At 37.6% G+C, this 270819-nt stretch overlaps 9 protein-coding genes and 1 pseudogene across 22 annotated transcripts; 5 read left to right on the forward strand and 5 right to left on the reverse strand.

Moving 5' to 3' along the window:
* Positions 1-2814: 2814 nt before the first annotated feature.
* On the reverse strand, positions 2815-25313 carry mRpL54 (mitochondrial ribosomal protein L54). Of its 2 annotated transcripts, none has more exons than XM_083140571.1 (3): positions 25153-25313; positions 19268-19465; positions 2815-3232 (listed from the first exon to the last, which is right to left on the reverse strand). In XM_083140571.1, the coding sequence occupies exons 1-3, from the start codon at positions 25274-25276 to the stop codon at positions 3120-3122; spliced, it is 435 nt and encodes a 144-aa protein (XP_082996697.1). In that variant the 5' UTR covers positions 25277-25313; the 3' UTR covers positions 2815-3119. The 2 variants fall into 2 exon arrangements, with proteins under 2 accessions (XP_082996697.1, XP_082996706.1); XM_083140580.1 differs by lacking the exon at positions 25153-25313 and adding an exon at positions 21962-22099.
* Positions 22101-25041, reverse strand: LOC146002599 (26S proteasome non-ATPase regulatory subunit 2 pseudogene; annotated as a pseudogene).
* A 309-nt stretch (positions 25314-25622) lies between the features above and the next one.
* LOC146002619 (uncharacterized) lies at positions 25623-46569 on the forward strand. Of its 3 annotated transcripts, none has more exons than XM_083140592.1 (10): positions 25623-25815; positions 28605-28780; positions 33074-33217; positions 35865-35952; positions 36453-36656; positions 37183-37461; positions 38336-39471; positions 42607-42980; positions 43758-43988; positions 45176-46569. In XM_083140592.1, the coding sequence occupies exons 3-10, from the start codon at positions 33100-33102 to the stop codon at positions 45371-45373; spliced, it is 2628 nt and encodes an 875-aa protein (XP_082996718.1). In that variant the 5' UTR covers positions 25623-25815; positions 28605-28780; positions 33074-33099; the 3' UTR covers positions 45374-46569. The 3 variants fall into 3 exon arrangements, with proteins under 3 accessions (XP_082996718.1, XP_082996710.1, XP_082996713.1); XM_083140584.1 differs by having other exon boundaries at positions 25623-25811; positions 35803-35952; XM_083140587.1 differs by lacking the exon at positions 35865-35952 and having other exon boundaries at positions 25623-25811.
* Positions 46570-47961: 1392 nt separating this feature from the next.
* On the forward strand, positions 47962-48486 carry LOC145986575 (histone-lysine N-methyltransferase SETMAR-like). The gene has a single exon (XM_083120743.1). The coding sequence runs from the start codon at positions 47962-47964 to the stop codon at positions 48484-48486; it is 525 nt and encodes a 174-aa protein (XP_082976869.1).
* Positions 48487-54346: 5860 nt separating this feature from the next.
* zda (peptidyl-prolyl cis-trans isomerase zonda) lies at positions 54347-79941 on the reverse strand. Of its 3 annotated transcripts, XM_083140610.1 has the most exons (9): positions 79421-79563; positions 78727-78921; positions 73235-73632; positions 71761-71895; positions 65918-66126; positions 63125-63260; positions 62203-62370; positions 60568-60777; positions 54347-56435 (listed from the first exon to the last, which is right to left on the reverse strand). In XM_083140610.1, the coding sequence occupies exons 3-9, from the start codon at positions 73598-73600 to the stop codon at positions 56349-56351; spliced, it is 1311 nt and encodes a 436-aa protein (XP_082996736.1). In that variant the 5' UTR covers positions 73601-73632; positions 78727-78921; positions 79421-79563; the 3' UTR covers positions 54347-56348. The 3 variants fall into 3 exon arrangements, with proteins under 3 accessions (XP_082996736.1, XP_082996732.1, XP_082996724.1); XM_083140606.1 differs by lacking the exons at positions 78727-78921; positions 79421-79563 and adding an exon at positions 79834-79941; XM_083140598.1 differs by lacking the exon at positions 78727-78921 and having other exon boundaries at positions 79421-79570.
* Positions 79942-91107: 11166 nt separating this feature from the next.
* Positions 91108-113396, forward strand: COX5A (Cytochrome c oxidase subunit 5A). The gene is made up of 4 exons (XM_083140616.1): positions 91108-91265; positions 106256-106365; positions 111505-111675; positions 113080-113396. Exons 1-4 carry the CDS (start codon positions 91187-91189, stop codon positions 113179-113181), a joined length of 462 nt encoding a protein of 153 aa, XP_082996742.1. The 5' UTR covers positions 91108-91186; the 3' UTR covers positions 113182-113396.
* Positions 113397-118457: 5061 nt separating this feature from the next.
* mRpS16 (mitochondrial ribosomal protein S16) lies at positions 118458-147256 on the reverse strand. Of its 5 annotated transcripts, none has more exons than XM_083124866.1 (4): positions 147168-147256; positions 122953-123106; positions 122046-122205; positions 118458-118811 (listed from the first exon to the last, which is right to left on the reverse strand). In XM_083124866.1, exons 2-4 carry the CDS (start codon positions 123061-123063, stop codon positions 118654-118656), a joined length of 429 nt encoding a protein of 142 aa, XP_082980992.1. In that variant the 5' UTR covers positions 123064-123106; positions 147168-147256; the 3' UTR covers positions 118458-118653. The 5 variants fall into 5 exon arrangements, with proteins under 5 accessions (XP_082980992.1, XP_082980994.1, XP_082981000.1 ...); XM_083124868.1 differs by having other exon boundaries at positions 147179-147224; XM_083124874.1 differs by lacking the exon at positions 147168-147256 and adding an exon at positions 146923-147027.
* A 270-nt stretch (positions 147257-147526) lies between these two features.
* Mau2 (Mau2 sister chromatid cohesion factor) lies at positions 147527-190619 on the forward strand. 2 transcript variants are annotated; one of them, XM_083140624.1, is made up of 10 exons: positions 147527-147752; positions 152273-152452; positions 155072-155194; positions 159264-159392; positions 161457-161565; positions 164821-164985; positions 174395-174687; positions 181074-181279; positions 181953-182155; positions 185411-190619. In XM_083140624.1, the coding sequence occupies exons 1-10, from the start codon at positions 147528-147530 to the stop codon at positions 185602-185604; spliced, it is 1827 nt and encodes a 608-aa protein (XP_082996750.1). In that variant the 5' UTR covers position 147527; the 3' UTR covers positions 185605-190619. The 2 variants fall into 2 exon arrangements, with proteins under 2 accessions (XP_082996750.1, XP_082996755.1); XM_083140629.1 differs by having other exon boundaries at positions 174395-174642.
* A 2554-nt stretch (positions 190620-193173) lies between these two features.
* LOC145989679 (uncharacterized) lies at positions 193174-204717 on the reverse strand. Of its 3 annotated transcripts, none has more exons than XM_083124905.1 (3): positions 204611-204717; positions 199371-199896; positions 193174-193332 (listed from the first exon to the last, which is right to left on the reverse strand). In XM_083124905.1, exons 1-2 carry the CDS (start codon positions 204649-204651, stop codon positions 199386-199388), a joined length of 552 nt encoding a protein of 183 aa, XP_082981031.1. In that variant the 5' UTR covers positions 204652-204717; the 3' UTR covers positions 193174-193332; positions 199371-199385. The 3 variants fall into 3 exon arrangements, with proteins under 3 accessions (XP_082981031.1, XP_082981023.1, XP_082981040.1); XM_083124897.1 differs by having other exon boundaries at positions 193174-193399; XM_083124914.1 differs by lacking the exon at positions 204611-204717 and adding an exon at positions 202177-202306 and having other exon boundaries at positions 193174-193399.
* A 14459-nt stretch (positions 204718-219176) lies between these two features.
* LOC145989694 (membrane protein FAM174) lies at positions 219177-245748 on the forward strand. 2 transcript variants are annotated; one of them, XR_014441886.1, is made up of 4 exons: positions 219177-219861; positions 240802-240962; positions 242821-242942; positions 244905-245748. XR_014441886.1 is itself a non-coding variant. In XM_083124925.1 (3 exons), exons 1-2 carry the CDS (start codon positions 219440-219442, stop codon positions 240941-240943), a joined length of 564 nt encoding a protein of 187 aa, XP_082981051.1. In that variant the 5' UTR covers positions 219177-219439; the 3' UTR covers positions 240944-240962; positions 244905-245748. The 2 variants fall into 2 exon arrangements, 1 of the variants encoding a protein (XP_082981051.1); XM_083124925.1 differs by lacking the exon at positions 242821-242942.
* The last annotated feature ends 25071 nt before the right edge of the window (positions 245749-270819 follow it).

Consider the following 270819-nt stretch of genomic DNA (forward strand, 5'->3'; position numbering starts at 1 on the left):
CATCACTGGTTTCTGGCACCGTGATCGTGTTGTGCATAAAAGGGGACTAACTAAAAGTTGAGGCCGAAACTTAGCAACAAGATTTCCTGTTCCCATACAGAGTTCCATAACGATATCTTTAATAATAATAAAAAAAAGTCAATCAAGACAAAATTTCCTGACTTTTTTCACACCTCAAATTCCCTGACTCTTCCCCGTTTTCCAGATCTGTCGCCACCCTCATTCAGAAACCATTTTGAAACTTCATAACATGTCATAAACGGACCAAAAACACAACACATGAAGGGGATGTAAATGGTGAGTACAATGAGATGGCAAACATTTACCTTATTTTCTCTTATTAGGATAAAATGGCACACTGTCATTTTACACAGATCACCAATGTGTCATTTTACCAGAGGTATTTTTTTTAAAAAGTTATGAAGTTTTCTCTAGAAGCAACAAAATATTTCACGTGGCAGCACATTCTCATTTAAGCCACTGAACACTAATCTCAAAAATTCCTCTTGTTAATGCGATAGTGTACAGTTTAAATAATGTAAATACCAGCAGCTGTACCAGTAATGACCATCTAAAGGTGCTGAGTGAAATTTAGTGGGTGTGACGTTGGAAATAAAGAAAAAATAAATATTAATGTATGCATCAGATACTACATCATGTGCTTGAGCTACTACAAATACCAATCAACTTTATACCCCGCGACAGGTTAAGTTTGCAGCAGGTTTTATGTATTAATCTGCGCGAGAACGGCGCTCAGCATCTCCCGTGCGAGTCTTGCCTCGACCGCCGAGCTGTTCATATCACAGACATTGAGAAAATTGGCAGTATTGCAGCGGAACTATATTCTGCGTGCACGTTTGGGTCTACATGAGCGAAAAGTTGCTGCAAACTTAACTTGTCGCGGGGCTTAGCATGCTTCATGAAAATATGCCAGGGACTTGTTTCATTTTTGCTTGATTGCTTTGACCACAACATGTACAAAGAAGTAAATGTCGCTTCCCTTTCAGATTATTATCAATGGCTTGCATTTGTATACAATAATATGCAGAAAATGACAAAATTATTTTCATAAGCCATAACGTAAATGACACTATAATACAAAAGAACTGATAGCCTCGACTAACACTCCTCAATTCTTACTCTACACCCAATATAAACATTTCCCCCTTATCAATGCAACTGTACTTTACCACAAAGATCGAATATTTCATATTCCTCACGTCAACATTATCCAATATAGTTATTTAGTTTCCCTATCTCACTCATCTATTGCCATGCAGATTTTCCTATTATTTTATATATGGTTAACATATAATACATTAGATGTCTTGTAACAATGCATTTTTCCCCCTCTAAAGTCGGTTCCTGTCTTTGTTCACGTTCAAAAGATTATGTAGGGAAAACATCAAGAAAAAAGGAATAAAAACATGATTTAAATATTACAAATTTAGACCCCAGAACAGGGTTGTCAGCTCACATAATTGAAGAGAAGCATATGATTAAAAACAGAAAGGTTTTAAAAACAGTAACAGCAGACATCGATTTAAATGTGTGATTTAAAGACTTCATTCATTTGCAGAAGAATACTGGAAGAAATTAAATAAAAAGAATAGCAATATGGACTATTTCTCTAGTGGGGTAAAGGGGTGCCCACAGGGGAGATTCATGATGCGTCTGCATCATGGGCATTTTTGGGGGGACAAAAATTTTATAGTTTAGCTACCAATTCTATATACCTTCACATAAAAATGAGGGAAGGGATTGTTTCAGTTTGATTGACTTATTGTTTTTTAGTTATGGTTATTATATGTTCAGCATCTACTTCCACAAGAATATTATTTCCTGTAGCAAACATGAAAATAAGCTGTTGTATTTATTTCTTTAGTCTTTTAATTTCAATTGCAATCAAAGGTTTCAAATATCATGCGCCTTTGGATTGTTAGCATCTCTGCCAGTGGTAAACAATGTCTGGTGTTGTATTCGTGGTAGTTCCGAGTCGGCTAGGAACTTCCGTGCAGACTTCAGTTTTAGTGTTGGATGATTTCAGGCATGATTTTTTCGCTTGTATGTGTTCCTGTGCTATGACTGACTGGATAATTGTAACACACTGTCAGCTTTCATTGTCTAAAGATTACGTATTCGAATACAAAAAAAGAAACAAAAAAAATCTACATTCAAACAAAAAATCAATTACTGTGTGTTTATCTGTGCGAAGGGGGGTATGATGATCAATTCTTTTGGGGGGGATTTTGATGAACGACTTTAGGGGCAAAGCGTCCACAGCCTTGGGGGGGATGGGCACCCCTGGTGGGGTATACCTTTGAAATTTAGTCCAATGGAGGAGGTTGTGAATCTTTGTAAAGGAAAAGGATATATTTTGAATTGCCTGGAGACATTCAGGATACGTTAGTTTCCAACAATGAAAAAAAGTTTAATCGAACTAAAAATAAATGTCTAATGAAAGGAGTGTGTGTTCTAAAATATTACTATTCCTGCTTGTATTATCGGTATTCCCTTCTTTCTCCACTCCTTGTAGCATGTCTTGTAGCTATGGTTTCTTGACTTCCATAATGCTACTTTCCTTAGTAGAATTCTTCATATTTTTGGCTTTTACAAAGAAGTATCATGTATTCCCCAAAATGCAGTAACAAAAAATGGAGTCAAGACAACAATGAAATACTGATTTTTAATGACCATTTGCCATTTTCAGTGAGGAAAGCAGAATATTTTAAGTTGATATTTGTATTTTCTCTTATATTCTTATTCATGTACTACTTGTACATGGATGAATTTATACAAACACTTGTAGAACTTTGAATGCATATTTATTATAATATACCATGTACTGAATACACCTTTCAGTGAAGGAACATTTCAGAATAATCGTACATTTTAATCCTAGAATAAATGTACATTGGTTTGCTAATTTTTTTAGTTCAAGTATCAAATTGAAACATTTATAAAATACTGATGAAAGTACAAAACAAAAAATAAAACTAAAAATTAATATCTAGAAAATCAAAAGAACACATCACTTGTTCAGCACTTCAAAATTTACATTCTGTTATATAAATCTGTTTCTGTTCATACTACATCTGTCCCAGAATGTAAGTTATGTCCTAGAACTTCTTCAATTTACTCAGTTTGTTATTTCTTTTCATACCTAATTTCCTCAATCTTCTCCAATATTTTAAGGTATTTGGGTCCAGTTCTTCCAATGGAGGGGCTTTTCCTAAGAAGAAAAGAAGAAAAACTTCTAAATTTATAATTTTAAAAAACGTATATTAAAAAGCCTTTAACCTTTAGAAGATCGAGGCTCTCCTGTATGCTGTCTTCCTTGTGGACTAGGTTTTCCAGGCACATACTTGTCAAATGTGCCACGAATCACAAAAAAAATTATAGCAGGAGAATTGTCTTAGAGAGCTGAAGTCTATTTTATCTATGTGCTGAATGATGGTTTTCTCACCAGAAGTTTATTTTATCCATATTCCCTCCCAATAATGAAAGTTATAGAAATAAGAAAATTAAATGAATGATTTATTTTACTTTGCCTTTCTGCCACTTTTGGCTAATTGAAGATGAGGATGAATGGTGAAGATGAAATAGATGAAGGGACAATCAATCACACATACACACACAGCACAAAACACAAATCCCACTGAGGATTATACTGGCCATGAGTCCAGATAGCAGAGCCTCACTAGTATGCAAAATGCTGTCCAGGGTGTACCAAGTGGAAGAGAGGTTGTTGTTTGGATTGATTTGGTGTTTTAAGTCCACTTTATGGACAGTAAGGCTAATCGGGACTGGACCTATAGTTTAAAGTGGGATCCGAACCACTATGTACCTCCACCAGGTATCGAACCCAGGATCCCTTGATTACAAGGCAATAACGCTACCACTGCACCATCGGGGAGGCCCTAAGAGAGGTTGTTGTTGTTTGGGTCACCCCTTACACCTAAGACAACAATTGGAATTTTACAGTAGTTCAACTAAAGTCAGAACAAAAAAAAGCAAAGTGAAAGGAAAAATATAGTGTGTAAAACTGTAATACTCCTACAATTATACAAAGTTACATTAAAAATAGTTACACACGTTTTGAGAAATAAAAAAATAATGAAGGTGTATAATGCTCCACAACTGTGTCAATCTTACTGGGGAACTTTGGTTGTGGCATCAGCCTTATTGATGAAAGAAAATATCTTGAAATTTGCACCATAAAGGATCACCCTTTTACCACATTCTCACAATTTCGTAAAATAGTCCATAAAAAAGCATTTGCGGGGGGAAATGAAAATATTTGGAAAATTTCTGAAATCAGGCATCTCCTGTTGGGCCCCTAATTGCCACTAATCAAACATGAAGAACTTCATAAAACTGACAACTAAGAGCAGTCTATTAAAGTTTCTTTCACTTCCTTCCAATAATAAAAAATAAAAAGTTTAAGGAAAAAAAAAAAGGTTGCTCTTAGAATACATGAGCTGTATCGTGCTGATAAACAGTGTTCTGAAAATTCGGTAATAGGATCAACCCTATGGACACAGATCAGGGTGGATAAAAATCATGATTTTTATTTTAAAAGAAAGAACACTGATTAATATTTGTTGATTGGTGGTGATAAAACTACTCACTGCTTCATCAGCAGGAGTTGAAAGAATGTCTTCATCTTTTGGATTCATTCAATTCAAAATAAGAAATTGCTTAGGCACTGAAAGAACTTCAAAGTTGGTGTTCCTTTACAAAGAACTAAATCAAACACAATAATGTCCCTTCTCTTTGAAACAAGAATGTTTTCATAATAGTATTTTACATTTCCAGCTTTATCAATCAGTAATATGACAAATGTTGAACTTTCTTAGTTCACAAAGTGTATGAATGTAAACGGCCCTGTAAAATGTTTGAACAGTTTGGTTAAAGAAAATTAAAAAATATATATATGTGTGTAAATAAACACTTTTCTGAAGAAGTGTGTGTTAATGAAAAAATGTAATTTCAGTAACTCTTCTTCCAGTAAAAAAAAAAAAAAAAACATTTTGGATGTACTATATAATTGTTAACTTAAAATATTTTTTCCTGTCTTTGTAGCTGAACTTTTGGTAATTTCACTAAGTAATTCAGTCAATTTTTGGTAAAATCATCTAAAGTGACTGCACTAATGTGGCTTCATCAGGAGATAAGACAAGAATAGTCAAAGTTTAAAACATGGGGAGGTAAGTTGGGTTAAAAAAGGTTAAAATGGTAAAAGACAATGCAGTGTTCTGTCAGTCCTTCCTACTCCATCTCTTGCTAGCAACTCTGGACTATTCTTGTCATATCTCCTGATGAAGCCACATTAGTGCAGTCACTTTAGATGATTTTTTTTTAAATAAAGGAACTAATAACAAGCTGAAATTTGGTATGTAACATATTTGTAACATAATAACAACATACCAAAAGTTCCGGCGATCATCATAATTTACAAAATATCATCATCTACCATGTTTATTGAGAACTTAATGATAATGACACTATTTACAGTTTAACATAATTAATATTTTGTATACCTATTCTACAGAAAACATTTGCTACTTTTGCCTATGAAAATTTAGTGTGTTTACAGTTCCAACAGGGTGAAAACGTCACTCAGATGTTTGGTGGAAGCCATCCAAGGAGTACCACCGTCCAAGAGGACCATTTCTTATGCCTAACAGCCAGGTGCAATAGACACAGCACCGTCTCCGATCTCGGTAGAGATCTTGCAGCTGCTACAGGGACCAATGTTTCAAGGTTTACACTGTACAGACGGTTAGCTGAGGGACACCTGTATGCCAGAAGACCAGCAAGGTGTGTTCCATAGAACCCAGTGCAAAGAAGAGCCCGTTTGAATTGGTCCATGGAACATCACACATGCACCCAGGAGCAATGGAGTCATGTCTTGTTCACAGATGAAGCCAGGTTCTGTCTTATCAGTGATTCACGGCTCATCTGGAGAGAACCCGGAACACGGTTCTGTCTAGCTAACATTACTGAACTGGACCATTACAGGGGCTGCAGAATCATGGTCATCCTGGAGTCTCGCATGCCCGTGTTTGTCTTCCCACAGGTATGGTGTATCGGGATGACATCCTGGACCAGTATGTTAGTCTGTTTCAGGGTGCAGTGGGCCCTGAATTCATTGTGATAATGCTCGTCCCCATCGAGCTGGCATAGTGGATGTGTACCTTGGGAATCAAGACATCAGACGATTCGATTGGCCCAGTCGCTCACCAGACTTGAATCCAATAGATCATGCATGGGACATGCTTGGCAGGCAAATTGCACGTCGTCCAATTGCTCCAAGGTCCATTCCCGAGCTCAGGGAGGTACTGGTTCAAGAATGGCAAGCCATATCTCAGCCACTTCTTGATAATCTCATCCTCAGCATGCACTCGCGTTGTGGTGCATGTCTTGCAGTGCAGGGAGATCACACACACTATTGATGTCCCTGTGCCACACCTTGTTTCCTGGACTAAAACATGGGTACATTTCCTGATTTTCACACCCCTTTGCATTTTCGTCCCTGTTGCCCACTGTACCTTTTCTCACACTGTTTTCAGTCTGATGCCATTTGCAATTCAACTTGCAATTCATATATGGGTAGTTCTCCATTTTCCACCTGTGATAAATACCTTCCACCGAATAATCCCTCACTTATGCACATGAGTGTATTTTGTTTGCATGCTTTTCCTTTGAAAATGTATACGAGTATCTAAACAGCATTGAATGATTACGAGATTCATGTACTTTCACTAAAAGTGATTCTGATATCTACAAATTACTTATCTACATTATTCTATGAATTACTTCTTTATTTTTCAAGTTATTTAAATCACTGATATTTTTATTAATCACACAATTTCAATCTTTATTGAAATCAACCTGATGTCAATCGAACAACCTTGACACAAATATGAGGAAAAATTTGCAAGTAATCACTATGAAAGATCGCTTTGATGACATGACACTTGGGTCCCTACATTTAGTAAAAAGTCCATGAAAATGTATTTTGAGGGAAAACCACAAAATTGTCATGAAATTTCAGAAATCAGATGCCTCCTGTTGGGCCCCTAATACCTACGAATCAAAAATGGTAGTCATATCACACATCACAAACATGTACTAACAATCCACGAAAGTTTTACAACCTAACTTCGAATACAGGTTAGTCTTCCACATGTAGGAGCAATTTATATCTTGCAGAGTTTTCAGAGTTGCCTATGTCTAGGGTTACCAGATTGCTGTAAGGGAAATGTAGGGCATGCTGTCCCCAAATGTAGGACATCAAGTCAAAATGTAGGACACAACACATTCTCAATAAATAATACATATTTCTATAGAACATGTTAGAAAATAGTTGAAAAATTACACTTTTCAGTTTTAAAAAAAATGAATTCTCAATGAATTTTTAAATGCAAAATTTCAAAACTCGCAATCATATATATAATCAATGCATCTCTTACTACATGATTTAGGAGACAAATTTTATCAAAATTTCAGGTTTAGTCAAACTATAATTATGTTAGTTGAAATTATAGGGACCAGTACCAAACATTTTACAGAATTTATGAAAAAATAATTTCTCTCGTGAGTCTGTTGTGCTGATAGTAATGAAAGTACTCTCTCAACATTTGAATTATGACCTGTAATGGCAAACAAATATTCAGCAATTACCGTAATTTAAAATTGTTTCAGAAGTTTCATCTTGGGTAGTTTTTAGTTACCAAACCAACAAACCCAAAATTCTTGACTTTTTCCTGTTTTTCTTAACGTTTTTTTATTGAATCCCTACTTAAGTAAAGTTGGAAATTAGTAATTAAGAAAATAAATATTTATTTAATGAAAACCCCTACCAAAGGGCCAGTTAAGATGAAAACTGAAGCTGAATTTAAGAAGAGAATTAGTTCTGCTTTCTCGTATTAATGAATCCTGAACTGTGTTTAGCTGACAATCGAGGCTTTGGCATCTGGACTCACAGCCAGTATAATCTTATGTGGGCTTGTGTCGGTTGTCCCTATATGTTTGTGACTGTCCCTTCATCCATCTTATCTTGCCATCATTCATCCTCATCTTCGCGATTAGCCAAAAGGACAGAAAAAGTGAAGTAAAATAAACTAAATCAACCAATCAATAGCAAAAATTCTTGACCACAAGAAAAATGTATTGCCTTTTTATTGACTTCTTGACCTACTTATTTATTTCTTTACTTTTTCTTGACTTCCATGACTTTCTTGACTGGCAGACACCCTGAATAGCTTTGTTCTCTATACCCCTGCTTTACAATTAAATTATATTGAATATTGAATGAGAATGGGCAACACCTCGTACCATCAGTATAAACCCTAAGGCAAGAAATTCTGTTCAGGCATTGAACAGTGACATTATCAGAAAGTGGTCCCAAAACTTTGTTCATTAATTGCTTCAATTTTCCCATTTGTTTAATAGAAGGGCAATTTTTATTTTCCTTTGTGCAATGATTGACTCAAAATATATTTCACTATTGAGTTTGGAAGCACAGTCCATAGACTTGTAACTTGCATGATTTTTTTCTGTTACATATTTTCCTAATTAATATTATGTGACACTCAAAATGTAGGACATTTATGATATTTTTCAAATTCCTCCCGGATGCCGGACATAATGCTAAAATTTAGGACATGTCCGGGAAAACCGGATGTCTGGTAACCCTACCTGTGTCTGAAATATGACCAGTGAAATGAAGTAAAGGATATGTTTACGAAGTATGAGTCACAGAGAAAGTGCAGGTGATGTGGTGAAATAAGGGTAACAACGAGAAAAAGGATTGACCAATAGAAATTGGTCATACACTACCACCCAGTGCATTTGCAATCTATTCTCCAAAAGGGGCATTGTCAGGAGAAATATCATGGCATGTTCACTGTATGACTGGACAAATGGATTGGATTGAATTGATTTTGTATTTAAAGTCCACTTTATGCACAGTAAGGCTAATCGGGACTGGACCTACAGTTTAAAGTGGGATCCGAACCACTATGTGTCTCCACCGGGAATCGAACTCAGGAACCCTTGATTACAAAGTGACGACGTTACAACTGCGTCATCAGGGAGGCCAGATTGGACAAATGCTTCCGATAGTGGCATGAACAATAAGTGAGGCTTTTCCTACACCCCCCCCCCACCCCTTAATTGATTGATTTGGTGTTTTAAGTCCACTTTATGCTCAGTAAGGCTAATAGGGACTGGATGCACAGTTTAAAATGGGATCCGAAACACTATGTCTTTACACTGGGTATCGAACCCCCCATAAGCCAAGCAGAGATAACAAGGAGGATGGTAGATGATACAATTTTTTTTCAATTATTTTTCTCAAATTTTGCCCTGTGTAAGAATTATGAGTTTGGAAAAATATAAAATTTTTCAAAAAAATTCTAATTTTTTTATTTTAAAGAAATTTATTTTTTTAATGGATTTTTTTAAAAAATGGAAATGTCAGATTGACTATTTTGAAATATAGTGATTTGGTGTCTTCCAGATACTTTAAAGTGATAAGGGATGATAAATAGAATCACCTTTATTGAGCGGGCACGTTTCAGCGACACAGGCCACTTTTACAACAAACCCTTGTCAAATACATAAACACACACCTACAGAAATTTCTATATGCATTTCCACTAAGAACGTAATTTAAACATTGTACATTCATGGGTATCCGTAAGGGGGGCAAGGGGGGGCATGCCCATCTCCCTGGAAAATGAAAGTCAACCAAAAATTATATATTTCACACACATAATTTCATTCACCCACAATAATGTGTGTTAATTATTGTACGAACATGATAAATTCAAATTTAAGCAATGTTTCTGGAGGGAAGAACACTATTATTGGGGAAAATATGCCATGTTGGACCCCCTGGAAAAAATACCTTCCTTGGCCCTCCCTGGAAAAAATCCTGCGGACGCCCATGTGTACATTAAGTATAGTTAAGCATCATTTTACTAGTAGTATAGATATAATGTTTAACCTTTAGTGGACGAAGCCTTGCACATGTGGGAACTTTCATGTGTGCACTTTTCAAACTAGCCACGATGTACAAAATAAATCATAACTTGGGAATTAATTGTCATAGATAAAATCTGTTTTTATGTTAGGGATGACAGGGCTTTTAGCAGAGGTGAAATTTATACATTGTGCCTCCCAATAATGAACTTTAAGGAAAGAAGATCGATTTTTTTTTAAAAAAAATGGTATTTGGCATGCAAAATGAAAAAATGTAGTATATAGCAGTGGTGTATTCCTACAACCATGCAAAGTTTTGTTGAAAGTAGACCAATACTTCTTGGGGGGTTAACAATGTTTAAGAGCAGCAGTATTGCCAGCTTACAGAAAGAATTTCTTGAATTTCACCTTCAGCGTTGGCCTTATGGATGCTGGATGGACCAAATTTGGAGGGAAGCATGATAAAAGACAACTCCTTGAGGATATGTAATGTTAGTCTCCCAATTTGGGAGAAAAAAATGCAATTTATGCAACATTTTCAAAAGTCAAAATTTTCAGAAAATTGTGAAAATTGGGCCATTGTCTCTGGGCCCCTATTTGTCACACAATTATTTCAGGTAAAGGTGAAATGGGTCAGCAAAAAGCGGTGGTTTCATAAGATTTATCCTATAATTCTTGGAGGGAAACAAAGGACTTTTTCAAACTCCATTTGTTAATAATAGTAACAATGGATATATTGTTTTGTGATTCATATGTATACAAATGAACAAAAAAGACAACTGAAATATCATGTGAAGTTTTGAAAAAATGGCATGTTTTAATTGCTGCCACATATCTCATCTCCTAATGCGTATTATTTCCTTATGTCTTTATGTGTACATGTCACCCAGTCTGGCAAATCAAATTCCTATATTTCTAAGGAGATTTAACTTGTGTAGTTTTAATTGTTTTTTGAATGTTACAATTGAGAAAGATGTTTGGATTTAGAGGGGGGGGCTGAAGAGGTATTTTGGATGTTCATTTCTAGAGTTTTTGTAGAGTAGGACTAGGTTGTGATAAATGCATTTATCACTTAACTTAAACCATTCGACTTTTGCATGGTATGGTGTCAAGTGCTTAGAATATTTCAAATCAAAAATGAAGCTAATACAAGTGTTCTGGATTCACTGCATGCACCTAACTTGCTTGTGATTACTATTAGAATAAACAGTGTTAGAGTAGTCAATGGTAGGGAAAACGAGAGAATGAACAAGTTTAGTTCATAGCTAACCTTGTGTCACTTGTTACATTGAAAAGAACCATGCATGTACTGTGGTTGATATGAAAACCAGATTCAAAGTGGTCTATTAAGTTATTTCATGCTTGGAAGCCAAGAGTTTAATCACTAACAATGTACTCTAGGGCATTAGACAAAGCTGGGAGGATGCTGAGTGGTCTCTTTTGTTTTTCTTACTTCATAATTGCAAGTTGCAACTGTTCATTTTGACTGCAGTCTTCAAAGCTTGATGTGTTAAGGTCACCGTTCTTGACACCCTTCCTGTATTTGTATAAGCTCTGCCTCACATGGCCATAAGCTGCTTTCATTTTGATCGTAGCTCATCTGTCAGCAATGGGATAAGGGGTTTGAAATGCATTTCATTCTAATGGGAGCATGTTTACTGTACATATGAAGAAAAAATGTATTTAATAGATCAACCCGCTCTCTGTAGTGTGTTAATTATATGCCATGGAGCATCTTCATTCAAGTAGGTTTGTCTTCTTCATTCAAGTAGGTTTCTTTTATATTCTTAATGTCCTTAATGGTACTTGCTTAGCTATAAATTTAGGAAGCTGAGATCACATGATATATGGATTAAATCATTGTAGAACATCTAAGGTACTGGAAAATGGCCATGGCTGGTTACGTGAGTCTGAGTCTTCTCCAAAACCACAATAACATCAAGCCATGAGTCTGAAGTGACTGTGTGGTAGGTTCGATTTAAGTGACAGACTGATAGATTTAAGGCAGAGAATGTATTGCAAAATTGCATTGCATTTCTTTGGTACTGCTAACATCTCACAAAACAATTACAATTTAAATATCTTGTAACAGTTTTTGAACTTATCAGTTAGTTTCCAGCCAGCATATCTGATATAAAATGCTATTGTTTCCTTTCATAAAATAGTGCACTGTTTTTACATTATACAGACTACATATACAATGCGTATATTTTTCATTTCTATTAAATCCAAAAATTATTTTAACTATTGTTTCTTCACTCTATTAAGAATTTGTGACTATTTCTTCTTAGCACATTCTAGACATGAGACAATTGATAAGAATCATTTAAAAGTTTAAATACCAAACTGAAACGCAGGAGCGCATGTGTGGGTGAAATTTACTGAGAAGGATTGCCTCAGGCACTCTTTGCTAAAGATGAAAAATATTTCAAAATTGCTTGGCAAAATTGCTAAAAAAAATAGAAAGGGGTAAAAGTTTTGAGCAGAGCATTCAACATCATAAAATGAATTTACCGTGCTCTGGATTCACAACGGTGAGAACCACTACACAAGGCTTCCTCCGTCACCAGGTTTAGCAGCTATTACATCAATACATGATACACAATCAAAGTCAGAATACAATTATTTTATGCTAAATACAAATGTAAAGGGGTTTGATACTAGATTTTAGATATAGTTCAAGAAAAAACTGTATATCACTGAGGATACATTTGATAAGCATGCTAAAAGATGGATCAATATTTTCTTCCCTTCTTTTCATTTTACTTTATATGGAAGTTCCTATGCCAAATTCAAACATTGAAAATTATGTTAGTATACTATTAGATTATATTTACAAAATATATATATACAAAACTACACTAAGCTATGTGGGTGTTTATATACTATGTAGACATATTTAATAAGCCTACTGAAATATGAAGTTTGCACTTGGATAAAACCATTCATTGAAAACAGCCGGCATTTTTTGCAACTACTGCTTATGTCTACCTATGAATTCCATGTCGAAAGCTGTATTTTAAATTGAGATTCAAGTTTACAGTAGAGAGATAAATGAAAGCTGTGGAAAAATGCAGTCAAGTAATGTATTCTCATCGATTTGAAACACTTTGGGGGGAAAAGCCGGAAAAAGATCAACCAAAAAAAGCCACAGAAAAAATAACTCAAGTTTCTTTCCAAAAAAGCAGGTTTCATTCCGACCACTTCCAACTCTAATCATATATACTGTTAATACAACAAAGTTCTCAACATGTTTGTATCATAAAATGCCCAAGTTGTCTGTAAATCGTTTGAAGCCAACTGGCATAAACTCGGTCTCTGTAATCTGTGGATCTAGGCCACACATAGAGGAACAGAAAGCGAGTGTGCAGAGCAAAGAAGTGTGTGACGCTACAAAGAGATGGTAGCTACAGCCGCATTTTCCCCTTGCACTCACTTCCCTCATTGGCTGAGCCCTCTTGACTCACTACTTGCGCAGAGACTGGTTTTCATTCACTTGCACCAGGATTTCCGACACAGAGGATAGTATCACATAAAAAACTTTCCAGAATTAAATAATGAAACATATAGCTAGTCCACATGTGATACTCACTGCAAACTTAGGAATAGAAATCTCTAGGTCTCTCCCCACACACACACCAAAAAAATATGCTGCTTTATTTTCCTGGCAGTACATACTATTGGAACATTGGGCATAGTAGGGAAAGAAAAATACAAAGACAACATAACACTAAAACACGAAGGCAAAAGCATTGTCAATCCCCAAGATATAGCATCAAATTTCAATAAATCATCCGAAAACAAAATTATAAAACTAGTGATATAACTAAAGTAGATTCTAGTATATACTTACTCCCTACAGACAAAAAGGAAATATTTACTTTAATTTAATAAGTTGCTCAAAAACAATTATTCTGCCGGCATACAAGGGTCACTATTTATATTTTGAGCCTTGGCAACACTGATTGAAGTTAGGCGCAATTTGACGTTTGCACCGAATCGTCTGGCATTATTGATCATAACGTACTTCCAATGTTTTGTCAATAGCTTCATTTGTGTTGTTTATGTTGCCTTGGAGATTGCGCGACAACAATAAAATGGAATTAACTCGTGAACATTTTCGTGCGATGATTTTTTACTATTTTCGACGTGGATTATCAAGACAAGAGTTCATCGATCAACTTACTTCCACATTTGGCGATGAAGCCCCATCCTTTGCCACTGTGAAACGCTGGTATAACGAATTTAATCGTGGCCGCCATTCGCTCACCAACGAGATTCGCGAAGGTCGTCCAAAATCAGTTGTGTTCAAGAAAACATTGATGCTGTGCAAAACCTAATACTGCAAGATCGTCATGTGACATACTGTGAGATTGAGGCAACCATAGGCATTATATAAAATATCTAAAATATTACATGATTGATCATTTAGCTGTGAGAAAGGTATGTTCTCGTTGGATCCCACACAATTTGACAAAAACTCAAAAAGACGCTCGCGTCAATTGGTGAAAACAAATGCTCAATAAATACAATCGTGGTGCTTCAAAAGACGTATATAAGATTGTAACAGGTGACGAATCATGGACATATGCATATGAGCCGGAACGTAAACAGCAGTCGACTGTATGGGTGTTTCAAGATGAACCCAATCCAACAAAAGTTGTTCGCGCTCGAAGCACATCGAAACAAATGGTCGCCTGTTTTTTTCGGGAAAACTGGTCATGTGGCAACTGTGCCTTTAGAGGAACGTAGAACGGTCAACTCTGAATGGTACACAACAATTTGTTTGCCAGAGTTCTTCGGTCAAATACGGAAAACAAACAAACGCCGTCGGATCATTCTTCATCAAGACAATGCAAGCTGTCACACATCTCGTCTAACAACAGATTTTATGAACAGGCAAAAAAATCGAATTGATGGGTCATCCGCCGTACAGTCCTGATTTGACACCCAATGACTTCTTCTTGTTCCCGAATGTCAAGAATAAATTGCGTGGACAACGATTTTCGTCGGCGGAAGATGCCGTTGATGCATTCAAAAACCATATTATGGAGGTGTCTCAAGAGGATTGGAAAAACTGCTTTGACAAATGGTTCGAATGAATGCAAAAGTGTATTGACCATAAAGGAGAATACTTCGAAAAACAATAAAGCAGTTTTCAATGCCAAATTCCTGTTTTTTCATAGTTAGGCTCAAAATATAAATAGTGACCCTCGTAGATGAGATACCCGACATTGTAATAAAAAAATGTGCTGCACACCTATCTGGCCCAATATGTCATGTAGTTAACCTAAGTCTCCTTACCGGTAAATATAAAGAACAGCTAAAGACGGCCATAGTAAAACCTCTGCACAAAAAAGGGTCAAAAATTGAAATGAATAATTACAGACCAATCTCTCTTCTCCCGGTCATTTCAAAAATACTCGAAAGGATTATGTACAATAGAGTAATAACATTTTAAAGCTTGGTTGCCCTAAGCTTTACATTGGAGCGCGATGGGATGGCTATTCAAACGTTACTTTCAACAAAAGTAAGAATTTCTCGTGTAAATCGATAATAAAAATGGGTTAAGTAAAGCTTTCAGATTATGTATCCGGTCATAAGTTTCCGAGAATTACATTCTCCTGAACCTAAGAATTTAAATATTTAAACGCAACAATAGTTTATGGTGCAACGGGAGGGTTGCGCAAACGAAAGTATGTTTATGCACAAAGAGCAATAAACTTCACGTCATTTGGGTCGTCCCTAGCTGCCATGGGCTTGGCCGTAGACTATAAGTTTATGTCTACATGCGTTATCTACACGAAAATCACATTGGCTAATTTCTAGTCTGTGGTTTACATAGTCTACTAGGGGTGTGCGGGACAGGATATTTTTTATATCCAGACATTCGGGAAAGGAAAAATTCACAATTTCCCGACAAAGTTGGAAAATTTTCAGGACGGGAAATGTTCGAAATTTCCTGAAGCTCTGGAAATCTCGATCTCTACACGTCATTTTCAATTTAAGTGATTGTTTTTGCATTTCTGGAATCAACAATAAAATTGCCGAAAAAATCAAAAAAAGACAAATAAAACCAACCTTTTTCTGGCCTACAATGACCCAAAATGAACATATATTATGCTGGGCCTCGTCTTCAGACACAAGGAAAAAAAAGGATTTTTCCTCAACTTCCGAGCCCTATTTATCACTCACTTTTAATAACACAGGCCTGCGAAATTGAAGTTGTTGAAAAATACAAGAGACGTGTACGTTGAGTTTTATGTTATTGGGTGTGCTGATTTCGAAAATGACCTTCATTTTTTTCCATCACGTCAGGATTTTTTGTAAAATCGATATCGATATTTTTGCTAAAATCTTATGTAAAAAGGAATTTTCGCTAACAATTTTGCATGCACTATCAGGCAAGAGTGGTTTTGATCCATTTAAATATATGTAAAATCAATGCTTGGTGATGCAAATTGATTTATTAGCAATTGATTTTATTTTGTATAGGTTTAAATGGAAGAAAACCACTGTTGCCAGATCACACGAGACACCTCTGCTCGAGAGAAAAACACAAAGTTCCCTGCGTTTACACTTTTAACATCCCATTATGGTGAAGTTTCTAGAAAAAAGCACCAACATATTATGTTCATTTGTGTTTATTAAGGTATTGTACATAAAATAGACGATTGACCACGAGGAGCAATGTATGTGTACATGAACGTTTGACACAAATTGTAAACTGAACAAACAACAAAACCAAACACAAACAAAGTTTGTATTTAAGTACGTACCCTTTTGCCTTTGAAACTTTTTTTGACGTTCTTCTTTTATGTGCAATCTCACGCCTCTCTCGTGTTAACATCCAACAGTAGTCGGCGAGCATGTTCTTGTCCCATTGTCCTTGATATTTGAACTCCATATCTTTAATAACTTGGTGGAACCTTTCACCCTGTTCTTCGCTGACTGCTCCTAAATTTTCGGGGAAATAGTCCACATGTGAGTGAAGCAAATATAGTTTGACACTCATGGAGCAACCCAACGCTTGAAATTTGTCCAGCATATTCATAACAAGTGCTTTATAGTCAGGATCCTTGTAATTCCCCAGAAATTTACTGACCACATCTTTGAAGGCAACCCAAGCTTCTTTCTCCGTTGTTGTCATGCTAGTCTCGAAGTCTTTATCCTTCATGAGCTTGCGGATATCTGGACCAACAAAGATTCCCTCTGTCAACTTGGTTGCAGATAAACCTGGAAACTTTTTGCACAGGTATTTGAAACAATCGCCATCTTTTGGAATAGCCTTGATAAATTGCTTCATTACACCTAATTTGATATGCAACGGGGGTAACAATACTTTTTTGGGTCAACTAAGCTGTTCCGAATCACATTCTTGGTGCCTGGTTCAAGATTTTGTCTTTTAGCCTATTCTTTCTTGACCCAATGTTGAGTCTTTGCATGGCTGTCTCACTCACAAATGAAACATGGGAACTTTGTATATCCGTCTTGTTGACCAAGAAGCATGGAGATAACTTCCAAATCACCGCAAATGGTCGAACCGTGGTCGGCATATTTTATTTTGTTGAGGACGAGAGCCAGGTTTTCATAGCGTTCTTGTAAATGTACCGAGTGTGCAACTGGTACAGATGCATACTGGCTTCCGTGATGAAGAACGACAGCTTTCAGGCTCCTTGTCGATGAATCTATAAACAGCCTCCATTCATGTTTATCATAGGTGATATTAAATTTGCTCATCAATCCGGGAACATAAGAACAATAGACCAGGTTCTCCGCTTCCTCAAAGTACTGAACAAAGTTCTTTTCTCGAATCCTGTACCAATAAAAAGTGGTTCCTTTGGCCAATAAATGTTTTCCTTTCAATCTGGAGCCCAGCAATTCAGCTGCCTCTTTCGAAAGGCCCAGATCTCTAATCAGATCATTAAGTTCAACCTGAGAGAAGGGCTGAGGTGAATCGCCTCCAGAGGCTTATATTCGGTATCGGAGCCTTGACCGTCTGGATGTTCCGAGTCGGAAGACTCTGAAGAGATGACTGGTAATTCAATTGGAGGCAAAGGCACTGGCACATAAGGTCCATGAGGAACGGTGCGTATGGCCGATAGAATGTTCTCAGGATAAGAGATTAGCTTGTGATTTTTTTCGGTTATACCCACGGACATGGCAGGCACAAAAGTAACAATCATCACAGTGGTTTCTCGGCTCCCTCCATGTCATAGGAATTCCAAAGCGTAAAGCAGTCTTCTTTCCATTGAGCCATAAGCGTAGATGAGGAGCCCACGATTTGTCCTGGTCTCCGAGTTTGATGCCAAAATACGCAAGATAAAGTCTTCTTACATAGTTTGTAATTGTCAGGCAGGGAGGAAAGCTATTCCATGCCGAAACAACATATTTATGGTAAATGTTCATACAAATCCACGTACAATTAAATTTTTCAAGAAAACGTGACGTGATAAGACATTTTTCTTTATTTTTTTCGAACTCAGCACGACAAAATACATAAAGTTCACCTATCACTTCCCTTGTATTTTTTTCTTCGCAGGCCTGTGTAATTAATGCCGTAAATGAAATTACATGTGACCTTGCCCGATACACATACAGTTTCCAGTATAGTCATGAAACACCCGTTCCCCAATTACAAAAGTTCACTAAGGATGTGCCCATTCATAAGAGATGAATAACTATAAAGAAAGATGTTTACAAATCATTACATCTCCAATCCATTTAATTCAGTACAATGCATTATTTCAAAACGAGACAGTCACACATGCAGCCAAACATGCGAACCTACTACAAATAGCAGGATCTGTGTACAGTGAACCAGTCACCTGTACAAGAAAACCCACATTAAAAAATCCCCAATGAACCACAAAATACCCATGACTGCATGGACTTGACTTGCTACTCCCGCCGCAGCTGTGATGCACTTGTTTCCCTCCCAGAAAACAACCATAGCATGATGTCACCAGCCCGGTTTCATCCAAACTGTGCTGGTGCATGAAGAGCTGGACACCATGGCACATTGGTTGAACAAATTCTTCTTTATAGACGAAGTCATATCCGACTGTGCAACTCTCTACCGTCCACTAAAGGTTCATACAATCAACCATTTACTGTACTAGCCAATACCAATTGAATAGTGATAATCACTCTTTTTTTGTTACTGGAAAAGCACAATATCACAACACATAATAAATAAATTTAAAAAAAAAAACAATCACGATGATTAACATACACTTTTCCCATATTGATATAATTAATATAAATACTTTACCTAGGTGTAAGTTCCAAAGCCAATCTGGATATTCACTGTCTGGTTTGAGTTTAATATCTTCACCTTCTTTCATAATATTACTTCCACAAACATAATTAACCAATCTATTAGGATCAGTTTCTACTGGTAAGACTTTCTTCTCTATAACTGGTCCCATCTTACCAATTTTCTTCTTTCCTTTACCAAGAGACGGTATGGCTGAAAGAAATGCAGTACATTAAACTACCAACTCCTTTTACACAGAAATTCCATAGATACAAGAAGCGTTTAAATGCTAAAAGATAAAAATTTGCTTTTTACACATGGACTACATTCAATTCTGGCCTCACATCAACATCCACACTAATCAATAGCAACACCAACTATCACAACATGCAATACCCAGTGTTTCCACAATCAGAAGGCACAATTTTTCTTTCATCTTCAAAAAATTGATATCACAAAACTAGTAGTAGTAGTAGATAATTTTGAAAAAAATAGTACTTGACAGAAATACTTCATAAATATTACACTGATACCACCTGCTATTTATTACAATTATTTTAAAAGTTAGATGATAATGGGAAGATAGTACATTAATTATCCCCAAAGTCATTGTAATTATGGTTCTTTTGGGGGTGGATAAATCACACAATGTAAGAAAGGAAAATATACTTCACACTCCAGTGTGTTTCAATTTATCATCAACTTTCCCAGGAATTTCGATAATTTCTTTTTCACATAAAATTATACCTTAATTTTCATGCAGCAACATTGGCCCCACCAATATCAATATACAGGGTGACTGGTAATTAGATGTATTCCCTGAAAGGGGTTAAAGTAGAGACAATTTGCAATAAATTTGACCATATGATACCCCGTCCAAAAATTAGTAGTTTTCGAGATAATCGAATTTCTATTGTTTCTTTAAAAAATGACAATTTTCCACATAAAAATACGAATTGAGAAAAAACTGCTCATTGTATGGAATTTATTTCAGCGTTTTCTGATAGCTAACAAATAAGTGGTTCGTTGAATAAAAAAGTTTTCCCCAAATAACAATCACATGTAAGTACCGGGTGGGTCTAAACTTACAAGTGATGATGAAAAAATGCACTCTTAGTTTACTTGGCAACGTATTAATAACAAAAATGGTATGACATGAAGCGTACAAATTATTTTAATTACTTCCTTGTGTAATCTGCTATCCAACAAGGTACAAATGTTGCTAACATTCACATTTGTGGACAAGAAATAATACTTCATTCATCTTCATGTGAATGGAATCAATTGAACAATACAATTAAAGGACATTACACGTCTTGCTCAAAGTGCCGTTACGAATGCAGGCACGCAGGTTTTTACGGACATTTTGTCTTGTAACTCGTGATGTGATGGTGTCCTTGGTGTGTTCACCAGCTGTTAAGATCCTCTCCCTGAGTTCTTCTTGTGAGTTTACCGGTGTCTTGTAAACTAAATCTTTCATGTGGCTCCAAATGTAGAAGTCGCAATGCGTCAAATCAATCGGGGGATCGAGCTGGGCAGCCATCATGCTGGTAAATCATGTCACGTCTTGTAGCTAGAGGCACATCTTCCAACAACATTGCCATCCCGTTCCTCAAAATATGTTCATAAGTGATGCCCTTTACGATTTGGTGCAGGAAAAATGGCTCGATCAAATGATTATTGATAACGCCCATCCATACTTCTGCCTGGGCGTGCGACAGTGTCTGGATGAAAATTACCCAAAGAAATGGATTGGCCGAGACGACCCAATTCCCTGGCCGGCTCGATCCCCGATCGATTTGACGCTTTGCGAATTCTACATTCAGAGCCACATGAAAGACTTCGTTTACAAGACACCGGTGAACTCTCAAGAAGAGTTCAGGGAGAGGATCTTAACAACTGGTCAACACATCAAGGACACCATCACATCACGAGTTACGAGACAAAATGTCCGTAAAAACCTGCGTGCCTGCATTCGTAACGGAGGTGCCCACTTTGAGCAAGATGTGTAGTGTTCTTTAATTGTATTGTTCAATTGATTCCATTCACAGGAAGATGAATGAAGTATTATTTCTTGTACACAAATGTGAATGTTAGCAACATTTGTACCTTGTTGGATAGCAGATTACACCAGGAAGTAATTAAAATAATTTGTACGCTTCATGTCATACCATTTTTGTTATTAATACGTTGCCAAGTAAACTAAGAGTGCATTTTTTCATCATCACTTGTAAGTTTAGACCCACCCGGTACTTACATGTGATTGTTATTTGGGAAAAAACTTTTTTTCAACGAACCACGTATTTGTTAGCTCCACGTATTTGTTAGCTATCAGAAAATGCTGAAATAAATTCCATACAATGAGCAGTTTTCTCTCAATTCATCTTTTTATGTGGAAAATTGTCATTTTTTAAAGAAACAATAGAAATTCGATTATCTCGAAAACTACTAATTTTTGGACGAGGTATCATATGGTCAAATTTATTGCAAATTGTCTGTACTTTAACTCCTTTCTGGGAATACATCTAATTACCAGTCACCCTGTATATATATTCCACTGTCTGGTGAGTGTTTCCTTTCTCCTTCTTTGATTTTTATTTAGCCCTTTTGGCTCTCATTGCTTTTATCCTATATATATATATATATATAAACACACACACACACACACACACACACACACACACAAAAAAAAAAATATATTACTCTTACCTTTTTAGTGATGTGTTCAGTTTCCATATAATAGTTCTCCAATATGCAAAATAATAAACTTGATAAATATATGTAAAAATAACTGGAACGTATAATTTTTAAAAACGAGATCACTTGAAAAATACAAAACAATTTGGTGACTCATTGAAATTCTGAATTCTTCCGCAGAATAACGAAGCCTTCCATTATTGGAGTCAATGGAAAATACTCTTCTGTGGCCAATTCAGCTTTCTCCCCATACTGCAGTAAAACAGGTGTAGTGTGAGTTTGAAAAGCTGTTATGGTCTTAGGCTTTCCAGCTTGTCCTACAGCATCCACTGGCATTCCTACGCGAACAGCGACAGGTAGAGAGTTCAAGTTTTCATCAAGAGTAACGAGCATTCTTGGCTGCATAGCTGTTGCTAGCAGGTAGAGAAGGTAATGCCCCTTTCCTAGAATGGTGTTTTTAACATCCAGTAAGCTAACAGCAATAGCAAGTAGGCCAGATAAGGCAACAGGGCTCAGAAGCATCTTGTCACTATGATATGGCGATAATGTAATCGTTCCTTTACCGAGATGTGTCAGGCCTTGGGCTATACGAACCATGAATAAGTTGTCTGGATCTCTCGCATGATACTGGGCTAACTGTCGCAACATGGCTGCCAGTCTGGCATTGTTCGTACCAGCCCCAACAAGACCCATAGCAAAAATTGCATTGTGTGCAACCTCAGGGTCATTGTCGTGTGAAAATTTGCTTAAGGTATCAATTATTGGAAGCTTGGGATTGGAAATTGACATTAAGCCTAACGCAATTGGGACAGCTTTACGAATCACAGGTTCGCAATACTGAAGCAAATGTCCGAACATTCTAAATGCCATATCAGAGCTAATGTCCTCCCCCATAGCTATGACTGCAATGCCGATTACAGCAACAGCTTGTTGCGACGTGAGATCCTTCTCCTGTTTCTCTTTCTTCTCTCCTGTTTTCTGTTTAGCATCTTCCTTCTTCTTGCCATCCCCATCTTTCTTCTTGTCATCCAGTTTCTCTGCTTGTTCATAATGCTCACTACAAATGTGCAAGAAATTCTGAATCTGAAGCACATTGCCTGTTCCAGCATACGCGCATGCTTCTATCATAGTGGTCGCCATAGATCTATAAGGGTCAGGTACAACTTCCAAAGCTGCCATTATTGCATCAGTTGAATCTTGTTTACCAAGCATGCACAGACCTATTCCCAAAGGCAGAAAACGAGCAAATGGATCTTGCAAATCTTTCTCTGATTTTTCCATTATAGTCTGCAGCATTATTTCCACCACACCAGAGTTAGAAGTGCCAACTGCGATCATACCACAAGCCAAGCTAGTTATCCCAATAATTTCCATGCTGCTTGTAGATTCAGTAAGTAATGGCAACAATAGATCTAATACTTGCTCATGGTTTGAACCTGCATAGGCAATACCAAGTCCTAAGATAGAACCTATTCGCATGCAGCTTGGCTTGTTCATAACAAACTCTGAGAGAAGAGCCAGAGCAGGATCACAATCAGTACGCACACCACAATTTACAATTCCAATTGCCAAGAGTGCACCTGCTTTTACATGGTCTACAGTACTATACAGGTATTTATCGATTTTGCTCAACCCACCATCAACATCCCATAAAAGTATGAGTCCAAGGGAAGCAGTAGCACTAAACATGCCGTGTTCCTTATTTCTATACAACCATGTACTCTTCTCGTCGCCCATCAATAATTTATCTGTGCCAAACCCAGTATTTAAGAAACCATTAACAAAACTGGAAGCAAGATTCTGACGAGCTGAATCCATTTGCCCTGCACCAAATACTGGTCTCAAATTCTCCAAATGAGACTTATACACATCCTCGGGTACTTTCGCTTCCATAATATCCAATTCACGGCCAAGTGTTAAGAAATCTGCATTCAAGCGTGAGTTTGAAATTATTTCTGATAGTTTATCATGATCTTCCATCTCATCAGATATCTCTATGAAAACCTGTTGACGAGCAAGCATAAAAGCCAGTTGTCTCTGCAACGATCTGCCTGGGCCAGCTATCCTAAATTTTGCATACAGATCACCCTCCTTATCTGACTCTGCATTTTCATCCGTACCTGTACACTGTGGTCCTCTAGCTGCTAACTGCTCTGCTATTGATGTTCTTGAATCTTGCACATCTCTGCAAGACACAAATATTTCCTCAATTTTCTTTCGCTCATTCAACTGCATCGCTAGGCAGAGAGCTTGTGGGTACTGGTGAAACTTTTGATAGAGATAAAGTGCAATTTTCAACAGTGTTGTATTTTCTGGGTCTGGAACGTAAGGGACACAACTCATCAGATACAGGCACACTTTGGGATATGCAATTTCGTCTACATAATTTATAATTAGATCTATCATGTCAATTTCCATTAACAAATCACATGCTTCAATTTCAGCATTATGAGCCATATTGTATGGCACTATTTTCTTTGCTAGCACTATCAATTTATCTCGTTGGTCAGAATCATCCTCCTTCAACTCTGCCCACTCCTCTGCTATTTCCCGTGACAAATGCCTTACATACTCATGACCCCAATCTTTCATAGGTACATCTGAACCTAACAATCTGTATTTCAATGTCTCCCTGTTTGTACCTACTGTCATTGCTAGAACTGACAATATGTCCGCACAATACTGCTTCTGCCTATTATCAATCAACTTTGCATAGATTCCTTTCAGTGTCTCATGATATGGATGCATATGTTTCAAAATCAGAGGAATTGTGGTTGTTACACAGCCAATACCTTTAACGTGGCTACGTAAACGCTCCAGGGCTTGTAAGTAAACGTCTGCATCATTTTCTTGGAGCTGTCTTATAAGGACATTTAGTTCATCTTGAAATTCTTTATCTTCTTCTGTATGAACATGTGTTGTGTGTTTTTCTTTAGCAGAACCTACTTTCAATTCTTTCATTCTTCACTTCGACTTCAATGTACTCACAACAAGAACTTCTCTGTGTACACTACGATACACTCCAAAATAAATAAACAGCACTAATATATAAACGCACAGACGTGTGTCACTACCGGTCCACGAAGCTGTTTGGGAGTTTTCAAAATAGCGTATCATTGTTGCCCTAACAACCCGACATCTAGCTGCAACGTGCCGAATCATTTATTTGCTTAAGATTTTAAAATACATTAGTTAAACTTTACCTGGTATACTGCCATTAGAAAATTCAACTTTCTGTTCTGCGGAAGAGAGAAAATTAGTAATAACTCGTATATTGCGAAATAATTTCCAACATAGAGGCAATTGTTTCACTACCGGCGTAGCCATCTTCAAGAATACTTCTGCTCTCACAATGGCTAACTCATGATGTTCAAGTTTGGTTGTTTTTGCATTTTCTAACTAACCAGTTTTATGTCAAAATAATGTGTGTTGTGTGGAAAACGAATGATGTAGTTATGTTATCTATAAGAGACTATTGTCTTTTTTCTTGATGCAAAAGATTCGATTGATTTTTTCGGTGGTGGCGACACCCCTATCGTGTCCCATGCTCGCTTCAAGTACGGTCTTCCACCTTTCGGACACGGCCGTGGGATTCCCTTTCCGACAAAAAAAATTCCGTTCATATGATAGGAAGTCAATTCATGTTTTGAAAGTACCACTGTTTACACTTCCGGCCAATGTACAATGTCCAATAAGTGTCGAATTATACTTCAGCAGACAACAAAATGTTTCCGTGCTAGCTAAATATGTAATGAGTAGACGTGTTAGTGATAAGACTCCATGCGAAACAAAAATATAATGATGTAAATATAACTTTTTAATGCCAATCAGAAACAGAGAAAGGGGGTTCTCTGGAAAACTCGTAAGTAAGAAACGACTTGTGATGTTTGAGAAACTATTACAATTTACAAACTTATTTTACAATGTATCAACATTATATTACAATATAATCTGAAGTGTTATTCCATGTTTTCCGTCTATCTAGTCCCAGTTATTCTGCATTTCTGGTTGTCAAAGCACATAGTCATGTGGCACTCTTATATTGGAAGTAATCAAATATTTGTGAAGGCAAGGTGTTTACTTACCGAGCGGTTTTGAACAACTTCGTAGATGTTGGAACAAAATTTGGGGTAAATATGCGATATCGCCCGAACACCTCTCACTCGTTTATTTCGTTAATTTTAGCATTGATACTTACCTATTCTGCATTGCGGGGAAGTTATGCCCTTTTTTTTTCCATAAAATAGTGTCAACTTTTCATATTACGAGTCATTATTTGTATTCCTTGTTCCGCTTGGGTAACAGATAATATGGCGTGCACTCGTCATGGATCATCACGCGTCGTGCTTGTGTTTTGTCGATTTGGAGTGGGTATGCAGTCTTTCAACCTTCTTCACCGAAAAATGCCTACTTTCGTGTTCATTATGTCATCACAAACCATTGACGGATAGCCCCGAAAAACCATTCACGATAGCCCCACAAACCATTGATGGATAGCCCCAAAACCATTCATGATAGCCCCACAAACCATTGATGGATAGCCCCAAAACCATTCATGATAGCCCCAAAAAACATTCACGGATAGCCCCAAAAAACATTCACGATAGCCCCATGGACCATTTGCGGCAAGGTTAGGTTAGGCTGGGTTGGGTTAGGTAAGCATAGTTAAAAAAAAATCTCGTAAGAAAAAGGCACATTTGGAGACACTGGCAAGACCACGTGACTTTCGACGCTTGCGCCATCTGCAGGTACATAATGGAAACAACGGCATAATGTCAGAAAATGCAAGTTCCTTACATAAGAAGTTATTATTTCTTGTTCTGCAGCATTCTATGGTGAAGTTTTCAGTTTCCGCAAATGAAAATACCTCGTAGAACTTCGACAATGCTACAGAAACTTATTTCAGTAAGTAGTTTCTCCTGTAAATTTGAAGAAATCCATTCGGGCGATATGCCCATGAGGATATGTTATGGTATGATGATTTGCATGCCTCGTGAAACTGATTAGAACACTTTTGTCATGTACAATCAGCAAAGGGTACCAGTGCGATCTCCACCGAACGCCTCTCATTCGTTTATTTTGTCATTTTTAACATTCATACTTACCTATTCTACATTGCGAAAGATTCTTTAACGTGGCATTTTGCTTTTTTCACGAAAATAATTTCAATTTTTCGCATTAACAGTAATGATGGTAATTAGTTTTTTCCCTTCCGTAACACACAATATGGCGGGTACAGCTTGAGTCGCATCGTTGAACATGTGGGTATGCAGTGTTTCCAGCCTTCGTAACCGAAAAATATCTGAATAGCCCCACAAACCATTCACGGAAAGCCCCACAAACCATTTCCGGCAAGGTTAGGTTAGGCAAGCATAGTTAAAATTTTGTTCGTAAAACAATGCAATACAGCTTTAAAAAAATCATCTTTACTTCTTGCAAAACAATCACATGGTTGGAAACACTGATGGGGGTTACGTCATGAAACGTACGGAACATCCAGCTCGCGTAGAGGAAGCAACGGTCATTGTGCGCTAGAGAGATATTTTTCTTTAAAAATACATGAATTCCCGGTCGAATAGATTCCACGATGGAAGAAAATACCTCCACGAACTTTCAGAACGCTACAGAACGGTGGCTCAGTCGGTAATGCGTCTGACTACCATGCTCAAGGTCCCGGGTTCGATCCCCGGCCGGTTCAAATCCGGGAACTTTTCTAACGTTGGAAGCGGCCCCGGCGCCCACCCAGCGTCGAATAACATGGGTACCTGGGGGAAACCCTGGGGGGTAAAGGCGGTCAGGGGCGTGATGCTGATCACATCACCCCCACTCACGACCGGATCAAGAAAGTGTGGGGCGTTACCCCCACACCCCCTATACGCCTTCATGGCGTGGTGCTAAGCACAGGGGAGCACTTTACCTTTTTACAGAAACTCATTTACAGATTCTTCTGTAAAAATGAAAAACTCCGTTCAGCGGAGATCGCACTGTTACCCAGCAAAGCACTTTTTGCATTGTTTTTCATCTTGGCAAGTATATGTACATTCCACGTCGATTTTATTTCTTTTCCATCTTTGAAGTTGTGTGCAAGAATTACTGGACGGAAGTCTTTGGAACATAGACACACACAATTGCAGAGCTTTCAATTATTAAGATTTTTAGACTATAAACCTTCCAAAAATAAAATGGCACTCTTAGCTTACTCTTGAAAATATATTGCAACAGGGAACAATCTATGGAACATATTACAAATTCAGAACTCTGTTCAGTTTGAAGATTAATGAACAAAGTATGTAAATGGTAAGTGATGGGTGTATATTGTTGTAATTTTTAGTTCAGGCATCATTGGTGCAAAACATATAAATTTAAAATTAGAAATTACTTAATATATGTACAGTGGTATCCATGAGTATTACCGTGTAAATTATCCATGACTAATTTCATTAATTTTTCTCTTACATCCTATGTGTTTTTAAGCAATGTATTTTTATGTATGCTGGTGCAGAAGTTGTCAACAGCTTGTTTTGAGTTTTCTTTAATTCTTGAAGCTCTTATTGGGCTAAATAAAGTGCATGAGCATGGTGATGGACAATTTGCATGGTAATACAATGCAAGAGCTTATGTGTGTGTGTATAGTTTAATACTTGGTGTTTTACAGGATCAGAAGTTTCCTCTAGCTGTGCAAGGGAAGCATGTTGGAAGGTCATCTCCAAAGAGAACTCCTGCTCAGCCAATAAAAAACCTCCTGATCACTGTGCCTGCTCCAGCCTTACCTGTTCTCCCAAGAGTTAACTCCAGGCCACGTTTAGGATCAAGATCTTATAGTACTCTCAGGTTTGTAATTTTACATGAGTCACACATAAATATTTAGTAGTTTGAAGCCATTCACATAGTAAGCTAACCATATACTTAACACAAAAAAATATCGTACCAACTGGAGGAATCGACAGAAACTAAGTGAGGGACAGATTCATTGTTATTTTATCGGCCAATGTAGGTCTATTGATGTTTATGACTACAATTGCTGATGATGTTACCAGTTGAAGCTTGTAATTTAGTATATTAGGCCTTTTTGTTATTTTTTATGGATATAAACATGTGATTCACAGCTATTTTTCAAAGGCAATATCAGATCAGTAGATTTCATATTTGTCTATCCCTAATAAGGATATTCACTGACCTGGAAAAGTCAGAGAAATCAGCTTAGAAGTGGGAACAAAAGAGAAGTTTGTATAATCGTGGAAAATGGGTTTGGATCTTGAACTGGAACTTTGAATCCAGATCTGTTAAGAAATTAGTTCCCCCATCAGAGATATAGGGGCTGAAATATTTTTTAAAAAATGAAAATCTAGCATTTTTAAAGAGCTTTAACTAAAAGAAGAAACCATTAGCAAAGCTGAAATGTTTTCTGCCAAAAACTTTGGATGTATATATGTTTTTCTAAAAATATATAGCTCTGATTTTATATTACTTCCCTACTTTAAAAAATCCTAAACTTTGATTGGTGTTCGAAATTGAACATCAATTTGGCCTTGAATTTCAGCCATTGTCATTAGAGATTTTGAAAAATGGCACAGACCATAAAATAAAGCTTGAAATGTACTGAAAACAATGTTGTTTACCACAGCTTTCTATCATTTTTCTTAGCTGAGTTATCATAATTATCGCAACTGTCTGCAAAGACCAAAAATACCCAGTCATGAAACAAAAAATGGCCGCCATTTTTTAACAAAGTCAAGTTTTAGAAAAAAAAGTGCCTGCTTTGAACTACCCCTGCATAGGTGTTAGAACAACAAAAATATTGAAAACTTTTTAAAAGTGGTAGATATACTTATTACCTCTAAAATTAAATCCTTAGAATAAAACCCAGCTAAAATGGTCAAGCAACCAGTTTTGGAACATTCAGTGTGGACTGACCCATATGCATTCTGGACAAAAACTCTGGTCTAGTACACTTTCTGGGAACTAAAAGTAGACGAACATCATAATAATGCTTTTCACACTTATTCAACATAAAAAAGGTAAAGTGCTCCCCTGTGCTTAGCACCATGCCATGAAGGCATGTAGGGGGTGTGGGGGTAATGCCCCTGACCACCTTTACCCCCAGGTACCCATGTCATTCGATGCTGGGTGGGCACCGAGGCCGCTTCCGTTAGAAAAGTTCCCGGATTTGAACTGGCCGGGGATCGAACCCGGGACCTTTAGCATGGTAATCAGACACGTTACCGACTGAGCCACCGCAACCACATTCAACATTCCTAACAATATTATGTGTACTCATATTAGTGGTAATTTGTGAGTCTTTTAGGGCCACTTGTCAAAAATATAGCTCTATGCCATTGGAAAATTGGTTCATACACCCTATATTGAAAGCTGTGATATTTTTACTATAAAAATATTACTTTTCTGACTTTTTAATATTATGTTTGACATGTATTCATTATGCTGTGTAACAATTTTTATTGTGGTAAAACCTGCGACTCCCTATCAAACAATTACCTGAAGTTGAGTGTCTTTTTTATCAGAACAAAAGACTTTCTGTAAAGATTTTTGTACTTTCTGAGTAGGTAAGAGTGGTAGTACAGTCAATTTCTGTTAGAACTGTCCTTCCCCCCAACACCTAAATCATCACAATACTCCATTTAGTTTTCGAGATATGACACATTTTGTGTCACATGGTGTTCGTCCACTCCAATTTCTGAAAATCTTCAAATTTTCAAAAATTTGTTACTTTCAAAATATTTGTTGGGCAAGTCAATATTACATATTTGTCATATTGGACCAAGTATCTATCAGTAAAGAAAAATGAAGCAACTTTTTGTCTTTCTATTGGGTGATTTCACGTGGAATAACCCTCATGCATCTCATAACAATTGACAGGTAAGCCTGATGCAGTTTACTGTGCATGACTATTATTTGTAGTTATGCAGAACGATAAATTGTATATCTATGCACACACACACAATCAGAAACAAATCAAAAACTGTTCACGATGTAAGCCTATTTTATAGTTGCAGCATTTTATTTGAAAATAAAGAATTTCAGAAGTAATTCCATAGGGTGAGACATGATTTCTCATGCTGCCGTGAAGAATGAAATAACATTCTCCAAAATTATGTTTAGGACACACGATATACAACACTACAAAAAATTACTTTGTCATAGCTTGACATAATCTCTTCTTGTTTTTATTTCCAAACAGCTGTGTCAAATGCCACATTGAAGAAAGAAATACAAAAATTTAAGAAATTATTAAGGCGTATTACACTTCTAGTCATCCCTTTTACCAGAAGGAGGGCAGAGCAAGCACCGCTTGCGTTGTTTTTTTTTAAAAAAATCAATTTTGATATCTTAAGTTCATGTTTTTCTATGCCTTTATACACCTTGGAATGGAATTTATCTACTTTAAGATATTTACATATGCAGACTTTTCAATTCCCAATATTTCCAGTCATATTGGTTGCAAACATAAAGCAGCTGCACCCTTCACGAGGCTCGGCAACGCGGCACAGCTGATCCGCGTTAGAAGGAAGAGAACTGCTTGCCTTTCTCCCCACTTTTTGAGTGACTTATGCAGTTCTTGCATGGTCCCTGTCCTTCTTCCTTCATGAAAAAAAAGGTCGACGGCAAGCGACCTCCGGCCCGCTTCGTCTTTGGCAAGGGTGTTTGAATGACCTCGTCAACGTTGGCCACTAGTGTTGCTAATGTCCAGAATTTTCTATGTATCCGCTCTGTACGATTATTCACATGTGAAACTTAACAGTAATGATCAAATCAGCTTATGAAGTTACGTCAGTGAGTATGGTCGTAGGGTATTTATAAGAAATAAAATCACCAGCCAATACTTGGACATATCCATCATGTGGTCAGTAACTCTGGAATATAGAGGGTATGTAACACTGCAAACAGGGTGAGGAAGAGGGTGCATTTGGAAGCATGGGAGCTGTGGATACATGTTTCCTTTACTGTGGTCATTGTCCTGTGTTATTCTGTTCTTTCGTGTGGTGTTTTTGCTGTCTTGTGTTAAAGTATGGTCTACATTGAAAATAACCACCACAGGTAACAAACGATATGAGCCATCGATTTGGAGTGGTGAAGGTAAGGACTCTGTTAGGGATCTTCTTTGAAAACAATTCAGTTCAAGATCTTGTACCGAAAAGTTGGAGGTGGTGAATCACGAGAGACCATGTCCTAAACTAGGCATAACCAAAACATGTACGAAAAATGGGAAAGTTTTCATTAAGTAGTTAAAAGTGTCTCAGCAAGAAACAATATTATGTTTGAATTATTTTAAGTCCACTTTATACACAGAAAGCATAATTGGGACTCAACCTACAGTTAAAAATGATATCCGAACCACTCAACCGGTTATCGAATCTGAGGCCCGTTCATTGCAAGGCAACGAAGGTACATATTGTGTGGTTATGTAGTAGCAGTGTTATTTATAAATCATTTTGTTGGAACATGGAAGTTTACAGGCCAGAATGACTTCAGTAATTTCCATAATGCAGTGCAAAGACATGAACATTCCCAAAATCACAAGAGGGGGATTGGTGGGGGTCATAACCCCTCTTCTGGCATAATATTCCTAAAAAAAGCTAAAGGCAGGAAAAATATGACAAAATACACATTGTGAGGGCCAGGTTAGCGGGGGGGAGCAACAGCCCCTTTACAGTTGCAGCCCCCTCCTTTGTGTATAATGTCAGTGATTTATCAACACACACCACACAACCCCCATCTTCCAACCCAAAATGGGCTTTTTTGAAGGACTGTAGCACCGAAACTACGCACCAACGAGAACAGTGTTACTGAGAAAAGTTGTTTGTTTTGATGTCCTCTGTACATTTCCGTGGTCTGTGGGTGCCATTAAAATGACACCCTGTGTGTGTATATATTATAGTGACTCACAATCTTGCTACTGAATGGTTCACGTTTGAACCCCAACATGCACGTGGATGTTTTGTTATGAGTGCTCCTTCAAAATCATCTGACCATCTTCATCATCGTGATTAACCAAAAGTGGCAGAGAAGCAATTCACAACAGAAATACAGTTGTATTAGATTACTGCAGGTATGGTTGTTTTTATATGAGGAATAATGTGATTCTTTTCATATATTTTTTTGTAGTATTTGTGGAAGTTTCTCGTCCAAAGATGGGAGCATGGGACCATGTGATGCTGTGTTCATGCAAACAGCAGCAGGGGGAAGAATGCACTTCAGACGATCTCAACAGGAACGGGAGCAGAATCCTGATAGAATCAATCTTGATAGGTGAGTTTCTTTTTTGGCAGGGGAGAGGGAGATATTCCAGAAAAAAGAATGACACAATTCTGATGCAATGTCATGTCCTAAAGACATTTATGAATGCTGCTTCTTTGGTTAACCATATTGTTAACCTCTTTTGTTAACCATTCCTTTGAATTTGTTCTTACCTAATCATCATTAATTTGTATCATCACAACATAGAGGTAATTCATAAAGTAATAATTATTGCCAAGAAAGAATACAGTAACGCACATGAAGTTTTGTGAATGAATCAGTCTTTCTCCACATAAACTCCACCCAGAGTAACACACTTCTCCCATCGATGTACCATCTTCCGGATGCCGTTGTTGTAGAAGTCCTGTGTCTGGCTGTCCAGGAAGTCATATACGCCGCAGAAATGACGTCATCATCGTCAGCAAAATGCTTCCCACACAGGGGCTTCGTCAGTTCTGAAAACAGGAAGAAGTAGCTGGGTGCGAGGTCTGGGGAATATAGAGGGTGAGGGAGAATATCAAAATCCAAAGTGGCTGCATGAGTCAGTCTACTGAGCAGAATGGGCGGGGACGTTATCATGGAAGAGCTGCATTCCGTGATGTTCCTTCTTGATTACGAGGTACCTGTAGTACCGCCCAGTGCTGATTTGCTCTTCTGGGCGTAGTCTCGCAGGACCACACCACGGCAGTTCCAAAAGACACTCAGCATCACCTTCCCTTGCAATGTCACGACGACTTTTTTGGGAGTTGGTGACATGGAGTGCTTCCACTTTGTGTTCATCTGTGGGTCATAATGGTGCATCCAGCACTCATTCACAGTGGAAAATTTGCAATTTTTGCTTTCAAAAACAAAAAAACGAATCACACCTTGAACTTCAGCTGGCTCCACGGGCTGCGCCATCTTCGTTTTCTGGCCCTCTAGCGGTGTTCTGCAGAAGTACTATGCACTGAATGTGTATAGATCAGATATCTTAAGGACCAAAGACTTCCCAACAGTGCAAGTTTTTAAACAAGCATACAAATAAAAGCAAAAAATATTACTTTATGAACGTCCCTCGTATGTTAAAGAAATGAAATATGACAACATTCCTTTATATTTTTTTTCTATCAAGAATATTAATTCAAAATTATATTAATCTCATACTCCTTTGCAGGACTTTCCCCCGTGGCATAGCGATAATGTCGTCGCCTTGTAATCAAGGGGTCCCAGATTCAATATCTGGTGGAGGCACATAGTGGTTCGGATTCCACTTTAAACTGTATGTCCAGTCCCAATTGGCTTATCTCTGCATACTTGTGAACTTAAAAACTAAACTTAATCAATCAAACTCCTTTTCAGTATCTTAAAAATTGTCAGCGAAAGAAATTGTTTGTATTGTGAAACTTCCAAAAGAAAAAGTGAAACTGTATGCACTGAAGCTAGTTGCAATCGTATCTTCATCAGAGAAGCAGAAAAGTAAGTTGTCATAAGATTGAAACTAGAATCCTTAGCTTATAACATGTATCTTTCTCCTAAAGGCACAGCACTTGCGTATGCTGAGGTACTTGTTTTTTTTATGTTGAAGAGAGAAGCATTCCAGAAATGTGCTAACCCTTAAGTATTGAGGTGGGATAGCCATTTATTCCATTAATCTATCTGTACACAATGAAATGAAACATCGAATTTCATGCTTAAAGGAAATGATCTCAGAAAATACATCATGTTTCATCTCGTATTCGCAGTTATCGTGCAAAAAATTATAATCAGGAACAGTTCTAAATACAGTGGAACCTCGACTTTACATTTTTCAGAGGACCAAGCTGAAAAAACTTTAAAATGCGGGAAAATGTAAAATCAAGAACGCAAGATTGGGGTTGTACTGTAAAGCCTTTTGTGACTAACTGTCGACCAATCAGAGCACGTGCTTTTGAAATTGATTATCAAAAATAGGCATCACGGTACCGAATGCTTTCTATTCTGTGCTGAGGAGAAAACGACGTGGAAAGTGTAAACACTTGGTTGTGTCTGACAATAAAGGAAAGGAGTGGTCCAACATTCTTTCTTTCTTTAATTATTCACTATTGTACAACAAAGAATAAAGTATATTTCTGCAGCAGTGAGTGAGTAATGTGATAACATATATTCAACAATCAACCGTAAACTATAATATTCTGCGTTGATCTTAAATTTTAGTTTAGATAAACAATGAAAAACAACTAGCTGTACATCTGTGGAATTGAGATTTTATGAAATTATCTTAATTCGTTATGTTATGGTTTCTCTGGTGTTACAAGTTACATTTAGACTACAATACCCAGAAAATACACTATGAATGCAATTTCAGACCTTTCAAGATTTCCAATAATAACATTGTTCAAAATCAATTGCCATTTTTGTTAGGTAATAAAAGCACTGTTTCAATGGCAATTTGATAGTGTACAGACAGCTTTGTAAGCACACAATACAAATACAGATACATACATGAACTAGATATGAAACTTTAATTTTAATTTTGCTTATTAACTCCTTATAAATATTTTATTTTTGTTTCTGTTTCTGCACGTTGTTCTAGTTTATTTTATTTTATTTGCATGCTTGTATTTTCCATTACATCTAAGATCTACAAGTGCTGAATGCATAGCAATCTCTTCTGATCTTCTACTTCATGGTACTTCTTTAGCTCAATCATCATCTGATGGAAATATTCATGCTAACCAGAGGCCACCAGAGGAAACAACTGATTACCCAGATAAAATCTACCATGATCGGTATGCGCTGCAAATAAGTTTTGTAGAATATATAGTGTTTTTACAAGAGGCTCTATCTCTTAATGAAACTTTGAGATTGATTTCTTTCTTAATTTTAAAAGTTGGGTGTAGAAGACATTTATGCTCATACATTTGAATGATCTTGCCAGTGTATCTAAATATACAGTATCCTTTTGGTGGTTACGCACTCTAATAAGTTCACGTTTCATTTTCTGCACAGTTTTTGTTTGCGATCCATTTTGCCCCTTGTCTGGTAGCAAGTACATGCCTGATGAAGCTATCAGACAGGTGGCAAAATCGATTTTGCCAGTCATTTTTATATCATGTAGCTGTAGTTGTAGTAAGGAGCTTATGTACTTGGAGTAACCCAAGAAACACACACACACTATCATTACTTAGCCTTGTATAATGCATCACCAAATGCTGAAGTATTACATAGTAACATTGGCAATTTCACACTGTATTGATACAAAATTTTGATATTTTCATGTATATTTTAGGAAAGGTCTCACATGTTGCCCACAAATACTCGGTGACACAAAGGTCAAGCTGCTTTCACTCCAACACAATCTTATCACCCGGTTGGATGGCCTCGGAGGACTCTCCTATCTTGTTTTCCTTGATGTATATGACAACCAGCTTACTCACATTGAGGGCCTAAATTCACTGTCAAGCTTGCGGGTTCTTCTCCTTGGTAAGAATAGGTAAGTTCCATATCCTTACTTCTTCATTCAAATATAGTTTATAATTGGTATAGTATAGTGGCATGCATTTTTTTTTTTTCAAAATTTGTATCATGCTAAAAAAATCTTGGTAATTTGTTACACATTTTTCAGTTATACTTTGTTAGCAAGACACTATCTCAATTCATGACATTTATTGTGGAGTCGACATTTCAGCCCTTTGACAGCAAAATAACTTTGTACTGGATGATGTTACCAGCACATCAAATCCCATTGCCATTATTATGTGACTTTGTACATCGGAACCTACATTTCTTTTTTGTATATCTCCCCAAATGACCTCACGAGGCTGGGTCAGGGCCAAAAGTTTGGAACTCCCACCATGGGACTGTTTGCAGTAGATGCAAGAGCTCTAATCATTTGGTTATGCAAACAGTGTTAAAAGAGTCATGTAATTCTTGTCTAGTGTTTGAATGTCAATTCTAACAAGTTTAGTATCTGTAGTACTCATTTTCTCATTATTTTTCTTTAATTTCCAATTTTACAGAATTCGTCATATAGACGGCCTTGATTCACTGAAGAAGCTAGAAGTTCTAGATCTCCATGGGAACCAGATCTGTCAAATAGGTGGACTGTCATCGCTATCAGAATTGAAAGTGCTCAATCTTGCTGGGAATGAAATTCGTGAATTGAGGCCATTGGATCTCCTTGGTCTGAAATCTTTACTTGAGCTGAATCTTCGTCGCAACAAAATAAGCAGGGTTATGGGAATTGCTGATGCTGTAAATCTTGAAAAACTCTACCTCAGTAACAATGATATAAAAGGGTATGTATAAATTAATTTGAATATATATATAGTAATGAATAATTGCAGGGTAATGGTGCTCTAATGAATGTATAAATGGTATATTCACTGTTGCCCTTATTTGTGCTGAAAGCTCTTTGCAGCCAGTTTTTGTCGTAGGTGAATTATTATGAGGCTTTTTTCTTCCTTTTCTTTTCTTTTCCAAGGTGTTCTCTTTTTCACAAGTGGAGTAACCCACCACCTTTGAAATTTAATCCGACAGAAGAGATCAAGAAACCTTGTAGAAAAAAAGGGATGATTTTGGATTACTTGAGGACATTTGGAATTCATAATTAAAATTTGAAAAGATCTTTAGTTAGATAAATGAAAAAAATATTTCTTGCTTCACATTTAAGTTGTTGTTCCATCAATATTTTTTGCCAAGATTTATTCTACAATTGCTTCTTTTTCTTTTTGTTAAATTTATTCCACTGTTATACCTGTAACATTGATCAAACTAATAAATGTCTGATGAATGGAGCATGTGTTCTGAAACATTACATCAAAAACATGTTTAAATTCTTGTAACAAATGTAAACTACACAAGGAATAATAGTATTGATGGAAAGTGGTATTGTATTGACTTAAGTTATCATATCAAGATTAAAAGCAGTGCCTTTAACATGAAACTCTATTGTTGAACAAATGTTTATTTAAGTCCACTTTATGCTCAGATAGGCTAATCAGAACTGAAACCTAGTTTAAAGTGGAATCAGAACCACTGTGTACTGTGCCTCCACTAGGCACATTGAAACGTGAGATTCCTTGATTACAAAGGAGGCCCAAGTGTATTTGGTTATCAACCAGGTAATTTCTGGAATGACTTTGAGATGTCACCTGAATTTTCATTTTCTAGGATTGAAGACATGTATAGCTTAGTGGAGGCAGGCCATTTGAAGGAAATAACGGTTGATGGCAACATTGTATGTACCAGTGGAGAGTGTGTTTCATTTCTAGTGTCTTTTCTGCCAAGTTTGAAGTTTTTGAACCAAATGCAGATAAATGAAGAAGTGCGAAAGGTTGCCTTGACGTGGCGAAGGAAGAAAGAAGGCTTGAAATCTTCAGAAAAGGGAGATGAAATGCAGGAAGAGGACAAGAGAGAGCAGGTGATAACAAATGCAAGGACTCACTGGGAACTGTTGCGTTGTCAGGCTAAGACATTGTTAACGAACAAAAAGTTGAGCAACTCATTAGGAGATATCGTGGGCATTGGTGATGATTCGAGACAAGGTAGGAAACTGACACAGTCCGATATAGATTCTCCGAGCAGTTCTAACTCTGTGACCGATCTTCCTGAGAGCGAGATATGTGAGCCTGCTCAAACTAGAGCCTTTCGTCGTCCAAGCACCGTGAGCTTATCATCGACCGTAAATAGTGCAAAACCAAAATGCTGGGTGCGACCCGCAAGAAGACCAGGATATGCAACGAGAAGAACTTTCCCCCCAAATGCATCAAATAACCCATCAAATAGCAATACAGTACAAGCTGTAAGGTTACCCCCTATCTTAAAGTACATTTCTTTGTCTTCTGATGGATTATCCAGTGATGTGTCTGATAGAGATGTTCAGAGAAAGGGACCGTACTCAGAAGATATAAATGGCGAAAAGAAACTTGCCCAAATGGTGCAGAGTGCGGTGGTAAAGCGATCTGATTCCAAAGCCCCGTCTTCACGTCCGGCAACTGCTGCACGTGCACGAACTAGTAGGACTCGTAGCAATAGCACTTCAAGCGTGGAACCAAATATAGACAGTTCTTTCAGTTCACTTGAAAGTGATAATGATGACGAACAGTCAGATCATGAAGAGGTGAATGCCGCTGGTGATGCAGTTGTGTCGACCAATATGGAACCAGTTGATGAAGGTGGGTCCACTGCAAAAGCCAACACTTCCGCACAAGGCATAAAACAAACTTCACAGAAACCTCGGGGGTCTGTTTCAACTGCAAAGCCAAGGACCAAGACAGCTCAACCTGTTGGGCGGACCAAAGAACAAGGTAGGTATAATTTTATCATATGACAGTCATGATCATCCATCAAATCATGTCAGTTGTTGATACCAGAGAATCTCCTTGAGACAGGAAGATATAATTTTATGCACAAGACTCCACCAATATTAATGTATTCAGTTACTGTTTTTATCTGTGTACCCATTTGCAGCAATAAGTCACATAGAATGTTCAGCATCCCTTAAAGTAAAAGCAAACAGCTGATAATTTTGATTTTTAAAACTTGCAGTAGATAAGCCACATAAAACTTTGCACAAGTTAAAGAAACATGAATACTTTTGCAACCTATCCCCATAATAGAATCATTATTAGCATTTTTCTTATTTTATACTCATCTGTAAACAAATCACAATGATCTAAGTGAATGTGATGAAAGGATAATAGCAAAGACAAAGGTCCATCAACCATGCTTTCCCCTCTTGAAGGTTCCATCATGACAGGTTTTTTTTCAGCCCTCGTGTTTAAGATTTTTGCCGACAGAGGAAGACTGGCTTTGTTGTTCTAAAGCAATGATTTTCACTCCCTCCTGCTAAGTGCATTCGAAGGAAGCTTGTTTATCAGTATCCGATGTCAAAATGAAAGTTTTCCGTGAGGGCGCAAGCAGGGGGGAAGGGGAGGGAGAAGACTGGTTGTTGAATCTGCATTGTGAGAATGGAATTTCGAAGCACGCTGAAGGAAACCTTTGTTTTTTTTTTAGCATAAGTGTCCACAAGTTTCAACAGAGGTTACCCAGCATTGTCCTGAAAATAGAATTTCAAGCAGCTGCAAGAATTGGCGCTCATTTTTCACTACGTTCTAGCTTTTCATCCGTGAATGTTGTGCGTAGGTGTCATTTTGTGCCCAACTGCGAGGACATTTTTTGGGTGAAGTGACAATTTTTTAAAATAATTTTTGGGGGTTTTCTACTTTCCCCCTCCATATATACACCAAATTTGCATAAATTTTGCATTTTGTGCATTTTGACATTTCTTTTCGGGGGACGGAGGGAAACACCATTTTTTTTAAGAAAAGTATTTTTGAGGGGATTTCCCCCCTTTCCCCCTCCATATGTACGCAGAATGTGCATAAATTATATATCGTCTGAATCTGTGATTCATTCTGCATACAACGGTATATCTTTCATATCTCTAGGGCATTTAGTTTCTGAGCTATAGTCATTTCAAGGTACCGTTGCATTTTGAAGCTTGAATCAGTGGCCATTCCTTTTGGGGGTACAACTCAAGTTACATTGGTCATACGACAATGATGCAAATATTTTTCCATTTCTTACATGCCAGCGATAATTTCTATTTGCATTTTGAACTTTTCATATCCTTTTTTCGGGGGGCGGGGGGGGGGGGGGGGCAAAACCCTTTTTTTTAAAAAAGTATTTTCAGGGGATTTCCCCCTCCATATATATGCCGAATGTGCATAAATTATATATCGTCTGAATCTGTGATTCATTCTGCGTACAACGGTATATCTTTTATGTCTCGAGGGCATTTAGTTTCTGAGCTATAGTCATTTCAAGGTACCGCTGCATTTTGAAGCTTGAATCAGTGGCGTGCTGACCATTCCTTTTGGGGGTACAACTCAAGTTACATTGGTCATATGATAATAATGCAAATATTTTTGTGTTCCTTACATATCAGCGATCATGTCATATAGTCTGAATCTCTGGTTCATTCTGCATACAACGGTATATCACTCATCTCTCTAGGGCAATTAGCCTCCGATCTACACTCATTTAATTGAAACTCTGCATTTTGCTCAAAATCGGCTCGGTCCAGAGAGGCTTACATGTGAAAAAGGCCTTGGGCGGCAAAAGGTTAAGTGTTACTCTATCCAGCATCGTAAAACTTGCAACACTCTTGTTTTTAACAGGAAAAACATATATTGAGGAGTATTATAACACAACTTACAGATAACATGAATGTGATGGTGCACAAAATAGTTATATGTGAGATAGAGCACAAACTTACCCACATTTTGTGTTGGGAAAACTGACAAAAAAACCGAGAGACACAAATGGTCTCTCTTATCACATATTGCACTACCAATCTTGCATTCTGATATCACCACAATATGCTTTCATTGATATGCTAAATGCCTAAGTTGTTAGGTTAGGCTTAGTGTAAATATTACATTTGCAGGGTATTTATGCTAAGAGAACCAAACCTAACAGTCCTAGCCTAACAATGTAGGCATTCTGCATCTGGCATCAGAACACGAAGTTGGTAGTATTTTGTGCAAGAAAGGAGACCCTAGAACAAAAGGCAAACATGCCTGCACTGTAGCGTACTCCTTGTGCGAATGGTTAGATGTCGCTAAAGTCGCAAAGCCACAAGGACACGTACACGAGTCCATTGCATTGAACAGGGAACAAGCCAGGACCTAAACCCAGAAGCTTCAGTGGCAAGATTGTGAGTTGGTCACTCACTATATCAGTTAATGGGTCAACAAGAACTAATTGAACTAAGGTGTATATTAGAAAAGAATATTTTATATTGACTGATTCAATTCTTGCCAGATCATATCTAAGGCACATTCTCTTCCCTCTGAAAAGTATTCCACAATCGTAAGCTTCACATCTACAGTTAAAACTGCCACATGTATGCCCTAATGTGCGGAGAATACAGTCTACTTAGTACTTCAAGTGTATGGATACGCAGAAAGCAGTTTGCAAATATATTTCCGTAAGAGATGTCTGTGTAGAAATGAAGGATTGCATGGAAGTAATCTTGGGCAACAAGAGAATTGGAGAATGCAGTTATCACCTTTCCTTGCAGTTAAATTAGGACAACAAGATAGATAAATCCTTGACAAAGACTTGGGGGAAACTGGCATCTGCAACCAATCCTCCCTTAAGAATGACTAGTTACTTGTTTGTCAGGCCGTCTGCATGCTCTAGAAATAAATCTTCAAAACATTATTGTCTGATTGTAGGCACTTGGAAGCTTGGACTTGCATCATTTGTGTTCAGGCACACTTGAAACAATGGCGAGTTTTTATTGAGATTGCTACCGCATGTTGGCACTGGCTGACAAGCAATTGAAACAAGCTTTCCGTTTGTCAAGGCAGCTCAAAGCCAGATAGTGTATTTTCAAAAACGTAATATTAATAATTAATCATTATATTTTCCAGGTTCGGATTACTTGGTGGAAATTGAAGACGAGTGCCTGAACGTGTACGGCCAGAGTTCTGTTCGCTTCCTTGACCGTACGTGGAATGCTTCAAAAGCAGCCGAAGTGACCACTGTGAAATTTAATTATATCACTTTCAACTCCCTTGTTCCATCTTTTGGAAAAATTAAGCATAAATTTCCGAACTTAGAGCATTTCATTTTCCGTAGCAACAATATACATTGCCTCGGACAATTGAATGCACTGGCTGAAGTCCAAGGTGTGACATCGGTGGAAATTGATGCAGATGGCAACCCAATTGCTCAAAAGGAATGGGAATCGTATGCAATTTACCGGCTGTCTCATTGGGGATTAAGGAGAATTAATGGAAAAGAGGTAATATGCTTACAGAATATTTGGATTGGAGCTGATAAACATAAATTTACCTGATATTTCTAGCTTATGACTTCCATAATTCTGCCATTTTGTTAATATTTATAGACACAAGTTTTATGTATGTATGTAAAGGTGTATGTGTGTGTGTGAGAGAGAGAGAGAGAGAGTCAATTTTATACTTAATACAATATTGCTGTATTTCCAAATACAACAAATGTATGAATAATGCTAGTAAAACTATGCACTTACCAGCAAACTTTAAAAACACGTTGAATGCATAACTTGTAGTGTATTTGGAAGTAAATCATTATGCAATCAAAACGTGAATTTGAACAACATTAATGCCAGAAAAAGACAAAAATATTTTGAGAAGAATATCACTGAAAAGTACCACTGATCATTACTTTGCCAATCAATAGGACTGTTCCTGTACAACCTATAATTTACATTACGGTACCATATTATAGTTTATTGTGTCATAATCACTAACTTTTGAATGATGTACTTGATTAGTACAATGCATTCTGGATTATCCTAAATTTCATTTATGCATAGTTGACACTGTCCCATCAAATTCAAACGAGATTTAATGTATGTGTATTGATGGGTGGGGTTATAAAATGAGAAACTAATATCATTATTTTAGTGAAAAAATGTGCCATTGATATGTGCATATATGTATATATATCTCGTTTTCTGTGTGTGTTTATGTGGAGTTAAAAATTTGATTTCTTTTGTTAGTTGTGTTCAGTTGATGTTAGCAAACCCTCTCAACAGGTTACAGATGATGATATAGCCTGTGCATCGGAAGAATTCCAAAGCCTTAGTGACGTTGTGCTGTGCTCCTTGCCCGAAGGCCTCCTGAGTCCATTGTTAGGAAGACTTCAGCTAGGAAACAGAAGTTCGTCCAACAAAAGTGCCAAAGAGTGGTTGTGGGATGCAGATCCTGCATTGCGAAGTGTCGTGGCGAAGGAGGCACTGCAGTGGCGGTCTGGAAACTCTAGTGTGGTAAGTGCCATAGGTTGCTAAATCCTCAATCTAAAGAATCTTTCAGTTATGAAAATTTTCTGTCATGACCAGGAAATATTGTAGAGGGAAAAAAACAGTGATTTGATGTGATGTCATTATGGGCATACACACACTGGGTGACCAGGTTGCTGTGGCCCAGCCAAGTCAGTAATGACATTACGGATATAATCACTAAAAACCAGGCATTACATTGGACTAAATATTCTTGTACTATTTTTTGTTTTATGTATATCTTATTTTTTTTTCTTTGCTGCAAAGATGAACACGACCAAAATGTTTTATGATTTTCTTCCAGTTCTTTTTAAATTCCTTATTACCTTTCTTCACACTGGTTATATCCCAAATGATTTTTTCAATTTAAATTATACATAGTTATACTTGTCAAAAGTTTTCTTCATCTTTGACAAAAAACACCATTTCAGATATTCCAGATGGACCACTCAATATCAGACCTGCCATTAAACCTGTGTAGTCATTGTGACTGACTGGCTACCCAGTGTATACCTGGTCTAATATAATTTCTTGCATGACTGGATAATTGTATGGTGCTTATGTAGTAATACAGCAACTGACAGGATAGTGATAGTTGGTTCTGTTGCCTTTGGGCAAATAACGTACGGTTTATTTCATGGTGGTTAGGCAATAGGTTGTACTCATAGTTTTTTAACTGTTTCAACATGCAGTCATCCTCGCTTATTAAACATGCATTCTTACAAGAGAGAACAAAATTAACTTTATTATGTGGCTGTGTACAAGTAAATATTAAACATTACATTGAAATTGTTAATAATAAAGACTAGCCAAACTGAACCTCTGTATTTTTATGGGACGGATGAGTAGATACATATATGGTACATCCTTGCAGAAATCACCTAATCGTAATGTTCGAGAGCCAAAATAACATGAAAGAAAAAATGCCATGATAGTGTATATAAATCACGATAGTTATTCATACACAAATGTGAACTTTCTACCACGACTGGGCCTATAAATGAAGCTAATGAGCATATGACAAAGGTCCATACTTGGAGAGAGAGATTTTTCTGAAAGATGTCCTTTTTGAATTTGCACTTTTATTTATTATCATATGCATGTAGATATTGTAAGCTCTTAATGTTACATGTATATTTTGCAATAAATTTCTTTTCTTTTCGTTAATAATTCAGGATGATATTTCATGGAGGCAAAAAGGCCGTGTTCATTTGATGCGCATGTTAGGTCTTGCTTGTGATGCAGTTGAAAAGCTTCAACTCTTGGAGAAGGAGTGGCCCAGCCTCTTTCATGAGATAATTAGAGATGCATTGCTAGACTATTCGCAACAGGATGCCTACATGAAGAGATGCATGCAAGAATTAAAGTTGTAACAATGAAAAGTTCTGCACAGTTGTTTGTCACTTAAGCCGATGTTGACAAATGTTTTTTTTTAAATATTTTATAGCCGTTAACCGTTATGCTAGTCAGTTTTACAAAACAAATTTTGACAGTTTCCACTTTTCTATACCTTTCGTATGTACTATTTTTGTTATTTTTTTTTTATCTGTGTGTTTATAATTTTGAGTCTGTATTTGTAGTTAGGATAGAGGAAAAGATGAACTGTGTGGTCATAGGTAATTTAATTTTGAATGTTTAAGAACCACCTGATCTAAAGCAAATGTGACTGATGTATATTGTTGTGATCTACTTATTTAAGACAGTATCTAAAATGCACTACTGGATGCCATGCATAGAGAAATAGTCTGTAATTACACTAAAACTAATTTTGGCATTTAGAATTATGTTAACATTAAATATTCTTACACTAGAAGTTGAACTAATTGTGCTTTTCAAAAGTATTGCATGTTAATATTAGAAAAAACAATTTGTTTATAATACTGCAAATGCTACAGAAATCATATCTAAATTGTACACACATTGTACAGATTTTTATTAAAATGTGGACTCCTTCCAGCAGTGTTTACTGAAAGAACATTGCTTAAATGTAATCACTTTCATGGGGAACTGTTTGTACTAGCATAAATCCGTAAAAAGTAATAAAATTTGTCAAGGTTTTGTATATTTTACACCATTTTTTAATTAATTAGCATGTGTGTGGGTGTGCCTATGGAACGTAATTTAATTCAAAAGAAGTTTCTAAAAATTCAAATGTAGCATGCAACACTATACCATCAAGTGTTGGAATTTCATGTTAATTTGTTCAAGCACTTTCAGATGCAATTTAGATAGATAGATATGTAGTATTTTTAATCATTGCTATTTTATTTACAAATAATATTTTCAGAGTAAATTTATGAGTACATACATAGCAACTCTGAATACAGCAGAACCCTGATTATATGTTTTCGTATTTATATTTTCCTGCCCTATACAATTGTTTTCCCTGTTGTAATACAACAAAATGTTGATATTCGTTCCTTGATATATTTTTAAAAAAATTTTCAAGTTACCTGAAAAACATATAATTGAGGTTGCACTGCTGATCAAGATAGTTGCTGCAAAATCATTACCTTCATCTACAATATTAAATTTGCCTGCTTATTTCACTGTTTCAGCATATATTTTTTTTAAAAAAATCACAAATTTGTATATATTTTTTTAAATTTTATGTGGAAATAACTGACTCCTGCTTCTTCAATTCGCCTTTTTTAAAATATTATTCTCCAAAAGCAAATACTTCAGACACTGCCACATTTTGATATATTTCTAAGGTCCTTTTTCCCTTTTCTAAAATGATTAATATATTTTTAGGGGTAAGTTATTATTATTTTATAAAAACTTAGTGGTTTTAAAAGGCATTCATAGGGCTTACAAAGTTGTTAGGGACCAGATCTATAAGGAGAGAATAAATTGTTAGCTTATGTTAGTGTTCATTTGTTAGTCTTGGTGTTTAGAGGCATGTAAGGATGTAACTCTATGACCTAAGTATGTATATACAAATGTGTTGTAAACTGTGTCTTGTTAGGAACAAGAAATCTGAAATGATCTTACACAGAATTAGTACTGTTCCTTTTTTGTTTGTTTGTTCTGATACAACTCTTAATAAATTACCATGAGAAGTAAATGACACAAATATATAATTTTTGTTACAAAAATGTATTTTTCTTCGAGTATTATATATAATATAAGTGAGGCAAGTAGCACTGACCCTCACAGGCTGTACGCCAAGGAACCACTGACAAAAGAGGAAAATTCAATAAAGAATTTTTAAAAGAAAAAAATGAAACTTGTATTTTAATGATTGCATATAAACATAGTAACATTTTATAGGCTACAGTACAGGATATTATTGTATTTTTTCTTGTTGATATTGCATTTGTGAATTATCAGTTTGTATACTGTTAATAACTTTAATAATACTGCTAATTACACTAAAATTGAAAAACACATAAAAAAGAAAAATGAACAGGAAAAGCAACGATTCTATTTTTCTCCTTCCCTCTTTAAAACAGAGCTCAATTGAGGCATTTAACAAAAAGAGCTTTTGTAGTCTGCTGCCAATTGCAGGAAAGAGAAACTAAATCATTGTTGTGACTTGATACTTTGAAATCTCATAGTCAAACTTCTACATTGGTTTTGATAACAAAAGGCAGATCTCATATTACTCAAGACCTGCACGACGACAACCAAACTAGCAAAGGTCTGTTAAAATTAACTGTACACATTTTTACAAATTTATTATAGCAGTCAAATGATGGTTATAGAATGCTGATGTGCATTGTTTATTTCACACCCTCTCCCCTTCTCAATATTATGTTCCCCGATCACTTGAAACCAAAAGTATTTGACTGTGATAAGCTCACTGGAGTAATGGCCAAATTACGAGGGGATAACAAAAAGTAATTGAGTAAATTTTTTAAAGCCAAACGGAAATTTATTCACAAAACTGAAATATACATTTGGAAGTACATGTATTTTGCCACCTTCCCATGAGAAGGCAGGTGTGTGCACCTCGTGCATGCCGAGAGGCAGTTGTTCCAAAATTGCAGCTACGCTCGAGACGTTCGACACAGTTGAACTGCGGAGTGTGATTAGGTTTCTGTGGTCAAAGGGACAGAAACAACCTGAAATCTATCGTGAGTTGTGTGCAGTGTATGGTGACACGTGCATAACATTCGCAAATGTCTGTAACTGGTGTGCAAAGTTCAACGCAGGGCATGTACATTTCTTTGATGAACCCCGTTCTGGACAGCCTCGCACATCCCACACACAGAGCAATGTTGATGCTGTGGAGGCATTGATTCAGGAGGACCGGCGGTCAACAATCCAAACAGCAGCAGATGCAGTGCGCATTTCATATGGTAGTGCATACACCATCATCCATGAAGAACTTCGGTATCGCAAAGTGTCGAGATGGGTCCCCAGACAGTTCACACCACAGCATATGGAGGACCGTATGGGATACAGTCTTGAGCATTTGCTCCGGTTCCATAGGGCTGGAAATGCATTCCTCGACCGCATTGTTACCAGGGACAAATCGTGAGTTTTTCATTACACCCCTGAACGAAAGCAACAAAGTATGGTATGGAAAAACACAAACTCGCCCCCACCTAAAAAAATCAGGACAACCCAGTCTGCAGGAAAGGTTTTGCTTACCATTTTCTGGGACAGCCAGGGTGTCATTCTTGCTGATTTTGGGGTAAAAGGAGCAACTGTAAATGCTGCTGCATATTGTGCCACACTGGATCGTCTACGAGCTGCTCTTCGCCATAAACGTCCAACAAAACCTCTGGAGGAGGTCATCATTCTCCATGACATGCTCGTCCCCATGTGGCTGCATCAGTGATGCAAAAAGTCAATTCCTGGCATTGGGAAATTCTCAAGCATCCAGCACAGTCCAGACCTGGCCCTGTCAGACTTTCACTTTTGGCTAAACGCGAGGATGAGCGATGAAATTGATGAAGGGACACTCACAATGAACAATGCCAAAGCCAGTGTTTAACCACTCTGCCACGGAGGCCGGAATCCTTTTTAATTAGGAGAAATCGTTTCTTGACAGCGAACTAAGAACAGTTAATATGCATCACGTCGGAGTTATGATATTTGAAATTTCGAACAATCAATTGGGATTTACTCTTAACCATTCTTTGCATACATCAAAACTTCCACACAATTAAGATCAATTACACTAAGAACAACAGCGTTAGTCTATGCTTTAAGGAACGATTAAGCACACTACTATGACAGAAAATATTTCACATGACTATAGTGATGCATTACATCGGTGAAATATAAATTTTCGATCAGGAAGAAAAATTGAAAATGCAGGGACACAATGACCAAATGATTGATTTATTTCACTTCGCTTTTCATCCACTTTTGGATAATAACATAGATGAGGATGAAAGGTGTGTTAAGATGCAATTTGTGAAAGGGCAATCACAAATGTATGGATAGGACACAGCCCAAACCCCACTGGCCTTGTGTCTAGATGCCAGATCCTCGTTAGTCTGCAAAATACACTCCATGGTCACAATGACCTAAGCATTTGTAGAATAAATTTGTATATCATTCTTTTTTCGAGAAACGCGAGCTAAATTATTGTGCATTCTGTGATATGGTCAATACTTCTCAGGAACCACTCGCAGCCTTCAACTAGTTTATCCTTAAAAAAAAAAAAAAACTGCGGGTTAGGATGTTAACAGATACTTTCAAGGCAATATCCAAAGATTGCATTCTCATACACAGAATGTAAGACATTTCTATTTTCTCATTTCTACTACAACCCTGGCGAATAAAGGTGGCTGGAGTGTGTTGCTGATCATATCACCTCCAAAATGGCAGAGCTCAAGAATATGCGGGGCCCTACTACCACATCCCCTAAATATGCCTTCATGGCAAGGTTCTACATGCACAATGAACTTTACCTTACCTTTACTACTACTAACTACTCATGCCAGGAATTTTGGTATTTTTTATACTTTTTCATTTCCCCATTGCTAACCTGATAAATAAACAAAAATTAAAACCGGTAGAAACAATCAAAGATCTAGGAGTTCTGTTTGATTCTAAACTTACATTTCACGCACACGTTAACTTTGTAACAAACGAGGCTTACAGACTTCTGGGATTTATAATGCGTACATGCAAAGAGTTCAAAAATGTTGGAAGCTTAATGATGCTTTATAATGCTTACGTTAGAGTGAAAATTGAATACGCAAGCATAAGTGTGGCACCCTCAAACCCAGCAAGATATAAACAAAATCGAACAAATTCAAAGTAAATTCTTAAGACACTTAAAGTACAAACTAGATGGTATATACCCTCACATGGAATCCCGTGAGAACCTTCTCAGATATTTTGACCTAACAACTCTAAACAACAGACGCATCATGCATCATCTCATTTTCCTCCACAAAATTTTAAATAATCTCATTGAAGCTCCTTTCGCCCTGTCACAGCTCAACTTCTACGTCCCCTCAAGCAAATTACGACCAAGAAGGCAACTCTTCAGCCTCCGTCGTAATAGAACCAACGCTCTGACAATATCCCCAATTTGGAATATGTGTAAAACATTTAATACCACCATCAAAAGTGAAAACAGTGTTGACTTATTTTGCCCGACCCCAATTTTGAAAAGGAATATACTAAAATTACATAAATTACGATAGAACCTAGGACTTGTATGTTTGTTCAATGTTTTCTGTCTATATACTACATTCATCTGTGCAATATTTCAATAATGTTATCACAAAAATATTGTATAATGAATGCCATTAATGGGTAATATACCTGTTGTGTTCAATTTCTGAAATAAATAAATAAATTCATTCCCAGTCATAACATCAATTAGTTGATGCAATAAAAATACGTCAAACTTAAAAAGAAACAGGTGTCGGCGCGCACACACACACACACACACACAGACAGACAGAGAGAGAGGGGGTAGGAACACAAAATTCTTCCACAAACTGCCCAGATAATGCGACAAGACTCCAACAAAAAAGCTTTCCGGAAACAAGTGCGCATAGTGTAGTGATGACCTTGTCTGCAACTGTCTTCCCCACTTTCTTATCAAATATAGGAGTAATGAAGTGTTTCCAACTACCTTCCAATCTAACTAAAAGGAGGGAGACCTTTTTTTAAAGTTCCCCAGTGTACAAAATATTTGATATCTTGTCAGTAAAGTGGCAAAGCAAGATTGTTTTTTTTTAAAAAAAAAAAGGGGAGAAAAAGGAAATGTAGGCTAAAAAAAATAGTCAATAAAGGGACCAGAAAGGAAAATGTTTTTAAAAAAGGGAAGTCAAAACCATGTAATCTTGTTGGTGGAAGATAATTATCAACACTGTTGTTATCTATTCCATGATACGTGTTGAAAAATAGAAAAGGAATTCCCTTTAAAATCCTGTCTTTACTAATGAATAAGGTTAACTACAGGGTATACGGCTATATACCCTCTGCTACAAATATGGTTCAGGTCACATGATGGACACACAAGTCAATTAACCTACCGCCATGGGATGTACAATTACTTTTTTGTATATCCAGTATTTTTGCCTTTGTTCATTCAAAAAATGTTTGGAAGCAAGTACATATTCTCATGCCCAAGGATGTCCAATAGCAACAAGAACTTGTAGTATACTTGGAATGGACACTGTCAACTTGCACAGGAATGGAAACTGGGGAGACCAGTGGTTGGCTGTGTATCTCAGTGGTAGAGCTTGCGTTACCAAAGATGTAGGTTGGGCCACAATTTTTGCATGTTATAATTACCAGCCACATGCTAAAATTCTGTATCTCCTCTTAGGGATTTGAAAAACTACATCTTTTTCGAAACAAAAGTTCCAAGGGTGTTGTTACAAAAGATATTGAGCTTATCAATTAATTGTCCCTATTATAATGAACAAAAGTCTGCAATAGCTTAATTACGGAGCAGAGACTTGGACAATGACAGAGAGACAAAAGAAAGATGCAGGCAGTGGAGACAAGATTTTTAAGGAGTATATTGGGGAAGACTAGAAGGTAGGTGTGGTGAACCTTCAGAACAGATCACGCACAGATGAGATGGTTTGGACACATGAAGAGGATGGATGCAGAAAGACTACCAGTAAGAGCTTACAATGCACAGAGTGTGGGAATAAGGCCAAGGGGGGGAGACCAAGATGTCTGTGGAAAGAGCAGATAGCAAAGAGTGTTAGGAGAAGAGGCCAAGATTGGAATACTGTGGAAAGAGAGGAGTGGTGGAAGACCAGGAAAAATTGGAGGTGCTTGACTTCTATGCCGACCCAGCGAGAGGCAGAAAACGAAAAAGGATGATGATGATTGAATTGTCCCTATTGCCTTAAGAGTACTCACTACTAATGCTAGTGTCTTGAGATTTGGAAGCAGCTGGAGGAAGCTTCTTTCAGTGCAATCATTAGCTCATGCACTCCTGCAGCCACCTTCTTTTCAGTGGATTGGAAGAAAAATAAATTGTAGGGAGTGCTCACCAATGAGGTGTGTGGCCTGGCATTATCAAGCAACAGGAACCAAAGGTCAGATGATTTTTAGTAATTGTGAAGCTAAGGACTAAAACTTGATAACTCATACTCCATTTAAAATTGAGTTAACATTGCTGTACAATAGTGAATGAAGTTCCTTCAGTAGCTGCTGATAGAAACAGGGGAATGTCTGGGTAACCCATAAGCCTTAATGAAATGGATGAACTTTCATTTGCATTTTTCCCAGTTTCATACTCTTGTGGGTTATCAAGTTTTACTCCCAGGCCACTTAATTAAAAAGGTGAATGAACACAGGTTCTTCATGGAACATTTGCAATTTTATACCCAGTAAGTTTTTTATACCTTTTTTTTTTACTGTAAAAGGTTATACCCATATTTGCACGAGACTATCCTTGCAATAAACTATTGAATGACTGGTTCTGGTCAAAGCATACAATTACAGTAAAACTTAATTCTTAAGTAGATACAAATATTAGAGATGCATGCCAATATATATTCATCTTGACTATACAAAAAAAGAAGGAAAGCATACAAAGTCACCAGTAGAAGAACTGTCCCATGGAGCTAGTCTACTAGTAAGGCCTTCTGGCCACTGGACTAAACCCCAAATTCTTACTTGGTTACTAGTTTTTGTTTCACACAGTACTTGTCATGACACATTTCGTGCATTTGTCATTCTTTTCTTTTTACAGTGTGTTTGCAAAAGGTTAATCTCATATTTTTTTCAATCATAATTTATGATGTTCTCATAAATTACAAATTATATTCATGGCTTTTGAAGCAAACTGTAGAACAAGTATTTTATGATCAACAAGAATCAGTGTGAAGTACACTTGACTGCCACATAGAAATTAACCATTTTCATGTTTTGCCTCTACCTAATTTATTAAACTAGTCTAAGTAGAAAGGAAATACAGTGAAACCCCGATTCTATGTTGCCGGAATTTACATTTTCCTGCATTATACATTCAATTTTGATGGTCCCAACATAGCAAAACGCTATAAAATTTTCCTCGATTTTACATTTTCCCATATTTTAAGTTTATTCAGCTTGGTCCCCTGAAAAATGTAAAATAGAGGTTTCACTGTATTACCATTATACCTTTATATTTAAAAGTATTTTGTAGTCATAATACCACTCCATGATAATTCAATTGCCACATACCAGATTGATTGATTGATTGATTGATTTTACTTCACTTTTCTGCAACTTTTGGTTAATCGCAAAGATGAGGATGAGGAGTGAAGATATGATGAAAGTGATGATCACCCATTCCCAGGCCAGCCGGGACCCCTAGCATTATAGTGCACTCTGATGACCACTGTGACATGGAGGTCGGCTCGTACCAGTTTGTCCATGAAAAAGTAATTAATATACTCGAGATAAAATCATTTCTGTACATAGTGGAACCTCGATTTACATTTTTCAGGGGACCAACACAGAAAAACTCAAAATGAAATTGTAAAATCTAGCAAAATTGTAATATGTTGCTTAGTTCAGACCCACAAGTTTGAACGTATAATGAAGGAAAATGTAAGAAAATGTAAAATCATTGCTACAATTTTTCAAGGATGCTAACTGTATTCTTATTTTCCCCCATTAACAAACAACTTAGTTGAATGATGCATTGTATGTATAAAGAAGCCAATTCTGTTATTCATAAACATACACGAACACATAACTTGACTTCAATCCCTGAAGATGAGAGTGACGTTAGCTCTCGAAGCTCAGAAGCCTATCTGGAAATCACCTGGCTGATATCCCAAGAAAACTTCTTCATACACAGGATTGGCTACCAGCATCAAGCCCGGAAGCCAGTAGTGAAATAGAATACATACTACTTAGTTGCCAAAAGCAGATTTCTCATGAGTTGGAAGTGAAATACAGGGACACAGGCAATCTACAACTGTACCGACTTTATTATATAAAAAGTGAGATTATACAAAAAGAAGTTACAGCAATGCTGTAGGAATGAGTAAAACTATTTTTGTACAAACAAACAATGGTAACTGATTTTTTTTTCTTCTAAATATGTCCATATTACAAGATACATCAAGATCTGCATTTTACAGATGTAAAAATTGACAACTTCAACTAGAGATGACCAAGAATGAATATTTAGATTTCAAACTATCTGGTATCATCTGCAGATGATGCATATCCAATATCCACATACAATTTCATTAGTGTTTGGCCATCTCTACCTGAACAGTAACTACAGTACTGATGCAGACCTTATAACAAACAAAAGTACAGTATAAGCTATAATTACATATTAATCATGAAACCAACATAAGGCCACTGGATTCTGAAACAAATTTAATCATGAAAATGTCACACAAAGTTTTTGCAAGGTTTTATTAAAAATAAGCTATTTATGGATAACAATAAAAATGGATACAGAGAATATTTTTTATCCTGTTTTCACTGTGGTAAGTCATTCATACAGTTTACGTCTATGATCAGAAACCAATTACCCTTCTCAAATATAACTTGCAGGAAACAATGAAAATACATATCAATTTTATCTTCTTCCTAATCCCAAATGTGCACACACAGCTAATGAAACAAGTTCACATGACAGAAAAACATTTTCAGGTTTCCATAATTATGTTGTTAACGAAAATAGCATAATAAAACTAAAATGCTCATTGCAAACAGGGAACACCAGAAAATGCAAAGGTTGATCATTTTGGCTACCAGGATTCATCACTTGCCTTTCTTTGCATAGTTAAGAAATAATTATATATGCCACTAAAGGCACAGTATATGAGGCAACACAATACATTTCTATTCACACAGTGCATTCAAATTTGATTAGCAAGTAAAATGCACCTGAATCAGGGTGTCAGTTGGTAAAATGCATGTGGATTTGAGTTTATCTGAAGAAATGCACTGGAAGTTCAATTCTGTAACTAATCTTTAAACGTATAAATCAATATAATAATCACCAAAGATGAACAACAACATAAAGAAATAATAATATTTTTATGCAGTGCAGACATGCAAAATAATAGAGAAATCGAAACAAAAATCATGTTGCATCCTTGCAGGAAAGTATTGAATTTGGGGATGTAAAAGAAAGAAGATTCGAAACTAGAAACGTGTTCAATATTTTTCATACCGTTAATTGATCATAATGAAGTGCTGCTGAGGTAAAAATCCATATTTACACTGCCCAAATTGCCTTACAACAGACCTCGTTTGTTCAGACAAGCTAATAAGATCATGGATCAACATCTGTACATATCAAGTTGTTAACATAAACAAACTGGAAATATATTAATGCAGAATATTCAATAAGTGAGAAACATCATTAACTCATATCTACATGAACAATTAACCTTTGTATCATCTCAGATTTGAAATGACCAAATCCCATCCAGGCTCATTTGATAGAAATAAATTAGTCCTGGTATTATACACGTATTGTTTCGTGCATAGCAATGAACATAATGCACACACACCAATCACAGAATAAAAAATTAAAAATACATGAAAATGTGAATACCAGCAAAATTAATAAACTCATATAAAGTGAAAGAAAGAATTTACATGATACAATCACAATATTTACTCAAATTTCAAAAGTCTTTCCACTGACTTTTTGAAACATTTAATATGCCCCACAATATGAATTACATTGAAATCCTTATTTGGTAAAGCTTGTGAATTCTCTGTACCAGTTTCTATTGAAATCCATGCAAAAACTTTATATGATCATAAATGCCTATGATTTGTCTCCACATTCTGCAATCGATACTTTTCAACCTTAACTAAGACAATGTACATAATTTTATTATTGCAACAATTTTCTTTCTATACTGATTTCCATAATTATGCAACAATTACAATACAACATTTCTTCCACCTTGCCCTGAACTTACCTAATTAACAGGTAAATTATAGAAATTTGTATCGATATGCCACAACTCCTGCTACCATTGCCGCCAAACTACCAAATACTATTCCCCACGGAAGTTCAGAAATCTGAAACAAAGCAATATTACATATTATAGAGTTACTTTTTCTACATATGCAGTTAAATCATTATTAAATCTCATTATTTAACAAGTGATGGAAATAGTTCTGTGTCAATTTGTTGCATCGTAAAATTAACCTGCACTTCAAAACATTTCAAATCAGCAATTTGTTTGGAAGAACATTGAATATTGATTTCATTTTCGAGGATCTGAATTCTTCTAGGACATGAAGATACAAATGTTATGTTCATGAAATGTTACACATTTTTTATTTATGAAATAGAAAACATGTTTTTAATCAACCAACTACATGGTTCGAAGAGCTCATTCCAAAACATCCCACAGATGCTTTATGGGATTAAGATTGGGGGAGTTAGGGGCCAATTCATATGCTGCATCTCTATGGATTGTTCCTCCAGCCAACCAACTACAGTCCCGCTTCGGTGGCGCCGTGACTGTCGTCCTGGAAAATGATGTCCCTGTGTGGGTAGAAGTGTTGCATTGTGGGGTGTGAGTGGTCCCCTAATACCTCCCGATACACAACGGATGCCACATGGTGGTCCATACTCAGTGTATATCACTAAGCAATTCAGTGAGCACTCAGTGTATATCACTAACTAAAACAGGAGTATTATCATCTCCTATTGACACTTTATGACCATTTCCTTATTCTTTCAATATTCCTAAATTCAAACACACCAATGACTACTGTATTTACTCATGTATAATGTACACTTTTTTCAAAAATTTTTGCCCCAAACATTGTGGTGCATATTATGCACGGAATAATTTGCACAGCCAACACGAAATCGTACAGGGTTATTCCATGATTTTGTGACACTTGCATTAATTTTTCATGTTTACGGAACCCTATCATGTTGTAATAGGTCCACTCCCGGTCACCGAAATGACGTATCTTTCATACCCCGGCACGGGGCCAGACATCATTATAGGTACAGGAAATCAATCGTGTCATCTTACTTACGGTCCAGGTTTTTAAGTTCGGGTCTGAGACGGTCGTTTATTGTCGTACTAGTGCGGGGTTGGGATAATACCTTGAAATGTTATACTTTTTGGTTTACCTTAGATATGTAGACTCGAACAATAATAATACACTACAGCATTATACCAGATACCTGAAAAACATCAAATGATAACACTGACGAACGGTACAAATATGAATATATTGTATCAACAAAAAAATATTTGAATCAACAAACGGTTTACATCACCCCCTTACTCATTCTCTTGCTCTCTCTCTCTTTCATGCTCACTTCTGGGGAATTTTTACATGGGAATATACAAATCACGGATCTAATCTACATACAATTTCCTTTTTGTTTGAACCTTTACGTGAATTTAGGTCATTAGTCAGTCCGCTCCTGTGCTCTTTTAAATCAAATATGCGCCAGCCCTCGGAAAGCAGTTATCTAACACAATTGGGTCAGCGTAGTTAAACCTTTCGTTCGAATGAACGTACGCATCAAGTAGTAAGCATGACATTTACCAAGTTTCTCGGACGGGGGTAATACACACAAGTCTCTCTCGTCCATTGAGAACAATTATACCATACATAGTGATGCGAAACTTAATCGATTCCAGCAGCCGGAATACAAAAATCAATCGTCGGCGCGAGCAAAAATTACAACAAAAACCACTATGCAATAAAGAATACTACACTCGCACAACCTTGCAATATAAAATATGCTTTCCACAAATTAAAAAGACTAACCGGTCAACGATTGACAAGCTAATTGACGCGACAGGGGCGGTCGGTTACACAAAAATGGAGCACACACTGACAAGTTACACGAAAAATTAACGTAATGGAATGGAGCTTCTAACTCTGAATGCAGACAATCAAACTATTACATATGAACATGAAATGACCTTTTATATAACATTACTCAAAAATATCAGACACTGAAGTTAGGTTCGGGGTTCCTGAGTAACTTTGCAAATCAGTGAGACTTCGGCTTTTACGATACGGCTTTGATACAAAGAATACATGCTTACATGGACATAAGACCATCTGAAGAATACTCTACCGGACTCTGCTACATCGTGTGACCGTTCATCTTTCCTGGATGCGTGGATTTGCACAAGGTTCCTTTGCGGCGAAAATGTTCTTCGAGGTCAAACACGGCAAAGGATGATTGCGACGATATTGTGCACTTTCACTTTCATAGAACGTCGCGTCTCTCTCTTCTCACAAGCATCAGCTGTACATTCTCACGCGTCAGTCCGGAATCAATCAATCAATCAATATCTCTCTCTCTCTTTTTTTGTGCTTCTGTCGGGCGTTGATCTGGAATCATCCTTCTCTCTCTCTCTGGTACCGGGCTTCTGTTGTACGTCGAACTGGAACCATCCTTCTGGACAGTCGGGCAATGGTGGGCTTTGCGGCGCTGCGTTTCAGTCGTCGGTTTTGGCGTCGGCTGGCTTCACCGGATGGTGTCGGTGCATCGTTGCAGGCATCTGGGAAGGCGACAGACTCCTTTCTCTATCTTTTTAGCCGGCCATCTTTATGGTAGTCCAAGCTTGGTAAAAACAAACCACCGCAAAATGCTTCACAGAATAAAGCACACACTGGTAAACTCACTATCGGCAACTCGCTCATGGTACGCAAGGAAAACAAAGTCCACAGAGACAATACAGTAGTCGCGCGAGAGTGTAGCACGGAGATGCTCTCTCTACAAAATCCGGATAAAACTGTGTGGTGAACTCGAAGTCCTGCAGATTTATATCAGATTCAAAATTGTCCGTTGGAGAAACGTTAGGATGGGTTGGCTTGGGTTTCCGAAGAGATGGAAATGACCCCGGCCCATTGTCTCAAAATGCGGTCACAAGGCGTGTCTTCGGTTCTTGCTAGCTTGGGCTCCAGCTGATTATCCTGGTCATCCATGAAAAGTAGTTTGCCCTTCCGTGGCAAATCCTTTGTTGGTCCTGACGAAAATAAGTACATCCTTTTTCCGTGACGACCCGCTTTGGTGCAAATATGCCATGTACTTTGCCGTATTGACAGTTCGGCTGTCGGTCAGAAAAACCCATCTCCCAACTCCCGATGTCTGGCTCGGATACCAATTTTGCCACATAATAAACCAAACCTCACACTTTACATTTAAACATAATATGAATCAATAAACAAAAATGATTAATATCAAACGGTGATTTTTTGACATGTCACTGGATACCGTGACAATGTTATATATCGTTGTAAAGCTTAAATCCTGCAGTTTCTGAATATAGCAACAGTATTCCATTCAAGATAGTGACACTAATGTGAAATGCATTTGAAATAAGCTCATCACAAAATGAAGGAACATACTGATTTTTATGGTACTTTGGACGATAGAAAAGATAATGAAAAAGTAATAATAATTATAATGTATTACTGGCCAAATAATATGATATATATGAAGTGTGTAAATGCCTTAATGGAAGAAATCTTTTGCTGCTAACTGCTAGTTCGAGGGTCCTCAATGTGCTTCGTATAAATGTTACGTTAGTCACTGAAAAAGTATATATTTTGAAGTTTTATTTTGAAAAAGTAAAGAAGGAATGAGCAAAACCACATATAAAAGTTTGAAGGCCATGTCCCGCAATTTTTCACTTTGTAATGTAATGTTCTAGGACACCAAGAAAAGCGGTGCCATTATTGTTTACACAAGAGGATATTCTCCTCAAGGTCAACATAGAAAAGGTGAATGGAATCATTGAACAGATATGATGTTATTCACTCTTGACTGGCATAGCAACAGCTTTACGACCTACAACTATGAAAGCCATTTCTTGAAACTAGATTGTACTTCGCATTATATACGAGATATAATTGTTGGTCAATCTTCCCCATCAAAAACCAGGGTGTGCATTATACACACGTAAATACGGTAATTAGTGGAACCTCAGTTCTATGTTTTTCAGCAACCCAAGGTTTAAAACATGGGAAAACTTTACTTCCACTATGGGATGAACACAGCAAGTATTGATGATTGTAATATGTCCCGAAGAGTGAAGCATATCAGCAATATAGCCATTTAGTATACTGTTGCCATCTAAGGTTCATTTTGATCACCTTTGTATTTAGTATTGCACATTTTTTGCTGCTAAAAAATTCAAGAAATAACAATAAGACATACCTTGGATGTAGGACTAGCAGCATCACTAGTTTCTGCTTTATCTTGTCCAAACATTTTCCTGTACAGGTTCTTTTCTCGCTGAGTATCTTTCTTCTGTCGCTCCACTAGTCTCAACAGCTCTTGGTGAATCACCTTCGACTCAGGCTCTAGCTGATTCGCTTTTCGCATTAACACAACTGCATCTAGTATTTCCCCTTTGGCAGCAAGGATCTTTAAACAATGAAGAGCAATTTTATGCTTAATTAATAATTATAAAATTAAGGCATAGCAGCTACTCTAGTGATAGAACAAAATTCAAGTATAATCACAGATTTTCCTTAGTGTTATCCTACCTGTATTACAATCAGCATAAAAACACCACAAAGTGTGAAAAGTAAAAAATCTTAAAAGGCTTATCAACATTTCGAGGATGCAGGAATGCAGAAAGTGAGGCACATAGGTAAAAGCAAATGCACTAGCTTTGCTCAGCTGAAACTGAACCTGCTCAAGAATTAGCAGAAGTTTGTGCAGGAAGAGCTGAACTGCAACAATGTTACCAGTGGTGAGTTTCTGTAACTAGAGCCTTTTACTGCTTTTCTGTACTGTTTTGGACGGTGATAAGCAAGCAAAAAATAACTTTTATGACACAATGAATGTTTTCCTACTTATTTGAAGAATATCTCGTGTAAAAATATATATTTTTTTAATAGCTCCATTGTCAAATCACAATTATAAATACATTTTGCTACACTTCATATTTTTAAGTCAGGATTCATAGTCGTCACTATAACTTGAAAATTAAACAGTACATGGTAAAAAAAAACAAAAAACACCCATGATCAAAATAGAATGAACATTTATTTGCATACAATATTGTTTCACTGATCTGTAGACAAAAGACAAATATGAGTGAAATATGATAAGCATGCCTTACATTATGTGTGTTCAAAGCATCTGTTTTAAATGAAGACTCAATGCATGCATGAAGAAAATTGCATACAGAATCGACATTACAGCATGTAAGTATCGTATATAAATGATTTATTTGGGATGGAATGCAAGGTACAGTTTTCACTGAAAAAACAAAGACCCTCTGTGGCAAAATGGCTCTTTTGAAGGCCAAAGCCTACCAAGCAGCTTTTCATTGGTTGATGCATGATCAGTGCATCAAATCTCACTGAAACCATTACTTGGGTTTCTACACTGAAGCATGTTATTACTTCTTTTCAAGTAGGTTGCTCACAGCGTTGGATCAACAGCAACATTATGGAGAACCCACTCAGAATCAAACCAGCATCGTTAGCTATTCATTCAGCGAGTCTGCAGTTAAAAAATACTAAGGAATATTTCCATTTTAATTTTCGAAGTTCTTTGTAAACAAAACATTACTTCTTAAAACTGTACCACATGGTCTGTTGAAATTATATTCTGATAGAAAAACAAATTTATATTTCACACATCTTGGTTTCATTAGTATAATAATTTCTCTTGTATGTACGCATTGCTTGCATTGTAGAATTGTTTCTCTTGTAGTCTACGGTTACTACAAGCATAAAAATACAGTATTTCGTTGTGTAACTGTGTTTTTATGCTTGTAATAACCGTAGACTACAAGAGAAATAATTCAATAGTATAAACATGGAAATCAAAACTCACTTTTGCTTTCCTAAAGAGGGCTTTCACGTTAGATGGCTGGCATCTTAATACATTTTCCACAGATGCCAATGCTGTGTCATATGCTTCTATCTTCATCTGAGCAGCAGCCAAATTGTTATACACCTTTAGACGATCTTCCAGCAAGTCATGTAGCTCATCGCTTGAATCCTGCAAATGAAAAATTTTCATCACACTTTGAATTTTACTAAAACTACATTTTGTCTATGCTATGTTGGAAAATTTATTTGTATTCTTTTCGTATGGAAAATACTTAACAGCCCTTTGAGGACTAACGAATACCAAGCAGCTTTCCACTTCATGGTAAATCGGATTTCATCACTGGCTTTCTAGGTTAGAATCAACTATTTTTTCCATTAAATGTTTCCCCATGAGGTCCCTGGGCTCCCACCAGGAATCTAATGTATGGCCACTGTTTGCACCAAAGATAAGAGCATTAACAATTTGGCTATGTGAGAGGTGTAGATCACTACAGTACATATCTATAAATACTGCAAATATAAAGTCTACTTTGTAGCTATTAATGTCTACTAGGTTAACAATGGAAACAGGGAAAATATTATATATCAGGTTCCCAAAATTTCCAAGCAATTTTAAAATAAAATTCTATACCATCATATGGTGTTTTAACAGCTAATATTGAAGTATGTGTAAGTGTTAAATTTCACTTGTCATTCACAAAAATAAAGTTTATTCAACACTGTTTCAAATAAATAAGCAAAAAAAAAAGTACAAAAGTGTGTACACAAAATGTTAGCCATTAACAAACTGTTCAAGAAAAATATATGATTTATTGTCATTACCAAATTCAGGTAAACACAAAAATATTTGATTTTCCCTAAACATTCCCAAACATTCCAAAATTTCTTAACTCCCAAGTCTGAATTGATAGGTTGATACTTGCCTTTGTCTCATCAGGATCCAATATGACACCTCCTTCAATGTCATCCAGATACTCCAGTGCACGACGATAGCACTGAATTGCAAGGGTTGGCTCATTTCGGCTGTACCACCAGTTACCCCTTTCTCGTTTCTTATTCCTGAGGACAATATGAAGGTTTCATGAGGCTGAATGGAATCAATACAATATAAATAGGATAACGATGGCCTTCTTTTTTGTCTAATAATACCTGCAAGAAAGCTATAACAACATTAAACTTTTTTTAATGGTGCAAATTGGTTGTTGCTAATGCTCAGGCTAGGACTAGCACCTCGAACCTTCTGTTGTGTGTCATTCAACACAATCAACCCACCAAGGTGGCACTGATATTTTGTTCATCTCATATGATAGAGAATCTAGAAAATTATTGGCCGGTATTGATAATCAACAAGGAACTATTAATTTTCTAATACTGATACCAGACAAATAAACTTTACATTTAAGTACATGCATGGAGATATAATACCACAGCAATTAATCAGTACCTCCACTAGCTCTTTCGCTGCGGAGATTTTGGCATGCTGATATATAGTGGAACCACAAGCAAAAAAACCTGTGCAGAACCGCATAGCACCGGCTGGTGTGGGAAAGGGAAAAAACATTCAGCGCTGCCCACGTCAGTGTTGCCAGGCCTATTGATTTCTCGGGAGAATTCCTTAATAAACTATTGCTATGGAACCTCCAACGGCCTGCTCAAAAATAAGTTTCCTGCTCATCTTACTTGAACATGGAGGGGGAGAGGTAAGAGTCGTGAAAAGTGCTGTTTGAACTGTGAAATTATGCCAAACGTTACTCAATTGTGCTAGGACATAATTATTATTATTATTATTATTATTATTTTATTACTATTACTACATTATTATTTTTAGATGGCTGTATTTTATCCCACTCCAAATATATTTATATTTTAGTTATTTTATGTCGCTTTTGTGCCTCTATGGGTAAGTACGACAATAAGGATCAATGAAGAAGTGATGAAATGACACAAACACAGTGAAACGTCCATCCCTTACTAGTTAGAACCTCTGACTTCGTAGCGTGGGCAAATTATTTTATACATGTTTATGTGCGTGTGTGTGTATTTCTAGCAGATGGGGAGGATAGGTGGAACCCTAGCATAAACGTTGTTTTCTTCAATTATTGAGGAAGACATGCTGTATAATTCACCAATATATTTCACATACGTAATGCATTTTCTCATTATGGTGTAGGATGCGTGCCAATCCCTATTGATACCTGTACACCAAACACCTGCAGAAGGCAAATTAATTTGTCATTGTTAGCATTCGACTTAAAAGATTGTGGAAAATTCGAGACAACAAAAGGCGGCACGTTAGCTTTATTTGTGAACCCAACTTTCTACGATTTACTGTCATAAATATTCTTTCCGAAAATAGAGCATCGCAGACCCCTTGTCTCGGTGCTGAGAAAGGGCAAACTTGAGAGTATTTTCCACGCACCCTCTTAGATTTTACCACCGGAAGATGCGGAAGAGATGAAAGACCTTGGTCGGATCCCTCGGACGGTTTACTTTCTTTTGTTTGAAACATGTCCACTCCTGAAATGGAGATGTTTGGTTTCTTTTCACCAAACACAGGGTGCTGGGTTTATCACCATTGTTACAAAAGTATCTGTGACGTTTACACTGTAAACATGTGCCACTGCAGCAGGGGGCTTTTATTGTGACCGTTTGCTTGGCAACTCTAGGTTATTCACAACCTATCTCGTCCCCTCCCCTTCTGGAAAATAAATGTTGACAAAAAAGTACCCATTATTTCAGACATATGAGTTGATTTCAGTCACAGTAACTTACATCCATTATTATAATAGGAACGTGATACTTCCAAACTCACGTGGTGTTTTCTGAGAGGGCAACTCTATTATGGGTTAATATGCCTAGTTTACCTGCCTGATAAAAAATACATTGTTTCCCCATCGCTGCCCTCCCAGTGCTCATGCCTATGCTGCCACCCCCCCCCCCCCTTCCCAAGAACGTCGTTCATCCACTACTATTAGATCATTGGATTTTGTAGTAGATCTTCTGGTTTCCCAAGGAACAATCTCCAGATTGACCTGGCAACACTGCCCCAAGCACCGACAATGGTAGGGAAGATGCGCAAACGTTTAATGGAAAGTTTTTCCTTGTGGTCTAGCTATAGCTTTCGCTGCATCGTTGTTGTTTTTTTTGGAGGGGGGGGGGGTTCAGAATTGCCTAAATTCGTAAAAAAATATTCTGAAGTACTGATATGAAATCTACCACCATAGCCAGGAGTGCCAATTGGTGTTAGATTTTCAATGCTATTGAATTGGATACAGTGGCATGCACAAGGGGGGGGGGGGGTCATAACCATTTCTTTTGGTCTAGTATTCTTTAAAAAAAAAAAAAAGAACATAAAAAATATCAAAATGAGGGATGACTACTAAAAAAAAGTATACCTACTACACCTCCTTTAAAAAATCTTTGGCACACCACTGACTGGATAAATGATCCTTGTTGCCATTGCTGTTTACATACACACAGCCATACATATTTTTCATTTGTTCAGAACCAAAGCAAATTATTTCTTTCGAAAACAGCTCAAATGCCAGACACTAGATGGAAGCATGTTCTGGTAATGCTCTTTCTTCACTAGACATCAGAAGAGATGAAAATATTTTCAATCACTCGAGTTCGTTTCTGTAAGTTAACCATGTTGTAAAAAATATAAAGCATTCTGTTCAGTTATCAATTACTTACAAACTATAAAATAAACCTACCCAATTATTTTTCGCTTGTCTACTGGCATATTTTCCATTTCCTCTTCGATTTCTGAGCTTAGAAGCTCTACTGTGTACGTTAGAATTGCATCTGAAGGTACATCTGGCGGTCTCCCCAACTTCCCATAGCCAAAGCGTGAGCCTACTTCAACTTCAGACAGCTCCCCAACATCCATCAAAGGCAATGCAAGATCTAAACCTTGGACAACCTGTAACAAGTTGAAATCTGCATAATGATTTCCATAACTTCTTACTTCTTTACTACAACTAGGGGCCAGTGGCGGTGATTGGGTCCCAAAACTGAGGGGGGGGGGGGGGGGGGTCAAAGCCTGAACATTTCCCTTTGTGGATAAGATTTTGCATAGTGCAAGGGCAAAAGTGGCGAAATGTGGGCCCCTCGCCACCCCCCCCCCCAATCGCCGCCACTGCTAGGGACAAGATGGAAACCTGAAATGTGGGTTTATACATTACAATAGTTTATACTTTTCGAAAAGCTGGGAAGTACATTGCACCAGTCATACTTTGTCATGAAATAATGTACAATCGTGTGCAAACGAGGGAGGAAAACTTTAAACATGAAATTTAACTGACTCACTCACTCTCTAGCCTTCTTAAACCTGAAGGTTTATGGCTGCAACACAAGCCTTCCCTATCCTGGGCAAGGTCAATCCAATCTTTTCCATCCTTACCAATTTCCTTTAGGTCCATCTCAACATTATCCCTCCATCTTCATCTTGGCCTCTGTACAAGTCTCTTACAATCAGGTTTCCCAACAAGAATCCTGTAAATTCTTCTTTCCTTTGCCATTTGTGTCACATGGCCTGCCCACCTAAGTCTTCTTGATTTCATTATTATACACTGCTGTTTGTGAAAATTGCAACACCAAGAAGGATACATGTGATTGACGTGAACTTTATACCACAGATTAGGTACATGCCAATACACAAATGATTAGGATTACAAAACTGTACATGATATCTGACCTTGAGAATTTAGTTTGGTGTGAAGCCCCACGTGCTGCAAACAGAGCCTCTACACATCGTGGTATGGAATCAGAGGGCCTGGATATGTTCCTGGGGAATATCCCTTCACGTGGTTTCTATGCAAGTCCACAAGCACCAACAGTGGTTGCTGGAGGACCATGACGAACAAGTTGCCGACCAACCATATCCCAGACATGTTCGATGGGCGACATGTCAGGCGAACGTGCAGGCCAAGGAAGCAGTGGTATCCATCGTTCTTCTAAGACTGCTTGACATAACACTGACCTTTCCAGTCACACAAGAGAGGGTGCTGCTGGGCCTACGTGTACGCCATCTCTCTGCAATTCTAATCACTTATTGCTGGTTCACTGTTCTACACATCCTCCGAGTTTGGATTCATTCGGGCCATTCTTTCTGGGTGTTGCAATTTTCACAAACAGCAGTGTAATAATATCTAGACATGAATACATATTATGGAGTTCTAACTTATGTAACTTTCTCCACTCATCTCTGTCTCCTCATCCCTTGTAGGCTCAAATATATTTCTAAGGATATTATTTTCAAATACTCTTTTAATGTAAGGGACCAAGTATCACATCCATCACTACATGCAAAATTACTGTTTGGTTTTTTAAACATGAAATTTAATTTAATTTTTTGATGAAGAGGTTCTCTTTGCATATGAGCTACATCAATTCCAGATATGTTTCAGAGTTTTTGAGAGTTAACGTCACTCTTACCTTCAGGAACTGAAATGCAGCAATGTGTGCGAAATCATTTTTCACGTGCTTGGTGTGGGAGGAGTCCATTGTACGTGACGAGCCACAGGCACGTGTCTAGAAATATATCTGAGGGGAGAGCCAAACCAAGTGTCTCGTTTTCACTTCTTGATCAGTGTCTAAATGCTTGCCGCCCAGGAAGGTCTTCAGATGGCGGAAGAGGTGGCAGTCGCAAGGTGCAAGGTCTGGACTGTATGGCGGATGGTCAACACATCATTGCCGGTCAAAGTGAAAGCAAAACAGACACTTTCAAAGCACAAGATCATGGCAACTGTGTTTTATGACAGGCAGGATGTTTTGTTAGTGGACTTTTTGCCGCGAGGAACAACAATTAACTCAGCTTCCTACTGAGAGACCCTAAGAACACTTCGTTGAGCAATCCAGAACAAATGGCGTGGAATGCTGTCAGCCGGTGTCGTACTGATTCATGACAATGCAAGGCCACATGCTGCGGCTCAAACTCAAGATCTGATCGAATCTTTTGGCTGGGAGGTAATCGATCTTCCGCCATACAGTCCAGACCTTGCACCTAGCGACTACCACCTCTTCCGGCATCTGAAGACCTTCCTGGGTGGCAAGCACTTAGACACTGAAAAAGAAGTTAAAATAACCATGAGTAATTGGCTATCATCACAGGTGGCAGAGTTCTATGAGGAGGGTATCCAAAAACTTGTACTTCGTTACGATAAATGTTTAAACTGGCAAGGAAATTATGTAGAAAAATAGAGAAGTGTATGTAAATTCAGAAAATAAATGGTTTTCTGAACAACATTTACTTACTTCGTTTTTATTGCAAAACGGACCTTATTTAAAAAATAACCCTCGTAAATTAAATAAATATAATCAAAATATATAAATTAATATTATATTGTTATCAATACATGAATAGGTAAAAAAAAGACTGTATAAGAAGAGAGATATATAACAGCACATATTCATTATTTAGCTTACCTCTAATAATGATCGACATAATGCTCTGGCAAGGAAATTCATGTCAAATACGAGGGCCACTATTTATATGTTGAGCCTTGGCAACACTGATTGAAGTTAGGCGCGATTTGACGTTTGCACGGAATCGTCTGGCATTATTGACCATAACGTACTTCAAATGTTTTGTCAATAGCTTCATTTGTGTTGTTTATGTTGCCTTGGAGATTGCGCCACAACAATAAAATGGAATTAACTCGTGAACATTTTCGTGCGATGATTTTTTACGATTTTCGACGTGGATTATCAAGACAAGGGTGCATCGATCAACTTACTTCCACATTTGGCGATGAAGCCCCATCCTTTGCCACTGTGAAACGCTGGTATAACGAATTTCATCGTGGCCTCCATTCGCTCACCGACGAGATTCGCGAAGGTCGTCCAAAATCAGTTGTTGTTCAAGAAAACATTGATGCTGTGCAAAACCTAATACTGCAAGATCGTCATGTGACATACTGTGAGATTGAGGCAACCATAGGCATTAGTTCCACCAGCATATATAAAATATTACATGATCATTTAGCTGCGAGAAAGGTAAGTTCTCGTTGGATACCACACAATTTGACAAAAACTCAAAAAGACGCTCGTGTCAATTGGTGCAAATAAATGCTCAATAAATACAATCGTGGTGCTTCAAAAGACGTAAATAAGTTTGTAACAGGTGACGAATCATGGATATATGCATATGAGCCGGAACGTAAACAGCAGTCAACTGTATGGGTGTTTCAAGATGAACCCAATGCAACAAAAGTTGTTCGCGCTCGAAGCACATCGAAACAAATGGTCGCCTGTTTTTTCGGGAAAACTGGTCATGTGGCAACTGTGCCTTTAGAGGAACGTAGAACGGTCAACTCTGAATGGTACACAACAATTTGTTTGCCAGAGGTCTTCGGTCAAATACGGAAAACAAACAAACGCCGTCGGATCATTCTTCATCAAGACAATGCCAGCTGTCACACATCTCGTCTAACAACTGACTTTATGAACAGTCCAAAAATAGAATTGATGGGACATCTGCCGTACAGTCCTGATTTGGCACCCAATGACTTCTTCTTGTTCCCGAATGTCAAGAATAAATTGCGTGGACAACGATTTTCGTCGGCGGAAGATGCCGTTGATGCGTTCAAAAACCATATTATGGAGGTGTCTCAAGAAGATTGGAAAAACTGCTTTGACAAATGGTTCGAACGAATGCAAAAGTGTATTGACCATAAAGGAGAATACTTGGAAAAACAATAAAGCAGTTTTCAATGCCAAATTCCTGTTTTTTCATTGTTAGGTTCAAAATATAAATAGTGACCCTCGTAGATGAAGATTTGAATATTTATTGAAAAATGAAAAAGAATTTTAGATCCAATTGGCAAAAAGTAAAGTTGCTGATTAATATTTTATATATATATATTATCATAAATAGTAGGGGCAAACATAAATATTTGATACTGTCCTCCAAAGCTGCATGATCCTAATATAGTACATTTTTCCGTTTCTTGTGCTGCCTATTGACAGCCGGCCAGACATCAAACTCCCGACACATCGCGTGTGATATCTCAAGTTATGGAAACCGCTAGCTTCAAAATGACTTCAAATTCTCACATTTACAGTTACAAATACAATGATAATAAGCATGTACCTTGTCACAAGAGATGCTAGAAATATTGTCCTCCTGCATCCACACATTTCTGACATCGTTTCAGGAAATTTTCATTTACACACAACAGTACAGCTTATGAAATTGCTTCAGTTTCTCTCCTGATACCCTCCTTCAGTTCTTTTAATGTGTGGGGGTTTGTTGCATAGACTTTATTTTGTTGTAATGTGTATGTATGTGTCATTATTAAAACTATAACAAAACACAAATAACATTTGGAACACTAAACACTTAATAAACACTTTATAAAACAATAGAAAATCACAAGAACACTTAAAAAATACGACTGAAATGAAATCGTGAAGTTCCTGAAATTGAATGGAGTTAAGAAATTCACAAGTTATGCGCAAAACCGCGTGTTTCAGTTGCCGCTCTGGCACCGCGAGTGTTAGGAAACTAAAGTGCCCCTTTAGCATGTCTTGTTACCACAGCTCTGCGAAATTTCAAAAAAACATGCCAGAAATGTGTGGATGCACGAGGACATTATTTCCAACAATCCCCTGACAAGGTACGTGCTTCTTTTGATTGTAATTGTAACTGTAATTCTGAGAACTTGAAGTAATTTCGAAACTAGCAGTTTCTATAGCGGAGATATCACGCGTGATATGATGGGAGTTGCCATATGGCCCGCCAACAAGCAGAATAAGCAACGGAAAAACACACTTTATAATCCTTGCCTTCCAATAAGTTCAGAGGAAATTAATAACCATCGATTTTAGAACAAGAAGCATATTTCCATTATTTAATTTTAGTACTTAGTAAGTCTTTCCAGGGAGGGGGGATTACATGGACTCCCCCCCCCCCCCCGAATTACATCCTTGACGAGCCAATTGCATGTTGTCTCTCCATTGACTATCACCAGCAAGCCTGTGTCAAGTTCAAGTTCCATGTCCCTATTGACATTTTCCCTTTCCTGTGGATGACTATCCCAGTAATTAAATGATCTTTAGTTGTTGTGAATTCTATGACCCTCACTGATTTTTCTCGATGAAATTTCTTGATGTAGCTGGCATGTTGTTTGCAACATTGTTCAATTGCACTCTCAGTTTGCCCAATGCAGGTTTTACTGTAGGAGCATATAAAATAACAAACCCCAGGTGACTTCAGTCCTAGGTCTTCCTTTCATATTTGTAGCTGGCTTCTGATTTTCAGTTAATGATCTTACAATGAAAAGTACTTGTAAAGTAAGCAATCCAGGAGGATTTCATTACACTTCTTTATTCAGACCAAAAAAGTCAAATGCATATAGTGGAAAAATGTAAAATCAGGTTTCAACTGTATACAGAAGCCAAGAGGTGTAAAGCAATACAAGAAATCCTAATGGCAGTAATATTTTGGCAATTAGTATAAAATCAATGTGAGAAAGTACAATGATTACAAACAAAAAAATTAATTCAAAGAAAGCTGTAACAATGAGAAAATGTCTCAGTTATGAAGTGAACTTACTTCAGCATCACCAAGTTGAACAGTCATGGAATCATGCTTCTCAATCACTGTCCCATCTTGCAGACAACCCTCTAGATTCACTTTACATAGGTGATACCTCTGAGGCCTGCTATCTTTTTCACCTTTCCTAAGAACCTATAAAACAAAAATTCAAATTACTACAATTGTACTTCAATCAGTGTGTGGCATGCAGTGACATTCAGGGTTAGTTAATAAGCTGAAAAAGTAGCCCTGAAAAATAGGCTTTCATGCATAACAAATTACAGGAAAGCTGAATTTTGGCTGACGTTTAGACCTCATTTGGGGAAACATTTTCCAAAGAGTTCCTTCTAGCTTCCACCCCCTCCCCTTGCACTGCACAAAGATCAAAATTGAAGGTTCTCAGAAATTTACTTAATACTTTTCAACAAATAGAAAGTTCAAGTAAATCTTTTCTGTTTAATTCCTAATCAGTGAATGCAATGGTATATATTACCTAGTACTTAGATATTACATCGAAGTTGTAGAAAAGTCAAATAAATTCTTGGTATGCATTTCAAATTTTAAGTGTAATACAAATTTTTAGTGACCATTTTGACGAAATGGTCAAAATAAAAGTTGTAGATTGTTTATTAAGCTTTACCTGTATATAATTCTCCACTTGAAAATACAGGTATGTCACAAAAATACTGCAAAATGCCAAGAGTTGTGTTGCTTGAAGCATTAAAATCTAAGCCCATGGCTGGTTCCAAGCCTTATTTTCTTTAGTATTCATCATCATATCCTTAATCTAGAACAGACTTGCCCTGTAGACACTTCAATTTGCACCACAAGTTTCCCTATGGGTTGGTTTTCACTTCCGAAACTTTTTCTGGAGAAAAGTTCCTGCATACAAGAGAAATTGTGGCTGTATAAGATGAGTTTACATGGACCATGTCTGAGCTTCAATGAGTCAAATGTAACTGCCTTCTTTAGTTGGGGACATTTTTCTAGGAACTGTCATTATCTTTTTATACACTGCAATAATTTTGTAATTTCTATTTGTGCTATAAGCATCATTCTCCCAGTCTTCCCTGGCCTACTGATGGTTTCAAGTGTTATATAATTGAAACCCTTTCACTATTAACAAACCTATACTAATGAATATATGGTTCTCCCCCAGCAAAAAAAGGAAAAGAGGATGAGAGAAAGTGTAGAAATACCAAGGTAATCTAGCCTAATAGTCGTAACCTACTTACAATGTATAAATAGTACCACCACTGTAAATACTATGAGCACTGAACTGAACCAACTTCATTTATCTATGTAAGAATATACAAGCAGGATGGAATGATGATTCTTCTAAAAAAAAATTACAAAAAACACCCCTGTTAGCAAATACATAGAGAATGTGATTCAGGAGAAATCTTGTGTGTATCATGATGATATTGGAAACACACATTCAGAACCTAGGCCATAATCAAAATGACAAAAGGAATAGAACACTTAAACATGCCTTTTTCTTCAACTGCCCACTGCCTAAAATATCCAACCATTCTCCTTCTTCTTGGTTTTCTGCTTCCTCCTCAATCATCTTATTCACTTCTTTGATTTGCTTCTCTTCATCTTCCTTTGCATCGTGCTCCTTGATGTTTTCAATTTTACTTTCATCTAATGAGTCATTGAGAAGTTCATAGTCTTCATCTTGTTCGGAGGTCTTAATGGGTGGATCAGATGTCAGAACATCATCACAAACTTTAGTTTCTGGTGAGGGATTTATTTCTTTGACTTGGAAATTATTGTCAACGTGAACCTTGTTTTCATGTGAAGGTGGATCAAGCTGTACATCACCATATCCTGTTTCAATTCCTGCAGCTGACATTATTGTGGCTTATACAACCAACAAGATACAACCTGGAAGAAAATAAATAAAAATCACTTGAAACAGGTAATTCATTAACCTAATTTATTACATCAGATGCTAAAAAGTAATGTTATTTTACTACATTACTCATATGGCATAGTAAATCAATATATTTTTCATGCCTTATGTTGTACATAACAAATATTAAAAACAGACACGTCCTAACTGAAGTTAAAACTTACATGCTCATTAATAATACACAGTAATTCATTTTATACCACTTTTCTGCCACTTTAGGCTAATTTCATCAATGAGGATGACATAATGATTCAATGAAATTGATAAAAGGAACATTCACAAAGACACATCTATGCCCAGGCCAGTTCTTGAACCTGGAAACCTCAGTAGTGAGGTCAAGAAAGAGTTCGCCATTCAATGTACTTGGACACCAGCTGTATCCCAATTGTCGAATAACATAGATACTGATCCATATGTAACACTACAGGTGATGAAAACAAGGCAACCATGGACAGAACAGAGGATGTTTGGAAAAATGTACAGTTCCTCAAAAGTGGAGACGCAAGGTGGCAATAGTTACACAGTGGGGTAGTTTTGTCTGGTCCAATTTGCACTCAGGGTGCCCAAATCTGCAACAGTTCAAGGATTTATGTGGTAGGTCAGCAAGTTCAGTAGGAGTGTTTTAGAAGTTTAATAATGTCAGATATCAAAGGGTCATCTCAAAGATGACCTCACACTATATTAGGTCATATTCAATACTTTTGTTGTATTAAGTGTATCTGCTTTGGGAACGAGTTTACAATACCCGACCACTCTACAATTGCTATGAAATTTCGTCTACTCACTAATTGAGACCTCCTAATCACGATTCTGCATGTAATAATTGGCGGTCAAGTATGGAAATGTAGAGAAAAACTAAATAAACTATGTTTTCCTAACGTAACGTAACCCTACCGTAAGAACAGCAGGTCCACGGAAGACGACCTTTTCCCAACATGAAAAAATCAGCATGCAATACACCGTTGCCAAACGTACCTAATCAAACGAATCCACATTCCTAAATAATAATATTTCATTGTATTTATGCTAATGGAGGGGGTCAAAGGTTGGTATGGTCTCAGGGAGTGTTCAGATGCTGATATGAACACTCTGTAAATACTGAGGAACGCCATTGGGTATAACAACTACCAATACTACCAACAAATCCTACCTCCACGTCCCCGAAGGCTGATAGCCGCGTGACCCCTGGGCAATGCAGCAAAAAAGATCATACGGCCCGCTTCGGCGGGCCGATGCTGTAGCAGACGGAGGAGGGTGAAGGCGAGTATCCAGCGCCTAAACTGGATGTTATCAGCTAAGGGAGTAAACCCTAACAGAAAATCCTGGTCCTCCAAAGAAATGGGGGTTGAGCACTAGGCCAGCACCCTGGTCTCATAAAAATAACCTTCCGCTAAAAAAGCTCAATTACAGAAAGCCGGATGGATTAATGGAAAACGACCTAGGCATATGAAAAGGAATAAGAAAGATATAATCTGTGTAGGAACATGGAATATCATGACTATGCTAAAACCTGGAAAAATGCAAGAAATAGCTGACCAAGTCTTAGCAACAAAGTTGCAGATAGTCGCATTACAGGAAGTAAGATGGAAAGGACAAGGAGAAATCAAGAAAGATAAATACTCTGTATATTATAGTTGTAAAGAAACTACGGGTCAGCATGGAACTGGATTCCTAGTAAAGAGAGAAATGGTAAAACATGTACTAGGATTTGAACCGTGTAGTGAAAGAATATCTAAACTTAGAGTGAAGGGAAGGTTCTGTAATGTGACATTTATAAACGTGTATGCTCCAACAGAAGAGAAAGATGATGACATTAAAGATAAGTTTTATGAAGAACTGCAAGTAGTGCAAGATAAAATCCCGAGACATGACCTGATAGTCCTGTTGGGAGATTTAAATGCAAAAATAGGAAAAGAGGATGCATTTAAAGAAGTAACAGGTAAACATACATTGCATGAGATAACCAATAATAATGGAGAATTAGTATGTAACTATGCTATTGCAAATAATATGACTGTAATGAGTACACAGTATGAACATAAAAAGATACATAAAGGTACCTGGGTGTCCCCAGATGGGAAAACTACCAACCAAATTGACCATGTTTTAGTAAACGAACATAAAAAGGAAATGGTGCAGGATGTAAAAACAATGAGGGGTCTGAATTGTGATTCGGATCATTTTTTGGTCAAGGCAGTAATCAAACAGAAATTAATACCTGTACGAAAAAGTATTCCAAGACAACAGATAAAATGGAATAAAAGCAATATGCATAGTAAAGAAATTCTGAAACAATATAGGAAAAAAATGAGTCAAAATTTGGAAAACATTATTGATACCCAAGATATAAATGAAGATTGGAAACAACTGAAAGAAGCTATTCTGAAAACAGCAACTGAAGTAATACAAAAGCAAGATGGTAAACCAAGGAATGAATGGTGGGATAATGAATGTAAAATGGTAATAAATCAGAAAAATGCTGCACGACAAAGATGTTTACAGAGACACACAAGGGCAAATTGTGAAGAATATGAGAATAAAAGGAGAATTGCCAACAATGTATGCAGAAAGAAGAAAAAAGAATGGATAAATGATAGAATCAAAGAGATTGAGGAATACCATAGAAGAAAGGATTCAAGAATTTTTTTTAAGGCTGTGATATCTCATGTAAGGAACTACACTCATGCAACTTCATTATGTAAAGATGCATCTGGAGAAGTAATATCTGAGAAAGAAAAAGTATTACTCCGTTGGAAAGAGTACTTTCAGGAATTATTAAATTGGGAACACGTACCGTATGAAGATGAAATACCCGAAAAATTGGAAAATGATACTGAAATTCCAATACCAACATATGAGGAGGTAAATAAAATCATAAAATCCTTAAAAATGAATAAGTCACCTGGTTCAGATAATATCACAGCAGAACTGATAAGACACGGAGGATATATGATAAGGAATAAAATTTATAATTTGATACTCAACATATGGAATAAAGAGGAAATGCCACAAGAATGGCTACATGGTATCATTTGCCCAATCTTCAAAAAAGGAGACAGGTTGCAGTGTAATAACTACAGACCAATTACGCTTCTGAATGTCGCATACAAAATCTTTGCAATTCTTCTACAAAATAGAATCTCTGAAATTACAGAAAACAAATTGGGTGAATATCAAATGGGATTTAGACCAAATAGATCTACAGTTGATAATATATTTATTTATTTATTTATTTATTTATTTATACATACTCCCCATAACAGAGCTATTGCTCCACTTACAACGGGGGCTTACAAGTAAATAAACTATGGTACATAATATCCATATACATAAACATATATTAACATATTCATACTGCGACAAATATATGAAAAATGTTATGAATATAATATTGAATTGCATAACATATTTATCGATTTTATGCAAGCATTTGACTCAGTAAATAGAAATATAATTCCTACATGTCTAAAGAAAATTAATGTCCCAAACAAACTAATAAGATTAATAAAGTTGACATTACAAAACACTACAGCAGTAGTAAAAGGAAACAATGATTTTAGTCAGAAATTTGCAATAAATACAGGAGTAAAACAAGGAGACCCATTATCAGCAACTTTATTTAGCATAGTCATGGATGAAGTAATTCAGAAGTTGGAAATCAGAGGAAACATTTCAACAAGATTAAGACAGATCTGTGCATATGCAGACGATATAGTAATTACTACAAGAACTAAGCAATCAATGGTGGACTCACTAGTGAAACTAAAGCAACAGGCAATGAAATATGGACTAATAGTGAACGAAAAAAAGACAAAGTATATGAGATGTACAAGAAGAAAAATCCAACAACAAAAAGAGGATATAGATACAATGCACATAGAGCAGGTACAGTCATTTAAATATCTCGGGTCAATAGTAAATGGAAACAATGAAATCGAAGAAGAAATTAAAGAAAGGATTGCAGCTGGAAATAGAGCATTTTATGCGAATAAGAGGATATTCCAATCCAAACTAGTTTCCAGAAAAATAAAATTAAAGCTGTATAAATCCATAATAAGACCTGTGAAACCTGGGTGCTGAAAGAAGATATAATTCGAAAACTAATGATATTTGAAAGAAAGATATTAAGGAAAATATATGGCCCAACGAGACAATCTAATAATATATGGCGAATAAAAACAAACGAAGAGCTTGAAACATTAATAAAGAGTAAGAATATAAGAAGATTTATCAAAACACAAAGATTGAGCTGGTTAGGTCATATTGAAAGAATGCCCGAAGAAAGAATTGTGAAACAAATTTACAATTGGAGACCTATTGCTACAAGATCACAAGGAAGGCCCAAAACCAGATGGATAGACGATGTCAGAAATGACATAAGAAAACTGAAGACACAGAACTGGAAGAAATGTGTGTTGAGTAGAGAAGAATGTAATTGAGCAGGCCAAAGCCCATAAAGAGCTGTAGCGCCTTATAAGAAGAATTTATGCTAATGGAACATAACCTAACAGGCCTAACCTAGCCTTGTAGGCATTCCTCAAACACAAGGTAGGAAAACTGTTGTGCGACAAGAAATGTGAAAAAAACATGGTTGTCAATCGCTTTGTATGGAGAATCATTGTGGTATTTAACAAGGTTATTCTACAACTTCTACACGTTATTTTACAATTTCCATGCTTGACCGCCAATTATTAGATGCAGATTCGTGATTAGGAGTTCTCAATTAGTGAGTATGTGAAATTTCATAGAAATTGGAGTGTGGTCCGGTATTGTGAACTCATGTCCTGCTTTGCTTTGTGCATACTCTTCTGTTTGTCATGAATTTGTGGCACTGAGGCAGAGCTTGGTAATTTCATTATGTCAGTATGTGTACTTGTGAAATACTCATTAATATTTGGTGCAATGTGTGATTTACACTCATTCTCTATTGACATATCTGCCATACCAATCTCATACAGAGAGAACATCATGGCAATCAAAAGTTAACTTCATAAGTTATGTATCATGGTTAATAACAATGTCAGTATCATGGTTAATAACAATGTCATTGAAGGGTGTTTTCTCACCGAAACAAGTGACATGTGATGCATGTCACTCGAAGGTCAACCAATAGACAGCAGGTTTATGCAGCATGTGACATCACTGCAGTGTGAAACGTTACTATTAATTGGTTCATCCTCATGTGACATATGCCACCTGTTGCTTATCTCTTCGGTGTGAAAGCTCTAAAAAATGTGTTGCCTCCTTGCAAATTTCTCATCCTGCAATATAAAGACGATGCTAGCTATAAAATAGGGTTAAAACAGATAAACTATGAAGATGAGACATACTCATACAAATAAACCATTTAATCAGCACTGAATGCAATATATAGCAAAGTTACATAGTGTGGTTATTACTTCTTACACAAACTTGTAACGTACGGGTGGCACTGTTAATTAGCAATTGTGTAAGCTGGGTTAACTAAAACTGGAGATAATTTCAATCCTACATACGACCCACCAGCTAACTAGGAAATATCAGAAAACTTAATGTGTCAGATTTTTATACTACTATTTTTAATATGGTACAATGTAACTGTAAATTACATATTACCATTCCCAATCATGTATTGTCCACCAAGTGGCATGATTTAAATACTTCGTTTTGCAATTACCAGCGCAACCGATATTTTACTACAAATAATACTCTTTAATGTACGATTTCATGGTTAATATTTTTATGGAATTTTCCTTATAACAAATATAGCCACAACATTACCAAAAACATACGAACAACAAATGTATGGTTCTTCTACATTTCTATTTCACATTCACACGCAACACATATATTCGACAAATAGCGCTGAATCTAGTGTACTGAAGGCAGTGCCAGTGCACCGCCAAGGAGAAAGTACAGGAAATATTCGACGAACAATTGAGCATCAGTATGTGACTTGCGATTTATAGTATGAAAAAAATCCCGTTGTGCATATTTAAATAAAAATCTATAGATTTCCTTATACATTAATTTATCGGATATCATAACACATTTAATTTGTCAATAAAAAAACTAAGTAACGCCGATGTTTTTTTTTCAGAACTTTTCTTCCCTGCTGATTTTCCTATTATCTCAGGCAAATCCTTGGACGATATCTTCAACGAAGGTCACGGACACTTCCTTCCATTATCTACCTTGTTCCTTCTTTTTTCATCCTTGGCAAGGTCCTTTTTTCATCATCTCTCTGTCACGGCACAGACGTGTCATGGTCATCTGTACTTAAAACGGGGTGATTAGAATGAAAATAAATCTTGACTGAATAATCTTTAGGAAGGTAATAGTATGTCAGAATTTTATAATCACAATTGAATGCTCATTGCTTACTATTTGCGCATACAAAATAATATGGGATTTCTTCATTTGTGCAAATTTCGAATCAAATCATACTTACAACTTAGAATAGTTAGCTTATAGAAGGGGAAGCTATATTTAAAACTCGCTGCGCTTGGAAATTGCAGTTCCGTCGGTGATCAACAGATGACGGGGCGGTCTACTTTTGCTGTTTCCAGCACAAATGGGGGGGAGAACTCTTTCGGTGACAGTCACGTGGGTTCCAAACGTCCTTATTGGTCAGATCTCTTGTACCCCCACGAAGCCGGTTACTAATGGCAGGGGCTCCCTTCCAGCACCACTGTTAGATTGGGGGGGGGGGGGGGTGCGATGCGTGCCAGCCACAAAACTCTTCCCAATCTTTTCGTGAAGGTTGGTTGCCCTTGCCTTTCCTGTGTAATTGATAACAGTTTCTCTGAGTGCTTATTTGAAGGCGAAATTGGTAATGTAAAATGGGATTTTCAACTGGCGCCTGAATTTTCAAATTCATTTCTCAAAAACTTCTTTTCTAATATTTAAAGTTCTCTTATGGAAATTTTCATTATCATTTTTAAAATATCGAGTGCAGCATGTGTTTTCTGCAACACGTGTATCATTAAATCAGAATAACAAACATGCCATATAGTTCTTGAAATTTACTTGAAAGTATGACTTCGACTATATTCCTAACAATGAACTCCATGATTTCAAGTGTATCGCCATTATTTCCATTTATCTGTCGTGGCGAAATTTGAAACATTTAACAATTTTTCTAAGGCACCCTTCTGTTTTTGCAGTTCTTAAAAATTAGGATCTACTATTGACGAAATGCTATGAACAATACCTCTAGTTTCCTCGATCACTATGAATTAAAAATTCACCATACTCCTAAAACTTGTAAGGTTATTGTTTGTTTTTATTTTCGAAGAGTGTCAGTAATGTCAATTCACGTCGTATGTGGAGTGAGTTGACCATATGTTCGGGGTCAGTTGACAATACTTGTAGTTCTACCCTTGATATGGTTTGGAATATTTTATTACAAACAATACACTGCCTTTAAAATTACAGATTACAAACATGTTATCTAATGAACAGCATAATATGTAAAATAAATGTTTGAAACTAAAGAAAAAATACAACTACAGTTGGAAGAATTTACTCATTTTTCTTACCCATTGTTTATTATTTTTATTTTTACATCACAAATAGACTGTTCTATAATTGTAATATAATATAGCTATATTATTACAAACAATGCTGAGCTCTTTTTAATGAAACAATTATATCAAAAACAATTTTCGCAATACGTCTAGAGTAGGCTAAATAATCGTCAGTCACAATGTAATAAGTACACTTACGGTCCCCGAAATGACGTATCTTTCATACCCCGGCGCGGGGCCAGACGTCATTATGGGTACGGGAAACCGGTCGTGACTTTTACTTACGGTCCAGATTTAGTTCGGTACTGAGACGGTCGTTATTGTTGTACTAGTGCGAGGTGGAGATTAATACCTTGAAATGTTACACTTTTTGGTTTACCTTAGATATGGAGACTCGAACAATAATACACTAACAGCATTATATCAGATACCTGAAAAACATAAATGATAACACTGACGAACGGTAAAAATATGAATATATTGTATCAACAAAAAAGTATTGGAATCAACAAACTGTTTACATCGCCTACTCACTCACTTTCTCTCATTCTCTCTCTCCTTCATTACTTTTGAGGAATTGCACATGTGAATATACTGTACATACAAATCATGGATCTAATCTACATACAATTTCCTTTTTATTTGAACCTTTACGTGAATTTAGGTCATTAGTCTGTCCGCTCGTGTGCTCTTTTAAATCAAATATGCGCCAGCCCTCGGAAAGCAATTATCTAAAAAAATTGGGTTGGCGAAGTTAAACCTTTCGTTCGAATGAACGTACGCATCAAGTCGTAAGCACGACATTTACCAAGTTTCTCGGACGGGGGTAATACACACAAGCCTCTCTCGTCCATTGAGAAAAAATACACCATTACATAGTGATGCGAAACTTAATCGACTCCAGCTGCCGGAATACAATATCAGTCGTCGGCGCGAGCAAAAATTACAACAAAAACCAATAAAGAATACTACACTCGCACGAACTTGAAATATAAAATACGCTTTCCACAAATTAAAAGGACTAAACGGTCAACTATTGACAAGCTAATTGACGCGACGGGGCAGTCGGTTACACAAAAATGGAGCACACTTTGACAAGTAACACGAAAAATTAACGCAATGGAATGGAGATTCTGACTCTGAATGCAGACAATCAAATTATTACATATGAACATGAAATGACCTTTTATATAACATTACTAAAAATATCAGACACGGAAGTTAGGTTTGGGGTCCCTGAGTCACTTTGCAAATCAATGAGACTTCGGCTTTTACGGTACGGCGTTGGTACAAACAATACATGCTTACATGGACATAGACCATCTGATGAATACTCTACCGGACTCTGCTACATCGTGTGATCGTTCATCTTTCCTGGGTGCGGGGATTTGCAAACGATTCCCTTGCGGCGAAATTGTTCTTCGAGGTCGATATTGGGCACTATCACTTTCATAGAACGTCGCGTGTCTCTGTTCTCACAAGCGTCGGCTGTACGTTCTCACGTGTCGGTTCGGAATCTCTCTTGTGTGTCGGGCATCAATCAAACGTCGTCCTGGTATCATCTCTCTCTCTCTCTTTCTCTTGGGCTTCTGTCGGCCGTTGATCTGGAGTCATCCTTTTCTCTCTCTCTCTCTCTCTCTCTGGTAACGGGCTTCTGTTGGACGTCGAACTGGAAACGTCCTTCTGGTCGTCGGGCAATGTTTGGCCTCGCGGCGCTGCGTGTCGGTCGTTGGTCTTGGCGTTGGCTTTGGTGTCGGCTGTTGGTGGCGGTGCATCGTTGCAGGCGTCGGGGAAGGCGACGGCTCCCTTCTATATCTTTTTAGCCCGCCATCTTTATGGTAGTCCAAGCTTGGTAAAAAGCAAACCACTGTGAAATGCTTCACAGAATAAAGTGCACACTGGTAAACTCACTATCGGTAACTCGCTCATAGTACGCAAGAAAAGCAAAGTCCACGGAGACAAGACAATAGTCACGTGAGAGTGTAGCGCGGAGATGCTCTCTCTACAAAATCCGGGTAAAACTGTGTGGTGAACTCGAAGTCCTGCAGATTTATATCAGATTCAATATTGTCCGTTGAAAACACGTTAGAGTGGCTTGGCTTGGGTTTCCGAAGAGATGGAAATGACCTCTGGTCCATTGTCTCGAAATGCGGTCACAAGGCGTATTCTCGGTTCTTGCTAGCTTGGGCTCCAGCTGATTATCCTGGTCATCCGTGAAAAGTAGTTTTGCCCTCCCGCGGCGAATTCTCCGTTGGTCCCGACGAAAATAAGTTCATCCTTTCTCCGTGACGACCCGCTTTGGTGCAAATATGCCATGTACTTTGCCGTATTGACAGTTCGGCTGTTACCGAGAAAATCCGTCTCCCAATTCCCGACGTCTGGCGCGGATACCAATTCTTCCACAAAATAAACCAAACCTCGCACTTTACATTTAAACATAATATGAATCAATAAACAAAAATGATTAATATCGAACGGTGTTTTTTCACATGTCACTGGATACTGTGACATCTCGCCCCCCTTTCCAATCAAAAATTCTGTATGCGTATTAAAATTTTACTCAACTCAGGGTACGAAATTTTGACTACAAATTTTTTAACCTGTACACCCTGTACGAGAAAAGTTAACCAGTTCGATATACAAAACACATGACATAAATGATACCTTCAATTTACATTATAAATGAACATATTATACACTCTCAATAATTTACACAAAAATAGGATAAATGTACCTCACATCCTGATCAGAGTTCAAACCAAAGAACAACTCGAACGTGCTACGTATCAGTTGCCAAAACCTCGCTCGTGCTCTTATATCGCGCTAACCACTCTTGGCGCTTTTCGTCGGAGCAGTTCCACCTTTTGCAGTTCTCTGCGTGACGTAGGCTTTCTCTTGGTTCTCAATGGTGTGTTCAGGATTTTCGAAAGGGGTTGCATCTTATTTTTTTAGTAGTTCTGTACTATATTTTGACACCCACCAACGCCAACCCCCCTTTTTCTTACCCATTGGGCACGCGTCTGGACGTATCTCCTTCGGTCAGTGTACGTGGCAGGTGGCCACCCAGTATCGTGGGGAAATTGAACAAACGAGTAGTGTAAACTGGTCATGAAAACCTACGATGATGACTGGGGTTGGTCGTGCTGACCATATGTCACCCCGAAGTGTAAGGGGTGGCCCTTCTATATAGTACACCCAATTGCCAACCTCACTTTCACGTAATATACCGTGGACTGCATTTTGCTGACTAACGAGACTGTGGCTATAAATCTACAGCTAGTATATTTCCTTGTAGGGCTGTACGTGTGTTGCCCTGTGTTTTGTCCTTATGTGTGCTGAGAGTCGCTTTACAGCCTCAGCTTTTAACACAAGTAAGAATATGTTAGCCCTCTGACATTACAGTATTGTTATGTTAGTTATATTTTATATATGGTAAGGAGCTGGGCTCCGTATAATGCGACGGATGCAAAAGAACCTAAGTCCTGACGCACCCAAAATTACGATTTCAATTTCAATTTCAATTCACACCTCACCCCGTAACTGATTGGAAGATATCCAACTTCTGGTAGGAGTGAGGCCAGCAGTAGGTTGGTAGGTACGGCACGGGTCAGGTCCGTACCCAGGATTTTCTGGAAGGGGGGGTGGGGGCAGACCCATAGGTGGAATTTAAAAATGTTCTCTAGAGAAGGACATTATGTACATTAATGTTGTAAATATATTAATCAGTATGTATGTACATAACATTTCTAACCTATATGTTGACACTGCCATCTGTCTGAGAGCGAAAACATGTAGCCTAGTAAGATAGGGATAGGCTACAGGAATCCTGTGAATCGTGAATATCTCTTAAAAAACATGTAATTTCCTTTTAATGCAAACATGTCAAATAGCTACGATATGCGTGATAGATGAGGGTTCACACTAGGGATGGCCAAATAAATCCGGATTCCGGATATTTTGAAATCCGGATTCGGAAAATATACTATCCGGATTTCGGATAAAATCCGGATTTCTGTAATTTGTAATTTTAAGGCAGTATATTGTTTGAAATATTCCAAACCATTTCAAAGGTAGAATTACTAGTATTGTCAACTGACCCCGAACATATAGTCAACTCACTCCACATACGGGTTGAATTGACAATTGACACTTTTCAAAGGAATAAAATAAAATATCATAAAATAAAGAAAGCAATAATTGTACAAGTTTTAGGAGCATGGTGAATTAAAAATTTATAGTGGTCGAGGAAACTACAAGTATTGCTCATAGGATTTCATCATCGTAATTTTTAAAAGCTGCAAAAATTTAAACATAGAAACATGGTCAACTACGTTTTGATGTTGCTCTTAAAGTAGGGTTACTATAATATTTTGACCCAAAAACGGGACATTCCAAGGCGGTTTCTTTACTCCCTCCTGAAACATTGGTTAGGCCTAATTATAAAATTATTGTCATTAACGGATTATTATTATTATTATTGTTTATTATAGTAGCCGCGGTAGCTCAGTCGGTGGTCGGCCTCCGTGGCGGAGTGGTTAGCACAGCGCGCTACGAAGCCAGGGGTCCAGGGTTCGAATCTCGACTAGGACTTGGATGTTTGTGTTGTCCGTAAACTGAGAAAACCGAGAATATAGAGAAAAACTGATATGTACGAATGTTGAGAAAAAGTGTGTGAATGACGGGGGAGACCACCAAATAGGGTATTCCTTTATTATATATAAAAAAGTCGGTATGACGTCTGACTACCATGCTAGGGGCCCGGGTTCGATCCCCGGCGGGGGAGAACCGGGACTCTTTCCACCTGTTCATGCGGCTCCGGCGCTCACCCAGCGTTGTATAGAGTGGAAACCTGGAGTTGTATAGAGTGGAACCTTGGAGGAAACTCGGGGGGGGGGGGAGGCGGCCAGGAGCATGCTGCTGATCCCATCACTCCAAGCTTCAGCCGATATCAAGAAAGTGTGGGGCCCTAACTCCACAACCCTATACGCCTTCATGGTACAGGGGAGCACTTTACCTTTTTTTATTATTTATGGATCACATAAATGATACATCATGAACAATATCTATTTAAAATACGTATGATCTCTCGATGTCAAGAGCTATTAATTTCTATAATCTCGGTTTGACTACATAGTGTTTGTTTCTGGACTCTTCTGATCAACCTTTGATGTTAGTCCTACGCTTAAGTTGACGAGTGCAGAAGAACCAATCTTCTTGAGAACAACTTTATTCTTCACTAACCGTTAATAAAGCTCCCCGAAAAAGTTGCATCACATATCAATATATAACACAGAACGCGGGATTTATCTTTTGAATTTCTGTCAAGACACAGGAATTCACTCTTTTTAAGAGTGTCGCTCAAATTTATACTTGGTTTTCAAGCTAACTCCTTGACTTTATAAAACGAGATAAATAGTGGTTTTTTGTGTAATATCGAAACGGGAATGGTCACCCTATCTTAAAGAAATGATTTTATTTCGAGTAAAGTGAGACAAACATTATGTGAATCATGTTACTCACTTCATTTTCATTTCATGTGCGGGGGGGCGAGTAAAGATTGTTGCAGTCAAGAAATGATTGTTGCGCCGGTGCATCGAATTCGCCGCCACCAGTTTGTACTTCAGTTATGAGTTATCGTCATTTTTTTCTTTTTGCTCAGTGCTGCTGAGGGCTCTTATCATTTGGAATTCCAGTGCAAATTGCTTAGTTAGAAGAATGAAGTTTCCCGCAGACGGGGAAGGGGCATTTTGCCAGATGTTACAACTACGTCAGAGTGCCAACAATTTTCAAGTCATTCTTGTTTGAGACAGTATATCGACCACAAGGAAAAAAAAAACACTTGGAACGAAATGTCCCCACGCAGCTACCCTTCTTCCCTCCACCTCGGGCCATAAGGAAGCATGGTCCACTCTCCCCCTCCCTAACTCGCGGGGGTACGGTGCACAGGAGTCGCGGGTCTGCCCAGGTTGTTTTGCTCGTGGTTCGACTATAGTGTGTGCGAATGCGTAGAATCGGAATTATATGAAGCAATTAAATATCTAGGGAACGAAAGAAATTTCGTAAATTTGAATCAGGATTCCGAAAGGCTAGAAGAAAAGGAGAAAAGAGACATGTTTTAAAAAGTCAGAAGGGTGTCTTCGAAAAGCTGTTACTACCTTTAATAACGTTTCAGATTTCGCCACGACTGATAAATGAAAATAATGGCGATACAGTTGAAACCATGGGGTTTAGAGTTAGTGATATGGTCGAAGTCTTACTTTCAAGTAAATCTCAAGAATTTATTGGAACTCGTTATTTCCAATGTGTTAATGGAAATTTCCACAAGCGAAAATGAAATATTTTTTTTTAAAAAAAAAGTTTCTTGAGGACTGAATTTGAAAATTCAGGCACCAGTTAAAAATGCCTACATTTTACTTTCCCAATTTCGCCTTCAAATAAACACTCAGAGAATTTGTTGACAATTACGTAGGAAAGGCAATCTTATGTAAAAGATTCGGAAGAACTTTGCGGTGGCGGAAACGCATTACCAATCCCATCCCTTCCCACCCCACCAGACACTAACAGCCAGTGTTGCCAATCTCCGAATGCAGAATTTCCCTTTTACTAGTGTAAAATTTCCCTTTTTCGACCTAAATTTCCCTCGATTTTCAAAACACATCTGAAGCTGTATCTTTGTATTACTATAACTGTTAATCAGGACCGTATATAAGGCGGTTTAGTGGGTTCAAACCACCCCATTGAATAAAATACTAGAAACTGATCATAGTTTCATAATATAATTATCCTAAAATAAACATTTGAATTTTAAAATAAGACACTAATGTATTGAAAAAAATCCCCAAACCAAAAAACAATTTCGTCTGCGGCGCAATGATTGTCGGACTTTGAAACCCACTCATTGTCAAAGCTTAGCTAGGGGCCTGCTGTTAATATTTTTCTTTTCACACCTGTTTTGCCTGAGGAACAAACTTTTTATTATTATTATTATTAAATATTTATGAAAATCATAAAAGTGTGAAGTAATGGGCAGCCACTCAATACGATTTTTTTTCACATGTTTCCCTGATATCTTTTCATCCGCAGATAAATCCCCACGACGTTTTCTAACCTTTTTGGGAGTTGCATGTAGCTTCCTATCAGTAACATCTTCCATTCTCCTTGCAACGACACAGGACACACAAAGTCACACACACAGCCACTAAGACACGTTCTGAAATGATAGACAGAACAAGAAAAAAATGAAAATCCCGTCCCAAATTCTTTCCAGGTGCAGCGCGGCTCGTGCATTGTGGCCTTTCTATAGCTCGACCACAAGGAAAAAAACCTTCCCTCAAAAGCGTTCGCGCATTTTCCCTGCCGTTATCGGTGCTCGGAGCAGGGTTGCCAGGTCAGACTTGAAAAAATCGGGAGATTGTTCCTTGTGAAACCAGAAGATCTGCTACAAAATCCGATGATCTAATAGTAGCGGATGAACGACCTTCTCGGGGGCGGCATAGGCGTGCGCACTGGGGGGCAAGAGGATGTCTGCAGATTTTTTTCCAGCGAGGGGGAAACAATGTATTTTTATGAGACGGGTAAACGAGGCATATTACCCCGTATATCCTAATGTTGCCCTCTCAGAAAACACCACGTGAGTTTGAAATTATCACGTTCCTACATCCCTATTATAAAAATGGATGTAAATTACTGTAACTGAAATCAACTCATACGTCTGAAATAATAAGTACTTTTATTTCAACATTCATTTTCCAGAAGGGGAGGGGGTGGCGACCATCCTTGCACTTCCTTCTGGACGTCCATGCCGCTTTATAATTTTGTAGAAAATTAAGTATTTAAGTATAGAATAGTATATTAAGGATAGAAAATTAAGTATTTTCAAACCGATGAAAGTTCCAAGCAACTACGGGGAAGGGGGTGCATTATTTCCTTTGTAATTGAACTATGCCGCTTCGTTCTCTAGCAAATTTCTTGATATTAACACTCACATGCTTTATTCGTCAGTTATGCTGCCTCTATGTTGCTGCATTTAATATATAATAGACACACACACACACACACATACATATATAAAATAATTTGCCCACGCTACGAAGTCAGTATTTCTACTTAGTAAGGCAAGGACGTTTCACTGTGTTTGTGTCACTTCATTCATTTCATCAGTTTTTCATTCATCCTTGTTGTCGTACTTACCCGTAGAGGCACAAAAGCGACGTAAAATAACTAAAATAGAAATAGATTTTCGGGTGGGATAAAATACAACCATCCAAAAATGGTAATGTACATGGACGTCCGCAGGATATTTTCCAGGCAGGGGCAAGGAAGGTATTTTTTCCAGGGGGGCAAAGAAGGCACATTTTCTCCAATAATAGTGTTGTTCCCTCAAAAAACATTGCTTAAATTTCAATGTATCATATTCATGCAATAATTAACACAAATTATTGCAGCTGAAATGAAATTATATGTGAAAACTATATAATTTTTGGTTGACTTTCATTTTCCAGGGGGGCCACGCTTCCCCCCCCCCTCCCGGACGCCCATGGTAATGTAGTAATAGTAATAAAATAATAATAATGTTCTAGCACATCGTTTGGCATAATTTCACAGTTCAAACAGCACTTTTCATGGCTGAGTGGAGTTCCACTCCCCTCCATGTTCAAGTAAGGTGACCAGGAAACTTGTTTTTGAGCAGGCCGTCGGAAGTACCATAGCAATAGTTTATTATGGAATCCTACCGAGAAATCAATAGGTCTGGCAACACTGACGTTGGCCGCTCTGAAGGCTCCTTTCTCCTGTCTTTTTCCCCCACCCGCCAGCGCGATGGGGTCTGCGCAGGTTTCTTTCCTTGTGGTTCCACTATAAGAAGCGCGACAAATATAAGACTGACTGGTCAAGGTCATCTATAACAGGGAGAAAGAAAGCTTACTGAAAAGTGTTACTGTTGCTAACTATTTATTTGGAAAAAAGTACACGCAGAAAAAAAATATTTTCGAATTTTTTAAAAGAATGAAACGAAAATGTGAGTTGAAATTTCCCCTTTTTTTTTTTAGCTATTTTTCATTAAATTTCCCTTTTCCCTTTTCACCCTCAAATTTTCCTGTACCAAGGGAAATTTCCCTGCTTTTGGCATCACTGCTAACAGCCTAACAGCGGTGCTGGAAGCGAACCAGCGAAAAAGAAAACCTTGCCATTGGTAACAGCCTTGCTGGGATACAAGAGATCTGACCAATAAGGACGTTTGGAACCCACGTGACTGTCACCGAAAGAGCTCTCCCCCTATTTACTGCGAGCAGCAAAAGAAGATGCCCGCGCCATCGGTTGACCACCGACGGAACTGCAATTTCCAAGCGCAGCGAGCTTCCCCTTCTATAACCTAACTATTCTATGCTTACAACTCAAGGAAAATATTTTTGGTGGTGTTGGAGTTGTGTGGATGTGATGAAATTTCTCGTAAATCGCAGTTTTTATTCTAGAAATGAAAAAACAATCACTTGAAAGGGAAATTACGTAGAATTCGAGGATTTCACAGTATCGAAAAATATTTCTTCTCTCGAAAATTTGAAATTTCCCAACTAGAAAAAGGGTATCCCATACCGCACAACTGTAGAGCAACCTTGAGTTCTGACGTCACCGTGACTTACTTTGATTGTTATGCTAAATGTCTAAGATCTTAGGTTAGGCCTTGTTAGGTTTAGTTCTCTGAGCATTAGAACTACATTTTCTGTGTATTTGTGCTAAGGAAACCAAACCTAACAGACCTATAACAAAGTAGTCGTTTGTTATATGACGTCAGAACACAGTGTTGGTCTACCATAGTGCAATAAAGGCGACCCCTTGGAAAATGGAGAATTTTCCCCCTCCCGACCACAGAATCGTCCCATCCTCAAGTACACATAAGCATAACAGAAGACGAAGAAGTTTTGACTGAAAAGGAATTTTGTCTGTGCTTCTTCTCTTCTCGGTTCCTTTGCAGTCGGCCATATTTCCCAGGTGTTGAGTAGAGTAATAAAGAGGTTCAGGGATGTTGAGGACCGTTTGTGGACGCGTTCATTCTGTAGTTCGAGGCGCAGTTTTCCAAACTGCGCTACGAACTCCTTCGTGTAAGTATGTTTTTTTGTAATTCGACTACCTTAATAATTATCTTGCTGCCAGGATTTTTAAGGCTTTCCATGCAGACGGTTTTGTACCACTGTTGATGTGAAATTCTTGATGCTTCAAAGCCGCAATCAGAATTAGTGTCAGTTTTCATACTCCGAGGTATTTTTACATAGAACTGATTCAAGATATTATTCTAGCAATGCGAATATTTTTTTTTTATTATCTCAACAGAAACTGTTTGCAGCTGATCGGCGAGTAGATCCAGGCAAGTTTTAGGAAACTTTCAGTGAAGTTCTCGGTATACCAAGTTCTCTACTGAAATTTAAAGCATAGTTAAAGAACAACTCGCATAAATATACATTCTTGGTCGTTGTAAAATAATCGATTAGGTACTAGTTTACTATCCTTCGGACAGATTTCTTCATTTCTACAGAAGAAACTGTAGTAGTTCCTGTAGTATTGTCTAACTTCTGGAAGGTGTTTTGTGTGATGTGGGAATGTTTCATAGCGGAAATTCAACCATTGACGCATAGCCCCACGAACCATTTCCGGTAAGGTTAGGTTAGGTAGGGTCACAATAGGTTACAATAGTTAAAAATTGGTTTCGAAAAAAATATGCGTAGCCCCACACACCATTCTTGCATAGCCCCACACATCATTCTCGCATAGCCCCACGAACCATTGACACATAGCCCCACAAACCATTTGCGGAAACGTACGTTCTTCAGTTACAAAAACACTTTTTTAAAAAAAAAATATCAAAAAAACGTGAATACATGTTAAAATTGATTCGCGAAGCAGATAGGTAAGTACAAATGTCAAAAATTGACGAAACTCAGATTTAAGAATTTTGATTTGATACGGTGCCAGTACTGTGCCTACTCAACTACTAAGCAAACATCATTCCCTCCAACTTTCTACATACTGTCCTAGTTTGTTTTTTCAGGAGTAATGCAACTGCTTTGCTTGTTAAATTGATGATTTTGAGTGTCCTAAAGCACAGAAAATCCCTAGCTTTCTTTTATTTAATGTAACAAATAATAAATATTTTAAGGGACTTTTGAAATTAACCCTAGAAAGTGGTGGCTCAGTCGGTAACGCGTCTGACTACCATGCTAAAGGTCCCGGGTTCAATCCCCAGCCGGTTCAAATCCGGGAACTTTTCTAACGATGGAAGCGGCTCCGGCGCCCACCCAGCCTCGAATAACATTGGTACCTGGGGGAAACCCTGGGGGGGGGGGAGTAAAGGTGGTCAGGGGCGTGATGCTGATTACATCACCCCCACTCATGACCGGATCAAGAAAGTGTGGGGCGTTACCCCCACACCCCCTATACGCCTTCATGGTGCTATGCACAGGGGAGAACTTTACTTTTTTTACTTACCCTAGAAAGCTAATGTGTCCTGTGCCAAATGTTAAAGCAACCATTCGTCTGCTGAACTACTGATTTCTTCAGAATTGAAACAGTATAAATTTTACAAAACAAAAGTTAGTATTTACTTATAAAATATATGTAGGAATGCAAAATTACATTTTTATAAATCTTGTGTGCACACAAAACAAGACTTTGACTGGTATTCACCACACACAGCTTTGAAGCAATGCCATCAAAAGAATCTTGGCATCCTCTTTGGGGGCCAGAATGCACAAATCTTCCTTCCTTTTTGTTGAGCAATTGCATTAGTTGTTGGGCGCTACAATGCCAGGAGTCCCGGGTTCGAATCCTAGCCAGGGCATGGATGTTTGTGAGTGTCAATTCAACATATCATCATCACTCATCCCCATCTTCGCAAATTAGCCAAACGTGGCACAAAAAGTGAAGTAAAGTAAAGCAAATCAATCAATCAAGAGGCATTAGTTGTTGGAATTTCCACATTCAGGATGTTAGTAATACTCTAGCGAAGTTCTTGTGGAAGGTTTGATGTATGTAGAGATTAATGTTTCTTCTGCCAGATGATGCAAAATGAAAAACATGCTGAAGGAACACTTGTAAAACAAAAACCGATACTTCCCAGTCAGTCTCTCTGACCCAACTGAAGGTGTGCAGGGAGGGAAAGAGTTAAGAGGGGTGAGACAAGACAACACCACCACATGCATAGTCTGTCAGACAACGTGTTAGCTTTCTAGGGTTAAGAACCCTATGATTCTTAACTGAATCACTTTCTACTGAATCTTGTCGTGCAGAGGTGATATTGCCTACAAGTGAACTCTTGAGGTTACCAGATAGTAATCATCTTCAGGGATCCCTAGGTGAGGCATAGGTGTATCATTGTGTTGGACCCTTGACCATAAAATTTGTTTCAGGGTGTGGAGACTATGGTTATTTGATATGGCCTGTGTAAATATAAGAAACCTCCCATCCCGGATCACTTCACATTTTTTTCCCATGATATCCAGTTGTATGCACATTCAAATAACCAAAATAAATGCAAATGATCATGTCACCAAACCTATCACACCTAACCTAACAATTTCAAGAAATATACATACTTACTTTTAAGATGTGTGCTTTCTTCTGTATGGTTACAGGATGATATCTTGGGCTAGGATTTTGATGGCCTTAAAACTGCCAAAAAAAATGCATTTATGACCTAATACGTGCAAGAAAATGCCCTATAAACTTAGAAAAATTACCTAAAAATTCTGAAAGATTTGGAGAACAAATTTATAAACTGCCAAGAGAAATTCAAATTACAAATTAACGTTACAGTGAATGATTGTCGGTTTTTGGACAAGAGAGCCTTGTACATAGAAAAATTTCTCTCTACCACCGACACAGGAGGAGCGTACTTGAAATGAACAATATCACTTGCTGTTAAGTCACTTTCAATTCCATAGAATGCAAATTTCTTCCCTGACAAGATGTCCGATACAGAGTACAAAACTTTGTACCCCTTGTTTTTAACAATATTCCATCTGGTGACAATATATTTTGTGATAGAGGGGGCAATCACATTGTTTGAGCTGAATTGTTACACAATTGTTTCTTCAGTCATTCAGAACTGCGCTGAAGGCAATGAGACGAGAGTCGGGAACATATCTCATTCAAAGGGTTACATTTACATGTAAAATGCCCCTTCTTTCACCAAAATATATAAAAATGCATAAAATGACTTTTAAAAGGTCGATAAATGATTTAAAGGGTGTAAAAAGTTTCAAAATGCCCTTTCCTCCAAAAAGGATCAAAAAATGCCCTAACAAAGGCATCCCAATTAATTCACTTACGTGTAAAATACATTTCTATCTACGTATGCAATGTTTCTGCCTTATCAAAAAAAGATGCATTTGCATCAAAATCCTAGCCCTAGTGATATCTGACAAATGACATGCTACAAATGCAGTCATAGTCACAGCACTTTCCTTTCAGTTTTTTTTTTTTTTAAACAAAAATCATTGTATACACACACAAGAAAGTCTAGACGTGTGAACTAGTAGTCTTTATGCCAGAATTTATTTATTACTCCCTCTGTCCCATAATTATAGTCCGGTATGTCAAAATGGTAGTACAGGAATGACAGATGAAGAGGCAGACGGAAAGCACAATTTGTACTGATTCTTGAGTAGTAAAGTTGTATTACTCATTCCGTTGTTTTATCAGGGTGGCGACAGACCTGGAAAACCTGGAAAACCGGGAAAAGTCAGGGAATTTGAGGTGTCAAAAAAAGTCAGGGAAATGTCAGGGAATTTCGTTTTGATTGACTTTTTATTAGTTATTTTAAGATATCGTTATGGAACTCTGCACTGGAACAGGAAATCTTGTTGCTAAATTTTGGCCTCAACTTTTAGGCTCCTTTTATGCACAACACAACCACTGCGCGAAACGAGTGATGGCAGGAGAGAGAGAGATTTCCGGAGGGGCAGAAAAATGTGTTAAGCCTCTAAATATTACACGGAAAAATGCATTGAATTATATATTTTTTTCTTGTCCGTGTGGGAGTAGTAAGGGGACAGAACTGTCAACAGATGGAGGAGATGGGAGCGGGTGGCGCTGTCAGATAGTCATCGGATGTCGTAGTAAGGCATTTTGTTGGACAAACTGAAGGAACATGGAAACAAACAGGCTCCATTGATACATACAATTTTTGTCGAATATCGCCACTGGACAAAGTATCTCACTACAACATGCGACAGAAATTGCATGCATGACACTCTAATGGGACTGATTTTTGTTGGATGTATAAGCATGATGAAGGTTTTCTTCATCCTGACGTATTACTGGTTTCGCACAAGTTAACATACGTTTACAATGACTTTGCACTATTCTTAGATATAAAGAATAATCCAACAAAACGGGATATATATTGCATACTATCACGAAAAAGTGAAACAAATCTGCATTGGTGAACATTATATAAATTTGACAAGTGCATTCTCCCAACTTCAAATTTACTGCAACACTAGTATTGCAATGAAATTAACGCCACTCTCTGTCCTGTCTGTTTAAACTCGTCAGAGATGGTCATTAATCTCTCACTGAGTGAAGTTCATGTCCAATATTATGAAATGATATACGTAAATATTTTAATATATTTACTCGAATCATTCAATCATAAAAGCATATCACTTTCTTCAAGAATTGACTTTTCTCTGCCAGCTCTGCTAAATTTTCACTTTTCATCTACTGATTTATACGAGGGGTGCCCAAAAAGTAATTTCCAATTAGTAGGGACCTTGATTTTTCGCAAACGCGAAAACCGAGAACAATGTTTATTGCTGCGAAGTTGTGTTTATGAATGTGCAGTGATGTCTGGACATATTTTTTGCCCGTTCGAAATATCGAAATAACGCACATTTGGCATAAAAATGCGAATTCTTAGCGTTTTTCGTAATTTTTTAAAAAAATGTCCTAAAGCAAAGAAGCATTCCATGAAATCCAACATTCTTGCCTTTTCTAGGCTTAAAGAAACAATATGTGCCATACTGTGTACATAGAACGTGCAAGTTTTCCAACATTTTATTCAAGAGTAAAGTTTAATGCTTGTTATACATGGAATAATTCTGACAGCCACATTAAATCATGTATTTCCCATGATTTTTTCAACTTCTATCAAAACAATTTGCATCACAGAGCAAAGTGGCAGTGTTCTAACATATCTAGTGCCATCTACCGTCACAAATTAACGCCACTCTCTGTCCTGTCTGTTTAAACTCGTCAGAGATGGTCATTAATCTCTCACTGAGTGAAGTTCATGTCCAATATTATGAAATGATATACGTAAATATTTTAATATATTTACTCGAATCATTCAATCATAAAAGCATATCACTTTCTTCAAGAATTGAATTTTCTCTGCCAGCTCTGCTAAATTTTCACTTTTCATCTACTGATTTATACAAGGGGTGCCCAAAAAGTAATTTCCAATTAGTAGGGACCTTGATTTTTCGCAAACGCGAAAACCGAGAACAATGTTTATTGCTGCGAAGTTGTGTTTATGAATGTGCAGTGATGTCTGGACATATTTTTTGCCCGTTCGAAATATCGAAATAACGCATATTTGGCATAAAAATGCGAATTCTTAGCGTTTTTCGTGATTTTTTAAAAAAATGTCCTAAAGCAAAGAAGCATTCCATGAAATCCAACATTCTTGCCTTTTCTAGGCTTAAAGAAACAATATGTGCCATACTGTGTACATAGAACGTGCAAGTTTTCCAACATTTTATTCAAGAGTAAAGTTTAATGCTTGTTATACATGGAATAATTCTGACAGCCGCATTAAATCATGTATTTCCCACGATTTTTTCAACTTCTATCAAAACAATTTGCATCACAGAGCAAAGTGGCAGTGTTCTAACATATCTAGTGCCATCTACCATCACACGGGAGCCGCATCTTCAGTATTTGTCGCGCGAGGTGTGTGTTGAATTACCAAGCTAAGTGCACACCATCGGCATTTGTCTAGCGAGAAATAACAAAGCTTAGTCATTGGGGCGTCTGACTACCAAGTGAGAGACCCGGGGTCCATCCATGCGTGGGAGAACCGGGATCTTTTCCACCTGTTCAAACTGTTCCGGCGCCCACCCAGCGTCGTATCAAGCGGGTACCTGGAGGAAACTTTGGGGGGGGGGGGGGTAAAGGTAGTCAGGAGCGTGGTGCTAATCATATCACCCCCACCTTTGGCCGTGATTAAGAAGGTGTGGGGCCTTAACTCCACACCCCCTAGATGCCTTCATGGCTTGGTGCTAAGCACAGGGAGCACTTTACTTTTACTTTCTCAAAAATCTGTTCCAATATATCAAACTGTCACGAAAATACGTAGACCATGTGACCTACAATTTAATATAATCGTTTAAAAGCACAATGGAAGTATGAAGTATAAGTTTTGGCATATTTGGCAGAAAAATTTTCTAAAACAAAAACTCAAATTTTGGGAAACGTAACACTAACAATCCAAAAAAAGATAATGACATTTTTTGGTGCCATAATATATCGGTATCTGTCACGTGAGATTGCTTGTTTTAAAGTTTTTGGGTGCGTTGCCACTTATGGTCATTATGCACCCTTCAGTATATATGGGGAAAATTCCCTTGTCTATAACCCTTACCTTAAAATTAAAATGGGATTATGGAAAATAACTTTCCCAAAAACTTCCAAGATATCGAAGTCTCACGAAGAGGCGTAGGCCATGTGACTTACAATTTGAAACCGTAGTTTAAAAACACCATGAAGGTATAATTTCAGGTATTTGCCAGAAAATGTGCTAAAATGAAAATGTGAATTTTGGGAAAAATAACTTCGAATAGTAAGAAATAAATAAAAGAAAATACACCAATTTGAAAAAAATAACAAAAAATCAAAGTCCTTACCGATTAGGCATAAAAGAAAACAAATATATCAGTAATAATTTATTGCATTAGTAACAGTGACTCCTAACCTAATTTTCGGCATAATTACCACCGTTGTTCTGGCATTTGTCGTAGCATAGCACAGCACTAAATTTTGTATGACCATGGCCCATGTGTCTGACAGCAGAGACTGGAACTATCTCTACCGCAGTGTAGCTGTCAAATTCTTGCCCTGCCAGAAACCTCTTCAGTAGAACAAAGAGATGAGAGTCGGTACATGCAAGGCCAGGGCTGTACAGGGAGTGGTCCAAGATCTCTCACCTGAAGTGATGCAAAGGGCCCCTGCGTACTCAACTGTATGGGGTTGTGCACATTCGATTGGCCTTCCGTGAATTGTCTGCACCATCGTCTGACCATACTATTACTCACGACGTCCGGTCTGCACACCTCACACGATTGCTGGTGGCTATGTGCCAAATTCTGAGCTTGCAAAAATCTGATTACTACACGTGGGCTACAAGGCTACATCACAGTCGGAGGGAGACTGTATGAGAGCTACAATTTTTAACCTACAACTGTCGTAAAACGGCTGCCTTGTGACTGTACCAGATTACAGCTATATGCCACTTCTTCCTGCCCGCATTTGTGTGTCGCTCTCCGGCCACTAGTGCTGCGTACAGGCACCATTGGAGCTTCTTTCAGGATGCCCCTCGTATATGAACTTTCGTGTTTTAATATTTGATTAGCTAATTCAGGTACCTATACAATGCAATTCTATAAATTCCTTGCGTTAAATTTCAAACACCTTCATACCCTTTTCGTCAGCAATAATGGTTGCATGTTGCCAGTTTCACAGTACTTCACTTGAATATACTGTACTGAATCAGACATCCCATTGATAATGTAAGGAAATATGCCACTTTCTTTTGTACAATTCAATTGTTTCACTTATAAGTTAAGTTGTTTGCTTTACAGAAAAGAGAGTAGCTTTATGCATCGAAAAATGAGTGCGCACTCATGGTTCTTGCAAGCAGAGGTTTCCAAACCTCAGTGGAAATATTAACATATAATACCAAGAATGGATAAGGTGACTCATAAATTACAAACTGTATTTCTTAATCAATCACTCTTCACTCTTATCTCATTTAGTCGTAACTTCAAAATAATATTTAAACTTATACTGCGTATGATAAAATTTCGTCATCCTTTCCTAGCTTGTGAATTGTAATAATTTTCCAGATTCACTATTTTGCAGTATGAATTCAAATCATAGAGAATAGAGAAATTAAGTCAATTTCATAGAAGATAATATTGGTACTTAACAAATCCATACCTGGATCTGTATGAGTTTATTATTTCCACTTGCAAAAATATCGATTTAATGTAGTTTGCAATTGTCAGGGAAAAATGTAAATTTTGTCCTGGAAAACCTGGAAAAGTCAGGGAATTTCATTTCTGCTCGTTTGTAGCCACCCTGTTTATGTTCTTCTGTATACACCAATGTCACAGTTTGAATATTGGGCAATTATTATGAGACAACAACCAAAGGTGTACCGGACCATAATTATGGGACAGAGGGAGTAATACATAATTTGGTATAATTTAACAATACAGGGAATTTCTCCAATTTGTTTGAAATTTCGGATACTTACTAATTTGGGACTCCTAATCATGAATCTGCACTTAAAATTTGGCGCTCACGTATAGAAATTCCTGAATTATGGCTAGCCCCACAGGTCATTGGCGCTAGCCCCACGAACCATTGGCACGTGGTTAGGTTAGGCTAGGTTAGGTTAGGAAACATAGTTAAAAAATTTTAGGGTCGTAGTAATATCAGGAATATACGAGGGTTGGGGCAAAAGTCATTGCAACTATTTTTTTCTTGCAGATAACAGCCCGATTGGAAAATGCGACATATACAGATGAAAGGACGAGGGGGGAACTACATGTGGGGACAGTTGAAACATGCGAACATTGTGCCTCACATATTTATTACGATAGTGTACAGGACAATACTGGTTTGATCGTGCAAAATTAATTACATACCTGTTCTACAGTTGACAGAACAAAACTGGGGCTAAAGGCCCTCAAAGTAGTCACCTGCCATGTGCACCACACGCTACCAACGATGTGGGAGACTCGGAATACCATCTGCGTCACCATTGGCCGCACCATGTGTGAATCGGGTCATCTGTTGTTGCACAGCATTGGCAATGTCGTCTCATGTCGCAAACCGCATTCCACGTAGTGGTTCCTTAACCTTGCGTATGAGATGAAAGTTACAGGGCGAAATGTCAGGAGAGTACGGCGGGTGCACCAATTCTTCCCATCCCCAGTGTTGCAGTTGCCGCCGTACACACTGCTTTATGTGGTCTAGCGTTGTCGTGCAGGATGATTGCAATGTCCAGAAGGTCCGGACGTTTCTCCCGATCGCCACGTCGCAAGGTCTCCCACATCGTTGGCAGCGTGTGGTGCACATGGCAGGTGACTACTTTGAGGGCCTTTAGCCCCAGTTTTGTTCTGTCAACTGTAGAACAGGTATGTAATTAATTTTGCACGATCAAACCAGTATTGTCCTGTACACTATCGTAATAAATATGTGAGGCACAATGTTCGCGTGTTTAAACTGTCCCCACATGTAGTTCCCCCCTCGTCCTTTCATCTGTATATGTCGCATTTTCCAACCGGGCTGTTATCTACAAGAAAAAAAATAGTTGCAATGACTTTTGCCCCAACCCTCGTATATATTTCGTTCTTTAAGTATTCGAAACGGAAAATCTTGCGATGAATAATGAGCAGTTGTGCATTGTCGGTTGCGATGACTGACCCTCTTATTTTGCAAGTTTGACACGTGAGCACCAAATTTTAAATTCAGATTCGTGATTAGGAGCCCTAATTTAGTGAGTATGCCAAATTGCAAACAAAATGGAGAAATTCCCGGTATTGTAAAATCGCTCCTTTTGGTCAATTTTGAACGTGACCATCTCTGATTTTGTTAATACTTAGTTGTTATGAAGTACCACCTAAGGTAGGAAAATTGCAGATTTGTATCTGTTGTAGTTCACCAGTTAGAATCCTCTGAAATATGGAAAAAAGCACAATTTTCAGCGCACATGCAATCACAAAAACACTCATAAATCAAGCTAGAATTCACTTAGGTTGGGATAAAAACCAAATTGTTGCTTTTGCTATGAGATTTTATTAGATATATCACATGACTACTTTTCAATTTTTTTCATTGCAAGGTCATTCAAACTTTTTTTGAAAATTTAATTTTTCAAAAACCTATATTGAGTTGAAAAATTTTTGGGTTTTGATTTTTTTTTTTTTAAATCGCCATATCTCCGTTCCTAATTGAGCTAGGAGGATGGTTGATAGCTCGTTGGACTCGGAATGAAGTCCTCTTCCCGATTCTACAATACAAAATGGGGGTTCCATTTAAAATTTCACAGTTGCCCTGCCCCATCCCCGGGGGCAGGGGTGGGGGAATCAAGTGTGATATCATTGAATAGCGTTCTTTTACTTATTAAACACACATTTTTTCGTTTTCCAATTCGATGTGTATTTCTCACGATATGTGACCATTCTGGGACTTTTGGACCACCCGGTATGATTGGGCAGTGCTGAATATAAAAAAAATATGAATTTCACATGTGTCACACACGTAGAATATGAAACTGAAGGATCAATGTTGTGTGACTGATTTTCTAAAGTTAATTCCATTCCAGGAATCCAAAAGGTTCATGCAGTACTTTCTTTTACAAAAGATGTCATACATATGAAACGTTATTCTGCATGTGATGAATTTATAGAACATAGTTTCATAATATGTTCAAATGCATTACAATTTACAGATATTACTGGATATTTTACTTGTGTTTATAATAACAACTGGTGGCTAGTGTGTGTTCAGAATGTGTCTGAAGACACAGGTGATTTATGAATTAACTTTCTTCAACCTCATGGACCATAATTATCCCATGATTGTCCCAACTTCAAATTCAGTTATGCTATAGTGTAACCGTGTGTTAACAATATATTTAAGTTCCAAGGAAATCGCAGATATGCATCTTCAAAAGTTCAAGGTCAAAGTGGATGGCCTTCAAAAGATTTTATTCTAAATATAGTGATGTGATACACCGTTGAAAAGCTTATTTCATGTCCTTTGAAACAAGACTACAACCAGATCTCTACGTCAATTAGAGTAAGAGCAATTATCGATGAAAGTCTCGGGCGCAGACTAAAAATTGATTTTTTTTTTTGTATTTTCGAGCCCTCAAAACTCCATAACTAGAGCGCACAGGTAGCTAGAATTTCTCAGGATTTCATATCTTATGAAGACTACCAAATAGTAGAGTTTTAGAAAATTCTGAGATGGTCGGGTTGTGGATTATGTTGATTTGGTATGGAATGACCCAATTTGGATCTTATCCCAACCTTCTACGTCAATTCTAGCTTGATTTATGAGTTTTTTGTGATTGCATGTGTGCCAAAAATTGTGCTTTTTTTCATACTTTAGAGGGCTCTAACTAGAAAAGTACAAAGATAAAAATCTGAAATGTTGCTGTTTTTCCTACCTTAGGGTAGTACTTCATGACAATTAAGTATGAATAAAATTAGAGATGGTCAGGTGTTTTTTTATTGGTTCACTTGACATGGAATGACCCAAAAATAACTGGTTTTACCAGGTTCACGAGCCCAGTTATGTTCGTTGAATTTGTTTGTTTCCTTAAGACTTTCGGAATGCACCCATTGTAAACAATTAATATACTGAAGATAGAGTTAAATCTAAAACCACAATTACTTGGGCGTTCAGAAATGATTGGCATTACAATTTTTTTGTGTTCACAGGTACCATTTATTGAACAATCGAATACAGATTATATTAAAGGTATTCCCCGCCAATGTCTATGCACTGTTGCCATCGTTCTGGCCGCTTCCGTATTTGCATAGCAAACCATTCTGGGAGGAGGTGTCCCGTCGCCACTGGTGGACAACTACATGAAGTTTGTCATTTGTGGTGAACTTCTTACCCCGCATTACCTCTTTCATTGCGTCGAATAGGGCATAGTCGCAAGGAGCGAGATCCGGCGAATATGGAGTGTGTGGCAGCACAGTAAACCCTAGTTCATGCACAGTGGCCATGGTCTGGCGACTGGCATGTGGGCGCGCAGTCTTGTTGGAGAAGAACGCCACGTCCCCATTTTCTGTGGCAGCGTTGTTGAATGCGTCGGCGGAGTTGGAGCAGTGAACTGCAGTACCGATCACTGTTGATGGTCGTATTGGGAAGGAGCCAGTCCACCAGAAGTATCCCTTCCTGATCCCAGAACACAATCGCCATTTGTTTGTGCACGAATAGTCCCGGCCGTGACTTCTTGGGACGAGGGCTCCCAGTATGCCTCCACTCCATAGACTGGCATTTTTTTTTCTGGAGTCTCGTGAAAGAACCATGACGCATCGAAGGTGACCAGACGCTCAAAGAACTCCGCTGGAACTGCACTGTACTGTTGCACCAACTGTTCGCATTTCTCCACACGCTGCTATTTCTGCGCTCTGGTGAGGGAATTGGGCACACACCTTCTTCATCTTCAAATCCTCATGGATGATGGTGTGGAGGGTTCCCAGTAATAAACCTGTTGCCATCTGTAGTTCATCAAACGTCATGCGTCTGTTCGTCATTATCAAGTCATTGACACGCTGGGCATTGTTTGCTTTGTGTGCAGTTGCTGGATGCCCAGTGCTTTTGCATTTTTCCACACAGTGCCTGCCGTCTTTGAACTCTGCTACCCACCGAAACACGGATCTGCGACTTGGTGCTGTCTCCCCACATATGGCTACTAACCTCTTGTGGATGTCTGAAGCAGTCACTCCTTCCCTCCAGAGAAACCACACTGTCCACCAGTGTACTGGCATGCCGGAACAAATTCTGCTGCTATGCGCTACCTATGGGAAGCAGCAACACCATCTGGTGGTGGCGGTAGACAGTACTATCGTCTATCTTCACGCAGACATTGACACACATTTCACACTGCTACTTTGCAGGAGTTATAGGGGGAGTGCCAATCAATATTGAAGGAACTAAATAGAATACTATTATTAGAGTTATAAACAAAAACTCTTTTAAGACCAATACCTCATTCTGGTTCATTACAGAAAAGACAAAACCAGGCACTATCGCTTGAACAGTAGATGTTTCTTTAAGTTTATTTTGTGGTGGGAGTTCATTCCATTCCTTTATTGTGGTGACTATGAAATAATTTCCATAGTGTGTTGTTTTGTGTACAGAAATGGTGAATTTAGTTTTCTGACAGGTTTATTTGTTTACCGTTCTTCCTGTATGGGGCAATTTGGTCAAGTAAATATTTAGGTTCCTTATTGTTCAGAATCTTGGAATAACAACAAAGCCAAAAATGTTATCCTATTTTCAAGTTTAACCAATTAAGTTCCTGTAAGTATGGGGAAATATGTTCTCTTATTTTGACTTTCAGTATAAATCTCATGTAATTTTGATGTTTCTGTAGCTTGCAATTTAAGCTATTGTTGATGTTTAAAAATACAGGGGAAGCATAATCAAATTTTGGCATTACAAGTGTGTTGACCAGGTGAGTTTTTGTTTCTTCACTTAACATGTGCTTTAGTGGGAAAAAAAAATATTTGTTTGGCTACCAAGTTTTGAACTGTTTTGTGTGGCATGAAAACCCCAGTGCAGATTCTCATTCAATATTATGCCGAGATTGCGTACTGTTTCTACAGCTCACCGCTCAGGAGGTGAAGTGACGTGGCGACTCCACTATTAGGGTTGGAGGAGTGCATCCTGATTGAGAAAAACATGTGGGTTGGCTGTAACCGGTGCAGCGATGCAAGTCATTTAGGGTTACCAGACATCTTCTTTTACCTGGACTTTTTTCGAGTCCTAAAATGGTCTGGGTGGGTTTTTATGAAAATTTGGAAATATCCTCTTTTTTTGGGATAAAGACAACTGCTTAACTTCAAGATTAGTATCAAAATGTTATTTGTAAATAATTGTTAATATTATTTCCATTTTCAATTTCAAATTAAAGAAATACAGCACTGTCAGTTGCGAGCAAGCACAAAGACAAGAAATTTTTATTCCAACAAAGAAAAATTGTTCAACTTTTGCATCTCTTCTGTTGTCACCGCTCTGCTTGCAGTGTGAGGTTTTGATTTCAAAGCATTTGCAACATTTACTGTAGCTCGTGGTGAGCAGCAAGTTTCTAACGATAGGTAAGAATATGTGATACTTTGATGATTTGAGTTTCATGACATAATTCAGAAATAAACAGTAATTTTTAGCTGCTGTAGTCGTAGTTGTTACATGGTAGTGGAGAAGTGAAGTTTTGTCGGTCAGTGACCTGAACCATTCCGAAATGCAAATGTGTTTTTAGTGATGACTTACAAAAGATCAGAGGAAAATGTAAATTTGTTATTCTTTTAAATTTGAGACCAAGTTTCACAACCATATAATATTACAGTTATAGTGCATAAATATTAGAATATTCAGATATTTGCTTATATTGAGGCCTATTATTAGTTATATGGAAACCTCTTTTTTAAAGTTTATCATGTGCTAACCCTCAAGACGTTGCCATATATTATTTTTAAAATTCTTTGAAATACAGTCTATATAATGCACAGGATAAGCAATACAAAAGTACTCTGGACACTGGAAGAAAGAAAAACAGCAACCTGTTGACGCAAATCAATTCCTACACACTTCCAAAAGGACACTAGACTGCAGCGGAAGACATTTTTTTGCAATTTGAGTGTGCATACAATTTAACTTGCGTGAGACTTTGGGATCAAATATCTCTGTTATTTGGGGGTTCTGCACTCTGATTTTATATTCCATAAAACATGGAAATCTATCAATTGAAAAAGAATGCGACATTATTTTTGAGGGGGTACAGTCACTCAAGGACCAAATCTGGTACATATCTAGTAGAATTTCCAAGATCTATAGTTGTTTCGGACAGCTAGGATCTTTTAGTAAGTTTGTGAAAAATATACATGCAGCATTGATAGAATAAAGCTTTGTGAAACTATTATTGGTGTGCATATTCTTAAGTTCATAAAGAAATGAAATTAATTCCAAAATATGTACTGCATGCTAGGAATAAGGATAAGAACCAAAGCACTTCTAGTACTAGTGGTGGAATTAAACTTAACAATGAATTGCTTTTTACCTACAGCAACAGTGAATAGACGAATGGCAAGTACACAAGAAACAGATGAAGAATTTGATACTCGTTACGAATGCTATTTCAACAGGCCTGATATTGATGGTTGGGAAGTTAGAAAAGTAAGTTTTTGAGTGTTTAATTTGGTTTTAAGGATAGGTTTTAGTTGCTGTGCAATATGTTATATATCAGTATTGAGTGAGTTGTTGTACTTGTAATTAGTTTTGAAGACTATATATGTATCTATTCTCATAGTTCTAGTAGGTTATTTTGACTCCCAGATGAGAATGTCCAGGAGTAATGAGAAGATATGTAATATTGAGACTCCTGTGTAATTTAGCATGATTGATGAGCCTTATTAGAGACATAACTAACACAAATATATATAAACAAACATTATGTACTGTTGAAAGAGAAAAAAAGGGTAAAGCCAAGTCTGATTAGTATCTTGATGCATAATCCTCTTCAGCCGTTTAAGTGTTTCTGTACCTTGTTACATTAGAAGTAGTGATTTTGAAATATGATTCTCTCATACCAATATTCTACTGACAGATATAAAATTAATTATATTTCATTGTACGTGAATTACACCATCATATTCATTAAAGAAATAACTGATCAGTAAAATTATTGGCAATAGTATCACAGTAAATTTAGCAAAATTTATTTTGTTTGCATGAATTCCTGTGTAACAATAACTTACAAGATATGTATGTAAATATGTGACTCTATATACAGGGTGTTTCTAAAGTTCGTTTCAAACGCGTAGGAATCCTGGTGAACTACTGTGTTGATTTTCACTTGTAGAATCACCTCATGTGCGTTGGAAATGAACTTTAGAAACACCCTATATATATTTGTAACTGCTCAAGTATATAACTTTCAAGAATGATATTTACAGTGCTGTGCAAATTAGTGCGGACAAAGAGAGAAAAATCATTTTTTTTTTAGTTTTTTTACACTTTGTTAGATAATCGAATAAATACGTAACATAGACTTATACTAGTAGTATCAGCTAACTTTTTGATGCATACTTGATAATGTTTACAACAATTGCAAGGTTTGAAGCATTTTTGATGTTTCATTATTGTCCTTGTGGTGCAAATGTTCTGTTTTCTTTCCAGTGCCTTGCACTGAGACAGTTTCCCCTCCAGTTCAGTGCATTGATTGAACATAATGGGTTACTTGCCCATGTAGGGTAAATGTTATTTGTGGTTAGGAGTTCTATACCCAAGAAGTCGAGCACACTCATAATTTACCACAATTTATTTTTTTCTTAAAAATAGGGGGTGTGGGGTACTCAAGTAAATACAATGCATACATATACTTTCACATTTCTACCATTTTTTGACATTTTCAAACCTTTTTAGAGACTACAATTTCGAACTTTGTGCATAAAACTTTCAGGAGCATTGTGACAATACTTGCACTGTAAATTCACAATAAAATTATTGAAACATAATGCACGATTTAGGAGCATGGATAAAGTGGATGGTCAAAGAAAGACAAGTCATCTATTTAGTGACCATGATAACATGTTTCTGCAGCTAGAAAACTTGACAAACTGCAAATTGAACAATGTGTTTCAAGATGGTGAATGAAAAACTGATTTTCTTCATGTTGCACGCACGCTCTATGCCATGCTCTCTCTTTCCCCAAAACTGTATGTCTACAATCCATTTTCGGAGTATAAGGAACTAAACTCAGTCAGTGTCGATAATCTGTCGGTCCGCAATTTTGCAGTAAAACTTTTAAAATTATATTTCATAGTTTAGGAGTGGAGTGGTGGTAAAATCGGAAACATATATTTTGCCATAAATGTAAAGCTTTTGAGGAGTTGCAATTTTTAGAGTTACAAGATAACTTAAAGGATTGTTGTCATATTGTATTTGAGAAAAATTTGTCACCATGTTTAAAGCTGGTGGATGATTTAAGATGCCTTGAGAGAGCTTTAAGTTATGCAAATATTTGAGGTTAGATTTTTGTAGATTGAGAAAACCAAGTCTCATCTATGTTAGGACATTACTTGAGCTTCAAGTTTTTAATAAAACCTCTGTAATATAGTGTGTGGTTTAGGAAGGATGGGGGAAAGTCACCAATTTTGAGACCACGATATATGTAGCAAATTTAGAGTTTTTAAGCTGAAATTCATGTCGCAAATAGGTACACCCAGGGAATGATTTTATTTTGTATTTGCATTTGTTGAAAGCTTTTCAAGATGGTGGCTGAAAAATTGATTTTTCATATTTAGAGGTAGCTCCAAATTCTGATGCCACTTTCAAATATCTGCCTAAACTACATTTTTGGACATTAAGAAAAGATACTTAAATATTTTAGGGCATTTCTTTAGCTATGGTGTGACAAATAATTTTTTAACAATACGAGGGCGATTCAATAATTATTGTCCCCGGCATACTTAGAGGATATGAATTGCAATGAATGATGGGGATATTGTAGCCTAATGTCTTAGATGCCTATATGCAAAATTTCAGAACCGTAGGTGCTACAGTAAATTTGCTTTTCTCTTTTTATGTGTGAGAGGTGGCACTTAGTTTGAAAAATTGAGAAAACCGAACAACGAGCTGTCATCAAGTACCTCCAGAAAAAGGGGCTAAGCCCAAAGGAGATTCATGAGGACATGGTCAGTGTGTTGGGTGATGGGGCTCCTACCTACCAGGTGGTAAAAAACTGGTGCCGCGATTTCCGTTGCGGCAGGGAAAGCTGTCAACAGGCCCCTGGTGCTGGTCCTCCAACAACAGCATCCACCCCAGAAAACATTGATGCTGTGCATGACATGATTATGGCTGACAGAAGAATCACGGTGCAACAGTTAGCAGACATCATGCACATCTCTGTAGGCTCAGTGGAAACCATTGTGCATGAACACTTGGGATTCAGAAAGGTGTCAGCGCGATGTGTCCCCCAAATGTTATCCCGTGAACAACAGAAAGACAGAGTTCAATGTTCAAGGGCTGGTTTGGAGCGGATGGGGGTAGACCTGAAGCAGGTCTGTGATAGATTTGTGACAGTGGATGAGACATGGCTCCACCACTATGATCCCGAGTCCAAACGACAGAGTATGGAGTGGCGGCACAGCAATTCAACTCCCCCCCGCAAATTCAGGGTGCAAGCATCAGCACGCAAGGTTATGGCCACAATTTTTTGGGATGCGAAGGGTGTGCTCCTTATTGACTACCTGGTGGGACACACTGTTACTGGGGACTATTATGCAGCCCTAATCCCTAAGTTACGCGAAGCAATCAAGGAGAAACGGCGTGGGATGTTGCGGCGAAAAGTGCTGTTTCACCACGATAGTGCTCCAGCACACAGAAGCCATGTTACTGGTGCCTTAATCCATGCTGCTGGTATCCATGTGTTGGAACACCCTCCCTACTCACCCGACCTTGCCCCTAGTGACTTTCATTTGTTCCCGAAGTTGAAGGAGCACCTCAAGGGGACGCATTTTCCCTCAAATGCTGCTGTTATGGACGCTGCGGAAGAATGGCTCACGGCTCAGCCACAGACATTCTTTGAAGCTGGCATAGTGGATTTACAGCATAGGTGGAAGAAGTGCATTACTGTGAAGGGGGACTTTGTGGAAAAATAATACTGCTTATATGTCAGGGACAATAATTATTGAACCACCCTTGTATAGTGCATATGTATGTTGGGATCCAAATGGGGGACACTAATGTTTTGTCCATGGGAACTGTTAGTTTCATAGCAACCAGATATTTTGGAGGATGGATACGGTATTCCATTTGGATGAAACCAGTCAAGACAATTAAATATGTCAGCCTTATAATTTTGGCATGGTTAATACATGGAGATATTTAAACTTGAAACATCCACAAAAATAATGGTAAAACAAAATTGTGACAAACTGCATTGAAGTAGATTTAAAAGTGTGCGTGCAGCTACCATATGTTGTATAGTAGATAAAGGTACAGTTCCCCGTGCATATAGCACCGTGCCATGAAGGACCATTATGGGGATATGGGGGTAGGGCCCGACATATTCTTGATCTCTGGCCATTTGGAGGTGATGTGATCACAACCAAACTCCGGTTGCCTTTACCCCCAGGACCAATTGATTTGAGGCTGGGTGAGTTCCAGAGCTGCTTTATGCAGGGACAAGACCGAAAAAATTTTGACCTTAGATCACCCACCCCAAGATTCGAACCAGAGTCTTCTGCATGACAGTCAGCCAACCTGTCTATTATTTTTAAAATTTGTAATAAAAGTAATACCCCTTAGCAGTAGTATCCCCCCTTTTTCTCTCTATTTTCTCAGTTTTCACACACATCAATTTTCTCCATTTTCTCTGTATTATCATTGGGACAAACACAAACATCCACATTCGAACCTGAGACCCCTGGCATTACCGCATGGTGTGCTAACCACTCCGCCACGGAGGTTGACTAAACCACCGCGGCTATCAAGTATTAATATAGTATTGCAAATACGCAACCCTGGGAACTGATCATACATCTATTAACTGTTACCCTATCCAGCAAGAGTAGAATCAAACTATTGGTCAAATTTTTCAGAACATAGTATTTTAGAAAATTTAATCATTTGTCCCGCACTGTGGCTGTGCAGTTATGCTTCGGGCTCTGGCTAAGGGACGTGTGCAGGTTTGCGTCTCCTGAGATTTCGGCCTGTGTATGAGACTGGTGAACACTCAACCATCATGATTAAATTGGGAGCTACGAATGAGTAGCGTAACCCCGTCATGAAAACCTACGACGACCACACGTCACCCTGTAACTGGTTGGATGATCTTCCACCTCCGAGTAGGATCATGTTGGATTGCGGTCGGCAGTCTGTAGGTAGGCCTTGATCCTCAATTCTTAACTATGTTAACAGAAAATATTAAATAGTTTTTGACTCAGTGAACTAAAACAATGCAAATTGAATGTTCCAATATATTACTATCAGGGAGAAATGTATTTCATTTAAAAAATATATATATAATTATAAACACAACCTGAAACTTGTTTGGGAAAGAATGGTGGCTATGTAGAGAAGTTAAGTAATTATGCAATAAACATTTTTCATTTTTGTCACCAGTCATGAAAAGTGCTGGGTATTTTCCAGCATCAGCTTTTTCTATGTAATATTGTATGTGCTTATGAGGGGGACAATTTTTCTAAAGTAAGTTTCAGTATGTAATATGTACACAATTACTGCTGCTTGAAAACTACAGATTCACATTCTTACATGTGGGCATGTATTCATTTTTTGTTTCTTTCAAAATAGGCCATGAATGATTTGTGCGGGATGGATCTTGTGCCAGAGCCAAAAATTATCAATGCAGCTTTGCGAGCTTGCCGTCGAGTAAATGATTATGCCTTGGCTGTTAGATTCATCGAGGCTATTAAGGACCGATGTGGACATAAAGTTAAGGAAATCTACCCCTATATAATTCAGGTGAGTTCCCAACCCTTTTCAATTTTATTCTTCACATAAGCATGAAGGAAATTAAGTTTATCATGTAAGGCTATTAGGTTCAACAGATCCCATGTCTTGGTTCATTTAATCTGTTGGGGAAACGTAGGTCCACAAGAGCTTGCTAGCATACTTCAGTGGTATATTCATTTCTTCCCAGGGCATCCTCCATGTTGCCCTGCTTCCCCTTTCCCTGCAAGGTCGATTCCAAAGTCTTATTTCCTGGTGTTATTTCCATTCTTGAAGAGTATCTAATTCAGCCATACTTCCATTTGATCACCTCTCCAATAGCTTTTTGCATGCATCTCCTCCAGAGCTCTTCACTTGACAGTTTCAGTAGATTTTCTAAAGGTTTCTTAGACATTATTAGTGAATGCATGCAACTCTTTGTATTGTGTAAGATGTTACATTACTATGAAATAAGCCAGGAGGAGTCTAGTATTTGTAGAAGTCTATTTTTAAATTCTACATTTGATTATTGATTGCATTGTATTAATTGTAGGAGCCTAATGCAGTAGAACTGAAAATAAAATGAGCAAATGTCGATATATATACAAATCTGTTGACTGTAAATAGTTGGTATTCATTCACCACATTTACTTGCTGTGATGTTTTTGTGGGGTGGTGAAATTTCACTTTCATTTTTGTATTGGGGGGGGGGGGGGGTGAGATTTTTATTGTTGGAAATTATTATGTGAACCCTGCTTTTCATGATTGCAGCAATAGCCATAATATTAGGGTTCTGCTTTGTAAAGATAAGTTTTAATTCATACTATGGGAATGAGAGACGTAATAGATAATTAAGGTACTCAAGTTTTCCACGAAGCTGTTTTACATTATTTTCTATTAATTTCGGTAGCCACTGCCACCATCCTCATTGGAATTCGAAATTAATAGAAAATAATGTAAAACAGCTTCGCGGAAAACGTGAGTACCTTAATAAGTTTTAAATGGGTAAGTGACCAACTTAAGAAAATGTTGGTTCCTAGATGTTTGCTCATTTAGGCAGGGGAGGTGGCTCAAGCCATAGGTTCACAAATACCATTGCCTCATGGGACTACAATGTACCAAAAGCATATTTTCTTGCAAGTAAGTTGTGTTCCAATGACTACGACAATTGTCAAAACCATATGATGTATTGTTTGTTTAGTTTTAGTTCTAAATTCTAGTTCTTTGCACAGTTGTTATTAAAAGCCTTTATTTGGCTAAATAAAAATATTCCAATATTAATTTCCAGGAAAGGTTTCTCCATCATTAATGCATAGTCATTGTAGCTGTCATTGCAATGCAAATGGAAGATGTAGAAAAAACATTTTTATCTCCTTCCTGATGTTTTGTTTACTCATACCCTGTTTGTACTAAAGCAAGGGATTTATTTTGTTGCAGGAAATCCAACCTGTGCTTGATGAACTAGGAATTGACACTCCAGAGGACTTAGGTTATGACCAGCCAGAACTGGCTCTCCAGAGTGTGTACGATATCCATTAAATAAAACTGTTGTAGTATTTGTTTTAGCAGTGATGAAAGGCCTATGGGCAAAGAACGAACAGCAGTTCCATAAAGTCTCTTATGGAAGTGGTGCTCAAACTTGATTGAATTAGTTCGTTTATCATTCTATAATGTTGTACATGTTGCTGTATCTTAAATTTCTAATTTAAATAGGCTGTCAAGCGGAGTTGTACAAATAAAAAAATATAAAATTATTGCTTAGAGTTTTTCTTTTCAACATAAATGAGGTGTGTATTTATGAAATATTTAAAATTTTGGAATGGAAACTTGAATAAACAAGAATATTGAGGATTTTTTTTTAAAATCCAAAGAGTAAAGTTCATATTGAAATAGTATTCAATTTTGGTCATGTTTAGGATTGACCTGGTACAGGGTCAACGAAGTTAGTAATAAGGTGCCGGCGATTGGGGTCCAAAACAGGGGGAGGGGGGGGGGGGGCAAAGACAGTATATTTCTCTTTGTAGATAAGGTTTAGCATGGTGCGAGGGGAACCCCCCCCCCCTAATCGCTGCCACTGGGTGTGTTTTATAGAGCATATATTGATACACTTGTTGGTTGAATTGTATCTTCTGCAAATATGCTGTATAAAGAAACAAACAGCCGGAGTACTAAGGTGAGAGAGAGTACCAAGATACAAATGTTTGATCATTGTAAGAAAAAGTTATTCAGAATATTTATCAATATTCCAATGCAATTCCACATCATCCATCAGTGTTTTGCTTTAAAAGTTTCAGAGATAATAAGAATATTGAAATCTGCTTTCACCACACATTGTATGTGCAGAATTAAATTATGCTATGCATCTTGCATCATTTCCAGGAAATCCAGGTTACAGAATAGTATTGCTTAATCTAAGAATAAGTTTGAAATCTATCGGCTGAGCTGCTTATGTCCTCTTTATTTCTTTAGCCTACAGTTGACTTATTTGTCCACCCCCAAACAATTCTAGTCCAGAATTCATAAATTTGGCAACATGCATTTCAGGGTCAACAGAAAGTAGCCAACTTTGAGACAAGTCCACCTAAAGATTTATATTCTTGCACATTCCATGAAGTTAAAAGACTGCAGTATGAACCCAGTAATATAATACACAAACAGAAATCATAAGTTGAATTAATGATGTTGGAGGACATTTACAGTTAATCCTCAAATCTAAAAGAAGAAAAATGAAGAGGTTTGAAACAACAGTTTTACTTCACTTGGAGAAAATTGCCCTTAAATTTGAAGAGGTAAATTTCTTTAGTTAAAATGACTTCCATAATACTGGGCATTTCTGTAAAATGTATCTTTTCCACAATCTGTGGCTAAAAATTATTTGGAATACAGGTAGGTAGTTCTTTGTGCAAACACTGGGTTTTAAGTAGTTTCCTGTCGATAACAGAAATTTCTCAGGAGTGTAGTTAAGCATTTTGGCCAATGCCGTTTACCTTGTGGAGAAGTTTGTCAAGAAGCAGTTTTGAAACCACCACCTTCCACTTTGAACCAAACTCAATTCTCCTTGATCCGATTTCGGGTCTTTTTGGTTCATTTTTCAGTAAAATTATGCAACATCCTTTAAATACATCCACAATATGACTTGTTCCATCACTCAACACTTCGTAATGCTAATGCCTCTTGTAGAGCAATAGATGTGCACACCATGTTCATCAGTGTCTTACAAATACAGTACTAAAGATGTAAAGTTGTTTGATTCATTCTTTCAGATGTTCCCTGGACATAAGCTCTCAATTTTACAAGGCAAGATCAATAAACAGAATACTACTTTGGAAAATGTGGCCAAAATCCCTTACGAGTCATTCCATACCAAATCAACACAGATATGTGCAATTTTTAACCTGACCATCTCAGATTTTCATGAAATTTGGGGAGTTGAAACTATGCATAGAACTTAGTAACTATGAAAATTTTTAGTCTCGTGCGTCTTGTAATTGTTAAATTATTCAAGGTCAAAGTTTGCAGAAATTGCCTTTTTTGAGCCCGCTTAGCTATACTAAATCTGCTGTAACTCCGCCCCTATTTTGCCTAGGAAGCTCAAATAAAGCTTATTGTACAGGGAATTGAGTAAGCTTTCCAGTGATATATAAGAAGCCTACCTTTGGATAAAAATATAATTTTGTCACGTGACCTTGACTTTTGACCTTGAATATCTCAAAACATGTCATCACCAAAAATCGTGAAAAAAATATATTTGGTCCCTCATGCCATACTCTAAAACATACCAAAAAATCATTCTGGGACTGCAATGGGATCAGAAGATACAAAATAATATGTGTAACTATGTGACTGATAAAAGCCCCATTACATGAACTATGAAGAGTCAAATGTCCCTTAACACCCCCTACAAAATGTGAAGGAGTTATCCTGGGTATAATTGGTCATGAAAGAAATAGGTTAAGCACAGGGAGATCCCTAGCCGTGTGTGTCAAGCGCAGATCCGAAATATTGTTGACCGCCATATTGAATTCAAAGCAAAGGGGGGTGATGTGATACCAAATGAGGCTAGAATTTCACGAGAAATGAAGTGACGAAGGTTTATCCAACATATATTTAACTAGCAAAAATTTATTACTGCATGCTTGTAACTATTTTCTCCTTTTCGAGGTGTTAAAAACAAAGCATTGGAATGCTAATAACGTGTTAGGAACTCATCGAGATCACGCTGACATCTTGGGAGAGAAAGAAGTATACGCACCATTGCATATGATTTTAATCAGCTACATTCACCAAATAGTTGAATAGTGAAGAATATTGGGAAAAGTATCTCAAACAATTACGTGACACTTCCTTCGGAATGAAAAATTCTTCAGTGACGAGGCAAATTTTTATGTTCACGGTGAAGTTAATAAAAATAATATGCAATACCTGTGATTTGCTCAGTCGAATGGTTGTTGCTGGTAAGCTAATTATGTGGTATAATGTATGGCGAACGGAAATGGTTGGTCCATATTTAACAACGGAACCTTAAATGGTGAGGGCTACTTGGATTTGTTAAGTGAACAGGTTTTTTGACCCTTGCTTACAGGATATGGCACTTTTCGAGAGTTTTGAAACAGGACAGTGTGTGACCTCACTATGTGGACATTTTCGCAATTTCTTCATGGTAATTTTCTAGGTAGATTGATGGGCACACGGGGATCTATTAAAAGGCCTGCACATTCCCCAGATCTAACATCTTAGGAGGACTTTTACCTTCAGAAACATTTGAAGAGAATGGTGCATGCACTAAAAGTCCCTGATATTGACCATCTCAGAGAAGGCATAGTTGCTGCTTGCGATGTTGTTGCACATGCTACATTACCAAATGTTCTATGCGAGTGTGAGAGACGTCAATGAGTGTGCTCACAGGAACATTAACAACATTATAATGTGCATATATCGTAAGTGAAAGATATGTGTATAACGTTTTGCTGGCGTAAGATACGTTGGAAAATCCTTCGTCACTTCATTTCTCGTGAAATTCTAGCCTCATTTGATATATCACATCACCCCCTTTCCTTTGAAATTTTTGTGTTGAATTCACTATGTTGGTCAACAATATGCCGGACCTGCGCTTAACACACACGGCTAGGGATCTCCCTGTGCCTAACCTATTTCTTTCATGACCAATTATACCCAGGATAACTCCTTCACATTTTGTAGGGGGTGTTAAGGGACATTTGACTCTTCATAGTTCATGTAATGGGGCTTTTATCAGACACATAGTTACACATATTATTTTGTATCTTCTGATCCCATTGCAGTCCCAGAATGATTTTTTGGTATGTTTTATAGTATGGCATGAGGGACCAAATATATTTTTTTCACGATTTTTGGTGATGACGTGTTTTGAGATAGTCAAGGTCACGTGACAAAATTATATTTGTATCCAAAGGTAGGCTTGTTATATATCACTGGAAAGCTTATTCAATTCCCTGTACAATAAGCTTTATTTGAGCTTCCTAGGCAAAATAGGGGCGGAGTTACAGCAGATTTAGTATAGCTAAGCGGGCTCAAAAAGGGCAATTTATGCTAACTTTGACCTTGAATAATTTAACAATTACAAGACGCACGAAACTAAAAATTATTATACTTACTAAGTTCCATGCATAGTTTCAACTCCCCAAATTTCATGAAAATCGGAGATGGTCAGGTCAAAGGCTGTGTTGATTTCGCATGGAATGACTCGTACATGAACTCACCATTTCACAAGTAGTATTTTAATGCTATATGACATTGGCAAATAAATAATAACTGCTATTTTCTTTACAATGTAGGCTAATTTTAATTCACCTTTACTACTACTAATCTAAGTACTACAGCAATCTACTAAATGTAAGATTGTAGGGCAGAATCCATTGTAGGAAGGATATTGTGTGAATTTGTTTTTCAAAAATTCATTAGTTATGCACTAGTTCTATATATATATTTTTTTTCACTTTAGAGGAAGGTCCTTACCTCTGACTTTAATGAACATGAATGGGGGAAGGGGAATGAAATTTCCATTATGATTGTAACAAGTTTATACTGAGCACACTGGATTGCAAATATATATTTTTTTATTTGCCACAGAAGAAAAAGCAACATTTCCTTTTTGAATAAAAGATGGATAGATCAGTAAATCACATAACATAATATATCGCAAAGCATGTAAACATGAAACAAAAAAAAAATACAAACATAATGGCCCCATTATCAAAATGAGTAAATGCATCTATCTTGCTCCCAAAAAGTTGCAAATATTGCCAGTTGCCTTCACTTGATCTAAATACATTTTGTGCATAAACCCACATAGATAATATAGCGTAACCTCGATTTGGAAAAAAAACTTAAAATGCAGGAAAATGTAAAATCTGGGTTCCGTTGTAGTGTAGAAATTGCCCATTGCTACTTTCAATCACATCTATCTTGCATCCTAAGCATTTTCAAGGGATGGAAATGTACCAATACTGATACAGATAATTGAACTCTCATTGCATAAAACAAAAGTGACTGAACAGTATGAAGAGAAAAACATTTGAAATAGTAGAATAGCGTGTGAAATCATCACAGAATTCTTGGGGAAGTGATTTCAATAAGATTAAGATTTAAACCATTGATTATGGAGATATTCATTTAATTTTCTCTAGAAATGGCCATAACTTTGCAGTTTGTAACAATGAGGATAATCCTGATTAGTACACCACTACATGAGTCCCTACCTAAAGAATTTTGTTTGTAACAATCTCATGCATAGTTGAGCTGGTTTGTCTATAAAGTAGGGCTCAAAACTAAATAAAAATATTTGTAGTATTTTTTACTCCATTGTTCTGTACAAGTTACTGAAATATCACAAGACTAAAACATGCTCTCATGTTACACATGTTTAATATTAGACACTTCACAAGAAAATAAGTACCAAAAAAGTCAACACTAATAGCTAGTCACTTGACTAAATCAAGTCTATAGATACACAATTGTGGTTTAGAAAAACAACTAAGTGTTTCCTGACAATGTCTCTTTAGAGATAGTTTCCGATGTACTTGTTTCTGTGGAGCTACTTTGTGCGGTAGCATCCGCTGCAGCATTTCTTTGCCGGTTCCTCCACGAAATCATGTACGCACTTGGATGGATGGGCAGAAACCCAGCCACACCTAGAGAAAAAAAAAACAATGACAGTGTAGGTAAAATAAAAAGTTAATACTAGTTGTCAAGTCTCCTTTATGTACAAACAAGTGAACTAGTACAGGAGCTACAGTCTAAATGAAGGTCCCAAACTCCAATTTGGAGGATCTACAAATTATGAACACTATTAATTGGACCTCCCCAATGGCAAAGTGCAATGCTGTCACCTTTCAATCAAGGGTCCTGGGTTTGATTCTGGTGGAGGGACATTGCACTTTAAACTGTATGTCCAGTCCCAGTTAGCCTGCCTGAGCATAAAGTGCATCTAAAACAACTTCAACAACTATCCTAAATCACAACAAGGTTCTTGCTCATCTGGGAATTGTGGAAATGTCGAGGAGATCAACCTACGAGCAAAGAAGTCCCGGTATTTTTAAAATGCATCCAAAACCTTTCAAGTCGGGGAAAATCATGTGTTTCTTAACTTGCCAGGATTTGAAAATCAAAGAAAAAAAAATTGCTATTTTCTTCACAAACCAGCTACTTCATGGGAGACATTCTACATAACATTTTTAAATGTTTTTTATAGGTTACTTTTGTTAAGATATTTTGAACAATGTTGAATAAACTTAATTCTCTTGAATAATAAAATACCTTTTGCTAAAAAAAAAAAAAAAAAAAGGACTCTTGAACATGCATTTGCATATATGGCCCGATAGCAAAGAAGGCAATGATGCACGGTCATTTTTCAAAGATGAAAAGGGTAAAATAATGAAATCTTACATTATTTCTTGCAAAGGTGCAGAAATCTGCTATTCCAGCTATCCCAGCTAGGACATGCCAGAGTGAACATCATAATTTTCTTATTTTCAAATTCTTATGGTAATTCAAGGTTAAAAAGATCAGGATGGTATGTAGCTCGTACCTTAAGCTCAGTCATTTCTCCAAATTTATGCTGGCCCGTCTAGATCTTTACATCACCAGCATCCAAAATTCTACTTGCCAGCAACTTTGAACCACATCTTTAAAACTTCATCGGTGGTGTAAGCATTTAGCTTAGATTAAATTAACAATAACATGCTTGAGTCTTCTATCAATGCAGTTTCAAATTGAGTGGACCATGTGGAGACAACGATAAGGGACAGCTACCTACAAGGTATCATGCAGCAGTGCAGACAACCTTGCCACACCATCCATTGCAAGGTCTTTGCACATTGTTCCAAAAATTTAAGGAAGAGTTCAAGCAAACTTGAAGGCTCGGTTGTACCTTTGGCCACTGTCAGGGCAGCTGTTTTCAAATTTGCCTCTCCTTTCAAAAAACAGCTATGATATTTCAAAATCTGAAAAATTACATCAGCTTAGAATTCCTTCTAGAGCATCGTTTCATGATTACTAAAGTCTATTAAACTACATATTGATAATATCTAGATAACAGTGAAAGCAAAACACATGAAATTTCACGTCAATGCTCTAGAAGGAATTCTAAACTGATGTAATTTTTCAGATTCTGGAATGTGATAGTGGTTTTTCGAAAAGAGGGGAAAATTTGAAAGCATCTTCCGGGCGGCAGCCAATCTTAAAGCTGTGATATGCCATCTGCAGATTCTAAAGTAACAAACCACCAGAAATGCAACAAGGACTGACGACCTTGAAATATATTCTCTGAGACATTGCATTGTACTACACAGTATCCCAGAAGTAGCAAATGAAGACACAGATGCCGTCTTCGACATTCTTCCACAAAATCTTAATATCAAACAGATCACCTTACAGCATTTCGAGAAATCTCACCACCTTGGCCCACAAAGAAGATATATAACTGCTGATGCAGTGCATCAAGGGAAGTAACCAATTATACTTTGACTGGCCAATTACCACACAATAGATGAAGTTCAGAGGTAGAACAAATCTCTGGTCTTCATAACATCTGTACCGCAACAAGTGCTGCAGAGGGTGTGGAGAGTGATTACATTTAGAAATAAATCCAAATATGTTCCATTATTCTGAAAAATTAAATCCTAGTTGATTTAAACATCCCTCGTATAAAATATTCTGAACACTTGGCACCGTACTATGCAAAAGTGCCACAACCTAGTTCTACTGTTCCAAACCCTAGAAATAAAATATCCAAAATATGTTTCCAGTCAATTTCAACATCTCTCCAAATTCCACTGCAGCAACACCACATCATGCAAAAGGTTTATGCTGTCCATTATTATTAACTTACACGTAAATACAAATTATTTTACAGTTACCTCTGCAGGCATCTGAAAGAAGCAACCCGAAGCCTTTTTCTCAATTGGATTCATTCAAAAAAAGAATTGAATAGCTAGAACTAGAAATATTATTTCCAATATTAAGTACAATGTACACAGAAAGACACAAAAAATATGCCAAAGCAACTATTAACACTTTCCGGTCGGGCATCGGGTGTGATGCGAGCAGAATAAAACACCCGTTCCGGTTGCCAATCGGCTAGGATACGGTCGCCGTATTTCCGATTTAGTTGCCCGAACCTTATGCGATTATCGTTGCACACGCTTGGAGATAGTTCTACATATTTTTCGCCACCAGAGAGCATCTATGTTGGTTGGGTAAAGGCTTACCGTTATTTCGTTGTTTTTTTATAGTGCACAGTGCATTTTTATGCTGATTTATCAAAAATACAAAAAAATACGTAATTTTTCAATAAATATTGCAATGTGTAAATTATAAAAATGTAACATCTAATTGAATTATCTATTAGAACAGAATCTAAGCTTTCATTTGATATATAATACATTGTGATACTATTAACAGTGTATTTTTCTGTATTTTTTAAAAAATGCCCTAAAACGTCCGTCCACAGGTAAAAGACACGTGAAAACCGTCAGACCGGAAAGTGTTAAACATTATATGTATCCTATTAGTAACATTAGGTGAACTATAGTTAATGTATGATGTTTGTTACCTTTTTAACCCACATGCTTATGACATTGCTTTCTTTTGTATGATTGTGTGTGTCAGTTTTTCCACTATACTAACTATACTATAATATATCTATACTAACTGTATTGCTTTATATTATTTCATTATATTAACAGAAGTAATGAAACATCAATGGTTCAGTGAAAGAGAAGGTATTCTACAGTCTTAACTCACCATGTAAACAAAGCCATAAAGAAAATAAATATCATTAGCATGATTGGCAGCTTTAACAAGCAGGAGGTGTGCCCTTCTGTTTCACTATTTGAATTATGAAATTAATTGTTAAGTGGACTTACCTAGTAAATGTGTAACTGAATCCGTCATATGTGCACCAGAAGCTATCCAATACTTCAACCGTTCAAAGTTAAAAGCCACAAGTTTCTCATTGTTCTCATTTGGCATTGAATCGTAAGTTCCAAGCTGTTCGATCACAGGGCGGTGTAAGCCTTTCCTTTTCTGTAGAAGAGGTAAAACTTTTATTAAATACAACCAAATAAAACTCATGAAAATTTGAGGAGAAAAATTTGTCTAAGTATACAATAAAAATGAAAAGAAGTCTCCATATTCTACGACTGCACTCATCAGGGAACAAAAGGAAATGCAAAGGATATAGCTTTACCTTTAGTATTTTAGGTTAATATAAATTGTAAGTCTGGCTCAACGCTAGTAGTAGTTGGTATGTACTTTTTGCTTTGGATGGGAAAAAATTAAGTTTTAGCTGACTATCCTGATGGCCCTACTTAAGAAAGGATTGTAAACTCAAAAGCCATGATACACTCACCTCACTTAATAATGCAGCATTTTTCTTTTTTATATAGCACATTTGCAGAGGAAGGAATTCAATAAATATTATTCAGCTACTTATTTGATCTGAATTCTCTTTCATTTCATCCAATGTGTCTTTCTTTCTTCCTTTGTGAAAGTGAAAAATTTTCTAACGAGATTACTAAGGTGTACAGTCATGGAAAGAAATACTTCTTCCATAAGACTACTGATATTAAGGCTCTATGGGGGAAGTATTAGTTTTCATGACTGTATCAATATTATGTTGTATGAGTGATAAAAGTACTACTAAATTTGTTAGCCCTGTACAATGAATGTCTGAATTTGGTTTGTTAACTGGCATTACACATAAGAAAATGAAATTCACTATATTCTTAGTTTGTGTTATCTTCTAACATTTAATCGCCAACATATATTTACCTCCATCACAACTATATGATAGAATGGCCGATTAGCACAGCCTTTTCTGAGAGTCCTTATAATTTTTGTAGAAAATCGAGAATATCGAGCCCCACCGCTTGCAGGATGCATAATACCTCCTTTAGATAACACTAGTAGAGCACAAGGTTATGATCTGAAAAACAAAAAGAAGAAATCAAGTCAAATGAAGTACAATTATCTGGAACTATTGAACACTAAAAACTCTAGTAGTCGGGGGTTTATCCACAATTTTTCATTTGGAGTGGTGTAAGTTTGTATTTAATGGGGTGTAAGAGTAAGAGCCAAAATTATCATAAATGGTACCCTTTGGTGTAAGAGAGTGTTGAGCAAATTTGGGAAAGTGGAAATTCCTACCATAGGGGATGCTTAGTTGAATTTTAGGATAGAAAGAAACTCCCAGCATGGAGGATACTTAGTTGATTTTTTGGGATAAGAGGGGGGGATGCTTATGCAAACTATTCTACCTGAGAGATACTTCATGACAATTTTATTAACTGGGGATTAGCATCCCCACATTCTCCCCTCCCCATCCACCATTGATGGTAGGGGTGTGTTGATACTGCTCCCACTTACTGAATTCCATAAAGTATGAACCAGCACCTACTAATTACCTACAAAGAATATCTGTAATTATTTCAAACTTTCATGTTCTTCACAACTCGGCTTCTAGCCACTGAAGAATTCGGAATTTCACAATGTCTATCAACAGGAATCCCATGCATTGAATTTGGATCCTGTTCTCAAAGACAACATTGCAGCAAGACTTTTATGTATTAATCCTCGCAAGAAAGGACACTATTTCTCTCGTCACCGAACTATGCATGTCATAGTGAGCTGAGGAAATTAACAGTGTTTCCAAACTCAGAATACACAAAAGCCACATTTGCAATGTTTCTCCTTTATTGTCTTGTGAAGCACATATTTCTTCGAGATTTCTGTGCACTTTATTTGCGTTCATGATAGTTTCATTGAAGACCGAAAAAAATCTTTGAAATCTAAGTGAGTGAGTGAGTGAGTGAGTGAGTGAGTGAGTGAGTGAGTGAGTGAGAGAGAGAGAGAGAGAGAGTGTGAGTGTGTGTGTGTGTGTGTGTGTCAGAGTCATACAAGGAGTGATCCCAAAAGGGGCAAACAAGAAGATGAAAAAGTTGCAAAAGAATACAGTTGGTAAAAGTTTTCTTTTTCACTTCATTCGAACACTCAAAACAAAAATAGTATACCAGAATTCTGAAAATCGAAAATGGACAAATTATAAAATATGTTTGCACATTTTGTAGTTGTATTTTTCTTATTTTCCTGTAGTTTACAGTTATTACAAGCATAAGAAAACAGTTTTTCGTTGTGATGTTTCCGGAGAACACACACTCCCTTCATCAGACATTTATTTTTATTTTGACTAAAGATACAGTTATAACAATGGTTAGCAATTTTTTAAACAAAAAGAATCCGTTATATAATGGATGTTATCAATGTTACATTGTTGTAATATAGCAACTTAAAAATTCACTTGCGAACCCATGACTAACAATGTAATTTCTTTCCTTTATCTGCAAATTAAGAATTCACTTGCAGACCCATGAATAACAATGTAATTTCTTTCCTTGATCTGCAAATTAAGACAACTGACACAACAATTCAAACATCAGTCCATAGGAAAAACTTCATCCATGCCAATTCAGAACATTCGCGTATAACAATGGATAATATATTGATGAGATATGGAGATTACGAATACGAGAAAACCTTGTCAAGAGAATATTTACGCTTGTTTATTTCCTGGAATTGTCCGACCAGCGGGCGATCCCAAGAATGCGCAAACTTTGTAACTTCCGTCAAGCAATGACTGAAAGGCAAATGCGTGGCATTAAACAAGATCCAGCGTGTTCGAAAGGTGTAATAACCTTTCGAAGCCTAAGATTGTAAAAGGAAGCTCGCTCTCATTTGGCTCATTTGGATTATTCGTCTTATCAAACTCTCATTAGTCTCTGTTTACACTTGGATTACTCTACGACACATTGCAACTTACAGAACTGCGACGACGGTACACGAAGTTACGGCTGCATAAGCATGCAGCGAGTCGCGCGGGATCGCTCGAATCAGTGAGCCAAGGGTCACGGCATCAAACCATGGCATCAGTCACAATTCGGTCTGCAAGAAGCTTCTGGACAAGAACATCACTCACCTACCAGGTATGAACAAGCGTAAATAACCTTTAAATTCAACCTTCCATATCTCTTCCCTCTTAATCGGAGCAGGTTCAACTGACAAGTACAATTAAGCTCTACCTAAAATGTATTATTAAAGCATCCCTGTGACCTCAGATCCCAGGTAAGACGGGATTACAACATGGTTGAGGTGCTTCAGGCCCTTTTTGCAATTGAGTACCGTTCTGTACAAATTGCTTTAAATTAAATTATTCTTCCCCCCTCCTACTTTGGGAGCATTTTTGAAAATAAATTTTTAGTAGTTACAATTTCATACTCCCACAGTACGCTTCAGATGCGTCAGACCCAGTGACAATTTTGTATATTACCCTACGGAATACAACCCTTCTTTTCTTTTGTGCCGAGTCCCCCCCCCCCAACAAAATCTAGTTCTTTTGCATAATTTTCATTCTGTACGTATTTAAGCATCATTCACACAGGAATGAGAACAATTGCTTATATTTATTTGACGGACGACATATTAATGAAATAAATAACTGCATACCCATACTTTCATCTGTTCTTTGGTCAGCACGACGAACTTTAGTCTATGAATACGTCACAGATAGCATTGCACGAACACCTAGATGCCTCCCTCGACCAAATCATAGAGTTAGCTACTGCAATTACGGCGAACCCAGAAAAATCACAACCTTTATCACCAGCCCCCTCCCCTTCACTAACATGGTTAAGATCTGCTAACAGAAACTACCCTCAATTTTTACTAGGATTAGAAACACCCAGCAAAACCCGACACCAACCCTTAGCAAGCACCCCAACTAACGTTCCTACTACCTCTAACAATACTAATAGCCCTGATAACGTTACTGTAGAAATTCCCACCACTAACATGGCCACTCCAATCCCAACTGCGTTATATCCGACGCCTTTTAGCGGAAACGACCCCAAAGAAGTCAAACCCTTCTTCCTGAAGCTTCAAAATGTAGCACACGCCGCGGGATGGTCGGAAGTTAAGCGTAAAGAGATGTTGCCTTTATTTTTGACTGACACAGCTTTGACTTACTTTCACGATATACAGAAACGACCCAACTTTGCAGACCTCACATATACAGACATCAAAAATGAACTAAGTACTTTGTTCAGAGGTTCTTATCTGTCTGCTGAGCCCGTTCAAATCGTTCTAGCAAGAAAGCAGCTAATTACAGAACCAATTCACGCCTATGTTATTGCTAAGAAGGCATTAGTCCAGCAATATTTCCCGAACGCCATTGAAGAACAGACTCTATCCTATATAATCACGGGACTGCGAGCTAAATACATTGGTTGTTTAACTAATAAGCACTTTGCCAAAACAGAGGAATTAATAGCCCACCTACAAAATTTCGAACGCCAACAGTTATTGATTAATTCCCGTATGATGGAGGAGAAGTATGAAATTGATCAGGCAATCGCACAAGCAAGCTTGCATCAGACATTGACCCAGACGCCACTTCACAGCTGTTCTCATGCACAGGTTTACTCCCCCCTCCCAAGTAATCTGCCGAACCCGCCTCAGCAATTTGTAGCATATAACCAGAATCCAACCTTTCTCCCTCCACACCCCGCTCATCAAGTCCAAAGTCTGCAATCAACTCCCGCTCCAGTCATTCCCTCCCAGAAAGTTTATCAAGGACACAATTTCTCCTCTCAGTTATCCACTCCACAGCCTGTCGCGGCTTCTCAACCAAGTACCGAAATTCCTCACCGCATGGCGCCACCAGCTGTGGCTAGCGCAGAACACGCTCACAATACTGCCTCTGGTGATGATGTAAATAAGCTTTCGTCTCAGCTTGGAAATTTATGTATGCACTCGCAGGAACAACTGAACGCAGCCTCCCTTTTTAGTTTCTGCTCAAATGTTCTGGAATTCGCGAAAAATGCTAATCCGATTGCATATGATAGAGGTAATAGAGTTCAAAACAAGGGGAATAATAACTCCCCTTCCTACAGAGGTAATTATAGGGCTAATCCAAGAGGAAACTTTAGGTCGAACTCTCGAGGCCAATTTAGGGGAAATAATAGGTTTCAACGTCGAGATCAGACTCGAAATATGGGTAATCGCGATGATACAAATCCATCGGCATGTACGTTCTGTGGTCCCTATAATCACTTGAGCAATAACTGCTATTAAAACCCACAAAGAGATAATAGTAGACTAAAGTAAGAATCACGAACCTTCCGACCCTCTGTAAACAACCGTATCACTTCGAGTAACGTATCACTCCGCGCCAGCTGTTCGTGAATGGTGCGGCCATCATATGCTGCTCAATCGCAACCTTTAATTTTACGTAACATGGAAAAACGTATTCTTATTTTAACTGATAATCTACACATTGAAGTATAATAAATTTTCTACAAGTGATTAAATACGTGTTCTTGTTCAAGAATGAACATATTTTTCTACGCCAAAAGTCCCATTTATCTGACACTGGGTTAACAGATCCCCCCTTCCCCCCTCCTCTCTCAGTATGACAGCGCCAAAGTTATACAAGAGAGTGAGAGATTCGTTTTCAGTAAATTCAAGCCTTTATTGCCCAACATTGTTGACATGTAGAGTATTGTTTTCTCCTTTGTGCAACAAATATACCGCCAGTTTTAGCAGAAGCTAAACAAAGATAAGCCGGGGGGATGAAAAGAGATTGTTTATCTTTCTCTCGGTTTCTCGTGCACAAGAAGGCGATAATAAGCACATTATTTACGCACGTCTCATGCAAGTAATGTATTTTCTTACCTTGATTCAGCAGTTCCTTTTTGAACTTGAGGCATTTTCGGCGCTAGACATCATCCTGTCAGAGTACGGTCTGTCAAATTTGCTTCCCAAAAAGGAACTCAACGTGGCACAAGAGGCGATTTAACGCCGACTGCTAAAATTGGGAAGATCGTCATCAATCATCACTATCAACATCTTCCCCACAGTGCACAGGACGGCTCTTTGATTGAAAGAATACGAAAGCACCTCGCGTTGTATTGCGCTTATCTCAAAATCGGTGTACTTGTTTATACGAGCAACAACGTGTTTTTTTCGCGGGACTCGCAACTTGACCGGTCGTTTTCCTTTCTTTCACCGCACCGAAAACACAAAGACGCAGACACACAATTACACTTGGACACCAACTTCACTGCTTGCTCAGGATAGCACCGACGCAACGTCGCATAAACGTTAAGAACAACCTGCTTCTTGCCACTTTTCAAACCGCTGTATTTCCGAATGACTACTCTGAAAACACGGGAGACCTTCCTGCACGCATGGAAGTCGCCATGTTCGAAACTGGCGCTATTTTCTTGCTGTTCACGTGATCGATTGTAATTTATATAATAATCACGTATTATTATTATAAATAGAAACCTTTAATGAAAATATATTTTAAAATGTATAATCCAATGTAATTTACACGTTTCTCTTCCATTAGCGTACTTTCATAGAACGGACTACATGATGCGGAAGAAATCCGTTATTAGGCTGTTGCCAACCTCAATACTTCTCACTAAGTCAAGTACAGAAAACGGAAGTGGTATGTCGAATCGAATGTCGGCATATGATAGTGCGATTTCACGTTGTCAGTGACGATCCTCCGGGATGGGGGAGGGGGTGGGACGAAGGAGTCTATCTATAATTCAGAGGTGTTCACCATCCGGATGGTGACATCCTCACACTCCGGAATACTTTTGTGGGTGAAGGAGGGCAGGCCGTAGGGTGAGGGAGGTTGATTTAAAATGAACACCTCTAAACAAGAGAGAAGAAAAATGTGACAATATTTAAAAATTCACCCGCAAATATGCATTTTATTTTATATGTAGCGTACAATAAAATGTGACTGCCTCAAAATATTTCTGTATTCTACAGTCTTCTTTCCCCACTTTTATGCTTCTCTAAGTTGCCGTTTTAGTTTCCCTTGGTGTCTTTCTGCATAATCCATCATTTTTGAACGGGATGAAAAGGACATACGAGTGTGTTTTTGGATGAAGTAACTTTAGATATGTTGAAGTACACTCTGGAGGATACTGGAATGTGTGACATTGAGGTGTAGATCGACCACGCTGTGACACGCACATTTACCATTAGTTACGAGACGATGAGGGATAGGTGATATTTGAATTCCAAATTAGTTAGCCGTCCCCGTGACGGAGTGGTTAGCACATCGGGGTATGACGCCAGGGGTGCCGGTTTCGAATCGTGTCCTGGGCATGAATGTTTGTTTGTGAATGTCCATTCATCGATTTCATCATATCATCATCATTCATCCCCATCTTCGCAAATTAGCCATAAGAGGCACAAGAGAGGAAGTAAAATAAAGCAAATCAATCAAATCAAATGAATTAGTTTCATTATTTTATCTAATTAATAATTATTAATTTAGTCAATCAAATCATATGTTTTAGCTTACTTTCATTATCTATAATAATAAATCATAACACTTTCAAACATCAAATAAATTTAATGAAGCGACCCCGGTTTCAAAACGTAATTTATCTCAGTGTGTCACATTCTTCTAGCAAGGTTTTTTTTAGTAAAATATGAGAGAAAATTAATCCTTTGGTACGGAACCGTCTTACTCCTGGGGGATAAGATGTCAATTTTGTATTTGATTTTTTTTTAAATTTAGCGTTGCTTTTCTTCCACTTTTGGCTAATCCCGACGATGAGAATGAGTGATCGTCAGATGAAATTGATGAAGGGACACTCACAAATAACACCCATGCCGGGATTCGAGCCAGGGAACTTCGGTGATGAGTCTGAAAGTCGGCCACCAGGCAAGATGTAACTTTATTTTTTTTATTTTTTATTATTATTATTATTATTATTATTATTATTTACATACATACATTCAATAACTTTCAACAGGTCATCAGTGATACACTGCTTATTCCACCTCTGTTGACAAATGGAAATGTTTTTACACCTTGTAGGCTATGTGGATTATTTTTTTTTCATAAGTTTGCAACACTGTTAGGGTACACGTGCTTTTGTTTACAGAAGGTCTGAAGTTCTATGATTCTCACTTTAGACAAAGTTCCTATCATTGAGAAAAATTGCTTGTATTATATCAATAGCAGCATACAAGGGAAAGAAGTAGATTTACTTATTGACGTGGGTTCGCAAATATCAATTTACCCCTCCCACCTCCTCCCTTCTGAAAGAAAAACCTACAAGGTAAAGTCCACAATCCAAGGTGTGTCCGGATCAAAACTGAGTGTGTCTGAAATTGTAGTTCTTCCTATCATAATTGGAAAGTATAAATATTCGCACCCATTTAGAATTATAGATTCAACAAATGTCCCTCCCCTTGTAGGAAATGACTTTTTGCGAACAACGAGATGTCGTTAAAAGAAAAGAAAATAACTCTTCATCATTTAGGACGTACTCCAAATTACAGTATTTTGAGGTCAAAGTACAAAACTCACCAGGTGTCGCATGACATATTCAACCAAATTGAAAATGCAAATGTGTATACTGGGAAAGCTACCCTTTCAAACACAATTCAGTTAAGTCCACGATCAAAAACTTATATCAATTTGAAACTTACCACTACCACACCTAACACCCCTAAGCCTGTACTTTTTACCCTATCTGCTTCCCTTATGACAGCATGCAGTAGTTCTTCCCAATGCTACAGTAAACCCTCAATCACCTGTCATTCACATACACAACCCTACTGAAAGCACAATCACTTTGGAAACTGACACGATATTAGGTGAAATATCGACATGTGAAATTTTAAGTGACGTCACTTCTATTTGGGAAAATAAAAGCGAAGATGTCGCATTTTCATTCGCTTGTAATGAAAATAGCACAGTAAAACAACATATCAGTGAAAGTCAACAGAAATTTTGTCCCCTCCCTCCTCACAGGTAACCCTGATATTCCCCAAGAAGAAAGAGAAAAAATCCTAAAGCTCGCATACACGTATGCAGATATTTTTCTCTGGCCAGAGGATAAATTAACTAAAACTAACGTTTTGGAATATGACATCAAGCTGACAGATGACACCCCAGTGTATGCCAAAACCTACCCTATACCCTTTCATTACAGAGAACCCATGAAACAGGAAATTCAGAAATTATTAGACCAAGGTATTATAGAACGCTGTGAAGGGAGTCCCTATCGACACCCAGTCCTATTAATCAAGAAACCCAATGGGACTTACCGTTTTATTTCCGACATGAGGGCGCTGAATGAAGTCATAGCTCCGACATCATTACAGACCCCAGATATCCCCACCATCATGGCAGAGATGGCTGGTAAGAAATACTACTCCATTTTGGACATGTCTAGTGCATTTTTTCAAGTTTCATTAACATAGCGTTCTAAGGACATTACCGCCTTCTCCATTAACAATCTTGGTAGTTTTAGATATGCTCGGTTATGCCAGGGATTCAAAACATCCCCCGGTGTAATGAACCGGGTAAGCGAGCTTGCCCTTAGTGGAATAGACAGTTCAGAACTTTCTGTTTATACCGATGACATTATTATTTACAGCTCAAATCTCTCACACATGATTAACATACTGGACAGTGTTTCAAAAGTTAAGAAAGGCATCCCTTAAATTGTCACCCTCTAAGTGTAGGCTAGCCTTTACTGAAGTAAAAGTCCTCGGTAACCTGGTATCTCAAAAGGGAATCAAGATTTCAGAACATATTTTGAAAGCTATTTTGGAATATCCCACCCCTAACACCAAACGCAAGCTTCGTAGTTTTCTAGGACTTGTAAATTTCATTCGGCGATTTGTGCAAGGATTTGCAGGACCGACAGAATGTTTATTCAAGCTTCTCAAAAAGAATGTCAAGTTTGAATGGACTGATGAACACCAGAAAAGTTTCGAAACACTAAAACAAATGATAACTTCCGCCCCTATGACCCTAAGCGCCCCTCATTTGTATTCACAGATGCAAGCGGAGAAGGAATTGGCGGAGCGCTGTTACAGTCTGACGAAGAAGGAAATTTACATCCTTGTGCTTATTGTTCACGAGCCTTAACACCAACAGAGAAAAAAGCTGACACATTATCCCTCGAAATTGCAGGTGCATATTATGTTTTGAAAACTTTCAAATTTTTTCTTATGAATCAACGATTTGTGGTTCTCACAGACAACAAAGGATTATCCTATCTTCGTTCAACTAAACACCCTAGTTCTATTTTGGGAAGAAGAGCACTTTATTATTCAAAATTTTGATTTCGAAATAAGGCATGTCAGCGCCAGTAAAAATTAACTTGCGGATGCACTTTCCCGTGCAAGCTTACCGCTTGAAAAGACTAATCCTGACAAGAAAAATGATGATGATGCCCTGTTCTTTCATCATGTATTTCATACGCAAGCAGAAGATTTTGATATTAGCTCAGAACAACGTAAAGACCTCTATTTAAGAGACATTATTGACATTTTAGAAAACAATGATCAAGCTAGTAATCCTAAGCTAGAAAAACTTTCCTATTCTTATGTACTCAAAAGTGGCGTCTTATACAGGACTAATAAAATCAAAACTGGTTGTCGGGATAGACTTTGTATCCCCCACGCATTAACAAATCAAGTTTTCGATCTTATTCATGCACATAAAATGAATGGAAGTCACCAAGGCGTACAAAAATCATATAATTTAATGCTTATGCGCTACTTTTTCCCTAATATGAAGAAATTTCTGTATGATAAGGTTCGACATTGCATCCCTTGCCAGATCTCAAAGAAGCCACAAGGTTCTAAACACCATACCCTCCAGACATTTCAACCTGCCCAAATTCCTTTTCAAGGAATTCATCTTGACGTCTGTGGACCTTTAGTCTCTTCTAAAACGCACAAATACAAATATTTTCTATCATTAGTTGATAGTTGTACTAGATACGTCATTACAGCTCTTTTGGTTAATCATGATGCACAAAACATAGCAACAGCTCTAGTTGAGAAAGTTTTTCTAATCCATGGCCTCCCGGAAACGATCTATTTAGATCGCTCAACACCCAATTCAAATTTACTTTTACGGGAGTTAGCTAATATTACAGGCGTACAACTAAAATATGTAGACACTTGTGCACATTTCACGAATGGGCTAGTTGAGAGTTCATTTAGCTATTTAAAGAAAGTCATGAGAGTTTTTGTGTTGGAGAAGAAGGTTTCGTGGTGTGACTTTTTAGCTAGTGCGACGTTCAGCCATAATATTACAATCCATTCTGGGTCCCTCCAGAGCCCATATTTTACTTTGTTTGGCTACAACCCAAAAATCCTAGCAGACGCAGTCCTTCCTTCGAACCCTGACAATATCTCCCAGACGAACGCACAAAGACTTGAACTCCTGACATCCATACGTAAGACTGCTCATGACAACTTACACAAACGTTTCGAACAACAGAAACAGTACACAGACCGCACTTCTAGGCAAATACAGTACTCACCAGGCCAACGTGTGTGGATTCTAGATGCCACTCCGATTCCCAGCGTGTCAAAAACTTTTGCGTCCTCTTATAAGTACAAAGGAACTATCCTTCGAAAAGTTAACGAGAATTCCTATGAAGTGACTTTCATCGACGGCAGAAACAAAGAAAAAACCGACACGATTACCGTCTCTAGGCTCAAATCCCGCTACTAGTGCCATAAAAACCCTACTAACATATACACTAACATTCATTAACATTCCACTCCGTTATCACTCTCTTTAGCCTCCTCGCTACGTACATTGCACATGCTAACATCCCATGATCCAGCATTTTCCCACGCTTATCCCCCCCCTTCTTCACTTCCCTTGCTCGCACTTCACTTCTGCATCAGAACGAACTCATTTTTATTTTAACAAGCCCAGGATTACAGAATGCTATCCCAATCGTCGGAACATTTATAATAAATCCCTTGCCTAATAATTAATTTCTCCTAATATTTTAATGTTATTTTATAATTTGCGATTATACGCATAGTAATAGTCAGAACATATCACTTAGCTGATTTGACTCATAAGTACTTAGCGCGTTTATGGTTCTAACTAGCAAACATTTTTTTCCCCATTTGCTGGTACATATACGCTCAAATGAAAAAAAAAGAGAACAAAGAAATAAAGAAAGAAAGAACTAAGATAGAACAAGATGAACGATTTAAAGAACAAATGAACTGCGTAGAACTTGCTGAACTTTTGGCTTTGGGGCATAGCAATTTTTATTTATTTACGCTCAGGTGTAACGCGAACTGCTTCTTTGAAAGCTGCAATGCACTAAATATGTTAACAAAACATATAATAAATATAGGCAAATGTTCCCACTCTCTCCTTTAATTTTATAGTTCAATTATTCATAGCATACAACATGGTATAGCTCATATCCCATGAAAGTAAAACCTACTATCTTTTTCCATGAACTTTTATATAAATCTATTACTTCTTCTTTTTCACTTATTTTTCAAATTTTTTTTTTTGGTTAGCAGCGAATCGAAGGCGCTTAATCCTTTGCCCACAATACATGTAAACTTCTTGCAATTATTTTATATACGACATTTACACATATTACAGACGGAAATGTCTCGTAATCACTTAGTTCCTTCTATTATCACTGAACCCCCTTTCTTTTCTCATTTCATTCCCGGCTAGTCCGGGTATTCCAACTCCTTCCCCCCCCCCCCGTTGCCCACCGGCGAAATTTCCACCTGTAAACCTGTCATTCATAAACAGGTCCTCTTAAAAACTCTGCCTAATATAAGTAACCCCGCCCCTTCGCCATCACTACGATCAGATACTACCTCCCCTCCCCCTCGAATTTCTTCCCCAGTTTCATTTGAAAGTCCTTTTTCTGTCGACTTTATCACACGCAACCATTTATTATAACTCTGCTCCACTCCCTTTTATATTTTCCTAATTTTTCCCTTTTTGCGCTTGTTTCATCCTCATCGCCACGATTGCTGCCGGATCATTCACCATGACGACCTCCTGCCTGTGCTTCCGAGAGAGAGATCTTGGCTCATTGAAGTGACCGGATGACGATCTTGTGGACTTCCAGCACCGAAGGACCCAATCCTGTCTGGACCGATCGGCTGATTTTTCCATCATCCCGGCCGCGCTGCAGCACTGTAACGTTTTACTCAGGACGGTTCCCGCTGGAGCGACATCGTACGCTTGAGATACAGACTGCCATTCCCATGACGTCACGGAGACCTACCTCGGCAAAGCCCCTCCGACCCCAGTGCGTGTTGATATTGCTTGCCTGGCTTCACGTGTTACGCATGTCGCTTTCATCGGCCGCAAGTGTGTCCCAGTGTTCGGCTTCGCTCAAATGACGTCAAGCTCACATAATTCGTGTGCGAAAATGTCATATATATCGCCAGGTTTGTGACCACGGATGCTGATCTATATATTAATGGTTTTCCATTTTCAAGCCCTCCCTGTGTGAGGTACGCTGATACGATTCTTCGTTATGTGTTTTATCGTCTGCTGCCGAGTACGCTCCGCCTATGGCGACTTGCAGTCTACGGCGTTGCCATGGTGACGATAGCTCAATGCTCCACCCTACCTTATGAGTGCTTTTCAGTGTGTACCTTGCACTACGCAAACAATAAACAAACCCACATATGTTGTGCGACGTTCTTTCACTGTGTGCTGACCTGTGTTTTTCCAGATGTTATCATGTTATCGTGTTTTATTCAAAACTAGTTGTGTCAATACTACATGATTATTATTTTTTATATGCCTCAAGACTTCGTTTGTTGGTGCTCCTAATCTTTGAATACACAAGAGGCTTTGACCTACAGTTTACATTTTTTTCCAACGGTGTTTGGTGCTATGACTCTTTTAATGATATGAATATTTTGATGATATGAATATTTTTCTTTTGGTGAATAGTTTGGTGTATTGGTATTCTACGGATTTTGGAAATTTAATAAATGCTCATTTTAAATCTAACCTCCTCCGGAGATGGTTGGTCGACCATCAAAGAGTGGATCGATTAACTTAACAAGGGGAATGTAGAGATATGGAGATTACGAATACAAGAAAACCTTGTCAAGAGAATATTTACGCTTGTTTATTTCCTGGAATTGTCCGACCAGCGGGCGATCCCAAGAATGCGCAAATTTTGTAAGTTCCGTGAAGCAATGACTGAAAGGCAAATGCGTGGATCTAAACAAGATCCAGCGTGTTCGAAAGGTGTAATAACCTTTCCAAGCCCAAGATTATAAAAGGAAGCTCGCTCTCATTTGGCTCATTTGGATTATTCGTCTCATCAAACTCTCATTAGTCTCTGATTACACTTGGATTACTCTACGACACATTGCAACTTACAGAACTACGACGACGGTACACGAAGTTACGGCTGCATAAGCATGCAGCGAGTCGCGCGGGATCGCTCGAATCAGTGAGCCAAGGGTCACGGCATCGAACCTTGGCATCCGTCACAATTCGGTCTGCAAGAAGCATCTGGACAAGAACATCACTCACCTACCAGGTATGAACAAGCGTAAATAACCTTTAAATTCAACCTTCCATATCTCTTCCCTCTTAATCGGAGCAGGTTCAACTGACAAGTACAATTAAGCTGTACCTAAAATGTATTATTAAAGCATCCCTGTGACCTCAGATCCCAGGTAAGATGGGATTACAACAATATATATATATATTTTCCTGACAGCACAAATACTAAGTTTTAATAATCAGAATATCAAAAATGAAGAAGAAAGGTTTATTTAATATAGCAAAAGAAAATGGCTTTCACACTAACAGAATAAACCAAATCAAAAAACAAGTCACACGAAAACTAAAGGAAAAGAGAAATACAGACAAAGATGAAAAATCTGTTGAAAAGAAATTTGTGTTCATTCCATTCCACACGGGATTCTCACATAAAATTGCAAAAATTTTTAGAAGTTTTGATTTCAAAATTGTTGTTATATCACCAAGAAGTTTAGAATGTACATTTAATGAATTCAAAATGAGACACTCTCTACCAGATGTGGAAACCACAGGAATATATAAGTTCTTCATGTTCAAAGGATTATGTAGGACAAACAGCAAGGAAAATGGTAATAAGATGGCACGAACACGATTTGGACATTATAAATCTAAACCCAAGAACAGGTTTGTCAGCTCACATCATCGAAGAGAAGCATTTGATTAAAAAGAGAAGGGTTTTAAAAAGATTGACGGGAAACATAGAGTTGAATGTCTGGGAAGCTTCGTTCATTGCAGAAGACTGGAATAAATTAAATAATGAAAATGGTAACATAGGTCCAGTATGGAATTTTCTTTTTTCACAAACGGAGTAAGCCACCATCTTTAAAATTTAATGTGACAGAAAACATCAAGAGATTTTGTGAAAACAATGATGATTTTGAATGACCTGATGATATTTGGGATTCATAATTTTAAATAAAAAAATGTGATAAAAAAAATATCTTTTCACAGTTAAGTTGCTATATTACAACAATGTAACATTGACAACATCCATTGTATAAGGGATTCTTTTTGTTTAAAAAATTGCTAACCATTGTTATAACTAGGGCTCGGAAGTTGAGGAAAAATCTTTTTTTCTAGTGTTCGAAGATGAGGCCCAACATAATATATGTTCATTTTGTGTCGTTGTAGGCCAGAAAAAGGTGGGTTTTATTTGTCCTTTTTTGCCTTTTTCAACGTTTTTTGGCTTATTGGTCCTTTTTTTTTAGGTCTTAACGGCTTTTTTTTCAACTTCACCTTCTTTCGACTAGGTTTTTACTGCCCATTCTCAATTCGAATCATCATCAGTTCATCACCTCTTAAACATCCTTTCTGTAGTAAAGAAATAAAAAAAAATGTAAAAAAAAATATGTATTTGAACCATCCCTGAAACGAGAGAAAAACATTTTTGGACGACTGAAGCAGGTATGGTACAAGGTCCTTTAAGGGTAACTTGTCTGGAAGGTCGCTCTGTAAGTGGCAACTTTCCCTTGTTTTGAAGCTTTCAGCACCGTGTATATGACCAGACAGCACGTGCCTGCAAAGATCTCAAGTCAGATAAGGAGGTGACGTGCATATTCATTAAATATGTAATTAAAACTGAAGTTATTAATTAATTTGGATCACATTTATACATCTTTTATTTCCATTTTTAGGTCCTTTTTTCGACATTTTTGGGTCTTCTTATAGGTATTTTTTTTTGGCAATATATAGGTCTTCAACTTCCGAGCCCTAGTTATAACTGTATCTTTAGTCAAAATGAAAATAAATGTCTGATGAAGGGAGCATGTGTTCTCCTGAAACGTCACAATGAAAAACTGTTTTCTTATGCTTGTAATAACCGTAAACTACAGGAAAATAATTATACAATGCAAGCAATGCGTACATACAAGAAAAACTAGTATTTTTCTTGTTTTATCAAGATTCTCTGTCCTTTTTGACAATCATGACTATGACCAGGGGTATACAAAACTGAAAATAATTCAGGCACCAGCCCTTTTTTTCTCAGGAACCAGTTTTTTTCATTTTTTCATATATAATATGGGATAAGAAATCCATGAATCCAGTAACATAAGCTATGAAATGTGATCTTAAAACATTTAATTAATTTTACTTATGAATTAATACAAGACTGGAATAAAAGTAAGTAATGTAAATGTCATATGTTGACATTTTTTTCTGTAATCCTTAATGTTTGGTTAATATTGTTATGACTAGGGCTCAGAAGTTGAAGACATATAAATGTGATCCAAATTAATTAATAACTTCAGTTCTAATCACTTATTTAATGAATATGCGCGGCACCTCCTTATCTGACTTTTCAGGCACATGCTGTCTGGTCGTATACACCATGCTGAAAGCTTCAAAACAAGAGAAAGTTGCCACTTACAGCACCACCTTTCAGACAAGTTACGGTTAAAGGACCTTGTACCGTACCTGCTTCAGTCGTCCAAAAATTTTTTCTCTTGTTTCAGGGATGGTTCAAATATATTTCTTTCTTTCCTTTTTTTTATTTCTTTACTACAGAAAGGATGTTTAAGAGGTGATGAACTGATGATGATTGGAATTGAGAATGGGCAGTAAAAATTTAGTCGAAAGAAGGCGAAGTTGCAAAAAAAAAAGCAGTTAAGAACTAAAAATAGGCTAAAAAAGGACCAATAAGCCAAAAAAGGACAAACAAAACCCACCTTTTTCTGGCCTACAATGACCCAAAATGAACATATATTATGTTGGGCCTCGTCTTTGGACACTAGGAAAAATAAGGATTTTTCCTCAACTTCTGGGCCCTAGTTAAGACCTTTCAAAAAGATTGAATAATTTATATGGGAGATAGAATTATTTTCTAAGACAGTGCAGCTGACAATTGGAGGCTATGGGAATGGAAGAAAGGATGAATCACTGAAAGTTTGAGGGGCTATAAAAATGAAACCAGACAAGTTAGAGAGAGAAAAAAAATAATGTAGTTTCTCACCACCATGGAAGGACTAAATCTATCAAGTTTCATAAAAATCTGACCACCACCCCTTTTTTTTTTTTTTTGATTGAACTGACATGGAATGACCCTGATGTCATGCTGACTGGGTTATGTTCACATGTAAAAATTAAAAACGAGAATAACAATATTTGCATACACCATGCAGTGCACATACAAGGCTAATCAGAGCTGTGTGAAGACACCAGTGGGAAGAACGAAGTGGTTCAGTATAAGTAATGGACTAAAACAGGGAAGTGCTCTTTCCCCACTGCTCTCATAATTACAATGGATGCAATTAAAGAAGAGGTGGGGAAGAATATAAGAGAGGAAGAGAATTACAACAGAAATGTACAAAGAATAAAGATGGACACGGAAGAGTTGAGGTTAGTGGAGTTTTTCCAATATCTAGGAAGCATAATTGAGAGAAGTGGAAGAATAGATGAGGAGGTAAACAGAAGAGGACAAATGGGTGGTGGACTCTATCAAAGCCTTTGAAGATAAATATGGAACAGGCATGCACATATGAAATGCAAGAAGGTAATGTATAATGCATACTATGTACCAATAATTATGTATGGAGCAGAGACTTGAACAATGATAGACAGAGACAAAATAAATATGCAGGCAGTGGAGATGAAATGCTTAAGGAACATGTTGGGGAAGACCAGAAGGGATAGAATAAGGAATGAGGAGATCCAACAGACCATGGGGGTGGTGAAGCTTCAAAACAGAGTAGATCAGGCACAGATGAGATGGTTCAGACACATGAGAGTACAGAAAGACTGCCAGTAAGAGCATACAATGCACAAGGAGTGGAAACAAGGCCAAAGGGGAGACAAAGATGTTGGTGGAAAGAGGAGATAGTGAAGAGAGTTAGAAGAAGAAGAAGACAAGATTGGAACATCCTGGAAAGAGAGGAATGGTGAAAGACCAGAAGAAAATGGAGAGCCTTGACTTCTATGCTGACCCAACCAGAGGTAGGAAATGGCGAAGCAAGATGATCCAGTGGTGTGTTGAATTCAGTGTTGGTTAGGGCAGATTCTATTCTCAAACTGATAATAGAAATCTGTAGCTACCATTCTGGTCTGGTGTGTGAGTTGGGGGTGGGTGCATGTTGGAAAATCTCTCATGTGTATAGTACATCCAAGCAAAACAACAAGGTTTGCAACACTAGCATGAGACAAAACCATTGCTCTCAGTACTGGATAACCATGTTCAGTTTTCACTGCTACAGAATTCAACTAGCTCTTGGGTTTCACTGTTTCTTCTACATGGTAACAGTTCCGAATATTTAATGGTTTTCTCAAGTTTTATAGGTGCATTTGGAAGTCTTGTAGGCTATTCGCATTTGTCACAGAATCAGTTTTGGACTGTCAGCACATACCTAATGAATGATCTAAGTATGTAAAAGTATAAGAAACAGGTCATGCACATTTTGGTGTACAGTTACCTATGTACATCAAGGAAACACGGCATGTTTATGAGCAAGACAGTAGACAATAAATATTAACATTAATAATGAAAATGTCACGTAATCATCTTCGGATTAACCATAGTATAATGACATGTAGTAACAGTAACATATATCTGTGAAATGAATACAGAAGAAACAACTATCTATTATTCAGAATCAAGTACATGATACAGGAAACACACTGCAAAAAATACAAATTTAGATATATAGAGTTCTAAAACAATATACTGAAAGATGTCATGTCATGGAATCAGAATTTGCCCAAAATTACTAATGCACATACAAAACACGTATAGTGTTTGAAATTAAACATAACTCAATTAAAAAAAAATTGAGTGATATATGTATGTCATCTCCTGATATGCATGATTACCAATGCCTTCCATTATCTACAGTCAACCTTTGTGGTGGAGTTCTTAGCACAGTGTGTTACGAAGCCAGTTAGTTTTCCATGTTCGAATCCTGGCCTAGTCATTGGTGATTTTTGTGTGTCCCATCATCACACCATCATTTATTCTATTGTCCCTTCATCACACCATCATTTATTCTATCTTTGTGATTAGCCAAAAGTGACAGAAATGCGGAGAGAGAGAAACACAATTGACCAATTAATGAATCGACTATTATCTACTGTCCCAGAATATAACTGATGAAAACAATGAACACATCCAATCACTTGCATCTCTGACTGCACATATTTTTTTTAGAAGTCAGCCCTCATTTTGTCATCTTTTCCTTCCTTTGGCATTCTCTTTTAGAAATACTGGGCCAAATACTAGGACTTTCTTTGGGTATGCCACTGTCTGTGGTTCATTCCACACCAACATGTCTGTCATATGATACAAAATTATTCTTTTTCTCAGGGGGAGTAGTCATAGTTACCCCATCCTGTAAAATCTTATGTAATTTTGTGACACACATATGATTCCGTGATGCCACTGTAGCAACATATAAAATGAGAAGTTCCTGTTGCTAATCTGTAGCGTTGTCTGTCACGAAAACTTAGCATTAAATATGCAGTACTATTGTCATGCACCTAAGAACAGCTTCACTGTTGCCACTTTTGCAATATTTTGTCACGGAATCAGCCTACAGTTTGTGATAATGAATTTAGACCTACATATACCCTACGATTTGGCTGTGCAAAAATTATTTCACACGATGTAATCACAGGGCACTGGAGGCCAACTTGACTTTCAGTGTTGCCTACTAGCAGAAATACGGAACGACTGAAGATGACCGGACCCCTCTCCGATTTTCTTCATATTTGGCATACTAACTAAAAGTTGTCAAACGTCTAGAAATTGCAAAATAAGTGAAAATAAGGCGTTAGTTTTCGGAATGGAAACAGTCGATTTTCACGAATTTTTTTGTTTCACAAGCAAATATACTGTATATATTCCTGATACTACCACGACACCAAATTTTAACTATGTTTGCCTAACCTAACCACACGTTAATGGTTCATGGGGCTAACACCAATGGTACGTGGGGCTAGCATCAATGGTTCACAATTATTTTGCAATTTGTAGATCCTGACACTAACACGACACGAAATTTTAACTATTTTTGCCTAACCCAACCACACGTCAATGGTTCGCAATTATTTTGCAACTTCTAGACATTTCCGACAAATTTTAACTTCAGATTCGTCATTACCAGGCCTCAATTAGTAAGTGTGCCAAATATGAAGAAAATCGGAGAGGGGTGCGGTCATCTTCAGTCATACCCAGAAATACTGTCAACAGACTGGATATTGCTAACATCATGAAATATGGGTATCAGAGCTTCAATTTGTGCACTCCTTACCTGTACAGATGTTTTTCTATTTTGCCTATCAGTTTGACTTTTTCAAGGAAATGCCCTTGCAGAATACTGAAAATGACTGTGAAAGTAAATTTGAAGCTTCAAGAAAGTAATTAGTTGAGTTCTGAGTTTCGTAAAGTGTGATTTGACAAGATATGATGTAAACATTACACAAGAATCCATGCCTTCCAGTGAGCAGCAATATCTTATTTACTCCTGTCGAGCAGAGTTTGAAGGGGTATGTGATCATTTGTTGAAATCATTTTCGGGTGTTATTTTAATGCTGAGTCCTAAACCTGGCCTACCTAACCTAACAACAAAAGCATTTAGGAGGATATTTTAACTATAATAGCCCTAAACTTCATCCAACTATCCTAATAGTGAAATCATTTAGGAGCATTTAATGACTTTTTCATGACATGACATGAACGCTAATAGCCTAACCCTAAACTTGGCCTGTGTAACAGTTAATGCATATCATAACCTGACATCACATATCGTAGTAGAAGCAGCAGCAGTCGGTATCAAAGATGACTGTAAACGAATAGCTATCAGCACATAGGAGTATGCAGAAGGTAAAAAATCATTCTCAATAACACACGCAGTAAGCAATCAACAGGGTGATGAAGTGATGAAGTGTGTGTTAATAGTGTGTACCATGATTAATTCGACATTAAACAACCGGAACCTGGCCTTTAATTCTGAGGGTTAGTGCTACGTGTACATGGCAATTTTTTCTCTCGAACAATGATTGTACAACTGTCCGTGAACTGGTTATCTTGGTACCTGTTTCATAAATCGGAGACACATTAAAATCGGATATTTTGTGGGTAAAAGTTGTCAATCGGAATAACGGATTTCTTCAATTTTACAGGAGAAAGCACTTACGGGACTGAGTTTCTCTAGACTTGTGAAAGGTCGTGGAAGTGTTTTCTCCCTTTGTTCAATTTATTCGGCCGGTAAATTATGTATTTTTCGACATTAATGTCTCTCCGATGCTCAAAAGCTCTTGCCTCCATTACCTTCGACTATGTGAACCAAATGTTCCATGTGTTTGATGACGTAACACCCGGTCAGTATTTCCAATGATGCCATTGTTTTTCCAGAACATGACAATTTTAACTATGCTTGCCTAACCTAACAGACCCTAACCTAACCTTGCGTGAATGGTTCATGGGGCTATTTATGAATGGTTTGTGGGGCTATCCGTAAATGGTGTGTGGGGCTATGCGTGCATGGTTCGTAGGGTTTTGGAACCCAGAAAAAAAAAAATCTAACACGAAAGTAGGAATTTTTCAGATATTAAGGTTGAAACACTGCATACCCACAGATGATAGACAACGCTAGTCAAGATTTGCCTGCCACATTGTGTGTAACACAAGCGAAAGAGGAACGAACAATAAATTACTCGATATGTGGAAAATTGAAGCTATTTTCGTGAAAGAAGCGAAATTGCACCTTAAAGAATGTTTCGGAATGCATAATAGGTAAGTACGAATGTAAGAAATGACGAAATTAACGAGTTAGAGGTGTTCGGCCAATTGACAACATTTAATATTTTGTGTTTCGCATGGTTAGTACTTACCAATTGTGTATTGCGGAACATAGTTCAAGGTGCCATTATGCTTTTTACACGAAAACATACACTCTTTCTACTAAAATAACACATTTTTCGGTAAAAGTTTACTATCCTTCGGACACCTATAACTTCTTAGTTTCGTCAATTTTCGACATTCGAACTTACCTATCTGCTTCGCGGAACATTCCGTGAATGGTTTTTGGGGCTATCCATCCCGGAATCGGTGGGAAATTTTAACTAAAAAAATATTTTCGTTTGAAATTTTTGAGTCCAAATTTCCCACCGATTCCGGGGTCCGCTCCTGGGGTAATTGACCTACCGGCCCCAACCGCAAACGTGGCCACGCCGCCGCTCCGGCTCCCCTCCCCGGCTTTCTCTATAGACTCCCCGTTAAAGGCATGTTAGAAATTGCCCGGAGTCACCTGCCCCCAAATAAGCCCCAAACTTTTTAAAAAAAAAAATTGAAGAAATCCGTTGGTAACATTATAGTATAGGGGTGACGGATTACTTCAAATTTACAGGAGAAAGTACTTATAGAAATCATTTTCTGTAGCGTTGTGGAAGTTTGTGAATGTAGTTTTGATCCATTTTAATGTGAATACATGTTTTTTTCTGCGAAAATCTCTGTCCGACATGCTGTTTCTGCTGCCGCCATTTGCTTTCCGCACGAGAGCAATATGTTCCGTGTTAAGATGATGTAACCCCGTAGTCAGTGTTTCAAACTCGCAGTGTTTTCACTAGAACATGATGTGTCTAGTATTTTTTTTTTTTTTTTAACTATGCTTGCCTAACCTAACTTAACCTAACCTTATGAAAAATGGTTTTTGGGGCTAACGTGAACGGTTTGTGGGGCTAACGTCAATGGTTTGTGAGGCTAATGTCAATTTTTCGAGGTATTAGCATAATTTCAAATCTGGGCACGAAAGTAGGTATTTTCCGGTGAACGAGGTTGCAACACTGCATAAATCGACAAAACACTCGCACAACGTGCCTTGAACCAGTACGCTATCGCCTGCCATAATGTGTTACAGAATCGAAATAACAAGTAACAGTAATTCGTAAATGTAAGAAATAGACATTATCTTAGTTAGAAATTCATTATTTCACCTTAGGAAATGTTCCGCATTCCAAAATAGTACGTTAGCAATGTAAAAAAGTGCAAAATATATGATTTATAGGTGTCACCCCCATACTATAATAGTACCAATCCGTTTCCAGGATACGGTAAACACCTGAATTTCACACAAAGGTGTTCCCGATGTTAGACAATACTACAGGAACTTATTACGGTAAGTAGTTTCTTCTGTAGAAATGAAGAAATCTGTCCGAATAGTAAACTAGTTTTTCTAAGTGCTACCGAACACACGTAACGGTGCGATTTTGCTTACTTTGCGAATGATATAACTTCTTTTGTTTTCAAATATCAGTGTTTCCGGCATGAGTTTACAATACCGGACCACTCTCCAATTTCTATAAAATTTCGCCTACTTACTAATTTCGGTGTCCTGATGACGTATCTGTAATTCATATTTGGCGGTCACTTGTTAAAATTGTACATTTAGATGTAGAACTTGTAAAATAACCTTGCGATTTACCACGTTGATTGTCCATGCACAGCAATTCGGAACCATCTTTATTTCGCAATTCGTTAATGGTCTTCCTTTACGCACAACAATCTTGCAATCTTGAATATTGACGTCAGACGAGGAATGCCTACGAGGTTAGGTTAGGTTCCGTTAGCATAAATACAAAGAAAAATTAATATTTTGGCTAAGAGAACTATACCTTACTTTGCCTAACATGAAAAAGCTCTCTCCCGTGACGTCAGAACATAATGTTGCTAAAGTGCTGTGCGATAAGTTATACCCATTCAGGGAAAATAGCATGTTTCGTGGAGCTACCGTTCTTATGGTAGGGTTACGTTACGTTAAGAAAACATAGTTTATTTAGTTTTTTCTCGATTTCCATACTCGACCGCCAATTATTACATGCAAATTCGTGATTAGGAGTTCACAATTAGTGAGTAGGCGAAATTTCATAGAAATTGGAGTGGTCCGGTATTGTAAACTCGTTCCGTGTTTCCAACCTTCTTCACCGAAAAATACCTGCTATCGTGTTCGTCACGTGTGCAAATTGTACATTATGCACGGGTAGCTGACGAATAGCCCCACGAACCATTCCGATAAGGTTAGGCAAGCATAGTTAAAAAAAAAAGTGGTTAGAAACACTGATAGGGGGTTGCGCATCCAACGTATGCAGCATCCGGTTCACGTAGGAAAGCAATGGCAATTGTGCGTCGGTGAGATATTTCTATTGAAAAATACATGATTTCCCGGCCAGATTCCACGATGAAAGAAAATACCTCGACTAACACTGAACACCTTAGAGAAACTCATTTCCGTAAGTAGTTTCTTCTGTAAAAATGAAGAAATGTGTCTCCGATGTATGAAACTGTTACCGTTATGTTACTTACGTATTAAATCACAATCTAGAGAACCCATTCAACAAGTCTATACCCTATTTACTTATTAGCAATTATTAATCGCGCTGTGTGTAAATACTATGCTTGTTTCACATGTCATATAACATATAAGAATTTTCTTTCATTTCTCGTCTCCACAGTGTATGGCTTTTTTTTCTAATGCGATGAACCCAATCTCACTCGCGCCGATTTCTAGTAAAGTTAATTTTCTTGCATATGAATCACTGTACGTTCTACTATGCATTTCTACCAGGGAAATTAATAGTGTTTGAAATCATAATATCATACCGTATGATCACCAAACCGTTTTGCACCAAACGATTTTCGAGTTCGGAGACAGGAGTATAATTCTGTTGATGGACAATCTGATACCTCAAATTGCAGTTGCCAATCTCGGAGTACTTTCAAATTTTACATGATCGCAGTAAACGTTTATAACAAGCAAACACATATTTTTGGAATAAATATTTAAAGAATTAGAAACGTCTTTGCTTGTATGGACTTTATGAGCTATATTACTGTAATTTCCAATTATTTGTGTTTTTTCCTGTTTCAGTTCTGGCTCGATAGTCCTTATGTTAAACTCCTTTTGCGATGTTTAGAAAAGAAGTAAGTTAAAATTTGAATGTTGTTGTGAATGGGAAAAAAATGGCGTCCTCCCAGGACGCTTGGTATCTATCTCTGCTAGGTTTAGCGGAGAATTTTCGTACTTCAAGTCCGCCCAATATAAAATTGTGTATTCAGTGCCTTCAAGCAGTGTTTTTCTTCAAACCTCCTCCTCGAGTTGAAGCTAGAACTCATCTGCAACTTGGAAGCATTTTGCTGACCCACACTAAGAATGTTGACCTAGCGCGAAATCATTTGGAGCAAGCGGTAAGTTTCATTGTGCCTTGCATTAAATGGATTATCAAATTTTGATCATAAATTTAATGTGTGATAAATGTTGTACAACAGAAGTAGTAACTAGGAAGTGTAGTTCGTGAATGGTCCTATATTTAAAAGATGTTACGTGATTCATGGGGTGTACTGTTGTGTCCAACGTAATTTTAATCATCCTACAGCAACTGTGGGAAGTATTGGCAGTTACCACACATTTTGCTTCTAATCAATGTTGTGATTCGTATGTTTGTAAGTCAAGCTGAAAATGTGATATGAATTTTTATTTGTGGCCATTTTCAGCGCACGTTGTTGGTTTTCCTTTCATGGTAACTTACGGGCATTTATGCTGTTCACTTACATATAAAACATTGGTTATAAACGGGCCGACACCATTTGAATTGTTCTTATTCGAAAACAGTGAGGTCACATGACTATTTTAAGCAATTTGGTTACTCTCTCACATTTCAGATTTTGTTTGTTGCACTTTATTATTTTCGGCCCAAGTTCTAATTGTTGAATTGAGGGTACCTTTGACCCTCTGTACCCCCTAAAGAAAGTGAAATATTTTTCATGGTATCTGAAGATTTTGTTGTTTATGAACGTTTCCAGTTTGCTCGTGGAAATGTGCTATTGTGAAGTGAAGTATATCTGTTATCTTAGTGTGTTACTTTACGGTGAAGAAGAACAGCCCGAAGGCGTCGCGGAAGTGAATCTAGCACCCAAAACGACACTCCACAACATCAACGATAGTTACATATTTAGGTTTGGGAACGAGTTTACAATACTGGACCACTCTCCAATTGCTATGAAATTTCGCCTACTCACTAATTGAGACCTCCTAATCACGAATCTGCATGTAATAAATGGCGGTCAAGTATGGAAATGTAGAGAAAAACGAAATAAACTATGTTTTCCTAATGTAACGTAACTCTACCGTAAGAACAGCAGGTGCACGGAAGACGCCATTTTCCCAACATGAAAAATTCAGTGTGCAATACACCGTTGCCAAACGTACGTATTCAAACGAGTCCACATTCCTAAATAATAATTTTTCATCGTATTTACGCTAATGTAACCTAACCTAACATGCCTAACCTAACCTTGTAGGCATTCCTCGTCTGACGTCGGAACACAAGGTAGGAAAACTGTTGTGCGACAAGAAATGTGAAAGAAACATGGTTGTGAATTGCTTTGTACGGAGAATCATCCTGGTTTTTAACAAGGTTATTCTACAACTTCTACACGTTATTCTACAATTTCCGTGCTTGACCGCCAATTATTAGATGCAAATTCGTGATTAGAAGGTCTCAATTAGTGAGTAGGTGAAATTTCATAGAAATTGGAGAGTGGTCTGGTATTGTAAACTCATGCCTTAGGTTTGATAATAGTTATTATTGACGTGTTCTTTCACTATTTGAGAGTGCAGCGAAAGCACTCCGCTGGTCATACTTTGCATTCGATTATTCCCGTTATTTGTGTTTTCTGTGCGCTGTAACTAATTTTATATTACGTTAAACATCAAAATCTGGATTAATATAAAACTGTTCAACGTAATTCTCCAGGGGGTACGGTGGGTAAACATCCCCTAATTGAGAACCAGTCATGGTTCGCACGCATGCTATACAGGGTTCAATTTGTATTTATGTCTGTTATGGTGGTCGTCCTCTTTGGACGATCACTTTACTTCAGAGAAAGTTCCGAAAGATCAGTTTTTCCTCTAACAGCTACATGTCAGGTCCACATGGAGTCCTAAGTCGTCCCCTGAAACCTTTCCCACCAATAGCATCCGCCCAAGAACAGAACTTGTCAAGTCCACGTGGAGTAAATCAGATGTTGCTAATTCAGTTTCTATAGAGATTTCTGAACACGAGGTTGCGGTTGCGTTATCTTTGCTAGGTTGTGGTATTATATTGTGCTACTTTTTTATGCAATGTAAAGACCTTGGGAGTATAACGTCCCAATGAATAAATGGATGTCTAAACACTGCAGGCAAAAGTGACAACATTGCTTTTCCGAGAAACATGTGGTGGCTCGATACCAGATACATTTTCCGGTCTGCTTCCTCTAGGGTTGTGTCAAAGATACCAAACTGGTGTTGCTTCCAAGACTAGCACTAGAACACACACTTCATCAGCTTAGTGATTACTTATGATTCAAATTTCTCATTATACAGGAAGTCAGTATCTTCCAGAAAAGATTGACTAGGGTTGGGGTTGGGTATTAAATAGAGTAAGAATCTCTTTAACCCAAGAATGTAGTGGGAAAATACTAAAAATATCGTGAGGTTCACTGCAATCATTCTAAATTTCATTTACTATTTTGTCAGATTTACACCTTTGTGGAAACTAAAGCATAATTGGTAGCTTGCCAGAGTTCTTGTAAATCTGGGCAATCAATACACAAACACAACTTTCTTAGGATGATTTAACTACGTAGAATCTGGAAAACAGCGTACAAAAGTTTTGTCAGAACATGTTACACTCAGTATTATTCCCATTCCACAATGCACATATCATCTTGTGGCAGCAAGTAATATACAAGCACAACATTTTAGAGGTATTTTAAGTACATAGAATTGGAAAAGCAGACCACAAAATTTTTGTCAGGACAAGTTACACTAAATACATTTCCGTTCCACAATGCACTTACAATCTTGCTGCAGAAGTTCCTGTTCGTTACATTCTATTCACTCGCACTGATACATGCCTGGCTCAAATGACAAGTGATCTTGAAACTCGCATACTTGATTGCCAATAGAGTAGGAGCTGTAATGTACTGAATGCTATTTTTACTTTTGACTGTTTATTGTGAGAAGTGACAAAAAAGTGGTGATTCTTGTGCTCGCACAACAATGATGGAGAACGTTTTTCGCCAATGTTCGCATGGCGATCAATTGTCGGTGGGATAAAGAAAGGTGGATATTGTTGTTTTGTACTAGTTCGTAAGAAAAAACTGTATTTGCTTTTAATTTCTTCGTCCATAATTTCCTTATCGTGCCATCGATAATACAAACTATCCATTGCACTGAAGGTATGAAGAATAATTTGTAAAATAACTGATTATATGCAACACAATTACGAAATTATGCAGAAATATGTCTTATTATGAGAAAATTGAAGAAATGTGTTGTATAAATGCGAAATTGGTAAAATATGTCAAAATATGCCTTATCAAGTTCGTCTATTTTGGCTGATTTTCATCAGATACGTATAGATCTTCCACCAGTATTCAATCCAATGCCCAATAAAAAATATGTTATAAAAGTCCCGGGCCTTACTTCCATCCATTTACTATTGTCCTGGATACAAACTATTGCTTCTACTACTTGACACGAGGTGCCAAGGAGCATTGTGACCCTAAGTGCTTTTGTTCTTAATTGATTGATTTGCTTTTGTGCCACTTTTGGCTAATCTGCGAAGATTGGGTGAGTGATGATGTGATGAAATTGAAGAATGGACACTCACAAACATCCATGCTCAGGCCGAGATTCGAACTCACCCCCTGGCTTTTGTTCTTAAGTTAAGGAGGTCCGATTTATAGCTCTCAGCATGAAAATAACATCCCTAAATATTTACCACATGATAGGCGATTTAGTCTCAGGACTGAAACCCCCTTTGAGCTTTGCGATAATACTTGGCAATGCTCTGTGTCCTAGGTGACTGCAAACCATGAATGGTTTCACACAGTGGAGAGTGTATGCTTGTAAAAGCTTACTTTTCAATGAATCTCTTTTTATCTGTGCTAATTAGTTTCTCGAAGCTTCAGACTTACTTCCACAATTGTTTGCAATATTCTGAAATACTTCCTAAACTCCCATTTAACTTGCAAAAATCATTAAACATATAGAACTGTTATTTTTTGGCTCAGCTTGACTTTGGTTAAGCTCATTGGAGCTGTTCAGCAAACATCAGATGACATGATGGAACTTGTGTCTGTACTTTGTGATATGCAACTGTTCTCCCATTTAAATACATTATATTTTAGTGGATGCTTAATTGATCATAATGTGAAAGGAACTATGATAGTTTAATTATCTAGGCTGTAAAATTAGTACTAGGAAAGGAAGAGTATTGCGACTGACAGTAAAGATACCAGAACTCCAAAAATGTTATTGCAAAGAGTTTGTTTTTTTCAGTTGCAGTTTCCACAATGTAAGTGCTTTTAGTTTTTATGGTTTTTTTAGTTAATGCTTTGAGTGCATGGTTGTAGTGGGTTCTGCCTCAGAAAAGCAAATTGTGTATCTACACACTAGAGTGTTATACATTTACATTCAGATAAGTGTAACAATATGGCAGAATTTTACTCTAAATTACAATATCACATCAGTAATATTAGCAACAATATTTTATTACACACAGATGTGTGTATATCCCCAATATAATCTGCGCTATCCCTAATTTATATAGTAACTAAAGAGAGCTTATTTGTAAACAAATGTTCTTATTCTGAACTAGATATCTGTTTTGATCTTTTGAGTGTGTATATCTGAGCATGTTCTTGTCCTTTTCTTCCAGTGGTGCATGTCACAGAACATCAATGGCTTCGATGATGTTAAGTTTGAAGCTGCAAGTGTCCTTGCAGAACTCTATGAACAGCAATCTCAGTCCAATTTGGCTAAACCTATCTTACGGAAAGCAATTGAACTTTCACAACACAGCGTTTACTGGCATTGTCGTCTCATATTTCAGCTGGCAGTAAGTATTTGGTATTAATGATTTTTTTAACAGTTACGTTTTGAGTTCAGATTCCTTCTATTGAGATCTACTTTTTTTTTAATAAGCTGAAAATAGACAGGTTGTTGTATTGGAAAGTAGTGCATGTTGTCATCAAAATCTTTCCTGGTATATTTTATCCTGTAAAATATGCAAATGAAGGTATATTTTAATATCTCATATTTTACATGAAGAATAGTAGATTAATGTACCATAATTTCAACACAACATAAATATTTTGTAACATTTATCTTTTTCTGAACAATTGTAATTTGATAAAATGTTCGAGTATCTGTATTGATCCACAGAGGTAGCAGTTCACACTTATATGTGGTTATCTGCAATTTATTAATTTTTTGTGTTGGACATTAACCTTTTGAGTCCCAAGGCCATTTTCACATGTAACCCCCTTGGCCCCGAGCCGATTTTGAGCAAAATGCAGAGTTTCAATTAAATGAGTGTAGATCGGAGGCTAATTGCCCTAGAGAGATGAGTGATATACTGTCGTATGCGGAATGAACCAGAGATTCAGACTACATGAAATTTATGCAAATTCGGCGTATATGTAGTGCGAAAGGAATGCTCGGCACGCCACTGATTCAAGCTTTAAAATGCAGAGGTACCTTGAAATGACTTTAGCTCAGAGACTATTTGCCCTGGAGATATGAACGATATACCGTTGTACGCAGGATGAATAACAGATTCAGACAATATATAATTTTTGCACATTCAGCATACATATGGAGGGGGAAAGGGGGAAATCCCCTGAAAAATACTTCTTTTTTAAAAAAAGAATGGGTTTTCCCCCCACCCCCTCCGAAAAAAAGGATATGAAAATTTCAAAATGCACATAGAAATTATCGCTGGCATGTAAGAAACAAAAATATTTGCATCATTGTCATATGACCAATGTAACGCGAGTTGTACCCCTGAAACGAAAGGCTTGAAAGCCACTGTCTCAAGCTTCGGAATTGAGCGAAATGCAGAGTTACATTGAAATGACTATTGCTCAGAAACTAAATGCCCTAGAGATATGAAAGATATACCGTTGTATGCAGAATGAATCACAGACTGCAACTTGTGGAACACTTGTCCTCATAACAATGGTTTCCTTCAGCACACCTCGAAATTCCATTCTCACAACGCAGATTCAAGAACCAGTCTTCCCCCTCCCCCCACCCCCACCCCCTGCTTGCTCTCGCACGGAAAACTTTCATTTTGACACCGGATACTGATAAACAAGCTTCCTTCGAATGCAGTTACCAGGCGGGAGTGAAAAGCATTGCTTTAGAACAACAAAGCAAAAATTTTCCCTTGAAAAGAGACACAAAAGAGAAGTCCCTTTTCCCGCCTTTTCCCCTCCATTTTCATGAATAAAAAAAAGTGCAAGAAACATTGCTGTTAAATACATGTGTTAGGAACAATATAAAAAAATCGAAATTCTAGCCAAAAATAGAAAAGTTATAACGTTAAAACTACGACGGAGACGCTTGGGACCCAAAAGGTTAAATGTTAAATTTATACTATTTTCTGATTTGTGAACCCAAAATGAGAAGCGAATATGTGTGTGGACATTTTTTAAATATTTTCTCTTAATGTTGATGAACTTTACATTAAATATTTTGTTTCTAAAAGTGAATGTTAGACGATAGTTACTTGTTTCTTGTACACTGATTTGTATATACAGTTCACATTTGTTAGGGACTCCAATATTTGTGTTTATTTGACATATTATAAAATGAATACAAAAATTGAGATTCATAAAGTTATTTGGCCACTTAGTAGTGTACTCTTGGAATATGTTATGTACTCAGTCAATATTGCATGCATAACAACCTTCTTTATTACAGATGTTATTGTAAAATGTAATATGTTACTTTACATATATGTTATGTTAGGTCTTTAAATATGAAATGACCGATTTCAAATCAAAAGTTTCATTTTGCTGTGTCTCAAAGAAAAACAGTATAATTAATCAAAGCATGCACCCAAAATATTGAAACAGTTTCACCATCTTACTAGTAACCTTTTTTCCCTTTTCTTTTTCCTTTTTTTTTTCTTTTCTTTCAAGATGTGGTTTAGTGCCTGGAAGATGTGGTAGTTTGTGCAGTTTCTCACAGTTTCGAGCTATCTGCACTCCGTTGTTTCCACCACAGAGCTCATGTTAAAAAATTACAAATTTTTTACTTGTCCATGGTTTCACAAAAAAATCCTCTGAAAAAGACTCTCTGAAACATAATCACAAACCAAAATGTGCATTTGGGAGAGTGATGATGTACCTTCACAGTGATGATAATTCTAATACAAGGAATATCAAAGTGAAATGTTAGAGATATTGACTGTCAACTTAGTATTTAAGAAAATCGGACATTTCATACTTAATGACCTTATATATTACATAACAGCAGTCAAGTTATCCACTGAATTGATATAAACAATTTTTTTTTCCATTTTGACATATTTTTTGCAAATGTATTTATCACAACATTATTATATCTACAATTTCTTATTGCTTTAATATGAGAAAATGAAAATTACCATGTGTCTTTTCTTTAATATCTGAATTTTATAACAACGAATAGCATTAATTTCTTGTTCCAGCAAATCCATGCAACGGAGAGAGATTACAGTGTAGCGAGTAGTTTGCTTGGTGTTGGCGTCGACTATGCACATCTGTCTGGAGCAAGCTATACAAGAGTTCTGTTTCTACTCAGCAAAGGAATGGTAAGTGAGCTAACAATAAATATATCCTAGAAATTGAATGTAATGGGAAAAAATTGTAAAAGTAATCTAAACTTGAGAGTGTTGCTATCAAAACAGAGTTACTACAACACATTTCACAAGGAGACTGTACAGTTGTGGCCACTTTTTCAAACTGAGATTGCCACAGTTAATCTGTCTCTCTATCTCTTGAGAGCACTGCCCAACTCTTTGTAAATGTCACTGAGCCCTTTGAGGGTTGGTAAAACACGTTGCACTTAACAAACATGCCCTTCCAGTTATTCTCATTGGTTCACGAATATGGTGTTGCCATCATCTTGAAAAATTCATTTTTTTACCTCAATTTATAAAAATCAAATTCTATTTACTAAGGTCTAAATCAAAATCCCTGAGACCTTCTGTAAACAAACGGATCACCGATTCGATGTATCACTCCGCGTCAGCTGATCCATGACTGCAATCATCTGCTGTTACACTCATAGTTCGCCGCACCTATTCATTTTATATAAGAGCCTCTGAATGTGAGAACCCGTTCTCAAAACATCAGACGAATATGCAGCCGCATATATTGTTACTCTCCCGGTCATTCTCTCTTTCATAACTCTTAAAACTGCAGACACTGACACACCACTGCACTAGGATACCAACTTAACCACTTCATTTACTGGTTTCTCAGGATACTACTGACAGAACGTTACATAAATATTGAGTAGAATCTGTTTCTCACCCCTTTGCAAAGGCTGTCCTTGCTGGTGTTTTGAAAACAAGCTCGGAGAACACGGAGACTTTCCCTCACACATAGAACTCGGCATGTTATTTTTCTAAGGCTAAGACAGGCAATATTACTAAGTTGCACTACTTCCTTGCTGTTCACATGATTATTTTTAGAAAATAACCAATGTTATAAAATATCATTATGTACACAAATCTCTAAGCTCATTGAAAGTTATATTACTACAAAATGTTCACACTTATCTTGCCTTGCGATGTCACCAAGTTATTTTACGAAGTGCACTATATTTGGCGGAACAAAAATCGTTATTAGGATGCTTGTCAAAGTTTCCAACCGCAATAAATTTACGAACTTTTTGTCTTGTTTTGATCATCATCAATATATTTATTGGACTTACAGCAATGCATATGGCTGTTTATGCCCATTATATATTTTAGTTACATAAGATACAATTTATTTAAAATGTACAAACAAATTTCAAATACACTCCTATCTATATCATCCTTAGAAATATACATTACCATGTTATATCATTTTGTCTAAAAAAATGCAAGTAAAATATATTCAATTCGCATGCAAGAAAGAAGCCAAATTTATGGGAAATGATTACTGGTGCAAAGAGTTAACCATAAAGGTGAAGCAATAAGTAAAAAAAGAAAGAGCATTGGGTTTAAAGTGAGACGTCATTTGCGGCAGCGTATCCCATACTACAAATTGGCCATTGTTTTACCTTACGTAATGAATCCTGTAACAACGCTGGATTTTCGTGTGGATTATTTTACTTGTATGAGTTTGCAATGCTTTCTGCATGCAGGTGGTTTTGTTTACAGAAGGTGTTAGGGTTTGTGATTTGACATATAGGGTCATATAAGATGACTACAAAAATTACTACTATCAACACACAACATAAAATATATATGTAACTAGGTAAAGGTATCCCTGTGCATGTGCACACATGCCATGAAGGGATATGGGGTGATGTGGAGGTAGAGCTCCATATTCTTGATCTCAGCCATAGTTGGGATGATGTGATCAGCATCATGCCTGGCACCTTTACCCCCAGGGTTGCCCTCAGAGCCAAGCACAAACAGGAAAATGACTGGTAAAATTCCTGGTCCAGATCATCTGCCCCAGGATTAGAATCCAGGTCTTCCACATGGTAACCAGATGCTAGACCAATTGAGCTACCATGGTTCCTCCTATGTAACTACCTTTCTAGAACCATAACAGTAAAATTTCAGGAAACTTATTGAACATGTGCTACTTAAGGTTATTACACGGTCGAGCCTTGATTATGAATTTTTCTCTCTTTAGTGGCTAAAATTATTGAAGCTGCTAAATGTTTTGATGTACTTGCATCTTTCTCAAGAGCAAAGATTACAACAAAATCTAATGTTAGTTCCCAAGAATTTTCTCCATTAAAGAAACAAAAACCTGTGACTTAAATTATGAGATGAGAGATGTTTGAGTTTTGGTTTTAAGTCCACTTTATGCCCAGGAAGGCTAATCGGGACTGGGCCTAAAGTTTAAAATGGGATCCAAACCGCTTGTGGATCCACCGGGTATCAAACCCAGAACCCTTTGATTATAAGGCAACAACATTACCACTACACCATCAGGGAGGCCAAGATGAGAAATGTAAAATTGATGTTTAACTGTAATTATCAAAGACGTACATTGGTATTGATTGTTTGATTTCCTTGATTTTACTTCACTTTTTGTCCCACTTTTGGCTAATTTGCGAAGATGTGAACGAGTGATGATATAATGAAATTTATGAATAGACACTCACAAACATCCATGCCCAGGGCAGGATTTGAACCCAGGACCCCTGACTTTGGTATTGAATAAAAATGAAAAGTCAGTATAAGAAAATGTCTGTCTATACATTGGTTTCAAATTTCACTCATCATCATCCTTTGCCGTTTCTTGCCTCTGGCTGGGTCGGCATATAAGACAAACCTCTCCATTTTTTTCCTGGTCTTTAAGCACTCCTCTCTTTCCAATCTTGTCCTCTTCTAACACTCTCTGCTATCTGCTCTTTCCACCGACATCTTGGTCTCCCCCTTGGCCTTATCCCCACTCCTTGTGTATTGTAAGCTCTTACTGGTAGTCTTTCTTTCTGCACCCATCCTCTTCACGTGTCCGAACCATCTCATCTGTTCCTGATCTATCCTGTCCTGAAGCTTCACCACCCCCACTGTCTGTCGGATCTCCTCATTCCTTATTCTATTCCTTCTAGGCTTCCCCAATATACACTGCTCTCCATAAATTAAGCAACAAATGGTGATCATCCAATAGAATCAAACACAAGGCCGGAGGGTGTACATATTTTATTTGTAACGAAAGTGACTGTTGTCTGACACTAATAAGGGATATGATCCCTAACGCATTCGTTGCTTTCTTTCAGCGTGCCCACCACTCTTCTTCTCTTTTCTCCAACTGTTTTCTCTTTTACCTCACATTTTCTTGTTGTTGCTTAATTTCTGGAGGGCAGTGTAGTCCTTGAAAATTTCATCTCCCCTGCCTGCATCTTCCTTTTGTCTCTCTCTGTCATTGTCCAAGTCTGCTCCGTACGTAATTATTGGCTCATAGTATGTATTATATATTACCTTCTTGCATTTCATAGGTACATCCCTGTTCCATATTAATCTTCGAACGCTTTGGTATAGTCCACCATCCATTTGTCCTCTTCTGTTTACCTCCTCATCTGCTCTTCCACTTCTCTCGATTATGCTTCCTAGATATTTGAAATTTGTATTTAATTTTACAAAATTGTGCATCCAGTTCACTTTCTGATGCCGTACAGTGACCTTAACTCTCGGCTGGACCTTTGGCATTCGAATGGGCAATTTTTTTCAAATTTTCCTCTCCATTCGAAAAACCTCTTGGATATTTCAAAATATGAAAAATTACATCAGCTTAGAATTCCTTCTAGAGCATTGACTTGAATTTTCATGTAGTTTTCTTTCACTGTTGTGTAGATATTATCAATAGTTTAATAGACTTACATAATCACGAAACTATTGATAATATCTAGACAACACTGAAAGAAAACTACATGAAAATTCAAGTCAATGCTCTAGAAGGAATTCTAAGCTGATGTAATTTTTCATATTTTGAAATATCCAAGAGGTTTTTCGAATGGAGAGGAAAATTTGAAAAAATTCACCCATTCGCATGCCAAAGGTCCAGTCGAGCCTTAATACCTCCAATTTCTATTAAAATGAAATCTGCTGATAGTCCTAGTAAATATAAATGTGAAATTATGCTTCATGTTTACAGCTGATATTGTACAGTGTGCAAGATATGTAATGTGTGGATGGTATGTACTTGCAGTTACTGCTGATTGACAAGAAGATTCAAGAGGTTCATGCACTTCTGAACCAAGCTGGGCATCTGGTAGATGGCTGGCAGGGCAACCAACATCAGAAAGAGTATCTGAAGGTTTTCTTCCTGGTTCTTCAGGTTTGTATAGTACTCGTTGTTACACATTCATTACATGTGCTACAATACTGATTGACTTTACTTTTAACCACTGCTCAGTCCCTGTCTTCAGGAATTCAATATTAATTTATATAATTACAATATAATAATCCAATGTAAGTTTCAAGAGGGGAACATTGGTGACCAAGGCTTCACAGTGTCCCAAGTTGACAAGAAAATATATTGAGATCTGCAATGATATGTGCTTTGAATGAGAGACTGGTAGTGTATTTCCTATCTGACACTACTTGAGGGGATTAATTTTTGATGACCTAAGCTGCACCTTGTCTAGAGGGAATTATGTTGACCAGAGTGCTTGTGGTACAATGTTCATCTTCACTGATCAAAGCAAGCTGGGTTAGAGGCTTCTCAGCTCCAACTGAGACTGATTGGAAGGATCTGAGATTGAAAAATGCACAGTTTTTCATTAATTTTTTTCCAGCAATGTGTGGAAAGATGAATTTTGTGATTAACTATTTGGTGTAGGAATTAATTTGTGCAGTTGTTACGCACACATTGAAGCTGTAGTTCAAACACAAAATACATAAATACCTTAAGAGAAATATTGTCCATCGCGAGCCACCACTTTCGCCCATCTGTCAGGCAAGTTACGGATTCTGTGGCGAAAGAAGTCCTCATCCTTTGAAGCGATCCAGTCAGAGACCCATTTTTCGATATCTTCGGAAGAAGTGAACCGCTGTCCAATCAAATCGTTATTCATGCAATCGAACAAGTAGTAGTCCGAAGGAGCAACGTCTGGTGAATACGGCAGGTGGGGTAAAACTTCCCATCCGACATTTGAAAAATAAGTTTATCATGTCTGTTCTCCCATTCTGGTCGTTTCCTGGCCAGAGCTTGCTTCAAACGCATTAATTGTCATCGATAACGTTCTCCATTAATAGTTTCACCCGGTTGCAGCAGCTCATAGTACACCACACCTTTCATATCCCACCATATGCACAGCATAACCTTAGCACAGTGAATATCTCGTTTCGGTTGTGATGGACCTGGTTCACCTGGCTTCACCCAGGCCTTTTTTCGTTTCGGGTTCTCGTAATGGATCCACTTCTCATCGCCAGTAACAATGCGATGCAAAAACCCCTTTCTTTTCTGTCTTTGAAGCAGCAATTCACAAATGGTTTTTCGTCTTTCAACGTCTCTGTCTTTCAATTCATGTGGAACCCAATGTGACATCTTTTGAATCATTCCCATGGCTTTGAGGTGTTTGGAAACTGTTGTTTGATCAACGCCTAATGCTTCTGCAAGTTCTTCCTGCGTTTGACACGAATCCTGATCGAGCAATGCTCTCAATTCTTCGTCTTCAAATTTTTTTGGCTGTCCAGGTCGCTCTTGGTCTTCCAGGCCGAAATCACCACTTCTAAACCGTGCAAACCACTTCTGACACGTTCGCTCAGCTATCGCATGGTCACTATACACTTCCACCAAAATACGATGACTTTCGGTAGCACTTTTCTGCATGTTAAAGTAATGAAGCAGAACACCCCGCAAAAACACTTTATCTGGCACGAACTGCACCATGTTCAGTTGACTACAAAATGCTGTTGTTGACGCGTCAATCAACTGCCCTATACTACGAACGATGTGCACTGACAGGAGTTTTCAACGCATGTGTGGCTACACGGAACTGTGGGACGATACGTTCGTTACGCCATCTCTTGTCCAGGTGCACGAATTAATTCCTAGACCAAATAACTGCTATTTTAATACTTATTGTGATGTGCTCATGTTTATTTAAAAATAAAAGTTTCACAGATTGTTATGGCAGGGTTCCAGTGAAGGACATGTTAATATTTATAAATATTCTCAATGCCTTCAAGTTCGTACAATATATATATAAGTGTTGGTATGGGTATCAGATCAAAGAGGTATTGTCTCATTCCTAATTGAATGGATTATTCATTTTTGAAATTGTACTTTCGGAATAAAGGTAGAAACTTTCTTCCAATGCTGTTTTGGTAGCAATACTACATTCATTATGTACATGACAAGACTGTCATGCTGATACTGATGCATTTTTGTCTACAGGTTTGCCATTATCTGATGGCTGGCCAGGTGAAAACTGTGAAGCCATGTTTAAAGCAGCTTCAGCAGAGTATTCAGACGATAATGCAACCAACCTGGCCTTCAGATGAGCGTAAGTATTTTGTTTTGTTACTGTAATTAATTTAGGTGTAAGACATTGGGAAACTACAAATACTTCTTTTCCTTATTTTAGCAATGTGCATTTTTACCACTGCAAGAATGATATGGGCTGTGTGGTGAGTGAAGGAGTGAACAATTTTTATCCCTACTATTGATTTCAAGGAACTCCATCCAAGATCATTCTCACAATGCAAAGTTAACACTGAAATTTTGGAGCTCCCACCATTGAATCAAGCTCAGAGCCACTCACACCAAAGATGAGAGTGCTAACCAGTTGGCTACACCGGCCGGAGCTCTACAAATACAGTTACAGGAAAACCTCGTTAATACGATATTGGTTAATACGAAGTACCCTTTAATCCGAAGTTCTTCCCATTCCCCAGCCGATAAGATAGGATTTATAATGTATTTCAGTACAGATAAATCGAAATACGGATAATTTTTAATATGAAGTTGTTTACAAGACCCTTCCGCAAAACTGGTTTCGCTTAATTCGAAGTAGACACCTGCGTAAGTCGACAAGAGAAGATCGAATGTGGAGAGAGCTTGGACGTTATTTTAACTTGACCTTGACATGTTTACTGGTCCTAACTGCTGACAACTCCAGGGAAGTAGCCCGAAATGCCCGCTGGACATTGACATTCTTTGTCAATGTGCATGGGAGGTCAAGCTCTTTCCCCGCTGAATGCGCCACCTTGGAAATATTCACCAGTGCTAGATGAGAAATGCGAGATAAGATCGCACGAATGTTCCAAAATACAAGACGCGTGGCGCCTGGAATTCTCACCCATCTGTCTAGCTCTGAGCTCGAGATACAGCAATTTCCCGTGAGCGAGCAACTTTTGGCCTGGTAGCCGACAACTTCCGGTAACCACTTTCATTAAAAGCATGTTCTTTGTGTCCTGTAGAACTTCATTAAAAAAAGGGAAACTGTTACAGATAATCAAAGCCGCATAGGCCAACTACAGATCGTCAACCCGCTTAATGCGTTGTCATCTAGGTTTCCCGCAAAAGTTGACGTTGATCTTACGTATGTTGCAACTCCAGTTTCCCGTTTCCCAACTGTGCCGGTCATAAAATTTGCCAAAACAGTGTTTTGTTGTCTGCGTGACTTCTCCCCTTTTGCTATCAGCAAACGGGGGGGTCCCTTGCTAATTGTTTCGGCCACAATTTTCTTGCTCGTGTGCGCACACTGGCTCCTTTCCTTTGGCGTCTAAAAAAAAGCAAACAGTTCTGAATACCTTCTTCAAAACGAACAAAAACCGCATGATAAGTAAAAGAAAAGTGACCACCTTCCTTCTCCTACAACAGCTCATTATCCGCCACTGGTGTGCATGGTAATGCGATAATTGCAGAATTCAGGTCCCTCTTTCTTGTTTGAATGCAGCTGTCTGGATAGGAAATATTGCCCGTATTATTGTCTGTTGCATGGTAAAAGGTAATACAAGGATCATTTTTTTTTCACACTGCTGATAAAAGTTTGATCTTCGACAACTGCGTTATCTTTAAAATGCCCATGATTTCCCTTCTGCCACCTGCTGCTCTAACTTCCAGCCCGTCTCATTGTGTTTACGCTGCAGCTGGCGCCTGTGTTCAGTCTAGCGTCTGGAAAGCTCTCGCTTGCCGGTAACTGCAATGACTCATCCAGTGCGAAGGAATAAGCGTCATTGTTTTGAATCTCGCAAAGCCATATAATCCCCGTTTTTCTTCAGAACAATTAGCGTGAAAAAAAAACCAAAAAACAAACAAACCGCAATGCTCAATGTAGGAATACGAGAGGAAAAGTTTTCGTGGAGCGAGTGTTTGACCTCCAGAATACTCCTGAAACCTACAATAAATTGTCGATTAATCTGAAAATACGCAAGTTTCGTAAAGCTTGTTTTTAGTTCATTTTATGCTGATGAGCTAAGCAGGATTAAATATACAGTTTAAAGTGGGATCCAAACCAGAGTGATTATCGAGTGCGCCGTGCAAACAGATCGCAAGTTGTGTGTTTACTTTTTCAGAGTGGATTACAATGCAAGTTGAGGAAGAGTTTGAACTGATCCCTGCAAAGGGGGGAGGGGGGGCCGATTATGAAGTTAACTGAAGCAAAGAATACGTGACTTTTTTTTTACGATGTCTTTTTAACAGCCGAACCAGAACGAAATTTACAGCCCCGATTTTTTTGTTTTTTGACAGGGAAAGGTTGTGTTCTCTCCCAACAGAATCTTCTCTTACCAGTTAGTCCTGTAACGGACAATGTTCTAGTGAAAGCACATAAAATCCAATATTCATTCTGTCCGATTATCTCCCGTCTCTTGCTTGCGCCAGTGACTACCGTCAAGATTCTTCCGAGTTTCACTTCTTGCAGTAAACAAGATTGTTTTCCTTTCCCTAGGTCTCCGTGCAAACGGGTCTCTTATGAACTAAAATTGTAAGAATTTCGTGGAAGAGCAACGACTTTGCACAATTAAAAGAAAATACCGTTTGTTAAAAGACTTTTTGCCACAACATGCATCCCGTGCATAACCGGTTGTATAACTAGGCAGGATAAATGGTGTTAACCGTCTCCTTGGAATCTTTGTGTCCGCGTTAAGCTCCGTGTTCTCATTTTGTGTAACATTTTTTACACTTTCTTTAAAACGTACAATATTATTATATAGTACATATAAAGCTTATTTTCTGAGCTACCACCAAGTATAAAACATCCTTTGTGGGGGGAATTTATACTCTACTTTATTTACACCTGAAAACAGGCGCCATTTTGAAAAGTTTGGATAATTCGAAGTCGTTTAATACGAAGTTGACATTTTTTGGTCCTTTGAACTTTGTATTAACGAGGTTTTCCTGTAATATGCAAATTATTTTCAATGTGTAAATATAGTGAAACGTTAGATTTTCCATTTTCCTGCATTATACATTCAATCTCGATGGTCCCAACATGGCAGAATGTTATTTTCCTCGGTTTTACAATTTTCTCATGTTTTAAGTTTTTTCAGCTTTGTGCCCTGAGAAACATAAAATCAAGGTTGTATGTTGTTAGCTGATCTATTCCTGCAATAACAGCAAAGTGATTAGTTATCTTTCATGTTTCAACTTTATTCATGTTAGTCCTAACATTTATATTAGCCATGATAAACAGCTGACCCTCAAGTTTAAATATTATTTTCCATTTTGTATTGAAATGAATTTTGAAATTTTGTTCCCATTTGGAACATTCGTGTATTTTTTTAAAGTAGTTTGTTCTGAATTTGTTTCTTTTCAGTTTTGACAGCTACGAATGCTGGAGACATGTTCATCTGGATGCCAAAGGAGCACTTATATGTTCTGGTGTACCTCGTCACTGTTATGCACAGCATGCAGGCAGGCTACATGGACAAGGCACAAAAGTATACAGACAAGGCCTTGATTCAAATCGAAAAGCTGAAGAGTAAGTTCACCTAAATGGTGTTTAGTAATTATATTGTACAGTCACGGACAGTGCCGGCTTGTAAGGATTCCATTGAAAGTCAATGTACTCATTACAAGCCGGCAGTGTCCGTGACTGTACCTTGACGAGTGTGGATTAAATCAATCTGTTTCTCTTAAACAGTGATCATTAGAGGCACATATTTTTGGTAAATAAGAAGCAAAATTTCACAAAAACAGAGTCTATTTTGGGTTCAAAAGCGGTAAATAAAATAAAATTTTGGTATTATAGCTGTGAATAATCACATCAAAAGTGCTATATAAAAAGACATTTTGGTTTTAAAATTGTGAATATAATCCTAAATTTGATTTATAAACTGCACTTATTACACAAAATAAACATATCCTTTCTAACAGCACATTTATGGAGTTACCAGAGTATTAAGTTTATTCCTGTGTAAAGGGATCCATTTTTTATTCTCAAATATTTACAGCAGAATTAATCAATTTTCTGTGAATTGCATAACTCACAGGATACTTCAGACTTCAGAAAGTGTCGCGTCGGTATATAAATGGTAAATTTCGTGTTTAAGAGTATATTTCGCATTTTGCAGTTCATGTCGCATTATTTCGTGACAAGGAAAATGCACCTCTCACCTTTCAGAAACATGAAAAATGAACATTACATCATGTTATTTCATATTTCATGTTTTCGTCAAGAACGAAATTTGCATTCCTCTAGTGATCATTGTTGACTTTTTATCAATGAGAATAATTAAATAAAGCCATAATCACACAGAACTGGATTTCCAGTAGTAAATCACGACCTCCCTTCTTTGACACTTGTTCTAGATTCAAATTCGGCCTAGGTTTTTTGTGTTTATTTTTTCATCCAGACTTCTGGTAGAAAAACTTCGCACTAACAATTTCTCCACAATGATCATCGCGACAAATGCACAACTACAGCACACAACTACCGAAAAAGCTTCACTTTTCCATGAAAAACGAAGAAACAACAAGTGTCAATACTATAGTCTTCCCATCCGGTCGTTTTATTGCTTTGGGGTTGCCAGACAATTTTGCCAAATTTTAAGAAATTTGTAGTTCACAGGTTCCTGTAGCAGCTCTTGGTGTGTTTAGATGACGAGTTTCTAATTTATTTAACATCCGCCTTGAAAAGAAATTGGAGAACTTTGTCACATTATCAGGAATTTTTTCAAACATGCTAATCAAAACATGTAATTAAATCTTCATGATGTACTCCACATCATTGTAATCCAAATGTACTTTTCATTAAACTCAGAAAAAATGCAATGCATATATACGATAATTTTGCATGTAACAAGAATCTATAGCCGACTTCCGTGGCTAGCATACTGCATTACAAAGCCAGGGCTCCTGGGTTCGAATCCCGGCATGGGTATATGTGTTCATTGTGAATGCCCCTCCATCAATTTCTTTATATTATCACTCATCCTCATCGTTGTGATTACCGAAAAGTAGCAGAAAGCGACGGCAAATAACAAAAATCAAGCAAGAGTCTGTACATTTTCAGTTACCGATATTTTCTTTCCTCATTGGAAATTGCGTTATTTATTGCTCTTCTCTTATGTCATAAGTGAATAAGATTATGGAAAATGATTTTTTTTTCAACGGTTGGTAATTTTCTTTATGTTAACTTCATTGCTTCTGGCAACTCTTCATTGTTTACCGTTCTCCGGAGAGGGGTCCTGTTTCGCCTAGGGGGTGGGTTTCGGACGACAAACCCTCCATCCTCCCAGGCACAGATCCCGCGCGTGTTATTCCCCAACTTCCCTCCCCTCTTACCCCTCTCGGCCGTTCCTGAGAATGCTCTACGTCTTAAAGTAAGAGGACGGCACCCCGCCACATTTCTCTTGAAGTTCCGTATTCCCCCGCACGGTGGCGTGCAAAGTTCGCAATTGTCGCGGAAGAATGAATACAGAACCGACTAACCAACGATCTATAAGCAATGGAATATTTGCAATTCAGACAATGTAAAAGCTAATATATAAATGTTAATGTAATGTTTGCTCACTTGTGGTTACACGCGGCAGTGCAGCGTCCGTATCTTCCTTATGAGCGGCCGCCCCTGCTTGTCAGTATACTTTTGTTCCCATAAGACATTGCACAGAGCAGGCAATCTAAAAGATGGACGAGCAATTTGAAGAACATTGTAGGAGAATTACTGCTGCCTTAAAAATTAAAAAAAAAAGTATGGACTAGAAATTGGCTCGAAAGAAAATGTAGTAATTAATTCATAATGAACAAGGTTTTTAATGAACTCTGGTACACATATTCATACACGAGATTCACAGCACAGACAAGTAATGATTCGCACAGTTCATTCATATAAAAATATTTTGTTCAACTAAATATATCAAACATTTAATACACTTGTAATAATAAGGATTTTCATTATTGACTAATCATGTTTGTCACGTACAAATCTCATCGCTTTGCATAAATACCTAAATATTAATAAAGTGAACACAAATGCACATCATCTGTTTTTTTCTTTTATCAAGAAGGGAACATAAACCACCAACACTTGGAAACTACAGACAAAAACTTCCTTTGGGAAACTCACAGAATCCAGTCAGGGAAAGCCAGTTACAATTAGAACATGGTCTATTCGTCAAAACCAGTCAAACAGCCAGGCCAGCGGCCATGATTTCCACCAGGTAGCCAGTTCTACGTCAACTAGGGCATTCCTACTGGAAATCCAGTTCCATGGAATTCGGTCTTAACTTGTAAAACTATCATATCGTAAATTGTGGAAAATGTAGAAGTGATTGGACAAATGTGTGGCCAGCACATGTCCTGTTTACATTGCCAATTTTTGGAAGGAAGTGGTAATGGGAGAATTCATTTTCATGAAGTTCAGAAGGAGGTATGGAGTGGGCATTTGGTTGAAGCGAAATAATATAACCCCAGGCTGTTTTATCTGTTGAGAGAAATAGGGACTGAACTCTTGACTGTTTCTGTTCTTTCCAAAAACAAAATTCTTTAACTGTTTCCATTTCCATGTATCATTGTATCAATGCAACTGTTATTATGCATAATCATATCTGAAATACTAAAATCCATATGTCATTGACCTGAGTAATGTTAACATCTTTAAATTAAATGGAATATGACTGTTCTTATCATATACACATATAAAAACAACTTTGCAAACCTAGTCATGCATTCTCATATTATTCCCCCCCTTGCATAAGGAAAAAAGTTTACTGAATGTAATGCATAAACACTTCATTAGAAATGCCATTTAATCTTTAAATAGGAAAACAAATGTAAATTGGGTGTTAAGAGATTTACTATCAGTGTATGGCACAGGCGTCAGAAATTCATGGGAAGTAAAAAAGGAGATTGAAAACCTCAAGATAACAACCAACGATAAAATCGTAAGTTTCGATGTTGAAAATTTGTACCCGAGTGTTCCTAGGTATAGCGCGGCTGATTGCTTTCAACGATGGTTGATGGAAATATGGTTAGATGTTGTAACCGCGTGGCGATAAGCAAGATGGTTCCATCTTGTCACGAAATACAATTATTTTTGCTTCAATGGGAAAATTTTGCACAGAAAAAGGGGTTAGCTAAGGGCAACATGATTTCCGGAATTGCGTCTAACATATTTTTACATTATATATAGAAAATAGCCATCGAACAAGTAAAAAGGGAAATTAAATATTTTGGGAGATACGTTGATGATACTAATAATTGGGGAGGAAAAAGGGTTAGATATTATGTTTCAGTCTTTGAGAGGGCAAGAAGATCGAATCAAGTTCACCAGGGAAGAAATGGATTGTAATGATCTTCAATTAGGCAAAACGTTAACGAACAAAACAACATTTATTTTAAATTATAACTTCATGTTATATAAACTACATGAAAGACATTCAACAAAGACAAAAGACAATCTCTTTTCAACACGACTAGTTCACAGTATCTCTTCTAAAATCTTTTATCTTTTTCTTAACTTCTATCAATTCTCCCCCTCTAACAAAAAAAAATTATTCATAGGTCTTGTTACCAAAGGTAAGCTGTAGTCTATCCGGCTCCTTCTTAGATCTAGAAGATCTTCGAAATTCTCTGTTTTCTATGTTCCTCGCTTCTGTAGGTACAGCTGCCTCTGGTTCCCCATGTCCTGGTGCTGCCTCTGTATACATTGGAAACGTCCAAAAGTCATCCAACTCCTCTTCTTTCTTCTCAACCTCCAATCTCTGACCTTTATAGTTGTTCTTAAGCTTTCCCACTTGATGTCTGTGCACTCGTTTTGTAAATCCATTTCTAAGTTTCACTTCTAAAAGTCTTGCTCCTACTCTCTTCATCACCTGAGCTTTTATAAACTTAGGCACTAAGGATGGAAAATTTTTTACCCAAACTATCTCTCCTGATCTTGGCATCCAAGATTCTGCCTCATATTTATTATTTTCTACCTTTTCATCTATTTGGCAATTTGGTAAGTTGAATATACTTCTCGGCTGATAACTCATAATTCTTTCTGCTGGTGACATTCCTAATCGTTGCCACTTCGAAAATCTTAGATAGTATAAGATACTATCTAAGATTTTTGTCCAGTCAATTCTACGTCCCTCATTTCTACTTTGAAAATATTTCTTTCTTAATAAGCCTTTAACTGTCTGCACCCACCTTTCCGCTAAACCATTACTTTCCGGATTCCAAGGCGGTGAATGTAGCAATCTTATTCCATGCTTTTCACAAAATTTCTCAAATTGATTACTCCTGAAAGGCGGTCCATTATCTGACACAATAACAGAAGGATAACCAAATATCTGAAAATTTCTGTTTAAACATTCTATAGTTTCTTCTCCATTTGTCGATCGCACCTGCCATATTTCTGTCCATCTAGAGCAACTATCAATGAATAGCAAAAATTTCCTTCCTCCGTATTCAAAAAAATCAACGTGTATTCTTTCAAAAGGAATATCTGTTTGTTTCCATCCGACATATTTGTTTTTGGATGTACTTCTTTGAAAACTATTGCATTCTACACATTGATTTCCTAACCTTTCAAGATCCTCGTCTATTAAAGGCCACCAGTAGAATTCTCTAGCCATCATCTTCATTTTAGGTGTACCTACATGTTCTGCATGTAACAGCTTCAACACTGTTTCCCTGCATTCTTTAGGAATTATTATACGTCTTCCCCACATAAGGCATCCTTTATTAATTGTTATTTCATTCTTCCTTCTGTAATAATGTAAGACAACAGTATTTTGAAACTCTTTTGGAAGTGAATTAGGCCACCCAACATCAACCCATTGTACAACTTTTTGTAAAATGTCATCTTCTTTCGTCTTCTTTACTATGTTATCTAACAATAGAGGTTCAATTTCAAAGGTGTCAATATAATAAAGATTCCTCAGCATCCCCTGTGTCTTCCTCTATTGGCAATCTAGATAAAAAATCTGCTACATCTACACGTTTTGTGTAAACAATTGTGTATGAGTATTGTGATAATAACAAGGCCCATCTCTGCAAACGTGAACAAGCTAATGATGGAATTGCTGCTGCTTCTCCAAAAATATATTTTACAGGTAAAGAATCACTATAAACTATGAAATGTTTTCCATAAAGATATTTATGAAATTTCTTAATGCCCGTCACTAAAGCTAACGCTTCCCTTTCAAATTGGCTGTAATTTCTCTCTGAAGGCGCCAGTGTCGCCGAAGTGCAGGCAATTGTTTTCAATTCACCCTCAATCTTATTACACAACTGAGCCCCAACTCCTACACCACTTCCATCTACAATCAATACAATATCTTGATCTGGATTGTATGGAGTTAATATCTCAGCTTTTCGCAATGCTTCTTTGGATTCAAGAAATTCCGCTTTATGTCGATCTGTCCACGACCACACTGCTCCTTTCTTTAGCAATTCATAAAGATGTGTTATCTTCATAGCGAACTTTGGCATGCTCCTATGATAAAATGAAATCATTCCTAAATAGGACTTCAATTCTTTAACGTTTGTTGGCTCTGGACAATTCAATATTGCTGTCTTATTCTTGATTAAAGGTTGAAAACCATTACTAGATATCCTGTAACCTAAATAGTCTACCTCTTTTTTGAAGAACTGACATTTATCGAGATTAACTTTTATATTGTAATATGTCAATCTATCCAAAACTAGTTTTGTGTTCTTGAAACATTCTTCTTCTCCACGGCCTGTTATAATTAAATCATCCAGGTAGCATTTGGCAAATGTATAATCTAACAGTACTTGATCCATTGTTCTTTGGAAAATCTGTGCACTGCAGCTTAAACCCATTGGTAACCTGTTATAAGTGAACAATCCCCATTTAGTATTGAGCACCAATAACTTTTTAGCACTCTCGTCGAGTAATAGTTGAAGATATGCTTTGGTCAGGTCCAACACTACATATGTGTCTGCATTCACTAAAGAATTAAGTAAATCATCCACTCGTGGCAAAGGATAAGTTACTTTTTCTACCACTTTATTGACGGTTACCTTAAAATCAGAACACAGCCGTAGATCACCATTATTTTTCTTTACTACCACTAAAGGTGTACCCCAATCAGAATACTGAATAGGTGACAAAACTCCCAATTGAACTAAATTATCCAATTCAGCCTTTACTTTCGGTTGTAAACTGTATGGAACTTCGTATGCTTTCTTGAATATTGGAACTGCTCCCTCCTTGATTGGTATTGTAGCTTTAAATTGCTTAATAGGCTCACAAATATTACCAGAAAAAACTTCTTTGTACTTATTTATTAAGTATTCAACTTTCTGATTAGTCAAACTTGGTTGCTTAGATACTGTTAACAAACAACTGTCCCTAGAAATCGTTAACTGAAACCAAGATTTCCATTCTGGCCATAATTTATCCAACCAGGTCCTTCCTAAAATAGGTGTTTTCAATTTATTTCGGGAAATGTACAAGGGCATTTTTAATCCTCCATTTTCTAACTGCACATCCAGCATAACTCTCCCTACTATTGGTAGTGGTCTCCCATCTGCATTCCGTAAAGTGAGAACACTCTTTATAACTGGAATGTTCCTAAAATTCGTTGTATGGAATTCCTCATCCCAAACAGATACTGCTGCACCCGTATCCACTTCGAATTGGACCTGTTTGCCATTGCACATCAACCTAACTAAACAATTATCAGCTTCACTTCCAGAGCTACTCATTTCAACATCCGATTTTTGTACATATAATTGATTCTTATGTACATTATTCTCATGTGAAAGTTCACTTGAATTCTCATTAAGACTCCTTAAGTCTAACCTACTTTTCTTATTACCGTAGACAGGTTGTTTAACTTCCACATGTACGCCGTTTAACAACAAATGATTCATAGATGTATCAACATCATGTCTCACCTTAGTTGAAGCTTCCTTCCTAAAAACATTGCTATTTATATTCTTACAGCACTGCTGAAAATGACCCTTTAATCCACATTTAAAACAATGTACATTCCAAGCTGGACATTTGTACTTTTCGTGTACATTATTACACCTTGAACATTTAAAAGCACCTTTCTTACCTTGCTGACTAACTGTTCTATCTTTTTGTAGATGATGTACATTACTAAATACAGTCTTATCTTTTTGATAAAATAACCTTACATCTTGTTCTACCATTTCCATGGTTGACGATAAGGATACTGCTTTCATAAAATCAAGCTCTGGTTCAGCTAATAATTTCTTTCTTGTTACTTCGCTACGTATGCCAAAAACTAATTGGTCTCTCATCATTTCATTAAGAAACGTACCAAATGAACAATTAGATGCTTGATGCTTCAAACATATTACAAATTCAGATAACGTTTGCCCTTCCTCTTGTCTCAACAAATGAAACTTATACCTTTCAGCTATGACATTTCTTTTAGGCTTAAAATGCGTTAGTAACAAAGTACATAATTCTTCATATGTCTTGTGTGGAACTTTTGCTGGTGCTACTAAATCACTTAGTACATCGTACACTCTTCCGCCAGATACGGAAATTAATGTACACACTCTTTTATCTGCTGCAATATTATTTGCCAAACAGAATTGGTCAAACCTTTCAATGTATGTTTGAATATTGCCACGTTCCACATCGAACTGTTCAAAAAACTGTACATGATTACTAACCTCCATTATTCATAACTTCTTATTCATAATAAGACTAATCTTCTTACACACATTATTCTTGGTACCTTCGTTCCATCTTTATCCTCGTCGCCAATTGTAATGATCTTCAATTAGGCAAAACGTTAACGAACAAAACAACATTTATTTTAAATTATAACTTCATGTTATATAAACTACATGAAAGACATTCAACAAAGACAAAAGACAATCTCTTTTCAACACGACTAGTTCACAGTATCTCTTCTAAAATCTTTTATCTTTTTCTTAACTTCTATCATGGATGAAAATGAAATTCATTTCTTAGACCTTAAAATTATAAAGACAAAAGAAGGTCTTAGAACAGGAGTTTTCCATAAGGCCTTGTCAGGAGACCTGTATATAAATTAAGAATCAGAGCACGCAAAAAGAACAAAAAGTAATGTCTTCCTAAACTTTTACATTAGAGCAAAAATACTTTGTAATCATAAAGAAGAGTTGTCCGGGCAGCTCAGAAAACATGGGACTTTGTGGCAGATGTGATGTAAGCTTCGGCGGGGAGGAGAGGGGGGGGGGGGCAAGCTGATGGGAAATACATCGGCAACTTCCTGCATTCCTAGAAGAACCAGATACCATCATGGGTGACTGTGTGCGGGACGTTTTTAACAGTTTAGGTTTTGATTTTTTAACATCTTGAAAGATTCTTAGTGGGAGTAATACTGGTTTTGAGAAGCATTTTACCAAGGCTTAGGCATGTTTTTAAAAATATTTATATTTTCCAAAATGTACCTTTTTACCCAATCCTTGTTTTTAAATAAGTGACGCAGCATGTAGGATAAACTAGTGCCAAGTGAAGCCTGAAGATGGGGGCTGTAGGAACCCTGAAATGTTGCTCAAACAACAAAATACTCGCCAATACTTAAGTAAACAGTTTTTAGATGTTTTTTAAAGGAATTTTTAAATATTTTTTTTAGAAAGCATTATTCAGTTTGCCACGAGCGAGTAATTCGCATATGTGCTATTATGATATCCTGCTTTGTAAGTTTTTGATCTTGATCCCTCTGAAAAATGTAAAATCAATATCCCACTTTAAACATTCCTGGTAGTGCATATGATGTCTGAGCAACATAGGCTGTTACATTCCTTCTTCACCTCCTTGTGGTCTCTTTCCCAAATAAAAATGCATGATAAATGTAATATCAGATTGACAAGAATAAGGGACAGTTTCAAAATATAATTTATTGTATTCTTTTGTACCCTCCCTAATAATTAATATGGTTAATTCTGTACCATTCTATTTTTTTTAGTTGTGGACAACAAACCCATCTTGTGTGTGTTCCAACTCATGTTGCTGGAGCATATCATCATGTGCCGTCTTGTGATGGGCAACAAGACCCTCGCCTTGCAGGAGATCTCCCAGGCATGTGGCCTCTGCCAGCAACACCCTCGCCTGTTGGTCACCCACCGGCCACAGCTGCACACGCTCCTTGGTCTCTACGCGATGAGCATGAACTGCATGGACTCGGCGGAGGCCCAGTTCACGGCTGCTCTTCGGGTGAGCAGAAGTGAAAGACTCATTTTTGGAATTAACTTACATGTCGTATGTAATTACAGCTTGTGTTCGTAGTTTGTCAATGATTGTAGCTGAATGCAGATCACTGAGATCACTGAGTTGGAATGTAGCGGTGTTGGTGGTAACATTTGGTATTTTTTCTTTTTCTTTTTGTGAATACAGTAAATTATTGAAATGAATAAGTATAAAGCCGTTGAAAGTATTGCTTTTTCCCTTCTGCACATTTCTTTTAAGCAGAAAAAATGTAAGCCGGCCCCGTGACTGAGTGGTTAGCACATCGCACTACAATGCCAGGGGTCCCGGTTTCGAATCCTGACCTGGGCATGCATATTTGTGAGTGTCCATTCATCATATCATCACTCATCCCCATCTTCGCAAATTAGCCAAAAGTGGCACAAAAAGCGAAGTAAAATAATGCAAGTCAATCAACCAATCAATTAGATAAAAATATAAGACTGTATGAATTGTAATTTCGAGTCACAAAAAGATAATTTCTGGTCAATACAATTAGCTACTTCGTGAAAAACAGTTCTTTAAAGTGCATACTGCATGCATATTCTCATTTCTGATCTAAAGTACTTTGTACACCAAGAAAATGGTAACGCAGTAAAACTCTTATTTTACATTCATGGATTTTACATACACATCATTTCAAAAACTTCATTTTGTTTCTTTTTACAGCTATTTATCCATAAAGCTGTTGTTCATGTACAGTAGGCTCTTTTTAATTCAAACTCCAAGGGGACATAAAAAAAATGAATTAACAAAAACATACATCATTAATGAAAATCAATAAAACAAAACTACTGTAGTACAGTATAAACAAAAATAACAAACATGCAGTGGACCTTTCTGTAAAAATTGCCATATTTTGTGATTAGTCCTGTATTGCAAGCAAGGAACAATTCCTCTCACAATAGTAATTAAACTACCAGTAAATGGAAAAACACTTTCAAGTTACTACACTGTATTAACACACAAAATCAAATATACGTGAAACAACATTAGTTACCTGTTCTCACTTATAGAAGCTGGTGATTTTTATTTGCTTTTCCACTTCTGTTCGAACTTCTCTAACATTAAACACATTAGTATACATGTCAGGCTTGAACATTGCAAGCAAGGTACCCTGATTTTTTGGTGCTTAAAAATGAGAATCACAGTGGTCCAGTAAGTAGTGCATTTGGCTGCCATGCAGGAAACCAGGGTGTGTGATCTCAGGTGCAAATTCTGACATAAAAGCAGCTGAAGAGTTCACTCAGTCTTTGAGAAATGTTATGGAAGGAGGGAGTTAGAGGTAATCAGAGTGTGGTGCTCAGATCTCCTCCACAGTGGACGAGATCCTGAATGTGTGGGGCCCAACCTCCACACCCCCTCTTGCCTGCTATTTGCTTTCATGGCAAAATACAATGAGTTTGTGGGGGTGAGGGAGTTTTACCTTTTTATATCAATAACAGAGCAATACCCACAATCTACTGTGGTACAGAGGTTGTTTCCAATCTATGGTGACGATTTCAAACTGCACCTACCTTAAGGGAAATCATGTCGCCACCATCGAGAGTGCTCTATTTGCTCGCCCTGCATCTTGGCAATTGCCCGACAGCAAGGCCGAAGGCGCAAAAGTCCACCGGTGAGGCATCAGGTGACTTCGTTGGAATGTCTGTGAAAGGAATGGCACAAATTGTAGTTTCTTCTGCCATTTGTTGGAGGAAGAGGCGGGTTGAGCGAGATGTGTGGCTTGACGCCTTGTTTTGAACCCACACAAGATTCTGGTCCCTCCCGTAGAGATGGGGAATGTTATGGCCATAATGTAACTAAGCTGTAAAAAAGGGCCCATCTCATTGTAGTCACGCTCAATCTCAACTGCTTAAAGCAGGATCTACCGTATACAGAGTGCCAGTGAAAGTAAGCTGTTGTTCCAGTCCATTCTTCTAGGAAATTATTTTACAAATTCAAACCAGAACTTAGATCTTTTCAATTTTATTTTTAACAATGCCAGAATATAGAATTCTAATAGACACCTAGTTAATATTTCCCTTTCCTTTTATATCAAATTCAAATAAATTTATATCCTACAACTTAATTGATTAATAATTGGGGGACAATACGTGAGTAGTGCCCGCAGCCATAATTAGAATTAACCTTTGTATTTTTGTCAACACGATGGACTGTCAGCCTGCCATTGCACGAGTATCCAGCAATGATCATGAAACCTGTGCCAAAACTTTCCTTGCATTCAGTGAAACATCTTTGAAAGTCCCTTGCACCTGTCGATCGATAAAAAATTGCACGTGGCTTGTGACAGTCATCAAGATAAACATATGCCTCGTCCAATGTAACAAGGAACTTCCTCTTTTCACCTGACAGGTGCCACTCATAAAGCTTTCGACAGTTGGTGCGACGTTCCTGGATGTGTTTTGGCAAGAGCTTATAAACACACACCTTTTGTCGCTTTTCCAAACCCAAGTGTGCACTGTCTTCAGTGATGTTTGTAGCCGGTTCGCGATACTTCTGTCTGGCTGGATTCTCCCTGGTGACCAGCACCCTGACGCCCCGAATTATAGCTGGTGTGCGGCTAGTGGCAGACTGGGGGTTGGCCTGTTTCTGCCACACAGGAATCATCCCACGCCTCGCCTTACCTGCCCCTTTCAACACCTGTGATATGCCATTTTTGGACACAGTGAATCCATGCTCCTTGCACAGTTTTATAATGGCACTCTAACTGTAGTTTACATCGGAAAGTGAAGTTATGTAACCCTCCCAATATGCACTGATTTTCGGTGGCATTCTTCCTGAACGCAATGACCGCACCTGTCATGCACAGTCAACGGTCCAACGTGCCCACAGGACTGGCAGCTTCGTTCCCTTCCCACTTGGTGGTGCTGCACAAGGTGTGCAATTTCGTCACCATAGATCGGAAACAACCTCTGTAGTTGACTTGTTTTACAAAAACAATAACACTAAATTTTTTAACATATCGGAGAAATATATGTAACAACGTAAAAACTTCAACAATCTAAGACAGTTGACATGTAAACATGAACGTGTTAAGAAAACTGTAGCATTTGTTTCAGTGTATTTATGGAATTGCAATAATAGTCAATATACAAAAACCTCGCTACCCTCTAATCTGAAGTTCTTCCCATTCCCCAGCCGATAAGGTAGGACTTTTAATGTATTTCAGTATGGATAAATCTAAATACGGATAATTTTTAATACTAAGTTGTTTACAAGACCCTTTAGGGAAATGCCTTGTAATTAAGGGGTCCCGGGTTCGATACCCGGTGGAGGCACATAGTGGTTCACATTCCACTTTAAACTGTAGGTCCAGTCCTGATTAGCCTTACTGTGTTCAATGTGGACTTAAAACATCAACTCAAACCAAACCTTCGGCGAAACTGGTTTCACTTAATTCGAAGTAGACACCTGCAAGATAAGATTGAACGTGGAAAGAACTTGGATGTTATTTTAAATTTACCTTGACATGTCTCCTTGTCCTAAGAGCTGCTGACAACTCGGGGAAACAGCCCGAAATGCCTGCTGGACTTGCATTCTTTGTCAATGTGCATGGCAGGTCAAGCTCTTTCACCACTAAATGCGCCACCTTGGAAATATTCACCAGTGCCAGATGAGAAATGTGAGATATGATTGCAGGAATGTTCCAAAATAAAGACGAATAAGATAAATAATCATCAACCATCCTCATCAGCACATTTAGCCAGAAAGTGACAGAAAAGCTATGCAAATACAAATTACAGTGAAGAGAAGTAATGGATTTGCTCTTCTCCAGATTGTACCTCTTCGTTGTATCTTGGTGAGTTCTTTTAGAGATTGAGTGTCAGTCCCTTCCTGAGACTCTGACTCATGGATTCCTACATAGCCTTCTTCTTTGCCATGGCAATGTAGTTCTTATATTTACTTACGCAGTAATTGACCATGTTGATTGGTTCATTTATTGGTTCTTGCAGGAGTGATTCCTAGTTGGCCAATGTTCATTACTGTCACCCATCCATAATCTGTCACAGCACGATTCTGCTTGGCTTTCCTTTTCACTTCTAATTCACTTACCATATCGTTTGCATTCAATCCACTTCCAGTCATCCATCCATGTACTGTCCGAAGGGAATGTTGCTTGACTTTCTTCGGCTTCTTTGTTTGTGCATGACTGATGCATCACTGGTTTTCTCCCTGTCTTATTGATGTCCTCTGAGATTTGCAAGCTGGGAAGTTTGTATATGTTTCTTCTAGGACCACGTTGTCCAAGTTGGGCAATTGTTGGATTCACATGATGTAGTTGGGCTGCCCAGAACTTCATCTTCATCCTTTGCATAAAATCGTGGAGGGGTCTCCTTATTTGTCACATCATATGCGAAAGTTAATGTGTATAAAAGTCAAATTTCCTTTCTGCCATACAAGACATATTGATTCACTGATCAGTAAAATTATCACTGAAAACAAATGTTGCCACTTTAGAAAGTACATTAGGAGTATTAATGTCGCCGAGAACTCTGTGAAAGTGCATCTATTACTAAGAAAAAATCCTATACCATCAGCCCATAATAAAAGGGATGTGGGGGCAATTAGCAAGTTCTTTGCAACTCAAAAATGATGAGAGTAAATATTTATAGATTTCATTTGATATTGTCTGATGTTTTACCAATCAAAATATCTATAATATTTGTAGATACAGTGCCTTTTTTAAGGTGCTGGGGAAATTAGTCCCAGCACCCCCTTGTATAAAAGTAGTCAGTTGTACATACAATAGATGTAGTATGTAGCTTGTTATGAGTGATAGATTGATTTAGCATGAATAGTAACCTTCTAGCTGAATGAATAGAATTAAGTCGTATAGAGAGCACTTTATTGTGTTAAGTACGTGGCATGTGCATGTCGTATGCAATGGAACCCAGATTTTACATTTTCCTTCATTCTACATTCAATCATAATGGTCCCAACATGACAAAATGTTATAAAATTTTCCTGCATTTTAAATTTTTTTTACAGCTTGGACCCCTGAAAAATGTAAAATCGACGTTCCACTGTAATCAAAGTTATTTGAAGATCTGATAGTGTATGTTTATAATAATTCAAATAATGGTTGAGACAATATTACTTTGAGCCAGTTCAGTTACCGATTAACAATGATGCTGATGCTTCAACATTGTAACAATTTAAGGTTGTCCAGAATGTTTATAAATGTAGTAGTTATAGAACTGATTCAATTTATCAGTATTTCAGAGTTCCCACACACCTGGAGAACCTGGAAATTTTAGAGGAATTTCTAAAACTAAAATTCTCAGCGATAACCATTTAATTGGTCAGCGAGTCCCAATGAAATACATCTGAAGAACTAGAATATGCTCCTGCAATAGTTACAACTTCAATAACTTGCTTTACACAAGCTGCTTTGAAGATATATCCTTGCATTAGATTAATTACTATTATGTACATTTGTAAATTTCTGTTTTTCAACAGTGTGAAAATATTTGTTCTGCGTATGGTATGTTTGAAATGTCTTTTATTTGTGTAAGAAAGTGAACTAAGGTGAATTTTTTGCTAACATTGATAAACTACTCATATAAAATTTACTGATTCCAATAACTGAAAATCTACGATCCAACATAGAATTGCCAATGTTTCTTGCAGTGTGCGAATGGTTTATTCACCTACTCATTAATGAAGGTGATTTCAATAGTTTCACCTTTGATAAAGAACTGCATATTTAGACATTTACTTTACAAAACCATGACATATGAATCGTATGTTGTATTATGAAAATAACAACAAAATGGCAGGATATTACACTAAATTACAGGTTATTTATATATCTATCATGTTCGTAAAACTATCAGTAATATTACTGATACCAACAGAGAACTAATTAATCTGTCTGATCTCTAAAACTAATAATAAAGAAGGCAAGAATGGTAAGGCCATGAGGGAAATGAAGAAGCTATTGTAAAATAAATTTAAAATAGTATTGCACTGTGTACTGAGCCCTCTGAAAAAAAAAGAGGATTCTGGAAAACTCTGAGAAATCTCAGGGAATATACATTTTGAGTTCACGTTTGAACCTTGTATTTTATCTGCATCAACAATAATTTCATAATTCATAATAGATAGATTCCATATTATTGCTCTGCTAGATTTTTATCATAAAAATTTACATATTTAAGTTAATCAGAATATAAATATGGCTGTAATTTTTAATTGCAAAATCCAATTTCCAGCTTAATACTTGTGCAAAAATAGTGAAAATTGTTCATTTTGCAAGATTTCTAGGATATTTAGGCTGTGAATGTGTCACAATTAACAGAACCTTTAAACGTACTTATGGGTATTATACTGTGTATAAGGGGCATGTTTTTTTTCCTTTAGATTCTCTGAATTTATGCAATATTATTATTTTTCAGACATCTCAAGAACGTGAACTGTGGACTTTTGCAAATCTGAATTTGGCGATTGTTTACCTTCGAGCGAAACGAGAACAAGAATTTCAAGCTCTTCTGGAGCGAATTAACCCAGAGAGTCTTCCGTCCCATTCTCACAGTCTTCGTGCAGCTGCGTATTATGTACAAGGTCTTCAGTCATTCTTTCAAGCTCGTTACAATGAAGCAAAGTAAGTAAGCTATGTACTTACCAAGACCCAAGTTTATTATTATTATAAACCTCTTATAGCTTCCAAGGACCAGACTTCTTTGTCCCGCAGATGGATAGCATCTTAGATTCAGGTGCTTTCCTGTCAGTGTTTAAAGTTGGTAGATGAGAGTTTGAAGAAGCTTTCCTGGTTACGAATGAGGAATAAATTCTCTCGTGCTTTCGACCAGGTGATTTCTAGAGAAGTTTCCAAGCTTTTAGAGTCAACATCACTCTCACAGCTCCCGAAGGCTTGGGGAACTAACCTGGTCAATAGCCCAAGAGCTAAATGAGAGATGTTGATTGTTGTAAAACAGCAAAGAAAAGAAAAGAAAATTTTGTTAAGTGTTATTTTTACCAATGTTCGTATTTTGGTAAAACATCAAGGAAAGAACTTTCTTATTGAAACTGGCAAATACTCCATTCTGTTCTACATTAATACCATGGTATATTTATTTATACTTATATACTCAAATCCAAGGCACACCTAAATTTTAAACATCTAAAACTTGAGAAAAAGGTGCACCTTAGGTTGTATGGGGAAATGAGGAGAAGGTGTTTTGAAAAAGTTGGTTTGGAATCATTGCTGTATAGAGTAGTTTGTGTTAAGTTTGATTTTTAGATTGCTAATAGTGTAATCATCTTTCTCTCAATAGGCGTTATCTTCGAGAAACTTTAAAAATGGCAAATGCCGAGGACTTGAATCGACTCACCTCCTGTTCCCTTGTGTTGCTGGGCCATATTTTCTTATCTCTTGGGAACAGCCGAGAGAGTATGAACATGGTGACTCCTGCAATGCAGTTGGCAAGCAAAATTCCTGATGTTCATGTGCAACTGTGGGCATCAGCTATTCTCAAAGGTAAGAGAAAATTGATTTCAAGTCGATCCTCGCAAGAAGGTGAGAGAATGGTGTATTTTCTGTGAATTCATAGGTATATCAATGTGTTCTTACTTTACCACATATGTACACAAGACAGTACAACACATTCCGTACTTCATGCATGAACTCTGTTACTGCGAAAATTTTAAAAATTCCTCCCCACCCCATTGAGCAGCACTCCACAAGTAAAAATCAGCATTTACCAAATTAATTTAATGATATTGGCCAGAGGAAAAACAAAGGATTCCATTCTATCCAGTTGTCAACTATTTAAACTGATTTTTATATTTGTCAACAAGCCTAGACATAATCAAAGTAATGCTCTCTATGGGTATGTCATAATTTATGTATTAATATAAAATTGCAATGGTACATATTAATTAATGCATAAAGTTTAAAAAATTAGGAAGCTATTAACTAGTAAAATTATTAGGATCGGGGAATTGAAGAATTTACTGGGCTGTGGGCTCACAGAGGTTGAGAATGACTGACCGCTGTAAACCAGTCAACAGTAGAGAAAAGAAGAATGAAGTGGATTTTACAGCAATTGCTTTATTGAGGTCAAGAAGAAATTTCCTCAAAAAATGTTGAACATTGTAAATATCAGACATAAAAGAATCAAATACACAGTAGAAAGAATGAACAAAGAAAGGTTAGAATATCTGGATTTGCCATTGCTGTTGAAAGGACGATAATTGTTGCACAAAAGTTTGTAATTCAAAAAAATTATTCACACAAGTGGAAAGAATGGAAGAAAATATTTGGGTTAATTTTGTGTGGAGAGCTGCAAGATTATGTAATACACAAGAAACTTGTTTGAAAGAAACCAAACAGATAAGCAAAACAAAAGGTAAAAATCTAACCTTTCTGATGCTGTATTTACAAAGTGATTGCTGTTATCAAAAAATTTAAGTCGAAATTCCCTTTAGTTTGCTGCAATTTTTGACTCTCTCTGCACTCATGTGTCTAGTTGGTTACAAAGTGTGGTCAAGTGGTATGTGTTAAACCTTCTGAATTTGAACACTGTCATTTTTGCACACTGCATCTTTAATGTGCTTACACCAGTCTGGCATTAGGATGCACCTGCACCACATCTTAATGTCAAAAAGTGCAACAAATTAAAAAGGACTATTGTGTTAAATCTTCACTTTGATACAGTGGAACTTCGATTTTAAGTTTTTCAGCAGACGAAAGTGAAAAACTTAAAATGTGGAAATTGTAAAATCGAGAAAAATTTTATAGCATTTTGCCATGTTGACACCATCAAGATTGAATGTATGATGCGAGAAAATGTAAAATTTGTATTTGTTAATGAAAATTGCTGCGTAAGGTAAATTGGCCGTGGTGCCTGTCCGTCAACCTCCAAATTTGGAGCCGGAAGCAATGCTCACCTCGGTTAGATCGTTTGATCCATCACCGCCAATGTTGCGAAACCATTTCCTGTTGTTGCAGTGGCAACTCGAAAGAAAGACCATCTTTCCAGGTGGTTGCCAATTGAGCCTGCAAGTTGCTTCACTCTTCCGGCTCTAACTCGAAAAAGGCCCAAACGTTAACTTCCAAATGTAGAGGCAGGAAGCAACATGCACCCCGGTTAGATAATTTGATCCATCACCACCACTGTCATGCAACCATTTCCTTTTATCGCAGTTGAAACCCAAATCAAAGCCCATTTTTACAGGTGGTTGCCAGCCTGGTCTGCAAGCAGGAGAACCTAATTGATGCCAAGGCCTCGTAGTTGAGAAATACTGTTGTAAACAATCCTTGAACTGTGAAAACATGAAGATTTGTTACGTCAATTTTTGTTTTTAGGCTTATTTTCTAGGAATGGTATGAATGATAAAATTGGTGAATGGTTGATACGGAGATGGTGGCTTGAGGTTTTGAAGTCCCCCGTTGAAATAAACTTACAAGCACCATGATTTTTTTTTTAATGGAAGATGATTTTTTCTTATTTCTGAAACATTCGAAGCATAGAAAGTTAAACAGCAAATTCAAATTATACTAACAAACTGCAAATGTAGTTCATTTTCATCACTTTTCCCCATAAGTTGGAACTAATTAAAATAAATATTTTTATGAGATATATCAACAGTGATTCTTGTCATAAAAATAGGAGATAGAGAGAAGACATAACATGCTTAAATATGTGCTACGAGATATCTGTACATCCTGATTGCAGTCATAGAAAGTTAGGACACTTGTGTAAAAAGAAAAAACTGTCTTTACTAAAGTGGGACGTCTGATAGCCTTAACCTTTTGTATCCCAAGCATCTCGATCGAGATACCCAAATGTAAGCCTCACGGTCCCAAGCGTCTCGATCGAGATGCTGTGTCAAGGTCGTAGTTTTTACGTTATAACTTTTCTATTTTTGGCTAGAATTTAGATTTTTTTTATATTGTTCCTAACACATGTATTTAACAGAAATGTTTTTTTGCATTTTTTTGTCTTCATGAAAATGGAGGGGGAAAGGTGGGAAAAGGGACTTCTCTTTTGCGTCTCTTTTCAAGGTCAAATTTTTGCCGACAAAGGAACACCGGCTTTGTTGTTCTAAAGCAATGCTTTTCACTCCCGCCTGTGAACTGCTTTCGAAGGAAGCTTGTTTATCAGTATCCGATGTCAAAATCAAAGTTTTCCGTGAGGGTGCAAGCAGGGGGTGGGGGTGGTGGGAGGGGGAAGAATGGTTGCTGAATCTGCGTTATGAGTTACATTGGTCATATGATAATAATGCAAATATTTTTGTGTTCCTTACATGTCAGTGATCATTTCCATGTGCATGTCGACACTGTCATGTACTTTTTTCTTGGGGGGAGAGTGGGGGAACCAAATTTTTTTTTCCGAAATTTTGGAATTTTGAGAGTTAGCCCCCTCCCCCCCCTGCCACATATACGTCGAATTTGCATAAATTTCATATAGTCTGAATCTCTGGTTCATTCCGCGTACAACGGTATATCACTCATCTCTCTAGGGCAATTAGTCTCCGATCTACACTCATTTAATTGAAACTCTGCATTTTGCTCAAAATCGGCTCGGGACCGAGAGGCTTACTTGTGAAAATGGCTTTGGGACTCAAAAGGTTAAATATGTTACAAAATTTTCCTATAGGGTAAGTTTTTGCACCATGGCCCTGAGAAAGTAAAATTGAGGTTCCACTAAAATTCAGTTAATCTGTCCCATCAATAATATCTTGTAAACAAAATGTTTGTTTGCTAATTTTTTTTTATAATTTTCTCCAGATTTGTACCGGCTCTGTGGGGATCCTGGAAGAGAGAATGAAGCATATCAGATGCATTGCAACTTTTCTCAGATGCTGCTGAAGGATCACTTCCAAGCATCACAGATGCAAGAACATAATCTCATAAACTGGACTGAGGGGAATTTTCCCGTGCCTGTTGGAAATCCTCCCAGCACGTCGGGGTCGCTTCTTTGAGCCTTAAATGCCACCCCAATGTGGCGGTGGAAATACTCTCAACAGTGCGCATCAAAAGCAGGGGGCGAATCAACTCTGTAAGTCTTGTGGTTTGATGTTTTCGTGATCATGTACCTGAATTGAATCGTGGATGAGGTGAGGCAATATTCTTTCTCCTAAAGCATAGGTGATTGTTGTCCAGAAACACTGATAGATAGTTAAGAGTCTCGCAGATGGCAGTCTTCTCAAAAGATTGCCTTTGCACATTTCCGCGTTGAAAGTTCAATGATTAAGTGATCTGCATCTTTAAGGTGACGAAAGGAGCATAATTTATTTTGTAAAAATTTGATTGGATATGCTTAGCACTTTCAAACGACAGCAGTATTAAAAGAAGTGTTTCTTTTATTGTATTATATACAACTTTTTTCATTTAGGTATATGTTAGAATTCAGTGTTACATGTACTTTGATATGGGTATCGTCTATGCTTGACTATATGTATGTCATTATCATGTTTTCAGCAGTTGAAATAGGTAGATGTATTTATGTTTGTTTTCCCCCTCTCACTGGCTGTTGTGTGATGTGTCCAAATTATTGGTGATATAGGTGATGCAATGTATAGTGGAACCACATGCAAAAGAACCTGCACAGACCCGCAACTGTGCACGGTAGGGGAGGGGCCGAGCGAAGCATGCTTCCTTATGGTCTGAGTTGAACAGATGAAGGGGAAGGTGTGCAAAGATTTTGGCTGGAGGTTCTTTTGTTTGTGGTCGCTCTATAGTATACCAACTGCAATATGGTGAATATTCATCTTGATTTGTTGTTTGACACTACCTTTTTCATTTTCTCTCTTCCACCACCTTGATTGGTTTTAAAAGTCTCTGTTTCCATGTTGGCAATGAAAATATTTAGTCATAAAAATTATTGAACCTCATGCCACATAACTGGTAAAGTGATTAATGTCTAGACATATTCCTTCAACTTAGATTCAAATTTTTGAGCCCACCTGGATTCTTCAGAGGCCAGAAAACAATAAGTTTTACACATATATTAAAGAAATTTTAAGGTAAGGTTAAAACATTAAAAACCCTCGACACTAGGAAGTTCTTGCTAGTCATGCTGAAAGCTCATGTAAAGCTTGTTCCTCTCCCCAACCTCTTTTGAAGAACACATGCTTATGGTATTGTTAGGATTGAATACCTTGGTTGGAAATGTTCCATGTCTTGTGTCAAATACCTTGTGGAGCTACATTTCATTTGTATTTAGGACGACCAACTCTCCTTCATTCCCCGGGAACTCCCATATTAGTGCTATTTTTTTTTTTATCCCCCCAGCTCCCGTATTGACATATTCTATTTCTTCCGTATATTTCATTATTAACAACCAAGATTGTGAAATTGCATTTAAATTTGTACAAGAGAATGAAAAAAATCTTGGTTCTACAGCTTCGATGGACAAATACATATAGGTTAGGACTAATAAACATGTAAATTTTTATTCTGTATTGTGGTCTGTATAGTAGATAAAATGTAAATTAATTCTTGTTTAATATTATCCATTCCATGAAAATTTACTAGTAACACCCTAGTGGTATGAATCCAACCAAACACTTAGGACCAGTCCTAAGCAGAATATCTGTGTATGAAACAGATTTAATATTAGTTTTGTTTTACTTTGAGACCCGGATTTTCTCGTTCCCAGTGTACCAGTACCAGTGTATGTGCCATTAAAAAGAGTGAATGGTGGTGGTTGGGTGGGAAAGATTTCGGGGAAGAAGTGCTGCAGAAATGTAAATTTACAAGAATTTTACTATGAGAATTATTCCTTCCAGACAAGACAGTTTTTGTGGTCCAATCACAGGCTTCTCAAGATAGAAGACGTTATTGTCAGTGTCCAATTAGTCATGTGAGAACCAAAGGAACGTAACTCCAAAAATGCAGTTTTACAGTCTCCTCTGAAGAGCTCTATTTGGAGTCTAAACTACATATAACCATCTCTTCTCCTTAGTGGTAAAGTACCTTCACGTATCTCCAATTTACTTCTTTTTTTTTCTTTTAAGTCAGACATTAAGTTGGGATTTCCTCTCTCCTGTAAATTTGATACATTGAAATTATATCCATCTGTTTCCAACACAACAAACTATGGGTAGATTATGATATTGTTCGTAATTTCTTAAAAATTATAAACCCATCCCAGAAGGCATCCATTTTTATATTGAATTTATTTAATATTCTTAATTTATGGTCTTTATTTTTTTGCAAACTTATTCAATATAATTGGCATGCATTTAAGAGGTTTCAGGTTGGATTTCAAATATCAGCGGTTCACTGAAACTTTTCATTCAATCAATGTTGAGTTGGTACTTGTAAGTGAACCTTCAGTTCAGATGCTTTCCTTAAGTGATGTGGCAGAGGAGGAAATTTACTCATTCCTATGTAAAAGTAAAAATGCTCTTAAAAAGTTTTATATATCCAACACTGGTATTGAAACAGTGAGAACCAATGTTATTTAAAAATTACATTTTTAAAACAATTTCCTTACAGTACAACACTGTACTACATTTAACTTGCAAAAACAATATCAGTGTGTCAGCTGTATCAAAATATTCCCTAATTTATTTTATAATTTATATCCTTCGGTCTCTTCCATTCCCCATTGCAGTTAACTATTGCAGCAAATTGTAGATGGACCAGTATGAAATTTTTGCATAACAATAATATATTGATTGAAAATTTACTGAGAATGATAACCAGTATTTTACCAATCTGATGTAAAGTTGTAAATGTTTCTTCTAGAATATAAAGGTTCATTACACTGACTGCCGTGGCCAATTTGGTGAATTGCCTGTTGTGCAAACAGCCTGTTGGCTGTTTGAATTGATATGTCACATTTTGGACAGTCCCTTCCTGAAACAACAATAGTTTTATTTAGGTCTGATGGGAATAAAAAGTACATTTTTCTAGTGCAGTATTTTATTATTAACATCATCATTTTACTCTTGGTGGTACTTTCAGGATACTGCTTTTATCCAGTTGTTTGGAAGTAAGTGTTTTTTTTTTTTGAGGGGGTGAACAAAGGGAAATAGAAGTATGTACTGTTATCATCACATTTATAGATCTCGTGTGTGTGTGTGTGTGTGTGTGTGTGTGTGTGAGTGTGAGAGAGAGAGAGAGAGAAGAAATTCATACCGAAAATTTTTCAACTGACAGTGTATATTAACATGAAGGAAAATAATAATTTGAGAGAATGCATTTTTTGATCCGTACTTCTTTTTTTATATACAATTTGTGCTTTTGTTCTATGTAGAAATTGTAGCGAAAAATGGCTGTCCAACCTGGACTCAAACCTGGATCTCTAGCATACCATGCCATTGCTCTACCAACTGAGCTACCAAGGCAGCCCTGGCTTTGCTTGATTTTTCACCATCACTGTTTTACCTGTGCAGTTATATCACTGCTAGTGCCAAATTGTAAAATATAATTTCCTCTGGATTGTAATCAATATATAGTACACATTTAAAGAATAATCCTTTATTATACACACTGCGGTCCATAAGTTCCTGAACTAAGGCAATAACAAATTCAAAGTCAAAGGCGTATGAGTTTTGACTGTTTATTTACTCAAAATAGGATCCATTTGATGCGATATATTGCTCAGCACGAGTTTTCAATCTCTTCATGGCCTCAGAAAAGACTTCTTTCGGAAGTGTCTTGAGTTTGTCCGTCACAGCCTTCTGGATCTCCTCAATCGAGTCGAATCTTGAACCCTTCAGGTGCATTTTCAGTTTTGGGAAGAGGAAATAGTCCAGAGGTGACAAATCTGGTAAATAAGGTGGATGGGGTGCAACGTGGAGACTTGCTTTTCAGCAAGGAACTGGTGATTTATTTTTGCCTAATGAGCTGTGGCGTTGTCGTGCAGCAGGAAAAAATCGCAAGAGGTGAAGAGGTCCGGGCGAACTCGTTGTTCCGTTTGCTCAAATCTTCATGCAAGATCCGCAAAACCACTGTTTAGTGTTTCTCCTATCATCTGAGATGTCACTTTCCGATCGTCTTTAATCAAGTTATTGACAGCTGCGATGTTCTCATTGGTCCGAGTTGTTGTTGGCTGACCACTGCATTCGTCGTCCTTCACTGTCTCCCGGCCCTCAGGAAAACATTTGTGCCACTCAAAAACTGTTGTCCGATTCAGTACTGACTCACCATATGCCTTCTGAATCAGTTCCAATGCTTTTGTCACTGAAAATTCAGCTTTGCAGCAAAATTTAATTGCTACCCGCTGTTCCTCGTCCTCGTCCCAAGTCTGACACACACACAACACCAGGTTATATCAGACGTCCGCACTAGACTGATGCCCTCAGCATGGCTGTTCGAAAGGGTTCAAACTACATAGCTCGACAATCTCGTCCGCTAGATGGGGTTAATAGGATTCAATACGGGAACTTATGGACCGCAGTGTGTATGTCTAAACTTTTCCCCATGTTTTATAACCTTGTACCACCAGCTGTCACATTGGCTTTATCAGTATAAACTTGCAATCAATAGCCAATAATTAGCATGTCGGAAAACAAGTCATCAACATATTGTGATCACTCCAGAATATTTATACTCACATACGTAATTTGTGCAGGATTTTATAATGAAATACTTCATGTAAATATTTGGCTTCCTGAACATCAAACAGAAAATTGATTTTGACTTGTTAATAAACGTTCATACCACAGGTGGTACATGTGGCACCCAAGTAATAATTAATGTATGTATAACTATATATGCTGATATGAATAAAAATAATAACAAAATGGCAGAATTTTGCACTAAATTACAAGCTATTCATAGATATATTGGATTGATAAAAATATTGGTAATTTTACTAATCTACCTGCCTACATCAGCCAATACTCATAGAGTACCTATTAATCTGTCCTATCCCTAGCACAAATAAAAGAACAGTGGAACTGCTCCAGAAAAAATAAGTGCAGAAGCAGAGGGGCTGGCAGTCACACATGCTCTACACCTAAGCATCATCTTGTTTTCTGGGGGGGGGGGGGGTCTACTACCTGCCTTGCCTCCATCTCTAGTGCCATCAGTGGTGTCTGGTCAGTATATTTCTACTTTTGGCATACATAAATAAATATCCACATGTAGCAAACTAGCATTTTTACAAAAAGAATTTAAGAAAGTCTATGAACACACACAATTAGGCACCAGGATAACTACTATGTATCAAATCTGGCTTATTCTAAGTATAAAACAGGGGACTAATGTCAATTTTAACAGGCTGGAATTCTTGCACATCAGTTTTTATGTAAAGGTTTGTTTAAAAGCATGATTTATTTATTTTTTATTTATTTATTCCTTATTTTTAATGGTGCAGTTAAGGCTTATGCTTTAACTGTCATTCTTCCACTCAGCCATTATAAAAGAACATTTTACTTCATCAGTTGTTTATTTAACATTGTTATACAACATTTAAAAAGCATATACAGTTGAGACTGCTTTATACATAACTCAGTTCTGTGTAATTCTGTTTTATACGTAAATTACTGTAGGTCCCGGCAAAATATAATTTAAAAACATGTTAATTAAACCTTAATTGTACGTAATGCTTTTATAAGTAATTTGGGGTTATACTTACTAATTTTCATAAAATAGTGTTCATTTGTACAAAACCAAGCTACAACTATGTCACAGAAGTATACATTTCTTGTTGTTACTAAAAAACAAGGCGAGTTAGAACGAATACGAAAAAGAATAGGTGGGCATGGTCTCGAGTTGCGAGAAAGACTAGTGTGGCGCGGAGATGTCACAGAGAAGACAAGGAGAGGCGGCATGAAAACAGAGGAGAAAGATTTGCTGCACTTGTTCAGAACATGAGATGCATTTTCTTTTGTACGTAATCACGGTACGAAAGTACACATGTTAAAAAGATGCTGATAGCTGACGTTTGCAGTGTTCCATAATAAAACAGAACATTTTCAGTTGCTACTGGTCGGCTATGGAAAACAGAAAGAGGAAATGTTACACGTTTGATCAGAAAGTAAAATTTGTACAGGAAGTAAATGGTAATCCACATAAAACTTAACTTTTAGATTCATTAATTTACCACTTTGACAGAAAGACCTGTATTACGTATATCTTGTTCCTCAAAATAGATTCAATTACAGTATTTTAAGAATGATATTGCATGGTATCTAAATCTGATTTGTAATTAATTCTGAGTTATATGTATTATTTTCTCTTCACCTTGATATACGTTTAACTCAGGTTCAACTGTATATGCCTGTAAGTGTTCTGTTCCAATCCTGTATTTCAAATGAGAATCGTGGAGTCTTTTAGTTTTGTTTTAATGTAATGAAATTAAAAATAGAAGCAACAATACAGTACTTTAAAATAACAGTCTACAAACATTCATCAGTTTCATATTTTAATTCTAAAAAAAAAGGGAGGCCTTTGTACTATTGAGAATAGCATATAGAAGCAAAATTGAAATGCCTGTAGATTACATGTAATAATAAATGACAAAAATAAGATTTGCTAAATACCTGTGGTCAACAAAAAATTATCATAATCTCAGATTTTCAAGAAGAAGCTTTTTAGTTGTAATGTTATAAGCTATTTCTGTTTGTTGCTGTATTTTTAATTAAATCGATGGAGACTTTATCTTAATGAAGAAATTTATGAAATTTTCTGAAATGGAAATTGCAGTTCTCAGATTTTTTCATGTTCTCTAGTATTGTGAAAAGTGTCCTGTTCTTAAATTATTGGATTGCTTTAACCTGTGAAGACCATAAAAACCAATTTCCCATGACAAAATGTTACCGAATAAGCTGTTGTGATAAAATAATTCTTTTGCAATGGAACTTAACTGTGTCACGTATTTTTGTCTCAGAATGTACTTTTAATAACTATAACCAAATGTTACCAAGTAGTCACATGAAGAAAGAGAAAGAACATTGCATTTTGTAATATGATTGTTGGCAGCTGTTATGTACAAGAAAACTTTATAATACAAATTGTAATGTACATTTGTAACACTGTTTCCTGTAAATGAATTTTATGTATATAATTATTTTGCTTTTTTTTAACTTGTGACCCTAAGCACATTTTTAATTCAGCTGATTTGCCAATAATCTATTGTGTATAGAGAGTTTGTAGGTGTGTACCTACATATATGTCCATGGGTATGTGTGCAGTAACATAGTGATTTATTCACACATCCCAACACCAGGTAAAAAATCCTTAATACCCACTAAAAGAAAGGCCAAATTTATGGTCATTTTGGCTCTAAATGTACCCTTACAACCCCAAATTGAAAATTGTAATAAACCTCTGCAGTAACAGGTAAGAAATTAATGATGGCTAAAAGAGCCACATGTCACTTTTGATTGCAACAAGATAATATATAATTAACCAACCACAGTGACCTACGATGCCAGGGGTCCCAGGTTCAAATCAGCCTGGGCATGGGTGTTCTTTGTGAGTGTCCCTTCATCTATCATCACTCATCCTCATTTTCGCAATTACCCAAAAGTGGTAGAAAAGCAAAGTAAAATAAACCAAATCATACATACAAAATAATATAATTGCACTTGGTATGGATTTATTCAAATATTCCTAACATAATACAGTATTCTTACATAAAATACAGAAATGGAAAACGAATACTATTTTTACAAACCCACAAAGTCAACCAGTGTCAGTATTGTAATGGCTTTCATAACTTCTTGCTTTGAACTTGAACCAGATATAAACTGCAACAGAAACAACAACTTGTCAATACATCAAAGTACTTCATGGTGCAAAATACTTGACAGATATCTGAAAAATAGTAAAAAGAAAAAAAGTATATCAATTTATTTCTGAAGTGTTAGTAATCCTAGTATCGATTTATACAAGAATTATGATACATTTTTACATTATTCACTATACTTGTGGACAACACATGTAAAAATACTGTTGTTTCACGTGTTACCAAATATATATTTTTCTTTAATAATCTTTAGTGGCTGGGTGGTATAAACATGTACCACTGGTATTCATCTTAGGTCGGTTGGTATACATGTGAGGCAGCAATCAACGTAATATGTCGTGAAAAAAACTGCATGCAATATTTCAGTTCTTTTTATTCATTGATATACGAGGGCAAATCGAAAAGTCCTTGCGCCTAATTTTTTTCTAGCTTCTTGTAAGTGTTATTACATTTCTTGGAATGGCCCTATTGTAACTTCTGATTTCTTCCACAGCACGGTGCTGCTATAAGTTGGCAAAGATGGCCGGAGTGCTCAGGAAGTCCACACCATATGAACAGCGAAGTGTTATGGTGCAAAGGACAGATATCTACAGGGAAATGGAGCCAGTGTATGGGGACAAGTGTTTATCAGTGAGAAATGTGCAGTGGTGGTGCAAGGAGTTTGAAAATGTGGAGGACATGAGCGATCGGTCGACCTAGTTCCTCGCTGACACCGGACATTACCCATGTTAATGAAATGGTGAAAGCTGATCGACGTGTTCATCCAGTCGATGGTGTTGTTCGGAATTTCTTCTTTACTGGGAAGCTGTAATGTTTCCACACCATGCTCTGCTGTTTTGACTCGAGAGTGTAATGCAGTATCCACGTTTCATCGCCAGTGACAATGAGGTCCAGAAAACTGTCACCCTCGTCGACTTAATGCTGCAAATGGTTTAGTGACATGACCATTCACTTGCCCTTGTGGACATCATCAAGAAACTTAGGAACCCACCGACACAACACCTTGCGGTATCACAACAAATCATGAACAATGTCGTAAACACTACCATAGGAAATGCCAAGTTCAGTGGCAATGTCCTTCATATGAACACGTCGATCATCTTTCACCATTTCATCAACACTGGTAATGTTGTCGGGTGTCAGCAAGGAGGTCTGCCGGATCACTCATTGTCCTCCACATTTTCCCGTCCATTTTCAAACTCCTTGCACCACCACTGCACAGTTCGTACTGATAAACACTTCTCCCCATACAATGGCTCCATTTCCCTGTGGCTGTTTGTCCTTTGCACCATAAAAAACTAATAACACTTCGCTGCTCATATGGCGTGGACTTCCTGAGCACTGCAGCCATCTTTGCCAACTGATAACAGTGCCATGCCGTGGAAGAAATCGGAAGTTACAATAGGGCCGTTCCAAGAAAAGCCTACTGCATCACTCGTATATCTCGCTTTTGTAATAACACTTATAACAAGCTAGAAACAAATTAGGCGCAAAGACTTTTAGATTTGCCCTCGTACATATGAAGGTATGACACTCGAATTACAAAACAATATATACATTGCTAATGTTATTAACAAGCAGAGACTGAAAAAGTCTGTTTACCCTTTAATATTAAAGGCTAGATTTATAAAAATAACTTATCTCCTAACCCACTGCATTTTTTACAAATATTAAATTTTACATGTAATAATGAGTAAAAAGTAACATTTTAAGCCATGTGTGACAATTTAGGGTGAAGAGGGAATGTGGAGGCAAAGGCTCTATTTTCGAAATTTGCCTGGACCACGTGGCAGAATTAACTTACCATTTCCTACAAACTATACACAATATTTAAGTTCTATCTTTTGTGTTCATTAGTATACCTCTAAAAGTATTGTATACTCGAATTACAAAACAATGTATGTATGTAGGTAGTGTTATTATTTTTAAGCGACATTTGCAAAAGTCCTTTGTTTCCTCTTGTGTTACTATGGGATAAATTTTAGAAAAAAGGGCTATAACTCCTCAACCACTGCATTAAAAAAACAGTTTTACATTTTTTTTTTAAATTTGAATTTAAAATTTTGGGAGCCAGCATATGTAAAATAACATAATTGTAATGTCGTACAACTAAAATCTTAAAATATTCTGACTGATTAAAAGCTGAGGCTGTAAAGGGGCACTCAGCACACACAAGGACGAAACACAGAATTATACTGGCCAGATGTCAGAGCCTCGTTAGTCGGCAAAATTCACTTCAGGGTGTACTACATGGAAGGTCACCCCTTACACCCCAAAAAGTTTTACATGTAATAATGACTAAAAAGCAACATTTTATGCAATGTGCGACGATTAAGGGTCGAGGGAGGATGCAGTGGCGAAGAGCCAAATTTTCTGAAATTACACAAAATTTTCGAACTCTAATTTTTTGTTTATTTTCAAAGTTGGAGAGAGAGAGAGGGAGAAGTGTAGAGAGAGAAGGAGAGAAAAAGAAGATACACAAAATTTTCGAACACTAATTTTTTGTTTATTTTCAAAGTTGGGGCACAGGCATATACATATCCTAAAAGGGTGATCTTTTGTCATGCTTTCATTTTGTTTCATTTATTCGAAAATTTTCTTCTTCCTTTAACACTCTTATTAGGAGGCACAATGTATAAATTTTACCTCCACTAAAAGCCCTGTCTTTAAGAAAGAAAACAAAACAGATTTCATCTATATATGACAATTAGTTCTCCAGCAACGTTCTTTATTTATACTTCATGGCATTCTTGAAAAGGTCCCATCCGCAGAGGCTTTCCAGGAACGTGAGGCTCCGTCCGCTAAAGATCAATTATGAAAATATATAATGTATACAAAGGTTCAAATTTTCATAACAATAATCTGTATATTTTTAGGCTCAACACCTTGCACTTGGCTTTGCTGTTGTCGAAAATGATACTCCATACTCCATACAGAATAGATTTGAACTTCTGACTCAAAGTATGAGCATGAAATTACCATTCTGGATCAGTGCATCATGATACCCATGTGGAGTTTCATTTTCAAATTATACTAATTAGTCTGGCCTATAAAATGCAATTTAAGATGTAAAATTTGAAAGTCTTGAAAAATTTTGACAATTTATCCTGGAAAAATCTTAAATTATTCTTGAATTTTGTATTAATGCTGGAGTACCAGCCTGATATTCATATGTTGTTTAGGTGCAAGATTTCATTTTTCATACAAATTTTCCCTCCATCTCTTAAATCTTAAATTGGGAACACAAAACCTCATCAACAATAATTATTTTTATTATTATTTCTATTGACCTCTTTTAAAAGGGACATGAAAAAAATTCAAGTTCTCCAAAATTCGAATTATTAAAGAAAATCGACAGTATAAACAAAAATAACGAACATGCAGTGGACCGTATCGCAAAAATTGCCATATTTTGTGTGGAATCCTATAGTGTAAGTCAAAAACAATTCCTCTCACAATAGTAATTAAGCTACCAGTAAATCGAAAACACATTTAACTAAGTACACTATATTAACTCAACAAAATCACATACACATGTAACAACATTAGCTACCTAAGTTCATGAATTGTGTTTGTTTTTGTTGCTTTATTTTTACACACTTCAATTTCATTTATTGCATGAAACAAGTCATTACCAGCATTTGCTTGAGATTCAAACTGCCACCCTTCGATATTGCGAACAAAGTATCCTGAATAATCACAACTGACAACTAGGGCAGATAAGACTAACAAATCATTGGCTAGTGGTGGTTCAAGAACGAACATCTGCACACAAAGGGGTGGGCAATCCCAGGTTGTTGAGAGGGTGGAGGCTGCATACCAGCAAACAAACATTCTCGGCAAAAGTTTACTATCCACAAACACGTTAAACTTCTTTTGTTTCGTCACTTTTAACTTCGTACTTACATATCTGCTTCGTGGAACATTCTTTAAGGTGTATTCAGGTTTTTTTTGATCAAAGTAATTTCAATTTTTCCCATTACGAGTACTTCTTTCTTTTCGTTTTTGCGTTTCCGTAAGACACAATATGGCGCGTATACCTTCATAGATCATCGCGCTTGTGTTTTGTCAATTTTCATTGGGTATGCAGTGTTTCCAAACTTCTTAACCGAAAAAATACAAACATAGTTAAAATGCGTTGAACCATTGACAATAAGCCCCAAGACACATTACGTAAGGTTAGGCAAACATAGTTAAAATTCGTGTAACTAGTTAGGTTTAGTTAGGATAGGCAAACATAGTTAAAATTAGTTTAACTATGTTTGCCTAACCTTAAGTAATGTTTCTTGGGGCTATCGTGAATGGTTCAACGGATTTTAACTATGTTTGTATTTTTGGTTGGAAACACTACATACCCAATGAACATCGACAAAACGCGATCACGACGTGCCATGATCTACGAAGGTGTACGCAGCAAAGGCTATTGTGCATCAGAGAATTAATTTTCAACAAAAATAATGAATTTCCACTATGACACATTCACACATGACAGAAAACACCTTCCAGATGTTCAACAATGCTAGACGAACTAATTTCCGTAAGTAGTTTCTTCTGTAAAAATGAAAAAATGTGTTTGTGTATAGTAAAATTTTACCACTTTATCTTCCCTAATGCATCTCTGCCTTCGAATTATCCAAATAAAGGTTCGAAATTTGAATTACATATGAATTTTTAACATTAGTTTTAATAGGAATTTTAAAGGATATAAACTTCTCTGATTAAAATTATCCAAGTTTGAATTAAAAAGAGTCCTCTGTAAATGTAAACTCTATGACAGCTCCATGAGGGACTATGTCTACCTAGATGCTTTTCATTTGGTAATGGCTGGTCAATGTGTCAAATCCCACTGCCAATCTTATTGATTTCCTAGACTTCTTATATTGAAGTACTCTCCCAATTATTGTCATGATGCCGAGTCAATATGGAAATTTTGGATCCACTCGTACCATTTGGATGAACAGGAACCTTTATAGAAAGGTAAGCAAATGGCCTAAAATACTAATATTTCAAGTTCATATGATATATCTTTATACACAGTGCATTCAGAAAGTTCCGGGACTAATGCAACTACCAACACAATTTTTCAGATAAATGCAATATTATTATTTAATATTCAACATAATACCTTCTCTCTATATAGACATTTAAGACAGCTCATACAACTGCTGGAAGGCATGTATGGAGTTCTTGTTTGGTATTGAGTTCAAGGTGGCAATCAGATTTTTCTGAATGGTTTCCACATTGTCAAAACTCTCTCCATTCAGTGCTGTCTTCAGTTGGAGAAAAGAAAAATGTCAGCCGGGATCAAATCTTTCGAGTATGGTGGTTATCACCTTAACCGATTTTCTAGCTAGAAATAGTGATATGATAGAGATGATATTCTCCTAATTGGTACATTTCTGGTCTAACTGCAAATTCTTTTCAAAAGGCAATGAAGTACCAATGCAACAAGTCACCTGTGATAATGTTCTGTAAGAAGTTGTCATGAGCCCACTGAATGAGATTTTGTGATGCCTCCACATGGTTCCGATGTTAGTAAGTGTGGAACAAACTTGGCACACAGGTTTCATTTGCCCATCATGCCATGCACGATAGTGAATGCTACCCACACTGATGTTGAGCTCTTCTGAAAACACTTTGATACTCAGCCAATGGTTGGTTGGCAGTGCAAGATGAATCCACTGATATTCTCCAGTACTGCTTGTGGAGGCGTACTCCTCTCTCAGGATGTCTTCAGTGATTCACAACCACTTTTATTTAAAGCATGCATACTGCTCGAACACCTTGCTGTGGCTAAAACAGTCCTTTCCGTAAGCAATTTGCATCACTGCAAAGTGGTTGCACTTTTTCCACATTTAAAACATGATTTAATTTTAGATCTTTGTTCCATCTTGGCAATTATGACAACAAAAGAAAAATACTACTAAGTTTTAACAGTAAAACAGTATTACATTACACAACAATAGTCCAAGAATATTTTGATGCCCTGTGTAATGTGATATTAGCTTACAAATAAACATTTTTTTTTTAATGTCATACCTTATTCTTTCTGACCTAGCAGTAGGAATATTTCTTCTTGCTTTCCTTTTTTCTCCAAACTGGGAGCAGATCCATTGTGTTATGAGTTAGAGAGTATTTTTCTTTGCCTACAATATCTCTAACTGATTTTACACTTCCAAATAATTTTGCAACATGAAGCATGTAAGACAATACTGCTTCCAAGTCCTTCCACTTTAGGCCCTTTTTCACCAAAGCGCCCCTTTTAGCCAAAGGGCCCTTTTTCACCATAGGAAGCAGAATAGTTTCCCCATGTTTCAAACGATACCTGTCTGTGCCATTTTCATCCTTAAATGTATCAACGGTGCCAAATGCAACAGCAGCTTGCAGCAGGAAATGGATAATGGGTTCAATTTCAGTTCCTTTCTGCACATGATATCCATAGTTGTCATCGACTTGAGTTCTTATGGCACTAAGACTGACTCCTGACTCGTTATCCAGTTCCTTGAGTTCAACTACCACAGCACAGCATAGGTTACATGTGCCTTTCTTATGGCTTGACTTGCCTCTGTAAAAAATGTAAAAATTTGAAAACATAATTGTAAACTCTGCACGGATAGCATTAAAGCATGTAAATAGAATCTGTAGTCTTTCTTTTAAAAAAAAAAAAAAAACCATTATCACAGCATTATTATTATTATTATTTACAAGCAGTTTTTATTCCCAACATTGTATAGACTTACTACCAGATCAATAAATTGTTCAGAAAATGACACTTTCCCAATATAAATTCAATCCAGCTAATTTTCTAGAAAGGAAATTATTATCCCGTAATTTCAATATATTCAATTCTTCCATAACTTTTGCCTTGACCTTCTTGTGTGCCATACTCTCATTTCAAGATGAATCATTTTTTTTTATTTTGGCTATAGGAATTTACATAATGACAGGAAAATAATTTAGTTGGATCATTAGCATTCAATGTTTTTATAGTTGTAAATTTTCTGTACTTGTAGTACTTAATTGATACTGTTGAGTGCAGGTTTTTCAGTATGTGAGTGTAGAGGTAAAAATACAATTTGATTGAAGTTGCAAACAAAAGTGTGTAATTCATAAACTTATTAACACAATATGTATAAGCAACTTGCATAATAATACAGACAGTACACGCTCTTTTCAGATTTGCAGCAAACATGATGAAAACGAGACAATAAAGCAACGTTAGATAACAGGGTAATAAGGTCTGATGCACACCGATGACACAGATCAGGTCTGGCGTATACGACAGATGACTTGACTTAATAGGTTTACTGCGACAAAAGTTGACCAAATTTGAATTAAAAGCATTAACTATTTCTTCATCTCTCTTTTAGTAATAAGTAAGAGTGCTCACTTTAGGTTCAGAGAAAACCTTGAGTCTTAAATGCATAAATGAATATTCATTTTTGACACTAGACATTTGGTGTAACTTTACAGATTTTTTTAAAATGAAAAGCATGCTAAAGATCAGTGCTCGAAAAATTTTCTTCAAAGCTAGGCGCCAGGAAACTACCTACTAGCAATTGTGCATACTACAGTGTGTTTCAAAAGTCGCACAACCCAAACTCTGAAAATGTATAGCAATCATGAAAACCGTAAGAGGTATTTACACCAGGTTTTCTGCACTAAACTAATCATGTACGCTATCACTGGGTTAATAAATATATGTTAGCATGTATCCAAATAAAAGCAATTATATTATTTTAAAAAATATTGTTAATTTGCTGAAAACATCTGAGAATTGATTTTCAACAATAGGTACTACTTTACTATAGTAAAGTTATTTTACAGGGGTGTGTGATCGGTAGGGGCATGCATGTTTCGTTTTTTCGTCAAAAACGAAATTTGAAAAAACACATTGTAGTGTTAATTTTTCATGTTTTTGAAAGGTGTGAGATGCATTTTGTGACCATGTTTTGTCACGAAATAATGCGAAATGAACTGCAAAAAGCGAAATTAACTCTTAAACACGAAATTTAGGGTTTATTCACCGATGCGGCACCTTCTGATGTCTGAATTATCCTGAGAGTTATGCAATTCCCGGAAAATTTATTAATTCTGCTGTTAATATTGGAGAAACAAAAATTGACTCCTTTACAAGAAATAAACTTAATACTCGGATAACTACATAAATGGGCTATTAGAAGTGAAATGTTAATTCTGTGGAATAAGTGTAGTTTTTAAATCAAATTTAGGATTCACAATTTTAAAACCAAAATGTCTTTTTATATACCACTTTTGATCCAATTTTTCACCGCTATAACACCGATATTTTATTTTATTTACCGCTTTTGAACCCGAAATTGACTGAGTTTTTATGCCGAAATTTTGCTTTTTTATTTACCAAAAATATGTGCCTCTAGTGATCGGGTGTAAATATGAGACGACTACAATCTCAGAAATGAGGGAGCCAGAAATATTTTTAAAAATCCCGACGAAGTTGGGGAAATTTTCGGGACGTGAAATTGCACAGAATTTCCCGATACTGTGAAAATGTCGAATTTTACGCACTAGCTATTATCTCCCTGAAATTATTCTCATATTTCCTTTATAGTAACTGCTATTTATAAGAAACTTTCTGACATCTATAGTGCAGAAAACTGCGAGAATTAATTACCAGTTGACAAACTTTAGAAAAACAGGAATAAAGTTGTCAACGGGTCACATTTCTGTTAGGGGCTCGTGCGCCTTTTGCCGCTCTGGTTGCCGTGTTATTTTATTCTTGGACATTTCTCGCATTTAGACATTTTTCTCAATCTATAAGGTAATTATTTTCATGGAAGATACATAGTATTAAGTAATGACTTACTTGCGTCTCTCTCTGCAATTAGATTCCGTCATACTTTTTTTTCCAATTTAACAAGGTCTGAAAATTTGAAACAAGCAGAAGCGAAATTTAAATTGTGGCGCAGCGTTGCCAACCTCTGGAGTACAATAGGGCCGCACGTACAGGGTCAACGAAGTTAGTAATAAGGTGTTTTTTATACAGTGTATATTGATACACTTATAGATTGAATTGTGACTAACCTAACCTTCCCGTGAATGGTTCATGGGGCAAACATTTTTTCCAACTTATGCCAGACGCCATTTTCTCATAGCGTAATGAATAGCGAACTTCACTTGTTCACATCATCAAACATGGCTACCTTATTAGCACAGAATAGTAGGGCCTTAGGGCATCGACAATTATAGCGGTAATATCTGCACGTAATTTTGCAATTTCTAGACATGACCGCCTATTTGTAACTGCAGATTCGTGATCACGAGGCCAAAATTAGTGAGTATGCAGAATTTGAAAGCAATCTGAGATACTTCCGGTTTTGTAAATTTATACCTCTTCTGCAAATATGTTTTATAAAGAAACAAACGTACTGTACATTCAACGGTACGTGGCATTTATCCAAGGTTTATTACAAATTTTAGCATTAATAGCTTCTATAAGGGTAGCACTATTGTATACAAAGGGACGCTTACGCATCCCTAAATTTTCTTCTGCATCCCTTTCTTAAAAACAAATTTTCAACGGATAACACTTTTTGTCGACTTGTCGTATGTAGCGATGAATATTAGACATTGAAGCAAAAACGCTATTGTTGTAGACTTGGGGTGTCGAGACAGAATTTTTTGGGTCGGAACGGGAAATTTCTTAAAGGCTGTCAGCAGTAAGAATAAGCGTCAAATTTGCTCCTGCCATGTAATTCGTCTGCTAAGAGGATGTTACAAATGATGACAGATGAAGACGAGAAAAATGCAAGTTTATGACTAGTGGGAATGAATGTACAGGAAATGTAGAACTTTTTTTTTTTTTAGAAAGCATTTAGCGATATTATTTTATTGCTAACAGAACCTAACCTAACTATGAGAGCATTTAGGTTGATTATTAGAAGAATGCTAATCTTAAAACATTTTTGTGTAAGTAATCGCTAAAACTTCACAGTATGTGTTAAGCCCCTATTACACGGAACTGGATTTCTAGTAGGAATGCTCTAGTTGACGCTGGACTGGTTACCCATTTCCTAGTTTTTGCCTCACACGATACTTGTTACACCGTACTTGTCGATAGTCTTTTGTTCCCATAATGGCGCCGCATGAGATGTAAACAACGTATCACTTCACACTTTAAAAATACGATAACTCTTCAGCCGAGAGGAATATCGCTTCGTATTAAATGGTTTTAGGTAGAGAAGAATGGCACTGATAAAATACATACTTTACAACGTTTACTGTACACGTATGGAAGAATATTTTAGCTTTTTCTATTGTAAACACCGTGCACTCCACTCACCATAGACGTGGAACTCGACGTGCCTTTCGTGCTGTATGTATTATAGATTGTAATTGGAACAGCTAACTGAAATGATCCTCGAAATGCTTTGGTGTAAAATTGTAAAGTAATTACTATGGGCCCGTTCCGAAAGTCGCACGTTTCATTATGCTTTCCGAAAAGTCGCATTCCGTCCGCTTCGTGCAAGAACGAGATTCACCAAACGCACGGGCCAGGAGGCTGGTTTGTTCAGTGAGAATCGTCTGCTGCCTACAGACAATGCGCGTACTGATGGATTCAAACTGCACTAGTTCGGAAAATGTATTATAATTTTAACAGATAGCGATATGAAGCAACATGCACAAGATGAGGTATGCCTTAACCGTTCTTAGAATGTGATTAAAATGAGTAACAGTGTCCACAGTAGAGTTTATTTTTGCCATAAGGACGTTCCTTCCGCTGGACGCCATGTGAAAACTTTCTCTAAAGAAAAAGTATGCGCCTGCGCTTTCGCATAGAGTGTTCCATAAGTCTGTAAAATTAATGGTTTCACCAGATTCACGAGCCCAGTTATTCTCGTTGAATACGTTCGTTTCGTTAAGACTTTCGGAACGCACACCATCTGTTATAAGATTTTTGGAAGCATTTACGTAGCAAAAATTTTAATGGAAATCCTTTCGTCTAAAGCAAGTTGGTGAACGAGCAATTAGAAGAATGTTGTAGGAGAATTACTGCTTTGTGCTTTTATTAAAAAAGGAAAAGTATGAACTAGAGATTGGGTCGAAAACAAATGGTAATCTATGCGTACCGAAGAAGCTTTTCAACTCGGTTTTGCATTATTCATACATGAGATTCGCAGGATTCATTCTAAAAAAAAAAAAAAAGTCAAACATTTATTAATACACTTGTAATAATAAGGATTTTAATTTTTAGCTAATCATATTTGTCATGTACACATCTCATCGCTTTGCATAAATACCTAAATATTAATGAACTGAACACGAATGCACTGCACGTCATCTCTTTACACTTTTTTTTTTATCGAGAAACGGAGGAACTATAACATAAACAGCACTCGGAAACCACAGTGTGCAAAAGACGCTCCTTTGCAAACTCACAGATTATCTTCACATGGCCAAACTTTTCTCTAATTGGCTGTTCCACAGAATCCAGTCGAGGAAAGCTAGTGTAGATCGACCACAAGGAATAAAACCTTGGGACGAAAAGTTCCCGCGCAGCTTTCCCTTCTTCCCTCCACCTCGGGCCATAAGGAGGCACGGTCCACTTTCCCCCTCCCCTACTCGCGTGGGTACGGTGCACAGGAGACGCGGTCTGCGCAGGTTGTTTTGCTCGTGGTTCCACAATAGCAATGGAGTCCATTAGTGGTGACGTCACAGCAGACGACGCGCTGGTACTGAGTCCTCGCAACGAGAGAACTTGTTTTCTTCCAATCCAACTTAATGCTATTTTCCTTCGGAAGGGGTACCTTTAATTATTGTGACAGCAGTTATGAAACAAAATTATGGTGCGTATGGTACATCAATGAAAAGGTGAGATTTCGGAGATACGACTATATCACACATATCTTACAGAGGATAAGGCAAAGAATAACCGGAGTAAGAAAATCATGCATTTTCAAAACATTCCACTTCCGAGCACAGCCGAAGCTCACCCGATCTCAAGTCGGCCACGCTGCCGCTATGGATGATGGGAAACCAGCTGCCTGAGGCGATTGAACCGACGACGCCCATTGGCTGAGATTTCTTTGGGAGCATTCGCTTTACTCGATTTCTTACTCCATTTATTCTTTACATTCTCATCTGTAAGGTATATGTTATATATAGACGTATTCTCCGAAATCTCATCTTTTCATTGATGTACGATACGCACCATAATTTTGTTTCATAACTGCTGTCACAATAATGAAAACTACCCCTTCCTAAGGAAAATAGCATTGAGTTGGATACGTAGAAAACAAGTTCTCTCGTTGCGAGAACTCATTCCCAAGCGCGTCGTCTGCTGTGACGTCACGCTATTGGACATATCCTATTCATATTCCTCCAAACCAGTCAAGCAGTCGGCCAGGCGGCCATGATTTCTACCTAGAAAGTCAGTTCAGCGCCAACTAGGGCATTCCTACTAGAAGTCCAGTTCCGTGTGATAGGGGCTTAAGCCTCGGCTGGATGTTGAAAGAAAACCAAATTTCTAGGGTGTCGTTAGTTCCGTTCTAACAACAGTACCAAGGGAACACGAGGGAGGCGCTGACGTCGCTTTCAAGAAATTCTCCTTCTTCCCAGCCACAAACCCTCCCATATTCTTACCATCGTTACCTCGCTGCTTTTACGATCTTGCAGGGAGGGGGAGAATGGAATGGTCGTACCCACTGGCCATTGACAGATGTTCCGGAACCCTGAAGAATAACTGTTTTCCTTTCCTTAGTTGAAAAAAAGCTTACACATCGTCCTTTGAGATCACCAGCCTATGCACTGTGAAGCTGCATGTTTCTTTTTGTTTCCGTCGGTACATTCATTAAGTTACAGTAAAATGGCCAACTAACATAGATTATGTAGTAAAATACGAAGGGGCGAGGTGTAGGGGCCCCACAATGTGCTCTTGATTTTTTTATATAATCGCAGAAATTCCACAGATAGTGTCGCTTATAAAAAAAATAGATTTACGAAACAGAAATCTGGTTCCCAGTAACATCATATACGACGTCTGCTATAACAAGCAGTGACGTATTATCTCAGCCAGAGGGGCCCCGGTAACTTGTCATATGGGCCCCCCTCCGAAATGCAGAATTAACTTACTTGCTCGCAGATGTCAATCGATAGGAAAATATCCCTCATCTCATACCTTTGTATCTACGCAGTTTGTCGTAAACGTAGTGTAGCGTGTCAATTGTCTACAGTTAGGAATCCAGTAGAAATATTCAGTTGCTCAACCAGTCGATCCTTATTTTACAACAAACATCAAAATTGTTAATTCGTAACCTTTTAGTTTTACACGTGATATTTAAAATGTAACTTCCCACCAAATATTTTCAAGGAGGGGCCCAATTCTTTTCATATTGAAATAAGAGCTGAAATGAATTTCCCACATTGTCTACACTTGTTTTACTTCAAAGGGGTTGAAAACCTCAGTTAAAGGTGGGACCCATACTAAATTATCCCTTTGCTGTAAAGACCATTATTCCATCCTCTGCCACGCAGGGTATACAACTTATGAGTTGAATGTGACCATTATTTTGTGTAATTTTGTAAGTTCATATTTCTTACAATTTGGCATTTTGTGGACATTTCTGTCGAACTAGTTCTTATTTTCTAATGTGTTACGATTTTGTTATCTGCAGTGTTCGAAAGGAAAATTCCTAGCTGCAAATTTCCTTGTTCGCGTTGGGGATAGAAGGAAGGATCCTTGTGTGGAGCAACTTGAAGATAATGAAGTAGATGAAGGAGAATGATTATGCAAATTCGAGCACTGATGGTCTATTAATAAAAAGGTTCTTGTTTCATGAAAAAGTCTTTAAGAAAGTATGATCACTGGTCTATCGAAAAAAGAATGGCAGCGTTAAAATTATGAATAATGATGTTGAGGTCTACTAACCTGTGGCAACCTTATTTTATTTTGGGATGGGCTCAGTCCTTCGAAGCTGCATTTCATTGAGTGATAAATTTTCAGTGAATAGAGTTCCTTCGCAGCTTTATTATCTATCACTCAAAGACTAGAGTCCGCAGTTATTTCTTCGTAGCAGATGGAAATTTACCTTGTGATAGGTTACTACCGACAATCTAGATGTCCGGTTCAACCCCCATTACTGAAGGATAAGTTTGTTGCTTGAGTATATTAGGGCTACTCACTCAGTATTAGAAGGCTAATATGAGCGACTCTTACGTTGAATCTTGGCCTGGAGGAACCAGGGGCTGAAGGCACATTCACCTCAAAGTCCGAAAGAGGAGTGTTTACTATTTTTTTACAATTCCACCAAAACAGTATTTTTTAATATCTGTGTAATATATGTAACTTCATAAAAAATATTTCAAGCAAAAATACAAAGCATCACGAACAAAATATTTGGCAGCTGGAAGCTTCCCCCTCCTCCAAAAGTGATTCCTGGCTGTGTCGCTGCGTTGAAGTAGAGAAAATATTTCCAGATTCTTCTTCCAGTTATTTTTCAGAGATTCAGCCCATCCTGATTTAGTTTCAAGAAAGTACTACAGTGATATAAGTCGATAACAAAAAAATGGGAAGGCATAATATTTGAGGTAAAAGTTAATTTCTTGTACAACGAAGGGGGGAGGGCAGCTAACTATTGTACTTCCGTCCCACTCTGGCATCATATTTTTTTTTGGCACTAATGGGGCCCCTCAATATTTTACTTGCAGGTGGGCCCAAATATCTGCGCTACGCCACTGAGTGGCTCGGATCCCACTTTAAACTATACGTCCAGTCCCGATTTGCCTTTCTGTGAATATAATTGGTCTTAAAACAAGTTTAACAAACAAACGTTTTGCTATCAGTTCACAATTATGATTAGCTGTGCTCTAATAGTTGGTGATATTGATAAGTGTCCAAAATGGATAGATGCACGTAAAGAGTGAGGTATTTGCAAAATTTCCTGCAACTACTCTTGAAGCATCGATATATTATAAATTGTACATATATAGTCTCCCCACAATAACCAAATGTTAGCAAGTAGATGGAGCACTTCCCCTTCCCGTTAAAATACCATTCTGTACATAACCCCCGAACTCGGGATCTCTATTACTCAATATTAGTCTGTTCGATACCCGTTGTAGGCACATGGCACAGTGGTTCGGATCCCACTTTAAACTGTAGGTCCAGTCTCGATTAGCCTTCCTGTGTATAAAGTGGACTTAAAACAACAAATCAATCAATCAAGATTAGTCAAAAGCAGGTACGTATCAAGAAATATATTTCGGGGGGGGGGGTGTCCGAACCAAGTCTCAGAAATAATATTAGTAATAATATAAATGATTAAATTAAAGTATTCACATTAGATTAATGACATTAATTAAATATGTAAATTAATGTATTATTATTATTATTACTTGAATAGGCAAAAAGACGGTGTAGAAACAGGGATATAACAAAACGTATTCTTTATTTAGGTGTAGTTAATATCGCAAAAAAATGAAATGGGGAAATAAATGTCAAATAGATCAAGGATCGAATATTTATTGAATAACAAAAAAGAAGGTTGGATCCAGTAGACGAAAAGTAAATTTCTTGGTTAGTTCCATAAATCTTCTTTGACACTGGCCTTAACAACCGTATGTTCCCAATATAATCGTTGCCTTCCAATAAGTTCGGCAGAAATAAATAACCTTCGATTATACAACAAGTACTAAAAACGTATATTTTTATTATTTAATTTCAGTACTTGTGTACGATGAATTAGAGAATATAATTATATTTTCCTATATATTTTGTTTTGGGGGGCTGAACTTGTGAACTTGGATCGTGCATAAACAGTGGCGCAGGAACATTTTTCATCTGTAAGGTACAAAATTCGTCCTCAATATTATATATATATATATATAAAACGGAAAATCAGAGTTTTGTCATTTGAAAGTAGCGAATTTCTAATAATTTTAATGCAGGGTGACATTTGAAGGGACAATAGGAAGGATTTTCCCCCGTCAGTGGCGTGGCGTGGGATTTTTAAAAGTGTTACCGGTTATCAGTAGGACATTTAAGGGAGACTTGGGCGCCTCCCCACCTCATGCCCCCCCCCCCCCCAATGTCTTCCAAGTAGTTCATATAATATTAATCTGGTACGTCTGCAATTCATCAATTTCATCATATCATCACTCATCCCCATCTTCGCAAATTAGCCAAAAGTGGCACAAGGAAAGCAAAATCAATCAAATCAAATCAAAAAAGTTCTATGATGCTGTCATAAAGTGAAGTCTTTCATTTGAATTTGAATTTTTGGGTGCGTCATGGTCATGGTCCATGTTATCCACACCTGAATTCCACACGTTTTTTTTTTCCACCCGAAAATTGAGTACATGGCCAAAAAAAGAGTTTCGACAACTGCGCACATCCACATAACCATGGATAGTCGTTATACCACGAAACATTGAAATGTCGGTCATATCCAGCAGACGAGTTGGTTTTTAAATCGTTCAAAATAGGCTTTGGCCTCCCTTTCACCACAATTTCGATTTTTTCTGCAAAAGAACGAACCGGAAGATTGCTTCAAAATATCTTCTATCGCACGATTACACACACTGTTCAGAGAGGATGAACCCGCCACCTCGGAACTCGAAGCAAGCTCCATTAATTAATTGACAATGCCCGAAAACAACATAAAGACGAAAGACACCACTCACAAAACTCGCACTGCACAGTCCCTCCCACAAACCGTTGTTTACTTTTGTAACACGTGAAGCACCCTTCTTGCCCCTTCCCCTTTTAGCATCGGCGCTTCCCCAATATTTCCTTCGGAACCTGCAAGAAGTGCAGTTCTACTACTGGTGCCATCTTAGTTCATTTGAAACCAGATTTGCCCAAATCGCGAAACTTTTCGTTTCAAATAAGACGTATGTAGAGTGATGTAGTCTTCATCTGTTTCCTAACTACTCCCACTCCCATGTTTCGCTAAATCCACTGAAATCTCATTTCTGACACCACTACTATTTCGTATATTTTACGTCCTTTGCTACCTTTAAGGCTTTCGCTTTATAGGATAATCGTGACGATGAGGATGCATGGTGAATTATTGAAATAAAATTATTATTTATTTGTGTATGTAATTATTAATTTTTATAATTATGTAAGTAAAATAATAACAACGAACATTGAATAACCATTTCTTGCTTAGGATTCGAACCTGGGACACCTGACACTTCAGAGCGTGCTAAGATAACAATCGGGAAATTATGCTTGTAAGTAATGTTTTCACCAAAAAACAGTTCTACCATCTCAAGAACATTGCTTCAATCCGAAATTATTTAATTCCTGCGACAACGTATGTCAATCTCAATTGGACCTTTCAACAATTATCAGAAATTTCTGTAACCGAAATAATATTATATGTGTGAAATATAGAATTTTAGGTTGACATTTTTAGAAGGACAGCGGACCCCTTGATCATACCCATCCCTCTCCTCTCCTTCTCGCCCATGATGTCGAAGAAGGACAAAGAGGACTTTCGTAATTGCTGATATTTAGAGTAAATACAAAATATGACTTGGTAGTTTGCTTTTCCCCCAGTGTGATTTGATTTTTTAAAATTTTGATTTGGCAATTTAAGTCCACTTCATGCACAGTAATGCTAATCGGGACAGTTTAAAATTTGGATCCGAACCACTTGTGCCTCCACCGGGTATCGAACCCGGAATCCCTTGATTATAAGGCTGCAACGCTACCACTGCGCCATCGTTCCCCAGTGTGACTGGACACCTTCAGAGTAAGATAGACCCGATTAGGCGACTTAGCTCTTTTCTGTCAATTGAATATGGCAACACTGATCTGTATCCGGTAAGGATCACCGGCAACTGCGGCGGCTAAACAGTCATGGCAATAACCCGCCTCCTCCTCCCGCCGTAACAGTCTTTGCCGCGACGGAAAGTCTTCCTTGCGTGGGCTCAGAGCCCTTTCCTCATGTTGCCTGTGGAGGGTACCGGATCAGTCCTCCTCTTCGCTTTTGCCGGTGTCAGAAAAAATGTCAGTCTGCAATGTTTACTTTACGACAATATTAGCAGTTTATGTACGTAATAATATTTTAAGACAGGTTCTTCAATTCTTTATATTTTGGTGTTACCTGCGGTAACAGCGGCTACATGCACGCCACGCCTCTGCCCCCCGTCTTGTTTTGAAACATCAAATTTCTAGTTATGAGTGACACATCTCAACCTGGGATCATTATTTTGAACCCACTTGTAAACTATATCGTACTTATGGTTTTCCATTTGGATTCATTTAAGTTTACCACACCATAGCTACATACAAAAAAATCTCGTTATGTAATTTATGGTGACTGTGTACAGTGACACCAATTTATACGGGTCTGTGGGACCCGAGTCCACCCAATAATTTATGTGATTTGTGAATTCAAATTTTTGAGCCCACCCAGTGTTTTTTTTTTTTAAATTGGCACCCCTGACTGTCTCTTTTAAATGCCATGTATTCGGTATTTTTTCAGACTTCTGGTGATTCACAAGTATTCTTGTATCGAACACTAAAACTGGGCGGTGTATCTGACGTATGTTGAGTTGCTTGGTCATTTAATCTTCTTCGAGAGCTTGTTGAGATCTGTAGTATTTTGTTGTGTTTTATAAAAATAAGTCGAGGTGGTCCCCGATCTAGGAAAACCATACGTTTGAAAGCATTGTTTTCAATCTTCGTTGCACAGTATGAATGGCCGCTTTGAAGACAGGTTTATTTTTTAATATAGTCCTATTAAATGCACACACATGGCATTTAGATGATTAAGAACGTGTGTTTTATGGAAACATGTCATGTCAGGCAAAACACATTTTCACCTCACTCAAGTATTATGGGAATTCAATTGAAATTGTACCAATATCTACAACTGAATGTGAATGCGGGTTCCGTGCCATGAATCTAACCTTTACTGAACAGAGGGAGATTAAATATTTGGTTAAATGATAGAATACATTGCCGTAAATCAATTTCAGTGTTGGTGTTTTATTTTCATTTGGTATGAGCTCAAAATTTTAAACCTTCGTTTTAAAAGTAATTCAAACACAAAAATTGTTATTGGGGGCCATTTTGAGTTTTTTCGACTTTATTACTACCTTCATTTGAATATTTTATTTTCTAAAAATTTCGGGGGGGGCTGTAGATCCTTCAGCACCCCCTCTGCGTATGCATGCCAGTGCCCTCTGGATCTCCCTCCCCTAAATAGTCCTCGCCTCAAAAGTGACAGAAAAGCCAAGGTGAATTCCTTTTTCTAATCTCTAATTCTCCGAAACTATTCTTTTTCGAATGAGAAAATAGAGATTAAAGTTGATTTGAAAAAAAGAAAGTATTGAAGGACAATAACAGGGAAGTTTTCCCTTTGTAAAGTCGGCTGGGCGTCTCACTGGCCTGCAGGAGACTAAGATTAGATTCCTGGGCGTGTTTTGTAAGGTCGGATTTTTGCGGCCTTCTCTCTGCATAAAACGGCTCTGGGGTTCACTCATTCTCAAATAAATAGGTACCAGTGGAGGACGACACTTCTAGGGGCGGGGGAAGGCTAAAGCAGGCTGGAGCGTGATGCTTAAAAACCAAAGGATAGAGAATGAAAGTGAAAATAAAGATTGATTGATTGATTTGTGGTTTTATGTCAACTTTATGCACAGAAAGGCTAATCGGGAGTGGACCTACAGTTTAAAGTGGGATCCGAACCACTGTGCCATGTGCCTCCAGTGGAAATAAAGAGGCAAAACAGACTGAAAGAGAAGAAAAGGAAGTGGAAAACCAACCAAAACATACTATAATAACAGAGGGAGGGGTGGATTGAGAGAAATGAAGATAAACATTTCTCACGATGGAGTGAGAATAGGAACAAAGAAAAGAAACAGTACAGAACGATAAAGAGATAAAGGAAGGAAGAGAAACAAAAAGAGAGGCATACAGAGAAATCTATAGAAAGAGAGAAAGAGAAACAGAAACAAAAGGTAGAAAACGAAATAGAGAACGAGCAAGTGGAGGGAGAGAGAGAAAGAGAAGGGCAAGAAATGAAGGATGCTCTATATCTGAAGAGCCAGGGAGAGAGAGCAAAGAACGCAGGAGGGAAAATGGAACAAGACCTAATCGTGAAAAAGATACTATGGTTTTACACACAGAGAGAGATAAAAGAGTTATAAATAAAATTGAGTTTTCTGTATTACAAGTTCTAGACTCTCCCAAGTCTCATTCCAGCTCAAATGAGGCGAAAAAAAAAGTCGCCCTAGTTTCGAGTGTAAACGAAATTTTAAAATTTTACTCGCTAAACTGCTGGAAAAGGAATACAATTCAATTGTATTCAAATATTATACACCATTACCAAGGAGGGCCTACTTGTAATCAGAGGGCCCCGGGTTCAATAGCCGTTGAAGGAACGCCGCTCCCGAAGGAGTGGTTTGGATCCCACTTGAAACTAAATATTAAGATTTCACCAGATTTCTGACTGTGATGCACCGCAAAGTCATAAGTCCTATAGGCTCGAATGTCAGTTAATGAATGAATGCTTCCTTAGTTAATGTTACCAATGTCAAGTCACTGTTCAAATTGAAGGGGATTCCAGGAAAGTGTCTCCTGTCTCATTTTCCCCAGCCTCTACATCTTCAAACCAGTAACTTTAATTTTCCCCTTCGTAAATTTTCTGTTATTTTTGTATAATTTGTATTTTAATTTTTAGGTTCATTTAACGCCGACACGTCAGTCAAAATTGTCAATTTTTACATAATATTACATTAATTTTTGTATTAAGTCCTATGTTATGCACAGATAGGCTAATTGGGATTGGACCTACAGTTTAAAGTGGGACCCTAACCTGGGAACTCTTGATTACAAGGTGATGACGTTACCACTATGCGATCGGGGAGCATTAATTTCAGATGAAATTCATGGTTTGGAAATAAATTTATTAAAATGTTGTTACTTCACACCAAACTCAGACAGAGCATTGTCGTCCTATTAAATTTTGCGCTTTATACGTTTCATAATAATAATAATAATACGCATGATGATCATAATAATAATAATATGATGAATGTTAATTTAAATTTTTATTCTATTATTTACTTTGAGCTTCAATAAATTAAAATAAATCAGTTCTTGGGTCTCACCGCGCCGCAAAAGATTTAGTATAAGTAATATAATTGTATTAGGTAAAAAAAAGTCAAAATGCGAAAATGGGAATCTCTGAACCACTCTCTTCCATCCTACATTTTATTCAATTCCCATTATGATGCATAACCTAGATATGTAAAAAAATCGGAGAGCATCACAGAGTAAGTCAACGAAGTAACTGGCTTTCTTGTTTTGGATCAGACTTGTAAACCGACGTAATTTGTGTAAACTAAGTGATGGCGATTCACTTCCTCGACTTGCAAGACTGTCTGTCTTGTATTTTGAATGTAGCCACCCACTGAAGGAATGGATGCACTTCCCTGAGTTTCCAAGGTCTTTGCGCGGACAAAACATAAACCAGATGTCAAAGCAAGATAAGTTTGCAAATTGCGGTGTTTAACCCTCCCCCCCCCCCTCCTCCGCTCCGAGCGGCACATGACCGGTGCCGCAGATGGGAGAATACACATTCAGAGGGTTGCTTGCCCATAAGCGACAGCAGCGCCATAAGCGGAAAATCCTCGAACTTCTAGAAGGCGTGGGAACTAAATACTTGTATTTTTTGTAATAAAATTATGTAATTTCTGTTGAAGATATTGTGCAAACGCTTGGAATTATCTATCTAAATTCACGACACTAAGATGCACAATGTTGAACCTAAACCGTAAGATGGTTTAAAATTCTTCAAACGCCCCATTTAAAGCTGCTTTCACATCCAATTAATGCTGCATTTCCAATTTTTTGTACGCTAAACTAGAATCCCAATTCGATTTTTTATTCAATACATCCCTTCGTGTATCCTTCTAGAAAAGCCTTGCAGAGTATCACCGAAATTGGAGGCATATGTTAGGAGATTTTGTCAACAGAACGAGAAGCAGTTTTCAGCTGTTGAGAGAAACATCCAGCCGAGGCTTAAGTATCTCCCTCCTAGTGCATTGTCTCAATGTTGATCCCCCTAATCACCCCTCCAATTCTATCTCCAAACGCGACCAAGCATTCCTCAGTTAGGATTTCCACATCGAAAACTGCACAAGATAAAAAAAAAATGTTTTTCGAAGGCTTATAGTGGCGAAACAAGACGTACCAAAAGTTTATTTAGAAAAATGGTTTGTCTTTATGTCCTCTTCAGTCTTCCAAACTTCGCAGTAAAAATGTGTGCTGAGGATGTGGTAAGGGGAGGAAGGGTAGGAAGTAGGAGTGTATAATTTTAGGAGAAATGAACAATGTCTACATTTTTACCTTTCAAAATGCAAGGGCCTCGTGGGTGTGACTCGCACAGGGTCTCGCGTTTCCTAACGGCGGCCCTGGATTAATGTATAGACCGTGTTAAAAATGTAAATATAAACATTAATGAGGTCTTGCCCGGTCCCCCAGGAACTTCCGGTTTAGACCAGTCCCCGTTGTTGCCAATGCAGATACACCGATATACGAAGTAAGATATGGTCGCTTGTTTTCATCAGTTGTGCGACGATAGTCAAGAAAGGTATTTGCTAAAGTTCTACTATGAAGGAGTGGACGTCTACAATCCGTCGGATGATCAACTGCAGAGCAGATTATAAAAATATGACGTGTCTTTCTGGCCGCCAGTTGTATAGCATACATACAAGTATCTCATGTATACACAGGACGAACTCAAAACGTACGAAAGTTTAGATATATTCAAATATTTTGTAAATGGAAAACTGAGGGAAAGATAATTCTATAAAACTATTGATATTATTATATTATAAAGTATGCTTAAGTGAATCTTTGCCAACAAATCTGCATAACTAATGAAATGACACATAACAAATGCTAGTAAATATATCTGCTTTCAACGTCGCCTTTCCGCCTGAGGGATTTAGGGAAAACCTATGATATGGCATGCCACTTTCACTTGCACGAATTTACTTCAAACAACAAGGGAGTTTTCAGATTGAAGCGACAAGCGATATCGAGATTTCGCACAGAAGCATTCGATCTAAAGCAAACTATTCACCAGTCACGTATCACCACCCTCGGTTCCTTCGAGAAAACCAAACTCCCGTGAGGAAACGAGGCTGATGTGACCGCGCAGTGGAGCATGCTATAGATAGTCCTATGCGTCTCGAGAATGTTCATTGAAAAATACAGATGTTACAATTAAAACCAGCATGTTTCTAAGAAACCAGATGAAGTTATATATTAACATGAGTTTTATTGCCAGTATTGAAACCAAATTGAAAATATAATAAGGTTAACAAAATCTTTTGGAACCATTCTATCGTTCCATTAATTCATCTAAGTTAAATTAAAGACACATACCAAATACCAATTAGACTTAACGAACTCTACCTTACATGAATAACGCTAGTGTACGTGCAGTGTATCAGATCGGCGTGCTACCCAGAACTCGAGTGCTTCAGCCTTCCTGGTAGCTCTTGAACACTCGAGCTCGTCTTGTGCAGCACCAATCAGATCACGCCTGACGTCATCTCTACATCTTATATTTAACCCTAGAGTTCGTTAGTGTACACAACATCTTGAAAGACCCGTTTATATAACAAAGTGGTCTTACACGCTTGCGCAAATAACAAGCCGGGGCAACACAATGCACGATATTGATAAAACGGCCCAGTCCGAGCGACTAGCGACTCCTGCAATTTGTCGTGTCGCTTTAATTCGGAAGGTGTTGTTTATTTTTGAATGTTGGTTTCCAAGAGACACGTATCTTTGCAGTCTGAAAGCTTCCATTCAAACCAATTCATCGCGAGGAAATGCACGTGTCGCTTGGACTGGACTGTTGTTTTCTCAGTACCATGCATCGTGTCGCCTCAGTCTGTTGTACTCGTATGCAAGGTGAATTGTTTCCTTTAGAGTAAAGGGGCTGCTGATTGTCGCTTCGGGGTGTAATCTCCATGCCACTTAAAAGTGAATCCTCAGTGATCAATGAAATTTTTTAACCGAAGCGACACGACAAGCTGCACGTATCGCTCAGATTCCCAGTGGCGTGTATTGTGCCGCCTGAGACTTGATTTCCCATTAGCTGTAAATGCTTATTTATAGACTAAATGGGCCTGTGTCGCTTGTTACTTCGGTACGAACCACTGCTGTCGCGTGTCGCTTCGGTTTGAAACCTCACTAAGAGGCGTGCTTTTCACCTCAACACAATACGCAGATAAACCATCAACATGCTTGTAACAAAATGCAAGTCGTACAAATCCTTCCGGGTACCAATCCTTTCTTCGTTCTACTTGTATCAACAAGTTTCGTCTCTCTACGTCCTTCGGAAACCTACGAAGTGATACGTGACTCAATAAATTTGTTCCCGAACGAACTGTGCAACCATATGCTACACAGTTGACACCATATTTCCTTGTAAAAGAATCTCCACTTTGCCCTTTCATATTAACGTCCATAGCACCGTAAGCGTAACCGGATGTTCGAGGGGGACCAGACGAGTGCGCATGCTCCGCAGTAGCTCCGCCTTTAACACCGTCTATAGGGATTTATTACCACGAGTGAAAATCAAACTCATTGATCAATGGAAGAAATGGCGCAAGGATCAATTAAAGGTTGTGGGTAGATGGATAGCAGACTTTACAACCAACGACCCATGGTTCTTTTTATACACACTGCCACGGCAGGTCATGGTTTCGTCAAGAGGTTAAGGATGGGACACGTGCGTACAGCAGCACATCTAACCGAAATGCACATCAAAACTCAAGAAAATTGCAAATGTGCTAATGAAAAACCTGATGTGCAACATTTATTTCTAGAATGTCCTATTTTCTCAAACCAACAAATCACACTCTATAAAGGTATACAATGTTTAAATATTCCATTTCCAATATCACTCTCTTCCCTTCTATCACAATTATCTCCTCCACTAATATGGCTTCTGTATGCATATGCTCGAAAATGTAGCCTTGAATTATGATTGTTATTAAGATAAAAAACCAGCGGAATGATAAAAGTGAACAAATTCAATAGCAGAAAGTAGGGGTGTGCGGGATCCCGAAAAGTCGGGACCGTGATCGGGAAAAAAAATTCCCGTCCCGATCCCGAGCAGTCGGGAATTACGGAATGGTCATTTTAAAAAGTCGTTAATTCTCGACGTTTTCTGCATCGCAAGTGTCTGGAACTTATCGGAAGTTGTTTGTCTTTATTCCAGAAATGCAAAAACAATCAAGTTGAAAATGACGTGTAGAATTCGAGATTTCCAGAGCTTCGGGAAATTTCGAACATTTCCCGTCCCGAAAATATGCCGACCTTGTCGGGATTTTAAAAAATTCCCCGTCCCGACCAAAAAAATTCGGCAGTGTCTGCTGCCACTTTCTTTTTCTGCTGGAACCTCAAAAAAGATGCGCGTGGCAGCAGTTGTAGCGATTACTTTCACAAAAATGTTTTAAGATTAGGTCCCTTAGCATTCTTCTAATAATAAACCTAAATGCTCTCGTAGTTAGGTTAGGTTCTGTTAGTATTAAAATAATATCGCTAAATGCTTTCTAAAGAAAAAATTTCTAAATTACCTGTACATTCATTCCCACTACTCACCAACTTGCATTTTTCTCGTCTTCATGTGTTCTTAAGACTTGGAACATCCTCTTAACAGACTAATTACGTAGCAGGAGCAAATTTGACGGTTATTCTTACTGCTGACACGTGCGTGGCAGCAGACTCGGCAAAAAAAATTCTGTCTCGCGCGCACACCCCTAGCAGGAACAATTCCAAAGTCGACAGGATTTTGTTGATAGGGGCATGATAAAGAAGAAGAAGAAGTAGATGTGTAATCTGTGATGTGATGTGTACGTAAGTCGCACGGTGATTCAATGACTGTAAACTCGCGTTTAGTGTTTTGATATGTTTTACATTTAAGATATACATACACGTTCTAAAAACGATGCGTTAACTTGCAGTGATTAGTTGCATATGTATCTTTACTTATCTTAGAAGAACACATGAAGCAATGTGCATGATAGTGGTAACCAGCTGAATAATTCTTGTACTACTGGACAAGTTCTGCTGCCTCTAATTGAGCAGTATGTTAAAAAGTTTTCATGTATTCGTGCTAATTTATTTAGTACCAGTAGTACTTGTGACTTGTCTTGCAGTAGAAGCATTTCATGGGGAATCACTTGTTCAAGGGCGAAATATATTACCAGGAGCGAGATTATTACTGTCCTTTCGGCCCCGTAGAAGTGAATCGAATACAACAATAACGAACAAGTTGCAACAAAGACAAAATGGAAACGAAAAGACATCATCAGGTGATCCACAAGGAAAATATAATGCAACCGGTGAAGCTGAAGTAAAGTCTGAAAATAATTCTGCTGTGAATAGTACCTTAAATAACTTTGTGGGAAAGTTATCTAGAGTGAACTCTGGTGCCGTGCTGCGGGGCTTCTATGTTTTTGTTGGACTGAGTGTAATAGTTGTTGCATATTTTGTTGTTAGGGCTGTGAGGTAAGTGCGTGGTACTTGTTTACTATCCTTCGGACACATTTATTTATTTTGGTACTTGTTTACTATCCTTTGGACAGATTTCGTACATAGTCCCACGAACCATTTCCGGTAAGGTTAGGTTAGGTAGAGCCACGCATAGGTTACAATAGTTAAAAATAGGTTTCGAAAAAATATTCGTAGCCCCACACACCATTCTCGCATAGCCCCACGAACCATTGACACATAGCTCCACAGGTGTCCGAAGGATAGTAAACATTTACCTTTTTTTTTACAGAAAAAACTACTTACTGTAATAAGTTCCTGTAGCATTGTCGAACATCGGGAAGGTGTTTTGTGTGATGTGGGAATGTTTCATAGCTGAAATTCATGTTCTTCCTTGAAAATTAATTCTCCGAGAGAATAGCGTTTGGTGCGTACACCATCACATGTCGTCTTCTTCTTCTTCTTCATGCATCACTCGTCGTGATTGTGTTTTGTTCATGTTGATTGGGTATCCAGTGTTTCGAACTGTCTGCGTTTGCAACGAGAGTTTGAAGCATGAAACTAGATTTAGAAGGATGGCGTGTCGCTAGCCCCACGAACCATTGGCACGTGGTTAGGTTAGGCAAAGATAGTTAAAATTTGGTGTCGTGTTAGTATCAGGATCTAGAAATTGGAAATAATTGCGAACCATTGACGCTAGCCCCACGAACCATTGGTGCTAGCCCCACGAACCATTGGCACGTGGTTAGGTTAGTTCAGTTAGGTTAGGAAACATAGTTAAAATTTGGTGTCATGTTAGTATCAGGATCTAGAAATTGGAAATAATTGCGAACCATTGACGCTAGCCCCACAAACCATTGGCGCTTGCCCCTCGAACCATTGGCGCTAGCCCCACGAACCATTGGCACGTGGTTAGTTAGTTCAGTTAGGTTAGGAAACATAGTTAAAATTTGGGTCGTGGTAGTTTCAGGAATATATATATTTGGTTGTGAAACAAATCGACAGTTTCTATTCTGAAAAGTAATGCCTTATTTTCGCTTATTTTGTAATTTCTAGATGTTTACCACTTATTCCAGGATGGATAGCCCGAAAAACGATTCACGGATAGTGCCACAAAAGATTACAATTTTCTTCGTAAAAGAACGCGAAAAAAAAATGGAAAAGAAATAGATCTGATGAACTTTGTTCACGGTCATTTCTTGGGTTCCGAAGTTTGAAACACTGCATAACAATTGAAAATCGAGGAAAGACAAGCCCGACGCGTCATTATGTAGGAAGGTGTAGGCGTGTGTGAGGCAAGTGGAAAGGCTAGGAGAAAGAAGTACTGGTAATGTGAAAAATTGCTCTTACTTTCATCAAAACAACGTTAATACACCTTCAGGAATGTTCCACGAAGGAGATACGTAAGTACAAATGTCAAAAATTTGACAAAAGACAAGCACGACACGCGGTTATGTAGGAAGGTGTACTCGCCATATTGTGTCTCAGGCAAGCGAAAAGGCCTACCAGAAAGACGTACTGGTAATGTGCAAAATTGCTCTTACTTTCATCAAAACAACGTTGATACATCTTCAGGAATGTTTCGCGAAGCAGATACATAAGTACGAAGGTCAAAAATTGACGAAACGAAAAATTAGAGGTGTCCGAAGGATAGTAAATGTTTACCGGAATGGAAACCGTCAATACTACCACGACACCAAATTTTAACTATGTTTGCCTGACCTACCCACACGTCAATGGTTTGTGGGGCTAGCGTCAATGGTTTGCAATTATTTTGCAAGTTCTAGATCCTGATACTACCACGACACGAAATTTTAACTATCTTTGCCTAACGTAACCAAAACTAACCTAAGCACACGTCAATGGTTAGTGGGGCTAGCGCCAATGGTTCATGGAGCTAGTGTCAATGGTTCGTAATTATTTTGCAATTTCTAGACGTTTCCGACAAATTTTAACTTCAGATTCGTCATTAGCAGGCCTCAATTAGTAAGTATGTCAAATATAAAGAAAATCGGAGAGGGGTCCAGTCATCTTCAGTCATACACTCGTTAATTTTAGCATTGATACTTACCTATTCTGCATTGTGGAAGGTTCTTTAAGGTGAAGTTATGCATTTTTCCATAAAATATTGTCAACTTTTCATAGTATGAGTCATTATTTGTCTTCCTTGTTCCACTTGGGTAACAGACAATATGGCATTCACTCATCATGGATCGTCGTGCTTGTGTTTTGTTGATTTGGAGTGGGTATGTAGTGTTTCAACCTTCTTCACCAAAAAATACCTACTTTTGTGTACATTATGTCATCACAAACCATTGACAGATAGTCCCAAAAAACCATTCACAATAGCCCCACAAACCATTGACGGCTAGCCCCCAAAATTATTCACGATAGCCCCACGGACCATTTCCGGCAAGGTTATTTTAGGTAAGCATAGTTAAAAAAAAAAAAAAAGAAATTCTCGTTTTTGGGGCTATCCGTCAATGGTTCGTGGGGCTATCGTAAATGATTTGACGACATAATGAACACGAAAGTAGGTATTTTTCAGTTAAGAAGGTTGAAAACTTGCATACCCACTCCAAATCGACAAAACACATGCGCGATGATCCACAGCTGTGCACGCCATATTGTATGTTCCGCAAACGAAGAAAGGAACCAAAAGAATTACTTGTAATGTTAAAAAATTAATGTTATTTTTGTGTAAAAAGCATAATGGCACCTTCAACTATGTTCCGCAATATATAATTGGTAAGTACGAACCATTCGAAACACAAAATATCCAATTTTAATGTGTGTCCGATATAACAGTCATGTACCATGTTTTTTGTAGGTTTGAGTATGTCATAATACATGCCACAACAACTCGCATGCCTGTGTACATTACATTTTTCACTTTAAAGGAGCTATTCTGCTAGCAGCATGTTCATCTGGGCAATTTTTGCAAGCAACATTTTCACAAAATAATATTTTCTAGAACTTTGAGCCTTTCTGTAAATTCGATTCTCTAAGCCTCAGACTTACTTCGACATTCACGTTACATCGAAAATTGTTTTTATGTGCTTGTAAGAACCACAAACTACAAGAGAAATAATTCTACAATGCAAGCAGTATGTAAATACAAGAAAAATTACTGATCTTTGCATGTGTGTGCTAGAGTATTCACAAAAAAGTTTGTTTTGATATTAAATGGAGTTCAGTATAGGTACAAGTGGATATCTGCCTTTTCAAAATGCTTAGCTATTTAATAAAATGCTAAATACTGAAGAAACATTATGAATTCAATATTTTTGATTTTCTTTCCTTGGTCTCTGGCTTGTTAGTTCCCTTTCTGACAGTTGATACGGTGCAGTTCGCCTTTTACATATACCATACATATGGACAATATATTTCTTAAATTGGTGATGTCAATCAAAGAGAATGGGATGTAAAGAGAGAAGAAAGTGCCTAAACTCACAATGGAAACTTTTCAGCAGCCGGCTTACAAGACAGCCAATTAGCAATGAGAAATTTATACAAAACCGGACAATCAGGAACAAGCAGAGATTATGCTGTAGCCCCCGAACTACTGCGGTTACCATAGCAATGCCGGAAGCAACGTTCTTTGCATAAACGCTATTCCATTTTTACGTCGCAACATGCATATATATATATATATATATATATATATTTGGTAAAAATCCATGGTGAAATTTATTTATTGAGAACATTTCAGATACAGCATAGGTGGCCATTTTGCACTTTAATTGTCAACAATGAAAATGCATTAATAATAATAATAATTAAAAGTAACAAAATAACACAAAAGTGAATAGCAAATTAACAAAAAATTAGTAAAAAATCACTATTTGATATTATTGACAAACATTTCTTCTAATAGAAGACCAAAATGCAAACTCAGAGGAAAATATATTGATTCTTGATGAGAGATCATTGTATTGTGTGGCAAGTCTGTAAAAGAAAGAGCTTTTTTGAATTTCTAGTCTAGTCTCTTGAATAAATTGTGGCAGAGTTACATTAGTGATCTGATGAATAATCTGGGCTTCTCTGATGGTGTTGAGTTCTAATACTGTTGACTTGTAACCAGGAGAAGTCGTGGGTGGAGGCTTATTACAGTGCTTCGGATTCTATCTTAAAAAGTGTAATTCGCTTTTTTGTCTCTCTTTGCACCAAAGCGTCTAGTTGGTTACACGGTGCTATACTGAGTCGTCTAGTTCGTTGATTTGGAGTCAAGTAGTGTATTTGGTGTGTGCACTATGTTGTCGGTCGATGTATGGTCACGTGGTGAGTGCTAACTAATCAGATAAATGTTTAACCCTTAGTTCGCCGCCGTAACACATATGTTACAAAAAAAGTATGTCCCTTGTAGCCGCTGTAACACATATGTTACAAACAGCTTTAGATACAATTATTGAGGGTTTGCCACACTTATATTTGTATATTGAGGTTGAAACACTGACAGTTCGTTCGGGAACATGTTTTGCAATCGTGTTTCGAAAATTTCAAATTCCCCCCCCCCCTCCTTTCTCGGAATATGTCACGTGTTTGGGCTCACCCAAACACGCGTTCGCTCTTCAGTTGACAGACACAATAAATGCTTGGTATTTACGATGCTGTTTTCCTCCAAGCTTCCAACGCTGTGATTTAGTGCTGATAAGGCACACATTCTTCTTTGTGTTTAGACCTGGTGATCAAGCTGAAGTAGTGGCGGGGGGGGGGGGGGTGGTAGGGCAAGGAGAGAGGGGATTGGATGAGGTTTGGCGGTGTCAGCTTTCTGTCGACTCTATGTTAGAAACGCAATGAAGCTTGACGATAGCCAGAGGCCAGAAGCATGAGTCTAAAGCGTGCGTCTATCCAGAAGTATAGACAAAACAAACGATTGCAAAGGCTCCCTTCCCTCCTCTGTTAGGACTAACAAAGGCATCACCATAAACAGTTCGTATCATATAACAGCTCATGGATTTCCCTAAGGCACAATCGTTTCCTTCCGGACATATTTCCACAAAGAGCCGAGTCAACAGGGAAGAGAGATTCACAGTAGCTACACAAGATGCAAGTGCGAATGAAAAAAAGCAAAAGTTCCGGTTTTCTCCCCAAAGTAGCTGGAGAAGAGGGGGCAAAGTCCACATTTTTATGTTTTTTTCATTGAAATTCGGGGGATGCAGCCCCCGCCCGTAACCCCCCCGCGGTTGGGGCATCCAAATTTTACATGGTTGCATGCACCGATGTATTGCCTGCAAAACAAAAGTCATCCGAAGTAGATTGGTCCCATAGTGCCAGAGTTATTACGATTTTTCTCCATTATGTATACAAATTCAAATTTCCCGCTGAAAGCCTCGGGGACACTGAGCTTACTTTCGTCAGACCGCGCGGCGTACCAAGGGTTAAAGCAGCAGACAGTCATTTGTTGAATCTTCTGAACTTGAACACCACTTTCCGTCTATTTGGTTGAACATCATTTCCTTGCACCACCCTGACACTGGAATACACCTGCACTACACAGTGTGTCAAAAAGTGCAGCGAACTAGATGGGGCTATAGATCGACCACAAGGAAGAAAAACCTTGGAACGAAAAGTCCCCACGCACTTTTCCCTTCTTCCCTCCACCTCGGCCCATAAGGAAGCATGGTCCACTCTCCCCCTCCCTAACTCGCGGGGGTACGGTGCACAGGAGTCGCGGGTCTGCGCAGGTCGTTTGGCTCGTGGTTCCACTATAGTAGGTTCAGTCAAAATTAGCCTATCTGAGCATAAAATGGGCTTAAACCTCGAATTTTGGCACAGAACGATATGGTCTTACTTTGGACCAGTACTTTTTTCTAGGAAGAAAGGTTCCAGAACTCGCCAAAAACATTGTTATTGTGTTCATCATAAGAACTACCTAGCACAGCGGTTCTTGATCTTTCCTAGACTGCTGACCCCCTTCAGAGATGACTTGCCCACGCGGACCCCCAAGAATTAACTCAAAGTTTAAATGAACGCACACATTTTATTTTTATTTGCATTGTATTGTAATGTTAATTGTAGCAATTACATTCAATTAATCAAAAGTATATAAAATACAATTTTTGTATTAATAATGAATACTAACAAGAGATGACACAACACTACTTGTTAATCTTATTTCCTGTAAGAGGGATGATGCTTCATTTCATTGACAAGTTGTGATATATCGGGCTTAATGGTAGAAACCTGAACCCTAGGTTCTGAATCTACTTTTTCTAAACTGTTCCTGTACTTGTTTTTAAGATAGATGAGAGCAGAGAATGATTTTTCACATAAGTAGGTTGTTACGAAAGGTATTAATACTTTCATGGCCTTCTTTGATAGTCCAGGAAAATCATCCTGTAAGTAAGCCCAAAAGTTTGCAAGTGTCTTTTCTATGAACTGCATTTTCAGAACACCGTCTGTTGTTACCTCCATGAGTTGGTCTTCTGTTTCTGTAAGCCCTTCTACAGGGAGGTTATTTCAGTTGTTCACCACGAGCATGTCGACTGCCTAGCGCCGCCTTCATGCAACAGGTCCCGGCAAATTGCGTTACAGGAAGTCCGTAACAGAAACAGCTTGGTTTGTAATGTTTTCACAATTACAGTTACAATTACAATTGAAATAAGCACGCACCTTGTCGCAAGGATGCTGGAAAAGGTGTCCTCCCAAATACAAATATTTCTGGCACCTTATTTCTGACATCTAATCTTAGATTAGACATCGCTGGTTTATCCTCAGTTGACAGAAATGGAAGACAGCATACCGGCTAATAAAGCAAACCGAAAGCATAAAATGATATTTATAAGTAATAATAATGACGATCACTAACCCCCACACCCCCTATACGCCTTCATGGCGTCGTGCTATGCACAGGGGAACACTTTACCTTTTTTTTTTACCTTTTTTACCTTTTTTTTACTAACCTCCTGTGTTATAAGAGATGTTGAAAATGAACTCCATCAACAGCAATAGTTCGTTTTCACGTAATTATCGTACATAAAAACTCTTTGTCAAGACTATATTTGTTTAGCGGAATAACTAATGAATGAATAACAATTAACACACAATAAAGCACTAGCACGCCAACTCAATAACAGTATAAACAACACGCATACTGATAAACGCAAACAGAAGTGAACATGAGCTTAGACTCACTACGTCTGGTAGCCGACAGGGATGCTAACCATTTTCCGGGCAATGTCCCTAAAGACGTAGTCAAAAACTCCCTACAACTGACCAAATGTCCTTACGCCAAGTAAAGCGACTAAAAAAATCAACCCCTCATGAGCATGCAAAACAAGATAAAATATACACATTTACTTACCAAATCTTTCTGCTCGGTACTTCCACAATTAATGAAGGAGCGAATTTACAATACAGGACCCCTCCCCGATTTTTGTATTATTTCGCATACTCACTAATTGAGGCCTCCTAATCACGAATTTGAAGTTAAAATTTGGGGGTCACCTGTAGAAATTGCAAAATAAGTGAAATTGAGTGGGTGGTCCCCAATCGGCACGATTGCTCATTATTTACTGAAAGATTTTGTGTTTCCAATACTTAAGAAACGAAATATACATTCCTGATATTACTACGACCCCAAATTTTAACTTTGTTTGCCTATCCTAACCTTACCGTGAATGGTTCGTGAGGCTATCCGTCAATGGTTTGTGGGGTTACCCGTGCATGGTTTTTCGACCCCAAATTTTAATTATGTTTGCCTTACACAACTTAACCTAACCTTAACGAGAATGGTCAGTGTAGTTATCCATGAATGGTTTTGTGCTAATTGTGATAGCGAACCAATAAAAAAAAAATCGTAGCAATTTAACGGGAAACGTTCATCATCGAAGATGCCATTTTCGTATCCTGCAATTTTACGATCAATGCACTGTTGCCAAACTTACCTGTAATCAAATCAATCCACATTACACATGTTCTTCTACATTATGTTTTTCACTGTCACTGTTGGGCAATATACCGAAATCCATAAGTTTATTAATTATCCCATGCCCATCCTCCTGCACACTCCACCTAAAAATCTGTACAACATTAACAACTTTTTTTACTGTGCTCTTCTGCCAATCTTACACGATCCATGCTCTCCAATAATGAAATCAACAGTGTGGCAATGCTGTAGACAGCGTAACTAATTGCGAACGTCAATTGTTCATATCAAAAAATATGGCTACCATACTTGTATACGGAGAATCATTGCGAGAAATGAAAAGCTTATTTTACAACCTTTTGACCTCACCCCAACATGTTAACTTGAGATAAATCATCACGACTAATTATTTCGTGAATATAAGATGTAGCATAGAAATTACAGAAGGGTCCGGTATTGTAAATTCTTGCCTTAATGAATAATAGGGGTGTGCGGGACAGAATTTTTTGGGTCGGGATGGGATAGGGACAGAATGTTTTTTAACCTTTTGGATTCCAAGCGTCTCAATCGAGATACCTAAAAGTAAGCCTCACGGTTTCAAGCGTTTCGATCGAGATGCTGTGTCAAGGTCGTATTTTCTTTTCTTCATGAAAATGGAGGTGAAAAGGCGGTAAAAGGGGCTTCTCTTTTGCGTCTCTTTTCAAGAGAAAATATAAATTTCAAACATTTCAACAATTTTTTAAAATAATTTTTGGGGGTTTTCTCCTTTCACCCTCCATATATACGACAAATTTGCATAAATTTTGCATTTTGACATTTTTCCGGGGGGGGGGGGACCATTTATTTTTTAAGAAAAGTACTTTTGAGGGATTTCCCCCTTTCCCCCTCCATATGTACGCCAAATGTGCATAAATTATATATCATCTGAATCTGTGATTTATTCTGCGTACAACGGTATATAGTTCATATCTCCAGGGCAAATAGTCTCTGAGCTAAAGTCATTTCAAAGTACCGCTGCATTTTGAAGCTTGAATCAGTGGCGTGCCGACCATTCCTTTTGGGGGGTACAACTCAAGTTACATTGGTCATATGATAATAATGCAAATATTTTTGTGTTCCTTACATGTCAGTGATCATTTCCATGTGCATGTCGACAATGTCATGTACTTTTTTTCGGGGGAGCGGGAGGGGGGCGAAACCCCATTTTTTTAAAAAAAAAGATTTTCAGGGGATTTCCCCCTTTTGCCCCTCCATATATACGCCGAATTTGCATAAATTTCATATAGTCTGAATCTCTGGTTCATTCCGCGTACAACGGTATATCACTCATCTCTCTAGGGCAATTAGTCTCCAATCTACACTCATTTAATTGAAACTCTGCATTTTACTCAAAATCGGCTCGGGACCTTGAGGCTTACCTGTGAAAATGGCCTTGGGACTCAAAAGGTTAAATCCTGACATTCGGGACGAAAAATTTTTCAATTTACGCACATTTGTGGGATGGGAAATATTCGAAATTTCCCGAAGCTCTGGAAATATCGAATTCTACACGTCATTTTCACTTTAAGTGATTGTTTTTGCATTTCTAGAATAAAAACTTACAATTTCCGATAAGTTCCAGAAACTTACAATGTAGAAAACGTCGAGAATTTTGAAAGTGACCATTCGGTATTTCCCGACTGCTCGGGATCCCGAAAAGTCAGGAAGTCATTTCCCGAAGTTGGGGTCGGGACGGGAAATATTTTTCCCGATCCCGGTCCCAACTTTTCGGGATCCCGCACACCCCTAATGAATAACGTTGAGTCATTTGCTGTTGATTGTTATTTGAAGTCATACATGCTGCTGCTGTGAAGAGATAGATGTTGGTTGGTGATGCTGTATTTCCTGAAGCCTTGAACAATTCTGGTCCCATTTTATTTCTCTTTTTTGTTTTTGTATCACTTAACATTGAAAATATTATTTCCGTTTCCACTTTAGAATGTGGCAATGTTAGCACTATTTTCGCGAGAGTGGAAATGTTTTCAAAATAGAACTTGCCTTGAAAGTTCTTGGTAACCGATAACATGTTCAAAAATTCTGATGGAGATTTGTTAGTTAGTTCTTTTTTTCTCCTCCTCGCTAAACTAATCCATTCATTCCAAACCGAGCACAAAGAAAGTGCAACTGACTGGCGAGTAAGCTTTGCACCTTTGCTCAATAAAATGTTATTTTCCAAGATTGAAAAAAGTCCCTACGTTTTCCCTCATTTGACAAATCTGTCCCTACGTGGGCGAAATATAGTGAAAAGTCCCTATGCATAGGGACATGTCCCTACGGTTGGCATCACTGACGACAGGTGTCGCATTCGCGCCCTCCCGCGGCTGAGAATTCCCCCGATAAGCCGACGGCACTCTCGCGACAACTGAGGATAAAGTAGCGATGTCTAATCTAAGATTAGATGTCAGAAATAAGGTACCAGAAATATTTGTATTTGGGAGGACACCTTTTCCAGCATCCTTGCGACAAGGTATTTGCTTATTTCAATTGTAATTGTAACTGTAATTTTGAAATGTGGAAACATTACAAAACAAGCTGTTTCTGTTACGGACTTCCTGTAAGTCAATTTGCCGGTACCTGTTGTATGAAGGCGCCGCTAAGCGGCCGACACGCTCACGGTAAACGACTGAAATAACCTCCCTGTACTTCATGCTGGGTAGCTGAAAATGGATCCCTGATCCAATTTTTGCTTGCATCAGGCACAGGAAAATATTATCTGAAGGACTGTTGCAAGTGTTTCAAATGTTGTGTGAAGAGTGACTTGTTGTTCTCTGACAACTCTTCTTCCGTGGAACGAAGAAAATTTGAGAAGTTTGGAAAGATCTCCTCATATTTTCCATTCAGTATACGGTGACACCAAAACTGACTGTAACTTTTTGATCATTGCTTCGATCTTGTCTTCAACTAATAAGACTGTTAGTTTTTCTCCTTGCAGATTATTTAAATGGATGAAGATATCTGATAAGTATGCTAACTTGACCAGCCAGAAAAAATCATTCGAATGATCGCTGAGATGAAATTGCTTATCCAAGAGATATATTCTTATTTTGTCTCTCAATTCCCAGAATCGAGACAAAACTTTATCTTGTGACGGCCAGCGAACTTCATAGTGAAGTAAAAGTTGATGATATTCACTGTCCATTTCTTTGCAGAGCTGCTCAAAAAGTCTTGAATTCAGTGACTTGCTTTTTATGAAATTGACAGTTTTCACTGATTCATTTAAGGTCTGTTGAAGCTCTTCTGGTATCTTCTTGGCCACTAGCGCATCCCTGTGTTTTTTTTTTTTTTGCTTTTTTTTTCCAGAAATTATTGTATATTATCACCTCAAATGCTTGTGAGGTTCTAAGATTGTCAGATTTTTTTGGAAAACTTGAAAAAAAAAAGTCTTAGCAGAGCTTGTAATATTAAAAATAATGGATGTGTACAAGTCATAGTGGTTTTTTTCAGGCTGTTTTCCTCAAATCATGCTAGAAATGTAATTTTAACAGAAACAAAAAGCATAGTTGTACAAAGCTTATAATTTTGAAATGTGGAGCACTTTCGTTATCAGGCACCTTATGTGGGGGAAACCATAGTGGCACATCATAGTTTCAACTGTGATGATCAATTGATACAATAAATTTTTGCATGACTAAGCATTACAAAGGAGAATTTAGTACATTTTATTGAAATGTCGTTAATTGTGGTATAATTAAATGGGAAGACTCTTTAAATAATTTTTCTCATTTCTCATCATAATGGGTTGCTGGCCTATGCAAGATAAATGTTTTTTTGTCTGATTTGGACCTCTATACCCATGTTAGTCATGCACCTTCACGATCTACCAGAATTTCAGTTTTTTTCTTACTTTTTTTTCAGGGTGTAGGGTACTAGAGTAAATACAGTCCAAATGAATACTTTCATATTTTGATTATTTTTGACCTTTGAATGGACTATAGTTTTGATCTTTGTGCATGAAACTTCCAAGAGCATTATGTACTTGCACTATAATTTGACAATAAAATTATCAAAATATGATGCATGATTTTGGAGGAGCATGAGTTGAGAGTGGATGGGCAGAGAGTGATAAGTCATTTATTTAGTGGCCATGATAACTGTTGTAAATTAGAATCATTTATGTAATATTATTTCTGCAGCTAGAGAAAATTGAGCAAAATAGGACAATGTGTTTCAAGATGATGAATGAAAAACTCATTTTCCCAATGTTGGAGGCTCTATGCTACGGCCTACATTTTCGGATGAAAAGGAATTAAACTGAGGTCATTTTACAGATTTCATTGGTCCGCAATTTTGCAATAAAACTTTTAAAATAATATTTCATATCTTTGGAGAGGAATGGTGGTAAAATCACAATCCTTGTATTTATGATAAAGTGTTTATGCTCGTATTTGACTAGGATGAATTTAATAGATTAAAAAAAAACAAGTCTCACTTGAGCTTTAAGTTCTTAATAAACATTCTGTAATATAGTGTGTGTTTTAGGAAGGGTGGGATAAGTCGCCAATTTTGGGACCACGGTAACTGCAGCAAATTTAATGTTTTTAGCTAAAATTAATCACAACTAGATTCACCTCGAGTATGATTGTGTTTTGCATTTGCATTTGTTCAAAGCATTTCAAGATTGTACATAAATGAAAATGGATTTTTCACATGCTGAGGTAGATTCCAAATTCTGATGATACTTTCAAATGCCTAAACTACATTTTTGAGATTAAGAGAGGAAACTCTTTCAAGAATTTTATGGCATCACTTAAGCTATAGTTTGACAATAAATGTTTTGAAATATAGTGCATGTTTGGGGAGTATTAGGACCAAATTGGGGGTCACTACTGTTTTGACCATGGAAAAATGCCATTTTCATAGCAGCCAGATATTTTGGAGGATGTATAAGGTATTCCATTTGGACGAAATCAGACAGACAATTAAATATGGCAAACTTATAATTTGGCATGGTTCATATGTGAAGGAGATATTTATGCTTGAAACATCCAGAAAAATATTGGGAAACCCAACTGTGATCAAACTGTATTGAAGCAGATTTAAAACATTGTGTTGCATAGTATTTTTGGATTATTTAATGGTCTGTGGCATATGAAGTAAATGAAATAAGAAATATGTTTGTAGCTCTAGCATAATTAATTCCAACTTTGGCACAACACTGCATTCACAAAATGATTTGTTTCATAAACTGAAGTTTAGAATGGACTAATACAGTAAAACCTCGTTAATCTGGACTAATGGGGGATAAGTTGACCGGTGTAACGAAAGTCCGGATTAACTGAAATAACCTAAAAGAACCGTAGAAAGTGCATTAAAACTCCGTTTGTAGCATCAAAACACATTTATTATTGTGTATTTAAAGGGCATAGGCCTAAATACACTATACAGTGCGGTAAAATGTAAAGCAATAGACATACAATGCAATTCTAGCCACATTTAAAACCTTGCATTCTGCTTTTTTTCCTTTTGCGTGTCTGGGTTAAGCAAAGTTCGGATTAACGAGGTATTACTGTACTAAAAAATGTGGTGCATCTTGAAAGACATGTACTTTAACATGCTTAAATTTGTGTATCCTTGCATGGGGAAGAAAGTACCAAACCTGATTAATAAAATTAGAAGTCTCACTGTAAGAGAATTAGTTACTGCTTTTTTTTCTGGGAAGAATGGTTCCGGCACTATTCAAGTTTGTTTTGTTATGTTGTTAACACTTGTTCATGGCCGTATTTAAAGGGGAGTTTAGGGTTCAACCCCCCCCCCCCCAAAAAAAAAACTTCTGGCATGTTGGATTAATGAAAGTTCTGAAACCAAAATTGCAGCCTACCTGCAGCCTCACTTCTGCTGTCCTCTTTCCAGTGCTGTTCCTGGATATGAGTGAAAATTCCTCCCTTGTGATTGCCCCAAAATTCCCGTTCCAAATTTTAAATTTCCTGTTCGATAAGGGCTTAAATCCCTCTTTATAAGAGTTCAAACCTAGGATCTCCAGCTTCGTAGTGTGTTATGTTCACTATCCTTCACTCAACGGTTGATTAAGAGTGTTGGAAAGTGGGATCGAACTGGTCCATAGAACCCCCCCCCCCCTCCTCGAATTGACATTGTTTATTGCAAGTTACGAAATAGGAGAACGTTTGTTAGTTTTATTGTTAATATCTGAAATAAAGTCCAGTTAGTATTCAAACAGAAAAACCAAATAAAAACGGTGTTAGATCGAAAAATTGAGGCTACATACAATACATGCACCAGGTAATGTTTTACCATTTAATCCGAAGAATAATTAGTTCCACAGTTTTCAAAATTCCAAAGATTAAGTTTTATGTGAATGGTCAAACAACATAAACTTTATGACTAAAATTTCTCTCATACTCTTAAAGTTTTTTTTTCTTGAGGTATCTAAAATTTAATAACAAAATATAATAACTGTGCATTTCAGTACACACTGCATGAAACATAATAAATAAATAAAAACAGTTGTGCTGCATATTCACACTTCTGATGGATAGAGTAGAAAAGTCTCCTCAAGAATATAAGGACAGCAATAAAAAATAATAATAATTCGTTTGAAATAAATTAGTTTATTATTATTTAATACTAATTATTATTATTATTATTTCTATTCAAATTTCTTCCGACGCCCATGGGAACAATTATGAGTGAACCCCCGCCCCCCTGAAAAATTTTCCTGCCTTCGGCCATGCGCTTGTTAAAGTGTTCATCATAACAACTACTCAAAATTGTGTTATGTTCACAAACAATCATGCATCCAAATACATATATATAGTCCACCTCTCTTTTGACGGGCATTTCCTGTAATCAAGGGGTCCCGGGTTCGATACCCAGTGGAGGCACATAGTGGTTCGGATTCCACTTTAAACTGTAGGTCCAGTCCTGATTAGCCTTACTGTGCACAAAGTGGACTTAAAACACCAACTCAAAACTTTACAAAACTCATAAAATAGACTGGGTCCTTTCCGGACCATGGTTCCATTTTGTTGCGTTTGTTGTATATACACCCTGTATATACACACACACACACATGTGTCTCTTGTTTGAGTGATTGATTTGGTATATTTTACTTCCCTTTTCTGCCACATTTTGCTAATCACGAAGATGAGTATGAGCGATGATGATCAAATTGATGAAAGGACATAACAAAGAATACCCATGCCTAGACCAGTATTCGAATCCGGGGCTTCTGGCATCGTAGTCATTTATCTTGTTAAAATAAAATGTTATTAGTCCTCACCTGTAATAAGGTGCCAGTATAGAGTACCGTTGTTGACTGGCAGAAATAAAAAAGTGCTGGTTATAACATATTTTGTAGCCCATCTTTTCCCCCTGGTAGTCTAGATTGTTGAATACACCAAAGTACGTGTCTCCTCAAGGAATGCAACCCTGAAAACTGATCACAAAGCAACAACATTGACTATTTCACCCTCCTGGATGAGTAGAATCAAACTGTTAGAGAAATATTTCACAACAGAATATTTTAACAGAAATGTGAAATCGTTTTAGTTTTTGATTTAGTCAACTATACCCTGACCCAATTATCTCTGGAGCAAGGCTGCACATAATATTAGAGAAGGGGAGGAAATCGAGTGTGCAGAGAGAAGCAGTACACACTCCTGCGAAGGCTGGTAACTGTAGTTGCTTCCCTCCTCCTTTCCACGCAATTCAGTTTTCTCTCACATGCTCACTGGTGGAGCTGTTTCACATCACTTCTTGCGCAAAGACTTAATTCTCGTTCGCCTGCTGGAACAGGGTATAAAGCAATACAGATTGAATGTTAACGATATATTACTACCAGGGATAAATGTATTTAATTTTTTAAAAAAACATTATTTTAAACATAACCTGAAAAAAACTGAAAAAACCTCCCGCGTTGTTTTTTTTGGAAGAAAAAAAACTGGCAAAATGATAACCCTGATTTCAACCAGTCCATATTATGATATATTAGCCCCGTTCAGTGAGCCAGACAACTTCAAGTCTGCTTGAAGATCTTGCATGTTTAGCGTTCGGCGGGCAGAAGTTGACGTCACGTCTTACCAGTGAAAGCATCCGGCCATTCAGATGGCTTACATCCATCTTGCAGCCGGAGGAAGTCAAGGAAAAGTTGGCTCGTTTCGTCTGCACAAGATCTTGCAGATATATGCGATTTGGGATATTGTGATTGCGGAGATGGCTATAGTTATACTTGGCGATGTCTGACAACATTCTTTGTACTCAAGACAAATAAATGATACTTTGAAAATGTTGACATATTGGTTTGAAGTGAGAGAAGTTTATTGTTTTATATGAAGACCATGTTCACTGAATATCTCGTTCAAAGCTTCAAAGAACGAAAAGCGTGACTTCGACACAAGATTTGAACAATACAATCTACTATAATGAATGCTAAGTATATATATATCCATAATGAGACCTAACGTGGGAACATTTTTTCTATTCACAACAATTATTTTGATTGAAATCTGGATATTATGAAGCTCAGGAGCTGAATATGAAAATGAACTCAACATTGATTTTAATTACTTAAATAGATATACCAAATTTACCCCCTTTCCGAGAATAGTAGCTAGTATTTTCATTCTTTCCCAAATATATTTGTTCTCCGTAATTTTCCCTTTTGCAGCTTGTATGCTAGTTGTTGCATCGACTAGTTTCATCCACAGACCGCGTGTGACTTTTTTGTCGTCCGGCGATTCAGCTAAGATGATATTAAGCCGGAAGTTGGTTCAGCACACATGGGGCTATAAGCCTATGGCATAGAAACCAAATTTTCCGTTGTCGGTTAGAAGAAGAAGAAAGTAAAATTGAATTTTTTTTTACCAAATTGGAAAATCATGGGCCCCTTCATTCGGCAGTGCCACGATGTAAATGGGCAAAATTGTACCTGCAGATTGCCTGCTTTGTTTGGCAGTATCATACAAAAAATCATACAAATATTCAAGTTACTTTCCGAGAAAAAAATATTTTCCAATGTGAAGTAAAAAATATAAGCTACATAAAAATTAATTTTCATCTTACCTTGAACCCACCTGGCTGCCGTGTAGGGTCACTTCCAGCCCCTCCTTCTATCAGGAATGGTATTTTCGGAAGCAGAGGTTTACCTTGCATTCTGGGCAACATAATGTTGTTTTTCTTATGTTTTTCTCTGTGCACAACCTGCACCTCTGCCTCCCAGAAGCTTCCATGGGCATGTGGAGGGCCTGTCTGGAGGTCCTGGAAGGATCCAGGTTCACTTGGGAGGGCCCGGTGGAGATTCCGCTCTTTCCCTCCTCCAAGAGGACACCTATTAGGGACAATCTGAAGTCCCTGTGTGACACGTTCATGTGGAACAGTCGGTACATCACATATGCATTCAGAACAGTCTTGACCAGTAAGTGCATAAACAGTTTATTGGTCCATTTTCGAGCCTGCCTTTGTGTGGAGTATGCACACGTCATCTGGTCTGATTTGTCAACATACCCCATGGACTTGTTATAGTTGACAACAATGGCAGGCTTGATAGCATTGCCATTGTTATCTATGAAATTTCCATCTATTGGTGATTGGTGGTGGATGCATATTTGTCAGCATGTATACTTCTCATTTGTCCTTCCAACAGGTCACTGTAAAACCTCCTTTCACAAAAGCACATCGTAAAATATTTTGTCCCAGTGAATTTGAACCCTCCCCCCCCCCCCCTGCTCGACTTAGCTGCCAGCCCATTATCACTGACATGTGATTAGGGAAAGCGGAAAATTATTTGTGTGCGTTCATTCCCTTGCTAGAGGAGCCTATGCATATCCCAGAAATGAGAAGAAAAAAAGGTGATTTTCGGAGAGCTGACCCCCTCCTCCCATATAATCGAAATGATATTTAACCTTGCTCATTGTTCGTCACATACCTCATGACTCATGCAGAACTCAAAACATGTATATCCGAACATAATCAGAGTCACAGTATGTCCAAAAAGTCAGATACTGCACACAAAAGCACCTTGTCACCTATAGGTGACAATCCATCGTTGGCGTAAATACCGGCTGTCACCTATAGGTGACGGGTCGTCGTTTAAGGGTTAACACACATGCAGGGTATTGTCACTGCATTTTTCTTCCTAAAATACCCTGGATTTAATTCACAATGTAGATTTCTAAAAAGACTGAATTGGAGTGAATATGTTTTGGTTAGTAAATTAGAAAGAAGCAAGAATTTCCTGAAAACTTGTGAAACCAGAAAAGTGCTACAGCGGAGTTTATATTTGTATGTGGTTTCTTACCATCAGGGAGGGAATCTATACCCCAAGTTCCATTAGAGTATGAGAACATGGTTGTCAAAACAAGTACTTCGTTTGAATTTCCATGCAATTTCCTTCATAACACTGACATTGTTGATCACAGAATACATACTCCCTTGCTTTTCATGTACCGATCCGAATATAGACTTCTCATCGTTCCTTTTTCAATAAAGATGCACTATATTTCATAAAGGAAAGGGAAAGAAAAGACACTAAATGTTCAATTTCTCACAGTGTACCAAATGCTTTCCTCACTTACACACATCCGCACCCAAATGTCAACCAACAAGAACAATTAACTTTTTAACAATCAAAGCACTCACCAATAACTTATTTCTTGTTTTCTTTAGTTAGTTACAAATAGTACAGTGAAGCTGAAAAACCTGCTTCACAGGCTGAGTTGCTTGCGTGTTGAACTCACAATTCTTCCTCCAAAGGTAAAGGGTGATTGGTATCTCAAAAATAAAAAAAAATGCACAAATTCGACGGAGGAATCCGAATTACTGGATCTCCATTCCTTTTACCTCCGTTAAGCTTCAGTCATCATGTTTTGCAGGTCAAAAGTGTGAAATTTCATGAAAATAGAGGGTGGACCAAAGTATCATGCATCTATGTTATGAATGTTTACAATATATATATATATAAACACATACACCAATATGTAATAATATATGTTTATCTTTGGTGAACATATTGTTTATTAACAAACTAAGAACTTTCTAACTACATTTTCTTAATGTGCCGTAAGATTTATTGTACAGTACATACCTGTCTGGATCATTCGGAATTCTGAAAAACTAATTTATCCAACCTTGAGATCTCGTTGATTTTCCCCGCAAATTAGACGAACTCGTAATTTACATTTACAAAGTATGGTGAGCTTTGAATTGCACTTCAACTGTTGCTGATCGTTTAAAAAAAAAAACAACATCAGAATAAACATTCAAACACCACTACAAACAAAAGTCAATGTTCGACCAATCGGAGTGAACATTGACGGTTACCCATCAAATTCAAACTTACACGCAACACCACCTTCAGTTGTTAACAGTTGAGCGCTACATTAGTTCATGATTTTCGGGGACCAGAATGAGATGCCTATAGTGTTGCTGAAGTCCCCAGGCTACACCCACTTCTCCCCCCCCCCTTTCCTAGCAGACGACTTAAGATTTCCATATTAGGGGCAGAGTTCCGCCTCTTTTGTATCCCATTCTCTTTGGTTTCAGTGTGTGGCACAGGTAACAATTCTGTAATTCCAATATTATCATGATACATACTCTTTTTCCTACAAGAATTGAATTCTTGTTTATTAACGATTGTTGAGATAATTTACTGCATATATTTTTTTTTTTGGTATAGATCGATTTTACCACCCTGCTTGTACATGCTTACTTGAGTGAGTAGGTTAGGCAGGTCAGGTTTGGTGATCTTTATATTATAATTATGCTCCTACATGCTTAGATGTTACTAATTATACATTTTAAGCAATTTAGATTCGATTGTCATAGTATTTTCACTTTCCTTCATTTCCTATACTTGCATGCAACTTTTTCCATGTGAAAAATATACCTCAGGCAGTGGGGAATCTCAAGTGTTGTCACTTGTACAACATATTTTTCAACACCAAATTCATTGCAGATTAATAGGCTACTTTGTATATCTTTAAAACACAGAAATGACTTTCTCTGAACTTCAATCTTTCTTCCATAATTGTTTCCAGTAGGAAATTTATTCAACATCTTCATGTACGTGTTGCAAAAATCATTACACAATCAGTGTGTGTCCCAATACTCCCACAGTATTTTTGTCAAACTATACTGATGCTTGCTACAATTAACAATATTCTCCTTTACACAGTTGAAAATACAGGGTGACAATTAATGAACTATATGAATTAAAACAGTCATAATTTCTGAACGGTTCGCGTAACGTCCAAACTGCATGGCTGGCCAGAGGGCATGATGGGAATTCGTATGCGTATGCGCACGCAACGTGTTGATGTCAGCCATTTGCAAGTGAAAATGTCCTGGAGGAGTATTTTGGGGACCGCATTCTGGCTCTGGGGTACCCAGAGGCCACTGGAAGGGGGCTATGTTAAGGACAAGGTGTACAGAAATAACCCCAAAATCATTGCCGAGCTGAAAACTGCCATTCAGGAGGTCATGGACAGCATCAACACTTCAGCGGGTCATGCAGAATTTTGCTGTTTGTCTGCCCCACATCATCGCCAGAGATGACAGACATATCGAACATGTCATAACCTAAATCCGAATGTCTGTAGTGCCGTTTACATGTGCAATATAGTTTGTGTACTACGTCGTTTGTCACTAATTTCCGTTTTATTTCATATAGTTCATTAATTGTCACCCTGTACATTCCAGTAACAATATTTGTACTGATTGTAACAATGAAAAACGATTGGATTTTAGAATATACGATTATAAGGTATGGACTATTAAATAAGCTACCATGACCCTTGATTTATCATCATCAAATTTTTAGTTTACATTATAAACATTTTTGTTTTCTTTCTATGATTAGACATCATTGAACTTTTTTGCCACTGTTGTCCTGTTACCTGAATGTACATGAGAATATGTCTTTTGGTAATGTAAATTCACCAATTACAGTGTTGTTAACTGATTTTGGAAAGTGAAGTTAATTATTCATGATGCTATGCTTCTGATGATGGACATCCGATTTTGTCCCAAGTTCACTTAGATTAGATATATTGACTCATTCATGCATTACAAATTGTAATTTGTTTGCCTATCTGCAGGTTGCGACGTCGAAGGACTAAAGTGAGAAAATATGGCATTGTTGCTAACAGGGAGGATTTAGAAATGACACCTCTAGGGGCAGATGAGGAGGAAGATGATAACACAGTATTTGATCTAAGCAACCACTCCTCCAGGCCATAAAAGGAGTGGTTTTATCTTGGTAAGTAGTGGCTGCATGTGTAACAAGAACACACATAGACTAATATTATTGTTATACTAAGGGTGCAGATTGAAAGGGAGAAATCCATGCCATTCCTTGCCAGTCAGTTTACTTCCATCTGATTCGTAGAATTTTGTCAGCACCAAGTTTCCACTGACCTGTAAAAGTCAGCAAAATTGATTTCTTTGTTGGGACGGGGGGGGGGGGGGGGGGGGCTTCCTGGTATTCGAAGCTGATAACATGTGTCACTTTCTCCCAACTGGCTTCTTTTTTTGGGGAACTTTTCACATGAAAGCATTACTGTATTTTTGTTTACCATACAGAGTTGCAGATGTTTGCTAAATCATTATGGAGTGGTGTGGAAAGTTATTGAAAAGTACCCAGAAAAGTTGGTTTGGTATGTGAGTGGGGACCAGCAGTTGTACTTGGAAGTATTTGACTGACTGTGGAAACAATATAATAAGAAATAAGTAATCTGTTGAATTCTTGTTTTAAATCCAGTTTATGCACAGAAAGGCTAATCGGGACTGAACCTACAGTTTAAAGTGGGATCCAAACCACTATGTGCCTCCACCGGGTATCGAACCTAGAACCCCTTGATTACAAGGTGACGACACTACCACTGCTCCATCGGGCAGGCCTAAGAAGTAATCTGGATTGAGCACAAGAGAACCTAAATAGCTCTAATTTTTTTAAAACTTTTTTCTCTCTAAATTTTATATAACTTGTCTATAACAACTAAAGAAAAAGAAAGGAAATGAAGCACTAACAGGAAGTCTGGGAAACATATCTTTGTCAAAAATTTATCATGATTGTCGAGTGCAAGTCCTAATCTGATTTTCCGGTTACTTCTTTTCTTTCACTCCATTATGGCTAATAATAAAAACCACATTCATGAAATTTTGCCAGTTTTGCTGTGCTGTTTATGCTTACTGTTTGTAATAGTAAAAAGACAAACCTTGTCTTCGATTAGAATACAGATGTTGAGTTTCATATTGAGATAGCCACTCTCTCTACATCAGACTTTCTTATCTGTCCGATGTCTTAGCGGTAATGCTGTCATCTTGTAGTTAAGGATTTACAGGTTTAATCTCCAGTGGAGTAATATTGGACACTAGCTTTGAATTCCACTTTATACTGTAGGTGAGGTAAAGTTCCTAATGTACATAGCACCATGCTATGAATGTGGAGGTTGGACCCCTTGGCCATTTTCGGAGGTAATGTGATCAGCACCATCCTCCACCCATCTTTACTGCCCAGGGTTGAACCCAGCTACCCATTTATTTGAGGCTGGGTGAACACCAGAGCTGATTCAGGGAAAAGGCCTGAAAAATCCCAACTTTATTTGAACCACCCTGGGAACCTGGGTCTCACATGTGGCAAGTTTCATTCTGATGACATACAAACTTAGATGTATTAGTATAAAGTGAAAATCAACTGGCAATGCTCACTGCACAAAGTAGATTAGAGACATAGGCCACAAACATCTCACAGTGCCAGTCATATTTGTTGCAGATTCAATCTGTTATGTTCTATGAAATATGACCTGTTCATTGAGCGTCAGTATTGCAAATAGATTTAAATATTAGCATCTTTGTATCTCATTTAATGAAAGTTATAATGCTACTGAAGAGAATATAGTCAAACTTTCTAAATTCTTTTTCTGCCTTTTTTCATGCATGTTTATGATCTATTAATATTCTCTGCAAGATGGCAAATAATGTTTAATGTAATTTTGTTTAATATTGTTAACCCCTAATTAGCTTTCTTGAGAAAAATACTATTGTGCACAAATAAGAAGACTAAATATTTAGTTAATTATTTTCTGTGTGTTAATAGAAACTTATTCTTATTGTAGTGGAATGTTTTAATTTGTGAAAAGTTGTTAAAGTTTACTACTCCCATCCTACGTTTATCTCAGTTTGAAGTTCTTTTCATGGTTCCTGTCTTTCATTCACACAGAGAAGTACCACTAAGCAGGTGAGAGACTTGCTTCATGTTTGTTGCTCAATTTATCTAATAGCCACCCCATGTAGAGTAGAGTGTATTTTAATATTTACAATAGTAGCAATGCTCTTTCCCCACGCCCCAAGATTGTGGATGCAGCCTTCCAAATCACCCCATTTCAATACGTTACTTGGACCCTGTTTAAACTGATCCGGAAAAAAGGTTCGTGGGCCATATTTAAATTCAGCCTGGAGAATGGTTCCTGGACGGTATTTCAATTTATTCAGGGAAAAAAGGTTCCTGGACCGAATTTAAATTCATCTGAAAAAAAGTTTTCTGGACTGTATTTAAACTGATTTGGAAAAAGGTTTCCTGGACCAAATTGAAATACTTTACAGATAAAAAGGTTCTTTACGGTCGAGAACTCATTTACCCTTGCTGATTTTCTCTCATGGACTGGAATTGAATTTATTTAAAATTCCTGGACCTTTAACAATCCTGCCTACGACCTCTTCGTTACAAGGTGACTATGTTACCACCTTGGGAAGAACCAAATCTGCCTTGGGAATCCGGAACCTTTGCATTTATGAAGTTTCCACAAATAACTTCCTGTGGCGTAGAGAGAAGGTTGGTTCTCCATTGACACCACTAGCTTGTAACCATCACATTGAAAGTTAATGGGATTGTATCAACCCATAAGTGTCCGTGACTGTACAAATGCCCACTCACAGACGGCTGGAAGGACTTCACCACAGAGAACCTGAAAAGCATATGGTAGTACAGTGCTTTAAAATATAACTTTTTTGCATTGGACAAATTATATATTTTTTATAATCAAAGAGTAGTATTCATTGCACTAAAAATAGAAACTTTTGTATACAAATTGCATCTAAAACCAGTTATTTCATAATAGTATTAATTAATAATTATGCCTATTAATTTATTATAATATTTTAAACATACTAAAATGGGGTTTATAAAGTACTAAATCTCTTTTTAGCACCTAAAAATCTGTTCCCTACTTATTAGGTAACATATATCACAATTTATAAATTAGTGGGCTTCAAACAAGAATTCATTATGACAAAATCTCTTCAGAGACTGGAAGTCATTATTCTTTGCCACAGAAAGTGGAATTAAACTTAAATATGCAGGGGGTGGGTGTCCTTTTGACAACCAAATTTGTGAATGTGTCTTATCTTTAGGGGTCATTTCTCCCTGTATTCCTTATTGAGAAATGAAGTCCCTGATCTGATTATGTAAGCACTGTGTTTATTTTTGTCACCAAGTAAATTGAAATTGTAGATTAGACATCATGCTCCTGTTTCACAATTTCCTCGAAGCACTGTGTCCTACATTTGCAGGTTTCACCTGACACATGACTCATTTGCCCAAATGTGTTTGCTGGCATCTGTAATTGTACCATGTTTCGACCCTTTTTTGTCTACTTTGACGAATTGTAACATTTTCATCACTGCAGTCATTAGTATCACTAATTTTCACGTTGAAATTTGCAATCCACTTTCCGATTCCCTTGTGTCACTAAAAACTAGATGCTTTGTCAGTGAAAAAAGAAGCACATTTGCTGACACTTTCCTAATTCACTGATTTCATTTACTTCTTACAGTACATTCTGACTGTTTTTCCGTTGCATGGTGGAGTTGGATTGATTTTCCCCTGTCGATTTTTTATGCTGATTTCTGCAGGATTGTGCAATTTTTCTGCAGAATGAGGCATGCTGGAATGGAGTACTCCATCCCTGTGGTAGTATAGTATCAACATCCTGATTTTCACCAAAAGTGGACTTTGATTGTTTTTCTCATGTACCTACTCTTCAAAATGGGTTTCTTTTGTATTACTAATTTTGATCTGTAGTTTGAATTTCCCATCCATCAACAATCATATATCCTTTGTGCAAATACATATCTTATGCTGTGAATTGGATGCAACTTTTTAAAATTATTTGAATTATCTTATTTCTTTTTTTTGTTTCAGGGTCTTCGTAAGACTGCTGCAATTTTAAAAGACTGGATCACATTACACCTTAGTTTCAGTCTGCTCTTCTTCACCTGAAGTTGCGTGGACAGATTTCATTTCTTGATGTCCATATACATCACTTTTCCTCGAAAAAAGGATTCCTATGTTGGCTTGCTGAAAAAAAAAGTACACTGTACCATACAGTTGAAGATTGCAAGCTTGCCTATAAAATATTAATAGATAATTTTTTGTCTTCAGTTTATTGTAAATATCTTGAAACTAAATGCTTAACTTGCATTCGCCAACCTAAACATATGGTAACTTTACAAAATGTGATCAAGCAAGTATATGTTATTTAGTGGTGGTATTTTGTCAAGATTTAACTGTGTAATATTTTTATAATTTATTGTAAAAAGAAAGATGCAAATAAGTGTATAATTGTCAAAATCATTACTTGAAATTTTTCCATGTTACAGGCAGCTTGTTACTTTTCTGAATTCATTTTATGGTGTCAAGTTATTCAGTTATTAATTTTAAACTTTTCACTCTTTTTTTTCCATTTTAAGATATATTAGTTGTTTATATAGTATAAATTGAATCCTGCATGTCATTATTTTCCCACAAAATGTGGGGCTCTTATTGTATACGCATTTACAGTGATAAAATGTTTATCTTTGAGGTGTGTAATTTTTTTTTCTTTTTAAAGTCCTCTCAGAAATAATGGTCAGTTAAATATCACCTTGCAATGAAAATTTTGTTGGTCATTGTCACATGTTGATTCTTACATAATTTATCAGAATTGGTTCATGTTAATGCATATTTATTGATTATACAACAAGATAAATATATTCTGTTTAATGAATTTTGATTTTTATTATGTTTGTGTAGATTGAGCATTAGTGTAACTTTTTATTATTTACAGTTTCTTAGCATAGAGTTCTGAAATTAATCCGGGTTTAGTTTGTATTTATAAGAATTTATTGAATTACTAATGCTAACATTTCACTATCTTTATGATAGCCGTAAAACACTTGCATCAAAGACAGTTCTTAGGTAAAACCATTTAACCAGTGAGTATAAGTCAACAAATGATTATATTTATACTCTATGTGAGATACCAAACAGAAAACCTGTATATTTCTGAAAGTAATATCTGTCAAATGTTCATATTCATATATTCACCATTGTTTCATTGGTGCTTGAAACTTGGGGAGAGATGTTGGAAAAACAGACTCTGCTTCATTTTGTGTTCCACAGTCAAGTGCACCCACCATGAGCATGCTTCAAAGAAATTCAAAACAATCGGGCATTTTTCAATAGGCTAAACTCCATATTGTAGTTGTATGCTGTCTGCTTGCATCGTCTTCTCAATTTTATGTACATGCACTTCCTTAGTAATCTCACCACGATGAACAGGTCATAACTTGATGAAGGTTTTCTCTGGATAACCAGGTGATTTCCAGATAGGCTTCCGAGCTTTCGAGAGCTAAGATCAGTCTCATCTTTAGGGATTGAAGTGCAGAGATATGTCAGAGTGAGGTTACATGTATATCAGATCATAACTTGTTTGGTAACTTTTGATCCTCCTCGAGAATGTTTATTGACCCTGTTGTGCATAGATGCATCTCACCATAACAGGAAGCATTTCCTTATGAATATCCTTTCCAACAGATTCTTTGCCCACAAAATTGCACAGCAGAATGCTGCTCATGTTGTAAATTTAAGTATAGGACATTTATCATTTTTGTAGGGTGACTACAATATTTTGATCCAACAACGCAACATCCCAAGGTCAGTTTACCCCTTGAAAAATCAGTTAGGCCTAATTATAAAATTATTATTGTTGTTATATTATTATTATTTATTCAAGTATGTGTCACATGAATGATATACATCATAAACAATTAATGAAATATGATTTCCCATCGTCAAAAGGTATTAATTATTGTAATCTCGGTATGACTTACGTAGCGTTTCCAGTTCCTTCTGATCAACCGTTGATGTTAATCCTACACTAGGATGAAGAATGCCAGAAGTATTTATCAAAAGAACCAATCTTCTTGAGAACAGTTTTATTCTTCACCAACCATTCATAAAACTCCTCGCAACTCTTGGTAAAGTCCACTCGTGCCAACAAGGTAGACTTCATTGTTGAAACATGTAAGCAAAATTTTTCATGTGTCCAGGCCCGTAGCCAGGCAGGGGACAGGGGGGGCTCAGTCCCCCCTGGAACTGCTGTCAGCCCCCTCCCTTGACTATTTTGTGTAATTTGTTTGCAGGGAAAAGTGAAAATGTAGACAGCAGAAATTATTTTGCTCACAATTTTGGTGAAAGTTATATATATATATTAGATTCGTTCATCTTATTTATAAGAAGTCTTAAGTAGCAGCAAGTATTTAGGAGATTCTCCTCTCTAGACTTCAGAAAGTTTCTATCTGTACCTTCCGTGACTTTGATGTCATTATGCAAATTCCCTCCGCATCTGCGTCAAAGGTTAACAGCTCCCAAGTTTTGGGAACGAAGGGGAGTTTTATTGTTTTGGTCGGGGAGTGGAATGTACGGTAGGCACTATGATTGAATATTGTCCATCTTTTCTTGTGTAATATAAATATCTATATCATCAAACATAGTATGGAGTGTGTAGTGTGTAGTAAGGGATGATTTCAGTAGCAGCCCATTAACACTTCCAAGTGATATTTTAAAAGATATAGAAAAATGTAGTATTTGTGTGATATTTCTAAACTTTATGTAACTAAATAACCCCCTCCCCACCACACACATAATTTACCTTCATTTAACACTGTTAAACTTTTGAAAAATTGACTTGATTTACAAAGGCCCCCCCCTGGAGATCAATTCTGGCTATGAGCCTGCATGTGTCCACATATTGTTCATGATTGAACAAGCACACTGCTTGTTAATGTCACTTCTTCCTCTGTGAGACACTGAAAGACTTACCCCACATATCTCACAATGCAAGATTTGTCTTTTGAGTTTGTGTCATTGTGCGGCAGGAATTTAAATTCTTGTTGCAGGTCTATATTGAAACTACATGTACTCTTCTTGGCTTGGCCATGCTTATTCACTGCTCTACAAATAACAAAAAACAATACAACCTACAATGCAAGCTAACTTAAATTGTAAACTGCTGTCTGCTAGAACGCTCTTGACGACAATGGAACATTTTGATCATTATGATGTGCTTGAAATGCAATCCAGCTGTTTAGCGAGTGTTTGCCATGATGCTAGTTTAAAAATTCCTCAACATTTTTTTTATAGCATGAAATGCCTCTCAAATTTAAACTTGGTTTTCAAGCTAACATCTAGACTTTTATAAAATGGTGCAAATAGTTTTTTTTTTTTTTTTTTAATGACAGGACAACTGGGGCATGCCTCTGATGGGTTACATGGTTGTGTTCGCAAGCTGCCTTCTTATGATCTCACCTCTGAGATCCCTTCAAGTGTTTACTCTGCCGAGGGGGTCGTCAGAAAGTAATCCCGGTTTCGCAGAGGCCTTTGGCATGAATTTTAATTTCGTACACTTATTTGACAAAAAATGTTATAACTCTTAAGACTATTTGACCAATCTACTTCGGGTAACTTTTGTTTTGCAGCTAAAACATCAGGGCATGTAACCGTGCAGAAATCAAAATGCCAAAGCCAATAAGAGGGGTTGGGTGGGCCGCAGCCCCCAACTTTCAATGAAAAAATAATAAAAATGGGGAGTTTGTTTCACATATTCGATAATGTAATGCACCCAGGAACATGAAATGACTTTCATTCGGTTCAGAAAGGAACATTCTTTGAAAATAAGGGTAACGTTTGCGTCCCCTTCCCAAAATAGTGGGGGAAGAGGGGTCAAACTCTCCATTTTTATGATTTTTTCATTTAAAATTGGGGGCCGCGGCCCACCCAACCCCTCTTATTAGCTTTGGCATTTTGATTTCTGCACGGTTGCATGCCCTGATGTTTTAGCTGCACAACAAAAGTTACCCGAAATAGATTGGTCAAAAAATCTACCAGTTATAACATTTTTGTCAAATAAGTGTACGAATTTAAAATTCGCGCCAACTTCCATACGTAACTTTGGACTTGGAGGGGAGGGGGGTGGATCCACATGACGTGCCAAAGCTTGGTTTAACCAACTGTAAGTGTTTCCGAACAAACAGAAAAGCATCAAGATAATAAAAAAACAGGAATTTTGTAATCAGCTGCATGGTCGAAATATCGACCAAAATACGTGTAGCACTTTATATTCGATGGTCGATATATTGACCAAAATACGAGTAAAGGTTAAAAAGGAATAAATACAAATGCACACAAATCTTTTCTGATGATTTCACTATACACAACGGGAGAAACTTCAGCGCAGCCATTGATCGATCGTATGTTGAAACTAGGAAATATGAGTATTATTGGGCATAATTCAAAAAGGGAAAATGCTATTTTTTTCTGTTTTCCTGTGAAGTGTTTGAAACACTTTTATGATTGAGTAATATATGGATGAAGCAATTTTTTTCTGTACTCAGCTCATTGTTGTTAACGTCAATGAATTTTGTTGCATTCTCAATAAAATGTGATACTTCAAAAAACAGAGCAGCTACCGAGGGTACAGACTGACGCCTAGCAACTATCAACTAGTTGAAGCTTCTCAAACAGCATACATGGGAGATTTAAATGGGTATTTTAAGATGTTAGTCAAGTGCTTACTTTATAACTACAAACACAGTCTTTCCTTGGATGATTAAGATATTCCTTATAAACCATTCTTTTTAGAAAGTAAAATCTTCTCAAACATTTTTTTATTAAAATAACATAAAAAATGCTTTATTTGTTTCTTGAACAAAAATTTTGCCAACCCTGCATGGGCATATGAGTAAAAGTGCACATATGCATGTAACTTGCTCTGTAAAAAGGATTTCTAATGTGTACAAGCGGAAACGATTGATACTATACTCTCATGAACATTATTTGTATTTAAATGTGTGTGGACATAATTTTAAAATACTAATTTTGCATAACATTCTAACTGTACATTGAACCCTCAATAATACAAGAGTTATCGAGTTACAAGAATGTGCTGCATAATTTGACTTCATGATGACGCCACTCAATGCACGTGCCGACAACAATTAGAAATAATGCTACTTTTATGTCCTTCTGTTTGCAATGCTGAATTTCAGTTTAAGTTACCTTCAATTGTATAGTAACCTGCTTACTGTAAGCCAGTGATTCCCAAAGTGTGCACCTGGGGTGCCGTGGCTGGCTTATAGGGGCACCGCAAAGTGTTCCAATAAATTCAATCAATGATATGATTGTTCCAAATGTGTGCTTATGTAGTACTTTTTACAAAACAAATGTTTCTGAATTTGAAGTATGTGTTTATTTTTTAACGTAATGCAAGCAACCTAACCACACTAAGTGAGCGTTGCAAGTATTAGATTGCCCTACATTCTGACTTGGTTGCCGCGGAAAAATCTTGAAACACTAAGGGTGCCATGAAACTAAAAAGTTTGGGAACCCCTGCTGTAAGCAGTCAATGCTAGGGTGCAGTTTTCAAATAAAGTTTCAAGCGAAATAAGTGGAAATAGATAATTACAATCTAAATGTCCGTGCTTCTCAAGACTCAAGTTTTCTAAATTATCATGTGTTCAGTTTCATAAATTTATTTCCAAGAACAGAGATTTGTTTCAAAACATCCACAGCAAAGAGAAGTATAGCCATGAAGGAAAACAAGATGACGGCAAAGAAGCCCATTTACACCTACTTATGGTAAGATTTCATTATTTATTAATTACATTCCTATACATGAAATTATTATGTAAGGTACAAAATAATTTTATGAAAATTCTTTTTAAGTCTTGAATTTTTGTGACTTTGGTTGCAAAGATGTTTCTTCTAAATTTAGGCTATAAAAATGGTGTTTTCATTTTGCTCCACATCCTTGAAAATCGTTTCTGAAGTGCCTTACTAGTTTTGGAACCTACATCAGTTTCAGTGTGTAGTGCATAATAATTATGGTGTATATACTACTTTGTCAGGTTCAGTCTCTCCCCAACAGCCTTCCGGTCAGCAACATCAGAATTTGTTACTTCCATTGTTATTCTTTGTTATTACATTCCAATGTAAAATGGCCAAACTGTACTTGGAATTCTCTGGTAAATAAATAGATAAATAAATTTTCATGTATGAAATACAGGGTGTCTCAAAAGTAATAGCACAAACTGACAGGTGAAAGTACATGATAATAGAAGCAAAAAAGTCTTAGTAAACATGGCTCTACAAACGAGCCGTTTTCAAGATAATCGCAAATGTGTGATTACAAACCGCCACTGACTTCATTGTTTGTAAACGTCATTGTAGTTGGTAAAATGCTAATAATGTGTGGGTACTAGCAGTCACCGACTTCAGTGTTTGTAAACGTCATCCTAGTTGGTTAAATACCAATAATACAGTATGAAACGTCGGGAGATCTCATTGCTTTTATTGAACATTCTACTTACGTACTTTAATAAGGAATACAGCACTACATACTTTACTAGTACGTGTGTTATATGTTACAATTACTGTACACTCGTACCTGTTAAAGGAGGTGTTCAAAGTATCGTCCTTCCATCTGGATATGTGGGTTTATTACACTCCAAACATGAGAATTATGAAAATTAAAAATAACATTGCGTGTGAACCCCGCTTTGTCAGTAAATAAAATGTTACTTGCAAAATGCGGGGTGAGTACAACCTGTTCTTGCATCCACTGACAATACGTCACTCTAGGAACACAATCCGTATCACTGAGACACTGAACTCTTCGTAGGTGATAAGGGTAGAGTGAATTGTGATGTAAACTTCTCCATACACTACTGCGGCTTACTGGCACTTGTGCGGCAGTTCTCCTCGTCGAGGTTCCTGGAGAGTGTTCTACTGCTTCCAACACCATATCCTCAACTTCAGGCGTAATGCATGCAGGTCTACCTGCTCTCCTACCATGTTCGAAGCTCCCATGTTCTTTGAACCGCTGATGTACCCTAGTAAACGTTCAACTCTCGGGGTGCCTTCGAGCAGGGTATTTTTCTTGGTACAAGCATGCAGCCTCCCGTGCATTGCCGTTAGCCAAACCATACACAAAATGCATATCCGCATACTCTTCGTTGCTGTAAGGTTCCATTTTCACTACGCAGTCCAGCACAACTGACGTGACTCCCACAGTACGATTAGACTGCGTACTGATTGTATCCATACGACGTCATATCTCGGAAATGTTCTGTTTGATTACAACGCCACCTCTCGGAACTGTTCTGTTTGATTACAACACCACCTCTCGGAAATGTTCTGTTTTGTAAACAAAGAGCAAACCTTGGACCGTGCAAGGAGTCAAGCACTCTGTGTTTACAAATGCAATCAATGACGGCTTGTAACCACACATTCACACACATTATTAGAATTTTACCAACTAGGACGACGTTTACAAACAATGAAGTCAGTGGCGGCTTGTAATCACACATTCGTGAATATCTCGAAAACGGCTCGTTTGCAGACCCAAGTTTATTGAAACGACTTTGCTTCTATTATCGTGTACTTTCACCTGTGTCAGTTTGAGCTATTGCTCATGAGAAACCCTGTAGAATGGATGATGAAATACTATATTTTACCGTGTCGTGATATCTGTGATATATCATATCCATGATATATATTGCGATACATATCGTAACACCATTAAGCCTTGTTTCCATGATTATGAAAAGCTAAATATGCTGACCAAGGCAGTAATTTATTTTATTAAAAACATAAACTAAACGTAACGTTTCAACCTTCTAGCAAGGTCTTCTTCAGACTCTGTATCAAGTACAAAAGCAACAAGATACAAAAACAGGGTATTATTTATACACAAACATTACTCCCTCCAGACTATTTAGAAAGTTGTTTGGAACTTTCTGGCAGGTGACTTTCACTTGCCAACTTTACTTTCACCTAAAACGTTACGTTTAGTTTGTTTTTAATAAAATAAATTACTGCTTTGGTCAGCATATTTAGTTTTTGATATATATCGCTAAAATATTGTGACGATTTTTTGCCGACACGATATATCGCCAAAATATCGTGATGATATATCTAGTTTATATCGCCTGGACGATATTTTTTCATAATCGTGATATATTGTCTAAATGATATATCACTCAACACTAATTACAACCCTAATATATATGTAGGGGCAGGGACACTTTCCTTACATGCAAATTTACTTGATCTCATCTTCCTAGATATCTGAAACTAGCAATAAATTATAAATAGTTGATTAATAATAAACAATGAATCACTCAAGCCTTGACACATTAACCTTTTGATTCCCAAGCCCATTTTGCCATGTAGGTCCTCCGGTATAGGGCTATTTTTCAGCAAAATGCAGAGTTTCATTTAGATGACTGTAGATTGGAGGCTAATTGCCCTAGACAGACGAATGTTATATCGTTATACGTGGAATGAACCTTAGATTCGGACTATATGCAATTTATGCACATTGAGTTTATATATGGATGCAGGGGAGGGGAGGAACTGGAAAATTCCAAAATCTCAGAAAAAAATGCCCCTCCGCCCCTGGACAACAAAGTAAAGGACATTGTCAAAATATGCATGGAAATGATCGCTGGCATGTCTGGAACAAGATAACAATTGCACTATTATGATATGAACAATACAACACGACTCGTTACCCCAAAACAATATGTCTGTACGCCACTGAGCCATTCAGCAAAATGCGCAGGTACCTTGAAACGACTGTAGGTCCGAAGCTAATTGCCTAAGACGGATGAATCACGTACCGTTATACGCGGAATGAACCATAGATTCGGACTACATACAATTTATGCACATTGAGTGTATATAGGGAAGAGGAAGAACCGGAAAATTCCAAAATTTCTGAAGAAAAATGCCCATTCCCCCCTCCGCCCCTGGACAACAAAGTACGGGACATTGTCAAAATACACATGGAAATGATCGCAGGCATGTTTGGAAAAAGAAAAATATTGCACTATTATCATATGAGCAATAGAACAAGACTTGTAGCCCTCTCCAAAACGACATGTGTGTGCGCCAGTGAGTCAATCCTCGGATTGCAGAGTTACCTTGAAACGCCTGTATATTGGAAGCTAATTGCCCTAGAAGGATGAATCAATGCATACCGTTATACGCGGAATGAACCTTAGATTCGGACTACATACAATTTATGCACATTGAGTATATATGGATGCAGGGGGAGGGGAGGAACCGGAAAGTTCCAAAATTTGTGAAGAAAAATGCCCCTTCTTCCCTCCGCCCCTGGACAAAAAATTACAGGACTTTGAAAATGCACATGGAAATGATCGCAGGCATGTCTGGAACAAGAAAATAATGGCACTATTATCATACGATCAATAGAACACGACTTGTACCCCCCAAATGACATGTCTATGCGCCACTGACTCAGTTTCAAAGGAAGTCCATTTTCCCCGCTATCCCCTTGTTATGGTAGAACAAGATGTGCAAGTGTCTTTATGGTGCAGTATATTTGTTAACAATAATATAAAAGAAGAAAATCACAATTCCAGCTAAAAATAGCGACATTATGACGTAAAAACTACGAAAATGACAACATATCTTTTTATAGATATGTGGTACCCCGGGGGTTACAGGAACATATCCTCAACTTCATTTATGTATTGATATGTGTTGTACAAGAGGAAGGTGATGGGCCATTTGAACGTCAAATATTAGCTTATCACCCTGTCTCCTGACAAGTATAAAATCAACAAATTCTCAATTTACATATGAGAACCTGATGATACTACCCTTTGACGAGTAAGAAGTTAATGTCCTTGTGTTTCCTAAAATTAAGTGACATTCATCCTGAGACATCCAAAGGTTAAATACTAACAATAACTTGAAATGAATCTGGCCGGTGGTGGCTACAGAAATCTGTCCACCATGAGAGATCGTTAATCCACCATTCATTTGGTAGTATAAAGATTAAGAATATGCTCTGGCTGCCTTTACCTTCAAGGTTGCTGCCAGGCACCAATTGATTTGAGGCTGGGTGAGCCCAAAGCCACTTTATCCAGGGACAAGGCTGGAAAAATTCCGACCTTAGATCACCCACCCTGGGAATCGAACCTGCGTCTCCTGCACGGCACTCAGACACCCTACCGACTAGATGGGGTCAGCATGACTAAACATTATTTTGAATATAAATGGGGCAAAATAATTATAATGATTTTTTTTTCAGGTAAACTTAGAAACCATTGTTTTAGCAAAGTACAAAAATTTCTACCTGGCAATTTTTATAGCATTCATCACAGTTTGAACCCCCTTCCCTTCCGAAAGACTTAACAAACACTGAAATTAAATAATAAAAAAGTACTTTTTTTAGAATTTGTTGTATAATTGAAAGTTATTTATTTCCGCCAAACTTATTGGAAGGCAAGAATTATATTGGGATAATACGGTTGTCAAGAGTAGTAACAAATTTATGCACACTACTACTTATAATAATATGCATAAAGAAATTAATCAGGAACTTTACTTTTAGATCTAACATTATTTTTTGTTATTCAATAAATAATCAATTCTTTATCTATTTGATAATTTCCTAGCCAGGGCAGTTGTTTTTATGCAATGTTTTGTGATATTAACTACATCTAAGCTAGATAATTAATATGTTTTATCTCTATTCTTATACTATCTTTTTACCTATTCACATAATAACAATACATTATTAATTGATTTACATTTAATTAATGACAATTTAATTTAACTTTGTGAAAAAAGTCAAGCATACTGGAAACTACCGAGAAAAGTCATGAAACTTATTCTTTTATAGCCATCCCTACAAAACTGATTAAGGGACCCTCTGAATCTGTTCTGCATGGAGGTTGGGGGGTAAAGTGGTGTCACCACCATGGCCTTTGCTCGTGTATATTAATGTTATTCATAATCATATATTAACATTATTAACTTGTAATTAAGATGACTAGATGTGATTTTCAATTTTGAAAGGAGCCACTACCTATTGCCTATTTATAGTGAACTTTTTCTATGCATTCTTAGGCAGTCTGGAAAACGATATTATTTTCAGGTTCCTTTATCACCTTGTTCGAACTTTTTCTCTATTCTTGGTGTAAATTTTCCCCCCCATAATACTTTATCATGGCTTTGTGGGGGAAGGGTGGAGGGCACATGATTCTGTGCCCCCCCAAAATTCGCCAATTATAGGATATGAAAACAAATCCTGTTCCTGTATTTTTCACTCTTCTTTTTTCTGATCTAGTACAGTTTTTACTTCGGTTATTCTGTTTGAATACTAACAGAAATTTATTTGTGTTATTAACAGTAAAAATAACAAGCTTTGTGCTTCTTTGGAACTTGAAATGAACTACGCAAATTTTCAGGGGGGCGGGGTCGATGGACCCATTTAACTCCCTCCCCACCCCATGCCTGTGGCAGTGCTGATTGTCGCCAATAAGGCTCCCTTTGAACAATGCAAGTAAAAAGATGTAGATTGCAATGTTCTCCCTCGCCCACAGCACTAACGTAGCCACAACAACACAGCACAGGAGTATTGGCTGCATTCAACACACTAAACCCTGCAATTAGGTGGATGGCAAAAGTCTACCCATACGTGCTAACTGCTTATCAGTCATAGAACAAGGACTCAGAATTATCTCAGGGCTTGCTGGGTGTAAAGAAAGGTTAAACCAGGTTTATATATATATAATGTTTATTATAATCTCAACACAAGGGTGTCCATTAGCACACTTACACACGTGTCTTTACCTGTAACCCTTACCACGCACCTGTATTTACGTGCACCACTTTTGGTCTCTAAGAGATAAAGGGGGGCAGGGATCATCCAATTTATTCCTCGCAGTGAGGCGCCAGGGGTAGTATGGGGACCTAATTTTATTTAAGGCCTTTGTCGCCGCTGACGTCACGGGTTCCCCTGTAAGAGAGAGTAGGTTGTGCGTAGTACCCCCAACCACAGCGGGGAATTGGCCGAAACCAATCAGTACCCCCGAATAGCAGGCGCTGGGTAAAAGGATTAAAGGATGCCGTGACACCCCCCTGCGTTAGCGGGGAATTGGCGAGCCAACCGGTGTCTCCTATGCAGGGACGGCAGGTTAGAAAGGAAGGTCCGGGTGCTCCCAGTCAAGCTGGGCAGGTAGAACCTGAGCACCTATCGGGCAAAGCAAGCGGACCAGGTAGCTAGGTTGCTGCTAGGCTCTTCTTCTTTCTTCTTCCTCCTTCCTTCCTTCTGGGATGGCTTCTAGTCTTCAGGCTGGGAGGCCAGTTAACCCTGAATGTTTGCCCTTTGACATCAGGGAGCGAACTGAGCTCCGGGCCTCGCTGCGCTGGCTTTATACTCGCGGTGGCGCATGGGTGGTGAAAATTTTAACTACAAGTATGCATTGCTAACACATTTTTTTACATATTGCAAACTCCGTACTGAGAATTATCAAGGTTGGACAATCACTAGTGGGAAAATCACTAGATGCACGTGTCATAATAAACTAAAACTGTGTGCATTCAGACAGTACAATTAATAATGAGCCACGCTGGACTCTGCAATTCTAAACAAAGAGTTGAACAGTGTAAATGACAATAATTGATAACGTTTACAGAATACAGCGACCACGCAGGGTCTAATAATAAGTGATGCTAATAAACGTAGAGGTGGATCCGTTAACGTTTACAGAATACATTTAAACTAAAAGCGTACGCCTCGCAGGGACATTTAGCATGCATTCTTTATCCAAACTTTGTTAACAAAATGTGGCGACCATGCAGGGTCGTTACATACGCCCCTTCCTCGGGCAAAAAATTTTGTAGAAATTTAAAAGTTACAATTTCTGGAAAATTTTTCTGGAAATATTAAAAATCAAACTGTTAATCTCTGTCTCTTCTATGCTTCAGTCACTTGGTCCTCTTCTTCCCCTACTACTTCTTTCTTCCTTCCTTCCTTCTGGGATGTCTGCTTGGCTGTGGAAAATGGGGGAGACACTGTGAGGGTGACTAGTTGGTTTGGCAAGTTTGTGACCTCTGGTTACCGGTAAACTCTCGAACTGTCCCAAGAGTGTCTAGCCGCTCCACAGTCTGCACTTCTCCAGGATCAGGGGGTTCACTACTGCAATCTGAGTTTCTAGAAGAGTACCTTCTGGAACTACGTTGGACTGGACTTACTTCTCTTCTGATTGAGGATCTCCGATTTCTGTCTTGGTCTCTCTGGAAATTGCCCCTGGGAATGTCTCTTCTTGAACGCCCTAATCTTCTACCTTGCTGAAAAGTTCATCTTTGTTGATCAGTTCTGGCTTCAACATTACGCACCCTAATATCATTTTGGTTGCTAGCATTTCTTCCCGGCCTTTCCATGCGTCTGGCTCATCAAATAAATCAAAATCTCTTAAGAAATGAGCCAACCTGCTTACTGTCTTGGGAGCATGAGCCAAGCAAAAGTTAGCACCCGTAATGGCAACTGTCCAATAATCAAATTTACAACTTCACCTTCATGGAAGTTTTCCTGCAGATTACGATAAGCTGCAAAAACACTCCAAGCATAACTTTCTAAATTGTCATGAACTAGCCTAGAGTATCGCCTATTTCTGACCGCAGACAATTGTTTCTCTTTGGCTCTCTTAGAGGCAAATTCTTCTCTAAACATATCACAGAAATCTTCATAGTCTTTGAAGTCATCTATGTTACCGTCCAACCAATGTTCAGCTTTACCTGTGAATACTCTAGGTAGCAATTTGAGTCTGTAATGGTCAGGTACTTGCATGAGCTCGAAGCTTACATTGAGCTCACGAAGATATTTCTCTGCTGACTGAGCTTCGATATCGCCCTTGAACTTGGGGATGTGAGCGATGTCAGCCATTCTAGGCATCTTAAATTCGGTTATTCACCGAGGAGGTGACCACGTCGGAAGTATCTGCTTCTCTAGTCCGCTTACTCTTATCCGATTGAATGGTTCCCAGATAGAAAGGATTCTGCACCACTCTAGGAGGTTCATAAGAGGCTGCTTCAGGATTCAAATTTCTATCCCGTTCAATGGAATCTGGGAGGACATCAGAATTCACTCCTGGTAGTATTTGCAACCGTTCAATCTTATCTTGCAGTTTGCCTACCCTTCTGACTATGGACCCAGTCTGCTCATGTATTTCTTGCCTAAGAGATACTTCCAGTTGCTGCGTCTCCGCGAAGAGAGTTCACCTTTTTGCCGGTTGCTTTAGCCATCGTTTCTGCAGCTATTTTCTGTTCTTGGACCGCCTTCTCCATAACTACGGCCTGCTCACTCAGAGTCTTTACTGCTGAACTTATGGTTTCTACTGAAGCCTCTATCTGGTTCTTCACTTCCACTTTCCATCATAGACTGGGCTACCAATTGTAGACAGACATCTAGATTTTTCTTCACTTCTTCCTGGTCTTGCTCCATTTCACCACACCAGACAGCTAAAGGTTGTAATTGTTCCTCTACTATTCTCACTACTTCCTGCTGACAAGAGATTCTAATTTTATCTAATTCCTCCTTAAGACTTTCTAACTGTCTTATGTTGGGAGAAGAGTGTTCGCATCTCTGTTCTGCTTCTTTCAGCTTCTTGCTGTCTCCTCTCTTCTTGACCTTGAACTAAGGCATGGAGATTTTCTAATTCTCTCTCTCTCTTCTCTTCAGCTTCTCGTTTTTCCATTTCCCTCTTTTCTTCTGCTTCTCGTTTTTCCATTTTTCTTTTCTCTTCTGCTTCTCGTTTTTCCATTTCTCTTTTCTCTTCTAGAGACTCTATTAGCGACCTAAATTCTTGTCTCTCTAGTTTTCTTTTAGCTTCTTCTTCTGCTTTCTCAAGTGCCTTTTTAGCTGCTTCTTCTGCTTTTTCATGAAGCCTTCTTTCCTCCATGGACTCCACTACTTGTCGTAGCTCCATTACCTCCTTCCTTCTACCTCTCTAATTGAGCCATATCTTTCTTTCTCTGCTTCTCTTCCTCCGCTTTTTCTTTCTTTCTCTCTTCTTTATCTCTCATCAGCCATTCTAATAACCAATGGTCTGATGGGGTCGTACTAGGAGCACTTGGTTCTTGTCCAAAAGCCATGAACGGTACTGATGAGCAAGTCTTGCATCTGGACTCTGCAGAGGACACTGAGATCTCTTCTTGCCCCTCACACCTCCAATGGAACTTCTGGAGACATTGGCAACACTGGAAATACTCCATCTCTCCTCCGGTATCCTCACAGCATCCTAACCGAGTCTCTTCATCTACGGTTTTCCTCCCTCTGGTTCTTAAGTTCATCTTGACACGTCCCTTTCCATTTTGGCACACCGTGTATGGTTTCTTCCACTACACAACACTATATCTTCTCCTTCGTGAATTCTTTGGACGAACACTAACACTGACCCTTATGAGCCCCTTCTAGTCCTTGTAGCTAATAGGCCCCCACTGGCTTGCTGGTCTCAGTATTTACAATCCGACCCCATGTTATAAGCGCCAAAAACTTTATGCAACGTTCTCCCTCGCCCACTGCACTAACGTAACCACAACAACACAGCGCAGAAGTACAGGCACTGGATGCATTCAACACACTAAACCCTGCAATAAGGTGGACGGCAAAAGTCTACCCATACGTGCTAACTGCTTATCAGTCGTAGAACAAGGACTCAGAATTATCTCAGGACTTGCTGGGTGTAAAGAAAGGTTAAACCCAGGGGGTGCTCGTTGCTATGTGAAGTACGTATGCATTACGTCATCTGGGAGGATCGGGTTTGACGGTGCTCGTTGCTATGTGCAGTAAGTTTGGTGCGGGGTACATTTAGGTACTAACACGTCGCAAAAATCGGAACAATAAGGTTATTGATTTTGTCGCATTCGATATATTTTTATTGTATTATTTCTCTTAAAATGAGATTGTTTTGTTCATTCCACCTATAATCATGCCTAATTGTGCAGTAACAAGCTGTGAGAATTATTACCAAAAAACTAAAGGAAGTGATATAAAATATCATAGATTTCCAGGTGATAATCGTGTAAGTAAACAGTGGATTCGTGCTTGTGATCGAGAACATAATATTAATATTAAAAATGCGAGAGTGTGCAGTGCCCATTTTTGTAAAGAAGACTATGTGCGAGATCTAAGAGCAGAACTTCTGTGTTTGCCAAAAAAGAAAGTACTGAAGCCAACTGCAGTGCCATCACTAAAATTACACCATATTACTTCAGCGCAAAATAATAGAGAATGTGGTGTAGCAAATTCTCCTGAACCTTCCTCTTCAAAACATGAATCATTTTTTGGATGTGCTGATAAAGACTGTGGAGATGTACGCTACGAAAGGTGTGAAATAAGCAAACATTCCTTAAATAGGCTAAATACTATGTCGCCGAAAAAAATAAAAATAGACATATGTACAGAAACTGCTAGCAATGTTTCGTTGTTGGAAAACACTATTCATCGCTTACAGAAGAACAACACACGTTTACATAAAGAAATTAATAAGTTAAAGATTAAGAACAAGCTCTTGCAACTTGCTTTAACCACAAAAATTAAACAAGTTAAAAATCTTCAACATAACCTAATCGACAGTGTAACAAGAAAACTCACGAATATCTTGGGGAAAGTGTTCAGTGATACTCAAATACAATACTTAGGCTCGGAAAGGCAGGCTTCACACGTTATGGCAACCGATTTAAAATAAATATGTGTGAACTCTCTCTAATTGTAAATCACATTACACTAATAATTTGTTTAAAGGTTTGTTTTATTTAATTTCGTATTAATTATGTTCGGGTCTCTGAGTTCCATATTTTCGGAAATTTTACGTACAGGAGGATGAGGAAGTAGAGTGTAAGATTGGCATTTCATGCTACAAAATTTGTGTTGTAAATAAAACCCCAAACCTTGAAAACGGAAGTCCAGTTTGTAATTTCCATAAAATGTTAAGTTTTGATATCAAAGTGAGGTTGTACAAGTTACCGTGCTGATAAGTTACAGTTGTGTGAAATTGTTTTGTGTATTAAAAGCTATAATACGTGTACGTTCAAGCGAAGAGCGAAAGTGTACAAATATGAATGCAACACCCTTAACTAGCCGAACCTACTCGAAACTGGATGCTAAGAACACCAAACCTAATTCACCTAACCTACTAATTCAAGCGTACAGGAAGGAATTTACGAACACACAGAAAATTTAGCTCATTGATAATATTAAGCAAAGCCAAAGCGAGATGCAAAGGACAACACGGTAAGTTCACGTATAGTCAGGAGAATGTTGCCACTATAACTGCATTTTTTTGTTTTCAATTCCATATAATTTATATTCCTTTACGGTGGACAAGCCAGGTAATAGTAAAAATCAAACAGTAATAATGCCTTTGAGGATAGGGCGTGAGATGTAGAAATTTCATGAAGTCCCTATCATGACAACGGCAATCTACTTCTGGCATACATACAGTCATGTAGTACACATGTACCGAAATCTTGTCATGCGATTTTGTGTGTAATGACGAGATTATGACCCTGCAATCTAAACTTGGGCCAAATTACGAATTCAAAGGACATAATTAATTCTTCAGAGAATAGTTTTTCTATTAACTCTGTCCATTTAATTGATAATCATTAATTAGATTTAACTTGATGTTCACTGACATTGGGTTAATAATGTTGATAATTATATTTCTCCCTTGTACATGTGACATTTAGAACAGGTTAAGATAATATATCTGAAGCATAAATGAAAATATAGCAAATAAGTTACAAGAAATCACAATGAAGGACTGTACAAGGGTATGAATCCTTAAATAGTAAAATTCCATTTTTGGACTTTGTCTTGGATTTTCCTATTACATTTCCAAATACATTTTAGTCGTCTATAACCAGGAAAAACTATTCTATATGCTGAGCTCGTGGCACAAGTATATAGTTCGTCAACTACACCACAAAGAGCTTACTGTTTTAAAGAAAATTTTCCACGAAAGGAGAGTATGACATCTATTGTTTACACTGAGTAGAAAGGTACAAAATCATCCACCTTATATTTGTGAAATATTAAATTGAACGAAGTAGTAAAACTTCATTAATGGGCATTATATTTATTTCATACAATGCTCAATATCGTGTACATAATGTTATAAAACCGGAATATACATTTTATTCAAGAAGTGTAATTTCCTTTACTGTCGTTAGAAGGCAATTACGTGACATTTTACTATCTTGTCTTCGCGATTAGCCCAAAGTGGCAGAAAAGCGGAATGAAACAAATAAACAAAATAAATCTATGAAACGATCCTTTCCGTTTTAACTCTTTCATTCATGCAATTCTTCTTTAGCATGTTAAAATTATAGTATACTATGATTATAGAATGAAGACATGGTAAATGAGAACATGCGCAACTATCTTTGTAACACATCGATCAGAAAGTTTGAAAAGTATGGATTTTCACAATACGTTTGCGAGTTTTCAATTATGTTACTATTAGTACCTCCCCGATGGCGCAATGGTAGCGTCGTTGCCTTGTAATCAAGGAATCGCGGGTTCCATACCCGGTGGAGGGACATAGTTCGGATCCCACTTTAAACTGTAGATCCAGTCCCGATTAGCCTTTCTGTGCATAAAGTGGACTTGTTGAAACACCAACTCAATCAGTCATGTTACTAATCATTAAAGGAATGCCTCAATACCATCCCGAAGTTTCGATAATTAATAATTCCCCATCCTCAAAGTAATAAAACACTTTCCCTCTCTGAACCTCGCATAGAAATTATAGCGGCCGTTTGCTTCGGCCAAGCCCCGAACGAACATAACCGAAGGGGCACCGAGCATAACCGATCCTCCCAGACGTCACGCTCTCGTGCATGATCGGGAATTTTCGGATGGCGCTACCTTATATATTAAGTTACCTTGGGTTAAACCAGGTTTATATATATATATATATATATATATATATATATATATATATATATATATATATATATATATATATATATATATAATGTTTATTATAATCTCAACACAAGGGTGTCCTTTACCTGTAATCCTTAACATGCACCTGTATTTACGTGCACCACTTTTGGTCTCTAAGAGATAAAGGGGGCAGGGATCATCCAATTTATTCCTCGCAGTGAGGCGCCAGGGGTAGTATGGGGACCTAATTTTATTTAGCGCCTTGGTCGCCGCTGACGTCACGGGTTCCCCTGTAAGAGAGAGTAGGTTGTGCTTAGTAGGGATGGCCAGATCCGGATCCTGGCGGATCCGAAATCCGGATCCAATTGGTTCCGGATCCTAAAATTTTTCGGATCCGGATCCGGAATTTTCAGATCCGGTACTTTCGGATCCGGATCCAAAATTTTCGGATCCGGATCCGTTTTGCCATCCCACATGCGCTTCTTTGGAAAGTAAGAATGTGCTTATAAAAATTTTGTTACCTGCTAATATACATATATATATAATATACATACATACACATATATATATATATAGTGTATGCGCGCGCGTGCGCGATTTGTAATTAATTAATACACTTACAAGGGATGTCTAAGTCTCCCCCTCCGATTTCCATGAAACTTGGCAGGTGTAGAGAGCCCCCCCCCCTCAAATGTCAAGATGATGAGAAATTGAAGAAGTGGGGATCTGACCCCGAAACCACGTAAATATGGCATAGGAAGAAACACCTGCCAAATTTCATTGGAATCGGAGGGGGACACAGGGGTCATATGATCGCCACGTCAATTTGTCCTCATCTTGACATTTGAGGCGAGGTTTGCCCCCTAAAACAGTTTTTTAGCCGAAACAAAAAAACACGTATTTCTTCCTTTGGGCCCCTCTATACACCTGCCACGTTTCATGGAAATCGGAGGGTAACACAGGTGGTCAGATCCCCACTTCAATTTGTCCTCATCTTGACAATTCAGTGGGTTTTGCCCTCTAAAACCGTTTTTTATCTGAAACAAAAAAAAACACGTATTTCTTCCTTTGGGCCCCACTATACACCTGCCAAGTTTCATGGAAATCGGAGGGGAACACAGGGGTCACACCCCCACTTCAATTTGTTCTCATATTGACATTTGAGGGGGGTTGCCCTAAAACAGTTTTTAGCAAAAAAAAACAAAAAACCCGTATTTCTTCCTTTGGGCCCCTCTATACACCTGCCACGTTTCATGGAAATCGGAGGGGAACACAGGGGGTGAGATCCCCACTTCAATTTGTCCTCATCTTGACATTTCAGGGGAGGTTGCCCCCCTAGAACAGATTTTTAACCGAAACAAAAAACACGAATTTCTTCATTTGGGCCCGTTTATACACACACCTGCCAAGTTTCATGGAAATTGGAGGGGGACACAGGGGTCAGATCCCCACTTCAATTTGTCCTCATCTTGACAATTGAGTGGGTTTTGACCTGTAAAACCGTTTTTTAGCTGAAACAAAAAAAACACGTATTTCTTCCTTTGGGCCCCACTATACACCTGCCACGTTTCATGGAAATCGGAGGGGAACACAGGGGTCACACCCCCACTTCAATTTGTTCTCATATTGACATGACATCTGAGGGGGGTTGCCCTAAAACACTTTCTAGCCAAAAAAAAAAACACGTATTTCTTCATTTGGGCTCGTTTATACACACACCTGCCAAGTATCATGGAAATCGGAGGGGGACACAGGGGTCAGATCCTCACTTCAATTTGTCCTCATCTTGACATTTGAGGGGGTTTTGACCCCTAAAACAGTTTTTTAGCTGAAACAAGAAAACACGTATTTCTTCCATTGGGCCCCACTATCCACCTGCCAAGTTTCATGGAAATCGGAGGGACACAGGGCTCAGATCCCCACTTCAATTTGTCCTCATCTTGACATTTGTGGGGGTTTTGCCCCCTAAAACAGTTTTTTAGCCGAAACAAAAAAACACGTATTTCTTCCTTTGGGCACGTTTATACACACACCTGCCAAGTATCATGGAAATCGGAGGGGGACACAGGGGTCAGATCCTCACTTCAATTTGTCCTCATCTTGACATTTGAGGGGGTTTTGCCCCCTAAAACAGTTTTTAGCTGAAACAAAAAACACGTATTTCATCCATTGGGCCCCACTATACATCTGCCAAGTTTCATGGAAATCGGAGGGACACAAGGGTCAGATCCTCACTTCAATTTGTCCTCATCTTGACATTTGAGGGGGTTTAGCCCCCAAAAACCGTTTTATAGCTGAAAAAAACAACATATTTCTTCCTTTGGGCCCCTCTATACACCTGCCAAGTTCATGGAAATCGGAGGGGGACACTAGATAACCTCCCTTGTTAGTCTTACACTTTGTAATTCTATAACACTGCATATATTATAGAACAATTGTATAATTTTTGTATAACATTTCTATCTTGTTATATGTGTTAAAGGTTTTATCCTGGAATGAAATGTCTCACATTTTTGTGTGTTTTCATTTCCAATACATTCGAATGAATACATATTCGTTTCAATGGCATTTACAAAATCACCTCTGACATTTTATGTTAAACAAATAAGATTATTTTTGTGCAGGAGTGTGTTAGCCGATGCGTAGCAAAGTATTTTAGGAACAACACTTGAAAAAAATTCTTGTAGGACTAACTAATGAAAAATGTCTTTGTAATCGAAGATAATAATACCTTTTAAGGTGTGGTAATATTACAATGGGATTGAGATACGAAACTCTCCGATCCGAATCCGGATCTACATCCGAAATTTTCGGATCCGGAACTCTCGGATCCGGATTCAGATCCGGAACTCTCGGATCCGGATTCAGATCCGGAAGTTTCGGATCCGGAACTTTAGGATCCGGATCCAGATCCGAAACTTTCAGACCCGGATCCGGATCCGGATCCAGATCCGTAACATTTGGATCCGGTTCCGGATCCGGATTTTTCGGATCCGGATCCATTTGGCCATCCCTAGTGCTTAGTACCCCCAACCACAGCGGGGAATTGGCCGATACCAATAAGTATCCCCGAATAGCGGGCGCTGGGTAAAAGGATTAAAGGATGCCGCGACACCCCCCCATCCCTGCGTTAGCGGGGAATTGGCATTCAGACAATACAATTAATAATGAGCCACGCAGGACTCTGCAATTCTAAATAAAGAGTTGAACAGTGTAAATGACAATAATTGATAACGTTTACAGAATACAGCGACCACGCAGGGTCTAATAATAATCTAATAAACGTAGAGGTGGATCGGTTAACGTTTTACAGAATGCATCTAAACTAAAAGCGTACGCCACGCAGGGACATTTAGCATGCATTCTTTATCCAAATCTTGTTAACAAAATGTAATATGGCGACCACGCAGGGTCGTTACAAGATATTCGTAAGAAAATGATTTACAGTTTTGTATCAAATGCTTATACTACTACAAAACTTTTATTTTCCTGTACAATCTACATTAGAAGAAAACAAACCTACAATAAGGAAGTTCGACATGTGTATTGTACATTATTTACTTTCGTATTCTGTTTTGTAATGTAGTAGGCCTTTGTGTACACTTGTTAATTATATGCTCCGCTGAGTATTTATTGTTGAGAACTAGACATTCATCTAAACGCCGTAAATTTACTTCCCATTTTCAAATTACGTAAGTGTTTACAGCAGGCTTGTTAAAGGTCCAAGAACCCATAAATTCCAATGGGTTGTATTGGGTTCCACTGCAGGACCGGGACCTTTTTCACTTGCTCAATTTGAATTCGGTCCAAGTTGCGCATTGTTTCATTGAAAAAAGTTCCTGGACCGAATTTAAATTGATCCAGAAAAATGGTTCCTGGACCAAATTGAAATTGATGCGGAAAAAGGTTCCTGGACCGTATTTAAATTCATCCGGAAAAAATGTTTCTGGATCGAATTGAAATACTTTAAATATAAAAGATTCTTTACGGCCTAGAACCCATTTACACTTGTTGATTTTCTCTCCCCGACAGGAATTGAATTTATTTAAAATTCCTGGAAATTAACAACCCTGGGATTGTTAGGGATAATGGGTTCTATTTGGTTCCGTAACAGGACGGGAACCTTTTTATCTCGCAAAATATAAATTCGATCCAAGTTGCGTATTGTTTCATTGGAAAAAGGTTCCTGGACAGTATTGAAATTAATCTGGAAAAAGGTTGTAAAACTCTCCTGTGGCCGCGGTGGCTCAATCGGTAACGCGTCTGACTACCATGCTAAAGGTCCCCGGCCGGTTCAAATCCGGGAACTTTTCTAACGATGGAAGCGGCCCCGGCGCCCACCCAGCGTCGAATAACATGGGTACCTGGGGGAAACCCTGGGGGGTAAAGGCGGTCAGGGCGGTCAGATGCTGATCACATCACCCCCACTCACGACCGGATCAAGAAAGTGTGGGGCGTTACCCCCACAACCCCTATACGCCTTCATGGCGTGGTGCTATGCACAGGGGAACACTTTACCTTTTTTATCTGCATTACTACCTTACATAGCAATATAGTCGTAGTACATACCCTGTCATTGATCTCATTAATGTTGTTCTGTATCAGTGAACAGAGAATATTACATCTTGTTGCATCCTCCGACAAGAAAATGAAGGAATGATTGACATTTTAAAAGTTTGGTGCGTCAACATTTGGGTTATTTGCCTCGACGGGAGTTTTCCCGAATTCCTTCCCATTTCCTCCAGCGTTGCAAACTTTTGAAAATGATAATACCGAACGCACATGGCATTCGGACCGTATTTTTGTCTCCAGGTCCGTACGATTGGTTTATTTTTTTTTAAAGGGAAATATTAGGGATAAAACTGCAAGAGCAAATTTTCACAAGCCGTGCATTTAGCTTACGGACTAAGGTCTGGTTCGTACATCCGTACATGTACGGTCAGGACCGTACGGTTGGCAACGTTGCACTTTCACCACTCGATTTTCCTCTTCTTCCTCTGCCGATATGCGCGTTCCTGGTCTACAGTTAGCTGGGACAGGGTATACGTAAAATCAACACGCATATCTTGAGCTAAGAGCTGAAGCTGTAAAGGGACGTTCAGCATATACGAGGGCAAAACATAGAACAACACACAGCCCTACAGAGGATTGTGAAGGTAAAGGTCCCCGTGTACACAGGGTGTTCCGGGAGGAACCGTCAATACTTTGGGAACTGGTAGTATGGGTGATTCTAATTTTAAAAAAAAACTTCATATGAACATGGGTCCGATTTTGAACGATAACGGAGATATGAACAGAAATAAAAATGATGTAGGAACGTTATCGTTCAAAATCGGACCCATGTCCATATGAAGTTTTTTTTTTTAAATTAGAATCACCCATACTACCAGTTCCCAAAGTATTGCCGCTTCCTCCCGGAACACCCTATAGTACCGTGCCATGAAGGCATATTTTTGGGGATGAGGGGTAGAGCCCCACACATTCTCGATCTCTGCCATTTTGGAGGTGTTCGCACGCTCCGGCCGCCTTTAACCTCCAGGGTTACCCCAGGTACCGATTGGTTTGGGACTGGGTGAGCCCCAGAGCCGCTTTATGCGGGGACAAATTCAGAACTTAGATCACCCACCCCGGGAAATCTGACCCGGGTCTACGACGTGGCAGTCAGACGCTCTACCGACAAGACCACACAGAGGATTGTACCACTGATTGTACTGTCCGTAAGGCCAGACACCAGAGCCTCGTTGGCTTGCAACATTGCATTTACCGGCGTGTACTCCGTGGAATTGAGGTTTACTTTTGGGTGCCTTCTGCCAAGATCACCTCTTACACTCCAAGAAAATGAAGGAATATAGGTATGAAAGATTTAAACAGAAACCGAGTCCCCTGATTATCTTATTTCTTGTAGGGGCTTCCTTTTAAATTTCATTGAGTAATAAGTTGACCCCCGTGGCGAAGTGGTTAGCACATCGCGCTACGACGCCAGGGGTCTCGGGTTCGAATCCCGGCCTAGCATGGATGTTTGTGAGTGTCCATTCATCGCTCATCCCCATTTTCGCAATTAGCCAAAAGTGGCATAAAAGCGAAGAAAAATATAGCAAATCAATCATTGTGAAATAAGATATTTAAAGTTCTAAATTTAGTGTGGCTGCGAAAGGCGTTTTTTAAGTGCCAGGATCCTGCCCTCCTGCTCGACACGTTTAATTGTACGGGTCTCCCTTTTTGGACAACATTAGAGCAAACTTGCGTTCCGACGTCACCGGGGAATGCTTTTATTTTTAGGCTAAATGTCTAAGTTTTAAGGTTAGGCTAGGCTAGCTAGGTTTAGTTCTCTTAGCATAAAATTTATTTAATAATAAATTTTCAGTGTATTTTTATGCTTGACCAAACCTAACCCTCGTCTGGCGTCAGAACGCAAGGTTGCTCTAGTGTTGAGCGATAAGGGAGACCCTTAATTGTACAAGCCAGCCTTGATAAATTTCCGTAACAAAAACGTGCACTTTCTTATTCAAAACAATGTATTTCGACCTCTACTTGTCCAGACACACTGGAAGTGGGAAGTCATGAAATACAAAAATAAACACTTTCATACAATAGTTTCAGCCAGATAATTATATGCATTTTCATTGTGTTGTTAATGAAAAGATTCCATATAAGTGAGGCGTGAGCACGAAACTGATTTTATATTCAGAGTTCAACAGGAAAAAATCTGTGAAATGCAGAATTCGCCAACACGTTTTGATTCACACCAGTAGATGGCTCTTCCAACTGTGAGGAAAAAAAGCTCAAGCAACGAACATAGGGTAACTGTTTGAATTAAAAATCGAATTACGGATGGATGTATACGATGGTTTGCGATTATAAAATTAAATTGACAACACGTCCATAACACTTAAAGCAGGAAGACTACGTAACGCGATAATATGTTTATTGTTGTTTGAGGCTGTCACGAGATGATAATTCGGTAGTTTGTTGGGAAACTTTAAGAAGCTCTCCATCTATGTTTAATGAATATTATGTAGAGTCGGCGGC

Source organism: Lepisma saccharinum, chromosome 1 (assembly GCF_977018435.1).
Source record: "Lepisma saccharinum chromosome 1, izLepSacc3.1, whole genome shotgun sequence".
Classification (NCBI taxonomy): Eukaryota; Metazoa; Arthropoda; class Insecta; order Zygentoma; family Lepismatidae; genus Lepisma; species Lepisma saccharinum.

Bases quoted from the DNA above. Each gene is read 5' to 3' on its own strand.
- mRpL54 (XM_083140571.1), bottom strand. From the start codon at position 25,276: ATGGCTACGCCGGTAGTGAAACAATTGCCTCTATGTTGGAAATTATTT. The intron at 19,466-25,152 runs GTAAAGTTTAAC...CATTTCTTTCAG, and splicing joins TTCTAATGGCAGTATACCAG to CCATACCGTCTCTTGGTAAA. The intron at 3,233-19,267 runs GTAAAGTATTTA...TTTTCTTCTTAG, and splicing joins GCTTTGGAACTTACACCTAG to GAAAAGCCCCTCCATTGGAA.
- LOC146002619 (XM_083140584.1), top strand. From the start codon at position 25,770: ATGCCAATCAGAAACAGAGAAAGGGGGTTCTCTGGAAAACTC. The intron at 25,812-28,604 runs GTAAGTAAGAAA...GGTGTTTTACAG, and splicing joins GGGGGTTCTCTGGAAAACTC to GATCAGAAGTTTCCTCTAGC. The intron at 33,218-35,802 runs GTGAGTTTCTTT...ATTACATCTAAG, and splicing joins GATAGAATCAATCTTGATAG to ATCTACAAGTGCTGAATGCA.
- LOC145986575 (XM_083120743.1), top strand. From the start codon at position 47,962: ATGCCGAGAGGCAGTTGTTCCAAAATTGCAGCTACGCTCGAGACGTTC.
- zda (XM_083140606.1), bottom strand. From the start codon at position 73,600: ATGTCAGCTGCAGGAATTGAAACAGGATATGGTGATGTACAGCTTGAT. The intron at 71,896-73,234 runs GCATGTTTAAGT...TTTGTTTTATAG, and splicing joins GTGGGCAGTTGAAGAAAAAG to GTTCTTAGGAAAGGTGAAAA. The intron at 62,371-63,124 runs GCAAGTATCAAC...TTTCATTTGCAG, and splicing joins TGGATCCTGATGAGACAAAG to GATTCAAGCGATGAGCTACA.
- COX5A (XM_083140616.1), top strand. From the start codon at position 91,187: ATGTTGAGGACCGTTTGTGGACGCGTTCATTCTGTAGTTCGAGGCGCA. The intron at 91,266-106,255 runs GTAAGTATGTTT...TTTTACCTACAG, and splicing joins TGCGCTACGAACTCCTTCGT to CAACAGTGAATAGACGAATG. The intron at 106,366-111,504 runs GTAAGTTTTTGA...CTTTCAAAATAG, and splicing joins ATGGTTGGGAAGTTAGAAAA to GCCATGAATGATTTGTGCGG.
- mRpS16 (XM_083124866.1), bottom strand. From the start codon at position 123,063: ATGCATCCTGCAAGCGGTGGGGCTCGATATTCTCGATTTTCTACAAAA. The intron at 122,206-122,952 runs GTAAATATATGT...CCTCTTCTACAG, and splicing joins ATCATATAGTTGTGATGGAG to AAAAGGAAAGGCTTACACCG. The intron at 118,812-122,045 runs GTAAGTCCACTT...TTTTTTCTCTAG, and splicing joins TTCAGTTACACATTTACTAG to GTGTGGCTGGGTTTCTGCCC.
- Mau2 (XM_083140624.1), top strand. From the start codon at position 147,528: ATGGCGTCCTCCCAGGACGCTTGGTATCTATCTCTGCTAGGTTTAGCG. The intron at 159,393-161,456 runs GTTTGTATAGTA...TTTTGTCTACAG, and splicing joins TTTTCTTCCTGGTTCTTCAG to GTTTGCCATTATCTGATGGC. The intron at 181,280-181,952 runs GTAAGTAAGCTA...TTCTCTCAATAG, and splicing joins GCTCGTTACAATGAAGCAAA to GCGTTATCTTCGAGAAACTT.
- LOC145989679 (XM_083124905.1), bottom strand. From the start codon at position 204,651: ATGACGTGCAGTGCATTCGTGTTCAGTTCATTAATATTTAG. The intron at 199,897-204,610 runs GTATTTATGCAA...CATTTTTTACAG, and splicing joins TTCAGTTCATTAATATTTAG to AGGCAAGTCAAGCCATAAGA.
- LOC145989694 (XM_083124925.1), top strand. From the start codon at position 219,440: ATGTTAAAAAGTTTTCATGTATTCGTGCTAATTTATTTAGTACCAGTA. The intron at 219,862-240,801 runs GTAAGTGCGTGG...GCCTATCTGCAG, and splicing joins TTTGTTGTTAGGGCTGTGAG to GTTGCGACGTCGAAGGACTA.